A 288,358-nucleotide genomic window follows, 5' to 3' on the forward strand; every position below is an offset into this window, starting at 1 on the left:
TGAGCACATACCAAGATGTACACTGTTCTATATCCAGAATGTCATCACAAACCTCAGCTTAAGCCTCTTTTGTATGTTTAGTAACTTGCCCAAGTAGAGCCATTAAGTGATAGATCCCAGGTGAACTCAAGCCCACATCCCGAACCAGTCATATTACACTACTGAGAAATTATTTCCACATACAGGACCAGAGACTGATGCCCTGGTCAAATAGTTCCACTTGAAGAGATTAGTCCTGACTCCAGACTCTAGCACTTCCACCTCCAATCTGAAAGTAATTGCTCCTTTAGCACTTGAAGCAGCTTTCAGAGGGGATACTTTAGGAGTTTTAAGTTCTCGTACTTTGGCCCAGAACTAGCTCATGGCTGGGCAGACGCCACACTGACTCCCCTCACTCAGTTTTCAAGGCAGGCCAACATATCCCACACAGCTTCCTGGTTCAGCAGGCTCAGCCACCCTCCAGGCCTCTGGTTTTCCCGCTTCCCAGGCCAGCCGCATCAAGTGGCCAGGTGCACATCAACTTCCTCAGATTACCATTGTGCACATTTAGGCTTTATTTGCTTCTCCAAAGCCTTCGGCCCATTTGAATATAATACTGGGTCCCTCTAGCTTAGCTTTACTGCATTAGGACTGCGCTCTAACACATTTCTGGGGGCTGTCAGGGAGAGTACTCATGTGTAGCTGTTGACTGGACAAACTCATTGAGGTAGATAACATGTCAGGCTATCACTTACAGCTGTGGTGTGGACACCAAGCTCCTCTCAGGTGAGGTCAATGAGTATGGCATCTCTGACCTAAGCCATCAGGAACTTTCTAGAATCTGTTTAGTTCCAATCTTATTAGAGAAATTCCTGTCCAGTTCCTAAAGATGATCTATATCCCAGGGTAGTGCCTAAGGACTTTGAGCTACACTCATTGGAGAAAACCCTGGTTTTCAAGGCTGATACCAGAACTACCATGTGGTGTTCCAATTCAACTCACACTGGCATTTATTCTTTTCAGCTGGAGGAGACATGCGAGTCTTCAGGTTTAAGAAATTTTGGCAAATTCAAAACCGTGTTTGTCTGGCTTTGGTAATACATCTGTTTCATCAGTGGCAGAAAAGAGGTTTTAGGACAAGATTTTTTTCAGAGCAACCCTGTAGCTGCTCGTTTCTAAAGGAGTGTATCAGAAAGCTTAAAGGATTGAAAATCAAGGGGCCAATATCCCCAAGACCTGGTCACAGAAGCCAGACTGTGGGTTTGCTCAAAGGTAGAAGGATGTTGGTTAGAGCAGGGAAGTTTGATTTGTCATCTAATAAGAGGGCAAGAAGTCACTACCTGCTGGAAGCTTGAGTTTTGGGCTTCCGAGTTGAGACAATAAGTCATCCCCTCAGGTTCTTATGTTGCAATTCAAACCTATCTATACAAACCCTATTGCCTAGGAAAGCTTACAGATGTAAGGACTTTAGTAGAGCTAGCCTCCCCACTCCAAGTACACAAAGGGGCACACTTAGCTCCTAAGCAACCCACTCCTAAATAAGGTTCACTCATGGGAGAAGGAACAGCTTTCCCAAACGCAGTCTTCGTTTTTAGCTACCGTGAAGAGTTTTAGGCGTTTTCCCCCATCATGCAATGCCTGTGAGGAGAGCTTCCCCCATAAGGGGACAAGCAGAAAAAGCAGGGAGGTCGGGAGCAGGATTCCAGTAGACCCCGATAAGGGCTCCTACCTTTACAGTAAGCCAGCTTGCACGGTAGGACGCTGCAAGTCACATGAAGGAGGCCAGCGAAGAGAGGCTGCTTCACACACTGTGGTTTACTACACAAGCAAGGAGAAAAAACACACCCAAGAAAATTCAAGGAGGTCGGCTTTCAGAGACCACCGTCCCACCCCGCCCCCCATCCCCTTTCCCACAACCCTGCCTCTGAAGTCTCTATGTGCCAACACGTCTCCGCTTTTCCCCACATTTTCCCACAGCCTTCCTCTTAAGATCAAGATGGAGGGGAGGCAGGGAGAGAGGAAGGACGGAAGAGGCTTTGTACCAACACTTCCCAGGTTTTTCTCGCTTTCTTCACTACAACCCAAACCCCCAACACGCACCACCAGCCCCTCCACTTACCCTAGACGCAGACCCGGCCAACTGCAGGCAGCCGGTGCGCCCCTTCGCCCTTTTTGTAAGTGGTGAAGACTAAGTTCCCGCCCCCCCCAGCCGCAAAGCACTCTGGGTGAGCAGCTACTCCCGCGGTTTCTCATTGGCTCTCTCACTATCAATCAACAGCTCGTTCCCAGCCCCTCCAGGCATTTCCTGGTCCACGTGACCAATAGCAGCGAGAAGAAGTGGAGCTTTGGTGTCAGGCTGTGCCCAGCGCGACCAAGACAGGTAGCTGCCCACCCCCGGGGGCTGCCGTGATTGGAAAATGAGCGTGAGCCTCTTCGCTGAAAGAAAGTATCATTATCCTTTGGGTTCACCTGCTTCCTTGTTGTTAGGAAGCACCTGAAGTGCCTAAAACTTGTCGAGTTCCAGGGCTCAACCCCGGAAATGGTGATTTAGAAGGCCTTCGGGGAGGGCCGAGAGTCTGTGGTTTTCATAAGCACCTCCAGGATTTGCGTCTTTGGGAAAGTTGGCATAATACTAAAGACTTGGTATTCAAACGTTTCTCTCCAAGAAATCGCTTCTGTTACATTTACCCTAATATTCTGTTAGTTGCTCCTTTAGATTTGAGCTTCTCCAGCAGCTCCCACAAATAAGCAGTTTTTCCTGGAAAGGGAAATACAAGAGTTTAAGAGGCAGCTGGCTAGTACTGATTTTCACAGTGCACCCTCACCCCCTGCCACCTCCTCAGCCAGTGAGCTGCAGGTGTGTGGGGTATCCTTTATCAGCCTGTTCAGCTGGATCGGTTTGTGACCCTACAGTGAACCTCCAGAAGAGTAGGGCGATAGCGTAGGCAGAAGCCTTTTAAAGGAGGGAACTGGGGTGTGGAATGAGAGAGTTTTAGGACCTCACTGGCAGGCCTGGGCAGCTGGAAAACTGTGGGAATACTTTTGGGAAGAAGGTGGCTGTTTGTGTATCATGGGCTGTGGCAAGAGAACTTGATTTACACCCACTCTAGTATCAGAAATGCTCCAAGAAAGAGCAAAGGTTAAATATCATAGGTTTTTGTTTGTTTGTTTGTTTGTTTGTTTTGGTAGTAATTTGCAAATTGGTTCCGTAAGCCTCATTAGTGTGCTAGTCAAAATAACAATAAATTCACTGTTTCTCTCAAAGTTTAGCTCATGTGTATTTTCTACAATTAAGAACAAATATCCTGATTCCCATTGGTACCAAACTTTGGATGTGCCTGATACCAAAATCTAAAACTTGTCTGTGATCCTGTGAGGTAAGTGGTGACTCCGCCCATCTATTTGCTAAATGGACACACTGCAGTGCTCTGTGGAAAGGAACTAGATCTCAGTAAAGATTTTCTGGCCAGGCGTGGAGACTCATGCCTGTAATCCCAGCACTTTGGGAGGCAGAGGTGGGTTTATTACTTGAGGTCAGGAGTTCAAAACCAGCCTGTCCAACATGGCGAAACCCCTTCTCTACTAAAAATACGAAGTTAACTGGACGTGGTGGTGCATGCTTTATGCTGTGTGGAGAACAGAATTGTGGGAGCCAAGAAGCAGCATAGACCATCACAAAACTGTGACCAAATGAAGGATGGAGGCAGTGCAGATAGAGGGAAGAAGACAGCGTAGAAATAGAGCTTGAAAGTCACACAATAAAGCAGGGACAAAGTAGTACCAATAAATGTTTTATGATCGGTTGAGTAAAGAAGGCATTTGATTAACTTGCAACATTTTAGGCAAACACACTTTGTCATTCCCTGACTGGCTCACAGAAAATGTCAGTTGAAATAGCTAACATTCATATCCATTTATTGTATTCAATATGCATCTTAAGTTACCATAGTTAACTTATTTCTGCATTGCTTTCTCTCTAGTTGCAGCATTTTTGAGGCAAACATGTTTCAAAGAAGGCCAGAAAAAGCCCAGCAAGGTTGAATCCTGGAGAAAATTTACTGCAAAGAAACAATGCACTTGAAAAAACTACACCTGCCGAAGTCCACTTGAAAAACCTGAATTTATTCTCTCTCTGTGCCTCCCATATTCTAGGAAATGTTTGCACATAAGATGTACAGAAAAATGTCTGTCTTTGCCCACAGTGGGAAAGGAAAGGCCATTCTGTCTTTTGTTAGCAGTTCAAGGTTGACTTTAGAGCTCATTAGGGCGAACCCAGTCTTGACTAGTATCCTTCATCACTGAGGACACTGGTGGCCCTATGTGTTGGTGAGGTGCCACCTTTTCACACTCAGTCTTTTTCTAATGCAGTCACTCCAGAGCCATTGCTTAGCCAATGATCTCTGTCCTCCTGTCTCACATAAAGTGAACAGCCCCATCTCTGCCACATTCAGGTACTTAACTATTTGTGTCCAAGTCTTTTGATGATAAGAATGGCCGTAGTTTTTAAAGGATCTGGGGTTTTCCACCCATGCTTTCCTGCATTTTTTCTCATTTTATATCACCATGACCTGCCACTACCCTTGTTCCTACCTGCCTAGGTCATGCCATGTTCCATGAGCATAGCGATGTGGATTGGTGGCACCTCATGATTTTATTGTTGACAATTCACATAGAAACAATTTGCCTTTATTCAGTAAATTAATACGGATTGAGCATAAGAGTAGAGAATTCAGTTTTCTAAGCCACAATTTCTGCTTTTAAGAAGAGTGAAGGCTACTTGAAGGAAGAGAACACCACAATAAAAAGAATTGTTCATGGTGCCACAGGGCAAGTACAAATACTCTAAAGCCCACAGGGAAGCGAAGTCTATGGGGGGATGGAACCTACTCACAAAGAAATTTGAGCAGGATCATGAAGACATAGAACATGCAGAGATGAGAGCCACAGAAAGGAAATGAATGCAAGATGTAATAGGCACAAAAGATTATGAACCAACCTCATGTAGTTTACTGGGCCTATTAAAAGGCATATTTCTTTCATTAGCTAGGCACTGCCCTGGCCCTATGAAAGGAACTTGAATATACAATGTTTCACAGGCAGGGTGGGCATTCTGATTAGAGCACTTGCGTCCTTACCAGCCCTGCTGCTTCCATAAACATTTTGTCAGGATTTTTCTTCAGTTCACACACTCTGTGAGGCTCCTTAGACATTCAAGCAATGCTGCCAAGGGGATGTTTGGGCTCTTAAACGGTGATGACAAAATACACTTTTATGAATCCTCTTGCTCAATAAACACAGCCTGGCATTTTAAAAGGCAGCATATCTCAATTTTGTGAGAGGATCTGCCTGAGAGGATTGACTCGAAGCTACACAGCAGAGAGGAGGTGTTAGTCCACATTTGTGTGTCCCATTTGCAAGAGCAAAACAGACCTGAAGATGGAATTGCAGAGAAACGGGAGGCACATGGCCAGTAGCAAGGTAGCCTTCAAGAATCCTTTATTCTTGAAGAAGTATGCAACAGACTGGGAAGAAACTCATTTTTCTTTACTTTAAAAACTTCAGTAAATTTGGGCCGGGTGCAGTGGCTCACACCTGTAATCCAAGCACTTTGAGGAGGCCAAGCTGGTGGATCACTTGAGGTCAGGAGTTGGAAACCAGCGTGGTCAACATGGTAAAACTCTGTATCTGGGGGGGAAAAAAAACAACTTTGGTAAATTTAATAGAATTCTACTTTTTGGGAAAGTTGCAGGGCTTTCATAATCATGTTTGTGTTGACCTACAACAGCAGAGATAAGCGGCTATTCAGCCTTTTGAATGCTGAAAAGAGACCTAGCACTCTTATACATTAAGTTGTTCATGCTGATTTGATTTCTATACCAATACCATGGTGACCATTTCTGATGAAATATTAGTAGGTAATCTCAAGATAGTTCTCAACCTCTTCTTTCACAAGCAGTGCAAAACAGCAATTGGATATCCATAGTCAATGCATTCCTTAATCTCACCTTGGTAACTGACTACCACTCCACCCCGCAAGTAGACCCCCTACTTGTTTTGCCTCTTATTCTCACAAAGACAACCCTACTCTCTGTTAAATGCAAAATTAACTTTCAGATAATTATCTGAAAGTTAATTTTGCATTTAACAGAGAGTAGGGTTGTCTTTTAAACAAAGAGTGAGAGCTGAACTGCACTTTTCTTTTATTAGTCCCTTCAACTTCTCAGCATCCTCCGTTTAGCCAATGTATGGCATGGCTCAGGTGTTCAGTAAAAATTTGTTAGATGAATATGTGAATCAATACTTAGAATAAGAAGCAGGCATGTTGCCACACCTTACCAGATATCTCTAGGGTCCTAAAGGAAGAGGATCAGCATTTAGTTTCATGACTTTTTTAAATGTTAATTTCTGTCTATGAATTGTCACAAAACTACACTTATAAATCACTCATATGGTCATGCATTCCCTTTATCAGGAACAGTGCCTGACATGCAAATTCTAAGAAACATTACTGAATGGATGAGTAGGTGGGATAGCTGGACTGTGCCTCATTCTATGTGATCTTTTCTAAGATTTGAATATTCTAGGACAAATCATTATTTCTTAGAGGATCATCTTTGGGGCCCTAAATGTTGTGGGGCAAGGTGAAGATTCGAATTTGAGACCACCTTACTCAAAAAAACCCAAACCAAACCAAACCAAAAAACACCAGGATGGGCACTCCTATTCCATAAAGGCAAGCTAGAGACCACTGGCCATTTATTGTGCTTATTTAAGTTTTAAGATTGATTTCTGTTTAAGTCAAAGGTGCTCTGGGTTGTCTGAGGATTGATTGTCTCTACTCTGTCACCCAGTTATTTTACTAAATTTTTGACCTTAGGTAAAGCCCTGAACACTTTGAGATCTTAGTTTTCTCTTCTATCAATGGACAAAGTTATCCTTCATAAAAGCAGGAACTTAGGACAGCTTCCGCTACTTCACATTTGAAGAGAAACAGTAGAAATAATTAAGATTTTTAGAAAAAAAATTCATTGTATCAGTCAAGCCTTAAATCCAACCAAGCAATATCATTCTTTTTCTTTCTGCCTTCAAATTATTTTTAAAATCAGCTGAAAAAATTCCTAATAATGCAACTTGTTTTCACAGCAGTTCAGTTGAGCAGAATAACGGACCCTAGGGAGGACTAATTCTTGGTCTTGCCTGGCTTCTCCATCTGTGAATGGTTATATACAGTGACTTTAATGGGTCATAAAAAGACCATAAATCTATTGCAGAAATGGCCACATCTGTGTTTTAGAAAAGCAGTGGTTTTTTTTTTTTTTTTTTTTTTTTTTAGTTATTTTAAAAGTTAGCCAGAAAGTATAGTCATTTTTCTGTATTTCTGTATTTTAAGTTCTCATTTGTAGCTATTAGGCTTAAAGGTATAATGTAGCAGTGCTTTCCATCCTTTGTCTATATAGTTCAACATATATGTGGGTTTTCTCCAATAGCTTTTTTTTTTTTTTTTAGTATGCTTGAATAATATTCAGCTCAAAGTCAAGTCACCTGTAACGTCATGATGCACACTTGTTGACATATCCATTGCCTCATTAGTCGGAGAACATCTCAGGAGCAAGGACACTGTGATATTTATTACTTTAACCTCCATGACTGTCAGAAAGAGCAGGTAACCAATAAATGCTTTTTTAATATAAAAACGGAACAGTCAGGCGCTACTAAAGATATTTCAGTCAACAATGGACTGCGTATACAACCATGGTCCCATAAAATTACAATAGAGCTGAAAAGTTTCTATTGCTTGGCAACCTTGTAGCCCTCATAATGCAGCAATGCAAAGCATTGCCTTTTCTATGTTTAGACACACAAATACTTACCATTGTGTTACAATTGCCTTCAGTATTCAGTACAGTAACATGCTGTACAAATTTGTAGTCCAGGAGCCACATAGGCTGGATGTGCAGTAGGTTATATAGGTTATGATCATCTAGGTGTCTGTAAGCATATGCTATAATGTTCACATAATAAGGAAATTACCTAATGACACATTTCTCAGAATATATCCTTGTCATTAAGCAACACATGGCTATAGTAACATTTGGCAGAAAAATAATGGTTCTGTGGAATTCTTCATAGTAATTTTTGAAGCAGAATAATTAAGAAAAAAAGATCAATTTACGTAAAGTTCAGGAAATCAATTTTTAAAGATCGGTTTTGTATTAAGCATTTAAGTCATCCACCTTAACTCGAGAACTTTGCAACCTTTTCTGACCCCAGCTTGTGGTGACCTTGCTCGCTCACCCGTGCAGTCCTGCTGTTCACAGTCTCAGCAACTGCCCAGCAGTCGACCAGTTATTCCCAAATCAGTTCCATTTATAGTCACTTTACTCATGTCAATAGAAACTAACCAATTAATACAGAAATGAGAAGGGTTAAAAGAAACACATTTCTACCTCCATCTTCACATGAGTTTCTCATTGGATTAACCTTCAAGTTTAAACAGGAAAAAAATAGCCTTATCTGGGCATCTGTGGAAGTGTTTTTAATGTCTTTGCAAGATCACTTGAAATTTTTATATCAGTGTTAAGTTAGCATGCCTTTACTGTGCATACTTTGGAGAACTTAGTAGATAATTGTGGTGAGTAACACAAGACCAACTCTACTTCAGTGAGAGCCTGAATCACGTCAGAGGGCTGTGAGGGAGTATGACCCCTTGGGTCCCATATGTGGTGTTTTTGCCCAGCTTCTGAGATGCCTGGAGCTGCAGCCTTGCACCTGGGCCAATTTCCATTGCAGCCAAGCTGGTAGACAGTAAAAACCTTGTGGCAGCACTGAGAATGTATGTAGCCCAGGATGAAAACTTTGTCACTATAACCAGGTGATAATTTCTACTTGAAGTGATGCAGTTTATACCTCTTTTCCTGGAGTAATTATTTGATAGCACCTTGTTTTTCACTTTCAAAAGTGTTCCGATCTGCCGAATAAATTAGACGGTCATTCAAACTGTAGGATTATGTTTTCTGTTAGCAGCATATTTTGGGCTATTTCTAGAAAATTCCAGAGGAAAGAGACTTACTACACCCCCCCCCCCCCCGCCCCCCAGGTATAATCCAAAAATGTATAATTCCTATCTCCTGTGTAGATGGCAAACTGGGGTTGGCCAATCACAGTTCTTTCCAGAGACTGTTGCTTTAAACTAAACAATGAGATGAAAGCAAGTACCTGAGGAATCTTTCTGCAGCCCTAGAACTGACTTTCCAAGGGTGCAAAGTGACATCATGGGATTGTGGCAGCTGCAGCAGGCAGTTTTCTCACAGGCCAATTCTGCATGGAGGGATTTAAACATATTCTTGCTAGCTTAGCCTCAAAGATGTTCTCCAGCCTTTCCAACCATTCTGTACACTATTTGATATCTTTTAATAAACTCCTGGGTATTTTTTTCTGCATAATTAGTCAGCCAATTTCCATTGCTTATAACTAAAGACCTTGACTAAGACATGGGTAAAATTTGAGTACATAGGATATTTCAACCAAATACTTTTAACCCCAGGATCCACATGGAAAAGAAACATTCTGCTGTTTTGAAAGTTCTGTTCAAGTCTTTTTCAAAGAACAATGTCTTATGTGAAAAAGGGCTGCTCATCTAGTCCCTGTGGTCCTGCAGATCCCACTGTTGCTTTATTAAAGCAGTCTGAAATTTTTCCAGCTAGCTGTATAGCTGTCAAACTTGCAAAATTTAATTTCCTTGAGCAGCACAGTCTCCCAGCACAGAGCCCAGAAACACAATAGGGGCTCAGGGTATTTTTAATCCTGCCTGTGGTTGAATTGGGGAGGAGCTTCAAAAATGTACACACGGCCCATCTAAACATTTAACATATCTGTGCCCTAAAGTCATTCTAAATATATACTTTCAGATGGTTAAAAGTTGTTTACTCTGGGAGTCAAGTTTCAGGTTTATAGGTGCAGCTCTGACCAAGATGCCCTTTAGGCCCCGTAGTTTCACTCTCTGATGTGTGACAGTTCCATGAATTCCAACAGGGCAGGGATCCCCCAGGCGGTGGAGGGCAGCAGAGACCTCAGATCTAGGAATGAATTCATTAAAAGCCCCTCACTTTCGTTGGAGGATGCAGACTTGGCTTGTTGAGTTAGCACAGGCTTTCATCCCCAAAATTGACTACATACCTGTATCTGGGAAGAAATCTACGTCAGCACTTGGAAATTTTAATCGGCACTGAATCTGATTAAATGAAAACAGGAAAATATGGTCATATGGACTCATAGTAGATTTGTTATAAAACAAGAAGCCCCTCAATAACTTTTCTTCAAATTAAAAGTTTAAACATAGGTAACATAATTGTAGATACTATATCTTTTAGACATCAAATGTTAACAATGATCAAGTTTTTTGGCATTTGTTAAAACATGCTATTTTACCATCTTAGAATTTTTTTTAAATAGACTTTTCTCCATGATGTTATTAAATTCATCAAAAGAGGCATAGCTATGTCTTAAAAAAAATCAGTCTAAGAATTCATTAGTTGTAAAAATACTTAGCTTGACAAGAAATGTTTTCAAAAGGCGAGCTTGTATTTAATTGAGAGGTTTGGTAAACACTTCCTGTATTTCCTTTCTAATTTGAAAGGACTTACATGCTTTAAACAGCAAAATAAGCATTTCAAAATAGATAAAATACATGAATTTTCAAAACCTATGCTGAGCTTATAAAGGATTTCACTTTGATAAGAGACATCAGAGGTAAGTTTTTTTCAAGTTGCCATCTCATAATGGAGCATTTCTAGACTTCTAAGCTATTTTGACTGAGGTATTGAATATTGATCATACCTTTTATGTTCTTCACAAATTCCAGAGAAAATCATAGAAGTTTCATAGTTTTTATTTCCATTTGATCAGATTGTAAAGGACATATTTATAACAATTCTTTGTAACATTATAAGCTCATATAAACAGTGAAAGAAGAGTGACCAGAAATAACTATTTAATTTTTTTTTTGAATCTATGGAAAATTTATTTAAAGAAGGTGCCTTTGAATATTGACAATCAAATTTTAGAAACTAATAATTATTTGTGCAGGGGTTCAGTTCAATGACCATATAGATTCATTTTTTGAAACAGTCTCTCTCTGAGGCTCAGGCTGGAGTTTAGTGGCATGATCTTGGCTCGCTGCTACTTCTGCCTCTTGGGTTCAAGCAATTCTTGTACCTTAGCCTCCCGAGTAGCTGGGATTATAGGCATGTGCCACCATGCCAGGCTAATTTTTGTATTTTTGGTAGAGACAGGGTCTCATCATTTTGGTCAGACTGTTCTCAAGCTCCTGACCTCTGATAATCTACCTGCCTCTGCCTCCAAAGTGCTGGGATTATAGGCGTGAACTACCGTGACAGGCCAAAATATTGAGTCTGAGCAAGATTATAGGTGGTGGAAAAAATATTTCCTATAACAAGGAAAAAGAATCATCAGGGTCCTATGATAATGTCTGAGTACACCACAGGTCCACCCCAGTTCTGGGGAGTCAGAATTCAGTCCAATTTTTACTGCTAGAAGAATGGATGTTTAGAGAGGTGAGGACTTTCCTTTCTCCTGATGTGTTGTACTATAACCAGAAAACAAAGGGTAGAGAACATGAAAGGAAGAAAGGGAGGGAAAACCAGGGAGGAAGGGAGGGTAGGTAGGAAGGAGGTGGTAGGCAGGCCAAGATTTCATCTACTCCCAAAGACAAATTTCTTTTTCACAGTATTTCTAAGATGTCAATTTAAAATACTGTTTTTAGATCATCTGCAAGTTAGAGGTGGCTGAGACTGTTAGATCTGTTTATGGCTCCAATGCAGAATGTCTTTTCCTGTTATTTTTGGACATTACCCTGGTAGGGGTAGCATTGAAAAGAATAGTCATTCCCTTTAAAAGATGTCAGGCATCCTCCCCCTCCTTTCTGCCCTGCCTCCTCCTCCTTCTCATCCTCTTTGTCTTTTCTCTTCCCTCTTTCTCCCAGTGAAGGCTACTGCAGTGGCATGTAAAAAATATTTCAGGCAAGTTTGAGAAATAAGAGCTGATTGGTGACAAAAAGGATATTAAAACTAGGAAAGAGTTAGAAAAATAGAATTGCTGATAAACTCCTCTAGCATCCTGCAACCTTGGAGAGCCTGTTTGATCTGACTTCATAAAGCAAATTGCTACATTTTGCTTTTCAAACTCATCCTACATCAGAAGGTAAAAAACAAGTCATACTTCAGATTGTTATCGTATGTCTTTTGGTTTAAGAAATTGAAAATAGTTTCACTAAATGAATGGCTTGCATAATGAAAAATGTTAATAATCCTACTGAGAACACTTTTGATCTGGAAATTCTTGCTCTTTTGTTTATCCAACAAGACAAAGACATACTGGATTAATGACTAGAATCTGAATAATTATTTACTGATCTTGCAAGTAGCGCCCCCCCACCACCTCCGCAACCGCCGTTCACCTTCACGCAGAATTCGAGGTGACCTCGTTTTGAAATGCAGGGATGAACTCTTTGATCATGCATCTCTCCTTCTGTGACTCATGCTCTCAATGCATTCATAAGATGATTTATAAGTGGGGAATGTATGTATGCAAGGGATTAAGCCCTTTGTATTTTGCATTTCTTTTGTCTTTGAAATAGTCTCTTTCAGAACTGTCAACGTAGAGCACACCTGTCTTCCAGGCAAACAGGTGAGGTCCAGATTGCCAGAATTGAGAACAGCTCTGCTCCTCCAAGATTTAAGAAGGTAGGAAGTGTCTGGGCACTGAGCAACGGCAGGACTTTCTCATTTCAGCCTGGCCCAGAGGCTGGGGATGGCAGGTTCTCATGATGTATTCTCCACTTTCAGATATGGAGTTGGGAGAATGGTCTGAGCTGAGTTTCTTCCTTCTGGGCTCGCTCTTTCTCGCCTCTTGTGTGGGCTGATAGGCCTGCAGAGTTTGTGCAAGAACCAGCAGGGAGACCTTTGGAGTGCGGCATTCTGGGATTAAGAAGCAGGAAGAAGCTCACCAAGGCAGGACGCCAGTCCTGGAGAATAGCGACTCCTGGCCACCTCACTCCCAGGATTCCTCAAAGACTTTGCAAACTGGGCACACTATTCCTGCTGTCCCATAGAGAATGACTAGCAATTTAAAGACCAGTCAGAGCCCAAGAATCCTTGGTCCTTGGCCTATTACTAGGACATAAAAGAAAATAGCAGTGATGAGATAGAAATGTCGGTGGCATTAGAAATGCCAGGGCATATGTGCTGAAGAAACTGCTTGAGGGTGGCTGAAATCCATGCCCTGCACCTACTGGTACCTCTCTGTGATTTAAACTGGAGGAAATTTGACACAAAAATCCCATTCACCTGATCTCCTTGATCTCCAAAAAATACAGTTCAGTTGATAGAAACATTAGATGTGCATATGTTTTTTTTTGTTTGTTTGTTTGTTTGTTTGTTTTCAGAAGAGTAATGTCTAAGTTAATATATTTTAGAAGTTAAGGGCTTGTAGATGGTATATCCCCACCAAAGAACGACAGGAGAACAAGGCAGAGGTAGATAAAAGTGTGCCCATGATGGCTTTCTGCTGGTGCAGGTGAGCCTCCCTCCTGAGCAAACATCCATGCTAGTTTCTATCTGGGAGAACATGACCCGGAAGGGGACATTTGGCCTTTCATATAAAAACCCTGTTCCAGAGACAACAGGAATGCAAGCTAGTCATTGATCCGTGAAACCCACCCATGCAAATTCTGAAGTCTGGGGAAGGCTTCGGAAAGAGGTGTCCAGGCCTGGGCATGGCAGTGCATTTGTCTGAGCTGGGTGTAACCAGGGGAGGGGGATTGCCCAGGCTGTTGCTTGCAGCAATTTGAGAGACGGAGCCACACAGCGTGCTCTGCACCAGAGCCTCTGACTGGAGAGATGACAGATGTCCTTGGGTGGACATTTCAACTTCCTGTGGTTCCTTGAGTTTTGTTTTGTTCGCTATCTCCAAAACTATCTAACTTTTTATGTATTGCTGAAATCAATTATCCAATCATTCATACATGGCTATCTTTCACATTTATGTTCAAGATAGGCTGGCATTTTTTAAGCTATTTTTGCTAAATTTTGAAATCATGATTTGGAAAGCTTTGTGAAATCACACAAAGGATGCTTTTCAACCAGTTCTAAAAATCGATAATCTATAAAATAGAATTGTACGATACAAGAATAAGCATTTTCCAGAGTTTGATAGTCCTTGAGTGAATTTATCAGGGTCCAAAAAAAGCAAAACACAGCAAACAAGGAAACTGACCACTGATCTTTCTTTTTGCCTATTTTGCATATCTGGATTTATTTATTTTGAAATATGATTCAAAGTACAGATAACTAAGACCAGATGGTTGCTATAATTCAAAGTAGGTAACATTAAAAATTCCAATCATCAAAATCTCTCAGCAAGTTTTGCCCCATAATAGGAAAAAGTAAAAAGATGTTAAATGTAACACAAAGATGCCCCAAAGAAATCAGAAAAATAAACATAGAAACTTCAGGACTCATTAAAATGCATGTTAAAATATTTTCTGATTATATAAGTAATATATATTCATCATTTAAAGATATAAAAACTATGCAGGAAAGTCAAAGACATGAAGACTAACCATAATTTCATTTCTCCAGTGAAAAGATTACTTACATTTTAAACTATGTCTGTCCTTTTTACAAACATACAATAAATTGCTAATGCTGATAGTGTAAAAAAAAAAAAAAAAAAAAAAAAAAAAAAAACAAACTTGGGCCGGGTGCGGTGGCTTCACGCCTGTAATCCTAGCACTTTGGGAGGCTGAGGTGGGTGGATCACCTGAGGTCAGGAGTTCAAGACCAGCCTGGCTATGATGGTGAAACCCCATCTTTAAAAAAAAAAAAAAAACAAAAAACAAACAAACAAACAAAAACTTGCGGTAATGTATGTTAGTTCAATTTGGCTATTCCACATGTTTACATATTTTTAACTATGTTGTACACAATAAACATACAGTTTTTATTTGGTAACCTACAAATTCATTAATTTGAAAATATTTCCTTGGAGAGTTTGAGAACTATAGCAAAGAAAAAAAATCACTTAAAATTTTCTGTACCAGAAATAATTCCTCTTATTTGTAGGCTTTCTGTATTTTTGCCTGCATAGGTCAGGGATTGACATACTTTTTTCTATAGAGGGCCAGATACTAAAATATTTCAGGCTTTCAGACATTTTGTGTCAACTGGAAAATCATGAGATCTATAACTTTAGAGAGGAGACTTCATTATAAAAGGTTACAGCCTGCAAGGTGACAATCCCAGAGGCTGAGAAGCACAACCGAAGGCAGAGCCTGAAAAACAGGTACATCTAGGAAGAGAAAGATGAGACGGATTTATGCTAAAGGGATTGGCCAAATGCACATATTTAACAGGTTATATTAGGAGCCATAAATATGCTTGGAGGAGATCTTGTCCCATGTTTACTTTGGGGTAGAGACTTCACATTTAAATGTATTACAACGAAGCCCTATATAGCTACAGGTGAAGCAGGGACATGAAGACATTCATGTAAATGTAAATGGACCAGAACCAGTTCATCTTTGGTGGGTGGTCGCTAATTAGAAGAATGTACTGAAATCTGGCTCCTGTCCAGTCAAAGCTGTAGTTACGTCTATGGAACAGGGGCTGGGAGATCAGCTCTAGTGGCAGGTGATGTGGCCCAGGCTGTGGCGCAATCTGGACTCACTGCAACTTCTGCTTCTCAGGTTCAAGTGATTCTGCTGGGACTATGAGCGTGGGCCACCACACCCGGATAACGTGTGTGTGTGTGTGTGTGTGTGTGTGTGTGTGTGTGTGTGTGATTCTTTTTTTTTCTTTTTTTCAGAGTCTTGTTCAGTCAGCAGGCTCCAGGCTGGAGTGCAGTGGTGCAATCTCAGCTCACTGCAACATCTGCCTCCCGGGTTCAAGCAATTCTCCTACCTCAGCCTCCCGAGGAGCTGGGACTACAGGCTCAGGCTACCACGCCCGGCTAATTTCTGTATTTTTAGTAGAGACGGTGTTTCACCATGTTGGCCAGGATGGTCTCGATCTCTTGACCTTGTGATCCGCCTGCCTCAGCCTCCCAAAGTGCTGGGATTACAGGGGTGAGCCACGGCGTCCAGCCAACTTTTGTGTCTTTAACAGAGATGGGGTTTCACCATGTTGGTCAGGCATGTCTTGAATTTCTGAGGTCAAGTGATCTGCCCGCCACGGCCTCCCAAAGTGCTGACATTACAGGTGTGGGCCACCACACCCTGCTACTTTAAGAGTGGTGGGGGAACCTGGCTTAACCCTGGCTTGGCATGGTCATAGGTGTTGTGTATAATTCGGTGTCCTTTTGCCACAAAGAGTTTGTACTGTCAGTCTTATGATCTTTATTTTAACATCAATACTAGTCAGTCAGTCGTATTTAAACCACAAAAAGGAAAAGTTATAAAGAGGCATGCTCTACCTCCGACCTTGTCACAATTAGGAACTCAGTTTTTAAGGTTTCTCTGGGGTCCTCTTGGCCAAGAAGGGCGTCCATCCAGTCAGTTGGGTGGCTTAGGATTTCATTTTTAGTTCTTAAGTGTCACAGTTAACCAACTCTGCCATTGTAGTTCGAAAGACAATCAGACAACACCCAGACAAATGGGTATGGCTGAGCTTCAATCAAATTGTATTTACAAAAATAAGAGTTGATTTTTGGCTTGTAGTTTGCAAGCCGCTGGTGGCATAAATACAGTACATTTGTGGATCATGTTGTATATGCTGTTTGTAAACAGCTTCCCCTACCCAAGCTTTTTTGTGACTATTTGAAGTCAAAGTGTAATTCTTAAATGTGCATTTGTGTGGCTTCAATGTATTTTTGTATCTGTGTACTGCGGTTTGTATCTTAAAATCCCATATTAGACTTTATGACTTAAAATTTTTAACATTGTAACTCTGAAAATGATTTATATATAATCCTGTGTGTGTGTTTCAGATTTTTTAACAGAAGTTTATGGAAGTCAAACTATTGGATCACATAGAATGATTTATTAGGTTTTAAAAACATATTGCTGAATTGTCCCATAGAAAGCTTACATCCTACCAAAGTCAGAGTAACTCCTTCCCCACGTGGTCACCACCTCCTGAATCCATTTAATTTTTTGATTTATGTTCTCTACCATTGATATTAATCTTCAGGCTTACAGGTTATTTAACTTCCTTTTTGGTGAATTTCCTTTTATAGTTGGTAGTGTTCTTTTTTTTTCTATTGATTGGTGGGAGATTTTATACATAGTAAGACTAAAATTTCCTTGACATAGGTGTTGTAAATGCCCCTTTTGTTTATTTTCTTTACATTTAATTGACAGGCTTTTAATTTTAAAAACTTTTTTTAAGGTAATTGAGTAAATTTACAACTTTGCATTTTTCCTTATTCATCAAAAGAACTTGAGTGTATCCTCAAGGCTATGTTGATTTCTCAAACCGTTTTACTGCTGAAATTTAAAATTAGGAACTATGTGCATTTAGTTTTCAAATAGCTATTTAAGAACTATTTTATGTGAAATACCATCTTAATTACACAGTTATTCTAAATGCTAGAGTATATATTGATATATTTTATCCTATTGCATTAATCTTGGTGCCATTTTACCAGCACGATGGAATTTCTATTAAAATGTTATGATGGCTTTTCATATATAGCAGTGTAAGTCTTTCGTAGTTTTTGACATTTTCTTAATTTATGTTACAAACTAAGTTTAGAATAGCTTTAAAATTGTGCAGCCATGTTTCTATTGGATCTGCAATAATCCTATGAGTTGATTTAGGGAGATTACTATCGTTATAATAATTTGTTTCCACTCAGCATCACGATCTGTATTTGTTCAAGCCTTCTTTGCCTCTTGTTTTCTTTGAGTTCTACATATTTATTTGTAAGTATGCTTTAATTCCTTGGGGCTACTATCAATCAGGCTTTTTTTGTTCATTATACATCTCTAATTTGAATTTCCACATACCTACTCACCTAGGCTTAGGGTCAAAGAGTAATTCTAAACTCTTATCTACCCAGTCCCCATGTTCTGCAGACTCTGCTGCCTTCTCTTCTCCACGCTGCTGCCACTGGCTTCATGCAAGCTCCGAACACCTGCCGACTGGACGATTCCACATTCTTTCACACCTGTCTCCCTACATCCAAAGTAATTTCACTGTACCTTCCACTTTATCAATGAGTGATTTTTCTAAAATTCAAATGTCATCATACGTCTCTTCAAACTCTTCACCATTTCGCCATTGACTGTTACCAGATTTTTAGGCATAGATGACCTTGATGTCAGGTCATTGTCTCCGTCATCTCCCACCCCAATCTCACTTATCACTAAACTCCAGTCTCTAGACTGCTCAGTTTCATTTACACACCAGCAATGAGGCCTCTAGTCTTAACATGCACCCTTTCCTCAGCCAGTATGTCATCCCCATTGCTGCTGTCCATCCGGAAAACACCCACTTTCTCATCTTTTAAGTCTCAAATCAAGAGTGCCTCCTCAAGAAAGATATTCCTATTTTTCTCTTCCTACTCCCAGAGTAAACCACACCTCCTACCTTTTGGCTCCCACATCCCTGTGCATATTTGTCACAGCACCCGCTACATGACAGTACGCTGTTCCCTGCATGTCTGCTTTTCCTTTCCAGACTGAACATCGTACTCGTCACATAACTGATGCTGACTGCAGCAGGTAATTTCCAAATTTTAATGGCTTAACACAGTGAAGGTCTGCGGCTCTCCATGACAGCTTGAGTCCAAGTGGTGATTGAAAAATCAGTTTCTGGCCAGGCACAGTGGCTCACACCTGTAATCCCAAAACTTTGGGAGGCCAAGGTGAGCAGATCACACGTTCAATAGATCGAGACCATCCTGGCCAAAAATGGTGAAACCCTCTCTCTACTAAAAATGCAAAATGCAAAATAAATAAATAAATAAATAAACTGGGTGTGGTGGAGGGTGCCTGTAGTCCCAGCTACTTGGGACGCTAAGGCAGGAGAATCACTGGAACCAGGGAGGCGGAGGTTGCAGTAAGCCGAGATTGCACCGCTGCCCTCCAGCCTGGGTGAAAGAGCAGAGGCTCCATCTCAAAAAAAAAGTCTCCCTCTGCTTCATGATGCTGCCATTTTAGATATATGGGCTAAATAATTTCCACAGAGAGGAAAGAGAGGCTATGAGGGCCTCACAGCTGGGCCTATGGCTAAGCCTTGACATCCTTCTGTCCAGATTTCATTGATCAAATCTCTTAACAGGTGGTAACCAGACATCATGAAAAGCTGGAAAGGGGTTCTTCCTTTCTGCCTAGGAAAAGGAAATGGACGTAGTAAGCAGTGCAAGCCAGTGTCGGCCACAACTATCCATGTGAAAAGAACTCTGTCCTATCTGATAGTTTTAGTATCCCAGCATCTGCTGTAGTACTTGGCACTCAGAGTGGGCTGCAGTTCTGTGGACAGAAAATGAAAACCCATAACCAAAATAGGGTACCCATTCCTGTCAAAAATGAATTGTCACTCATTCAAGAACGGATGTAGAGCTGGCTCTTTCACCACCATTTGTTGGAGTTTGGGTTTTCTGAATTGTTCTGGGATTTCGAGTTCTTTGCAGGCTAACCTGTTTCCATTTGAGAGTCCAGCAACACTTCCAGGACCCAAATATCCTGGAAGAACTTAGAACTTTGGCCAGATGGCCAGTGGAGCCATCATAAAAGCTTAACTTAACCTTGATCCCATAGGTTTTTCCGATGCCCATTGAAAATTCCCAGGAAATCCAGAGACCTCTCGTCTGCTCAGAAATGTTAAGAGCCTTAGTAAATTGATTCTCAACCCTAGTACCAAATTCTTTCCCCCATTACCAGAAGGTCTACCCCAACAACAGGACAGTAAGAGAAAAGATCTTCAGGAGATCAGAGATGGCTTGCCTTACAGGAAGGGAGGATTTAAGGATATTTTACTTGTGAGGAAAGAAAGGATGGTATCTTTTACTGAGATATCTTTTACTCAACAGATTTGCTGGGCTTGAAAGAGAGCTAAGAGACACTGGGCTCAATGGAGTTCAGAATGAATCAAGAAATGAACCATTCAAATGTGGCTGTAGTTACTGTGTTTATCAAAGACAAGATCCTTCTGGGAATGCTAGAATGGGGAATTATGACACAGCTGATTTAGCTGTAAACCTTACTCTTGTACTTTGTTACTGGTAATTTTATGCAGCAGGTTGAGAAAGCTACTCCATGCTAGAATAAACTACAACAATTTTGCTAATGGATGAGTTCTGCTTTCTTGTCTTCTTTCCTTCTTTATAAGTAAGGAAGCTTCTTACTTTGATACCAGTAACTTTTAAGAAATCTGTAGTTTGAATGTATTTGAATGACTCTAACATACTTTCGTTCTACTTTTATATTTGACCCAAAGAAACACCAATAGATCTTAAGTATTTCCATATGTTTTAGAAACTTGAAGTCAGTGAGATGAAATATAAAGAATATGGAGTATTGAGACAGTAGTAACTGTAGAGGACATGGCTGGTGGGGACACAAGATCGTGTAAGGAATGCTGAGCTCTTTATATCCAATATAAAGAATATCCTATATATCCAATATAAAGATTATCCTATATATCCAATATAAAGAACATAAGGTGGGGAAAGATTATAAAGGAACATTGGTTAGTTTGGCTAAAGCATAATTTGATGGTTAAATTTTGTAGTTTTCAAAAATTTTAACTGTAATACAAAATTTTGATGTACTGTTTCAATTTCCAGTAGCAGATAAATGCATGTATGGAGAAACTTACTAAAAATGACATATTTGAGCACCTTGAAGAAGAGTGAATGGGGTTCACTGTAGTCTATTTGCTACCAAATAGCTTTTTATCTCTTTGGGAGGGCACCACACTGGGGTCTTGTGCATTCTGTCCTTATGATGGATTTCAGGTGGCTCACCTGACTTTCTGACTAGTATCAGACCAAGCTCATGCTAGACATTCCTGGATGTATGGTCACTTGATAATCCATGATCAGAAGCTCTGTCTCTGCCAGAGCCCAGGGGCATGCCTGCAGTTGCGTTTTGAAAGGTGTTGAGTTGCAGATCCATATGGCATAGCCTCGTTACTGAGTCCAAGGAGGTCCATGTTGTGATGTTCCTTTTGGGGTCTGCCATAAACCTCACAAGTATGTTTTCTTATAATATATACCTCGAGCATTTCTGGTTTTCCAGGTCCTACAGCCCAAGTAGCAGGGCCTCTTGTGTAGCCTAGGTGTATTATAGAGAGCTCTCCTACAGTGGCTTCCACGTAAAGCTGGCAGCTTTGCCTAGCACTTGATGCATGGTCCAGAAAAATAGTCCTGGGTATGCCATGTATACCAATGGAGCCTACTAGGAGTTGTGTTCTCTTTGAAGCTCAAGGTGTGAAACATATTTCTTTTTACTCGAGAAGCGGGTGTTCTGGCAAACATGAACCAATCTCCAAAAGATTATAATGTAGCCAGCCCTAAGTCATTGGAGGCTTTATCTCTTACATGTATCTATGGCCTCCATAACCCTTGGGGCTTCCTACTGCCCTAGTCCAATAAGCATAAAGTCAAAGATATAATAGATAAGTATAATTATCTTTAGGGTGTCCAGATGGCTCAAAACTGACTTGGCCTATAGCACAGAGACCAAGAGTGAAATGGAACCCTAGGCCATGTATATGATCTTTTACTAAAGGCAAATTTTAAGCACAAAATTCAGGATGATGTTGATTCTCGGATGGGGAGAGAAAATATATGACTAGAAAACACACAGCTTCAGGTGCACTGTGTTATTCTGTTCCTCCAGGCTAGTTCTGACAATATGGCTGATTATTACATTATTCTTAAACCTTGCAGTATATATGAAAGATTTTATGAAAAATTTTTAAGTTATTAAAAATTTAATTTTAAAAAGGTGAGAGGTAAGAGGTAGCCAGAGAGATGTCCAAGTTGAGGGAAGGAACTCTCTTTATGATGAAAGAAAGAACCACAAAGGATACATGGAAAGGACGCAGAAAATAAAAGATGCTGGAAGGGACCTCATCAAGATGAGGAGCAGTAGATGGGTGACATCTGAATCAAGAAAAAGGACAGATGTGAATATAGCTGATTTTGTCCATGTGAAGAACAGGAGGTTGAGAAATGGGGGTTCATGCCTAATGGCTTCATGTTTCTGAGTGAGGACCAGGTCATCTCCTGGCAGTCAGACAGTAGCAGTTGGAGAGAGCATGGCTGGTTCAGGACACAGGGAAGTTCGTGCAAGGAATGCGGAACTCAGCCAGGAGCCCTGCTGAGTTCCTGAAATCATGGCCATGGTGAGCTCCTCCAGTGGCATTCAGAAGCCCACGGTGATCATGGTGGAGAAAATCAATGATTAGGTAAATCCAAGATTGGGGAGTTTCAGGGAAGATGTGGTAGACAGACCAGGAAGTAAGGATATTGACAATACAAGCAGCTTAGTGTTTGGGAGGAAGCTGGACAGGAGAGAAAAGGAAATCAGGAAGATACAATGTATTGAGGTGGTAAGAGAAGAAAAGCAGGTAAAAGATGGAAGGCGAAATTGAGCAGGGTGAGAAAGCACAAGGCCTGGCTCATGTTGGCCACGAGGTGGCACCATTAGCCCAGTGTGGCAGCAAACTGTTGCTGGCTGGCAGGCACAATGAGGGCAAAACCCTGCTGCCGTGTCCCCAAAGTCTAGCCTAGCGTCTCCTACCATGGACAAAGCCAGGGATCTAGAAGAGTCTAGATAATCCTATTCAGTGACTGGTGTATACAACATAAAATAAGAGATGGAGCAATCTGGTGAAAGAAGATTCAGGCAGTGACGATGACAAAGGACAAAGCAGAGTGCAGCATGAGAAAGCAACGTGCTTGAGCTGCAGATGTGAAGCGACTTTGGACAGCTCTTCCGGACATTGAACTGATTACCAGAAAAATGGTCACGCATCTCACCGCAAAGGCTACCACACAGAACGTACACAACTTTTCTAGGCTGCACTTGTGGGGTGCTCTTGCTAACCAGAATCAAGTTGCCTGAAGATTTTGTACAGACAACTGTATATTTTTATTTTGAGACAGTCTTTCTCTGTCACCAACTCTGATGTGCATTGGTGCAATTTCGGCTGCAACCTCCACCTCCCAGGTTTTAGCGATTCTTCTGCTTCAGCCTGCCAAGTAGCTGGGATTATAGGTGTGCACCACCATACCCGGCTACTTTTTGTATTTTCAGTAGAGATGGGGTTTCACCATGTTTGCCAGGCTGGTCTCGAACTCCAGACCTCAAGTGCTTCGTCCACCTCAGCCTCCCAAAGTGCTGGGATTACAGGCATGAGCCACCATGCCCAGCCTGCACAACTGTATTTTTAAATGTTCATTCCAGAGTTTTGTTAAGAGTACCTTTGTCAAGGTGACAGTGCATCTATAAAAATGTTCGAGTCATTGTGATAGGTACAGAATCCACTTGATACATCCAAATACACATGAATATATAGAATCCCAGACTTACTTGTGAAGTACATTGTTAATGTACCTATTTAGTCTTGTCATGCACACAAAGTAAGCCCGAAAAGTCAATAAGCCTTTCAATTCAGAAGAAATCAAAACCACAGGCAATATAATTTAGCTAACTATGCAACATAAGTCCCTTCCCTCTTGCTTTAATTCTTCTAAACATCTTGAAAGTAGTTGTTCCCTTGCTAATTTACTGATCTTCTCAAAGTTACATATACAGTTTACTTTGTTTCCAGCAAACATTTATGAAGCACCTTCTATGTGCAAAGCTCTGTGCTGGGGGCTGAGGAAGAAAATGATTATCAGCTAATGTGCTTCTGCCTCAAGGAGTGTAAGGGTCTTAAAAAATGAGATGTGCACAAAGAGCTGTAACAAGTCAGAGTTCAATAAGAGCTCTAAGAATCCTGTCAAACTCCTCCAAACTTCAAAAATAATGCTCAGTGGAATTAATGTAGCATTCATATGTTGGTGGTGGCATTACAAATGATGCATACTTTTTTGGAAGAACTAATTTGGCAACATGTATTAAAGGAAGTAGAAGTGTTTTATGTTCCAACAGTCTTCTCTCAGCTCAGCCTGAGGGGCCAAGTCCTGCTGGAATGGGTCCTGAAAGGATCCAGGCAGAAAACCAAATCAGAAGCCCTAGGAAAGTTACCTGCATGAGAAATACCATCACAGGGCTCAAAACCACAGAGAGGTATGATAAAGCCCGTGAAGTGAGATGTTAGTGGAGGAACTGGGTGATAGCACTCACTGCAAAATCTTTTGACATCGTTAAGTGTTGGTGAAAAGTTTCAGAGTGAGACGCAGGAGGAAAAAAATCATATCCCAATACAATCTTTGTAATGTTAGTATTAAAAAAGAAAATTTGAAAAGACTCCCTGGGAGTTGATTAGGAACCCAGAGAGCAGCAGTAGCCTTTTCAAAACCAGAAGTAGGGCAGCCAGGCAAGCATCGGCCAGCAGCTGACACCCTGCACCTGCTTCTCCTCAACTCTGCGATGGCCTGATGTGCCAGATTCATTTCCATGGGCTGAGATACAATAGGAGAGACATCCTATTGTTACACATCTCCACTCAACTTTAAGGAACTGGTAAAAATATATCATATGAAAAGTCTTATTTTAAAAATGTTACATTTCAAAAGTAACTACTGCACATTACACTGTTAAAAGAAATGCAGGAGCCAGCATGGTGTGTGCACTATGTACTTAACCATGCAAAAGAACATTTGGAGAATGATTGCAAAAGAAAAGACAGCAAAGACTGTTTGGGTGATGGCATTGTGGGTAATTTCTCTATACCTTATTTTCTAAGTTTTATGTCAATAACATTACAATGAATATCAAGAAATGGAAAAAAATTACTGCTTTCCCTGAAGATACAAACACGTTTGACTGGGCACAGAGAATTCATTATTTTCACTGAAGACAGGTAAGCGTGATGAGTAAGCACAAGCAAGTTGTGGGACTTTTCAAACAGCCTAAACCTGTGCAGAGATTGGACAAACCCACCTTGGGGTACACCTGCTCTCCCTCATGAGAACCCTGGCCTGGGAGCCAACACAGCCAATGGGAGCAACAGCCATTTGGCTGAAAATGGGTTCGATTTCCAGACTGGGGAGTGAGAAGACTCCATGAAAGGGCATTTGATCTGCACCGTGAAGGAAGAGCAGAATTTCAGGAGTCGTCAGAAATCTAAGATGGAAAGTGCAGTCTCTTTAACAGGCAAGCACTTTGACTAGTACAGAGGTAGAACGTATCCTTCCCATTCACATGGAGATCTGTAGTGAGATAGAGGCCAGTAAGACCGGAGGCAGGTGAAGCCACGTCAATTTCCTGTGGTAGGGGAAGGGACACCTGTGAGTGACATATGTCAAGGAGGTCCCATGTGATAATACTTGTCAAATTTTCTAGAAGTGCCACCCTACTCCCAAGACCTTGCAGTGGCTTCTCTTCTGGTGACTGGACCTCTAACTCTTGTTTCAGAGGGAAGGCAGCCTTTCTGGTAGCTCGCCTCCCTTGATATGACCTCCCATAGTTCTCATTTCCAAATAAATGTCAGACATTCCCTGAGTCAAGTACAGAAGCTTCAAAATATTTACCGCCAGTGGGTATTTATACTGAAGTATTTAAATCTCCTTAAATGAGCCTATCAAATTAAAAGCAAACCAGGATAGCCACACATTGAATGGGGGCAGGGGAGAACTAGAGATTCATTAAAGACAGACCTCTAAGTGTTAGCAATGAACAGATACAGCAACACATTTTTTAAAAGGTGAAATTACAGCTTTTAAATGCTTTCTCTGAAAAAAAGTTATCTTGATTTGGAAAAAAAAATTCTTGTTTTTATACTAGAGGAAAAGAAATTGTCTGATCAATTAGAGTGACCTGAAAGTGTGACACTTCTTTTTCCACATCTCTCTCTCTCTCACTTATACAGAAACCTTACATAATGGAAACCAGGATATTTGGCCTTTCATGGACATCAGTCATCACTTCCCTGAGGTCTCCCTTTTTCCTAATTTTCCTCCATTCCTTCCCTGCCTCCTGTCCTTTCCCCCAGCTTGCTCCCTTCCACCTTTGTTCGATGTAAAATATGTTGAGTATTTGTTCTTGATCTTCATTGCCTTGCAATCTGGGCAGAGAGGCCAACAGGTCAACATATTACTATAGTAAATGCAATTAACTGCAACAGTAATGGAGTGTTAATAACAAGTTATGAGAGCAACCAAACACAGCTGTGAGGAGTGGGGTGGGTATTCTGGAAAAGCCTCCAAGGGATGGTAGCTGACCTGAGAGAGGAAGGGTGAGTGGGAGTGGAGCAGGGCCAGCCGCTGGGACAGGCTTCCCAGAACCTCTCTGAGTTTGTTTACACATATTTTTAGCCCAGGCCACCCGCATGCCACCTATGGCCAAGGTTTTTGCTTTCTGAACCAAGTATCTTCCACCTTTCTTCAACATGCTCTTCCTGTACTTTCACAAATTCAAACCTAAGACTGACATTCCAGAATACCTCTGGCAATTAACCACGAACTTTGCCCTACCAATTTTCCCTTATTCATATTGACTGTGTCTACATTACACACAACAAGCCTGGAGAGCAATTACCCTTTACAATGGAAGCAATGCCGTTTTCATGTTTCCCTCCAACCAGGATCTCTAGAGAAAGTTCAGGTTTGCCAAGATGTCTGGAAAAGAACACCCAGTGTGAGCCAAATTTTGACTGTTTGCTTCAGAAAATTATGGACAACGTCTTCTGCTCAATGACCTAGCAAAAACCCCAAACATAGTGCCCATTTTGAAAGCATAAAATGTCCTGCGACACAAAAATGCTTGCTAACCCTGTTTTCAATAAAAGGGTAAAACTTAGCTATTTATCAAAGAAGTTCTTTGAAACTGCAAGAAAATTATGCTTATTTTACAAATTTCTATACTTGGTGATAATCTGACTTGTAAAGTCATTTATCAGTGTATTTCACCGAATAGAAACATAAATGCTTTGATGACTGAGTCCTTCGATTGTCCAAAGAGGAAAAAAGTAATTACAAACCCACCTGTTCTTTGACATTAGCTGTTATAACAAAAGAAGTCACTGCCTTAGAGTCTCAAAATATTACAATTTTACTGAGGGTTATTCCTTGCAAGTTCAAAGATAAGTTCTTTCCATATTTTACTTTACCCTAATAGCAATTTATAAGACGCATAATACTGTTTTATAGATTAGGAAAGTGAGATTTAGCTAAATTAAATAAGTTGCTCAGGGTGAAAACCAGGGCTTGATGAAACTGAGATTGAAACCCAGATGTGTCTGACTTCACAGCCTCCACTGCTGAGATATACTTTGTCTTCTCACTAGAAGCTGTAAGAGCAGCATCTGGTGATCTGTGAAAGAAATCATTAAAGGGTGAAGGCAAAATCAAAGGCTATAGAAAATCCAACACAGAGACACATAAAACCTAGTTCATCTGTATTTCTGGCATATACCCTACTTTTGAACAATCTGTCATTTGTTTGTTGCAATTAACTGAGTTGCAGCCTGCCATGCTATTCCCTAAAATAAACAGGTACAAGGTTGAGAATGTTTGCACTGGAATTACCTATTCACATCCTCAAACACAAGCTAGAAAATAAAACCACACTTTAGGACTCAAACTGTCATCGAGGAGCTCACATGTCAGGGACATGGTGGATGTCCAGCACACCAAATAAGCACTTGGTTACTTAGTAAGTCAGAATGATAATACCCATAACACTGCTGCAATTATACATTCTCACCACTATCACACTGTTTACTTTGTAAAATTTTGTTGCTTTCCTTTAAACACAGATCTTTGGACTATTACGTGTAAAATTATTTTAAGGTCAGGCTGAAGGGAGTGAGGGAATTAGAAGAAAGGGGTTGATAAAATTGTTTCTGTTTAATAAAGAGCTGTTACTCATGTGTTTAAAAAGGCAAACAGCATTCAGTAAGATTTTAACTGAAGATGAAATCCTATCTCTTTGGGTACACGTTCTGGACTTTTCTAATTAAATGAGTGGGAGAACACTTTTTTCAAAGGACTGAGTTTGAGATAGAGCCAAAGAAAACAATTTATACAGCACTGAAAAAAAAAAAAGTCTAGCAATATTAAGGTTTGAGAAACAAGAAGGCCCTGGGCTAAATTGAAATGCCAACTTGCCAGCCTAGCCTCAGCTAGACAAATTAAAATATGATGTTCCCTTTAAGCCCTGAAGCCTCAGCATCAGCATGTGGTGACTGCACCTGGCTTGGGTATTGAAGCAAGTGCTTCCCTCATTACAGACATGTGGCCAACTCTGTGCCATCTCTTTGGCAAATCACAACATAGTCTTTAGCATCAGTTCCTCATCTGTAAAATGAGAGAATTAGACTGACAAGAATTAGCCCTAAGGATTCATCTAAAGTTAATGGTTAATTCTTAATCCAATATTACTTCCCTTTGGGATCTAGAATGGTCTTCTGGAAACCTGTGGCATAATAATATTTAATCTTTGTCCCCATTTCCTGACAAAGAGACCCTGTCATTTCCTAAGCAGTGAGGGTGATGGGAATAGTACTCAGAGCTTCTAAATCCCTTGGAATTTCCTGGGTGATAGGAGCATCCTTTGTTCTAATGAGGTGACTCTTGGTGGGCTTCTGCATAGCTTTAGAATAAAATCTGTTTACTAGAAGGACCTAAATCTTGATTTGAAACCTAGAACTTCCAGCTCCACTCTCCCCAAACTCTGAGACTGAGTTAATAATAAACCATGCATATGTGATGAAATCTCCATCAAAACCCCTTAAATGATGAAGTCCAGAGAGTTTCTGGGCAGGTAATGCTGCCGCCATGCCAAGAGGGTAGTGCATCCTAACCACAGGATTGACACTCCAGAGCTCACTGTATGAACTTCATCCAGCTGTTGATCAGTATCCTTCATAACATCCTTTCCAATAAGCCAATATATGTAAGTATTTCCCTGAGTTTTGTGAGCTGTCATAACTGATGATTAAAACCGAGGAGGGAATTGTGGGAACCAACTTAATTTATACCTGGTCAATCAGAAGTCCCAGTGGGGTCTGGGACTTGGAACTGGCATCTGAAGTGGGGTAGCCTTGTGGGACTCGGCTCTCACTTTGTCAGTTCTCACAGTAACTCCAGGGGGTGTGAGAATTGAATTAAATTGCAGAATGCCAGTTGTTGTCCAGAAAGAGAATTGGTTGTTGGTTTGATGGGGGACGGGTGGTGGGGGGAGAAAAATTCACTGTGCCAGGCATGGTGGCTCACACCAGTAATTCCAACACTTTGGGAGGCCAAAACAGGTGGATTACTTGAGGCCAAAAGTTCTAGACTAGCCTGGCTAACATGTGAAACCCTGCCTCTACAAAAAACACAAAAATTAGCTGGGCATTAAGGTGGGCGCCTGTAATCCCAGCTACTCAGGAGACTGAGACACAAGAATCACTTGAATTCGGGAGGTGGAGATTGCAGTGAGGCAAGATTGCACCAGCGCACTCCAAACCCCCAAATCCCCACACATTTGGTATCAACAGTGTTGTGGGGGTAGAAACAGATTTTAGTACAACTCGACATACACCTATTAGGTATCATGTATGTTTAAAATACATATTTTATCATGCATCATTACGTTAAACTCATCTGCATACAAAATCAAGTAATTGTATTCAGAATGCAAATATTAAAACCTTTAATTTTAGTGCGTGTGAACAGTTTTTGGAGAAGGAGGATCATGACTTCCTTTTGACTGTGGATAATAAGATAACTTAGCTCTTACAGAATACAACCAACTATACTTACATAACACTAGTTCTTACAGGAATGAGTTTTTCTCTTTACATCAGTAGTATTTTTGAATTGAAAGGCATATAAAGATTTCAACTCTTCACTGAGGACTTGGAGTGAGTTGGGTAATCATGGGCAAGGTAGATAACATGAAAGCACTCCTTATAACATGAAAGCATGCTCTTTGTCTAGATCATTCCATTTTCTATATGCAGGGAAAAAAGTACTTGGTAGGCACAGTTAGATCCCAATATGTCCAAAGTGCTGACTTCCAGAAATGGTGCTAGCAACTGATCACTTACCAAATTATTTTTCAAAATTCCATAGTAGAATTTATAAGAAGTTATAGTCAAACTGCCTGCACGTAAGATGTACTTGGGAAGCTTGTTAAAAATTCAGGCTCAAGAATCCCTCCTTAAGCCTGCTATCTGAAAATTCCAAGGAATCTGCATTTTCCAGGACAACCTATGTGAGCTTTATAAAACCATTTGAATGAAAACTAGCATTTGGAGATATCTGGGAAAACAACATACATATACCAAGTGTTTTAAAGTAGCTGCACAACTCATATCCAAAAGTTAATGACTACTGCACCTTACTTCAACAAATACTCCATGTCCTATTACGTGCCAAACATTCTTCTAAAGGTAGGGATTACTGTAATAAACAAAACAAATATAAGATTTGCCTTTTCACAGGGAAAACCTACAAAAATGAAGAGATAATTAAAATAGATGCAAGTTATCACAAAGGATGTATTATGAAGGTAGCAAAAGGCACAGAGAAGAGCTTTGGGTGAGATGATGAGGAAAAGCCTCTCCTAGGAATTAATATTTAAGTAAATGACATGAAGTCAAGCACATCATTGTTCAGACAGTGCAAACAGCATGTATAAAGTCCTGTGGCTGGATTAAGATTTGAGTGTTTGTTGAAAGCAAGGCGGGAGAGTGAGATGGAGTGTAGTGAGCAAGGGACTGGTACCCAGGCAGTGCTGCAGAGAACATGGTCTGATCTCAGAGGACCTATGGATATGATAAGGGATTTGGATTTTATTGTAATTGCTATGAGAGGATGCTGATGAGCATCTTAAGCTGAAAATGATACAATACAATCCACTTTTTTTTTTTTTTTTTAGATGGTGTATCGCTCTTGTTGCCCAGGCTGGAGTGTAATGGTGCGATCTTGGCTCAATGCAACCTCTGCCTACCAAGTTCAAGAGATTCTCCTGCCTAAGCCTCCTGAGTAGCTGGGATTACAGGCATGTACCACCATGCCCAGCTAATATTTGTATTTTTATTAGAGATGGGATTTCACCATGTTGGCCACACTGGTCTCAAACTCCTGACCTCAGATGATCCGCCCGCCTCTGCGTTCCAAAGTGCTGGGATTACAGGCCTGAGCCACCGGGTGCAGCAATACAATCCACTTTTTTTTTTTTTTTTTTTTTTTTGAGACGGAGTTTTCGCTCTTGTTACCCAGGCTGGAGTGCAATGGCACGATCTCAGCTCACCGCAACTTCCGCCTCCTGGGTTCAGACAATTCTCCTGCCTCAGCCTCCTGAGTAGCTGGGATTACAGGCACGCACCACCATGCCCAGCTAATTTTTTGTATTTTTAATAGAGACGGGGTTTCACCATGTTGACCAGGATGGTCTCGATCTCTTGACCTCGTGATCCACCCGCCTCGGCCTCCCAAAGTGCTGGTATTACAGGCTTGAGCCACCGCGCCCAGCCACAATCCACTTTTAAGAAGAATGCTAGAGAATAAATATCCAGAGATGAACACTGATAATACAAACATATAAGTTACATTTTTTAAAGAGAAGCAGGAGTCCATTAGCCTGAGACTATCTTCATACTTTGAGTTCCTACTTACAATCTACAACCTAACTTCGGACATAAGCTAATAGCAACCTAATTTAGTGGTATATTTTTTGTAACAAACAGCCAGATTTCAGCCAGTCACAGGCAGCAAATTCATCCCACCATGCACAAGTAAGGCAAATATCTAGCTATAGCCAAGCTGGTGATTTCTCTACTTTGTTTTTGTGTGCAGCCTGTAAAAGGCCGATGCTCATGCTGCTGGGTAGACCACTCTGAACCTCTCCCAGTTCTGAGTGCTGTCTGATTTGTAAATTGTTCCTTGCTGAATGAAATCCATTAAATTTTACTTGACTAAGGTTTCTTAAACATATTCAAAGCTTTTTTTCTCTCCATAGCATGTACGTTTATATTTATGTTCAATCTTACAGGCAAGTTTCTGCCTGAGACTACCACGTAGGAGAAAAGCACATGGAGATACCCTGAAGCACCCAGCAGCATGCTCATATGGGAGCCAGGATGAGCTTAGCTTGGAAAAGCAGCACCAGGGAAATGGGGCCTTAAAGGCAGGGTGGAAGGGGAAGAAGAAAGAGAATGTGAAGAGAGGAAGGAGTATGAGGAGAAAATGGGATAGAAGAGGTTAGCTAGGACAACAGAAAGGGCGGCACACTGAACTAGAGACCCAGAGAGCAAAGACAGGCCTCCCTGTGCATGGCCACCCAGCAGTGGCCTGATGTCTGGCTCCCCACCTTGGTCTGTGACTCCCCAAAGCAGCATGTTGCTCCCCACACCAGCTCAAAATGGGGCCTGTGCACTGGCACTGTCTGGCCAAAGTGTGAATGCCAATAGATTCCATGGCCTCCTTCTACAGACTTGCAGCCTCCTGCAGTGGGAGGCACTAATTATTGGCAAAGGGACTGCAGGGCAAGTGTGGATGCCCCATGCGTTATTCTCCAGAGATAGAATATTTGAGATAGCACTCAAATTGCTCCTGAGTGTAAGCAGGGTCGCTGAAGGTCTTGTTTCTAAACACAGAGGATCTGAAGGAAGGCAACTGAAAGTAGTTGAACTAAGAACTTCCTGAGTCAGTAAGAAACAGTTGACAGGCACCGTTTGCATGTTTACTCTTTTTCTGCATCAGCAACAGTGAAAAGCTAAGCTCAGCATCCTCTACTGAGAATACCACTATTGAGCCTGGAATTAACTTCAAATTCTCTTCATTGCCTTGCAGGACACTGTTCCTGAAGCTCCCCAATGTTTCCGTATCGCAAGAATGGTTTGGTTTTTGTACGAATTTCCCCTAAATTAGGAAGTCAAGCTGTAAATCATGGTTCAGGCACTGACCACCTCTGGGACCTCAGGAAAAGCATTAACCTGCCTGATTTCCCTACTCCTCCAGAAAATGGAAGGCACAATTCAGTTCCACCATGCTAGGAGAGATCTTTCACGACATCTGCAAAGCTAGCTAAAGTCATGGGTGATTCAGAAATTCAACACCTTGTTATCTTTATGGATTGAAATGGATTTTTTAACACTGCTCTTGCAAGATGATCTTTCTTCAAATACATTAGCTACATTTCTCGTATTGAGAACCAAGAATAACAACTTGTTTAGGAGTTACCCATGTTCTAATACAGTTACGGCAGTCACCACAGCTTGCAATAAATCACTCTCTGCTCAGTCTCCTGACAGCTTTGTAAATTGGGCACAAGAGAAGAGCATACCATTCATATTCTGTGAATGTCTCTCAATATTACTTTCTCCAGGGCCAAAGTGTTGGACAGGTATCTGGTTTCACATTAGCCTGAACCTATTGGTTTATTTGCCATGTCATCACACCTGAGAGGGTTGGCTTCTAAATGAAAACAAACAAACAAACAAACAAAAGCCAGAAAAAGGGATTGCGTACCAGCATCATCTCTAAGGCCACGTTCTCAAATAGGAAATACAAACTTGCTTTCCCTTTTGGTGGAATTGACTTGTATGCTATCCAGAGTCCACCTGCTGTGGCTCAAGCATGGGTGTGCTTTGAAAAGGCAAAGTTGAAAGATCCTGCTTTGGGTTGTGTAAACACCATCACCACATTAGGATAAATGTTTACAAAAATGGAGTTTCCACCATTTGAGCTAGTTTAGTGGAGGATATTAAGATTGAGTGTTGCTTGTAACTGCCAAGAGAATCACAAGTTGCTCTCCTTTCAATTGTGTCCTTCCGTGCAGGTAACATATGACATGAGCGATGACATAGGTTATAAATATGGAAGAACTTAAAATGAATTGTTGGTAATTGTGTACGTGGACACGTATATAATTTGACATATGCTAGCTATTTAGAGTGGGTGTTTGTAAACTAAAAATGGGAAATATTTCATTGCCTGTTAAGAGCTCCACTGTATTTTAATCTTTCTGCTCTGTCTGCTTCTGACGTATTTGTGGATTTTATGGAAGATGATTTTTATAAATAGGCTATTTGCTTACATGTATTGCTAGTAGGTATGGGAAGCCTTAGAAAGACACTCACACTCTAATGTCACATTTCAACTCACAACAGTCCTATCTGATCATTCTTTAAGGCATGTGACATGTAGTTCTGACTGGCATTGTTTCACTCTTTGTGATGAAGAACATATCAGAACATGGTGGAACCACTTCTAAGCTCCTAAGACATACACCAACAACAGAGGTCCCCAAATGAATAACTGTTAAAGTTTCTTGGCTGGAGTAATATCACTCTATCTAAATAAGCCAAATCGAATTCGATGCAACCAGCAACTACTGAGTGTCAACTGCAAGCTCCCGTAGCTTTGGGAGCTGAGATCATTTCTAAAGCATCACTTTCATTTAATGAGCCTGTTTAAAAGTGTCCTCACACAATGTTATCTACATTCTAAATGAGAGGCTTAGGATTGGGAACATCAAGACATGGACTCAATTTCACACAACTCGTAGCTACTAAAACTAGAACCAGATTTGTTTCTCTCCTTCAACTCATTGATTAATTTTCTGAGTACCTCCTAAGTGCCAGTTACTGTGCTACGCGCTGGGACATGATTCTGTTGAGAGAAGAACAGGAAAGATGAGAGACTCATGGGCCGTGGGGTTTGAGGAGAAAGACTTACTTTTAACTGATCAACTTGAGTGAATGCTCGCTTATACATTATTAAAGGCCATTCTGAGGAAGGGACATTTGAAACTTGACACTTGAAGGAGTAAATTAGAAAAAGAAGAGGGGATGTTGCAGTTAGGGAGACAGGTGGATACAGAAGGTTGATTCACATTTCTTGAAATCCTCTCATGTAACAGGTGCTCAGGCTGTGGAAGAGAGACCATGGTAAGTCTGGGGCTCTGGAACAAGCCTGGGCTCAGACTCACCCAGATGCAGGACAGAGGATCATGTCTGCCCCTAATCATCTAAGCCAGGGGTTCTCAAACTGTGATCCTGGACCCAGATCAGCCTTAAAGGGGAACTTGTTAAAAATGCAAATTCTCTGGCCCCAGCCCAGATGTATGAATTGAAAATCTGGAGGTGTGGGGCCCAGCAATCAGAATTTTCATAAGCCCTTCCGGGGTCTCTGATGCATGCTAAAGTTTAATAACCGGATCCATGTAATCTTGAGCAAGTCACATAACCTCTTTAAGTCTCCATTGCTTCAGCTGCAAAATAGGGTAACACATTGAGGGTCACATGACAGACATTTGTTAAATGTACTCAATAAATATAACAGATACTATGTCAGTAACACGTTTTGAGGTACTCAAAGTGTTACAGAACTGAGGGACAGAAAACAATCACACTACTCTAAGCCATACTACAGATCACATGGTATAAGCTTGCAGTGCTCAAGTTAAGGGGGGTGTTCTTTCTGCCATGATACAGTGTCCACTTCTCCCCATCTCCACCAGGTAAAGCAAGATTGCCACTGGTTTTGCAGGCTGGGAAACATCAGTATATCCAATTAATCAAGAGCAGCTTTGATCAAGACCAATATACATATATTAGTGCATTTACACTGCAGTCTAGCAATTGCTGCTTTATATAGCGTGTGTCTCATCTATAACTATAAATGCAGCACATCATGGCTTGTTTCGAGTGTTATGAACGGCTATTGCCCATTGGCCCTGTTGGAACCTGAACTGTAAATGTCGTAAGTTTTGCGACACCAAAGGTGACTCCATCCTGAGAGCTTTGGGCATTCTCTAATTAGAAGGGAACTTTGAAATTGCATCTCCAGCTGCTACAAAATTAGAATTCTGCTATTTTGAGCTGACAGATAGCCACAGTCGACTGCTGATTCAGACTGTGATTCATTAGAAATGCCAATTCTGTCTTCCTGAATTTGTGAGATGCCTCGTATATCTCTGCCAAGTTAATTTTCTTAATGTGAAAAAGGTGTGTGAGTTTCTGAACTCAGCTTGCCTTGATCTTGACAAAAGGTCACCACAAGTATATATTTGTTTTCGTCTGTATTGCCACCCCAAATCTGCCACAGCTCAAGTTGGAAGATTTAAAGGGGAGAGTCTGGCAAGTCATAGGAAAACCCCAGAGGAAAGTACCATTCAGAGCATGCTTTTTAGGAACCACGTGGGTAGGTTTTCTCCAGTTAGAGTGAGACGCTGCAGGTATCCAAGACAGAGCCCGGGAGGTCTCCACTTTCTAGCCACAAACCACACACTGATGGCACAAGCAGCTTTATTGCATGTTTCCATTAAAAATTGTGTGATTTACAAACACACACAAATAGGTCATTTCTGTTTCTATTTCTCCACTTCTCTGAGAAGTAATCACTAGAGTTGTGCCCACATTATTAAAAATGAATTTCTTAAATGAATATAATTATGTCTTTCTCATTTATTTCTGTGCCAGAGAAAGAAACTGAAGGAATTAAATCAGCTTGTCCAGCAGCAAGCTTCAGACCCAAATGTAAGCACACCTCGTAAATCAGACCTCGTGACGGGTCCTCAGAAGACACATCCAGCAGCTACCAAATGAACAGCAGGTGACAGGGAGGGACCCCTAGCCTGATGTCTCATGGGAGGTGGTAGCCTTTCCTGAGCTGAAGATAGTGAAATGCCAGAAGGAGCTGATGAGGCTGTCCCACACACTGACACTGCTATGATATCATGATTGAATTTCAGTTTTATCTCCCACCATAATTTCTGGGCAGTGATTGAGATGATGATTCATAAACACTCGTTACTGTTCTGCATTGGATTAATCGTGATGTACTGTCTTTTTCTCACTATTTACGAAGTATAACACCATGAGAATCCCTGAATCTTAAAGTTTCTCTCCACTGCAATATAACCATATTTTGGGTTATTTGCCTGGTCTGGTCACTTCTTTCTTTTACTAGTTGCCATGAAAGAATGACAGAAATAAAATATGGGTTTCAAGTGGATGCTGAATTTAACTCTCCTTTAAAGTTGGCCACACACACACATCCCTTAGAAGTGTTTATTCATTGATAGATACTTTGGTGACATTGAGTTAGACGAAATACTGGTTCCAGTTTGTAGCATTTTATGAATTTTCATGTAATCATTTAATTTAAGGATTCCGCACACATCTTACAAAGCATATGTTTATCAGAGCTCATTTACTTAAGAGGATTACAGTGAAATCTCTCCTCATGAGCCAAGGGTGAAATAGATAGTGTCAGCTCCTAAATACGTGAACTAATATGAGTTTTCATAGACAAGCAAGATGTTTTCTATTCTTCTTCCAAAGGAAATGATTAAAATATTAACACAAATAAGCAGACAAATATACATTCTAAAACTAAAATAGGGATTTTTGTTGGAGTAGAGTTTTTACTGGAGTAAATTCTGTAATATTAAAATAGCAATGGAATTTGAAAGCATGCCAGATTCAATGTTCCCTTTATTAATACATTAGCATACACAAAATCTGAATTAAAATTGATTTAAAAGTTCCTAAGTGTTATTCAACTTAGTTTCAAAATAGCTATTTTTAAAAATATTAAATCTATATACAAAATAGCTTTTTACAAAAAATATCTTAATAGAGTTTATATTTCAGAGAAGTTTGAGATTTCCAGAACAATTGTGCAGAAAGCATAGAGAATTCCTATATGCTCCCCCCTGCCCCCGTCACACACATAGTTTTCCTATTAACATCTTGCACTGGTGCAATAGATTTGTTGCAGTTGATGAACCAGCATCAACACATTATTAATGGAGTCCATGCCACAGTTTTACACTGTGGTTCACTCTGTGTTGCTCATTCTGTAGGTTTTGACAAATGTTGCAAGCCATGTATCCGCCATGACAGTTTCATACAAAACAGTTTCACTGCCCTAAAAATACCCTAGGCTCCACATATCCATCCCTCCCGAGTCCACCAGTGCCACTGAACCCCTGGCAACACTGACCTTTTTACTGTTGCTATAGCTACATTTTAAAGAATATCTTAGAGTTGGAGTGACACAGCATGTTGCTTTTTCAGATGCTTTTTTAACTTAGCAGAATGCACTTGTTTCCTATATGTATTTTTTTGTGGCTTGATAGCACATTTTCTTTTGTAGCTAAATAATATTCCATTGTCTGAGTGTATCGATTTGTATAAAACATTGTCATTGTGAAATAGTCATATAATAATAGCACTTAAGTATATTCTATGTAGATCAGTATTACTCTATTTTTCTGATGTGACACATTGTGTGCTTTTTTTAAAAAATTTACTTTATTTTATTGCGTTTTAGGTTTTGGGGTACATGTGAGGAACATGCAAGATTGTTGCATAGGTACATACATGGCAGTGCGATTTGCTGCCTTCCTCCCCCTCACCTATATCTGTCATTTCTCCCCATGCTATCTCTCCCCAACTCCCCAGCGGGGAGTTATTTCCCCACAACAGACCCCAGTGTGTAGTGCTCCCCTCCCTGTGTCCATGTGTTCTCATTGTTCAACATCCGCCTATGAGTGAGAACATGCGGTGTTTGATTTTCTGCTCTTGTGTCAGTTTGCTGAGAATGATGGTTTCCAGGTTCATCCATGTCCCTACAAAGGACACAAACTCATCGTTTTTGATGGCTGCATAATATTCCATGGTGTATATGTGCCACATTTTCCCTGTCCAGTCTATCATTGATGGGCATTTGGGTTGTTTCCAGGTCTTTGCTATTGTAAACAGTGCTGCAATGAACATTCGTGTGCATGTGTCCTTATAATAAAAAGATTTATAATCTTTTGGACATATACCCAATAATGGGATTGCTGGGTCAAATGGAATTTCTATTTCTAGACCCTTGAGGAATCGCCACACTGTCTTCCACAATGGTTGAACTAATTTACACTCCCACCAACAGTGTAAAAGTGTTCCTATTTCTCCACATCCTCTCCAGCATCTGTTGTCTCCATATTTTTTAATGATCGCCATTAAAACTGGAGTGAGACGGTATTTCAATGTAGTTTTGATTTGCATTTCTCTGATGACCGTGATGATGCACCTTTTTTCATATGTTTGTTGGCCTCATGTATGTCTTCTTTTGTAAAGTATCTGTTCATATCCTTCGCCCACTTTTGAATGGGCTTGTTTTTTTCTTGTAAATCTGTTTTAGTTCTTTGTAAATTTTGGATATTAGCCCTTTGTCAGATGGGTAAACTGCAAAATTTTTTTCCCATTGTGTTGGTTGCCGATTCACTCTACTGACTGTTTCTTTTGCTGTAAAGAAGCTGTGGAGTTTGATTAGGTCCCATTTGTCTATTTTGGCTTTTGTTGCCGATGCTTTTGGTGTTTTAGTCATGAAGTCCTTGCCTATGCCTACGTCCTGAATGGTTTTGCCTAGGTTTTCTTCTAGGGTTTTTATGGTATTAGGTCTTATGTTTAAGTCTCTAATCCATCTGACATGATTGTTTATCTAGAAGACTCCATAATCTCAGCCCAAAATCTCCTGAAACTGATAAGCAACTTCAGCAAAGTCTCAGGATACAAAATCGATGTGCAAAAATCACAAGCATTCCTATACACCAATAACAGACTTAAAGAGAGCCAAATCAAGAACAAACTGCCATTCACGATTGCTACAAAGAGAATAAAATACCTAGGAATACAACTAACAAGGAACATAAAGGACCTCTTCAAGGAGAACCACAAGCCACTGCTCAACGAAATAAGAGAGGATACAAACAGATGGAGAAACATTCCATGTTCATGATTAGGAAGAATCAATATCATGAAAATGGCCATACTGCCCAAAGTAATTTACAGATTGAACGCTATCCCCGTCAAGCTACCAATGACCTTCTTCAAAGAACTGGAAAAAAAATATTGTGTTCTTAATTCGTAACCACTATGAACAAAAATAAGCTCCTCTGTGAGCAGAGGCCTTTCCCAGGAGCTGACTACAGCTACCATACCTGGAGATGGCAAGTCTCTCTCTTCCCTCCTTTGACTTTTTCAGCAGAGTTTACTGATGTGGCCAAGTTCTCCCAGACAAGTCCCTGCAACTCGGCCTTCCCATTGGCTTTGCACCAGGGTTTTCTCCTCCATTCCAATGTCAATCTCGGGATGATTCCACATCCTACCTGTATTGCTCTCACTAGGGAGGGTCCTGATACCGAAACTCATCGTTGCTTTACAACTAGCATCTTTTCCCATCCTCTCAGCATGTGCTCCTGGGAGCCTCTTTTCCTTCCAGGTGCCCCCTGTTCTACTTTTGTTCCTATCCTACCACCAATCCACAGCCTGTGAGCTCCCTTTGCAGCCCCTGTCTGCCTTTCCCAGTGATAGTTTCTGGGAACCCACAGCCAGCTTGCCTCTCATTCTCTCAGCCTACACATGTGCTGAAGACTGACTCTGCCAGGCCACTGGACAAGATAGCGGTCATAAAGAGGAATGTAATACCGGGAGTCATCTCTAGCAGTTTTCAGACAACTGATAGAAAAGAGAGCTAGCCTCTGCATTTTCATGCAATCCATGGTCTTCAACTGTCACACTGAGGGTTTATCATTTTTCCAAATTCTCACATTATCTTGACTGGATAGCACGCAACACAATACCTTCTGTTTAGGGTCTTCTGAAGCTTTAAAGTCTTCATCTTCTTTCCATTTGCCCCGGATATCTGCCTCTTTGGTTGGCTGCATTAAATTATCAAATAGAGATTTGGTAACATCCTTACCTGTAGATGATCTCCCAGCAAAGCTTCTTACCTGTCTCTCCGCTGCTCTATTTCAGATCTCATAACGTCATGGCATGGCACCATCCTGCCAATAGTCTCTCCAAAACAGTTTCCAAATTGTCACCAAGGGAATCTTCATGAGTACCTAATTTTCCATCCCATAGCAATCCATGAGCACAGGACAGGGCAGTGAATGTAGAAGTCAGAATCGGTGTGGCTTCACTAAGCAGGCTGTCGCCCTTTTCCTTACCACTTCACTGTGCCAGCCCCTGAACCACTGCCCCAGTATGAACACGTTCATACTCCCATGTCAAGCACCAAGGGTCACAGCCCGAACAGGTACCTGGCTGACCCCTCGTGGCCTGCTTCACAAACATCATTCAGCCTTTTCCAAAGCCTTTTCCTTTTCCAGAAAGTCGAGTCTAAAATCAACCCAGCAAACATCCCTAGGCATCTCACTGGCCACTAAACCATTGTCTTTGCGGTTTAGTCTGTTTCCTTACTCTATTCAATACACTTCCCTTAATCCTTCCATCTCACACACACAATCTGTCTAGCAAAGATAAACCAGGGGTTCGGAGAGGCTGCATAACAGTACATTAATTTTTTATGCAAAATAACTAAACCCTGGTGAGGGGCTTTTTCCTTCCTGGCACAGTACTTTCTATATTAGAGTCACATATCTGCAGAAGTCTGCTCCAAAGTCTCCCAAGACTGCCTGCTTTGCAACCCTTTAGGCTCAAATCATTCTGCCCCATTGCTACACTGATGTTCTAACAATTCCTTATAACCATTTCCAAGTTAGCTGTAAAATCAAGTATAAAAGATACTAATTTCTTACAGGGTTTGCTTGTGAAACAGGATTTCTTTTTTTTTTTTTTTTTTTTTTGTCATTGCTTGGCAATTGTTTTACGTGAAGACATTTCATTTTTTGTCTCTCCCTGCCTGTTCTGAGTTGAAGTCTTTAAAATTATACTGAAAGTTTCCCATCTTGAGAGATACAGGCTTCCAAAAAATAACAGCACACCTACAGAATTTTACCTGCTAAAACATCAATCCTAAGGGAATTTGGCAATTGTCGACTTGCTGGGCAATCCTCATTTTAATCCTGTGGTAGGCGGGGAGGCAGTGCAAGAGCCACTTATGGAAAAGCAGACATGAGGGTACCTTCCAGTAACATAGGGAAAAGGTTACTATGCTTTTCCATGTGAGATATCTGTCACCCTATTACATTAAAAAAACAATTAGGACGAAAAGGCAGTTAGTACTGAGCTGCCTACATTGAGAGTTATCATGAGCAGACAAATTTATTGCCTCTGAAAACACTGATTGTCAAGAAACATCGTCTTACCAAATATGTATGTGCATATGGGAGCATTACTGTATCAGCCTTCATTTAATTGAAAGCAATCTCATCATTATTCATTGATACATCCTCCTAAATAAGAGTAATTACTTTCTCAGCAAGAGATCATTATGGGGTATATACAAATTATCATGCCTTCAAATATAGGAGGACACGTAGGATCTAAAACTAAGGTGAAGCTGCTTCTTAGTGCATTCTCTATGGAAGATACAGCTTTAGAGGGCTTTATCGGGAATTTTAAAAGTGAACTTTTCTACAGCTGCAAAGGCATGAATGTGTCATACCTTTGCAGCTGTAGAATTACTAAACACTTGCTCCAGTTGGAATTGCTGTTGTTTGCCATTATCTGGTTAGTTTAAGCATTTTAGTATAACATTAGGGCTTTGGTAGTTTTTCTGTCTAGATATTAGAATACCCTGGTTATGAGTTTGGCCTCCTTAGAGTTGTTTCTTGAAAAGGAACAAAGACAATTTTCGTCAAGCACTTTGAAGCTTCAGTGCAACCTTATGTAGTCCTTACTGGCTTGGTAAACAGCCCTGAAAGAAGCTGTTTAAAGTTGTGAAAACATTTCAGAACCAAAACATCCTTTTTTCTTAAGAGAAAATTAGGAATGTCTGGAAATGAGATTTGCCAGAGGAGATAACTTACGAACCCTGACTTTACATCCCACTGAAAAACTATGATAGAGCTTAAAAAACCAAACCTATTAGTTACCATCTGCACACAACAAGAGAGAATTTCTACTATCTGTAATAAAAAACTAATTTATTTAGATTTCCTATTGTGTTCTGAGATTGCTTTCCATCGCTTTTGGAGAGTGTCAGAGTCTGCTAAAAGAATATAAATTCCTCCTTAGGAATTCAGTGTAGCAATATCTAGAGGAATGCTCCAGTGTTTCTTCCTATTTTTTCTTAAAACATACTCTTAATATATTGCATAAGTAATGACCTTGGAAAATCTTTTTATTTCTATGAAAAGAGGATATATAAGCATCTCCGGACTGTCACGAAACAAGAATCTTATTTTTTTCCAGAGTATACCTCAGTAATTGAAAATAAACATCACTAGACACATTTCCCTTGTTTCCTTAAATATACAGCCCCTAACCTCCAGTAGCTTGGAATTGGAAATAATGAGATTAGAGAATTTTTTTCAAAAAAATATATCGGAGGTGACTATATCACACTTTCAGAAGAAGCGCTAGAATCTTATTGTGATATCTTCACAACTTTGCTTTCCCTGTGGTATGCTCTGTTGACAATTTGCTTTATACCTATTATTGAGCTCCATCTTAACTACAAAACACATTGATAGGAGAGACATGTTTAAGTGTAAAACAGGCCTTTTGAATAAAATAGCTAGTTTTTTTTTTTTAACACAGTGGATGTTCTAATCATTCTTTCTGCTAACTGAAACCAGATTAGTTAGTTACTTTTGAAAAACTCTGGAGGAAGGTAGCTCACAGGCCAATCCTTTAACATACTTTAAAGAAAACATCCTCTGGTATTTTCCATTGTAAGAATGAGAATCTGCTAGGAGGGGGACACAATATTATTACAATTTTAAAGTGAGGGAAAAAAAATCCCACAAATATCCAGTACTATATTAACAGCAGGTAGGTAAAAATAGATCAAACAAAATAGGCTGGAATTTTGTTTGGGGAATGACTAAGTTTCATTCAAAGCCTCGATACTAAACTCCTCAAAACATGCAAAGTGGAAGTTTTCTTAGGTGTCCACCAGGAGGCTGTGACTGGGAACAGCTTTTCTGGGACTCACACGACCACCTTGCCTCTCACCACACCTTGGCTCTCTGTCCCCTCCAGTCCTGCAGAGAGCTGATCCTGTCCCACAGGAAATGGCCAAGGACCGGTGATAAAAGTGAGAGAGACTAAACTCAGGAGGAAAAGTCATGATCCAGGACAAAACCTGCATTTTGTAATTAAACTAGCCAGAACTTAGAAGAAATGATTTATCCAAGACTGTACAACCAGTTTTTTTTTGATGTTTAGTAAGATAATTTTTGACAAGTATTACTGAGGGTAGCTATTTTAATTTCTTTGTGGAATCTAAAGCAGGAGTTTAATCCCTCTACTTGGTCTATAAAGCGCAGGCCATTGTATTCAGTATGAGTGAATGATAATCTCTAAAACTTAACCTTCCGCTCATGTAGTCCTTACTTAGTCTCTTGGGCAAGAATACAAAGATGAGAAATGCTTAAAAGTTGTGGAAAAATAGATTACAAAACTTTTCCATTTAACTACATTTATGGAACATGTATGCACCAGGCTTTGACGTAGGCCCTGAAATGAAGCCTTGGACAAGACAATAAAGACCTCTAATTATTTTGATGTTATGTTCTTTTGGAGAGAAATACAAATGAGCCAATAAACCCTCTAACATGAAAGTACCAGCATGGCGATTTAACACTAAGGTAAAACCACATGGGTGTGAATTGGAGGGAGGTGGAATTCCCTGGTTCTTTGATGAGGGGGTGCATTTCTATGGGGAGGTGACCTTTGAGCTGAGGAGGCCGGGAGGCTGGGCTTTCCTGGGGCAGCACTGGCCCAGATGGAGTCTCCAGCTCCTTGCACCATCTATACGGCTACACTTACTTTTCCACAGACAAATTAATGACCTGAACTTTGCAGTAAGAGACTAGAATATATCTATTAGTGGTAAACCCTTGTTTGCCCTCCCCATAATCATGACCCTAGACAATGGTCTTTAAACTAACACACCAGCTCCAGGCTTATCACAATAGTCCCCTACATAAGGGTTCTCTCTTCAATACAATCATTCTAGGGTGACAGATGAAATTCTCTAAGCCTCTTACTGCTCTAAAACACAATACTTTACAGTAGCCTAACACCAACTCCTAAGTCTCTCATTCAGGCAGATTTCCAACATCAAACTTATTTTTTGACCTGGAGACCTTCCTATCTAGCAGGCAGTGATATTGCTGTCTCCCCGTGATCCACATTTATTTGTCTCTGTGGTTTGGGTCTTGTCATCCTTTCTACCCATAAAGTTTGTCTCTCATTTCCATATTAAAAACCTTCCCATCATTTAAAATTGAGTTCAAATTCCACCACCTTCATAGACTATTTCCCAGTCACTCCATTGGCTTGGAAATATGGTTATGCCACTGAGAAATTTTTATTTTAGAAATTCTGCTAGGACTTTTCACAAATGCCTAAGATACAGAGTCAGCATAAATGTCCATCAACAGACTAATGGATAAAGAAAATGTATACACACACACACACACACCCCCCAGAAAATATGACTTAGCTATGTAAAAAAAAAAAAAATTCTGTCATCTATGGCCACATGAATAAGTAAAATACATCAGGTACAAAAAGACTAATATTGCATGTTCTCATTCATATGTGGGAGCTAAAAAAATTGGAGCTTATGGAAGTAGAGGGTAGAGTTGTAGTTACTAGAGCCTGGAAGCAGGAGAAGAATGGAGAGGGGTTGGTTAATGGACACAGAATTTCAGTTATCATTAGGAAGAATGAGTCCTGGTTTTCTGCAGCCTGCAGCAACGTAGAGTGAATATGGTTGACTATAATTTATTGTATATTCTCAAAAAGCTACAAGGAAGATTTTGAATGTTTACAACATAAAGAAATGACAAATGTTTAAGGTGATGGATATGCTAATTACCCTAACTTGATCATTACACATTATATACACATATCAAAACATCACTGTGTCCCAGAAGTATATATAATCATTACATGTCAACTAAAAAGAAAAATAATAAAATTCTCCTAGGATAGAACCCTGGAATGTATTTAAAAAATCTTCCCAGGTGAATCTGAGGGTGCTCAAAATGCTAGAATGCCTGTGGATATAATGTGAATAGGCTTTTTGACAGTTTATTATGAGCCTGCAGCCCTGGAATAAATGTCTTTCTGGGACTGCCATGGTGCCCTTCTGCCATAGATTTTTATATTCGACAGTACATTGGATGAGACAGGCTTATGTTGCTGATTTAAACCTACCATATCCCCTGGTGATGGAGGCCATTCAAGAGCTCCTAGCTGCTGAAAGAATAGATTATCAACATTTCCTTTCAGAGCTAAATGTTTTCTAGAAATAATTGAAGGTATTTTCCTGAAGTCAGTTGTGAGGATGGAAACTGATGTGAATTATATTGTGCTCAAATTATAATAGGTTATATTTCCTGAACGAAGATGGGAAAAAGAAAGCATTACTGCATGTGGAGAAAACAACCATCTTTTGACACTTAATTTCTTTCTTCCTGAAAAATGGTAACTCCTTCTGTTTCTAAATTACAGTATACAAAATGATAAGCAACTGCCTGAAACAAATACATTCTGAATTTCCCATGACTGCAGTTCTACAAAAATCTAATAAAAATAAAGAGCACAGAAGCAAACCATCAAGAGTCCATCAAGAGTTATATGTGAGCCAACATCCTGGTTTTTTGTTCAGCTCATCTTGTGTGCTTTTTGGCTTTGTATCAGCCATATAAGGGCTCTGATGTGGTCAGTTGGATGAGCAGCTACTTGATTACAAGGCTTAAGAATGGATTCTGAGGCTACAAAAGTTAATTGGAGTTGGCCTGTTCTACAGTAGCCAGAGTCATAAGCCAGGCTATTCACTAGCCTTGTTCTTGAAAGGATGTAGATGGTGTGGAGATGTCAATTGCAAAACCACCTTCAATAGGGTAAGATCATGAGAGCCAAGAGGGCTCAAACCATAATGGAAGGCCATCTCCTTATGTACTTATAAGGTCAGTGACCTACAATTCCCAGGACCCTCTCTACCACAGCAGCCCTCCCTTGGTCCTCCATTCTTCTTGACAAAATGCTCTTTCATCTCCTGACTCTTAATGCATTATGTCTAGTAGTCTACGTTGGCTTCAGTATCATTTTAAGTCCCAGGTCTTTTCAAATGTCCTCAGCTCTAATCAAAATATGCCTGTCTATTCACTTACGTGGAAAAAAAGATTCACGTGTTGAACTGTGACCACTAATCCAAGGAATCAACTAGAGGTGAGATGGAAAGCTTTGTGCATAACTTTTCAGGCAACTTGAACTATTAACAGAGAAAGTTCAGATCCAAAAAGCAGAATGGGAATTTCAGGGGCAGGGTCTCTAAAGGAGTTTCACTTTATGAGGATTTCAGGACTATCTTTAGATTGGACCTCTCTGAAGTTACACCATGTAGGCAGACCTACATTTGTTCCACTTATACATAAGGTCAGTCCCGGACAGCACTTTCTATCACTACAGGCAAAAATGTACTTAGGAGTGAAACTGCTGTGTCGTATGGTAACTCAATGTTTAAACTTCTGAAAAATTGCTAAACTGTTTCCAAAGTGACTGAACCATTTTACATTCCCACCAACAATAAATGAGGATTCCATTCTCCCAACATTAAATGTCTGTTTAATTTATTCACATTCCCACCAACAATAAATTTCTCCACATCCTCGGAAATCCTTGTTAGTGCATCCTAGTGGGGACTAGGGAGTGGTACTGTATTGTAGTTTTGATTTGGATTTCCCTGATAACTAATGAGGTGAACATCTTTTCATGTGTTTATTAACAATTTGTATACCATTTTTGGAGAAATGTCTATTCAGATTGCTACCCATTTTTAAATTGGGTTATTTATCATCTTTTGATAGTTATAGACTTAAATTTTTTTAAAAGCTCTGGCCCTTATTTGTTTAGTGGTGATAAGTTATTGGATTAAAATAGGTAGCGCATGGACTATTATGATAAAGTTGAAATTTAAGGAAAGTTACCTGTACAGAGTTGTCATAAATATGACTACAAATGTGTAGTAGTCAGGAAATTGCTGTTGGCTTTACAATTTCAGGCAAGTTGTAGGAACAAAACATAAATTACGTATGTTGGGAAAGAAATAGGAGATACAGAGAGAAAACATCATTTAAAAATTTTTCATGTACTAATTACCTTGCCATATTTTTTGCCAGTGGGATAACATGTAGAAGAAAGCATCACTTCTAAACACATTGTTATGGGGGAAATCATAGATAACAAATCATTCAGAAAATGCTACAGCTGAGCAGACTGCCTTGCGAGGCCAAGCAGGCTCCACATCCACAGCATGAAGACTGTGTATTTGTCTCTTCGGTATATTAGGAGGAATCTTGTCTTTGGCAGAAGATTGTCTCAAAAGCCCTTCTGAATTCGAACACATGTGGCATGTACAAAAGTGTCTTAGAATAAGTGCACAATAAATAACGGCTAAATAAATTGAGCCGTCAAAGTCTGTATCCTTGAAATAGGATAGCATGTTCCACATTCTACTTGAAGTGTTTGTGCATAATTTTAATGCAATTTCACTGCAAGGAGCAGAATTATTTTTTGGTGTGTAACTCTTTCCCCAAGCATGTTTAATGTTAATTCAGTAAAGAAAGCACTTTGGCACCTATTGGCATGAATATGTCGATTGGGAAGAAATGAATTTTTAAAGCATTCCTTATCATATGGAGAGACAGAAGAGGCCAGTAATACTATGCAAATGTGACTTCATTTGTATAAATCACCACAAAGCATATTTTTAAATCCATCCTCATAGATTAGACAAGAGATGTTAGGGAATTGAGAACAGTTTAATAACTCAACTTTTTTTCCCCATTACTTTATGCTGATGAGGATCTCCAGGAGACTTCAAGCTATATTTACCAGAGAGGAATTTGATAAATTTGCACAAAGGGACAGAGATAGGTTAAATTACTTACAGATCACTAACAATTTGCTCCTTACTGCAGTATCCTCAAAAAGAAAGCTTCAGTTATGTGATTGATTTTAACAAATTTGTTATTTGTTTCCATGATATTTAAATGAATTTAAAACAAGTGTAAAAAAGGGTTTATCTTAGTTTGTGATGTCTACATCTTAATTTCTAGTAAGCACAGGTACTGATATATATAGGCCTGTTGTGGGAAATCTTTCACAGTCTAATATAAGCCATTCCAGGATGTCATGAAATTGCAAGGCCTTTTGTCAATTTCAAACGTTCTAAAATTCATCTCAATATTCTACAAATGTTCGCTTCTGATAAATCGCACGAATTTTTTTTTTCTTGCCTTGTACTATAGGATAATTATCAACTGGTTTACATTTGCTCTTGGAGGGACACATATATTTTTTACATATTTTGTGGGCAAAGAACCAATTTTCGTTATCTTCAACTTCTACAGATATTTCTTTCTAAATTGTATCTGCCTACGGTCAAGGTAAAAGGCTACTCACCTTTTTCACCTTCTCTTGCACAGTTCCCCCTTGCTCACTTACAAAAGAAAGTCACACTTGTCACCCTGGACTTAACATGGTACACTGTCCCTGAGGCATAAAATCCTCTGGGTATAAGGGAACAGCCCAGAACATTAGTTCCACAGAGACTTCAATTAAATAACTCTAATGATAACTTTTTCTAAAATACATATTTCTGAAGAAAGGAAAGCGTAACTTTTAAAATGTGTCATTTTAACTCTTTTTGGAATGTTCTAATTTCAGATAAGTATATAAAAGAATAATGAGAGTGATGAGAGTCTTATTTAATAACATCACGTCTTTGATAGAGACCACATGGTTATAAAGGAGAGGCTGTGAGGAGAAGCAAAGAGATGCGTGTGGGCAGCACGAAGGTCCCACTAGCTCTCAGGTCTAGGAGGCAAACTCCTTGCAAAGCTCTGGGATCCAGTTTTCTTTATATCCATTGATCATCTGTTTATCTTGGAATTCAAATTTTGAAGTGATTTACTTGTCTCAAGAATACATATCACCATATTAAAAATGAGTTAGGGTTTTTGAGAGAAAGTAAGCAGGATTCATCTGATTTGTTTGACAAATCAGATTTTCTAGATAGGTGGACCTTTTTTAACTGAATAAACGGGAGCAACGATGTTTCTGTATCTCTAAATAAAAATATTTTATATATTGGGGTTGTTATGCACTGAAGGTTTGTGGCATTCCTCAAATTAGTATGTTGAAGCCCTGCCCACCAATGTGATGGTGTTTGGAGACAGATGAGGCCTAGGGAGGCAATAAGGGTCAGATGAGATCTGAGATAAGTGGCTTAAAAGAAGGGGAAGAGAGAGGTTTCTTTCTCTTTCCACCATATAAGGACACATTTAAAAAGTTGGACTTTTACACTGTTGATGGGAGTGTAAATTAGTTCAACCACTGTGGAAGACAGTGTGGCAATTCCTCAAGGACCTAGAAATAGAAATTCCATTTGACCCAGCAATCCCATTACTGGGTATATATCCAAAGGATTATAAATCATTCTATTATAAGGACACATGCACACAAATGTTCATTGCGGCACTGTTTACAATAGCAAAGACTTGGAACCAACCCAAATGCCCATCGATGATAGATTGGACAGGGAAAATGTGGCACATATACACCACGGAATACTATGCAGCCATAAAAAATGATGAGTTTGTGTCCTTTGTAGGAACATGGATGAACCTGGAAACCATCATTCTCAGCAAACTGACACAAAAACAGAAAATCAAACACCCCATGTTCTCACTCATAGGTGGGTGTTGAACAATGAGAACACATGGACACAGGGAGGGGAGCATCACACAGTGGGGTCTTTGTGGGGAAATAAGGGAGGGAGAGTGTGGGGGGTGGGGAGTTGGGGAGGGATAACATGGGGAGAAATGCCAGATATAGGTTATGGGGAGGAAGACAGCAAACCACACTGCCATGTGTGTACCTGTGCAACAATCTTACATGTTCTTCACATGTACCCCCAAACCTAAAATGCAATAAAAAATAAAAAATAAATAAATAAAAAGTTGGCTGTCTGCAAGCAAGGAAAAGAGACATTTCCAGGAACCAAGCCTTTGGCCCCTCGATCTTGGGCTTCCAGCCTCTAGTACAGTGAAAAATAAATGTCCGTTGGTTAAGCCACACAGTCTGATAATTCTTGACAGCTTGAGCGACTAAGACAGGGGTTAATATTTTTTATTTTCCAACTATTTTTGGAAAAAAGTCAGTTTAAACAGGTGCCTCTAAGTCAAAAAGAGGCATAATTAGCCATTATTTGATAGGAGTTAGTATAACCCTTTTGGTATAGAGGCAAGGCTCAGGAAATGAAATACTAATGACTAGTAACAAATCCTTTTAGTGTGACATGGATTCCATTTCTTTCCCTTCAGTAAATGAAAGGAAAAACTAATCGAGTCATCAAATGATACAACCATTAAAATAATTGGTGATTATCATAGGATTTATTTGGCATATAACCCAGGAGTTCATAAAGTGACACTGTAATAACATTCCATGCATTTCTCCACATACGTATTTAAGCAAAACAGCTTGGGACCAACGTGTAAGATTTTTTTCAAAAACATTTTAGAATTGATTCTGAAGCATGTCTTGGTATACCAATAAATAATTTTTATCCAGATATATAAACTAGTTTTAAAAAGCACGAATTGCTACTATTATATACTAAAATCACTCTATTATCACTAATAAAATAATGGCAATGTTAACATGGAATAAATTTAATTTTTCATTATGTATGGTCACAGGAAAAAATTGTGTGTGTGTGTGTGTGTGTGTGTGTGTGTGTGTGTGTATTTTAACAGGTAAGAATGACATGGTAACCAAAAACTGCAAAGGAGGCAGAGCAAAATGTCCAAATAGAACCCTCCAGCAATTGTTTTCCCGTAAGTAACACCAAATAGAACAATTATCCATGCAAGAAAGCAGCTTATTGAGGACCAAAAATTAGGTGAATAATCGGAACACCTGGTTTTAACTTCATATCAGTGAAATAAACACTGAAAAGGGTAGAAAAGATAGTCTTGCATTGCCAGCGATACCTCTCTCCTATCAACTGGCAGTGGCCCCATGGCACAGAGAGATGATCTGTGTGCTTGGAGGAGACAGTGGAGTGATTGCAGGACTCTTCACTGGAACTCAGTGCTTCCCTGTGCTGGGACAGAATTCAGCCAGCACCCATGGAGGGAGCATTTAGACCATCTCTAGCTAGACGGGAATTGTCTATCCCAGTGGTCATAACCTAAATTCCAACAAGACCTACCACTATGGGTTACAGTGCACTGGGGTTCTAAATAGACTTGAAAGGCAGTCTAGGAACCAGAAACTACAATTCCTGGAAAAGTCCTGGTACTATGGTAGGGCGGAACCAGTAGACATGGGGGACACACAGTCTAGGGAGACACAGGCTGGGGCAGTCAAGGGAACGCTTACATCACCCTGCTCCTAACTTCAGCCAGCACAGCACATAGCTTCCTTCTGTTCTGGGGAGAGGAGAGGGGAGAGCAAAGAGGACTCTGTTTTGAAAATTGGAATCCAGCTCAGCCACAGTAGGATAGGGCACCAGGCAGAGTCCTGAGGCCCTCATTCCAGGTCCTACCTCCTGGCCTACACTTCTAGACACACCCTGGGACAGAAGGGAACTCACTACTTTGTAGGGAAGGACCCAGTCCTGGTGAGATTCATCACCTGCTGACTAAAGGGCCTTGGGCCTTGAATAAATATCATCAGTACCCAGGCAGTACTCGCTATGGGCATTGAGTAAGACCCACGGCCATGCTGGCTTCAGGTGTGACCCAACACAGTCCTAGCTGCAGTAGCCATGAGAGAGATTCCTTATGCTTGAGGAAAAGACAGGGAAGAGCAAAGGGGATTTTGTCTTGCAGCTTGGGTGCTAGCTCAGCCACAATAGAATAGAGCAGCAAGCAGGCTCCTGGGGTCCCCGATTCCAGGCCTTGGTTCTTGGATAACATATTGAACCTGCCCTGGGCCATAGGAGAGCCTACTGCCCTGAAAGGAGAGCCCCAGGCCTGATAGCATTCACTACAAGCGGACTGAAGAGCCCATAGGCCTTGCATGAACATTGGTGGTGTCCAGGCAGTACTCATGGCAGGTCTGGGAAAGAAGAGGGAAGCATGGAAAAGACTTTGCCTTGTGTCTTGGGTGTCAGCTCAGCCACAGTAGAATAGAGCACTAAGTAGCTACCTAAGTTCCCTGTCTCCATGCTGTGGCTACAGAGATAGCATCTCTGGACCCACCCTGGGCCATGTAGGGAGGTTGCTACTCTGAAGGAAAGAACGCAACCCTGGCTGGATTAACCACATGCTGAGCCCTTGAACGTTGAGTGAACATTGTTGGTAGCCAGGCAGTAGTCACCACAGGCCTTGGGCAAGTCCCGGTACCGTGCTGGCTTTGAGTCTGGCCCAGGATAGTCCCAGTGGTGGAGACCACAGGGGTGCTTGTGTCATCCATCCCTCTGCTCCAGGTAGCTCCATATGGAGAAATGGACTTTGTTAATTTTTATTTTATTTAATATTTTTGGTGGAGTTGGGGAGAAGTAATAGAAGAAAACAAGAGTCTCTGCCTGGATAATCCAGAGAATTCTTCCAGATCTTATCCAAGCCCCCCAAGCTGGTACCTCTGAGTCGGTAAGAGCCACAGAGTTACTGGACTTGAGGTGCCCTCTAATGCAGATACAGCTGCAATGACCAAAACTTCAGATCACAGCGCTTACTTTTCTTCAAATACTTGGAAATAGTTGAAATACTTCAAATACTTTTGGAAAGCCTTCTCATACAGGGCAGTTACAAAGAAGCCCTGACTGCAAAGACTATAATAAATACCTAATCAATGCACAGACATTGACTTACATCCATAGGCATCAAGACTATCCAGAAAAACATGATCTCACCAAACAAATAAAGCAGCAGTGACCAATCTCAGAGTGACAGATATATGTGACCTTTAAGAAAGAGAATTCAAAACAGCTGTTTTGAGGAAGTTAAACAAAATACAAGATAATACAGAGAAGTAACTCAGAATTCTATCAGATACATTTAAGAAAGTTATTAATTTTTGAAATTTCATCAGAAATTCTGGAACTGAAAAATTCAGCAGACATACTGAAGAATGCATCAGAGTCTCTTAACAGCCAAATCAAGCAGAAGAATAAATTGTGAGCTTGAAGGAAGGCTATTTGAAAACACACAGCCAGAGAAGACAAAATAAGAAAGAATAAAACAATTGAAACACAGGTACAAAATCTTGAAAATAGCTTCGAAAAACGAATCTAAGAGTTAACTGCCTTAAAGCGGAGGTTGAGACAGAAATCAGGGTAGAAAGGTTATTCAAAGGGATATAACAGAGAACTTCCCAAACTTACAGAAAGATGCCAATATTCAAGAACAAGAAGGTTATAGAGCACCAAGCAGATTGAACCCAAATTAAATTTCATCAAGGCATTTAATAAACTCCCAAAGGTCAGGATAAAGAATTGATCCTAAAAGCAAGAGACAAGAAACAAGTAACACACAAAGGAACTCCAATACATTTGACAGCAAACTTTTCAGTGGAAATCTTACAGGCCAGGAAAGAGTAGCATGACATATTCAAAGAGCTGAGGGAAAACAAAACAAAAATCCACTTTTACCCTAGAAGAGCATGTTCAGTAAAAATATCCTTAAAACATGATGGAGAAATAGACTTTCTCAGATAAACAAAAGCTGAGGGATCTCCTCAGTAACAAAACTGTCCTACAAGAAGAAATGCTAAAGGAAGTTCTTCATTTTGAAACAAAAGGACTTAACAAGCAATAAGAAATCATCTGAAGGTATAATACTCACTTGTAACAGTAAATACAAACACACTAAAGTCACAGAATATTATAATACTGTATTAATGATGTGTAAACTACTCATATCTTGAGTAGAAAAAGTGAAGAACCAATCAAATTATAGTTACAATAACTTTTTGAGACATAGTATCATCAGACACAAATAGAAACAAAAGTTTAGGGGTAAAGTTAAAGTTTTAATTTTCTCTTAGCTTGTTTTTGTAAGTAGTATTGTCATAAGTTGAAAATAAGTATAAGATGTTATTTGCAAGCCTCATGGTAACTTCAAATCAAAACACCTGTAGCAGATACACAAAATATAAAAAAGAAATTAAAACGTATCCAGAGGAAATTACCTTCGCAAACTGTAACACCAGGAAAGAAGGAAGGAAAAGAATATTGCAAAACAAACAGAAAAAAATCACAAATGGTAGGAGTAACTCCTTACTTTTCAATGATAACATTGACTGTAAATGGACTAAGCTGTCCAATCAAATGATAGCATGGCTCAATGGAAAACAAAAAACAAGGCCTAATGTTCTGTTCCCTACAAGAAACGCATTTGGTTTATAAAGACACACACAGACTGAAAATAAAGGGATGAAAACATATTCAATGCAAATGTAAAGCAAAAAAAGAGCAGGAATAGCTATACATATATCAGACAAAATAGATTTCAAGTCAAAAACTAAAAAAAGAGACAAAGAAGGTCGCTGTATAATGATGGAGCCAATTTAGCAGGAGGATGTAAGAATTTTAAATATATATGTACCTGACATTGCAGCACTAAGATATATAAAGCAAATATTATTAAAGCTCAAGAGAAAGATAGAACCTAAAATGACAAAAGCTAGAGACTTCAACATCCCACTTTCAGCATTGGACAAACCATCAAGACAGAAAATCAAAGAAACATCAGATTTAATCTGCGCTATAGAACAAATGGACCTAATAAATATTTCTGGAACATTTTATCTGATGGCTACAGAATATACATTCCTGTGACCAGTTCAGGGATTATTCTTAAGGATAGACTATATGTTTGGCCACAAAACTCAAAAAATTCAAGAAAATGAAATCATATTAATAACCTAATGATGCATCTTAAAGAACCAGAAAAGCAAGAGCAAACCAAATCCAAAATTAGAAGAAGCAATAATAAAGATCAGAGTAAAAACAAATGAAATTGAAATGAAGAATTTGATACTAAATGTCAATGAAACAAAAGTTGGTTTGTAGAAAAGATAAATAATATCAACAAACTTTATGTCTTACTAAGAAAAAAAGAAGACCCCAGTCAAAAAAATCAATGGGGCATTACAAGTGATACCTCAGAAACTCAGAGGATTATTAGTGGCTACTATGAGCATGTGTATGTCAATAAATTGGAAAATCTAAAATAGATACATTTTTAGACACATAACAACCTACCAAGATTGAACCATGAAGAAATCAAACCTGAACAGGCCAATATAGAGTATGACATCAAAACCGTAACAAAAATATCCCAGCCAAGAAAAGCCCATTACCTGAAGGCTTCCTTGCTGAATTTGACCAAACATCTAAAGAAGAACTAATATTTGTCCTACTCAAACTATTCCAATAAATGGAGGATGAGCAAATACTTCTAAACTCATTTTATGAGACCAGTATTACCCTCATACCAAAACCAGACAAAGACTCAGGAAAAGATACATAAAAAAACAAAAAAAACAAAAAAACAAAAAACAAAAACAAAAACAAAAAAACCCAACAGGGCAATATTCCTGATGAACATTGATGCAAAAATCCTCAGCAAAATACTAGCAAACTGAATTCAGAAAGACATTAAAAAGATAATTCATTATGACCAAGTGAGAGTTATCCCAGGGATGCAACATTGACTCAACATATGCAAATCAATCAATGTGATATATCAACAAAATGAAAGACAAAAACTAATCTTTTCAATTGATGTTTAAAATGCATTTGATGAAACTCAACATCCCTTTATGATAGAAATCCTCAAACTGGGCATAGGAGAAACATATCTCAATTTGGGTATAGGAGAGACATATTTTAACACAGTAAAAGTCATATACAATAGACACATTGCTAGTATACTAAATGGGGAAAAATTGAAAGCCTTTCTTCCAACATCTGAAACAAGACAAAGATGTACACTTTAATCACTGTTACTCAATATAGTACTAGAAGTTCTAGCTAGAGCAGACATAAGAAAAAGAAATTAAGTGCATCCAAATTGGAAAGAAAGAAGTAAAATTAACCTTATTTGCAGATGATATGATCTTACAACTGGAAAAATCTAAAGACTTCATCAAGAAAATATTAGAACTGATAAATTCAGTAAAGATTCAGGATACAGAATCAATATACAAAAATCAGTAGCATTTCTATATGCCAACAATAATCTGAAAAAGAAGTCAAAGTAACACATTTACAATAGCTATAAGTAAAATAATACACCTAGGAATAAGATTAACCAAAGAAGTGGAAGACCTTTACAATGGAAAGTATAAAACATTGATGCAAGAAATGGAAGAGGACACAAAAATGGAAAGGTATTTCATGTTTATGAATTGGAAGAATCAATATTGTTAAAATGTCCATACTATCCAGTGCATTCTACAGATTCAGTGAAATTCCTATCAAAATACCAATGATATTATTCAGAAATAAAAACAATTATCCTAAAATTTATATGCAATCACAAAAGACCCAGAATAACTAAAGCTATCCTGAACAAAAAGAAAAATACTGTAGGTATCACATTATCTGACTTCAAATTATGCTACAGAGCTATAGTTAGCAAAACAGCATGGTACTGGAATAAAATCAGACACATAGACCAATGGAACAGAATAGAGAACTCAAATGAAATCATTTATCTATGATAAACTCATTTCTGACAAAGGTGAGCATAACGTACATTGAGGGAAGGACAGTCTCTTCAATAAATGGTGTGAGGCAAACTGGATATCCTTAGGCAGAAGAATTAAACTAGACCCCTATCTCTCACCATATAAAAAAATCAAATAAAAATGGTTTAAAGACTGAAATCCATGTTTTCAAACTATGAAACTACTATTAAATAAAACATTGGGAAAACTCTCCAAGTCATTGGTTTGGGCAAAGATTTCTTGAGTAATAACCCTACAGACACAGGCAACCAAAGCAAAAATCAACAAATGGGATCACATCAAGTTAAAAAGCTTCTGCACAGTAAAGGAAGCAATCAACAAAGTGAAGAGACACCCACAGAATGAATTTTTTTTTCAAGCTATTCATATGAGAAGGATTAATAACCAGAATATATAAGGAGCTCAATTAACTCAATAAGAATATGTAATAATCTGTTTAGAAACTAGGCAAAAGATCTGAATAGATACTTCTCAAAAGAAATAAAAATGGCAAACAGGCATATGTTTGGTGCTCAACATGATTGATTATTAGAGAAATGCAAATTGAAACTACCATGAGCTATTACTCCAGTTAAAATGGTTTTTATTCAGAAAACAGGCAGTAATAAACTCTGGTGAGGATGTGGAAGGAAGAGGAATCCTCATACACTGTAGGCAGCAATGTAAATTAGTACAGTGGCTATCAAGAGTTTGGAGGTTTCTAAAAAATACTAAAAGTAGAACTACTATATGATCCAGCAATCTTCTGATTAGGTATATACCCGAAAGAAAGGAAATCAGCATACTGAAGAGATTTCTTCACTCCCATGTTAATTGCAGCACTATTCACAATAGCCAAGATTTAGAAGCAACTTCAGTGTCCAAAAAATGAACAGATAAAGAAAATTTGGTACTGATGCACCATGGAGTGCTATTTAGTCATAAAAAAGAATAAGATTCTGTTATTTGCAAGAACATGAATGGAATTGGTCATTATGTTAAGTTAAATAAGCCAGGCACAAAAAGACAAACATCATATGTTCTCATTCATTTGTACTTGAGAACACAATGGGATGATGACAGTCAACAAAAAATTTATTGTACATTTAAAAATAAAAGTAACTGGAATACTTAAAACACAAAGAAGTTGATGGGTGCCCTATTTACCCTGATGTGATTATTACACTATGCCTGTATCAAAATGCCTCATATGCCCCATAAATATATATGCTTATTATGTTTCCATAAGAATTAAAAACAAAAAAAAGACCTTCAATATATCTTATGAAGGTAGAATTCTGTGGGATACATAGAATGGTAATAAAAGGTCAAAGAGAAAAAGTTACAATGGAAAACTTTCAACCACTAAAGAACTTAGTCATGTATATTTTAAATGGATGATGGGTATCAAATTATCATGGTAATTAAATCAAGTGCATGCATTTAAGTGGCAATCTGAAAATTTCATTTAAAATCATCAATATTTATAATACTCAAGAAATTGTACCATCATAGATATTTAAATTTTTGATGAAGAATTTTAGATGCCAACCTAAAAATATGCAATAAGGTATAATTTTTCAAACTTATTTTAGGGAGTATAGAATATATAATTTTGAAGACTAGTGACTTAGAATACAGGCATGTGATCCTTTTCTTTGGGTTTCAGTTGCTTCATAGAGTATTTGGACAGAAGTTAGAATTACTCGTATTGGAATACTGTGAATAATTGGAATTATTTGTATTGGAAGAGTGGATGTATCACAGTGTTACAAGGGGGACACCTTGATGTCAGAGCCCTGGGTTCACATTCCAGCTCTGTCACCTACAAAGCTGCGTGACAGTGGGCATGTCAGCTAACCTCTTATCCTTCCCCTCATTGAAGCAATGATGAGGGGAATATGACCCTAGATGATGTATAGCCGTTGTTCAGGACCCACATGTCATCCATTTAGGGTAGGTATTCAAAAGAATGGAGCTGCTCAGTTTCCTATCAGAGTCAGTAAATTCGAGTTTCTACAGTGTCAACTCATTTTCGGTTTTAATTTTCATGTTTCTTAAGAAATAAGATAAAGTTCCTCATTATGATTCCATTCTTTGTAAACAGTAATTCCCAAAACAAGAATAATAAAAACAATGTATGGAAGTTATGGTCTTTTTTTATTTTTTGAGCATAGAGAACACCACCATAAATGAAGAAAACCTTGGAAAGGTGCTATAAGAGTGCTTATATGCTTCCTTACAGCATGAAATAGGGATATTTTTAAAAAATTAACCTCACATTGGCACTGCCAGTAATAAGTATGCAGTTTATAAAAATGCATAAGCAACAAATTAAAAATCTAGATGTAGTAGAAACTAAAGTAACTTAGACAATGGGAGACATTCAAGGACAAGGAGCAAGCCCTCTGCTTCTGGCAGCAAAGGGCAGCCCTGATTCCCCTGATCAACACAGCAATCATGGAAAAGATTTGCACAGTGTGAGAAGTATTTACCCTATGGCCGCCTCACCTAGGGACTGTGGACCAGACCAGCAGTCCATTCTTGATGGGTGAGGCCTGAAACATGCAACCTACAATTCTCAAATTCCAGTAGAAGTGTATGTGGGTAATGTGTTTCCCAACTTTGGTTGGAGCAGGAAAGACAATAAAAGTAGAATAGATTAAACTGGACATTCCTCAGGGTCAGAGAATCAGCCTTATTGTTTTTGTTTCCAGACTTAACATTAGTGCAGGGTACTTGAAGTTCCTATTTACTCAATGTTTGTTGAGCTAAACCGACTCTCTACTGGGGAGAGAGGGAGCTAGGATAAGCCAAATCCACACTACTGTGAGAAATGAGAGGTTCCCTGAGCATGAAGCCAAGGAATTCCTGCTTCTTCCAGGGCTCCTTCCTCAGGATCTTCACTAGAGAAAATTAGATTTTAATTAGGCAATTAGGATCACACTAGTTTTGATGCATTCTTAGGGAAACAACTTAAATTTCTGATCTATAAACCAAGCATGAGTATCATTCAGTTATTGCCTTGGTTCAGCCCAGGGCCATGTGCAAGCAGGATAACAGAGTGGAAAAAATTCTTGGACTAAGACGACCCAGGAGAAAATCACGGCTCTGAAAATCACTCTACTGTATTAGGTGAATTACTCGAACTTTCTGACCTCCATCTTCTCATCTGTAAATTGTGGGTAATAATAAGAATCTTGAAGGATTTTTATAAGGCGTTTAGGTAAAGCTTAATCCGTAGCAGACACTTAATGGTAGCTTAGTGTTAAATGCTTTGTTGATGCCATGCTAAAATGTGCAGGCTGCCTGTGGAAAAAGTTATTGACTCTAGTCGTGAATGTTCCGGGAAAATACTAATTATATTGATTTCCACATATTGAATGGGTCTGTGAGGTCATCAAAGTTTAAGCTATGTGTTCACACCTTTAAAAATAGTTCAGAAGATAGCTCATTCAAGTACGACCAGGCAAAACTTGCTGACAAAACATCAATATGCTATATTTTAATGATATCATTTTATGTTCTATGACCCAGTCTTCATCACAATAGCCCATTTATGCAAGAATATTACTCCATTGGGATGCATACATCAGTGTAACAAATTTAAATAGCCTCTAATAAGAGAATAATGATTGAAAGTTGGAGAAAGAATATACTTTCTGATTTAAAAATAGAAAATCAAGACAACTGTTGAAGGATTTCATAAGCCTGGATCTCATTGGACCTCTCTCTGAGTCAGTGTGAGACTGTTGAGAGGATGTACCTATCATTTCCTCAGCCAAGATATGAGCAGACAACTTTTCTAACCATCTGGAAATTCAGTCTTTACAGCGGTTTAAACTGCTCCTCATGGCATTTTATTCTACGTGCTAAGATTCAAATATTTAAATTTTTAAGTGAAAAGAGATGGTTTTTCATTAGGTTTAGTTGGCTTTCACTTTTGATCAAACTAAAGTAAGCAAAAAAGTCTAGTGCAAATTCAAAGAAATACAACTTTTATTTGTGTAATTAAAAAAATATTGATTTCCTTTCTAAATCAATGGTTTCTAAAGCTGTTGACTTGGTCTTTTATTTCAGGAGGCTCTGATTAGCTTTTCCATCAACACTCAGATATTTAGAATTCTCCAGACATTTCGGTCTCATTCTACCTGTCATTGAATATAGGCAATTTTATCTCATATTTCATCACACAATCTCCATATTTTTAGCATTATACATTTTCTTATAATTAAATTTAGCTAAGAAATGGGTGATTAAAAAGCAAATATTTTAATTTGTAATACATTTGTATAATGCAAAAGATAGAGTCAGTCTAATTTATAGTGGCTTGGTAAGATCATCACTGATGCTTACATCATGGCATTTTCTAGAAGTATTAAAGAGAAGCCAACACATCTTTCTTTAATACCACAAGGTCAATGTATAGACACAGTCATTAGGAGAAAAGACAGTTACAATCCCTGGAATGCCTCATTTCTGATCAAGAAGCAAAAGCTCCTCCAAGATTCTCTGTGCATAGAGGCAGTCCCAGCTCTACAGTCATATTTTGCTGACCCACTGACACAGAAAGAAATAATTTAACAGTGTCACTGGAAGATTTCCAGACATACAATGTTTTTAATTATTTAAAAATCCCACTCCTTCGGCACTTAGAAATCCTGCTGGATGAAAGAGATTTTAAAATCCTAAGTCATCATTAAGAAAAGTAAAAGTAAAAGGAATTCTCATAGGCCAAATGGAAAAGGAAAGTGAAAATCGGGGGAGTGATGGGAGCTGACTCTTGGCAGTGCTACAGCCCTGGGAACCAAAGCGGTTTAGTTCTAATGGCACCAAGGGGAGGTACAGCAGGGCCTCAGCCTGAAAGAGATGGGAATTAGAACTGATCCCGTCTTTAACCCTGCAAAGGCCTATATGCTTTGGGAACAAATAGTATAGTGAAAAAAAAAAAGTCTATAGGCACAGGGAGAAGAAAGGGATTATTTATAGTTTTGCCTAGGATTAAGATGAGAACAGAGAAAATCCTGGCAATGATTTATACTTATGGGCTTATCTTTATTTTGACTGGAGTTTTACTTTATGGCCCAAGAATCCCATAACTGAGAACACAAATTCTCACAGGCTGGTAAGATTTCAGGGATTTCCTTAGAAGTTTTGCATTTGCTTCTGACAGGCATTCCTGAAATCAAGTGAAGCAACAATTGCAACCCAAACCATATAGGATTTTCACACATAAAAAATATCATTTATTCTATATTATTACTGAGTGATTTGACTTCATGGGCACCGAGGGTGCTCAACTTCTATTAAGTCTCAATACTCCTGTGGGAAGCAGGATGCCTTCAGCAAATTCTGCTAAGATGATAAATCTTAGTATCAGTAAAGTCACTACACATTATTGAATGGATGGTGTAATGAAGAATTTGAAACACACACACACACACACACACACACACACACACACACACATCCTCACAACTGTAATCCTAGCACTTTGGGAGGCTGAGGTGGGTGGATCACCGGAGGTCAGGGGTTTGAGACCAGCCTGGCCTACATGGTAAAATCTCATCTCTACTAAAAATACAAAAAAAAAACATAGCTGGGCACGATGGTGGGCACCTGTAATCCCAGCTACTCAGGAGGCTGGGGCAGGAGAATAGCTTGAACCTGGGAGGCACAGGTTGCAGTCTGGTTGCACCACTGCACTTTAGACTGGGTGACAGAGTGAGACTCTGTCTCAACAAAACAAAACAAAACAAAACAAAACAAAACAAAACAAAACCTCTGAATGTGAAGTATTTTTAGTAACACCTTAGTCAATTTGTTTTACTTACATATATATTTTTACATACGTAAAAGATGATGTGATAAAAACTTCAAGTCTAAAAGAATTCTATTAAAAGTAAAAAGTTATAATGCTGGGTATGGTGGCTCACACCTGTAATCCTAACACTTTGGGAGGCCGAGGCAGGCAGATCACTTGCAGTCAGTTCGAGACCAGCCTGGCCAACATGGTGAAACCCCTGTCTCTACCAAAAATACAGAAATTAGCTGGGCATGGTGGCGGGAGCCTGTATAATCTCAGCTACTTGAGAGGCTAAAGCAGGAGAATTGCCTGAACCTGGGGGCCGGAAGTGGGCTGAGTTCACACCACTGTACTCTAGTCTGGGCGGCAGAGTGAGACTCCATCTAAAAAAAAAAGTAGATGGGAAATTCATGGTTAAATGGGTTTCTTTGCTACACATGTCTGAGCTTTGAATATACTTATGTTCACTGTGATAGTTAATAAATGTCAAAGAGAGGATGTTAGTGTGTCCTGTTTCCTGAATTTATTTCATTAATAAACCTTTTATTTTCCAGAGTAAGTAACAGTTTGCACAGGACACAATTTGACAAATGTTACACAGTTTTGTGTTTGTTTCTACTTTGCGGATGTTTACACAGAGCCTATTCAGTGAATGTAGTCACCTTAGAAGCTTTCTCACAGAGGCTCCAGCCAAAGCATTCTGGCAGTGGGCTTATCTGACATCAGTGTTGCCCACATACTACCCGCCGCAGGGAAGCATAGCTTTCTGAAGCTGGCAATCACTCAGAAGCAAAGTGACAGTTTCCTAATTAATGCTCCTTTCTAACAACTATTTACTATCCCAGTCAAGACACAGTGCAGACACCTGTTTTACTTTGTTCTACTTCACAGTCAATATATGACCTAAGAATCCGAAAGCACTCGGCTATACTGTGCCTCACGCACAGCTAGGATGAGTCCACGGAATGACTTAAGTGAGTCCAAGTCTGGTTTCCTAAATCCAGCTTGGGCTAGAACACTCTGGAGAAGGATGGAGGCCTCATCCTTATGCAGCCTCCTCTTTCACTCTTAGGCGTTTTAGCAGTGAAACCTTTCCTCCTGATATGCAGATTTCTTTATACTCTGATGACTGGCAAATACTGTGTCTCATGAAACTGACTCATGTCTCAAACACTGAGTACCTCCTACTCTCATAGGAATGATTCCATCCAGCCTCCTCAGTACGGGCCTTATTTATACATGCTCTGACAATATTGCTGATTTCTTTTTTTAATGAGTTTAAATAGATATCTCCAGATGAAGCACTTGCCTTAGCAATACATATGCCAACAAGCCTCCTACAAACCTTATATTTCGTGCAGTTTTCTGTGTGTGGGCATCTGAAATTAAAGCATTCTGCCTGTTCTTTTCTTGAAAACATCTTCATTAGCTTAAAATCTCTATGGCCTCTTAACTCAACAGCTATCAAAATGCTATGATTATAGAATTTAATTCAATTGGCACATTTGCCTGTCGAGATGTTTCTATGGCTACTCTCAACTGCTTTCTCTTCCTCCAGTTGCACACCTACTATGCCTCCCTCCACCTTGCTGCCTGCCCTATGTGTCTGATCACCTGCAAAGCCCCTTGCTTTTCACCTCCATAATGTCTTCCTAGAATGATCCCCCTGTGAACAATTGTTCAACTAAGTTCATCTACCACAGTCATTTTTGTGATCTTATATTACTTGGAAAATAAATGTGCCTTCTAGACACTGTGCCTGTGAAATCCAGTCTGGTGGATCTGTACCTACTTTAGATACCTCTTGTAGGAGACAGAGATAGCTTGGAGTTAGAGAAGGATGCGGTGGCTGAGAAGCCATCTTTAGAATAAATACATCTCATTAACAAGTTTTATTAGTGATTTGATTGTAATGAAATAAACACAAGCTTGAAGTGAAGAAACTCCATGTAAACTCTGGCCAAATTAAAGTCACTGGATAATGAAAACTTTTAAAATTTAGAAATAAACTTTATTCTTTATTAATTTGGTTTTTCAGAATTCAAGCAATTCTAGACAAAGCACTTCTCAGACTTAGAGTCAAAGAGGTAGTGGTTACTGTACTTTTTTGAACGGTTCATTGGACCATGAGACTGAACACATAAAATAACTGGCCCAAAATGATCCAATCCATAACTTGAATAAAATTGTTGTTCTTATATTTTTTATGTCCTTGAGTAATTAATAGGTATATACTTGACACAAAAAAACCATGGTGATGCATTCTTCAAATATGGATAGCTCCCTTGTTATTACAATACCCAATCATATGTTGTTAAGTAACCAAATTCTCTAATACTTGGTAGTAGAGGGTATCTTTGAAGGAAGCAGAGCATTTCACAGATTCTTAGACTGCTTCTCAGTCTGGAGAGAACAGGTATAGGAAAGTAAGCAGGAGCCAAATCAATAAAGAGGATTAGACCTTGACTGAACAAAAATGTCTGCTCTCCACTCAAGAGTTTCCATTTCAGACAAATGGGAGCCTGATATCAATTCAAGCAAAAGTGAGATTGAAAAGGAAGTCAGTGGCTGGAAAGGTGGGGGAATATGGGAGGGATTTGAGAGAAGGAATGTATGAATAGATCAATGGCTACTACATATTGGGTGAAATAACATGAATCCAGAAGCAGGTATAAGGAGCTTCTTGACAGGGTACCTCAGGCAAGAACATCCCTCCTGGCATGGCTGTTTTGGTGTTACCCTCAGAGGCCAGTCTCTGGTGGACAATTTCTGTTTCATTAAAGAGCCATTCTCTCCAGAACTCAGTTGCTTCAAATTCTAACTGGGAAACCATTTGGACCATTGAGAGTACTGTTATTTTGATTAAATATGGAAAAATAATCATCTCTGCCCTTAGTAATATCATATCCAAGATTTGAGTTTCTCCCCTTTTAAATAAGTTCATTCAACATTGGCAACCAAAATGTCATAACTTTACTCCTGGGGAAGGCAAACATCACTATTCCTAATTTAAATTGGTGAGATTTTACACATTTGTAATTCTTATTCCACTAATCTCCACAGAAATTGGAAGGAAATTCCACTGTAGCATCCAAGAAATCTGAATGCATATAAATTCCACTGAATTTCTGGATTAAAAAAAGCGTGGTAAGCTTGATGACACAAGCAATGAGATACATACGTAGGTCACTTCAGCCAAAAACAAGGAGGGAATTAAATTGAAGCTGTACTTGATTCTCATTTTTGTCTGACCTTGGAACTATAAATATCTGATTAACAACTTTCCAGTAATCAGGTTCATTGAAACTGATTCAGGTTGGTGTTTCAAAATCTTTGCTTTACGAAAATAGAATGAAAGAAAGAAAAGTTTTCCTAAAATAATATCATAATTGGATGACAATTATTGGCATTTGAGATTGCTAAGTAAATTTAGATATAAAAGAAAAAAAAATAGGACTCATAAGATGCAGTTACAGTAAGGGCTATGACGTCTCATTTAGGAGGAGCATGAGGCTCCCTGGTCAGGTTAGGAAGAGCATCTGATAGAAACTGAATCAGGTTCTCTCCCTCCCCATTCAAAGCACCCTCCCCTGTCATGCTGTTGACTATTGCAAGCAGGAAAATCTCTCTTAATAAAGCCATCAGAAAAAAAAAAGTCACTTGAAGCTTACTTAATACTGTGTTCAAATGCTTCTCCCTCAAAGAAAATGATTCCCTTTGAGTCAAAGAGGAAGATATTCCAATTTCACTGTTGGGTAGCTTGTTGATTTACTTAAAAAATGTTATTCCTAACTTCCTCAAAGGGAAAAGAAATATCTTCCTTACAGAGTTTCGTGAGGACTCAGTCGGATGTTTATGAACCATATACCACACTGCTTGGCTCATGGTGTACCCTCAGTGCACACGTGTCCTCCCCAAAGTAATACGGTTAAAGGGCAAAGGCTTCCTGTCAGTTATAGCATTTTTTCAGAGAGAGAAAATATCCCAATTAATAGGCTATTGATAAATGTATAAACCCAGGCCTTGAACTACTGGAATGAGAAAAAAACAATTCATTTGGATAAAAATATTAGGTCATCCTAGAAGACTGGCCTTAATTTTGCTATAATTTCTTCTTGATTAAGATTTCATTGTTGAATTTTAAGCTTGCTTGACTTCCAGGAATAAGACAGCTTGGCATAAACATTGTTTTTATAATGTGAGAGATCCTGCCTGGCACATAGATATGAGCTCTGAATTTTAAAAAGCCATTCCAGCAAATGTATCATCTGCCAAAGCAAACCTGAAATTCTCCAGCCTAATATCTTAACTCTGGAACACATGAATTAACAGATTCAGGTTGGATCCAAATTATTGTACTGCTTTACATGCATCCAATCATCATTTTTCCTATTTATTAGTGGAAACACTATTGTTACCAATGCTATTGGTGCCTTTAATACACATTCCAGGAGATTATATTACACAGAGAAGCAAATGAATTTCAAACATTTTGAAAAACACAGAGTTTATGACTGTAGATTGTACTTTGATATTTTTAGCATGTACCAATGGTTGTTGCTTTCTAAGTGAACAACCAACACTTAACTGTTGGACATATCTAAGGCTATGATTCTGTGTCAAAATAGGATTACTGGATTAACCCCAGAGACAAAAAGATTTTACATGAGTGCCTGGGGTTCATGATGCCTACTATCCATGCTCCAGTACTTCCGTAATGTATTGCCCAATCAATAATCTTGCCTCGGATTACCCACAACTAATGAGAAAATAAAATTAGAGATTTAAAGTTGGGTGGAATCAATGTTCTCAGGGATTCATTCATCACTGGAAACTTAGGGAAACTGAGGCAAAGAAGAAGCAAATGTTTTGCCTGAGGTCACACAGTTCGTAAAGACAGGCTGGATTGCTCTCCAGTACTCATTCTCTCAGGGCTACGTGCACATGAGTAACTAACCTGCTTCAGCATTTAGGTCTTCCCTGTCCATTGCGTGGGTTCTTCTTTCTTGGGCATTATTCAGAGTTAAACCATGAGCTCGTTTATTACTCTACTCGCTTCCTTGATTATCAGTTCTACTCCCTTAGCTTCAAATATTTTCTCAATGCAAACATTCTCCCAAATACTCTTGTTTCTAGCCTGAGCTCTACTAAACATCTTTCAGCCATAAATATCACTAGAGCCTTGCGCACTCTGGCTGTTACACATTTATCATCATTTCCTTGATAACTGGTACAATTATAACCTCTACAGCTTTGCTCTGTGCCTTTAACTCAGGTAGACTTCCCTCCACAACAAACTTGTTGAAGCTTTACCTAGACCTGTCCAGGTAAAGTCTTACTTTTTCCAGAAAGACTTCTCAGGTGTTCTTGCTTCTTGCATCCCTTCCTGTACCCCATGCTTGAGTAGCCTATATTGCTGTTATCACAGCTTCCTTCTGTATTAAATCTGTGGTCTGGAGCCTTTGAATGGAAAATTATTAAGCTTCTGTGCTGGCTTGGCGTCAGGTACAAACACAAGCAACTAGTTGAATGAGGTATTTACACTACATTATATATAATCATAGGAAAAATGATTTCTCAATGTTATCTAAAACTTAGGAAGAAAATGAGATTATTAACCAAAAGTCCATTCATGTTTAAAATAGTCTTTGGAAAATACCTTCTGACAATTTATTATTTGCTTAAAAACAAATTAATATAATTGCATTGCTTATAAAATGAAATCTTACTTGACTGCTGATATTGACCTAGTTCTCTTTTCTGTTTACATTGTTTTGAATTACTAGTAATATAAAACTTGGAAAATCCATTAATACAAAGAGTTTGTGTTCCCGCTGATTTGTTAGAGAAGTGTTCTGGTAAATTCTCATTGTAATCAAAATAACTTTTAAAGGACAATAGTTTCTTGATGCGTTTTGAAAGTTATGCTATGATAAGTGTCTTAAATCAATTTGTGAACAATTTAATCAAAATTGCTTCTTTTAAGAAATGTCAGAAATTGGCAAATCTCAGGATTATTGGAGTTTAACATTAAATAAAGCTGCCTTCTTTCTGCAAAGATATGTTGGGTCCTAATGAAGTTACTTGTAATTTAGATAAATTTAAGACATGAGAGGGTCCAGTCAATAACTCTAAACGATTTGAATTTTTACCCAATTTGCAAGCTAGCAAGTCAGTCTACCAATTTTATAAATGCTGGAAAATGACACAAGACTCCTGTATCAGAGACAAAACAAATATTACAGTAAAAGAAGTAGATAAGGTGTCAATATTTTTACTCATTTCTTAGTTGTGAAAATGACCAATTGATATTCTCATGCAGCAGGATGTGTTATAGGAGAAGAACTCCAAGTTCAGGAAACCCAAACTTTTTATAATTGGGAATAAGCCTACTTGAACTAAATAGTAAATAAACATGTCCTTTGACTGCAGGGAGGCACAATCTCCATATTCCAAGACTGTTTACTATATAAATAAAATTTAAAAGATAATCTAGAACAAATGCAGTCAGTGTCTCTGCTTGGAAGACATGCAGAAACACACACCACACACACACACACACACACACACACACACACACGAACACACACGAACACACACACACAAATCCATGGAGAGTTATCTCCCAACGGATACATATGAAGATATCTAATAACTGAAAGTAACTTTCTTAATTAGAGTCACTCACTTTGAGTTAGGATATACAATTGCATTGTATGAAAAAATATTTCACTGAAGAGAAATTTTATATTTTGAGAAAAATGCTTCTCATGAAGACAGACTTGCCATTTTTATCATTTAGCTGACAAAGAGGAATGCGCAACATGTTCTATTTTATGACACAGCTCAAATGGAAACTACCCACATCTTTAAATTCTAGAGCCAAGGGAACAAAATGAGTTGGAACAAACCTTACTGTTCTGCATCCTAGAGTACTCCTGCCCTGGGACATGCAGTGGTTTTGAAGTATTCTGGAATAGACAATTTCACCTCCCCACCTACATTTCCATTCTACTTACTCTGCCTCCTCACCCACACTTCTCCATCCTCTACTCACTAGGCCCATCTTCTCTACAAATACATGCTACCAAAAATGTGACTGTTTTATCTTAGATTTTACATTTTTTTGATGATATATCCAGATATATCCACTCAACAATATACATAGATAATTTGTCAATAAATATTGATTTACCAGATACCTCTTTATAACTACATGGCATTTTGTCATATAGATGCATTTAATATTTAATCAATCTCCTGTTGATTGAAGTTGAGTATGTTTCTACTCTTGTTATTATAACGAGGCTGCAATGAATATCCTTGAATATTTTTTGCAGTTTTCTACAATTTCTTTACAACTTAACCATGACATTTAAATCAACCATAAACATAAATTCTTGTGGGTAGCAATACTTACATAAACACATTAAATGAGTTACAGCAGGCCAGGCATAGTGGCTCACTCTTGAAATCCTAGCACTTTGGGGGTGCTGAGGCTTGAGCTCAGGTGTTTGAGACCAGCCTGGAGCTTGAGACCAGGAGTTTGAGACCCTGTCTCCAACAACAACAATTATTTTTTCTTTATTAGCTAGACATGGTGGTGTGTGCCTGTACTCCCAGCTACTTGCAGGGCTGGGGAGTGGTGGGAAGAAGTTAGATGGAGGGTCCCTTAAGGCCAGGAGGTCAAGGCTATAGTGAGCCATGAAGATGCCAGTACACTCACTCACAGATTGAGATCCTGTCTCAAAATATAAAATAAAAGAAAATAAAATCAAACAATAAATGAATCAAAGCAATTTTTAAAATAGTTTCATATTTTCTCGTGACAACTATGTAATGCTTTGTTTTGCGTATGTAGAGTTTTGATTAACTTTATCCTGATATGATTTCTTTCAAATAGATTTGTTTTTCCTCAAGATAGAATGTAATTGAAAAAGTTGAGCCACATTTATCTAATCTTTCATTTGGAACTTTAAAAGTCAGTTTGGAACTACTTAAATCACTTTTTTTTGCACTGGATTAAAAATAAAAATGAATTAAGGATCAATGCAGATACATATGTGATAAAATTTTTTCTTTATAAAATCTTTAGCCTAGAGCTTTCCTTGCTTATACTTGTTAAACTGATCATTCTTATAAACCACAGAAACTTGATTCAAAGTGATATTTCATTAACAAACAAAACTTTGCAGAAAAAGGACTATTGATCAATATTATTTGGTGCCAGTAATTTAGGAAATAGAAAAATAATACCTATGAAGAATCCTGCGTCTTTTGTACCTATATTAAACAACAGCAACAAAAAGACTTTGATAATTGGTTCACTGAAAAGTCAGGTGCTCAAGTTACCTATTATAGTTGCTAAGAAGGTACAGAATTTGATTCTTACCTATACTTACTCTGAGAAAGAACACTCTCACATTACTACTCATTAAAAATATAAATAATGTATTGCTTTACAAACTTGAAGCATGACCCCAATAGAATTGTCCCGGATATATAATAGTATCTGGAAAAGTCACTAAGAGAACATTAGTTTTTTAGGGATATAAGCAGGTGACAGATACCCTGAGGAGCCACGTTCCATAAAGACTTCTTATCCTGACCATGAAAATTGTGAGGCAGCTTTTCTTACCCTCCACGAGAACCTTAGGCACTGAGTCAGCTTCCACAACTGCAGCTTGGTTAGTGGAGAAATGACCAGAGCTGCTGCTGATACACTGGCTTCTGAGGACAGCTCGCTCAGTGAAGCAATCCAGAAGGATGTTCTGCAGAACTTTACAAAGCTGTTTTGCAAATTAAAAATTATTTTCATATGTTGAACTATATTCTCTGATGTGGTTGGGGGTTTTTGCTCTTGTTAAATCGTATCTATTTGAGTATGATTGTGAGTTGTTAAATCTTGTTGGCAGGTGAACTAAGAGGCTCATGAGAAGGGAGTCCCTGACAAAAATATGAAATGTCTAGACAAAAGGCAGAAAAATTGTTTTTTTAAAAAAAACATTCCAGTCTCTTCACTATGCCAATGAGTCAGCTGTCCCTGTTTTGTGTTAACCCATTCACATGCCCTGCAGGTGGCAGTGGATGGCCAGCCTTGCTGCCAGGCTTCCTTGAGTGCTGTTTTCCTCAGTTTCCCCTGTTATGTGCTGGAAGCCTCATCTCTTTGAATGAATAAAATGCCTGTAAGAATGTATGCATCATTACCAGTGCCCCCTAAGTGATACAATCACTCTAAAATCAGATATTACATTTTTATTACATATGACTCAGTTTAATAAATAATTTAAGTAAATACTGTATACAAGTGAATGCCTAAAAAAGAAAGGATTTTTAAAAATAAACTGAGCCTGGCTTATCCTTCCCACCTACAAGAGTTATCTCGGATTTCTCCTATGACTGACGTGCATTCTCTTACCCGTTACTTACCTTTCACACTCTCTTCTCTGTTTCTAACCCTAAATCAGCCTCTAGAAAGTCTGTTTCCACCAAAAATCTCTTCCAGACTTTCTCCTTCCTCATTCTTTAATGGGCTGTTTCCCAAATACTCATCACTTTCATTACACAAACACATTTGCTTCACTATTAGTTCATATGGAAAAGGCACACCTTAAGTCTATTCCAGAGCCTAACCCACTTTCCCCTTATTGCCTGGTCAGAACACCATTGAGATAGTGCTAAATCCACTTGTTATTTTGTCAGGGGACTTAAACAGGTAAGCCACCTGTGCAACACTTTCTCCACAATTAAATTCATTGTCTTTATTCTGCATGAAATATTTCCATTATACCCAACCAAGACACCCAAGAGGCTTTTAAAGTTTTTCTTAAAAAGTCTACTTTGGAAAACATTGGTCTGGGCAGCTTTATGGTCCTTTTACACTTTACCAGTCAGAAATTTTGGCAGATTTCCCATTAACTTATGGAGCCCAAGGCAAGTAAACTATTGGTGTTGCCTTGATCTAATTACTGCAGGATTTCAATTTGTGCCCAATTAAACTGAACAGTATTAAAGCCTGGGTTTCAGCTGCACTAGAGCTGCAGTAAAATGGCATTTACCAGCAGTCTGCCAACCCTTCCCAGAGGGGAGCATGAGAAATCACATGTGAATGAAATTCTGTTTCTAGGCGGGATTATACATAGTACTGGTGTTTTCATTGTGAGAATGGAATTGGATAATGGCAACAGTCCTTGAAGAAAGTGTAGACCATAAAATTGAACTTTAATTTCAATTTTCAGGTAACTCAGGCAAAAGTAGATCCAATTTATCTAGCTAAACTTGAGTAAATTGAGTTAAATTATTCCAATGAAACAAATTTAGATCCTGTTTTAAAAAGATTTCCAGGGAACAAAATTCAACCATCTTCCTCCAAATGTGTTTAACAATCAACCCAACTTCTGCTCATTCATTAAATTTCAAGTAACACATGCAAGGTTTGGTGGCACATGTATGACATCAAAATATGTTCACCAAAGTATGGTCCAGCAGCACATTATAAGTGCTCAATAAATGTTTCCAAAATAAATAAAATCTCAGATGCATTACTAGTGGATAGAATTAGTCTTTGCTCAGAGATAGATTGTAGCCCAGTCTTTGTCACACGTAACTCCTTCAGCTAACCCTCCTTTATATAATCTTGTATAAGACTTCTGTGTTAAAAGATTTTTATTTTCTTGTGTGGCTCTGATGAAGAGTTATTCTTCCTTCTTTTCTCAAATCTCCTGCAGGTCTGCAACATTAATTATTAAACAATAAATGTTTACCATATGCATATGATGTACTGGATTATGGATATAAATAATGAACAATATTGAAATGATTTCTGCACTCAAGCAGCATATAGATCATACAATAACAATTGCAAAGGACTGAGCCCCTGTTAGGCATGACATTGAGTGCCATGTTTGCACATGTTATTTCAGGCACTTACGAAAGCTATGGGTCATCATCCCCATTTTATAGATAGAAAAACTGAGCTTAAATCACCTTCTTGAGATTTTGTAGCAATTAAATGTCAAAGCCTCATTTTGAGTCCTCTTCTGTCTGTCTCAATACCTGCTCTTCAATACTGTGATCCAGATGAAGCAGCATAACCACTCCATAGTAGCCACATTACCTCCAGATTTAAGTAGGTCATTTACATCTCTGGAATTCTATGTCTGTGCTCTATTTTACAAAGTAAAAGTCACTGTGCTTTTACAAAGTAGGCTTTAGTTCTTCACAGTTCCTTTCTTATATTAGTGTTTCCCCTCTACCATTGGACCCAAAGAAAAAGGGAAGAGAAAAAAAAAAAACTGCCATTAGGAGAAAACATTTCATGGTTGAACATCTTATTTTTGCATTAAATCAAAATGTGATCTCATGATACAGCTCTAACTAAAATACTGTTATTTTAATATTGTTATATTTTTGCCACTGGAATTTGCAGGAAGTTTGATATCTCATACTTATAGACAAAGAAATAGAAATAATTAATACAGAGTAAGAATTTTCTAAAGTAAATATTTTGAAAGCAAATAATATTCCAGAGTTCAGATTTAATTTTGAATATATCTTCCCATTATCAAACACCACTTTCTCCAATATTTAGCAAGTTTTTTCTCATTTAGTTCAGGAATATATTCTCCCACTTGTCACAAGAATATATATTTTTCTCCAAACTTGTTTTTCCCAAAATGATAACATTATTTTGTTGATGAGTTATTTTTTGAAAAGATGAAAAAGTTCGAGAAAAATTTCACCATACTAAGAAAAAAGAAGAGAAGCATGAAATACAGTCAGAGGTGAAAAAGGAGACACTACAACTCAGAAATACAGAAGGTCATAAGTGACTATTAGGAACAATTATACAACAACAAACTGGATAACCTAAAAGAAAGAAATACATTCCTGAACACATGCAACCTACCAACATGGAATCATGAAGAAACACGAAGTCCAAACAGACTAATAACAAGTAATGCTATTGAATCAATAATAAAAAGCCTCTCATCAAAGAAAAGCCCAGGACCAGATAGAATTACTGGTGAATTCTCCCAAATATTTAAAGAACTAATACAAATTTAATTCAAAGTATTTCAGAAATTTGAAAAAGAGAGAATACATACTTCCAAACTTATTCTATAAAGCCGGCATTACCTTGTTACCCAAACCAGACAAGAACAAAACACGAAAATGAAATAGAGGCATATATCTCTGACGAATCTAGATGTAAAAATTCTCAGCAAAATTCTAGCATATCAAATTCAGCAACACATTAAGCAGATATTTACCATGCTCAAGTGGGACTCATCCCGGGAATGCAAAGATGGTTCAACATATAAAAATCTAGAAACACAATATGTCACATTAACAGAGTGATGTTATTTTACATTATGATATCCTGGATAGTCTATGGTTTCCTTGGTAGTGACAATGTATTTTATGTAATTAATAAATGTTATGCTCTACTAAGTAATGATTATGATGATTAATTGTATGTATCAATTTGATTGGGCCATTGAGTGTCCAGATACTTGGTTTGGCATTATTCTGGGTATTTCTGTGAGGTTGCTTTTTGGGTGATATCAGCATTTAAATCAATAGACTGAGAAAAGCAGATTGCCCTCCCTAATGTGGGTGGGCCTCATCAAATCAGTTAAAAGCCTGAATCAAACAAAAAGGCCCCTCTCCTGAGTAAGAGGTAATTCTTCTGTCTTATTGTTTTCAAACTGGGACCTCTTTTTATCTTGCGTTCACATTCAAACTGAAATACAGGCTCTTTCTTTGTCTTGAGCCTACTGGTCCTCTAATGGGAACTATAATCTGAGCTCTCCTGCTGTTCAGTTGGCAACTCACCCTGCAGATCTTGGGCTGGTCAGCCTCCATAATCACATAAGCCAATTTCTTATAATAAACTTCTTCATATATTTATGAATATGAATATATAATATATAATATAATCATATTAAAATAATTGTAATACATAATAGCTACAAATGATATACATATTATATATGATATGATTATCTATAAGAAGACAAAATACAATAAGCAGCAGCTGAATAAAAGATGAGAACAGTTAAAAATGAAGTGATTCTACATGAATAACCAGGAGTTTTAATACTATGGACATTGTTTGAGCACTGATATGGGGAGAGAATACTGAGTGGATATCAAGCCAATACCTAGCCAATATCAAGCCAGTATCAGCATATACTGAGCAAAATGAAGAGATAAAAACATACCTAGAGAGTAGACTGGTGTATGTAGATTAGATAGATTTCTCTACAACCTTAGCTTTTAAAAGATGAGACTATACAACTTTAAGTCTTCACAAGTGCATGTTTCTGAAATTGTGAGTGCTATAAATTAAAAGGCAAAGGTAGTTTGTTTTTACCCTAGAATATAAGGAGATGGTTGACCTAATTGTAATATATTTCATGCTTACAGAAGGTATGCTCTTTGTAAACTGTGCAAAAATGTTATTTATATCAAAAAAATCAATGAGATTCGTTAGCCTTCATTTCAAGCTTGAATAACCATTTTGCTGGTTAATATAACTAAAATGCACAATATTTTGTTTAATAAACTTATCTCTTGCCAGAACATCCAGGAACTCTCCCAGTGACTGTATTAGTCTGTTTTTGCACTGCTGTAAAGATACTACCTGAGACTGGGTAATTTATTTAAAAAAATGGAGGTTTAATTGACTCAATGGCTGAAGAGGCCTGAGGAAACTTAAAATTATGGCAGAAGAAGAAGGGGAAGCAAGGCACATCTTACATTGTGGCAGGAAAGAGAGAGGGAGAGCAGAAGAAACTGTTACTTCTAAAATCATCCGATCTCATGAGAACTTTCTCACTATCACAAGAACGGTATGAGGGAAACTGCCACCATGATCCAATCACCTCCCATCAGGTCCCTCCCTCGACATAGGGGATTATAATTCAAGATGAGATTTCAGTGGGGACACAGCCAAACTATATCAGGCACAAAGTAAATTTTTCACTTGTTGCCTTTTGGTATTGTTCTATGACAATAGAACAAGTTAATTGTGTGCTAACAGACAATTTGTGTAGAACATCAGAATTATCCAAAATTTCTACAGGTTTACTTTCTTTTGAATTTCTTTAGTTTTCAAACACCTCACAAGCAAATGTATTTTGAAGAACTTCTCTATTCTGTGACAATTATCTGCAGTTTCTAGAATTCATTGTAACCTTTGTAATGTAAGCTGATTATCAAAACAGTTGATTATGTCAACCTCATGTAGAATGTTCCCTAATGACAATTCTCAAAGTCTTCTTTTCCTAATTCAATCCTAGCATTTATTTAATAAAGACATCGTAAACCACTACATTCCAAAGACTTTTTACAAAATTATGAATGTACAGCAAGAATGAAATAGCAGAGGTAAATAAGAAAATATTTAATAGGATGCAATGTTATAGATACTAAAATAAAGATATGCACAGGGGGCTCTGGGAGCTCAAACAAGGAGCAGAGAACACCAAACTTAATAGTCTGGTGCAGTCAGAAGACTTTTATAAAGACTTAAGAAAAGATACAGAAGATGATTTTTTAAATTACGAATGCTTCTATCAATATTTATTTTAATAACTGTTATTATAGTCCATTATGTACATATATTATACTTAAATCTAATGTTTGGTATTTTTTTCTAGTGGATTTTTTTTGAATACTTTAAGTTCTGGGGTACATGTGCAGAACGTGCAGGTTTGTTACATAGGTGTATACATATGCCATGGTGCTTTGCTGTATCCATCACCTTGTCATCTACATCAGGGATTTCTGAAAATGGTATCCCTCTCCTATCCCCCAGCTATCCCTTCCCTAGACCCCCCCCCCCCACAACGACAGGCCCTGGTGTGTGATATTCTCCTCCATGTGTCCATGTGTTCTCATTGTTTAACTCCCACTCATGAGAACATACGGTATTTGGTTTTCTGTTCTTGTGTTAGTTTGCTGAGAATGATGGTTTCCAGCTTTGTCCATGTCCCTGCAAAGGACATGAACTCATCCTTTTTTATGACTGCATAGTATTCCATGGCATATATGTGCCACATTTTCTTTAACCAGCCTGTCATTGATGGGCATTTGGGTTGGTTCCAAGTCTTTGCTATTGTGAACACTATTGTGAATACACACAATAAATATATGTGTACATGTGTGTTTAGAACATAATGAGTTATACTCCTTTGAGTATATACCCAGTAATGAGATTACTGGGTCAAATGGTATTTCTAGTTCTAGATACTCGAGGAATCACCATGCTATCTTCCACAATGGTTGAGCTAATTTACACTCACACTAACAGTGTAAAAGCGTTCCTATTTCTCCACAGCCTCACTAGCATGCTGTCTCCTGATTCTTTAATTATCACCATTCTAACTGGAGTGAAATGGTATCTCATTGTGGTTTTGATTTGCATTTCTCTAATGACCAGTGATGATGAGCTTCTTTTCTCCTTTTGAGAAGTATCCTTTTGTTCATATCCTATGTCTACTTTTTGGTGGGATTTTTTTTTTCTTGTACATTTGTTTAAGTTCTTTGTAGATTCTGGATATTAGCCCTTTGTCAGAGGGAGAGATTGCAAAATTTTTCTCCCATTCTGTAGGTTACCTGCTCACTCTGATGATAATTTCTTTTGCTGTGCAGATGCTCTTTAGTTTAATTAGATCTCATTTGCCTATTTTGCCTTTTGTTGCCATTGCTTTTGGTGTTTTAGTCATGAAGGCCTTGCCTAAGCCTATGTCCTGAATGGTATTGCCTAGGTTTTCTTCTAGGGTTTTTATGGTGTTAGGTCTTATGCTTAAGGTTTTAATCCATCTTGAGTTAATTTTTATATAAGGTATAAAGAATGGATCCAGTTTCAGTTTTCTGCAGATGGCTAACCAGTTTTCCCAACACCATTTATTAAATAGGAAATCCTTTCCTCATTGCTTGTTTTTGTCAGGTTTGTCATAGATCAGATGGTTGTAGATGTGTGGCGTTATTTCTGAAGCCTCTGTTCTGTTCCATTGGTCTATATCTCTGTTTCGGCAGTACTATGTTGTTACTGTAGACTTGTAACATAGTTTGAAGTCAGTTAGCATTGATGCCTCCAGCTTTCTTCTTTTTGCTTAGAATTGTCTTGGTGATGTTGGCTCATTTTGGTTCCATATAAAATTTAAAGTAGTTTTTTCCAATTCTTTGAAGTAAGTCAGTGGTAGCTTGATGGGGATGGCACTGAGTCTACAAATTACTTTGGGGAGTATGACCATTTTCACAATAATGATTCTTCCTACCATGAGCATGGAATGTTTTTCCATTTGTTGGTATCCTCTTATTTTCTTGAACAGTTTGTAGTTCTCCTTGAACAGGTCCTTCACATACCTTGTAAGTTGTATTCCTGGGTACTTTATTCTTTTTTTAACAATCGTGAATGGGAGTTCACTCATGATTTGGCTCTCTGTCTGTTATTGGTGTGTAGGAATGCTGGTGATTTTTGCACATTGATTTTGTATCCTGAGACTTTGCTGAAGTTGCTTATCAGCTTAAGGAGTTTTGGGGCTGAGATGATGGGGTTTTCTTCATAGACGATCATGTCATCTGCAAATAAAGACAATTTGACTTCCTCTTTTCCTAATTGAATATCCTTTATTTTTTTCTCTTGCCTGATTTTCCTGGCCAGAACTTTCAATACTATGTTGAATAGGAGAGGGGAGAGAGTGTATCTTTGTCTTGTGTTGGTTTTCAAAGGGAATGCATTCAGCTTTTGCCCATTCAGTATGATATTGGCTGTGGGTTTGTCATAAACAGCTCTTATTATTTTGAGATATGTTCCTTCAATACCTAGTTTATTTAGAGTATTTAGCATGAAGGGCTCTTGAATTTTGTCAAAGACCTTCTGTAGATCTATTGAGATAATCATGTGGTTTTTGCCTTCGGTTCTGTTTATGTGATGGATTACGTTTATTGACTTGCATATGTTGAACCAGCCTTGCATCCCAGGAATGAAACTGGCTTGCTCATAGTGGATAAGCTTTTCGATGTACTGCTGGATTTGCTTTGACAGTATTTTATTGAGGATTTTCGCATCGATGCTCATCAAGGATATTGGCCTGAAATATATTCTTTTTTTCTTGTGTCTCTTCCAGGTTCTGGTATCAGGATGAAGTTGGCCTTATAAAATAAATTAGGGAGGATTCCCTCTTTTTCTATTGTTTGGAATAGTTTCAGAATAAATGGTACCATCTCCTCTTTGTACCTCTGGTAAAATTAGGCTGTAAAACCATCTGGGCCTGGACTTTTTTTCATTGGTAGGCTATTAATTGTTGCCTCAATTTCAGAACTTATTGGTCTACTCAGGAATTTGACATCTTCCTGGTTTAGTCTTAGGAGGGTGTAAGTGTCCAAGAATTTATCCATTTCTTCCAGATTTTATGGTTTATTTGTGTAGGGGTGTTTATAATATTCTTTGATGGTGGTTTGTATTTCTGCAGGATCAGTAGTGATATCCCCTTTATCATTTTTTATTGCATCTATTTGATTCTTCTTTTTTCTTCTCTATTAGTCTTGATGGTGGTCTATTTTGTTAATCTTTTCAAAAAACCAGCTTCTGGATTTATTGATTTCTTGAACGGTTTTTTGTGTCTCTATCTCCTTCAGTTCTGCTCTGATCTTAGTTATTTCTTGTATTCTGCTAGCTTCAATTTGTTTACTCTTGCTTCTTCAGTTTTTTAAATTTTGATGTTAGGGTGTTGATTTAGATCTTTCATGCCTTCTCTTGTGGTCATTTAATGCTATAAATTTCCCTCTACACAATCTTTTAAGTGTGTCCCAGAAATTCTGGTACATTGTGTCTTTGGTATCATTTGTTTCAAATAACATCTTTATTTCTGCCTTCATTTTGTTATTTATTCAGTAGTCATTCGGAAGCAGGTTGTTTAGTTTCCATGTAGCTGTGAGGTTTTGAGTGAGTTTCTTAATTCTGAGTTCTAATTTGATTGCACTGTGGTCTGAGAGACTGTTATTATTTCCATTCTTTTTCATTTGTTGAGGAGTGTTTTATTTCTGATTACATGTTCAATTTTGGAATAGGTGCAATGGACTGAGAAGAATGTATATTTCGTTGATTTGGGGTGGAGAGTTCTGTAGATGTCTATTAGGTCCACTTGGTCCCGAGCTGAGTTCAAGTTCTGGATATCCTTGTTATTTTCTGTCTGATTGATCTAATATTGACAGTAGGGTGTTAAAATCTACCCCTATTAGTGGGAGTCTTAAGTCTCTTTGTAGACCTCTAAGAACCTGCTTTATGAATCTGGGTACTCTTGTATTGGGTGCATATATATTTAGAATAGTTACCTCTTCTTGTTGCATTGATCCCTTTACCATTATGTAATGCCCTCCTTTGTCTCTTTTGATCTTTGTTCGTTTAAAGTCTCTTTTATCAGAGACTAGAATTGCAACCCTTGTTTGTTGTTGTTATTGTTTGTTTGCTTTGCTTTTCATTTGCTTGGTAAGTCTTCATCCCTTTATTTTGAGCCTCTGTGTGTCTTAGCACTTGAGATATGTCTCCTGAATATAGTACACTGATGGGTCTTGACTCTGTATCCAATTTGCCACTCTGTGTCTTTTAATTGGGCATTTAGCCCATTACATTTAAGGTTAATATTGCTTTGGTGAGAATTTGATCCTGTTATTGTGATGCTAGCTGATTATTTTGCCTGTTAGTTGATGCAGTTTCTTCATAGCATCAATAGTCTTTACAATTTGGTATGTTTTTGCAGCGGCTGCTACTGGTTGTTCTTTTCCATATTTAGTGCTTCCTTCAGGAACTCCTGTAAGGCAGGCCTGCTGGTGACAAAAATCTCTCAGCATTTGCTTGTCCATATATATTTTATTTCTCCTTCACTTATGAAGCCTAATTTGGTTGTATATGAAATTCTGTGTTGAAAATTCTTTTCTTTAAGAATGTTCAATATTGGCTCCCACTTTTTTCTGGCTTGTAGGGTTTCTACCAAGAGATCCTTTTGTAGTAGCCCGACCTTTCTCTCTGGCTGCCCTTAGCATTTTTTCCTTCATTTCAATCCTGGTGAATCTGATGATTATATGTCATGGGGTTGCTCTTCTTGAGGAGTACCTTTGTGGTGTTCTCTGTATTTCCTGAATTTGAATGTTGGCCTACCTTTCTAGGTCGGGGACATTCTCCTGAATAATATCCTCAAGACTGCCTTCTAACTGGATTTGATTCTTTGTCGCTTTCAGCTACACCCATCAAACGTAGTTTTGGGTTTCTCACGTAATTCCATATTTCTTGGAGGTTTTATTCATTTCTTTTCACTCTTTTTTCTCTAATCTTCTCACTTTATTTCACTGAGTTGATCTTCAATCTCTAATATCCTTTCTTCTGCTTGATTGATTCAACTATTGAAACTTGTGTATGCTTCACAAAGTTCTTGTGCTGTGTTTTACAGCTCCATTAGGTTGTTTACATTTTTCTTTAAACTGATTATTCTAGTTAACCATTTGTCTAACCTGTTTTCAAGGTTCTGAGCTTCCTTACATTGAGTTAGAACATGCTCCTTTAGCTCAGAGAAGTTTGTTACTACCCACCTTCTGAACCCTGCTTCTGTCAGTTTATCAAACTCATTCTCCATCCAGTTTTGTTCCCTTGCTGGTGAGGAGTTTTGATCCCTTGGAGGAGAAGAGGCATTCTGGTTTCTGGAATTTTCAGGCTTTTTGTGCTGGTTTCTCCCCATATTTGCAGATTTATCTATCTTTGGTCTCTGAAGTCAGTGACCTTTGGTTGGGGTCTCTGACTAGATATCCTTTTTGTTCATGTTGAAACTATTTCTTTCTGTTTGTTAGTTTTCCTTCCAACATTCAGGCTCCTCTGTTGCAGCTCTTCTGGAGTTTGCTGGAGGTCCACTCCAGACCCTGCTTGCCTGGATGTCACTGGAGGAGGCTTCAGAAGAGCAAATATTGCTGCCTGTTCTTTCCTTTGGTCGCTTTGTCCCACTAGATGCCAGCCAGAGCTCTCCTATATAATGAGGTGTCTGTTGGCCCCTTCTGGGAGGTGTCTCCCAGTCAGGATACATGGGGGTCTGGGATCCTCTTGAGGGGCCTATCTGTCCCTTATTAGAGTTTAAACGCTGTGCTGGTATATCTGCTGCTCTCCTCAGTACTGCCAGGCAGGGACGTTTAATTCTGCTGAAGCTGTACCCACAACCATCCCTTTTCCCAGGTGCTCTGTCCCAGAAAGGTGGAGGCTTTATTTATAGGTCCCTGACAGACTGCTGCCTTTTTTCAGAGATGTCCTGCCCAGCACGGAGGGAATCTAGTGAGTCAGTCTGCCTGCAGGGGCCTTACTGAGTTGTGGTAGGCTCTACTCAGTTTTAACTTCCTGGTAGTTTTGTTTACAGGGTGAGGTTAAAACCACTTACATGAGCCTCAGCAATGGCAGATGGCCCTTCCCCAACCAAGCTGACATGTCCCAGGTTAAACTCAGACTGCTGTGCTGGCTGCGAGGATTTTAAGCCAGTGGATCTTAGCTTGCTGGCCCCTGCGGTGGTGGAACCCACCAAGCCAGAGCACTTGGCTCCCTGGCTTCACCTCCTTTCCAGGGGAGTGAACATTTATGTCTCTCTGGTGTTCCAGGTGCCACTGGGGTATGGCAAAAAACACAAAAACTGCTGCAGCTAGCTCAGTGTCTGCCCAAACAGCCACCCAATTTTGTTATGGAAACCCAGGGCCCTGATGGTTGTGTAGGTACCAGAGAGAGTCTCCTGGTCTGTGGGTTGAGAAGACCACAGGAAAAGCACATTATCTGGGCTGGGGTGGAGGGTGCAGACCCTAATGGCTTCCCTTGTCTAGGAGAGGGAGTTCTTTGACTCCTTGTACTTGCAGGGTGAGACGATGCCCCACTGTGCTTCAGCTTGTCCTCCTTGGGCTGCATCTACTGTCCAAGCAGTCCCAGTGAGATGAACCAGGTACCTCAGTTGGAAATGCAGAAATCACCCACCTTCTGCATTGATCTCACTGGGAGCTGCACACCGGAGCTGTTTCTATTCAGCCATTTTGCCAGCAATCCTAATCAGGAGATGATTTTTTAAAATGCAAATGACATTTCAGGCAGGGGAATTAAAAAGATGAGCAAAGTTGGGCTTTCTTCATAACACTCTGGTGTTACTGATCTTTTTCTCTTATCATCTCTTCACAGGTTCTCATTTGTCTATCATTTACATACACACATGCAGGAAGCATGCAGTAGAGGTCACCCAATGATGTCAGAACAATTTGAGCAGGTTGTACACATCAAGTAAATCCAATTTGCACATTGGAAGTTATCCACTGAGGATTCAAGACAACTGGAAAGAACTGATGATATCCACATTTCAAGGATGTCACTTCAAGGGTGTTAAGATGATTTGCCCTCCTCCTTCTCAGAAAGCCTTCTCTATCTGATAATGTCTGAAATAATATTGTCTTGGCTTTGTCACTTTTGCTTATGGCTTTTATCCATTTTGAAATTAAAATACATGTGAGCTGGATTATAAATTCAAGTTGTTATCACTCACTGACATCTTAGAAGAAGCTATTTTTAGATTTGTAGCAGCTTTTCATAGGGAGAAGGGTAGAAAATATGAGAAAGTGGATTACTTGAAGGATTTCATAAAGCCATGGGAGACCAACAGAACTCTGAAAAGCAGGGCTGTGAATACTTCATTCTTGCACAGAGAAGGCACCAAATAATACTTGTCCAGTTAATGAAAAAAATGAAAAAATAAAACTTCAGAGATGTATGATTTTTCTGTAACTCTTCTAGTGACTAGAAATTATTCATTTTACTCTTTTGTCAAAGGCCAATCCTCAATAAGAAAGCAATAGTACAATATTTTTGTGCAAAAAAGTTTCATATTTCACCTTAATTTGTTTCTTATAATGTGACAATGTTTTTAAAAAGCCAAAGAGAAAAGGTATTCAAAAATAAAGTAGGGTTTAGCATGAAAAACTTAGCAGGAACAAATAACATTGTAGCCAAAGATCTTTCAAGGAAGGAATTTACTCATGAGGAAGACATATATACATAAGGCAACGGTAATGTTAACTAATTTAAAAGGCTCAATTGAAGTGACAAAAGGTAGGACAATGTAGAGAAGCTATAAGAAATCTCATGCAAAATTCATCTCCTCAGGACAAGGCTGTGCAAAGCATGCCCAGCAACATCATGGCTTTGAATTCACTGCATACAGAGGCTTGCAGCCATGTGGACAAGATTATAAGACGTTAAAGTTTGGATAGCAGATAGTATTAATATCACCTTATATATGGAAAACGAGAGATTATTTTTAGCATAAAATCTCCAACAGAAGAAATGATAAATCGTAACACAGTGTAAAAGAGAATTCCTAACTCTTCTCCTTCTGAAGCCAAAAATCAATTAACCTGGTCTGTGTTCTCAGTTACCCACTGCATTTCAGTAAACTGTTTGTTTTCAACATGCCATGCTGAATTGATATGAAGAATATTTGCACAGAGGGGGCAATGTGATAGCCCCTTTTTGCTTCTAGTCCCAAGAACAATGCTTGGTCCATAGCAGAAACTCAGTGTTGAACTGAATGAAAGAGTGAAAGAAACAGAAATGGAAGTTGTGGGGAAGAGAAAGAAACTACTCCTGTCCTGTACTTAGATTTGGTCCTTTATTATTTCCTCTCTACACCTGAAACTGGTGATTGAGTTGGGAATATTGGATGTATTTAGTTTTGGGTAGGAGATATAAAGCCCTGCAGAGCTCTTTAATCTGGATGTCATGAGGGAATCTTGCTTTAGAGGTTATTAGTGAAATGATTTAAATTAAATTAAGGAAAAATAGATGAGGTTATGCAACCTGGGTACCACTCTGAATTCTAGTGAAGTTTCTGCTGCAGTTCATGGCGTTTTCTTAGACATGACACTCACTTAACAAAATGTCTTACCTGTAGACTCGAGCCTATATCAGGCTGATTTATGTTTCCTCTAATGTCTGAAATAATGAATTATTTATTGAGAGCCTGTCTTAGTCAGTTTAGGCTGCTATAACAAAATACCTTAGACAGAATAATTCTAAGCAACAGAAATGTATTGCTCAGAGTTCTGGAGGTTGGAAAGTCCAAGATCAAGGTACCAGCAAATTCTGTGTCTGGCGAGGGCTTGCCACCTGTTTCCTTGATGGTGCCTTGCTGCATCCTCACACAGCAGAAGGAATAAGGGATTTCCCTGAAGCCTCTGTTATAAGAGCAAGAATCCCATTCATGAGGGAGGAGCTTCATTACATGATGACATAATCACTTCCCAAAGGCCCCATGTCTTAACCCTATCACATGGAGTACTACATTGTAACATGAATTTTGAAGGACAGCAATGTTCAGGCCATAGCAGAGGCCATAATATGCCAAGCTCTATGATGAACACTAAGGAAACTACTGTCTGAATTGTTAATTAAATACAACAATCCAATCGCCTTTGGAAAGAACAGTTCTGTGATGGTGTCAAGCATTAATAAATCATAACAAAAAATTATAAATTCAGTAATACTTTTTAATATATACCTTTCTTTGCTATTTTATGTATATACTATATTTTCACAAGTAATAGATGCAGCTTTGAAGCAGGCATTTGCAAATTATCAAAGAAGCTTAAGTTATTCCCCATTTCCTCCTTAGTTCAGATATAAGAAAGAGAGATTAAAAAGTGGATTTAGCTATTAAATTAAGTTCCGTAGACTTTAAAATGTGTATTATAAACTCTGTATTTTCAGTGGTTAATGCATTAATAAGGCCCAACAACATTTCTTGGAAGAGAAATTTTAGGAAACTTATTTATGTATTAATACCCTTTGTGTCATTGGTGTGAGGCATTGCAGACATGGCCCTAGCTTTGCTCCTGGCACCTGATGCCTTTCCCACATGAAATGTAACTATTCAGTCAGCCTTGTTACTATGATGATAGTCAATTTTTCTTTTAAAACCAATCTTCAGTGTCACCATTCTACCACTCTTCTTGTCCAATTTAGCAAATGTACAAAAATGGGTTATAAATTTTCTCCAGGCTTACAATTTAAGATTGTGAGTTGTTTTGCTTTTTTCTATAATCTAGGAATTTGAGGGAAATATCTGCTGTTTTCTCTTAGAATCCAAGGGAGCTTTTTTCTTCTCATTTTTCTTAAGTTCCAAAATACTAGAAAATTTTTTAAGCATTTCTATTTTTAGCTTCTTTGCAGCTAGATTTTGATTGGTTATAAATTTGGTGTACAAAATATCTTATTGAAATACTGCTAATTAAATAAAGGTTTTTATACTTAAACTTTACAAAAGGAAAAAAGCCACCAACAAACATGTAAGATAATTATAACGGCAACAAGCTAAAATTTTCCAGGGCTTTTTGATACCCTTGGATATATTTCCCAGTGTCTCCTCCCAGAACTCTCCTGCTATATTGAAGAATTCCACAGTTATCCAGATATAGCCCAGCATGGCTGTACATTATTTTGAATTTGATAAGCCATGAACATATGTATTTGTTTCCTAGTAGTTCAATTAGCTGGTAAAAAAAAAATACTGTTCAGTTGACAGACATATACATGGTTTGCTTAATCTTCATGCATACAAAATAGATTTAACAGGAAGTCTGTATTTAGTATGCTGTGATGTCAGAAGAAATGTAACCCTGATAAATGTAGAACACCCAAATAACATAGTCTTTACAGAGAGCTGCATTTAAAAATATAGTGTTTACTAGCCATAATGATTTTTAAATAATACTATTTTGGCTTTTTTTTTTCTTACAAATAATGTTAAAGTGGATCTAATTCATAACTCTGAATAATGCCTATCAAAAGTTCTTAGGTTTCAGTGCTGTTGTTACGCCTTTCTGCTGATCTACACTCCTTTGGATGCCAAAATTCTCCTGGCACAGTCCTTTATCTTTCTCTATCTTGCAACGTTTAGGGTATGGATAGTCCTAATCTCTTTTCCAATTAGAAAAAATACACTTCCACTGTAACAATAAAGAGAAGGGAAATAAATGGACAATGGAAAATCCTCTTTTGTGCGAACGATGACTGCAGGAAGGCAGTAATGCTTACCCAGAGTATTCCTCAAGAGCCATTCCTGGGCCAGGCATCCTGTTTTGCCACTCAACAAATGGCTGTAAAGCACTCACCACGTTTCTGAGACTCCTATCGAACGTATGCTATAGCTATGACCAAGTGAGACAACTTTTCTATGTAGCATTTGTTTTCTATTGCTGCTGTAACAACAATTACCACAGACTCAGTGGTTGAAAATAACATAAATTTATGATCTGACAGTTCTGGAGGTTAGAAGTCTGCCATATGCATTGCTGGCCTAATATCTGGTGCTGGCAGAGCCTTAATGTTTTCTAGAGAGTAGGGGAGACAGTAAAGGAGAATCCACTTCTTCGCCTTTTCTGTCTTCTGTAGGCTGTCCACATGTTCTAACTTGTGGCCCTTTCCTCCATCTTCAAATCTAGCAACATTGCCCCTCTTGGCCGTTATTCCATAGTCACTCTTTCTCTGAGTCTCTTCTTCTGTTCCTCTCTTCTTACATTGGGACCATCTGGACAATGTAGACTATTTCCCCTCTCTTAAAATCAACTCATTAGCAGCCTTGATTCTATATGCACACTTACTTTCCCTTTGTCATGTAACATAACATACTCCCAGTTTCTAGGATTAGAAAATGGGCATCCTAGACAGGGGCAGGGGTGGTAGTCATGATGCCCACTGTGTATTCTTGTAGATCTCACAGTTTAGTGGAAAATCTATAAACAGGTAAGAGGGCAATCTCCATACAGTGTACTAAGTGCAGATGGGGGAAGGCTAGAAGTGCCTACAGGGTCACCTGATAGCAATTCTAGGTTAGGGAACGCTTTCCAGAGAAAGCGACACTAAGGCCGAGATCCAGAGGTTAAGAAGGCATAGTCAGTGGAAGCAGTGGTTGTGGGGTGGTGGGATAAGAGGCGGAGAATGGTATTTCATACAGAAATAATATGAAGTGCAGGGTCCCAGAGGTCATAGAGGGGAGAGGAAGCATCACTCAAGTTAGGGACTAAAAAAGTTTCCTACAGCTGGCACAAGGGTCAGGTATGGGGCTGGAGGCATGGAGGCTGGACTAATAGAAAGGGCCATATCAGGAAGAGATTTGCCAGCCTTGACAAGTGGGAATTGGGGTTTCAGGCCCTGCCTTACCAGCCATGAAGAGACTGAAGGATTCTAGCCATGGGCAGATTTGATTTGGCTGGTCTTTGAGAAAAATCATTCTGGCTGTTCTGTGGAGAGTCAATTATAAGAAGATATGATGGAACATCTTATTAGTGACCTAAATGGGTCAAAGTAAAAGATGATCCATTAGCATAGCATTGTAGCAGCCGCAAGAGAAATGCAAGGGTAAGTAAAGTTGGGGAAGGGGCAAGCATTTCTAAGATGTATTCAGATCTGAGAGACGTTGATTATTGAGAGAAGCAATAACAAACAAACACTCAGAATTAAGTACAGAGGATAAATATTCAGAAAATAAAACTTCAGAGGAAAACATGTTTGAAAAATATCTGTTGGTCATACTAGAAGCTTAACTAAAATTTAACCAAAATATTGTAAATACATAAAGCAAGTTGTCTATAAGTCAGCAATTAGTTTTAATGAATCAGGTCATAATGGGATCATTCTGTAGGCCAGCTGTCCTGTGGAAGGAGGTGGAGCATAAGGGAACCATTTGTAATATGACACTGTGCCAGAGCACATAGATAAAATTTATAATGCAATTAATTCTACAAATTGGTCCCTTAAGTTTTAAATGCTTTTAATAGCATACTTCTAGCTTTCCTGAAATTTCATTTCTCCCAAAAGCCTTACTGTGATATTTGGTGCTCCTTTTTTTTAAATCATATATGGTCCTGTGCAATAAATCTTTTCCTATTTGACAGGCAACAGTGTTACATTTTCCTCTAGGATTCTGGTCTGAATTTCTCTGACAATTTAGTCTGTATTTACCATACGATGAAAGGGACAGTTACAATTTAAGCCATTAAAGATTTATAAAAAGCCTACTATTGCTGGAAAAAGGTGAAACCCTAAAAGTTGGGTTTTAAGTTGAGAGAATCAGATAAATGGAAGAAAGTGTTTTTATACCTCTTATACTTTCCAAACCACCTGGGGCTGGCAGCTTGGGGAGCATATCCATAACAGGCTTTCTGGTGAGAGCTTTGACACTTCCACTTCTGGTCCCTATTGGAAACATCACAAAACAAGCCTTCTGTGCAGCATTTGGTATTACCATGCCAATTTATGAATTACAAAAAACGGAGAATGAGAGAAAACTTACCAAAATTTTCAGAACGTTAAAAGGCTTTCGATTGAAAGTAATGGTCAAGCTCTAACCCTACTCCAAAATGACTAAGTTGAAGGGATAAGGATATTTATTGAGAAAATATTTTAGATGAAAGTACCAAAAACTGGGCTAACATGAGCATAAACATAATGTATTTGTTGTTACTTAAAATAGAAACTGGGAGACTGGCCTCCAGGCCTGGGTCAGTCACTCTACAGGTTGATGCCATCACCCTTCCTTGTCCATCAGCTTCAATAACTGAAGCTTTTTCCTAGATTGAACATACAGTTCATTGTCTAATCCAGGATACTTTTGAGTTTAGAGAGGGACCATTGTTAATAATTATACTGGGGCAGCAGGGGTCACTGGGACTGTGCTGGACAAACCAGTAAACGTGTTATTTAATTTTTTTCTCGTGCTGTTGCCCTGTAATCTCAAAATGGCTGCCATGGTTCCAACTGTTGATCCTCACACCATATTCAAATGCAAGAAAGAAGGGAAGGGGACACACCAGCAAGCTTGCTTCCCAGGCCTGCCCCTTTATTAGAAAGAAATTCTTTTCTCAGGCAACCTCACTAGATAGCTACTTACATCTCATTGCCGCAGCTGCAGGAAAAGCTGAGGGTTAGAGTGTGCCCGCTAGATGCAGAATTGTCATGATCAGCTTAGTTATTGAATAATAACCACAAAATATATAATAGTCTGCCATCACCACATCAGCTATGGTTATCAGGTCCATAACTCACTGTGTTGGTCAGTCAATGTAAATGTTCATCCGTTTAAAACGGGAATTGTTAAGACTTCTGTCTTTGAACATAAATCTATGTCTGTCTCTCTAGTGGACACCAATATCCAAGTTCTTCTGGGTATACATCCCATTTATATTTTCTCCTCCTGGCATTTTGGTGTGGCCACATAACTGAAATCTGGCTAAAGGAAAGAGAGAAGATGTCATCTGCGCCATTTCTAGGAAAGGCCCTTAAAGATCTCCTAAAAGCAATTCTCTCGCTCTCTCTGCCCATCCACTAACAGGAATGAGAGGGTTCTGAGGACACAGAGGAAGGCGAAACCTTGAGGTATAAAGAGCTTGGGCCCAAAATGATATTGCCCTGCAGGGCCCTAGACCCTGCTACTACCTACATCAGGTTGAGAGGCCAAGGACATAACAAGGCATTGAAATTCCGAGGTCGTTCACACCACTTAGGCTGTTCCAAAGACTACACTCCATTGTAGCAATGGTCTTCTACACGGTATTCAATTACTTGCCCCCAGCAATGGTAGGAAGAACCATTCCATTCTTACATTCCTAGCACATAGCCTAGAGCTTGGTACAGAATAGATTTTCAATACATGTTCATAAACGAATGAGTGAGTGAACATGGACAGAGAAAAGGAAAGCTTCCAAAGATGATGAAATATGCTTTTTATCTGGTATCTTTAAAATACAAATCTTTATTGCACATTTTGTGTAATAATAACACTATCCAGTGATAACACTGAATCATTTTTAGCTTTTTAAAAATTCATAAAAATTGCATATTTATGGTATGCAACATAATGCTTTGAAATAAGTAAAAATTTTAACTTTTGTTTTCCCAAATCACCTTGTTCCTCTTGAACTGTAACAATGAGGGAAGGGAACGTTTGTCTTCTGTGTACAGGTTCTTTTCCTGTACACAGATAAACACTGTTGTTCTTCACCTGCCATCAGGGATCATGTCAAGGGACTGCTCTCATCACCCCTGCCTCGCTGTCAATGTGAAACACGTGTGAGGCTGGAAGCTGCCAAACTTGAGGGAGCCTGCATTTCTGTGCCCCATCAGTGGGTCTTCACTGTGACCTCTCAAGCAAAGCACTGGGGGCCTCTCCAGTTTCACTTCCTGTGTGCTTGTTCTCGAAGGACAGAAGAAAGCCAAGGACTGCCTGGCAGGGATTGCGAGGCCAAGAGGTGCAGCTGGGACATCCTCCCTGTCCCTGGGGGAGGAACCAGTTGCCAGGTCACAGAGGAACGCCCACTGTTTTTCATGGTAGGGATTTCTCTGGACCCTTTCCTCAGATCTTTTGTTAAGCGAGCTATTAAATAACATCAGCAAGAATAAATCAATGAAAAAAATCAAATTGACTTTGGAAAGCATTATCTACCATGAACTACCTTTGAGTTAGCCTCATTCGGCTCCTTTTACTGTCCTCAGTCTGGGAAGATGTGAGGAGTGCGTAGAGGCTCCCAGAGCTGCCATCAGAACCTCAGCTTTCCCCTTCCACTAGCTGCATGGCTGGGACCCACAGCTTACCCTTTCCAAGTTTCATTTGTCATATATATATGTACAGATGAGAACAGTAAACAAAGCATTAGGATTGTGTTGGAAGAAGAATATGAGGAAAAGCTTGGCAGATAGACAATACCTGTTATCACACTGAGAGTCATGTGCATTGGTGAGACACAAGGGAGCACAGGCAGTTGGATCTCATTTCCTGCCAGAAGGAAAGGAGCCAAGACAGCTCCTCGCCTAGGGTCACTCAGGGACTGAGTCTGTTACCCACTGGAGCCAGAGCTAGAGTGATTCCTGCCTCCTAGTGCAGTGTCATTTCTATGCTGTCTTAGCAAAAGGATTCCCACTGCCCAAACCAGCTGTATGTTCATTCCTTTGGGTGACACGTTCCTTTCCCAGCCCTGGGTGAGTGGCACCCATAAAAGTGTTACTCCACTGTCCTCAGACGGCCTGTGTCTAGCCTGTCTCTGTCATAGCCCCGCTGTGCAAAATCCTTGGCAAAGGGCGCAGAGGCAGCAAGGGACCGTAGTGCTTCCTCCTCTTCTTAAAAGAACTTAGAAAGAATGGAAAATCCTAAGGAGGGGTCCGAAACACCTCACGAGAGTTCACGTTGCTCCCTGTGCACTGGTCTTTCCAGTGCTGCAAAATCTGAAGGCTCAATTAAGTGCTTAGTTGCCTCAAAGCTGGGCATGGGCATCTCAGCCCTGCTGTGCTCCTAGTGCAAGGGGCCCCATTTTTGGTGCTCCCTAGATGACACAGACCTTCCCTTAATGAAGTCTCTCATCCCTAAACTCCTGCAAATTTGTGATTCCCTCAATTCTGGAGTTGAATCTATCACATAGTGTTGCTGACCACAGCAGAGCAGCTGCTTGTACATTATCCAAACTCAAGTGACAAGGGTCTTTTGAAATGTATGCACCAGTACCCTGGTGGGCAGCCCTCCAAAGCCAACCAGAAAACAAGAGCACAGCAAGGCCCATCCCTCCCGGTGGCTCCAGCAAAATGGGTGTCCCAAAGATGCCATGTGCTCCATCCACGATCTACAAAACCACGCAGACTAAACCTCAGAAGCGCAGGGATTGACCTTTATGTTCTGCAAATCACTGCACTATCTCCCAAGCAATTTAGTAGTCAACTAGTTAGTTTTGTAAATCTGCAGCAGAGAGACATGGGTTGTCCTATTGCAAAATGAATCGTGTTGCAAAGTCTAGGAAGGGTATACTAGAAACTGAAGTTGACAAAATTCAGTCATTTCATTCCATGTTAAAAATATCAAATACAAAGTGAGATAATGTTATTAATTTTCACATGTGATACTTAGCTTATCTCCTCATTAAAGACATACATCTCAATTATAAGCTATTTAAGATGATATACTGTGTTATTTATTCCACCAAAACAAATATTTACTAAACATTTGTTTAATGTGTCAGGAGCCTCATTCTGTACTTTACATATTATTTTATCATCACAAATAAATTATGATATCACAAATACTGTTCTTTAGAGTTTACTATGTGCCAGGCCCTGTACTAACATTTCTATGTGTATTATTAGTTCATTTTATTGGCATAACCCAGTAAAACTGTTACTACAGAATGAGAATCCCTAATCTCAAAATCCACAATTTGAAACTTTCCAAGCACTGTCATAACATGCATAAAATTCCACACCTAATCTCATGTGCTGGGTCAACATACACAAACTTTGTTTCATACAGAAAATTATTTAAAATTTTATGTCAAGTTACATTCAGGCTATGTGTATAGGGTGTATATAAAAGAGAAGTCAATTTTGTGTTTAAACTTAGGTCCCTTCCCCAAGATATCTTATTATGTAATATTCAAATATTCCAAAATTAAAAAAAATTCTGAAACCTGATACACTGATGGTCCCAAGCATTTTGGATAAGGAATATTCAACCTGTATTATTGTCTCCTTTTGTCAAATGAGGAACTTTAGGCACAGAGAAGTTAAATAACTTGCCCAAGGTCACATAGTGGACTCAGCTGAGATTTTCACACAGGAGCCTGGCTCCCTGTGTATAAGCTCCAACTGCAGCTGCCTTCCATAAGAACTTCTCAGCACTGTCTCTGGCAAAGGCAGTGACATTCAGGACTTCCCACTGAGGAATGTACTCCTTCCTTTGCCATCATTCTGTGCCATGTGCCTGAAAACCAGAGACTGCATTTCATAAAAGTTGCCTGAGTCAATAGAGGTGTGGGTAGGTATAATTCTAATTTTGCAAGAAAAATTAGCTCCGAAAAGGTAAGTCAGTCGGGGCAGAACCACTCAAGATTCAATCTCGGGCCACTATGCTTCTAATACCTGTGATGTTTATCCTGTCTCACACCACATACTCCTGTCTGTGCTCATACCTTTGCTATAGAATTTTCCTAGCATACATTATTATTTAGGTGTTTACAGGGCATTCGTTTCAATTCATCTGTGAGCATTCTTCAGGATAGGATCAAGGGTGGGAGGTGAGGGTCATTTTGTCTTTCTGGGCAACCCAGAATCCCACTGTTTCTGACAAATACCAGGCACCCAGCAATGGTTTGTTGAATGTATGATAAATAAGAAAATAAAGGATAACTTAATAATAATGCCTTTATTTGCTTCTTTAAAACAACCTTTCCTTGTTTTTTACAGAAGGCTACAGTCAGCGATGAGATCATTTTTATTCATCACTATAGCTTTTGCTTGAGAAAAACATTAACAAGTGTCTCCTTCCAGAAATCTTGCAGATCGATTTGTTTAGTCATGAGGGCCCAGCAGCCATCTGTTACTCAGCTGCAGGAGTTGTTTATTCATACTTTTGTCCATTCATCTGTTTTGTTTCCTTTTGTCCATATCTCACTTAAGATAAACAAAAATCTGTCAGTGTGTGAAGAAAGCCAAGCCTCCTATTCTGTCTGTGCTGAGAACAAGGGTATTATTTGTCAGAAGGACCAAAGAGCCAGGGGTGGAGGGAAGAATACATACTTCTTATGATTAAAAAGCAGAAGGTCATTGTGCCTTACTAATTATGGAGTCCTCCTAATCATGTCTGAATTTAAAGTGCCCGTTGGGTTATTTAGGAGTATAAGATTTAGCCATTCCAGTCCTGCAAACATTTCCACACTATTAGTACATTTCAAGTTATTTGTAGAACTTCTTTTGCCTAGGCAAAAGGGTTTGCTTCTCTAATTCAGAGAACAAGTTCATAGACATAAACAGGTTTCCTAATGAAAGAGATAAGATTCGCCTATCAACTCAGAAACAGTGGGGAAGACATTAGTCATTCTTCACCATCTTCTTCTAATGAGAATTTCAAATCAGTTCCCTGCCACTAAATTTCATAAGTGACAAAATTTTCCATCCAAATTGGCTTAATCATAATGAAATTCCATCTACCTGAAAAGTCCAGAGTTAGGACTGAATCCAGGAAAGCCTTGATCAGAATTTACATTGTTTCTTCTGACTTTCATTCCTGCTGGCCTCTGTATGAGATTTCATTCGCATGGGTCTCACACTATGGTGAGATGGAGGTGGGAGTGAAGGACTGTGTTAAAGAAAAACTTCTCTTCCTGGGTCCGCAAGGGGTGTGGTTTCAAAGGCAGGAGTTTTCCAGCTCCACAACTCCATCTGGGAACCAGAGAGGTTTCAAATGTAAAGTTCTTTTGTCTAGGTTTCCCGCTAGGCTAGGTGGGGAAAGTCAGATGGGCTCTATCGTCCAGAAAGCCCTCTGAAAGCTCTGGGAGGTGGGGGCTCTGTTGCGGACCAAGTAGTCAATCTGGTATCAGAGTCAAAGATCAATCACTCCAGAGGAAGTTTAGAAGAACTCCTCTGATTGGATGATTGGATGAGAACATGAATGGGGAGGGAATAACTCAAGGGTTAAAAATCAGCTGCTCCTTATCTGAACGGATTCCTTCTCTGGGTCCCCTCTTATGGCAGCATGGGAGCTGTCTCTCTCTCTCTCTCTCTCTCTCTCTCTCTCTCTCTCTCTCTCTGCCTGATAAATTGCTTTTCAACAGAACTCTTTGGGTCATGATATTTATTCAAATGGCAAACTCACTGTGCCTCCGGGGCCCCTTTCCCCATTCTTTGGGGTTAATGAAGCTAAGAACCTCTTGTGGATCCGGGAACTGGGAGCGTCTCTGGGACGCCCCAGCCCCATTACAGGAGCTTCAGAGATGTGTATCCAGCTACACTGCAAAGAGAAAGGATTACACCTTTCAGTTCCAGAAGCTGCAGCAAATATCTCTCTGTCATTGATTTTGATGGTGGCACAGGCCCATTCTTCAACCCTCCATTTAGGCCAAAAGAAACCAATAATCTAATTGATCAAGACCTTACAACTTTTGGACCTCTTAGACCTGTGGTTTGCAGCTGGAGAGGTGAATCCACTCTACTGTAACCACAAATGGATCCTCAGAAGAAAATTTGAAGCATTAACTCAAGAAGGGCAGATAGTGAGCAGACAGTTAAGTGAGTTAAGGTACCTGCATCCTATGGAAAAGTAATTCGCCATTGATTAATAGCTGAATTCTACCAGAGGTACAAAGAGGAGCTGGTACCATTCCTTCTGAACTTCTGAAAATATTCCAAACAATAGAAAAAGGATCCCTCTCTAACTCATTTTATGAGGCCAGCATCCTTCTGATACCAAAACCCGGCAGAGACAAAACAAAAATAGAAAATTTCAGGCCAATATCCCTGATGAACATTGATGTGAAAATCCTCAATAAAATACTGAAAAACAGAATCCAGCAGCACATCAAAAAGCTTATCCACCATGATCAAGTTGGCTTCATCCCTGGGATGCAAGGCTGGTTCAACATATGTAAATCAATAAATACAGTCCGTTGCATAAACAGAATCAATTACAACCACATGATTTTCTCAACAGATGCAGAAAGGCATTTGATAAAATTCAACCCTTCATGCTAAAAGCTCTAAATAAACTAGGTATAGATGGAACGTATCTCAAAATAATAAGGGTTATTTCTGACAAACCCATAGTCAGTATCATGCTGAATGGGCAAAAGCTGGAAGCATTCCCTTTGCAAATCCGCACAAGACAAGGATGCCCTCTCTCATCACTCCTATTCAACATAGTATTGGAAGATCTGGCCAGGGCAATCAGATAAGAGAAAGAAATCAAGGGTATTCAAACAGGAAAAGAGAAAGTCAAATTGTCTGTTTGCAGACCACATGATGTATATTTAGAAAACCCCATTGTCTCAGCCCTAAAACTCCTTAATCTGATAAGCAACTTCAGCAAAGTTTCGCGATGCAAAATCAATGTGCAAAAATTGCAACCATTCCTATACATCAACAACAGGCATGCAGAGAGCCAAATCATGAGTGAACTCCTATTCACAATTGCTATAAAGAGAATAAAACACCCGGGAATATAACTACAAGTGACATGAAGGACCTCTTCAAGGAGAACTACAAACCACTACCCAAGGAAATAAGAGAGAACACAAACAAATGGAAAAACATTCCATGATCATAGATAGGAAGAATCAATATCATGAAAATGATCATACTGCCCCAAGTAATTTATAGATTCAATGCTATTCCCATCAAGCTACCAGGGACTTTCTTCATAGAATTAGAAAAAAAAAACTACTTTAAATTTCATATAGAACCAAAAAAGAGCCCATATAGCCAAGACAATCCTAAGCAAAAAGAACAAAGCTGGAGATATCACACTACCTTACTTCAAAGTCTACTACAAGGCTATAGTAACAAAAACAGCATGGTGCTGGTACCAAAACAGATACATAGACCAATGGAACAGCACGGAGACCTCTGAAATAACACCACACATTTAAAACCGACTGATCTTTGACAAACCTGACAACAGCAAGCAATGGGGAAAGGATTGTCTGTTTAATAAATGATGCTGAGAAAACTGGCTTAGCCATATCTAGAAAACAGAAACTGGACTCCTTCCTTATACTTTATGCAAAAATTAACTCACTTCCATGTAAAACCCAAAACCATAAAAATCCTAGAAGAAAACCTAGGCAATATCATTCAGGACACAGTCATAGGCAAAGACTTTAAAACACCAAAAACAATGGCAACAAAAGCCAAAATTGACAAATGGTATCTAATCAAACTAAAGAGCTTCTGCACAGCAAAAGAAATTATCATCAGAGTGAACAGGGACCATACAGAATAGGAAAAAATTTTTGCAAGCTTCCCAGCTGATGAAGATCTAATATCCAGAATTTACAAGGAACTTAAACAAATATACAAGAAAAAAAAAACCCATCCCAAAGTGGGTGAAGGATATGAACAGACACTTCTCAAAGGAAGACATTTATGAGGCTAAATATGAAAAAAAGCTCATCATCACTGGTCATTAGAGAAATGTAAATCAAAACCACAATGAGATACCATCTCATGCCAGTTAGAATGGCAATCATTAGCAAGTCAAACAACAGATGCTGGTGAGGCTTTGGAGTAACAGGAACACTTTTACACTGTTAGTGGGAGTGTAAACATTGTGGAAGACAGTGTGGCAATTCCTCAAGGATCTGGAACTAGAAATATTTGACACAGCAATCCCATTACTGGGTATATACCCAAAGGATTATAAATCATTCTACTATAAAGACACACGCACACATGTTTTTTTGCAGCAGTATTTACAATAGCAAAGACTTAAAACCAACCCAAATGCCCATCAGTTATAGACTAGATAAAGAAAATCTGGCATATATACACCATGGAATACTATGCCATAAAAAAGAATGAATTCATGTCCTTTGTTGTAGGGACATGGATGAAACAGGAAGCCATCATTCTCAGTAAACTAACACAGGAACAGAAAACCAAATACTGCATGTTCTCACTTATAAGTGGGAGTTGAACAATGAGAACACATGGATACAGGGAGGGGCTATCACACAAAGGGGCTTGTCGGGAGGTAGGGAATATGGGGAGGGAGAGCATTAGAACAAATACCTAATGCACACAGGACTTAAAACCTAGATTACGGGTTGATAGGTGCAGCAAACCACCATGGAACATGTATACCTATGTAACAAACCTGCAAGTTCTGCACACGAATCCCAGGACTTACAGTAAAGTTTTTTTTAAAAAAAAAGAAATTTAAAAAAAAAAAAAAGAAAGTACACACACACACAAACACACACACACACACAATTCTGAGTTATAACACTATAATCACAATAATATGTATGACCCAATTTTATTAAACATCTGACATTAAATTATGTCTGTTAATATAAAATAATTACGGGAAGCTAACAGAGGGCCACACTGCAGCATCCATTCACTTCTTTGCTCTCCTTCTTCAGAAAACAAATAGAAAACTGAAACAAGCAGAAAAAAGGGCCATATTTGTTTTCAAAGCACATTGCTATAAGTGCTAAATGCACATTCTTTGTCTCCCTCTTTGACATGTACAGCCACTTGTCCAAGTTCTGGCTAATGCTGTGAGTAGCAGCATGATGAAGTGTTAAGAGGTCTTTCTAAAACAGAAGTGGTGAACTCTTCCTCTTCCTTCTTCTCATTCTATTGGATGGAATGAATAGGATAGGGCTAGACTAAAGGTGCCATGGATAAACATGTCCTGAGTCCCTAAAAATTGTGGCATTATTTTCAGCCCTCTATGATCACCTCCAGATTCCTTTTATGTGAAAGTGAAATATATTTCTATCTCACTTAAGCCATGGTAATTTTGGAAGTTGTATAGATGCTACCATTGTTTAGGAGAGTATTATGCAACGTGATACATACCACATACTAAATTTTTACAGTAGTTTCCCTAAGGAGCAATGATGGAAGAACAGATTGGGAGTAAAAATTAGTATTGTAAGTAAAAACAAAATTGTTTCATCTATTCCCGCCTTGTAGATTTATATATTTATATTTATATGTATATATTAATATAAAATTTATAATGTAATGTAGATTTATAAATAATGAACAAATTGGACTTTGTTTTAAAATAAGTTCAGAGAACTGTATTTTGGTATGAAAGTTTGATTAAGGTTATTGCATCTTGTGACCAGGGAATAATTTGAGTCTTAGTCATTAAACAAGATTCCCCGTATATACTATCTGGACACAGGCATGAAGGGCAAGGTCCCTGCCCACAAGAATTGCAAGTATCAGATGAAGATAGATAGGCAAGCAAGCACTTGATAAATAGTGTGAAATATGCTACTTTAGAAGCAGGTCCAGATTTCCATGACTGTACTGCCTCTAGTCTTGGTTAGTTAAGAGGATTCCTGAGGATATAATGTTTCTCAGGGGATTGAGGGAAGAACAGGAGGGCTGAGAGAGGAAAAGTAAAAGCGAGCAAAGAAAAGCAAGCCCAGAAATTGTCCCTTTAGAATACTGTGTGCACATCTTTAATGGATTACCAATGCAAAGTCGAAAAATTTGATTTCCCCTAAATTGTCCATATCCTCAAGCCTCCTCTAGATGATAGACCTGTTTTGGCCCCAGAATAGAAAATTTCTATTTCAGAAGGGGCAGTAAAACTGTGAAACTATTATAGAAATATTGTTTCCCAAAATAAGTTCCTAAATTTGGATTTCTTTCCAGAGTGGGAAATCAATAGTGGTATAAAATATAATTTTGGCAGTCACGCATAAAAGAATCACATTTTCTTGCTCTGTACTGACACTTCAGCTCTCTCTCTGATTTCAGGCGCTGTTTTATACCTCAGGGATTCATGCAGCCTCAAAATGAACAGCGTTGTGACTTTTGCTAGGACAGTCTCTTTGGAACACAGACCTAAGGAGGTCCTATGGTTGAGAAAGGTTGTGAATCCCCCTAAAGTGAAGAAAGAGAAATCTGTTATTAAGAAACTCACTCTCTAATAAAAAGTTGGTACTGTAACATACACAACCTTACTACAGATAAGCTTCTAGAGCAAAGAGTCACATATAGAAAGTAGAACAATGCCATATGGTTTATAACCGCTTTCTTCCTGAATTCCAAGTGTTGCAGGGTACGGAAAACTCAGAAGCCTATAGGGGTGAACAGGTAGTGCACATGACTGATGGGTGGGAATGAGAGAAACATCAGCCACCCCTGTGACCATCTGTTCAGCTAAAGGAGAAGCCACTTACTCAGCTTCAAGAGATATGACCACATAGCAATGCAGCCCAGTTTCCAGAGCTAGTCTTCAAAGACAGGCTAAATGAGATTTTAACGTGGATTCTCCTTTTTATACTAAAACCTATAGGCTCAATTGGGCCATATGCTGCTACTTGCAATCTCTGCAAGGAACGGTGGCAACATCAACTTATCCAGGTCAAAGTTCCCTCATTTGAAATGCTTGAGACCAGAGGTGTTTTGGATTTTGGACTTCTTAAGATTATTGAATATTTGCATAAATATAATGAGATATCTTGGGGATGAAAGCCAAGCCAAAACACAAAATGTATTTGTTTAATATAGACCTTGTATTCACACCCTAATTTTGTACAAGATTTTCAATAATTCTGTGACTGAAACAATGTGCATGTGCATTGAACCATCAGAAAGGAAAGGTATCATTATCTTGGTCACCAACGTGGACAATCTGTGGTTGTTTGGCATCACCATTATTCCTGGCTGAATTTAAATGCTGCCAATAAGCAATTATGTTCTCACACTTATTCACACGTAAGTACATAATAGTAAAAAATATATGCCTTTCATACAGTGAAAAGATAACATGTAGAGGATCGCCAAGCAGCACAGTAGCGTCACTAGAATAGTGTCAGCTGTTCCGCAACGGAAACAGCAGACACTGCCAGGCTTCCTGTCTTTCTTTACCCACAATCCCATAATACCATGTTTTCATTAAAAAGTTACTGTAGGCTATATTTTTTTTTAGGTGAGAAAAAACATCGCAAGCAGTTGAGGAATTAGAAAGTGGGTCCTTGAGGGATGAGGAGGCTTTTTTTTTTCTTTTTCTTTTTTTTTTTTTTTTTTTGGTCTGAGGAGGCATTCTTCTGAGTGACTTTTTAAAATGTTTCCTCCAGAGTTATCTGCCTTATTAGCAACATGTATTTTTCTTGAGGTCTCTCAGATTTTATAAACAAGCACGATTTCTTGCTTTGCTATGAATGCCCATTGCTCTAGTTCTTCAATAAGCCCATCACTCTTTTTCCCCATGTTATATATGGCCACTTTTTCTGCAGTATTAACAACAGCATCTTCATTGTCTACTTGTGGCCTCAAGGTGAAGCTCAAAAAGTTTCAAATCTGGGGTTAAGAATTTTTGGATTAGGGATGTTCGATCAGTAGTTCCTCTGCACTATAAGAGAAACTGGCTAAATAATGTAAAAGAACAAGAGGTTTCTATTGCTGTGCGGAAGCTCTTAAGTTTAATTAGATTGGCTTTTGGTGCCATCGCTTTTGGTATTTTCATTATAAAGTCCTTGCCCATGCCTATGTCCTGAATGGTATTGCCTAAATTTTCTTCTAGGGTTTACATGTTACGTCTTATGTTTAAATCTTTAATCCATCTGGAGTTAATTTTTTTATAAGGTGTAAGGAAGGGATCCAGTTTCAGCTTTCTGCATATTGAACTGGCAACCAACAGAATGCAGAATGGGAAAAATTTTTTGCAACATGCCCATCTGACAAAGGGCTAATAACCAAAATCTACAAAGAACTTAAAGAAATTTACAAGAAAAAGACAACCTCATCAAAAAGTGGATGAAGGATATAAACAGACACTTCTCAAAAGAAGACATTTATGCAGCCAACATGCATATGAAAAAAAAGCTCATCATCACTGGTCACTAGAGAAATGCAAATCAAAACCACATTGGAATACCATCTCACACCAGTTAGAATGGTGATAATTAAAAAATCAGGAGACAGCAGATGCTGGAGAGGATGTGGAGAAATACGAATGCTTTTACACTGTTGGTGGGAGTGTAAATTAGTTCAACCATTGTGGAAGACAGTGTGGCGATTCCTCAAGGATTTAGAAATAGAAATTCCATTTGACCCAGCAATCCCATTGCTGGGTATATACCCAAAGGATTATAAAACATTCAATTATAAAGACACATGCACACATATGTTTATCGCGGCACTGTTTACAACAGCAAAGACTTGGAACCAATCCAAATGCCCATTAATGATAGACTGAATAAAGAAAATGTGGTACATACACACCATGTAATACTATGCAGCCATAAAAGAGAATGAGTTCGTGTCCTTTTCAGGGACATGGATGAAGCAGGAAACCATCATTCTCAGCAAACTAACACAAGAACAGAAAACTAAACACCACATGTTCTCACTCATAAGTGGGAGTTGAACAATGAGAACACATGGACACAGGGAGGGGAACATCACACACCAAGGCTTGTCGAATGTGGGGGACTAGGGGAGAGACAGCAGGGCATTGGGGAATTGGGGAGAGCTAACATTGGGAGAAATACCAAATGTAGGTGATGGGGTCGGGGGGCGGCGGTGGATGCAGTAAACCAAAATGGCATGTTATACCTACGTAACCTGCACGTTCTGCACATGTACCCCAGAACTTAAAGTATAATAATAATAATAATAATAAAAACTTAAAAGAACAAGAGGCTTCTCACAATATCTACTTTTAAATAAGAGATTCAATTTCACTTGAAACGATCAATAGAGACCTATTCTACATGAAATACAAATTAAAAAATAATAGAGAACCTTCATGACAAACCCATCCCCTCTCCACCCACACCCAGAATATAGAACCAGACCATTCCAGTTTCCAGTAAGTTCCCTTCTATTTTGCAAATCCAACAGAGTGCTAGATAGAGTTCCTATTTTAATATTTGCCTGAGAAACGTAGATGGGTGAGAGATGAATAAAGAACAGCATTCTTCAGATTTTGAGACCTAGGAAAGCCCCACCTGCTTTTGTTCTCATGGAGTTAACTTGTTAAGATATTATCTTCAAGTCATTATTTTTATTAAACCCTACTATCTTTAGATATTCTAGAATACTTACAATTTTATCTAAAAATAGACATATGGAGATTCATCTTTCACAACGGCTTCATGTCAATCTTTTTGTGGACAGCAGAGGGAATGGTGAATGAAATCAAGAGGATAATCAATTTGTACACTATTGTGATGATTTTCCAATATCTTCAGAAAGATCATAATTAGGCGTATTGATTTCTTGAGAGGGATAGGAGAGAAAATCATCAAACTGTAGCCTTCCCGGCTGAATTTCCAGGATCTATGTTAACTCACTACTTCGAATATTTTGGAGGATAGAAATTCCCATATTTTCTAGAATTCCAGATTTAAAAAGAGAAAAAACTTGGGATTCCAGCAAGGCGGGAAGTCACCTGTCTTTTTTGGTGAGTGTATCAAGCGCCCTGCCTCAGTCTTAAGTAAACTACTTGATCCAATTGTTTAAAATCGTAAAGAAATTATTTACATAATAAAATTTCATAGATTCTCTGAAGCATCACATCTAGACCGAAATGTCGTACACTTTAGGGGCTAATGCATTTAGCTGGGGCCCTGGAGCAGCTTCTGCATCTGAAGCTATGTCTCTCACACCCCAGATGGCAAGGTTTGCGGGGGACAGAGATTGGTTTTTGTTGTGTGCCGGGAATAGTTCCAGATCCTCAGGCCACAAGTCAGCATGGTCCCTGCCCCCAAGAAGTCTAGAGCATGGTGGCACCTTAATACCACTCAGGCTGAAAGACAAGGGCAGAAAGGTCCTTAGACACCCATTTCCTAGTAGACTTCCTGCTATTTTGTGAATTCCAAAAGAGTGCTGGATAGAGTTCGCATTTTCATATTTACGTGAGAGGATAGATGGGTGAGATATGGATTTAAAAAAATTGTGTTTTTTAGAACTTGACACCTAGGAAAACTCTACTGCTTTGTTATCAGTGAGCTAACTTATGGAGTAAACAAACTCAGGTATCTTAGACTTTGGTTAGCAAAAGGTATGTGACCAAAAATATTTTTGTTTATTTAGTCATTTATTCACTGGTGGCTTATCCAACAAATATCTGTGGAATAGCCATGTGTTCCTCTGGAAACCCCTCCACTGGTTTAAATAATATCCTCTTGTTCTTCCCTTACCTCTTTCTGTCCCGTCCTCTGATGGCCTTTTTTGGTGCATCCCTTAAATGCAGATACTCCCAACTGACCAGTCCTGCACTCACATGCCTCTCTTGACAGTCTCCACTGGCAATCTCATTTAAACTAAAGATTCTACTGATCAATAAATGACTCCCACAATCATACATTTAAGCCTGGCTCTTCTCCAACATTCAAGCCTCTCATTTCCAGTTCTCAGCAGACACTTCTATCTGGAGATATTGGTAATTCAATCTCGATGTGTTGAAAGTAATCACTTTTTAAAAAATCTTTCAAATGGTTCTTCCTGCTATGCTCCTGCTTCTGTTGAAGACATTTATCTGAGTTGAGAATCAACTCCTGCCTCTTCCTTGTTCCCCACATTCAACCCACTGTAGAGCCCCAACTATTCTTGCTTGGAAATATCTTTCCTCTACTCTTTTTGTCATCACTGGCATGATTCTGATTCATATCTCTTTATTTCTCCCCAAGGTTGGAGCAGTGACCTTCCAGCTGGCCTCTCTTCTTCTCTCCTGCCCATCCATGCTATCCATGGCCCCTAGATGAATCTTTCTGAAGTACATCCCTTGATAAGGGTTTCCCTGTGAAAGTTCCTATATTTTCTTTCCTGAAGGACTGAAGTGAATCTCCCCAAAATTAATGTGTTGAAGTCCTAATCCCCAGTGTCTCTAAATGTGACTGTTTTGGAGACAGGGCCCTTGTAAAGATAACTCAGGTTAAATGAAGTAATTGGGGTGGGTCCTAATCCAACATGACTGGCGTCCTTATAAGGAGGAGATTAGGACAGACAAGTGCAGAAGAAAGCCCCTGTGAAGCACAAAAAGAAAACTGTCGTTTGCAAGCCAAAGAGAGAGACCTTGGGAGAAACCAAACCTGCCGACATCCTGATCTTGAACTTGAACTGGAGTAATCACTCAAATCAGTCTCTCCAAAGTCTCCAAAGTTAGGGTTTTTTATAGGCAGTTTGGTGGGCAGGAAGCTAGGGATTTAGTACTGCTGATTGGTTGAGAATGAAATCATAATGTTGTGGAAAACAGTCCTGGTGCACTGAGTTTGCCTCTGGGTGGGGCCACAGGACCAGTTGAGTCAAGAGTCACAAGCCCAGGTGGAGTCAGTCAAAGAAATGTCTCAAAAAAAAAAAAAAATCAGATTCTGCAATAGTGATGTTACTTATAGAAGTAATCTGTAAGGCCAAAAGTTTATAACCTCTGGCCCCATGACTCTTGAGCAGTAAGGGACTATAGAAACTACACCTACATCTTAGCAGAGTTCAAACCCCTCTCATAATCCTAACCTTGTGTCCTTTTATTCATTTTACAAAGGTGGTTTAGTTTGGGGAAGGGATATTATCATCCTTACTTTAAAGTAAATTGTAAATTAAATTTCTCCCAAAGTTAGTTTGGCCTATGCCCAGGAATGACCAAGAACACCTTAGTAGTTATAAGCAAGATGAAGTCAACAATGTTAGAAGTCTCTGTCACAATTTTACAAAGGTGGTTTCATCTTAACCTCTTTGACATTAAGGCCCATCTCACATGCTGCTTCCTCCATGGGGCCCTCCCAGTCAGGGGTAATCCAGCTTTTCCTAATGTAATGACTGTATCACTACCATTTTTATGAGATTTTTTTCACTTCTACTTTATTTTATGTCATGAGATAAAAATATGACATATGTCATATTTATGTACATGTCTCATTTCTTATATTATAATAAATGTTTTTGACATCAGTGTATTTCAGCATCATTCTTAAATTTCCAAAGCCTGTGGCACAGAGCTTGTCAAATGTGAGAGAGAATGACATCTAAAACTAAGCTGCTCTGTTTTAGCATAAAAGTAGTCACCTTTAATCCTTTCTTCTACCACCATCATTAATTTACATGTATTGAGGAAAGAAAGTCTCAGTTATATCATAAGAGATAGCTAGAGTTGGATTATATTTATACATACATTAGAATTATAGTTAGATTGCTATAACCAAGTAGCCCAAATAAAATTTAAAAATGCCAAGCCACTCAGATGAAAATAATGATAATGGTGATACAAGGGTGACTGGTAGTATCCAATATCATCATTTAGGAAGTGTTCAACTACTTGCTAAATAATAAACTGTCCTACATGCAATATTTAATTTGATCTTCATAACAACCTTGCATCAAAGGTACTACTTTTAAAAACAATAAATTTGAGAAGTAACCAGAGCAATGGCCACAAAACTAATGAATGCATCCAACCCTGTCCAAGTGGAAAATCCCTGCTCTTGACATTTACCCTTGTGGTAGAACCACCCCATCAGTGCTAAATTAGTCTGAGTACGCATTTCCACTGAACACGTATGCTAGGGTACACTCCTGGTTTTGTCAGTAGCTTCTGCCTGCACATCTCTCTGGGCCAGTGTTGTCTTGCAGTAGCCTTTCCTGCCTTCCGTCACCACCTACATGTCACCTGTAGCTCCAGTACCAGATAAGAGCTGGGGTTTGGTCCTGACTCCAGCTGGAAGCTCCTCTACCTTCATAATTTGACATTTGATATCAAACCATACTGTCTTTTAGGTTTCAGTTGGGATATCATGTTTTTGCCTTCACATGACACCTAGTTTATACCAGGTGCCCCTTCATTCAATAAGAAATTACTTACTGAGTATTTGAATCCCTAAAATAGGCTGAGTAATATTCCTGGAATTGGGTGTAGAATGGTGAATGAAACAAACACTTGCCTCTGCTCATTACTTCCACCCCAACACCAAGACCACTGCCTAGATAATAGTAGCTACAATAAATACTTGTTTAGTGAAGAATGAATGTGTGAGCCACATTTGACTTAGCATCTTTTGTCTTTTCTTTTCTTTCTGTTTTTTTGTTTGTTTGTTTGTTTTATTTGTTTGTTTTTGTTTTTTTGTTTTTTTTTTTTTTTTTTTGGAGACAGAATCTTGCTCTGTCACCCAGGCTGGAATGCAACTGTGTAATCTTGGCTCACTGTGACCTCCGCCTCCTGGGCTCAAGCAATTCTCCTGCCTCAGCCTCCTGAGCAGTGGGGATTACAGGCACCTGCCATCACACCAGGCTAATTTTTGTATTTTTAGTAGAGAGAGGGTTTCATCATGTTGGCCAGGCTGGTCTCGAACTCCTGACGTCATACTCCACCCACCTTAGCCTCCCAAAGTGCTGGGACTACAGGCGTGAGCCACCAAGCCTGGCCAGCTTCTTCCTTTTCTTACCCAACTCACTTTTCCCTTCAGGCCTCAAATTTTGATAAAAGTTTTTTCTCTGGGCCAGCATTCCTGCAGCCCTCCTTACCTCTACCGTTGTATCTGACCAGCTCAACAGTTGGGCTAATTTCGACTTTCAAGTTTCTACCAGAGGGTGCTATCCAGTTATAAGTGATTGTACCAGAAAGTTTAGGTCAAGTTGCACTCTGGGAACTATTGATCCCACTCTTAGTGGCTCAAAATGGCCTAGGTCAAGTTTATTTTTCATTTGCATGACTGTCAACAGATGTACCTCTACTCCAAGAGCAGAATATCTGAGAATATCTAGCTAATACCAGCTAGAAGATAAGATGCTAGAGCCACATGATGGAGTTTCTACTTGAAAGGAGCATCTATTGCTGCCATTTATATTTCACTGGCCAAAGCAAGTCATGCGACCAAACCTCAATTCAAGCGTACCACAAGTCATCTGGCCACACCCATTGCCAAGGAGATAGGACACATAACCCTTCCACAGGGAAAATTTGTGAACCAAGCCACATCAAGCTGGCCTTTAGAAAGCTGGTAACGTAGATGGATATTCTGCCTCCAAAATCAATCCTGATTCAGTTAGAAACTGAAGAGGCCTTAAAATAAAGAAAGGATATCATCGTCTGATGCCACCCAGAGACTGTAATCATCTTACAGTGATACTAAAAAGCATTATCTCATCATCTTAAGCTTGAACTGTGACATCCAAACTTCTTTTTCATCTCCACATTCAACGTAAAAGAAAAAAGTGCTGAAAGTGTTTTTGTGGAACACTCGGCAGTAGAAACCATTTTGGCTTTGTGGCTACCATTTTAAAATCTCTTAAAGCATGAATATGAAATCTGGAGGAAAGGATCAATTGAGAATTTTCAAGATTACCCTGAAACTAGAAGAAGTAAAGTTCAACAGAGGAGTATCCACTTGATACAGTATGTTACTGACCTCACATTGGAAATCTTCCTGGCAATGGCTACTCTTTGGGACTACGTGCACTTTTGATAGCCAAGCAGCATGAAAAACCAGCAGCCTCTACCCCCTTTTGCACTAATTAAGACTGTCCTCAGATTTGCTGCTGGTAGAAAATCTTGTATCTTTCAAGGCTTTTCCTCCCTCTCTTCAGCTTCAGCTCATTGCTACTCAAGAGTAGTTATTCATTCCTTTCAAAATCTGAAAGGTGCCTTTAACATGAAGTTTTGGTGTCTTTTGTTTCTCTGGTGTGAAAAATTAGAATTCAGACCATTCTCAACCAAAAGATAGGAGTTATTAATATAAAGACAAACCAAGGTGGATAGAAAGATTCACAGTGACAGCCAAAAACTGAGATAAATTAAATGAAGACAACTACTGTGTTTGTCTAGGCATCATTTTTATTAATAATTCTAAAAACATCTAGCTGTTATCAAAATAAGTACCCAAATCCACTTCTTGTTTTTCTACCAGCTGCATGGGTCACCAATGGCCAAGTTTGGTGTCCTCATACAAAAACACACCATAGAGAGAGCTTGTGGGCATGGCCTGGCAGGGCAAGATTCCATGTGTATGCCAACCCATGGAGCTGGGGAGAGTTTGACCTTGGTCAGAGCTTATCATGCTGTGACTGAACCAGTTTGAGCTCAGTGTGACAGACAACGAGACCACCACCAACTATGTGTAAAATGTGAACCGATTACTCCTTAGGTCAATCTTTTATCACAGTTCAATCAGAAGAAACCAAGAATGTGGTATTTTATTGAACTGGACCATACAGTGACAGAAACAGGCATGTCTATTAACGGGATGGTTTTTGGAAGATCCCCTCAGACCATATTCTATTTGACTACAAATCAAATCCCTGCTTTAGGTCTGCTTGTTTCCAAATTTTCAAGAAAACATTCAAATATCAGGGTTACATCATGTGCAAGACATTATTTTAAAATTAAAGCTATATTTAACATAGAAAAGCAAACCTCAGTGAGTTTCATCTCTTTTAAAGAAGCTACTATCACTATGCTTAGTTCAAATGCTGCCCTTCCAAGGATAACACTAGAAGAAAAAAAAATTCTTACTAGGTCACAAGCAGCTAATGGGAATAAATTAAAAACTCTTCAAGCCTTATATAGATAACAAGGTAAAGTAGGTCTCTCTATTTTTTTCATCAACCATTTTCCCATTTTAATGCATTGAAATCTCCCTCAAGGAGTGATCTCTGGCCCAGCAGAAACTATATACTGAGCCACAGAGGGAGACTGAGTCAAGGTAGACTTCAGACAAGGGGCCAGAGGTTTTGTAGCTAATCAAACTATGGTGGTGAACCTTCATTTTATCCCTTGCCAACTGTCTGGATCTTTAAGAGGAAAACTTTCAGGTTATCTTTTCTACCAACTTTTCCCAATGATGATGTCTTTATGAAAGGAAGTAAGTGGCTCTTTCTTACATTAAGAAAAAAATTGGGAAGTTTATAGTCACAATTTAGTTTCACCTCAAGCCTTTTTACCTAGCTGAAATATTTCACTCATTCAATCAATCACATATTCATTCAGTAAAAATTTATTGAGCCTATCTGTTATGCCAGGAAGTATGCTGTGAATGAAAATGCACAATTAATGTAAGGTTCTTTGTTTACATAACTTATACCCTAGGAGAAAACAAACAAGGGAATTGATTGCAAAACAGTCTGGGGCATGGGGAGATTGAAGTCTTGGCCTCGAATGTTAGGTGTTTCTTAAAAATCAAATCCACCCTCTAAAGCTTAAAGCCTCCTTACCAATGAGCCTGTATAAAGAGATTATTGAAAGTGCATCCTCTTTTAGCCTCCTCATTTCATAAATTGGTCCTCATATCTCTTTTCTCTACTTTACTGTATGTTTTCACTTCTTGTGTTGCTGTAAAGAATAATCTGAGGCTGGGCAACTTATGAAGAAAATAAATCTATTTTGGCTCATGGTTCCACAGGTTGTACAGGAAGCATTGGTTCCAGCATCTGCTGCTGGTGAGGCCTCAGGAAGCTTCCAATCACATCAGAACGTGAAGGGGAGCAGCGTATCACATGGCAGGAGCAAGAGATGGAGAAGAAGTGCCACACTTCTAACAAGCAGATCTTGCGTGAACTGACTCATGACCAAGGGAATGGCGCTAAGCCATTCACGAGGGATCTACCCCCATGATCCAATTACCTCTCACCAGGCTCCAGCTCCAATGCTGGAGGTCACATTTCAATATGAGATTTGGAGGGGACAAACATCCAAACTCCATCAGTATCCTTAAATATTTTCACTTGTTCCCATTTTCACTTGTTGCCACTACTTTAGTTCATGCTAACACCTTTTCTTGCATAAAATTCTACTACTGCCTTCTAGGCTCTTTCCTCCTTCCAACCCCTCCTCCCTATCATTCATTTTCTGTATCTGGGGCATTTTGTTGAAGTCCTCATGATGTATTTCCCTGCTAAAATTCCTCCACTGACTCTCACCGTCTTCCAGGCCTTATCTAAACATCTACACATGACTTAGGACTATCTTCACGAGTGGGCATCTGTTTATCTCTCTAACTTAGTTTTCCAAAGCCTAGTCTGGGCAACACCAGTTCGTTGGAAGTTAATAAGGAATCTTCAAGAAGAAAAAGTTTTATGGTGAAATAAATTTTGAGAACTGTGGGAAAAAGCAATTACACAGGTTTTCTCATTGCAGTCTTCAACGTGTAAATGAGTTTTCTCTCTCTCCAAGAAAGGAATACATTATTCCGTTTCACTAATTTGTTTAAAGAATCTCGATGCATACATATGAATAGGCACATACACACACACAGATCTGCACACTCCTTGAGAGTGTCTCTCAGAACTAATGTTCTACACTATGGCAGGCAGAATTATGGCACCCAAAGATACTCAACTCCTAATCCCCATGGCAAAAGAGGCTTTGCAAACATGATTAAGGTTAAGGACCTTGAGATGGAAAGATTATCCTGGCTTATATAGATGGACCTAATTTAATCACATGAACACTTGAAGCAGGAAACTGAGTTGGGCTAGAAGGAGAAGAGATGAGACAGGAGGAAAAGTCACAGAAATTTCAAGTACAATAAAGATTCCGTGCTCTATTGCTGAGATGTATGGGGTCTCATGGAGGGACGGGAAAGAGCTGTTAGCTAAAGGTAGCCCCTGGTTGACATCCAGCAAGGAAACAGCCACATGAGTCCTACACACATGGAGTAGATTCTGCTAACCACCTAAATATGCTTGGAAGCAGATTCTTCCCCAAAGCACTCAGAAAGGAATTCAGTCCTGCCAACCCCTTAATATCTGCCTTATGAGACTGTAAGCATCGGACACAGCTGAGCCAGGTAGTGCCAGATTCTGAACCAAGAAACTTGCATTGTTTGAAAACTCTCGGTTTGTGGTAATTTGTTATGGCAACAACAACAACAAAAACCTAATGCACAGGTACAATATTTGCCTTCATATCTCATCTTTGCCTACCTGTATTGGGCGCACTCTATATTGCCCAGCTGGGATGCCCTAGAAACAGGCGTTCTCCCAAATATCTCAAGTTTGATCATGATGCCTGGAATGTTCTTTCCTTTATTTCTCTTTTTTCCAAGACACAGGCTCCAATACTCTCACCTCTTACTCCCAGCCTTCTGACCAGGCCTGACTGCTCACTCCAATGAATCCGTCAAGACTTGGTTTACACATCATGCACTCTAACATTCTCTAGCCTTCCCATATGATCCTGTGGTGCCCTGTTCACTTGCTTATCTTCCTCCAAAGGCCTTCAGGACAAGGACAATATTTTGCTCATCTTTTCCTCTCCAGTATCAACCGGGCACAGAAAAGATGATCAGCAAATGTGCGAAACCAATGAATTCAGCTAAAGATAACTAAAAAAAAAAATAGGTGAGAACTGGCAACAGAGATAAAGGGATAAAGGATGATTCAGTATATGGATGTCCTTTGAAGTGCATGGGTAGCACAGTTCCCCTAAGCACAGAGACTGAGGATAAAGTCTTAAAAAAATTACAAAATAGTTTCCAAAGTATTTTTCAGTCCCTGTAAATTCTATTGCCCTGAATCTCTCATTTCATTAATTAAAAATCATTCCTTTCTTTGGGGAGGGACAATACAACCTAGAGAAAAGTGTCCTTATTGGCTCTGAGTTTCTTATTAGACTTTTTGATCCATAGTAAGGCAATAAACATGAACCCCAGCTCTGCAGAGAGAAGCAAGGATTTTCTAAGTTTCAAAAGCTTTTCATATAAAGAACTGTGCTTGAAGGTTGAGCATATCATTTTAACACAAACCACAATGTGGAAGGTATTCATACATTTTAGTAGATTGTCCAATGTTACACATCTAGTGACTTTAAAGAAAGTAGTTCAACCCAGGTGTGGGTGACTCCCAAACCCATACTTTCTCTCACTGTGGCATGTTGTCTCAAAAGACTACTTCTCCTGGAAACGGTGCATTCCCTGTCATTGCCATATACCAGCTGAGGCTTAAGGACCTTATACCTTTAATGACGTAGGGAAGATTTACATACAAACAGATTTCTCTTTAGGTAACCTTTCAAGTCAGGTCCTTAGACTCTAGAATGTTATGAAAATGTTGTTTTTCTTATTTAAACATTAGTTTCAAATTTCACATTTGCCTCATATTTAAATTAAACTCTCTTAGCCACTTTAGATTATTCAATCAGCCATTCAACTTACAGGGAAAAGATATTAGGCACATAAATTGTTTTATTGAAATGAGCAGCAATTTGGATTAAAGTGGCAAATGGTTTATGATATCACTCCTTTCCACTACAGAAAATGAATTTTGGGCATGGAAATACCATATGCACTGGAATCTCATGTAGTTATTTAAAGAATAAATCTAGTGTATACATGGTGAAATATTCATAATTAACTTGAAAAAATCAAGTTGAATAGTAGTATGTGTGGTATAATTCTGTTTTTATTTAAAGTTATCTCTCATTATGTAAAATATCAATAGAAAAGCCTGCAAGTGTATACATATATGCCTGCCTTCATTGCACTTAGCTAAACTGTGGTTATTTCAGGAAAGTGGGACTAGAGCAGGAAATGGAAGAATCATTTATACACACATTTGGTTATTTATATAAGTGTGTGTATGTATATATACACACACATTTGGTTATTTATATATACATATATATAAAATACATATCTCTCTGTGTATATATATTTTATATATACATATATATCAAATACATATCTGTGTGTATATATATATTTTTATATACACATATATATAAAATACATATCTGTGTGTATATATATATATCTTGTCTAAAACTTGAAAAGTTTGGTTTATATATATACATATATATGTATATAAATAAACCATGTATATATATAAACCATATATATATGTATATATATGTGTATATGTGTGTGTATATATACACACACACAAGAGCTGTTGATGTTCTAATTCTTTAAATAAAAATGCTTGTTCTCAGCTTACAGGGCTAACTGGCTTTCAGGAGAAGTGAAAGTACTGGCAAATGTCTCCAGTGCTCTGGAGCTGCAGGCCCTGTTCTGAATACTCTGTGATCCCTCCTCTGCTTGCATTTAGAGGCCCGGCAAATCTCCAGTCCCTCTTTCAAAGCCCCTCCAAATTCCACTCAAACCGTGAATCATGGTTTGAGGCTCCAATCGTTTGGTCTCAGTTCCGCAGGGCCCTCCTGACACCAGAAGCTCAGCAAGCACAGAACAGGCAATCTCCACAAAAATGAAAACTCAAAGGTTGCAGGAGGTCCCCAGTGATCACAGGGTAGTGCACCACAGGGCAGCCAGGAGAACGCAGGTGCATGCATGAGCATTTGCTTCTGTTCCACCGTGAATGCACTTGTGGCCCTGGGTAGGAGAGTTTATCTGAACAAAAATGGATGGAAGCTGAAGGCAGAGTGCTCCGAGTAAAGCAGAGAAATAAAACAGGGTGCTGGTGGAGGGTGTAATGTGGTGCAGCCAGTGTTATTTTTTTCCCTTTCACACTAGAAAGTGAAGGATGTTCAGACCCAGTAAGGAGCCACCGCGAGGAGAGCAAACAGAAAACTAGAATCAGCAGAAGAAAGAGACAGCAGGAAGTGAGAGAGTCTTGGAAGAACAGTGACTATGTATAGGAAGTTACACTCCTGATTCATGAGAGAAGCAGGATGCCAGAGTGAATTCAGGTAAAAAGAGATGTCAGGAGAAAAAGATCTTCAATGACATGAACAGAGTGTGTGACAACTAGAGACATCATTATCATGATTAAAATGGAAAGCTATTTTAAATGATCTCCAGGAAGTCAGAAGTAAAATTATCAAGGGAAATCAAACATATAACCGTAAGACTCATTGCACCCATTATGTCCTGAAACATGTTGGTGCATTCTCATAATGAGTATTATTCTTATGTTCTATATTTTCCATTCCAGAAAATAAAAAAATAACTTGTCAGTAAAGGCAAGGGAAAAACCCCAAATACTTCTTTCTTTTATACTGACAGAAATTGCTTTCAACCTGCTTTTTCTGTTCTCTGATTTATCTCAGAGATAATGGGGGCTGTTTCACCATGACAGTAGAAAGGATTCACTGTGTTATCTATTTGAGATCACCCGACAGCAGACAGAGCATGATGAAATATGGTTTACAGAGCACCTGAGCTGCCATCAGGGCCCCTCACCACAGACAGCAGGCGGGCCATGTGGTTATTAAGTAGTTGTCCTGAGAACTCTGAAGAGGAGGTAAAGTTGTGAATCAGTTTCTAAGGCTAGGAATGAAGCCACCAGTGTATTCCATGACTTTCAGAAAAGAGCTGCCTTGCTTCTTTAACTAAACCATCCTCTTTTCATCTCTTTTAAGGTTTCAAAGCACGTGGACATTTTAAAAGTACAAAACTTTCTTTAAATGTGTGTGAGTCTTGTTTTGAAACTTGGATTCACTTTTTAAATGGAGAAAAATAGTTATAGGGCTCATTTTGGCTCCCTGAGAATATCAACATTGTATTAACCCCGTGTTTCTGAAACAGGGCATACTCAAAAAGTTGTTGTGGGAAGGAATTCCGGATCAGGGAGGAAATAGAGAGCCTGGGAGAGAATGGCAAGCAGGAAGGTAAAGAGGGGAAGGTGCTTTGTGCACTTGAATGCATGCAGGTCTAGTAATATTCCAAAACCTAAAAGAGCAATCCTTCCCTTCGGCATCCTTCCAGCTCCTTTCTGCGTGTCTCCTCTCCTGCTTCCTGGCACCTGCCTCTCAAAGCTTCAGTCCCCACAGTACTAGGTTGGTGAGCCTCAAACTAGACGTGTTTGCCTCTGGCATAAAAGGGCAGCACATTTACCCCTGTAGGGACTTTATTTCCACAGGTGTAGCCTTGGTGAAATCTGACCTTCAAAAAACACTCTTGAGTTCACATGAGCTCTCCTTTGTAATTCCACTTTCACAGTCACCATGCTCCTACTTCATAAAAACAAACCTCTGCACGCTCATCCACGCTGTAAATTGCATGACAGAGCCTAGTCCATCCTAAGGTCCTAAGGTTGGAACTTGTGATGAAAAGGTAAATGCCCTTTTTCAAGTCAGCTGATCCCCAAATCTTTACTGTAAATAAAATGGAGTGAGAACCTGGCACAGTGGCTCATGCCTGTAGTCCCAGCTACTCACGTGGCTGAGGTGAGATCACTTGATCTTAGGAGTTTAAGTCTACCTTGGGCAACATAGCAAGGACCCTGACTCAAAAAAAAAATGAGGCTTAATTGGTTCCACTCATAAATTATTTCATTTTTGATAGAATGCAGTAAGTTTTGGCATATAATAAAAGATAATTGTGGCACTACTATAAAAATTACTTTTTATAACCTTTTATGTATTCATTTGAACAAAGTAGCTCAGCACTTATATGTCCAAAAATTTTAAAAATAGGAATAGAAATGACACTGAACTATAAATCATCCTAGCAATCAGCAGTAATCAGGGATGGATAAAATGGAAAGCACATTTCATTCCTATAACTAAAATGTATTCCCAACAGCATTACATTTTTATGTTAAATACTTGTTTATTGAAACATGCTATATTTTTGAGCAACTATGTTTTGAAAAGGAAATAATGACTAATCAATTTGGAAGATTTTTTTTTAACATTTAGATGTTTTGGGGCCAAATTTTATTCATTTGCTTATTCAACAAAGATTCTCTAAACATGTGTAAAGGCTGATCTAAAGGATGATAATACATCTTAAATAAGGCAAACTACATCTCTGACCAACTCAGGGAAAGCAATAAAAAAAATAGGCAAGAAAGTATCTATAATAACCACTATGCAGAAAATTTAAACGTAGTAAGATGATAGACACAAAAGCGTGTCTCCCTTAGACAAGTCACTGTAGGTCTCCCCAAGGAAGCCAACGCTAAGATGCAATCAGAAACACAGGAAGGAGGCGGCTGTGTGAAAATGAGAGGAAGGACTGTTCCAGGCCAAGAGAACAGCTGATGCAGCCTGAGCAAATAGCAAGGTAGGTGGGACCAAGGGAGCAGAAAAGAAGGCCAAGGTAGGAAGAGTAGTTGGAAAAAAGGCTATAAAGTGGGCACAAGCAGTTAATGGTTAACATCAAGAGCACACATGAGGATGCTGGACACTTTAGTGGGATGACGGCCTCAAAGCAATTTTAGCGTGTAAGGGCATTTTATGTAGATCATATGATTATAAAATAATATACAGCAATGGATTATTATCCATTTCCCTACTGATGGGACATTTTGGTTGTATCCTATTCTTCACTGCTATGAACAGTGCTTCTGTGAATGTTCATTTTCCTATTTCGTGTGCACCTATCTGAAGCGTCATACACATGGGATAGAACTGAGTAAGGACATGCTTTTTTAGTTGGATGAGACAGTGCCAAATTGCTCCACTAGTGTTTGTACCGATTCACACTCTCACCAACCAGCATCATATGGGAATTCTATTTCCAGACAACTTCCCGATCATGGAATATTGTCATCTTTTTAATTTTTGCTAATCTAATGCATGTGAAATATCTTGTTATTTTAAAATTGCATTCCCTGAAATAATAAGGCACTCTTCCCTGTTGTTTAACCTTAAAAAATACATTTATTTCTTCTAAAAAATGTCTTCCTCTATCGTGGCTCCATGCTCACCTTGATTCCCACAGTAATTCACAGGCGTATTCATTATAGCACTTACAATTTTGTGCTACGTTACCTATTGATTCATTTGACTTCCTACAACTCGTGAAAACCTCTAGGATAACAACTGAATGATATTCGTTTGCCCTAGATTGTGATTGAAGTTCAGAAAATGTTTATTGAATTTAAGTGTATACTTAATATTTTTCTTTGCTTTTAAACTTTTCTGTCGTTTTGATTTTTTTGTTACTTATTTACAACTTTCACTTATTGCTTTGCCATTTTTTTTCTGTTTTTTAAAATTATAACTTTAACACTTCTTATATGATCTCAAATTTTTTATATCTGCTTATTGGAATAAACTTTTGAAGGAAAATAGTCAAATTATATTTAGTTGCAAAAGGACTTAATTACCGGGAGCATTTAATATAATGAAAGTAATGATCCTGAGAAGTTATTATTTAACGGGAGATCAATAAAATGTAAGGCATACTACTGATAAAAACAAAGTTCAATTCTTTGAAATTGTAACACTGCATCTTCAGCAATGTATTTTCACAATGTAAATTACTTTAAGATTAAATCATGAGCAATGACATCTTCAAAATGTGTTTGGTGATAAAAGCTAATGCTTACGTGAGCATATTAACTGTGACAGACCTGTTGGTGTTTGGCACGCATTCATTTCACTCTTGTAATACCCTTGGGTATTAGTGCTATTGTCAGCACCATCCCAGTTTTATAGATCAGGAAATCAGGCACAGAGTTGTAAAGTACGTTGACCAAGCTCAGTGAGCTGAGATTTCTACCCAATGCTTCCCCTCCAGAGCTCTGGTCCTGCCCACAGTGCCTCAGGCCACTATGGGGATGGGGTGTCCAGCCATCGAGCTCTGCATTGCTCTAACTTACCACAGTCATCTTTGTCTTTTGCTTGGTTTTAATTAGGATGGATTAGACATATTGATTCTATATCTACAGAGTAAAAAGTAGGTAGAGTCTTAAATAGTGTACTTAAGAAATATTCACAGATTCAGGGGGTTGGAAAAATACTGAGACATTTTAACAAAATCTTCCAGTGGCTTCTTCTGAATTGCATCCTTAAAACAGTGTATATCTTTAGGGAATACATTTCAAGCCCAAAATCTACTTCAAAGCGAGAGTCGATCCCTGCTTAATATTCTTTAAATGAACTTTTCTGAAGGGAACACTGTTCCAGGAATACATAAAGGACTGCACCTTTAGTGAGACAGCTATGAGAAGTAATCTCCTGTGAACAGTGAGTAACTATGTGAATCAGTGGAGGAGGTGTCCACAGACAGGAAACAGTTGCTGGGCCACAAGCCCAGGACATCGATACCTGGATGCCTGTGAAACTGGAGAAGTGTTTATTTCGGGAAATATAAAAGCTAATTTTTCTTATAAAAGCTAATTTTTCTTATAAATAAAGTTTTAGAATAAAATATTCAAAGAATGATTCATCTGGCAGCTACTGGTTTCCTTTAAGGAGGGCTCAAGTGTGCTGAATTGAAATTAGCCCAATAAAAAATCTTAACAGTTGCCTTCAAAATAATTAACCCTATGATTATAGGTGTAGGTGTTTGCTCATGAATAATATACACACTCACACACACCCACATATATACACATTCACACATAACCCAGTTTTACAAAAGTATAGTCTTTCAGTGCATGAGGCAATCTAATATGCCCTCCTCCGTCACCAAATTCCAAGAGTTTTCTTTGACGTACAAAGTGATATTTGAGGGTTCCTGGACGTAGACTAGGCAGAGAAAATCAGCATTAATTGAGCCCTGGCAAGTAATACGCAAGATTCTTTATAGATTCCATTTGTTTACATCATCTAAGAAAACAGGTGGGAAGATCTTATTATCCCAATTTTACTAGTTAAAAAAATTACAACTCAGAAATATTTGCAAAATATATAACAATTTTATAAAAAATTTCTTCTAAACTTAGATTATTTTACAAGTGACATACATATACATTCACACTGAGCAATGGGGATGTGTTTTCAGTGTTGTGTCACTAGTCTATTTCATCACTGTGCAAACTATCATAGAGTGTACTTCCACAAACCTAGATGGCATAGCCTATTACACACCTCAACTGTACGGTCTGACTTATTGCTCCTACTCTACAAACCTGAACAGCATGTCACTGTACTGAATACAGTAGACCATAAATATTTGCATATAGAAACATATCCAAATCTAGAAAAGGCACAGGAAAAATGTGGCATAAGAGATCAAAAATGGTACACCTTTACAAGGCACTAACCATGACTGGAGCTTGCATGATTAAAAGTTGTTCTTGTAGTAGACAAGGACACGTGCACACGAATGTTCATTGCAGCACTGTTTACAATAGCAAAGACCTGGAACCAACCCAAATGCCCAACGATGATAGACTGGATAGGGAAAATGTGGTACATATACACCATGGAATATTATGCAGCCATCAAAAACGATGAGTCCACGTCCTTTGTAGGGACATGGATGAACCTGGAAACCATCATTCTCAGCAAACTGACACAAGAGCAGAAAATCAAACACCATATATTCTCACTCATAGGCGGGTGTTGAACAATGAGAACACATGGACACAGGGAGGGGAGCACTACACACTGGGGTCTGTTGGGGGGAAATGGGGGAGGGGCGGGGGGGCGGGGAGGTGGGAAGAGATAGCATGGGGAGAAATGACAGATACAGGTGAGGGGACAGAAGGCAGCAAACCACACTGCCATGTGTGTACCTATGCAACAATCTTGCATGTTCATCACATGTACCCCAAAACCTAAAATGCAATTAAAAAAAAAAAAGAAAAGAAAAAAAAAGTTGTTCTTGGTGAGTTAGTGAGTAGTGAGTGAATATGAAGGCTTAGGACATTACTATACATTACGGTAGACTTCATAAACTCTGTACACTTAGGCTATACTCAAACTATAAGTATTTTCCTTCAATAAAAATTAATCTTACCTTTCTGTAAGCTTTTACATTATAAGCTTTTAAATTTAACTGTTTTGACTCTGTTATAGCACTTGAAACACACATTGTACAAAAATACTTTATATCCTTATGCTATAAGCTTTTTTATATTTAAAAAATTATCTTCTTTTCACATTTTAAACTTTTTTTTTGTTGTTAAGTTTAGGACACAAACATATGTTAGCCTAGTCCTACGCAGGGTTAGGGTCATGAATATCACTGTCTTTCCCTCTACATCTCCTCCCTGTAAGGTCTTTAGGGGCAATAGCAGGCATGCGACTGTCATCTCATCTGATAACAAGGCCACCTTTTGGGTACTTCCTGAAGGACCTGCGTGAGGCAGTTTTATGGTTTTTTTTTTTTTTTTTTAAGTACATGCAGTATACTTCAAAAGAATGATAAAAGTATAGTAAATAGATAAATCAGTAACATAGTTGTTTATTTTCATGATCAAGTATTATGTACTGTACATAGCTGTACGTGTTATACTTTTATACAACAGGTCGTGCAGTAGGTTTTGTTTACACCAGCATCAGCACAAACACATGAGCAATGGGTTGTGCTATGACATTAGGATGGCCATGACATCACCAGGCAATGTGGATTTTTCAGCTCTATTATAATCTTATGGGAACACCATCATATTTGTGGTTTGTCCTTGACCAAGACATCATCCTGCTCTACATGACTGTAAATAAGTTCTGTTCTATACCTCAAGCCTGCAGTTCTTACCTATTCATAAGAAAGATCTGCCCCTTCTCTCTAGCTATGTTTAATGTTTTTTCTTTCAACCTTTGAGAATCTGATAACTATGTGTCTTGGGGGTGGTAATCTTATATAGTATCTCACAGTGGTTCTCTGCACTTCCTGAACTTAAATGTCAATCCCTACAGCAAAATTTCGGAAAATTTAGTGGTCAATATCCTCAAATATGTTTTCCAAGTTGCTTGCCCTCTCTCCCTCTCTTTCAGGAATGCCAGTCAGTTGTAGTTTTGGTCTCTTTCATAATCCTTTATTTCTCAGAGCGTTTCATTTTTTTTACTCCTTTTTTCCTTATCTTTGTCTGACTGAGTTAATTCAGAGAACCAGTCTTCTAGCTCTGAGATTCTTTCCTCAGCTTGGTCTATCTGCTGTTAATACTTGAGATTGTATTATAAAATTTAGTAGTAAGTTTTTCAGCTCTATCAGATCAGCTTTTTTTCTTAAAATGACAATTTTATCTTTTAGCTCTTGAATCGTTTTACTGGGTTCCTTAGAGTGCTTTTAGTTTTGACTTTCTCCTGAATCTCAATGACTTTCATTCGTATCCAGCTTCTATGTCTGTAATTTCAGCCACTTTAGCCTGGTTAAGAAGAACCATTGCTGGAAAGCTAATAAGTCATTTGTAAGTAAAAACAAACTTTGGATTTTGAGTTGCCGGAATTTTTGCACTGGTTCTCTTTCATCTGTGCTGGCTGATGTTCCTTTAATCTTTGGAGTTGCTGTATTTTGAATGGGGTTTTGGCTCTTATATTCTTTGATGACTTTGAGAGTTTGACTGTGGTATAAATTGAGTTAGTTGGCTGGCTTCATTTCTGGGACATTTTAGGGGGCCAAGGCTCAACTGAGCCCTCCTGGCCGACAGCTCTAATCCTGGAGGACTGGAACTAGGTCCACAACTTTGACCTCTTGAGGCTAAGCACTGGTGGAACAGATGTATTCCTGGTCCACTTTTGTTTGGGGGATGTTGGCCAAAGTACTTTATCAGGGCAGTGGCAGTAGGGTCTATGCTTACCTATGTGTGCCAGCAGTGACAGTGGAACAGTGGGGCAAATGCATTGATGGGGGTGGGTGATGGCAGGGTGTACACACAACCATGCTGCCAGGAGCAGGGCTGCAGTGGCAAAGTCTGTGAATATGCACACCAGTGGCAACAGGGAACTAGGTTCTGCACATATTTATGCACCAGGAACGTGGTGGATGGGGTGCTGCAGGCGAGTGATCACCAGCAAACTGGTGGAAGGAGGGTGTGTGTGTGTGTGTGTGTGCGTGTGCGCACACTGGTGGAGGCCCATCTACTGAAGCTCTCCCATGGTTAGGTAGGGTCTGCCAGTGAAGGAACTATAGCAGTGGCCACCAGGAAGCACCCTGTTTGGGCATCCAAGGTTATGCTGTAAGCTGGCGCAGCCAGGCAGGGCTCCAGGAGAGGCCAGCAGACAGTGGGCTGCTGAGACCAGACTGGCTTCATCCCATGAGAAAGACAACCCTGTTCTTTTTAGGTCCAACAGTCAATGAAGACCAAAGACACCTAGAGAAACATGACAAGACTTGGGGTTGGGTGTGCCTGGTCTTGCACCACTGTAGCCATTCTCATGCCAAACCCTCTGGCCTCCACACAGGCTGAAGTCTTGTCTCTGTCACCTCTCCAATCAACTCTCTCTGTCAGCTTAAATGTCTACGGGAGTTATGGGGTCTCCTGCAGCTAGGATTGTGAAGGTCTATTGTGAGAGTGACCCACACCTTGAGTATGTAACCCACCCCTTCCCCTGAAGTTGTTGGGGGCCATGAGCAAATCCTGGTGTTTGGCAAACCCATGCAGAGTTCCCAGATTCCTCCCTCTTCAGTAAAGACGCTGCATACGCTCTTCATCCCAATTCCTCTGTCCAAAGATCTGCTCAGAGTGTGCTAGTCTTCTTGATGGTCTGTTTTTTCAGCAGGAGATGCTTTTTCTGGCTATATCTCATTGGCTATCTTGGCTCCCAGCAATGAAATTTTTATTTCCATTTATTTTTAAATTAGGCATTTGAATCAAGTCATATAAATTTCACAAATTACTTCATAATAAATTCATTTGTTTTTATATATATTTTCCTTCAAAGAGCCAAAAAGCAAACTTCCTCATGCTCTTGACACCTGCTGAGCTGTGCCATGCCTCCCTGCTCTGGCCACTCTGCCGTCTCTCACATCCTCTTAAGCTTGTGTTTTCTCCCATGGAGAAGTAGCAGATCTTCCAGTGCAGGAAGAAGAGTTTATCAAGAATTAAAAAAAATTGTTATGGTAATGTAGAATGCTAACCTGAAAATTACCTCACCCCACTCAGTGTTTTCTAGATTCACATTATCATAAAAATATGATTCGTTTATAGCTCTATAAAAATAATTCGTTATACTTACCAAGTTTTGAGAATTTTAGGAGTCTACTCTCAAGTTAGAGATTCATCTACTTAACTTGATCACCTAGAGATAATTATTGGTTAAAAGTTTAGCAAAGCAGAATAAAACCCAGTTTCAAAACATAAAAGCAGAAATAGATGAACTTCCCTAAAGCATTATTAAATATTGTTGGGGATAGATGGGAAGTGTAAAGCAATTTGAAAACTTTTAATAATTAGACAAGATTATGGGGTCATTTTTAACCAATCAGAGGTTTTAAAAAGCCTAAAATTTGTTTATATAAAATGTATGCAATGTTTTGTTCAAATGAATCTACATGTTGATTCATCACTATAGTCATGTGTGTGTGTGTGTGTGTGTGCGTGTGTGTGTGTGTAAAACCTCTTCCTTTGAGAAAGAAGCACATGAATCATAAATACAAACTTGTGAAATATTAAGAAAACTCTAGCTGCTGAGATATTATTTGCTATGATGACAATGAGAAACAAGTTATTTCTGAGGTAAAAATCTATGAAACATATGAAATTGAATTGATTCCTTTCATGATATACTGTATTTTGAATCAGAATGCTGATCGATGTATATGACAGACCGTTTTACGTGAAATACAGTAGAGGTAGGCAACATAATGAGAATGGTGTTAATAGAATGAAGGAGAATACAGGAAAGGTAAAGTGTGAGCTCTCAGGTAGGACAGAGCTTCTCAAACTTTGGCATGAAGTGAAATCAACAAATGGCTTATTATAACCCACATTGCCAGGCCCCACTCCAAAAGAAATTACTTCAGTGGGTTTACTGATGCCCCTCAACAGTTCAAACTTTTAACAGGTTCCCAGGTGCTGATGCTGTTGGTTTAGGATCCACACTTTGAGAAACATTGATGTAGGAGAGTTTGAAATATTTCAGCAAAGTTGATACCAGGCTCTCATAAAGCTTGGTGAAACAGATTTCTCTGCTTCTGTGACTATAAACTGCTCGTTTAGGTTTTTCTAAATGAAAATATGTAAATCCCAATAAACTAGAACTACCTCACATTGTTTCTTTTTCAAAAATAATCTGATTCACATTGCTGTTTGCTATGTATTTTTACTTAAATAAGCCTTCCTATAGAACTCTGTCACTGCAAATAGTCTCAATTCACCATTAACTACTTTATATTCCATCTGAGATAAATCAGAGCTAGAAGCATATTATTTCATAATAAATGTCTTTGGGTCCAATTTTTATGTAGTTTTATACACTTGCATACTAAATCCCCTCCTCATGTGTCAATGGTCTGAGTGGATCACATGTCCAATTCAGAACTAATCCCAATTCTGGATTATTCTAGGGTAGCTCTATGCATTAATTGGTATGAACCTCCATTCTGAGCTAATCACTGTGTAGGAAGAATGGAATTACTGCTCTCTCTGAACCACATTACTGCTATGCAATAACATAGGCTTTGAAAGAATGTTGGTGTACCATCTCAGGCCAGGTTTCTCAGATGCTTGCCCAAGACAAAGACTTGTATGCACATGGTTTATTAATTACCTCAACAAGACAGGAAAGAGAAAGAAGCTAGCCTTGTATAACTGCAGGCAACAATCCCAGGATTGCAGTGTCAGTATGAACCACAGGGGAACTCTGGAAGGAAAATGAGCTCTCAGGGTAATCCAGACATGAGATAAGACAGCTGGGCTTTCCTGCTGCTCTGTCATCCTTCAGCCTGAGGCTCAAGCTCCTTCCAAAGTATGGAGGCTGAGCTCAGTCCCACAGAAACAGTAAGATGTGAGGAGATGTGTGTAGGACAGCAGCAGTATTCCCTACAGGGTGACAACCAGACTCTGCCACACCAAGATTAAGAGATTTTTATCTAATATGTCAGCTCATCTAGCCAAACATGTGCAAAAAGGAAAAAATGGGAGAGACTGGATAGTTCCAGAATTTGAAAAACGCTGGACTAAATAAAGTTAAATAGAAGATATTCTGCAGATCTTTTATGAGCCTTTACTATATTAATGGGTGTTGTGAGTCAAACCACAAAATCCTTTTTATGAGATGGTCTTTTGGGAATATCTTCTGTGAGACAAACTTTGGAGAAGGCTGCTGTGAGCAAGGGGCTGTCAAAGGCTTGGAGAGCAGTGTAATCAGATCAGGATTTATGGCATGAAGTAAAAAGGGATGGAGGAAAGGAGCACTAAGAGAAATCAAGATCACTTTGCCTTCTGCAAAGATCCAAATGAAATATAATTAAATCATGAAATAAGCAAGTGGTATAGAAAACAAAGGAGGAAATGAATTAGACTATCTGGTAGTTAGAATTGTCATAACTATGAAGTCTGTGGGGCACTAAAGAAGTGGGAGATCCCAAGGTCAGTGGCTCAAGTGACTCCACAGCTAGTGAGGCCCTTAATGATGATGGAGAATTAATGAGGAGGACAATTTGGAGAGGCAAGATTAAAGTTTGAAAACTACATGGAGAGGTGTGGTAGACAGCTAAAGCTGGAGGTGTGGATTTGGGATTTACCAGCTTTGGGCTGTGACTTAGTCTGCTTGGGCTGCCATAACCAAATACCACAGATTAAGTGACTTAAACAACATACATTTATTTTCTTAAGTTTCTGGAGGTTGGAAGTCCAAGATCAAGGTGTCGGCATCATCAGTTCCTGGTGAGGCCAGCCTCCTTGGCTTGCAAACAATCACCTGCTCACTTGTCTTCACAAATGTCCTTTTTTGTGTGCAAAGAGATAAACTTTTCCTCTTCTTGTAAGAACATTAGTCCTATCATGTTAGGACCACATCAATCATTTTTAACTTGACTGATTACTCTCTTATTACCTCTTTTAACCTGAATTGCTTCATATCTCCAAATACAGTCACTTTGAGAGATTGACTTCAAAATATGTTTAGGGGGTAGGAGAAACAATTTATTTTATATACACCATGGAATATTACGCAGCCATAAAAAATGATGAGTTCGTGTCCTTTGTAGGGACATGGATGAACCTGGAAACCATCATTCTCAGCAAACTGACACAGGAGCAGAAAATCAAACACCACATGTTCTCACTCATAGGTGGGTGTCGAACAATGAGAACGCATGGACACAGGGAGGGGAGCACTACACACTGGGGTCTGTTGGGGGGAAATAGGGGAGGGACAGCAGGGGGTGGGTAGTTGTGGGGGAATGTCATGGGGAGAAATGTCAGATATAGGTGAAGGGGAGGAAGGCAGCAAATCGCACTGCCACATGTATACCTATGCAACAATCTTGCATGTTCTTCACATGTACCCCAAAACCTAAAATGCAATAAAAAATAAAAATAAATAAAATAAAAAGAAGCTAATGATTGTTTTTGTTTATGGAGCTTTTATGAAAATAATGTATGAATTAAGGTCCAGTCAGGAGACAGTACATATATAATGTTTACAATCACTAAGTGTAATATAAGGTTTTTTAACAGAAGATTGACTTATGGGGAGTTGCCTGTTGGCAGTTACAGAGCATACTAAGGAACCCAGGAGCCGCAGATGGAAGGAGCAAGCATGATTCCCATGGCTGACATGGGAAGATCTCGTGGCCATCCTAGCTAAGCTCCAGATGGTGGAGAATGCATAGCGGTGACTCCCTGATGGCTCAGAAGTCACTCAGGTGTCTTACAGTTGGGACTTGCTGGAACTCTCTCCTCTGGAGTGCTGGAAAGACTTTCCACAGAGGGATGCACTTGCCTGAGAACCTGCTAGGTACTGGGGGAAGCTGTTGGCCATTGGGCATTGCTCTTTCAGGCTGGCACAGATCTCTGCATAGTTTGGTTAAGGATGGCTCTGAGCTAGCTGTTTGGAACAAAGGTTGGGGTTGGCATACAATGAGTACTCAGTAAATGTCAGCTCTTTGTTCTTTCTTTGATTACTACTGGTACTTCTGCTGCTGTTGCAGAGTGGTTAAGAACTAGACCTTTACAGACTTGCAAACCTGGGCTCATATCCCTTTTATGCCATTTATCAGCTGTGGGACAGTGAGTAAGTGACTTAATCACCTTAAGACTCAGTTTCATCTGTGAAATGTCATTAATTTATTCATCTCCTGGGTTTGCTGAGAGCAGTAAATAGGAATATAAAGGTGAACTGCCAGTTTCGTGTAGAACTGAAATTACCAAATCATGCAGAATAAACTAATAGGCATCTTCTGTATAAGTCAGTTAAGAACTTAAATGAAAACATAATATCTTCTTTCTAGTCTCAGTTATTACATTTTCAATTACCACATATTTTCAGGCGCATGACGGAATTTAGCGATTGATAGATTTGGTAAATTCTTCCTGGCTGCTGTGACTGGGAATGAAATTCAATTCCAGTTTACATAATTGTATTTGTTGTTGTTGATCCATTATGGATATCTGCTATAATCGATAAACTCTCTAATCTCCGCACTACTTGGCACAATGTGGACAAGTCCAAAAAAGAGATTTGTTATTGTCCAAAACAACGAGTTTAAGTGAAACCCGTGACTAGTCACAAAGACCACATCCTTTGAGAGAATAGTCAGAGACTTTCAACAGCAATGTTAAATCAGTCTAGCTCAATTACCAGTCTCTAGCTTAGTGACAGAAATAATATATTTCAGAATCTCAATGTATTACCACTCCAGGACAGCAGTTCCTTAAATTCCTTATTCACTGTGTTTTGATTTCATTCTGTGTAGTTAGCACTTCTAAATAAGTGATTTCAATACGTGAGATTTCATCTGATCTACCCAAATATCTGTGAAAAAAATTTAAAAAGAAGTCCCTAAGATTCTGTTAGCTTCATAATTGCTACAGTCTCCTCTTTCATATTTCAAGCAGGTTATTTGCAAACCAAATAGAAATCTCCAGTTTGCTAAATAGTCATCCAAACAAGGTTTAAAGTCATTGGCAGGAACTTTACTGCAAAACAATTTCTAAAAAAAAAAAAGCCCAAATAGATTAAGAAATTTTTATCATTGTATATTGGTAGCATTAAGAAACATGGCAGAAAAACAATTTTTTAAAATTTTCTTGTAAGAACAATGTTAATATTTTGTATTAGATGTTGTGTTGTTCACTAAGAATCTAATATAAAATAAACCATATACGATCAATTATAGATGTTTAGGTTATAAATGCACATGCACATATATTTATCATTCATAATTGATTCATTTATTACTATAATATTCCAGCATCTGGTAAATTTAGGTAACTATTGTTCCACTTCCTTTTTTTTAACAGTTTTACAAATAACATTTATTTTTCCTATGTGCAATGTATATATCTATTTTCTTTAAAAAAAAAATGTCCATAGGTTTTTGGAGAAGTAGTGGTATTTACTGAAGAGAACACATAGGAAAAGAAAGTGCAGAAAATTAAAACCAATATTTTAACTGGTTCTGTTCATTTTATCATGGAACAGAAACAGGAGATCCCAGTGCTTCATTATTAGTTACAGTATTTGTATTAATATTTGCAATAATCAATTGAAATGTCAAAAGTAATCTTTATCCAGGATTCTTAAATCAGAAAAATCCAGATTAAATATTAGGAATACTATTTTCTGGCTAGAAATACTAAGTAAATAATGCAGCTTCTATGAATCCATTTTCTTATTCATACGATAGAGATGACAATATATAATTATCTATTGAATTATTGTGAGGATTAGATGAGCTAATACATGTAAAGCACTTATGTCAGGGCCTGGCATGGAGTAAACGCTCCGAAAGTGAGAGATTTAATAATAATACATAGGGTAATTATATATGAAAGATTAAAATAGAGTTCCCCTGTCTCAAAAAAATCACACACTTGGTTATGGCATAATTATTGTAACCCTAGCTGTGGAAATGTTATAAAATTGGCTACTTCTTACCTATCGCTTGATTACACAGGTGGAGCATCCTGCATGATTCTATAGGGCTCAACAGGTGTCTGCCAAGCGGACAGACTTCAGACCCCTCGGGCCGCAGGATGCTGAGCCTCCCTTTGGACACATGAAGGTTAAGTTAGTGAAGCATGGAGGTTCCTCCCCCTCTCTCACAAACCCCAGATGTTTGGCATCTCCCCAATATCCTAAGACCTCCTGGACTGGGAACAAAATGAGCATAGTAAAAGAGGAAGCAGCTTTAGTGAAAGCACCACAGGGAACAAACCAATAAAAAAGCAGGAAACTCAGTAGAAGCCTGATTTATGTCACTGCATTTCCCTACTCTCAGCCCCGTTGCTCCAAACTCCCAGCAAGCACACACAGGCACATGAGCACACACACAGGCACACACAACACACATACACATGCCTTCTGCCAGCGGCTCTGTTTTTCACGCTCACTTTTCTTTTCAAATGCTGGCATTTGAAAAAAAATCCCCTATTTTTGTTTCACCCTCCTTTTCTGCCTCCCTGAAGAGCTTCCAAAGAGGAGTTTTGATGCCGCATCTGAGTGCTCATAGATCCTGGAGTGCGAAGCTGTTGCCTGAATCTCTTTCAGTGATGGTTCCTTTCTTTTTAATAGTTAAGAAATAACCGATCTAGCCTCTGTTTTAGTCTGTTTCTAAACAGAAAAAAAGAGAGAGAGAAAGAAAGAGAGGAAGCGAGGGAGGGATGGAGGGAGGACAGACAACGTAAAAACAAAAACATTTTTATCATGATCCGTTTTCAAACAGCTGGGGGCAATCCTATGTCTTCAATTGTGTTCGTTCTATGTCTACCAGGAGGAAAAGGCTTGTAGAAGCAATGATTTGGTTGCCTTGGTGGGAACACAGAGGAAGCTAGTTGAAAACAATGGCTGTGGGGTCTTGAATGGACAGGCAAGTCTGGTAGTCAGAAGCAGATTTTGATTAGAAACAGGAATTTCTTCCAGAAATATACAGTGTATCTTCATGGCAAACCAAAAACAAATCAAATATTCTGAAAACTGCCCTTTAAAAAGAAATAACAGATTTCTCAATTCAAACACTTTCCTGAAGCACATTGTTGTAGGCTGCACGGCTGCCCTCAGTATCAGCCACCCCTCTGTCCTCCCCAGGACTGGTATGAGGGACGCATGAGAGACACATGCATGCGGAGGACTCCACCGTGATGCCTGCTTCCCACTGCACGGCCCCAGAGTGTCATGGTGGCAGCTGGGGTTAGTGCTATCTGTGCTGAAAGGGCATGCCACTCAGTTGGCAGAGAACACTCACACACATGAGGAAGCTGGGCCATCAGTGCAAGAGTTAATTCCTGTTTGCAATACTAAGGATGTTGCATCCACGGATACTCAATGAGCACTAAAAGAATCATGGGAATACACTCTCACAGGAGGAACATAGCCACCGTAGATAAAGGAGGATGTTCTGGAAGAGGGGACCTTTTTTTAAGCCGAGGGGGAAAAGCACCGAAAAGCAAATCTTCGCATGCAGCTGTGCAGCTCTGCAGTTCTAAAGTCTGTGCTTTTTAAAGGATGCTCTGTGGCATAGAAGTCCAAACCAGAAGATCATAGTTTAAAAGTTTTGTATGGTGCTTGGGTTGCCCCTTAAGATAGGGTTGCCCCTTAAGATATTAGTTATATCATCATAAAAGAATAAAAGTCAACTGTAATTTACTATTTCTGGAGTATTTATTTTCTTGTTAGGCATTTGAGGAATGAGATGCACGTGCCCAAGAGTATGTCACAGCAGCAGTTTCCACTTTATGCAGCATTAATACTCCATTACTTATCTGCTTACCTGAGCCGTGAATGAGTAATAGGTTCCTAATAAAGGGTTTTTGAGCGAATGGATAGACTGGATGTGTTTATGTTATAGCAGCCACAACAGCAAAAGAAAATCACTTACAAAACAGGAATCGAATTTTAACTAGAGAAGACACCACAGTATCATCCAGTGGAGGAAGAACTCAGATGCTCCACACCAAGCTCCTGTCATGCCAATTGTATGTGTTTGTGGGTACGTAGGGTAGCTAGAGCTGGATGTGCAATCATCCCTAAAATTCATTTGGTGAAGAAAAATAGATTTTATTTGAAAACATTCATTTTTTATTCCTGTCAATAGTTTGTATAACATGGAAGTCTGCTCAAGAGTGTAAATAAATAATAATGGCCACAAGTCTAAATAAATTGTCTTTGTTCAATAATGAAAAAATAATTTTTTCCTCTTGAGATTCATTTTTTCTTTGTGAAATTTGTATCAATTTAAGATTTAGGCCAATAATATATTGACAGCAACTTTTCATATTCCTATAAATTGTGATATTCAGCTTCATAATATATTGTAAATAACCAGGCATCACTCAGTAGATAGGGGAAATGGATTTTACCATAACCACAGAAGACATATTATGTCTCTCTGAATCCACAGAAACTTTGTAGCTGCTGAAAGCTGTTGGCATTATGCAATGCACCTTAGCAATGGAAGCATCCCTTCTGCACCCTCCTGCTGAGACCCAGCAAAGGCCATCTGCTTGTCCTTGAGGCTCTCCCTGTGACCTGCAAAGAAGGTTCTCCATCCACATATCAAGCTCTCTCTAACCCTCATTTTCTGATTTCTCTGGTACAGCCAGAGTTGTCCCAGGTGAGCTCTGACATACTGCATATTTGATGCTTAAAAAAGACCTCCTCGTCACATGGCTTCAATAAGGGTGGCGTAAAGGAAGCCCAGACACCCTGTCCAATGCTCAGGTGAGTTCAAGAATGTTCCTAGGAAAATACTCCACATGCTGTGTAAACCTGGGAAGCTCTGAGCATATGCCTCAGAACAGCTCTAGATATTCTGAGAAAGGCTGAGAAGACACAAGCCAAAACAAGCACGAAGTCATCTTCAAATTTTTTACTTCTAAAAGAGAAAGTATTATCTTTTCCTTTCTTTAAACATGCTATTACGGTGCTGTACTATTTGTTTTTTTACCACACATACACAAAAATATTTCACTTATCTAAATATACATCTTGCCCAAACACACAAGAAATGGAACTAAAGTTTCTTTTTAGCAAATTACAGGCTCTAGCTATCTATGACTAAGTCCAGGGAGATCAGGATGCTGCATCACAAGGCAGCTTTTTGCCCTTTGCATGCCAGTGTGCTGGGTGGTATGTGCTATGCGTACAGAAGGAGACTCTGATGCTATGAGCACTGGTCTCTGTGCTTTGGCATCAGTGTCTCTCTCGTGGCCTGGGGAGAACTCCATGCCATATGGTGTGATGCTCCCCTGGGCTCTGAGCATAGGGCTGTGGTTATGACAAGGGAAAATGTTGTTAACAAGCATTGCAAGGTGATGACAAGGTTATAGAAGGCTCAGGGTTTTGAATGTGGTGGTGACAGATGGTTGTCTAAAGACCCCTGAAGGAATCAGCCATAGACCCTTAGCTCCCTAAAGTCTTCCCCTGAGGGTCTTTGTGGAGACCTGTTTTTCTCACTCCTTCATTACCCACTTTTAATTTGACATAATTTCTGCCAATTTCCTTTCCTAGCACTGCATCGTGCAATACAGTAGCCATTAACCACATGTGGCTATTTCTATTTCAATTGAAATCAATCAATTAAAAACAAATAAAATTTAACTTCAGCTCAACCACACTAACCATATTTCAAGAGTTTAATAGCTAATGCTGCTACTAACGACAGTATGGACAACCGAGATTAACACTATTCTAGAATAAGCTCCTCATTTCCACAGCTTTGGTCATGATCCATACTGGAATCACTGGGGAATCACGTCTTCTGGCATTCTTCACCTTCCATCTGTAGCCTTTATCTTTCTTCATTTTCACCGTTACCCTTCTCCTCACCCTGTGTTAGCTAGTCTAATCCATACACATTTTTCTCAAGTTTTGTATTGTTCCTATTGAAAACATTTTCTTTTCAAAACACTGCAGTGCTAATCCAAGACCAAGTTCCTGAACAGTGATTTGCAAACTTTAGCTTTTGCTTCAAAGACCACGATATTGATTACTCAAGAATCCAAGAGATGCTCTTAAGACAAAAGAGTGATCATAATTCTTCAATATTTAATAATGGTCCAGCTAGATTTAGATTCTGCAACATTAAATTACCTAAGGTTAATGTCCCTTTAATTTCCTTTGAGAAGTGATTAAAGCTGCTAGAATGCTGCCGTTCCAGGAAGGAGAAAATATGTTCACTAATAATAGCTAATGTTTATTGAATGCAGAATCGATGTCAGGCATTGAGTAACCACTGAGTGCTCTGCCAGATTGCCTCTTTCCAATCCACTGCAATCTTTTGATATAAATATTTCCATTTTATGACTCACTAAACTAATGCTCAGAAAAATTATATAACATTCTTGACATAACAGAGCAAAGTGGCAGAAACAAGATTTGAACCCGTATCTCTCACTCCAGAGCCCAAGTCCTTAAACCTGAGGCCGTTTTCCCTCTTCAGTATGGTATAATTTGGTCTTCCTAGCTTTTTTACTTATCTCTTTTGCTTCTCCAAGAAGTTTTATGATGTAATCCTGGCCTCATATTAGTGCCTGGTACACAGTGTCTGATGAATAAAAAAGTGTCCATTTTATTTTCCCAAGTTGCAAATGAGCAAACTGAAACTTAGAGAAGTTAAAGGTACAAGAACACAGAGACAATAAGATGTAGTACTGAAAATGGCACCTGAATCTCCTCATCTCACTAGTGTAATGTCCACCTTTCATTACTCTCAAACATAAATAAATAATAGATCCTATCTCAGGAATTTTCTCCTACTGTCAATAAGGGTTTCTAGTTCCAGAAAAGATGGTCAGCTTGCTCATGCTACTGGCTTCTTCCTTTGAACCCACCCTGGAAAAGGTACAGAAGTGAGGAGGTTGAGTATTCTGAAAATCATGGAACATTCATAAGAAACACTTGAGGGGGCAATGGACCTGGTCCCAGACAAAGCTACAAAAGCAAGAGAGGCCTGAGGTCTTGTCACCTCTACTCTCTCCATCTCTCCATATACACATTGTGGATTAAAAGAGTTTCGGTGAATGGCATCATGGGGAAGAGGGGCACATGGGAGAGCTACTGAGGTTTGTCTGGAGCAGAGCCATCCCAGAGGGGGAGGGAAGAAAATGAGTATTTGTGGGGCTCTGATTGCACGACCAGAGGCTCCACTGTCCTGAGGCACCAAAGCTAAACCTCCTATGGAAGGGAACCAGCTGGGACTTTAGAATCTGATATTTTGAGCCAGGAGATACAAATAATTTCAAGAGGAATAAAACTCAAAAGGAAAAAATAACATTTGAGAAGCACCAGCACTGTAAAGGGCAAGAAACTAGACAACCTAACAGGAGTTACAGAATTAAATAAATGTCTTCAGGGATGTAAGAAAGGATACTAGAAATGAGGCAATGCACAAAGTAACAGATTGTTCACCTGGGGATACTAAGTGTGAAAACGTAACTGTTGAAGTAAATAATGCACATGATGCATTGAACAGCAGAATGCACAGAAAAAATAATTTATTACCACCCTGGAAGGTACAGTTGAGGAACTCTCTGTATGAAGAAAGACAAAGGCTACAGATGGAAGATGAAGAATGCCAGAGGACATGATCCCCCCGTGATTCCAGCAAGGATTAAGTGACTTAAAACATAAAGGAAACATCAGAAGACATGAGAGGAGTAAACACATTGATAGGTATCTAATGGGAACTCCAGAAGAAAAGCATTAACAAGTAGGGTTCAGATATATAAGAAATGTATACTTAAAATGTCCCAGGCTCAAACAGGATTGATGAGAAACATCAGCTACTAGACACACTAGAGTAATATTTAGAAAATCAGTGACATAGATAATTCTAAAAGTTTCTGGGGTGATAAGAGGTCACTTCAAAGGAACACCAGATTTCACAACTGGAACACTAGCTGGAGCTGGAAGAAAATGAGGATGTAACAGTTTCAAAGGATTCAAGGCAATGAACTAAGCTATTATCTAAATGTGAGGATAAAATGAAGATATTATCACGCATACTTAGTCTCACATAGTTAATCATGCGAAGATTCCCTGAGAGCACTCTAGGCAAAGTTTTTCAGAAAGAAGAAGAAGCAATGTGCAACAAAATATAAGATGACTAGAAATTTAATACTTTTATTATTGTTCAAATAGGCAATGTTCAAAACATGTGTATATAAAATGCCAAAAATACTTTAACATGAGTTCAGAAGAGACTAGGAGAAAGATACTAATCAAGAATTTGTTTTAGTTGAGAGGAAGACATAATTATTGAAGCGTTTGAACATTTCAAGAAAAATAAGCAACAATTTGGCAGTGAGGTAACTGCCATAATCATAAAATGGTGAAAAAAAAAAACCAGAATAAAACTTTACATATTCAATTGAAGGTTAAAAACTAGAAGAAAAAATGAGAAGCTGTGTTTTAAACAAAATTGTAGAAATTGTTTTTAAATGACAGCTATTACCAAAAAAAAAAAAACCTTAAATTCACAAACACAGAGATTTAGATTGAATAAAAGTTACAAAATATCAATATATTATTTAATAGAAACATATTTTTTAAAAAGCCAGAAGCAGCTTAAAAATAACAGGGGAGAAAAACATATACCAATGAAATATGAACCCAAAAATATCAGTGAAAGAAATTTAACGTAAGATTTAAAGCTTAAAAAAAATCCATAAAAAGAAGATTGTTAAATGTTAGTAAAAGGACAGTATGACAGTCCATGAGAGTTTATGACCATGAGACTACAGGTACTTACTGAAATATAGTTTCAACAATTGATAGAGTTACAGGGGAAAAATTAATGTATTTAAAAATGATGAGATTTTTAACAAATTTTTCTTGAAAACTAATTGGCCAATAGTCAAAATAATTTTCAAAGACACAGAAGGGAATGATGTACTTGAACAAATAAAAAGAATATTTTACATCCTGTAAACACAGACTATATATTCTTTTCAGACACAAAGAAAACAATCACAAAAACTGTGTATAGAATAACCAACAAAGAAGACTCAGTAAATTAAAAATAATTAATAGCAAATAACCATATCTTCTGATAATCCAGAAATAATAGAAATCATTAAAAATGATAAGCTAAAGAACTTGCTATGTGCCTGAAATGTAAAAACACATAAAAATTATATAAGTACAAACTAGAATAAACACAGAATTAATGAAACATTATTATGAAAATTTAAAAAATATTTACCTCTGAATGATACAATCACTGTTTGTCTATATATGAAGAAATAGAGAACTACTTAAATGGAAATTTATAGCTTAACTTGGAAAACAAGAAAGAATGGTGGGAACAAAACTAGCCAGACAAGGAGCAACTAAATAAAGCAAAACAATAAAGAGAAAAAAAATATAAGGTCAAAAATTGAAACAGAGAACAAAATTCAACAGTGGATATAATTAACATAACACAAATGGGATTCTTTAAAAAGACTAATAATTTAGATACACTTCTGTCTTTTCTCAAAAAAAAGAATAAATAAGATATATAAAAAAAATAAAATCATGAAAGGGGGTATTTAGAAATGTTATAGGCATCTTAAAATTTTAAGGATATAAATGAACCAATAACCACTAAAGATTTTTAAATGCTGTTCAGAAAGCTATCACCATATTCCTACTACCTCTCCCATTCTCAGACTAACTGCTAAAACTAGATGGCTTTTTTCATCTAAGTTAGATCAGACTTTCCAGCAACAGCTCATCGTTGCCTTGTAATCATTCCATAAAATGGAAAAAGGCAAAGCTGCCAAACTCATTTTATGAATAACCTTGATGCCCAAACTGTATAAGAATAGTACAAGAAAAAAAATTGTAAGACTATTGCACATAAATGCAAACATTTAAATAATAGACTACACAAACTAATCATTTATGAAAAAAATACCTCATGCTAACTTATATCTTATCCAAGGAGTTCAAGAATGGTTTAATAACAACAAAAAGGCTTTTAAAGGAGAAAAATCACCTGGTAATCCTAAAAGATGTATTAAAAAGCACTCCAAATCCAAACCTGTTTAGGGCAAAATCTCTTAAACTAAGAATCTAAGAACTAAAAACCACACCAAATCTTCATTTTTAGTGAGGAAACCATAGAAGCATTTTTAAGAAGTTTCAGTATAACTGGTGGCCAAAGATAAAAGATATATAAAAATATAGGCAGAATAAAGATCAGGAAATAATAATAGAATAAAGATCATCATGGGTACTGTATGCAGGATCAATAGTATTTCTCTACAACCAGTAATAGTCACCTGGATTTTTATTGAGAAAAGCTTTCAAACTCTATTGAAGACAACAACAGAAAATCTAAACAAATGGAGTATATATGTGTTTCATGGATATATGTGTTTCATGGACTTGAAAGTCTAAAGTTGTCAATTTCCCATAAATTATTTAATTGGATTAAATAAATTAGAATAAATATCACAGTGGATCTCTGGAGGGAACTTTTCTATTAATTCTAAAAAATACTTGAAATAAATTTTCACAAATAATTAGGATACTTTTTCAGAAATAAGAGTAACAAGGTTAGTTCTAGCACAGGAACACACAGAAAAATGGAAAAAGAGAGTGATCCCAAAAACAGACTCCATATCTGGTATTCAGTAGGTGTATCATCATGAATCTATCTGGAAACTATGGATTATAAAAAACACAGTGTTGGCAACACTGGCTGATATCTAGTATCGAAGTTGATTCCTACCTCAGAAATCATCCCAAAAGAAACTTCAAATTCGTAAAACACCTGAATATGAAAGGTAAAAACATCTAAACACAATTAAACAATAAGAGGACAGGAAAATATTTAAATCATTTAAAAATATCTGAAATACTTAACTTCTAATTTGAGAAATATTTTTTTTTTTTTTCTGTCTAAACTGCTACTCACTAAGTAATGTGTAAATATGAAGTTGGAAGAAAGTTGAGAAGGAAGAAAGAGAGAAGAGTCTTAATAGCCTTTGTTTGACACTGGTTATGGAAGGCATTGCTGCTGGCAAATTGGGTAGTGACAGAGAAATTTTAGGCAAGCCATCAGTTTCAGAGTAATTAATTGTGATTTTCCTTCACTTTGGTTCTGTTGAAGATACACAAAGAAATGGTTTGTAGAATGTTTCTAGCAGACTAGTCAAGGCTTTAACATCAAACATTTGCAAAATGGAGCTTTGTCTACATTCCTAAGGTTCATGCTGGTATATATATATATATATATATATATATATATATATATATATACACACACACACATATATATATAAACATGACATATATATCAACATGATATATATATATAAATATGATATATATATATCAACATTATATACATAGTATATATTGGATACACTACTTATTTTTTTTTTTTCTTTTTTTTTTTTATTGCATTTTAGGTTTTGGGGTACATGTGATGAACATGCAAGATTGTTGCATAGGTACACACATGGCAGTGTGCTTTGCTGCCTTCCGTCCCCTCACCTGTATCTGTCATTTCTCCCCATGCTATCTCTTCCCACCTCCCCACCCCCGCCCCTCCCCCATTTCCCCCCAACAGACCCCAGTGTGTAGTGCTCCCCTCCCTGTGTCCATGTGTTCTCATTGTTCAACACCCGCCTATGAGCGAGAATATACGGTGTTTGATTTTCTGCTCTTGTGTCAGTTTGCTGAGAATGATGGTTTCCAGGTTCATCCATGTCCCTATAAAGGACGTGAACTCATCGTTTTTGATGGCTGCATAATATTCCATGGTGTATATGTACCACATTTTCCCTATCCAGTCTATCATCGTTGGGCATTTGGGTTGGTTCCAGGTCTTTGCTATTGTAAACAGTGCTGCAATGAACATTCGTGTGCACGTGTCCTTGTAGTAGAATGATTTATAATCCTTTGGATATATACCCAGTAATGGGATTGCTGGGTCAAATGGGATTTCTATTTTTAGGTCCTTGAGGAATCGCCACACTGTCTTCCACAATGGTTGAACTAATTTACATTCCCACCAACAGTGTAAAAGTGTTCCTATTTCTCCACATCCTCTCCAGCATCTGTTGTTTCCCGATTTTTTAATGATCGCCATTCTAACTGGTGTGAGATGGTATCTCAATGTGGTTTTGATTTGCATTTCTCTGATGACCAGTGATGATGAGCATTTTTTCATATGTTTGTTGGCCTCCCGTATGTCTTCTTTGGTAAAGTATCTGTTCATATCCTTTGCCCATTTTTGAATGGGCTTGTTTGTTTTTTTCTTGTAGATCTGCTTTAGTTCTTTGTAAATTCTGGATATCAGCCCCTTGTCAGATGGGTAGGCTGCAAAAATTTTTTCCCATTCTGTTGGTTGCCGATTCACTCTACTGACTGTTTCTTTTGCCGTGCAGAAGCTGTGGAGTTTGATTAGGTCCCATTTGTCTATTTTGGCTTTTGTTGCCATTGCTTTTGGCGTTTTGGTCATGAAGTCCTTGCCTACACCTATGTCCTGAATGGTTTTGCCTAGATTTTCTTCTAAGGTTTTTATGGTATTAGGTCTGATGTTTAAGTCTTTAATCCATCTGGAGTTAATTTTGGTGTAAGGTGTCAGGAAGGGGTCCTGTTTCTGCTTTCTGCACATGGCTAGCCAGTTTTCCCAACACCATTTATTAAACAGGGAGTCCTTTCCCCATTGCTTGTTTTTGTCAGGTTCGTCGAAGATCAGATGGTTGTGGGTATGTTGTATTTCCTGTGAGGCCTCTGTTCTGTTCCATTGGTCTATATCTCTGTTTTGGTACCAGTACCATGCTGTTTTGATTACTGTAGCCTTGTAGTATAGTTTGAAGTCCGGTAGTGTGATGCCTCCCGCTTTGTTCTTTTTGCTTAGAATTGACTTGGCTATGCGGGCTCTCTTTTGGTTCCATATGAAGTTTAAGGTGTTTTTTTCCATTTCTGTGAAGAAGGTCATTGGTAGCTTGATGGGAATAGCGTTGAATCTGTAAATTACTTTGGGCAGTATGGCCATTTTCACGATGTTGATTCTTCCTAACCATGAACATGGAATGTTTCTCCATCTGTTTGTATCCTCTCTTATTTCGTTGAGCAATGGCTTGTAGTTCTCCTTGAAGAGGTCCTTTATGTTCCTTGTTAGTTGTATTCCTAGGTACTTTATTCTCTTTGTAGCAATTGTGAATGGCAGTTCGTTCTTGATTTGGCTCTCTTTAAGTCTGTTACTGGTGTATAGGAATGCTTGTGATTTTTGCACATTGATTTTGTATCCTGAGACTTTGCTGAAGTTGTTTATCAGTTTCAGGAGATTTTGGGCTGAGATGATGGGGTCTTCCAGATATACAATCATGTCATCTGCAAATAGAGACAATTTGATTTCCTCCTTTCCAATTTGGATACCCTTTATTTCTTTTTCTTGCCTGATTGCTCTGGCTAGAACTTCCAGTACTATATTGAATAGGAGTGGTGAGAGAGGGCATCCTTGTCTAGTGCCAGATTTCAAAGGGAATGCTTCCAGTTTTTGCCCATTCAGTATGATATTGGCTGTTGGTTTGTCGTAAATAGCTTTTATTGTTTTGAGATACGTTCCGTCAATACCTAGTTTATTGAGGGTTTTTAGCATAAAGGGTTGTTGAATTTTGTCAAAAGCCTTCTCTGCATCAATCGAGATAATCATGTGGTTTTTGTCTTTGGTTCTGTTTATGTGGTGAATTACGTTTATGGACTTGCGTATGTTGAACCAGCCTTGCATCCCCGGGATGAATCCTACTTGATCATGGTGGATGAGCTTTTTGATATGCTGTTGCAATCGGCTTGCCAGTATTTTATTGAAGATTTTTGCATCTATGTTCATCATGGATATTGGCCTGAAATTTTCTTTTCTTGTTGAGTCTCTGCCGGGTTTTGGTATCAGGATGATGTTTGTCTCATAAAATGATTTGGGAAGGATTCCCTCTTTTTGGATTGTCTGGAATAGTTTCAGAAGGAATGGTATCGGCTCCTCCTTGTATGTCTGGTAGAATTCAGCTGTGAACCCATCTGGACCTGGGCTTTTTTTGGGTGGTAGGCTCTTTATTGCTGCCTCGACTTCAGACCATGTTATTGGTCTATTCAGGGTTTCAGCTTCTTCCAGGTTTAGGCTTGGGAGGTTGCAGGTGTCCAGGAATTTATCCATTTCTTCCAGGTTTACTAGTTTATGTGCATAGAGTTGTTTGTAATAATCTCTGATGATGGTTTGGATTTCTGTGGAATCTGTGGTGATATCCCCTTTATCGTTTTTTATTGCATCAATTTGGTTATTCTCTCTTTTCTTTTTTATTAATCTGGCTAGTGGTCTGTCTATTTTGTTGATCTTTTCAAAGAACCAGCTCCTGGATTTATTGATTTTTTGAAGAGTTTTTTGTGTCTCTATTTCCTTCAGTTCTGCTCTGATCTTAGTTATTTCCTGTCTTCTGCTAGGTTTTGAGTTTTTTTGATCTTGCTCCTCTAGCTCTTTCAATTTTGATGATAGGGTGTCAATTTTAGATCTCTCCTTTCTTCTCATGTGGGCACTCATTGCTATATATTTTCCTCTAGAGACTGCTTTAAATGTGTCCCAGAGATTCTGGTATGTTGTGTCTTCGTTCTCATTGGTTTCGAAGAACATCTTTATTTCTGCCTTCATTTCATTGTTTATCCAGTCAACATTCAAGAGCAAGTTGTTCAGTTTCCATGAAGCTGTGCGGTTCTGAGTTAGTTTCTGCATTCTGAGTTCTAACTCGATTGCACTGTGGTCTGAGAGACTGTTTGTTATGATTTCTGTTCTTTTGCATTTGCTGAGGAGTGATTTATTGCCAATTATGTGGTCAATTTTAGAGTAGGTGTGATGTGGTGCTGAGAAGAATGTATATTCTGTGGATTTGGGGTGGAGAGTTCTGTAAATGTCTATTAGGTTTGCTCGTTCCAGGTCTGTGTTCAGGTCCTGGATATCCTTGTTGATTTTCTGTCTGGTTGATCTGTCTAATATTGACAATGGGGTGTTAAAGTCTCCCACTATTATTGTGTGGGAGTCTAAGTGTCTTTGTAAGTCATTAAGAACTTGCCTTATGTATCTGGGTGCTCCTGTATTGGGTGCGTATATATTTAGGATCGTTAGCTCTTCTTGTTGCAGTGATCCTTTTACCATTATGTAATGTCCTTCTTTGTCTCTTTTGATCTTTGTTGCTTTAAAGTCTATTTTATCAGAGATGAGAATTGCAACTCCTGCTTTTTTTTGCTCTCCATTTGCTTGGTAGATCTTCCTCCATCCCTTTATTTTGAGCCTTTGTGTATCCTTGCATGTAAGATGGGTTTCCTGGATACAGCACACTGATGGGTTTTGGCTTTTTATCCAATTTGCCAGTCTGTGTCTTTTGATTGGGGCATTTAGTCCATTGACATTTAGGGATAGTATTGTTATGTGTGAATTTGATGCTGTCATTTTGATGCTACCTGGCTGTTTTGTTGGTTAGTTGATGCAGATTCTTGATTGTGTTGCTGCTTTTTTACCATTTGGTGTGTTTTTGGAGTGGCTGGTACTGGTTGTTCTTTTATATGTGTAGAGCCTCTTTCAGGAGTTCTTGTAGAGCAGGTTTGGTGGTGATGAAATCTCTGAGTGCTTGCTTGTTCACAAAGGATTTTATTTTTCCTTCACTTATGAAGCTGAGTTTGGCTGGATAGGAGATTCTGGGTTGAAAGTTCTTTTCTTTAAGGATGTTGAATATTGGCCCCAGTCTCTTCTGGCTTGTAGGGTTTCTGCTGAGAGATCTGCTGTGAGTCTAATGGGCTTCCCTTTGTGGGTAACCCGACCTTTCTCTCTGGCTGCCCTTAGCATTTTCTCTTTCATTTCAACCCTGGTGAATCTGACGATTATGTGCCTTGGGGTTGCTCTTCTTGAGGAATATCTCTGTGGTGTTCTCTGTATTTCCTGGATTTGAATATTGGTCTGCCTTGCTAGGTTGGGGAAGTTTTCCTGGATAATATCCTGAAGAGTATTTTCCAGCTTGGATTCATTCTCTTCATCACATTCAGGTACACCTATCAGACGTAGATTAGGTCTTTTCACATAGTCCCACATTTCTTGAAGATTTTGTTCATTCCTTTTTGCGCTTTTTTCTCTGTTCTTGCCTTCTCTTTTTATTTCATTGAGTTGGTCTTCGACCTCTGATATCCTTTCTTCTGCTTGGTCAATTCGGCTGTTGAAGCTTGTGCATGCTTCACGAAGTTCTCGTGTTGCGTTTTTCAGCTCCATCAATTCACTTATTCTCCTCTCTATGCTGTCCATTCTCGTCAGCAGTTCGTCCAATCTTTTTTCAAGGTTCCTATTTTCTTTGCGATGGGTTAGAACATGTTCTTTTAGCTCATTGTAGTTTCTTACTACCCATCTTCTGAAGTCTGATTCTGTCATTTCATCACCCTCCTTCTCCATCCGGTCTGGTTCCCTTGCTGGTGAGGAGTTGTGATCACTTTTAGGAGGAGAGGTGTTCTGGTTTCGGGAGTTTTCATCCTTTTTACGCTGGTTTCTACCCATTTTTGTGGGTTTATCCACCTGTTGTCTGTCTCTGTCCCAGGGAGTTGGAACTTTATGAGTTTCCGTTGCACTACTGCCTTTTTTGATTTTTTTTTTTTTTCAGGTCGGACCCGCCCAGCTAGCAGCACGCCTAGCCTCTGCCTGCCCGCAGGGGCTTTGCTGAGCTGCTGTGGGCTCCGCCCAGCTGCCCTGAGCTCTTCCCTGTAGTCCTTTTTATATGGGGGTAGTTAGAACTGTCTGGGCAACGGTGGCCCCGCCTCTGTTGAGAAATATTTCAAATTGAGTTTTAAAAAATTTATTTATGAATCTGTTCAAGGCTACAACATTTTCTTAGTTTAAGACTTTTGAAAAATACATTGTGTTTCATTCCTCAGAGCATCTACCACATTACAGGCTCCATCATGACTGCTTTATGCTGGGTCCTCAGAGACTCAAGGGTGCAGGGAGGTGAGAAGAGCTCTCCACCCTCTGCCCAGCCCTCATGCAGTTGAAGTGCTACCCACAGCCACCTTAGCAGCATTTCTTTTGGGAAAATAATGGTAGGAATGTGTGAAGTGAGAGTTTGTATCTGATTCTTAGTGAGTTTAGCATCTTATTATAAATTTATTAGCTTTTGTAGCCATCATATTGGCAAAATTTAGAGATTCAAATAATAGCAAACGCTGAGTAAGATGTGTGGAAAGAAAATAGGATTTGAAGGTGTAAGTATAAATGGGTATGGCTCAGCAAAAGAGAAATCTAAAAATACTTAGAGAAATTAAGTATGAATATAATCTAACAATTTCATCCCTAGGTATAGTCTAGAGAAATTCTAGTTCAAATCTACCATAGATCAAACATATAGACTAATCTGTAGCATTGATAATGGTAAAAAGGAGTTGGAAGCAACATAGGTATTCATCAGTGGAGAAAAAGATAATTAGTGTAATTTATACTGTCAATAGCATATTCTGCAACGTCAGAAATAATGAGCTTATTTTACTTAAAGCAACATGGCTAGATCAGAAGGATTTGAAACAGAAAAGAAAGAGGGGGTTGGAAAGCAGGAATAGATGACAATTTATGTAATTTAAACACACACACATACACACACACACACAAGTATGCTGACTGTTTTTAAGAATATACCTAAACGAATCTACATAAATATAGAGAAGATGGATTAGAAAGAGGTATCTTAAATATATAAGGGTGGAGAAAACCAAAATATAATCAAACAAAAGAAGTGCTTACAGAAACATAAGACAAAGATCTTTCATATGGTTAACTCAATTCCATGCCCCCCAAGTTAAAAAATAAACTCAGAGGACAGGAATACTAAATGTTGAAAAGCTTCCATCTTCAATATGGAACCAAAGCAGTATAGACTAGCATGTAAGAGAAGGAAATCTGGCTCCAGACTTTCTAGTGTCGAAGTCCAGCTTTGCAAGGGAGACTGGTGGCTTCATGCCTTGGTTCATCTAGGAAAAGACAAATGATAACAGCACCTATGACACAAGACTATTGTGAGGATCAAAGAAGTCCATATTTGCAAGACAGTAGTATCTGGCACAAAGTGTTTGATTTTAAAATGCTTAATACATTTTATTACCTTTCTTAATTGAACCTGATAATAGTTCATGGTGTTTTAAAGCAGACGCACAAATATTTTCTAGAAATGGACATTTCAGAGCAACAAGAAGTACACATGTTGAAAGAATGATTAACATAATGGCCTGGTGAACGTATAGGATAATGGGAACTCCAAATTTGAGAAAGGGGTAGACAATATGTTTCACTGAATTATCATACTACATCCTTTTGCCTTTTGTCTTTTTGACAGTTTCTAAGGGAAAATATGTTCAAAATATCACCTAAAAGACTCACAAACTGGGTTGCTTATAACTTCTTATACCTATTTCTAACAGAACAAGTCTAGTCTAAAAACCTATTATTCAGTTCTATATTTATCAATAATGGCCCTTGGCCAATAATTTTTAGTTTTTTAGTGATTTTTAAAATAGCACTTGTCCCTCCACCTTGTACCATTACTTCCCCCAGCATTAATGTATGCATGACAATGGTGGCCTCGCTCCCTGTCCCATGCCACCACCACCATGGGCACAAATGTGTGCATGTAGGCTGCACCCACTAGCACCTCACCACTATGCCAACACCACTACCAGTGCAAATGCTCACACACAGCCCAGTGGTCATGCCCCCTGTACCACAAGACCACCACCACTTGTGTAAATGTGCCACAGAAGCTGGCAGTCACATGCCTACTGGTGTCCCACCATAGCCAAGAAGCATGCACCCCACCATGCTGCCACTGTTGCTATCATACACAAATTACTAGAGATCCCACTGCCACCAATCCAATAAGGTATGTTAGTAGGCACCAACCATTGGAGTGTGGTGGCCAGTCATCAAAGAACACCTTGCACCTCCAGGGCAGCATGCTTCTGGCCTTGAGAGGCCAGAAAACAAAGCTGAGGGCCCAGTACTAGCCCCCCAGAGTTACAACATGCAGCCCAAGAGTACTAAACTAAGCCTTGCCCCCTGAAATCTTTCAGAAGCCACACAAGTCAACTAAACCCACCTTACTTTACTACAATCAAAACCCAAGGGCTTCAAAGAAAATAAAAGCAAAAAAAAAACAAACAAAAAAACAAAAAACAAAAAACAAAAAAAACAAAAACAAAAAAAAAATCCTTCCAAAGGACAGCAGCTACAAAGATTGAAGGAACATCAGCCAACAAAGATGAGAAAGAACCAGCACAAGAACTCTCTAAACTCAAAAATCTAGACTGTCTTCTTTCCTCCAAACAACTGTACTGGTGCCTCAGCAAGGGTTCTTAACTGAGCTGAGAGGGCTGAAATGACAGAATTCACAACATGAATAGGAACAAAGATCGTAAAGATTTAAAGAAAGTTGAAACCCAAACAAGAGTTTTAAGGAATAAAATAAAATGCTACAGGAGATAAAAGACAAAAGGGCCATTTTAAGAAAGAACCAAACTGATCTGACACAACTAAAAAACTCACTTCAATAATTTCACAATACAATCAGAAGTATTAACAGCAGAATTAACCAAGCTGAGGAAAAGTCTCAGAACTCAAAACCAGCTCTCCAAAATAACTAAGTCAGACAAAAATAAAGAAAAAACAATGAAGAATGAACAAAACACCAAGATATCTAGAATTAGGTGAAGAGACCAAATCTGTGACTCACTGGCATTGCTAAAAGAGAGGGGCAGAGAGAAGGCAACATGGAAAACATATTTTGGGATATTGTCCATTAAAATTATTACAATGTAGCTAGGGAGGCCAACATTCAAATTTAGGAAACACAGAGAACATATGTAAAATTTGCAACACAAAAACACCATCCCTAAGACACATTATCATCAGATTCCCCAAGGCAAATGTGGAAGAAAAAATATTAAAGGCAACAAGAGAGAAAGGGAAGATCACCTATAAAGGAAATCACATAGGACTAAAAGTGGACCTTTCAGCAGAAACCCTATAAGCCAGAACAGATTGGGTGCCTCTATTCAGAATTCTTAAAGAAATTTCAACCAAGAATTGTACATTCCACCAAACTAAGCTTGTAAGAAGGAATAATAAGATTCTTTTGAGACAAGCAAATGTTAAGAGAATTCATTACCACCAAACTCAACTTTCAAGAGGTCCTGAAGGGACTGCTAAGTATGAAAATGAAAGACCCTTACTGGCCACTACAAAAACCTACTTAAGTATATAGACCATTATCGCTATAAAGAAACCACACAAACAAGTTTCCCTAATTATCAGCTAACAGAACAATGACAGGATCAAATCCACACATATCAACATTAACCTTGAATGTAAATTGGCTAAATGCCATAATTAAAAGACATGCAATGGCAAGTCAGATAAAGAAGCAAGACTCAACTGTATACTATCTTCAAAAGACCCATCTCACATGCTATAATAACCATATGCTCAAAGTAAAAGGATGGAGAAAAATCTAATGGAAAACAAAAATAGCAGGGATTGCTATTCTAATTTCAGACAAAACAGATTTTCAATTATGAATAGTCAAAGAAAAAAGACAAAGAAAGGCACTACATAGTGATAATGAGTTTACTTCAACAAGAAGACCTAATTATTCTAAATATATATACACTCAACACAGGAGCACTCAGATTCATAAGGCAAATTCTTAGAGACATATGAAGAGACTTAGATAACCATACAATAATAGTGGGAGACTTAAATCTCCCACTGACTGTATTAGGGAGATCACTGAGGCAGATAACTAACAAAGCTATTCAGGACTTGAACTCAACACTTGACTCAATAGACCTAACAAACATCTACAGAACTCTCTACCCCTAACAACAGAATACACATTCTCCAAATCTGCACATGACACATACTCTAAATCAGCCAGACAATTGGTCATAAAGTAATTCTCAAAATATATATAAAAGAAAGCCCCACAAAATTACACCAACCACACCCTTAGACAACAGCACAATGAAAACAAAAATCAGTACTAAGAAACTTGCTCAAAACAAAACAATTACATGGAAATTAAACAATTTTCTTCTGAATGTCTTTTGGGTAAACAATGAAATTAAAGCAGAAGTCAAGAAATTTTTTGAAACTAATAAGAACAAAGGTACAACATACCAGAATCTCTGGGGCACAGCTAAAGCAGTGTTATGAGGGAAGTTTATAGCCATAAAGTCCCACATCACAAAAATCTTCAATTAACAACCTAATATCACACCTACAGAAATGAGAGAAACAAGAGCAAACAAACCCCAAAGCTGACAAAAGACAAAAAACAACCAAAAATAGAGTTGAACTGAAGGAATTGAGATATTACAAAAATCATACAAAAAAATAAACAAAACCAAAAGTTGTTTCTTTGAAAGAATAAGATAAACAGATGACTAAAATAGACTAATAAAAAAAGATAGAAGATTAAAAAAACCAACAATCAGAAATGATAGAGATGTTACCACTGACCCTACAGAAATACAAAACAAAACAAAACAAAAAAAACTCACAGACTACTATGAACACCTCTATGCAAACAAGATAGAAAACATAGAAGAAATGGATAAATTATGAGAAACACACAATCTCACAAAATTGAACAGGAAGAAATTGAATCCCTGAGCAGACCAATAATGAGATCCAAAACTGAATTTGTAATAAAAAGTCTACCAATGAGAAAAGCCCAGGACCAGATGGATTCACAGTCAAATTCTATCAGATGTTTGAAGAAGAGCTGGTACCATTTCTACCGAAACTATTCCCCCCAAAAAAAATGCTGAGAAAAGACTCCTCTCTAGCTCATACTGTGAGGCCAGCATCATCATGATACCAAAACCTGACAGAGGGACAACAAAAAAAGTAAACTTCAGGGCAATATCATTGATGAACATAGATGCAAAAATCCCCAACAAAGTACTAGCAAACCAAATCCAGCTACACATCAAAAACTCATCCAACACAATCAGGAAGACTTTATCCCTAGGATGCAAGGTTTGTTGAACATGGGTAAATCAATACATGTGATTTGATGCATAAACGAAACTAAAACCAAAGCCTACATTGTCATATTAATAGATGCTGAGAAACTTTTAATAAAATTAAATATCCCTTTATTTTAAAAACCCCCAAAACACTAGGCATAAAGGGAACATAGCTGAAAATAATAAGAGCCATCTGTGCCAGATCTACAGCCAAATTTATACTGAATGGGCAAAAGCTAGAAACATTCCCTTTAAAAAGTGAAACAAATAAACTATGCCTTTTCTTACCACACCTATTCAATGAAGTACTGGAAGTCCTAGCCAAAGAAGTCAGGCAAGAGAAAAAAAAAATGGGGGTGGGAGCATCCAAATACAAAGAGAGAAAGTCAAACTATCTGTTTGCAGATGATACAATTCAATATCTAGAAAACCACACAGTCTCTGCCCAGAAGCTCCTTGAGCTGATAAACAACTTCAGCAAAGTTTCAGGATACAAAATTTATGCGCAAAAATTAGTAGCATTCCTATACATCAACAATATTAAAGCTGAGAGTCAAATCAAGAATACAGTCCTGTTCATAACAGCCACAGAATAAAATAAAATAAAATAAAATAAAATAAAATAAAATACTTAGGAATAAGCTAACCAGGGAGGTAAAAGGTCACTACAAAGAGAATTATAAAACATTGCTCAAAGAAATCAGAGATTAAAAAACAAATGGGAAATCGTTCCACATTCATGATAGGAAGAATAAATATTGTTAAGGTGGCTATACTCCCCAAAGCAATTTACAGATTCAATACTATTCCAATCAATCTACCAATGACATTCTTCACTGAATTAGAGAAAACTATTTTTAAATTTCCATGCAGCCAAAAAGGACCCCAAATAGCCAAGAAAACACTTAGCAAAATGAACAAACTGGAGATATCACAATACATGATTTCAAAATATACTACAAGGCTTTAGTAACCTGAAGCATGTTACCGATATGAAAACAGACACATTGACAAATGGAACACATTAGAGAACCCAGAAGTAAATCCACACACCTACAACCATCAGATCTTCAACAAAGTGAACAAAAACAAGCAATGGAAAAGGACTCCCTATTCAATAAAAGGTATTGAGATAACTGGCCTAGCCATACGCAGAAGATTGAAACTGGACCCCTACCTTATACCATATATAAAAATCAACTCAAGATGAATTAAAAATTCAAATGTAAAACCTAAAACTCTGAAAAATCTGGAAGATAACTTGAGAAATGCCATTCTGAACATTGAACCTGGTGGAGTTTTCATGATGAAGATACCAAAGACAATTGCAACAAAAACAAAAATTGATAAATGGGACCTAATTAAGGTAAAGAGTTTCTGAAAAGTAAAAGAAACTTACCATTTTCAAAAGAAGATGTACATGTAGCCAACAAGCATAGGAAAAAATGTTCAACATCACTAATCATTAGAAAATGCAAATCAAAACCACAATGAGGAACTGCTCATGCCAGTCAGAATGGCTATTATTGAAAAGTCATAAAATAACAGATGCTGGTGAGTTTGAGGAGAGAAGAAGGCACTTAGACATTGCTAGTAGAAATGTAAATTAGTTCAGCATTGTAGAAAGCAGTTTAGAGATTTTTCAAAGAACTTAAACCAGAATTACCATTCAACTCAGCAATCCCCATTACTGGGTATATCCTCAAAGGAATGTAAATCATTCTACTATAAAGTCACATGCATATATATGTCCATTGCAGCACTATTCACAATAGCAAATACCTGACATCAACCTAAATGCCCAGCAGTAGTGGCCTGGGTTTTCTTAAATGTGACACACACAACATGGAATCCTACACAGCCATAAAAAAGAACGAGATTATGTTCTTTGCAGCCACATAGATGGAGCTGCAGGCCATTATCCTAAGTGAACTAACACAGGAACAGAAAACCAAATACCATATATTCTCACTTATATGTAAAAGCTAAACCTTGAGTTCATATGAACATAAGGAAGAGAACAGCAGACACCAGGGTCTGCACTGAGGATGGAGTTGGGAGGAGGGTGATAATAAAAATAACTACCTATAAGGCACTATGTTTATTACCTGAATAACAAAATAATTTGTACACCAGGCCCTGTGACATGCAATTTACCTATGTAGCAAACCTACACATGTGCCTCTCAACATAAAATAAAAGTTAAAAAAAAGATACATTTAAATCTTTTACATTAGAATAATTATTTTAAATTTTGGGATACTTAACTCCACTATCTAATAGTACTGAATAAAAACATATGGTGGTAATTGAATTTTGAAATGTGGGCAACAATATTTTTTAAAAAGCACTCACTTTAGGTCTTTCTTTAGAAGCTTGCCTAGATGTTATCCATTTATTTTTCACTGGACAGTTGGCTGTCTTCTAACATTTCTAATAAATCTAAAGTATTGGTACTGCATTGTCTTCATCTGCTTGCTGCACAGTTGATAGAAGGAACTCACAAGGGATTCTAATATTTCCTTCCGAAATGACAACTGGGGTAAAACTATTTCCAAGTATATAAAAGTATTTGGCATGGACACAGGGAGGGGAGCACTACACACTGGGGTCCGTTGGGGAGAAATGGGGGAGGGACAGGGGGGTGGGGAGGTGGGAAGAGGTAGCATGGGGAGAAATGACAGATACAGGTGAGGGGAAGGAAGGCAGCAAACCACACTGCCATGTGTGTACCTATGCAACAATCTTGCATGTTCTTCACATGTACCCCAAAACTTAAAATGCAATAAAAAATAAATTAAAAAAAGTATTTGGCAGATTTAGAATGGCTGAGTTTATTTTACAAGACAGCACTAACTCAATGTCCATGGCATTATAAACTTGTGTTTTGGTTTGATAGACTCAGAAAGCCATTCTGGACTACAAAACCATGTGTCTTTATCTTGCTTTCAATATTACTTGCACCAAGTAGAAAATGGATTTCAGACACCACGGATCTTGTCTTCTTATGCTATAATCCAGAACCAAGTAACATTTGACACAAACAATAATCATTTAATAACTATTCATTGTTATCTAAGGGCCAGGCACAGAGGAAAAGGTTTTATGTCATTAATGTTGATTTTTGTAACAATAATGCAAGAGAGGTACTAGTATCATCCTACCTGGAGATGAAGAAACTGAATGTTAGTATGTTCAGTCACTTATCCGAGGCCACATGGCAGGACTCTGTCACTCAAAATTCACAGATCACCTCTTTTCCTTTTGTATGGTGGGTAGAACCATGAGAGAATATGAAGCCCCAATTAACTTAAAGAGTGAACATCACCTTCTGAACTTGGGTTTCTGCGGATACATCTGTGGATTCTTAGAGCAGTAGACTGCAGGATTCTACTCCACCATAACAGTTCCTCATTTTCTCTCACCAGGTGGCCTGCCTATTCTAGACCTCAGGTCAGTATGCTCACCCTCTGTGTATTGTATCCCTTTTGGCCAGTTTGAGTCCTGATGTTACAGTTACAATCTCACCTGAGGAAGATTTCTAAATGCCAAGATAGAGTCCGTCAACTCTTGCGTGCTTATCTGGTGAGGACTTCTCAAGAAAAGTTTAACTCCCATGCAGCTTACCTCTCGCCTCTACCATCGTCCTTCTAATTTGGACTTCCTTACACTGATGCCAGGCTTTGTTCTGGTCTTTTCATGTATCACGTTGACCTGGCTTTAAGCATGGCTTCACTTGCTGTACTACATGGTTCCTATGCTGTCCTCATTCTGGGCCCAGCTAGTCCTCCTAGTGCTCATTATCTGGGTGTCATACAAAAGCTTCCTCAATGGAACTGTGACATGTGACATTACACTCTCTGCCTTTTGCTTGTTTTATTTTGTTGCTTGTAGAAGATCTGTTGATAAGACAACCATAGAGGTGAATGCGTTCTATCTTTCATAAAATTATAGTTCAAAATCGTTTCTACCTCTTCTAATCAATAACTCTTACCCCACACATTCCCGCATACGATGCAGTAGATGCTCTGAGGGACAAAACTCAATTGACTTTCTCAACATTTAAACTAAGAAACTGTTGTATCATTGTACCAATTTGTAACACAATTTTTAAAACCTCAATTCAAAATATCTCTCAAATTACGAAGTATCTCAGATCCCCAAACTGTATGTCCTTGCTACTGCAGTGTGGACTCGACCCTGTAGCATAACTACCCTAGGGAGACTGTTGGAAAGGCAGAATGTTGGTCCCATATCTGCTCTACTGAATCCAAATCTGTATTTTTTTTTTTCAGCAGGATCCCCAGGTGATTCATATGTGTATTACAGTTTGAGAAATACTGCTTTTTTAAAAACTTTATTTCTTATTAGGAAGCATCAAATTTAAACATTAACTTAAAATGTAGGAATCTAGAATGTTTACACACTAAAGAGAAGGGATTTCATATTCACAAACGTTCCTGTGCTGCAGGCAAAATGTATTTGCGCGTGAGTGTTCTCTGCTTCATCCTTCCCACTAACATTTTCACTGAAAATATTTTATCCGCACCCTTAACTTCTCTGCACCCTTTGCTTTCTAAGGAGACTTCTATCTTTTCTGCTCTTTTTCCTAAGAAATGTAGAAGTGGAAGGACAGGACTTGGACAATAGGCATAAAGAGCAAGAAAAAAAAAAAAAGAAAAGAGAACAACAATAAAGCAGAATAGCCTCATAGGTTAGGAATCGGGAAGAACTGAAGGTAGAGAGAAGATGAAGGAAGATCACACATGATGAGCACATTCCGACTGCAGCCACACCTGGACCAGACAAGAAGCAACAGAGATCAACTGCCATGGAGCAAAGGTGGCAGATCCTCCAACCAAAGGTGCCAGAAAGGGGAATGACAGCTGTGTGTCTGGACCCAGAGGGGTAGGTTCTGGGCATTGGCAGAGAGAAAGGCAGGCCTTTGGAACAGAGCATGGTTTGAGGACTGCATTGCAGACATGCACGAGCAGCCTCTGAGCATTATAATTACCTCTATAAGAAGGAGGATTCTGAGAGGGGTGAGAGTATGCACCAAGATAATAACATAGACTGCAAGACAGATCTTACATAGAATGAACTTTGAGGCTGCAAACCATTTCTGTGGGTCAGAACACAGTCAAAGAAATTATACTTTGATGATGCAATTTTAATGCTGCCCTTACCCCAAGCTAGGGATAATTCAGTTACAATTGCAAAGCAATGATGCTTAAAATAATTTGGTACCAGTCAGAAACTGACCAAAATCTAGTAAGTCTTATAATATCTATAAACATATGTGTGTATTGATACATATGTATGTGCATACATATGAACTATATACAATACCTATATGTGAATTATAATTACCCATATATAATATGGGCATATATATATGGTATATATGTGTATGTGTGTACATATACAGTCAGCCCTCTGTATTTATGAGTTCTGTATCCAACCAACTGTGGCTCTAAAATAATTGGAAAAAAATATTCCACAAAGTTCCAAAAAGCAAAATTTGTATTTGCCACACACAGAATACTATGTTGAATCCAGGCAACTGAAGTGATATGAGGGCATTGTGTTAGTTATCATAAGGAGTCCAGAGACAATTTAAAGCGTACAGGAGTATGTGCTTACGTTTTACACAAATATGACATCATTTCACATGCAGAACTTGAGCATCCATGGATTTTGGTATTTAAGGAAGAAGCTGTCTCAGAACCAATCCCCTGTGGATACCGCCAGATGAAAATATGAGTGTGATAGGTGTATATCAATATACTCACACGTTACAATACACGTACCTTCTATTTGTACCACTTTTTCTTCAAGAGTTCACAGAATTTACAAAATTTCAAACCACTGTCCTAGCCTATTCATCCTATAAATAGCCTAATTATTGATGTAAACCCTTTTAGGCTCTGGAGTGAGTACTCTAAATATATTAGAAAAAAACAAAAACTTTTTAAAAATAAATGATACTAATTATTACCCTCCAGTTAAAGATAAACAAAAGCTCTAAGGTAGTAAGTCATAATGTAACTAGGAGGTCATGTATAGAATGACCTCTGAGAAACTAACATTTCACTGATCTGTCCTGTGTGCCTGTGTGTGTGTGTGTGTGTGTGTGTGTGTGTGTGTGTTTGAGATGGAGTCTCACCCTGTCACCCAGGCTAGAGTGCAATGGCACAATCTCAGCTCACTGCAACCTCTGTCTCCCAGGTTCAAGCAATTCTCCTGCCTCAGCCTCCCAAGTAGCTGGGATTACAGGAGCGCACCACCATGACTGGCTAATTTTTTGTATCTTTAGTAGAGGCAGGATTCAACATGTTGGCCACGCTGGTGTGATTTGTTTTAAATTGGTGATCTCAGGTTAAAATCCAAATAAATTTTCTAGATTCTTAAATTATGTATATACTAAACTTGAATGGAGGAGTTATTTTGATCATGTACATCACTCTGCTTAGTGATCAATTTCAATTTCAGTTTAACTTCTAAGTCAGTCACTCTTCATTATTTGAGGAATCACAGTGTCCTCATGGTGGTCTTCACACTAGAACTGCATATTCATAGGTATTCAAACAGACATGTGGTTGCCAGGGGTGACTGAAGGCATTTCATTCCTTAATGACATATGGGCTTTAATTTTTTACATTTTTATTTTAAATGTTTACACAATTGTCTTACATTGCAATTTGTTAGCCTGATCCTTCCTTCTGCAACAGAGAAATGTCATTTTAAGATATTTAAGAATGCCTCCACCATGTCTCTGCCTTCTGTTCCAAACCTCATCTAGATTAATTTCCAGGTTATAAGGAAATTGATCCATCAACTCTAAAAGTTATACGTCCCACATTCTCACAAGATCTGGCACTAAACACATATGAACACATACATATTTATCATTTTGTTATTACTTTGTGAAAACATATCATTAGACTTCCACATTAGGTTTGTTATATGACTTTCATGAACTACACAATGTACTCAAAGCTATTATTGCAAAATGGACAGTGTGTCTTTTCATTACCACCTGTGATTCTGATGTGAGGGTTCAGAATAGACAAATAATCCTCCCTTGGTTTTCTGTGAAACGTCTACAAAAAGGATCTTTATTCTTGCAGCTGAGTTCTTACATTTTAACATTCAATTTTTTTTTTAGGTAAGTAGGTTCACAGCATTTTTCCCTAGTAACATTCCTATGAATATCCAAAATGTCAAAAACTATAATTACAATTTAAATAAATACTTGAATGGATCCAAGATGGCCAAATAGGAACAGCTCTGGAGTGCAGTTCCCAGAGAGAACGCAGAGGGTGAATGATCACCGCCCTTCCAAACAAGTTTTTACTGCCCACAGACCAGGAGATTACTAGGTAGAAAAGTGCCACAAATCTCCAGCACAGCTGTTTCAGCTGGTGCAGCAGTTCTCCACACAAAAACTCATACAAATATGGGTGGCCCTTTCAACTGGTGCCTGGAACACCTGGGAGACAGAATCGCCCATTCAACTGAAAAAAAGGGGCTGAAACAGGGAGCCAGGCGATCTTGCTCGTTGGGTCCCAACCCCACAAAGTCCAGCAATCTGAAACGCTCTGGATTGAGAGTTTCACAGCAAGCACAGCTGGACCCAGGATGGTCCAGCTCTGTGGGTGGAAGGGCATTCACCATTACCGAGGCAGTCCGCCATTACTGAGGCAGTCCACCATCACCAAGACAATCCACCATTACTGAGGCAGTCTGCCATTACTGAGGCAGACCACCATTACCAAGGCAGTACTAACTAAACCTCTATAAACAAAACTGCAAGAAAGTTCACACAGCAGCTGGGCAGAGACCACGGCAGCTCAGCAATGCCTCTGCTGGCAGACTGTGACTAGGCTACCTCCTCACTGGGCAGGGCATCTCTGAAAAAAGGCAGCAGCATGTGAGAAATTTATAAATAAAGCCCTACCTTCCCAGGACAGAGCACCAGGGAAAAAGGTGGTTATGAGTTCCACTGCAGCAGACTTAAACATACCTGTCCAGCAGCTCTGAATGGAACAACAGAGCTCATAGCTCAGCACTTGAGCTCCTATAAGGGACAGACTGTCTCCTCAAGCAGCTTTCCAATCCCCATATATCCAAAGAGACACCTCATAAAGGAGAGGTCAAGCTGACATCTGGTGGGTATCCTTCTGGGACAAATTTAACAGAAAAATAAACTGGCAGCAACCCTTACTCTTCTGCAGCCAACACAAGTGATCTCTAGGCAAGCAGGGTCTGAAGTGGACCTCCAGCAGTCCTACACCAGAGGGGCCTGTTAGAAGGAAAACTAAAGAACAGAAAGAAATAACTTCATCATCAACAATAAGGATGTCCACTCAGAGACCCATCTGAAAGTCACCAACTACAAAGACCACAGGTAGATAACTCCACAAAGATGGGAAGAAACCAGCACAAAAAGGAAGAAAACACCCAAAACCAGAATACCTCTCCTCCTCCAAGGGATCACAACTCCTCACCAGTGAGAAAACAAGGCTGGATGGAGAATGAGTCTGATGAATTGACTGAAACACATTTCAGAAGGCGGGTAATAACAAAATTCTCTGAGCTAAAAGAACATGTTCTAACCCAATGCAAAGAAACTAAGAACCTAGAAAAAAGGTTTGATGAAATGCTAATGCTAATGAGAATAAACAGCTTAGAGAATAATCTAAATGAATTGATGGAGCTGAAAAACACAATATGAGTACTTCGGGAAGCATACACAAGTATTGATAGCTGAACTGATAAAGCAGAAGAAAGGATATAGAAGATCAACTCAATGAAGTAAAATGAGAAGGCAAGATTAGAGAAAAAAGAGTAAAAAGAAATGAACAAAGCCTCCAAGAAATGTGGGATTATGTGAAAAGACCTTATCTCTCCATTACATTCAGGTGATGGAGAGAATGAATCTAAGCTGGAAAACACTCTTCAGGATATCATCCAGGAGAGCCCACCATTCTTTGAGAATACCACAAAGATATTCCTCAAGAAGAGCAACCCCAAGGCACATAATCATCAAATTTACCAGGGTTGAAATAAAGGAGAAAATGCTAAGGGCATCCAGAGAGAAAGGTGGGGTTACCCTCAAAGGGAAGCCCGTCAGACTCTGTGGATATCTCAGCTGAAACCCTACAAGCCAGAAGAGAGTGGGGGCCAATATTCAACATCCCTAAAGAACTTTCAACCTAGGATTTCATATCCAGTCAAACTAAGCTTCATAAGTGAAGGAGAAATAAAATCCTTTACGAACAAGCAATTGCTGAGAGATTTCATCACCACAAAGCCTACCTTATAAGAGCTCCTGAAAGAAGCACTAAACACAGAAAGGAACAACCAGTATCAGCCACTCCAAAAATGTATCAAACGGTAAAGAGCATGGATACAATGAAGAAACTGCATCAACTAATAGACAAAACAAACAGCTAGCATTAAAATGGCAGGATCAAATTCACACATAACAATATTAACCTTAAATGTAAATGGGCTAAATGCCCCAATCAAATGACACAGACTGGCAAATTGGATAAAAAGTCAAAATTCATCAGTATGCTCTAAGCAGGAAACCCATCTCACATGCAAGGATACACATAGGCTCAAAATAAAGGGATGGAGGAAGATTTACCAAGCAAATGGAGAGAGAGAGAAAAAAAAAAGCAGGAATTGCAATCCTAGTATCTAATAAAATAGACTTTAAACAAAGGTCAAAAGAGACAAAGAAGGGCATTATATAATGGTAAAAGGATCAATGCAACAAGAAGAGGTAAAGATCCTAAATATATATGCATGCAATACAGGAGCACCCAGATACATAAAGCAAGTTCTTAACCACCTACAAAGAGACTTAGGCTCCCACAAAATAATAGTGGGAGACTTGAACACTCCACCGTCAATACCAGACAGAACAATGAGACGGAAAATTAACAAGGATATCCAGGAATTGAACTCAGATCTGGACCAAGCAAACCTAATAGATGTTTAAAGAACTCTCCACCCCAAATCCACAGAATATACATTCTCCACAGCACCACATCACACCTACTCTAGAACTGACCATATAATTGGAAGTAAATCACTCCTCAGCAAATGTAAAAGAATGGAAATCATAACAAAACAGTCTTTCAGACCACAGCGCAACCAAATTAGAACTCAGGATTGAGAAATTCACTCAGAACTACACAACTTCATGGAAACTGAACAACTGGCTCTTGAAAGTTGACTGGATAAACAATGAAATGAAGGTAGAAATAAAGATTCAAAGCCAACGAGAATGAAGACACAACATATCAGAATCTCTGGGACATATTTAAAACTATCTAGAGGGAAATTCATAGCAATGAATGCCCACATGAGAAGCATGGAAAGATCTAAAATGGATACCCTATCATCAAAATAGGAAGAGCTGGAGGCGTAAGATTAAAAAAAAAAAAACTCAAAACTTAGCAGAAGACAAGAAATAACTAAGATTAGGGCAGAACCAAAGGAGATGGAGACACACACAAAAAAAACCCTTCAAAAAATCAATAAATTCAGGAGCTGGTGTTTGAAAATATCAACAAAATAGACAGACCACTGGCCAGATTAATAAAAAAGAAAAGAGAGAAGAATCAAATACATGCAATAAAAAAATGATAAAGGGGATATCACTACAGATTCCAGAGAAATACAAACTACCATCAGATATTACTACAAACAATTCTATGCACATAAACCAGTAAACCTGGAAGAAATTGATAAATTCATGGACACTTGCACCCTACCAAGCCTAAACCAGGAAGAAGTCAAAACCCTGAATAGACCAATAACCAGGACTAAAATTGAGGCAGCAATTAATAGCCTACCAACAAAAAAAAACCCAGGTCCAGATAGGTTCACAGACAATTTCTACCAGACATACAAAGAGGAGTTGGTACCATTCCTTCTGAAACTATTCCAAACAATCCAAAAAGAGGGAATCCTTTCCAAATCATTTTATGAGACCAACATCATCCTGATACCAATTCTGGCAGAGACTCAACAAGAAAAGAAAACTTCAGGCCAATATCCATAATGAACATAGATGCAAAAATCTTCAATAAAATACTGGCAAACCAATTGTAACAGCGCATCAAAAAGCTTATCCATCATGATCAAGTAGGCTTCATTTCGGGGATGCAAGGCTGGTTCAACATATGCAAGTCTATAAACATAATCCACCACATAAACAGAATCAAAGACAAAAACCACATGATTATCTCAATAGATGCAGAGAAGGCCTTTGACAAAATTCAACAGACTTTTATGCTAAAAACTCTCAATGAACTAGGTATTGATGGAATGTATTTCAAAATAGTAAAAGCTATTTATGACAAACCCACAGCCAATATGAGACTGAATAGGCAAAAACTGGAAGCATTCCCTTTGAAATATGACACTAGAGAAGGATGCCCTCTCCCACCACTCTTATTCGATATAGTATTGGAAGTTCTAGCCAGAGAAATCAGCAAGAAAAAGAAATAAAGGGTATTCAGTTAGGAAAGGAGGAAGTCAAATTGTCTCTATTTGCAGATGACATGATTGTATATTTAGAAGACCCCATTTTCTCAGCCCAAAATCTCCTGAAACTGATAAGCAACTTCAACAAAGTCTCGGGATATAAGATCATGTGCAGAAATCACAAGCATTCCTATACACCAATAACAGACTTAAAGAGAGCCAAATCAAAAACAAACTGCCATTCACAGTTGCTACAAAGAGAATAAAATACCTACAAATACAACTAACAAAGGATGTAAAGAACCTCTTAAAGAAGAACTACAGAACACTGCTCAAGGAAATAAGTGAGGATACAAACAGATGGAGAAATACTCCATGCTCATGGTTAGGAAGAATCAGTATTGTGAAAATGGCCATACTGCCCAAAGTAATTTATAGATTCAATGCTATCCCCATCAAGCTACCTATGATCCTCTTGACAGAACTGGAAAAAACCACCTCAAACTTCATATGGAAGCAAAGATAGCTTTCATAGCCAAGTCAATTCTAAGCAAAAAGAACAACGCTGGAGGCATCATGCTACCTGACTTCAAAGTATACTACAAGGCTACAGTAATCAAAACATAATGGTACTGGTACCAAAACAGAGATACAGACCACTGGAACAGAACAGAGTCCTCAGAGGCAATGCCACACATCCACAACCATCTGATCTTTGACAAACCTGACAAAAACAAGCAATGGGGAAAGGATTCCCTATTTAATAAATGATGTTGGGATAACTGGCTAGCCATGTGAAGAAAGCAGAAACTGGACCCCTTCCTGACACTTTACACTAAAAGTAACTCCAGATGGATTAATTAAACATAAGATCTAACACTGTAAAAACCCTAGAAGAAAACCTAGGCAAAACCATTCAGGACATAGGCATAGGCGAGGACTTCATGACTAAAACACCAAAAGCATTGGCAACAAAAGCCAAAATAGACAAATGGGATCTAATTAAACTCTAGAGCTTCTGCACAGAAAAACAAACAATCATTAGAGTGAACAAGCAACCAACAGAATGGGAAAAATTTTTTGCAATCTACACATTGGACAAATCACTAATATCCAGAATCAACAAAGAACTAAAACAGATTTACAAGAAAAAAACAAACCCATTCAAAAGTGGGTGAAGGATATGAACAGACACTCTTCAAAAGAAGACATTTATGAGGCCAAAAAACATATTAAAGAATGCTCATCATCGCTGGTCATTAGAGAAATGCAAATGAAAACCACATTGAGATACCATCTCTTGCCAGTTAGAATGGCGATCATTAAAAAATCTGGAGACAACAGATGCTGGAGAGGATGTGGAGAAATAGGAACACTTTTACACTGTTGGTGGGAGTGTAAATAAGTTCAACCATTGTAGAATACAGTGTGGCGATTCCTCAAGGACCTAGAAATAGAAATTCCATTTGATCCAGCAATCCCATGACTGGGTATATAACCAAAGGATTATAAATCATTCTATTATAAAGATACATGCACACGTATGTTCATTGAGGCACTTTACCAACCCAAATGCCATTAATGATAGATTGGACAAGAAAAATGTGGCACATATGCACCATGGAATACTGTGCAGCCACAAAAAAGAATGAGTTACTGTCCTTTATAGGGGCATGGATGAATCTGGAAACCATCTTTGTCAGCAAACTGGCACAAGAACAGAAAATCAAACACTGCATGTTCTCACTCATAGGCGGGTGTTGAACAATGAGGACACATGGACACAAGGAGGGGAGCATCAGAGATTGGGGTCTATTTGGGGGGATTAGAGAAGTGATAGTTGTCGGTAGGGAGTTGGGGAGGGATAACATGGGGAGAAATGCCAGATATAGGTGATGGGGTGGAGGCAGCAAACCACATTGCCATGTATGTACCTGTGCACAAACCCTGCATGTTCTGCACATGTACCCCAGAACCTAAAGTGTAATAAAATATATTTTTAAAATAAAATAAAAAATACCTAATAACAAAAATATTAAGTCAATTATACTTAAGAATCAATGTTATTCCTTGTTTGAGTTGGCATGTGTGTTTCTGAGACGGTTTTCAGTGTTTCCACTTTCCCTGGGATGTCGTTCATGCTCTCATCCACCATGCACCCCAGACCTATGAAGGCACATCTTCCCTGGCAGGGTGATCCCAGGGATCTCCTGCATGAAGTGCCTATAGATTTTGGAATTAAGCATGAAATCCTCTCTGACCCATCCTAGCAGAAGTAATTTCTCTCTCTCTCTCTCTCTCTCTCTCTCTCTCTCTCTCTCTCTCTCTCTCTCCTCTCCCCTTCTTTCATTCTCTTTCATTCTCTCTGTCTCATTCTCTCTCTCTTCCTTTCTCTTTCTCTCTTCTGGCCAATCCCAAGTATTTATAACCCATGTGTGTGTCACCAGCTGTCCACTCTGGCTTCATATTTTTGTGCCCATGCCAGGGAAAAGGGAGATTTGAAAAATATTTCTAATGATTAACATCTATTCTTTTCCATCTCTTCCTAGATATCTATAACTTTCCTCTTTCATATATATCTCCAGCAATTTACTTCTAATCTTCAACAGACCAAAGTTTCTGATCATCAGCTAAAATTCCTGAATAATATTATAAACCAGATATTATTGGGTACCATAGAATTCTGTATCATCACTGGATAACAACTTTGGAGCAGGATTTATTTTTCATTCTCCAAAATAAAATTAATTCCACTTAGAACAAAAGAGAATGAATATTGCACTGATGACTTCATAGGAAAAGAAATGAGTACTGTATATGGGGTACAGCACTTCATAACCCCAACAGATACATACATCCATGCATTCATAGGCATTTTCACCTCAGTCTTCCTTCTTGGCTCTCAGCAGTTATATTCTACCCATTCCTTTCTCATTACTTCCTGACTTTTCCTTCTTTGAGTCTCCAGTGTTCTCTCTCTATTGCATGGACACTTGCCCTGCACCTTTGGCAGCTGTGGGTGCAGCTTCAACAGACTTAAACATTCCTGCCTGCTGACTCTGAAGAGAGCAGCAAATCTCCCAGCACAGCGCTTAAGTTCTGCTAAGGGACAGACTGCCTCCTCAAGTGGGTCCCTGACCCCAGTGCCTCCTGACTGGGAGACAACTCCCAGCAGGGGTCAACAGACACCTCATACAAGAGAGGTCCGGCTGGCATCTGGTGGGTGCATCTGGGACAAAGTTTCCAGAGGAAGGAAAAGGCAGAAATTATTGATGTTTTGTGACCTCCACTGGTAATACAAGCAAACAGGGTCTGAAGTAGAACTCCAGCAAATGCCAGAAGACCTGTAGCAGAGGGGCCTGACTGCTAGAAGGAAAACTAACAAACAGAAAGGAATAGCATCAACATCAATGAAAAGAACATGTACACAGAAACTCCATCTGAAGCTCACCAACATCAAAGACCAAAGATAAATAAATCCAAGAAGATGAAGAAAAACCAGTGCAAAATAAAGCTGAAAATTCCAAAAACCAGAATGCCTCCTCTCCTCCAAAGGAACACAACTCCTGGACAGCAAGGGAACAAAACTGGATGGAGAATAAGTTTCATGAATTGATAGAAGAAGGTTTCAGAAGGTGGGTAATAAGAAACTCATTCAAGCTAAAGAAGCATGTTCTAACCCAGTGCAAGGAAGCTAAGAATCTTGAAAAAGGTTAGAGTAATTGCTAACTAGAATAACAAGTTTAGAGAAAAACATAAATAACAGGATAGCGCTGAAAAACACAGCACGAGAACTTCGTGAAGCATATCAAAGTTTCAATAGCCAAATCAATCAAGAGGAAAAAAGGATATCAGTGACTGAAGATCAACTCAATAAAATAAAGTATGAACACAGGATTAGAGAAAAGAAATGAACAAAGCCTCCAATTAAAATAGGACTATGTGAAAAGACAAAGCCTATGGTTGATTGGTGCACCTGAAAGTAATGGGGAGAATGGATTCACCAAAGATGAAATTAAGGAAAAAATGTTAAGGGCAGCCAGGGAGAAAGGTCGAGTTACCCACAAAGGGAAGCCCATCAGACTAACAGTAGACCTCTTGGCAGAAACCCTCCAAGCCAGAAGAGAGTGGGGGTCAATATTCAGCATTCTTATAGAAAAGAATTTTCAACCCAGAATTTCATATCCAGGCAAACAAAGCTTCATAAGCAAAGAAGAAATAAAATCCTTTATAGACAAGCAAATGCTGGGACATTTTTTTACCCTGAGACCAGCCTTACAAGAGCTCCTGAAGAATGCATTAAACATGGAACAGAAAAACTGGCACCAACCACTGCAAAAATACACCAAATTGTAAAGACCATCAACGCTATGAAAAATCTTCATCAACTAAAGGGCAAATTAACCAGCTAGCATCATGATGACAGCATCAAATTTACACATAACAATATTAACTTTAATTGTAAACAAGCTAAATGCCCCAGTTAAAAGACACATGTTGGCAAATTGGTTAAAGAGTCAAGACACATTGGTATTCTGTACTCAGGAGACCCAGGTCACGTGCAAAGACACATATAGGCTCAAAATAAATGGATGAAGGAAGATTTACCAAGCAAACAGAAAGAAAAAAAAAAAGAGGGGGATTGCAATCTTAGATTCTGATAAAAACAGACTTTAACCAACAAATATCAAAAAAGACAAAGAAGGCCAAATGGTAAAGGGATCAATGCAACAAGAATAGCTAATTATCCTAAATATATATTTACCCAATATAAATCTGGAGCATCCAGATTTATAAAGCAAGTTCTCAGAGACCTACAGAGAGACTTAGACTCCCAAACAATAATAGTAGGAGACTTTAACACCGTATTGTCAATATTAGACAGATCAATGAGATAGAAAATTAACAAGTATATTCAGGACTTGAACTCAGCTCTGGACCAAGTGGATCTAATAGATATCTACAGAACTCTTCACACCAAATTAAGAGAATATACATTCTTTCCAGCACCACATCACACTTATTCTAAAATTGACCACATAATTAAGAGTAAAACACTCCTCTGCAAATGCAAAAGAATAGAAATCATAACAAAGTCTCTCAGATCACAGTGCAATCAAATTATAACTCAGGATTAAGAAACTCTGTAAAAACTGCACAACTACATGGAAACTGAACAACCTTCTCCTGAAAAACTACTGGGAAAATAACAAAATTAAGGCAGCAATAAGTTCTTCAAAACCAATGACAACAAAGACACAGCATATCAGAATCCCTGAGACACAGCCAAAGCAGTGTATAGACAGAAATTTTTAGCACTAAATGCCTACAAGAGAAAGCAGTAAAGAGCTAAAATCAACACCGTAACATCACAATCAAAAGAACTAGGGAAGCAAGAGAAAAGAAATTCAAAAGCTAACAGAAGACAAGAAATAACTAAGATCAGAGCAGAAATGAAGGAGATAGAGACACAAAAATCAATGAATCCAGGAGCTGGTTTTTTGAAAAGCTCAACAAAATAGATAGACTGCTAGCCACACTAATAAAAAAGAAAAGAGAGAAGAATCAAATAGACCCAATAAAAATGGATAAAGGGGATATCACCTCTGATCCCACAAAAATATAAACTACGATCAGATAAAACTATATACACCTCTACTCAAATAAGCTAGAAAATCAAGAAATACAAAGGAGATATTACTGGACACATACACCCTCCCAAAACTAAACCAGGAAGAAGTTGAATCCCTGAATAGACCATAACAGGTTCTGAAATTGACACCGTAATTAATGGCCTACAAATAAATTTTTAAAAAGCCCAGGACCAGACAGATTCAAAGCTGAATTCTACCAGAGGTACAAAGAGGAGCTGGTATCATTCCTTCTGTAACTATTCCAAACAATAGAAAAAGAGAGACTCCTCCCTAACTCATTTTATGAGGCCAGCATCATCCTGATGCTGAAACCTGGCAGAGACACAACAAGTAAAAAAAAAAATTTCAGGCCAATATCCCTGATGAACATCAATGCAAAAATTCTCAATAAAATACTGGCAAACAGAATCCAGTAGCACATCAGAAAGCTTATGATCATGTCAGCTTCATCCCTGGGATGCAAGATCATTCAACATATGCAAATCAGTAAACATAATCCATCCCATAAACAGAACTAATGATAAAAACCACATGATTATCTCAATACATGCGAAAAAAAAAGGCAATAAAATTCAACACCTGTTATGCCAAAAAACACTCAATAAATTAGGAATTGATAGAACATATCTCAAAATAATAAGTGCTATTTTTGACAAACCCATACCAACTGTCATATTGAATGGACAAAAGCTGGAAGCATGCCCCTTGAAAAATGGCACAAGACAAGATGCCCTCTCAACACTCCTATTCAACATAGTATTGGAAGTTCTCACCAAAGCAATCAGGCAAGAAAAAGAAATAAAGGTTATTCAGTTAGGAAAGGAGGAAGTCAAATTGTCTCTATTTGCAGATGACATGATTGTATATTTAGAAGACCTCATTGTCTCAGCCCAAAATCTCCTGAAACTGATAAGCAACTTCAGCAAAGTCTCAGGATACAAAATCAATGTGCAGAAATCACAAGCATTCCTATACACCAATAACAGACTTAAAGAGAGCCAAATCAAAAACGAACTGCCATTCACAGTTGCTACAAAGAGAATAAAATACCTACAAATACAACTAACAAAGGATGTAAAGGACCTCTTCAAGGAGAACTACAGACCACTTCTCAAGGAAATAAGAGAGATCACAGATGGAGAAGCATTCCATGCTCATGGTTAGGAGGAATCAGTATTGTGAAAATGGCCATACTGCCCAAAGTAATTTATAGATTCAATGCTATCCCCATCAAGCTACCTATGACCCTCTTGACAGAACTGGAAAAAAACACCTTAAACTTCATATGGAACCAGAAGAAAGCCTGCATACCCAAGTCAATTCTAAGCAAAAAGAACAACGCTGGAGGTATTACGCTACCTGACTTCAAAGTATGCTACAAGGGTATAGTAATCAAAACAGCATGATACTGGAACCAAAACAGAGATAGAGACCAATGGAACAGAACAGAGGCCTTGGAGGCAATGCCACACATGTACAACCATCTGATCTTTGACAAACCTGACAAAAACAAGCAATGGGGAAAGGATTCCCTATTTAATAAATGATGTTGGGATAACTGGCTAGCCATGTGTAGAAAGCAGAAACTGGACCCCTTCCTGACACCTTACACTAAAATTAACTCCAGGTGCATTAAAGACTTAAACATAAGTCCTAACACCATAAAAATCCTAGCAGAAAACCAAAGCAAAACCATTCAGGGCATAGGTATAGGCAAGGACTTCATGAGTAAAACACCAAAAGCGTTGGCAACAAAAGCCAAAATAGACAAATGGGATCTAATTCAACTTCAGAGCTTCTATACAGTGAAAGAAACCATCATTAGAGTGAACTGGCAATCAACAGAATGGGAAAAATTTTTTCAATCTACCCATCTGAAAAAGGGCTAATATTAAGAATCTATAAAGAACTAAAACAGATTTACGAGAAAAAAAATCAAACAAACCCATTCAAAAGTGGGTGAAGGATATGAACAGACACTTTTCAAAAGAAGACATATATGAGGCCAACAAACATACCAAAAAATGTTCATCATCACTGGTCATTAGAGAAATGCAAATCAAAACCACATTGAGATACCATCTCACACTAGTTAGAATAGCGATCATTAAAAAATCTGGAGACAACAGATGCTGGAGAGGATGTGGAGAAACAGGAATAGTTTTACACTGTTGGTGGGAGTGTAAATTAATTCAATCATTGTTGAAGAAAGTGTGGCAATTCCTCAAGGATCTAGAAATAGAAATTCCATTTGACTCAGCAATCCCATGACTGGGTATATATCCAAAGAATTATAAATCATTCTATTATATAAAAGATACATGCACACGTATGTTCATTGTGGCACTGTTTATAATAGCAAAGACCTGGAACCAATCCAAATGCACATCAATGATACACTGTACAAGGAAAATGTGGCACATATACACCATGAAATACTATGCAGCCATAATAAACAATGAGTTATATTCCTTTATAGGGACACAGATGAATATGGAAACCATCATTCTCAGCAAACTGACACAAGAACAGAAAATCAAACACCTCATGTTATCGCTCATAGGTGGGTGTTGAACAATGAGAACACATGGCCACAGGGAGGGGAGCATCACAGACTGGGGTCTGTTGTGGGGGAACAGGGGAGGGACAGCGGGGGTTAGGGAGGTTGGGGAGGGATAACATGGGGAGAAATACCAGATATAGCTGACAGGGGGATGGAGGCAGCAAACCACATTGCCATGTGTGTACCTGTGCAACAAGCCTTCATTTTCTGCACATGTACCCCAGAACCTAAACTGCAATATAATATATATATATACATTTATATATATATGACATATATAAGTACAGCATATATGCTACACATATAAATAGCTATATATAAAATAGCTATTAAATATATGATATATGGTAAATATGATATATAAATATATGATATATATAAATATAGCATATATAAATAATATGATATATACAAATATATATATCAAATATATATGATATATTTATATATGCTATATATAAATATATCTATGATACATATAAATATATCTATATATAAATAAAGTGACCACAAATTATAAAGAGAAGGGTCAGATCCCCTCTGCAGAACATGCTATGGGTGACCATCCCCCAACATACACAATGATCTGGGACGCTTAGCTGTCATTCATCTTAGGTATAGAAAAGGAGTCAAGGAGAAGGTGAAGGAGAGACAAGATTTCCTTGGAAAGAGTTGTTGGATGGCTCTTTGTCCTGTGCTCCAGCAATTTGGACCTCTGTCTGGACCTCTGTCTCCAAAGAAGGTGTCATCAGTTGCTGTCAAGGACCAGGAAGAGAGGTGTGAGAATACCCATGAGTCATTGGAGATTGAGAGACACAGGGAGTGGAGAATCCCTTTTGCCTTAAGAATTTTCTAGGTGAGCAGCTCCTGGAGTCATCCTGCTTGCATGACAGTTGGAGAGGACCATGGGAGGACAAGGGTGCCTGAGTGCAGAAGGAAGAAGGGATGGTTAAAGCGACAAAGAGTGAAGATATTGACAGACCTTCCCTTCCCTACTCCAGGCCTTTGAGGGATGCCTGAGCTAGGGGAAGGGAGAAATCTGAAGTTGAAAGACATTAAAGTTGTGATTTTTTTTTTTTAAGATAGAACAGAACTGCTTAATACTGTTAATATCTGAAAGTGATGGGAAAGGTTATAGACCCTACATGAGATACAGCCAAGGACAAGAATGGCAGGCACAGCACAGCACAGCACAACTGACAAACAGCAACAGGAAGAAAGACTTTTGCCTGCTGCTTGTAAAACTGTGTTGAAACTACCTAATGATTGGTGATTATTAAGTATTTAGGAAAAGTGATAATGCAGTGCAAACACAGAAATAATTTGAGGGAGGTAGTTTCTAATCACTAGCTAGCCAACCTTAGGGATTTAAGACCACCTAAATTCTTAGATAATGAATAGAATTGGGTATTTTCTCATTAATTTTGCTCCCAGTTGGAACTTGTGCTATTACTGTTAAACACAGCATTAATTAGAATAGCATCTATGTTCCCCAATTGTCATTATTTCTTAAACTTGACTGATGTTGTTACTGCAATATAACTTGAATTTTATAAAAAGTTCAGTGCCTCTTGTTTCTTTGGTCTTGATATAAGTAAACATTTGAAATTTATTTAGCACTTGGGAAAAATCATATCTTGAAACAGATCTACTGTTGAAGAAGGAAGAATTGATAGGAGTCCATAAGCCCCTCTGCTATGGACTATGATCACCTCTGCTGCCCCAAAGTCTCATGCTTATATATAACTCTTATGCCTTTAGATGACTTAGTCCTGGATAAGTACAACATGACAGTTGGTTAATGGGTATCTTTATTAAAGTGCAATAAGATGGTTAATTTTACCATGGAGAAAATGTTCATTATTTACATCAGGTCCAGGGAAGGTCAAGAGTCCATTAAGGAAGATAACAGCTTATCCTGAAAGACCCACTGGTGATAGATAGAAAGGTTCTTGATATGTTTCTAAATTTTGTGAAGCCTTATACCTTACCATTGCCAGGGAAAGACTTTGAAATTTTTATTTATTTATTTATTTAGTTAGTTAGTTAGTTTTTCTTAAATAGAGACAGGGTCTCACTATATTGCTCAGGCTGGTCTCAAACTTCTGACCTCAAGTAATTCTCCCACCAAGGCCTTTCAAAGTGTTTGGGATTATAGATGTAAACCACTAATCTCAGCCAATTGAGAAAGAGATTTTATCTGAAAAATGCAAATACTAGACTCTTCTGCTTTGAATTTATTCTTGTTAGAACTTACAATATTAAGTTGATTTCCCAAGTGCAATCAAATATTTATTGTGACACTTATTTTGACCTTTGCTTATGTTTGTGAATAGTTGGATAATTTATCCACAGTCTTGAGAAATCACCCATGTTCCAAGATCTGCAGTCAATCCTGTGCTTTTTCATTGTGCATGTGGGTGAACAGTGCTTCCACGTCCTCATTGGCCCTTGTCCTGACCTGCTGTGCCCACTCACACTTCCAGGAAATGGAAGCACTTTTCTCAAGGCTGTTGGCTTTTTTTTTTTTTTTTTTTTTTTTTTTTTTTTTTTTTTTTTGGTGGAGAGAAAGAAAATGCAGGGGAGAGAAGCTAAGAAGCAATAAGTCTATAATTCAAAGGATTTAGATAAGTAAAATAAATACTTTTTTAGATAATTGCTGAATATATTGCTGATGAGATTCTTGGGCCTCTATTGGTAGAGCCCTTTCACGTTAGGAGCTGCTGAAATAAGGTTCTGCCAGGGGAGCCACAGTGTGGCCCCTGGCCTTTGCTGGTGACATGGCAAGCACAGCTTTATGGCCATCTCTGGTTAGTTAATTTGGGGCCTCACAAGCTCCCCTGACTAACTGTATTGTCCCCTCATTTGTTTTCACCATCAAGTGTTTGAGATGAGAAGTGAAGATCAGGAAGAGCAGCCTATCTGAAGGCCAGGGAAATATTTCATTCATTGTGAAGAATAAACCCATATGAAAAGTTTTCTTCAAACACATCCTTGGGCCAGGGTACTCATTAACAAAGAAGCCTGTGTGACCGAAATTATGCATCTGGTTCTCCAAAGAGCATCAGCTTTGCCTAGTTGAGTTACTGTGGTGTTAATCCCAGATAAGGAGAAAAGATGCTGACCTATTTTTGCCAGGATTAATTCCTCAAACAACTATCATAGGTGAACAAATGCATGAACCATTTCCATGCATGAATGCCCACCTGGGCACTGATGAGGCCAGAAGACCTCCACTGAGTTGTAGTTGGGGAGCAGCGAGGGTCATGTCATTCAGAGGCCAATGGCACCACTACAAAGACCCATTCACCAGGACAGGAATCCCATGAGTTCATTTCAGATGGCTGTCAGGAATCTGTTCAAAGGTTAGCTCCACTTTCAGAGCGTAACAGCGCCTACAAAGCAGCCAAAGTCTTTGGTTCATATCTTGAAGCAAGCGTTCTGGCCCTAAGCCTTTTCTCCTAAGCACTTTTGTCAACACTTTCTAAACCAACTTGCATTTCATTTCATCCTTTCCCTTCTTGGGTGAACTCAGTGGTTGGTAGTATCCTGAAACCCTACATGTTGTATTATCATTACTCCTCACAATAATAGCTGCTGAAAGTACTCTGTTCAAGGATGATTCATTATGACAAAATCTCCAGCAATTAGCACAGAACCCAAAACAAACAGGAATTCAGTTATTTTTTTTGTTCAAGATAAGAATAATATGATGATCGGTATTGATAATGAAACCCCACTGTGTCCAGGCATCTTGCAACTTGAGTGAAACCAATTTTATGAGCTTGTTTTCTCAAATATTCTCTCAAAGCTGTGCTTCAAACATAGACTATATATTATACCCTTCTATTCATAACCTCTGTCCTTCACCCTTTGACCTCTCCTTTCAAGGCAGTTCTAAGAGTTAGTGGTAGCCTACACATTTAGTTCTTTTGCCTTCTCTTGCCAAATGTTTGTACCGAATAGACAATAATACATGAGAAAAGAATACATTAGCTCCAAAAGTAGGAATGAGTACTATCTACATGCCACAGACTTCAAGAATTTTAGATAAAAATAATGCTGAAGAGACCAGACTGATAAAGCAATAGAAGAATGACATACAAAAATAATTGTTGGGAGTATAATCCAACTCAGAAGTTGATGGGAGACCTTGTTCCATGCCCAACATGATCCACAAGCACTAAGGGTGACATTTGCCCAAGAGCCCATCAGAAGGACACAATTCAAACTCTGTCTTGTCCCAAGAACCAATAACAAAACAGTCCTAACAGTGTATTTCCTAATAATGTGGTTACAGTAATTGAGGAGCACCAGGGTGTATATGAGCAGAGCCCACAACAAATAGAAAAATAATTTTTGGAGGTGCAGAAACAGAGGCTTCTCTAACCTCATTCCCAAATCATATCCACTTGTAACTCCAGCTTTTTCAAATTTCTGCTAGGAACTGTAAATAGAACACCCAACTTATAACAGAAACCAGCTCAGAAACTAGGCTGAATACTAATATTGAACCTTATAAAATTTTCTTTGTAATTATTAATTAGAAAATTATATATCCCATGCAAAACTCCTAAGTTTAAAGGGAGGCATTGGCTTTGTACATTCAGATTAGCTAGCTCCTTCTGAAATATCAATTTGTATTCTCAAGAAAATTTAAAGGAACATTCCACTTATGACATTAGAAATAAGCAGCAGTGAAGCAGAGAAAATATGACTCATTTTCTGTGACATAAATTTCCAGCAATTAGCAGAGAACACAAAACTAACAGAAATCCAGTTATTATTTTTGAATGAATGGGTCAGGATGATGTATATATTCATACAGATACACACACACGTGCATGCTGCTTATTTTGCACCGAAATCTTAATGGTGATTTTTTTTTTTTTATTAATCAGGGACTGTACTGCATCTGCAGTGGCATCGTAAGTTGCCATGCCCACTTCCTCCTTTTTCTTTTTCTTTTTTTTTTCACTAATACTTAATTTAATCCTATGTAACAATTTTTAATTAGTAAAATATTTTATCATTTTACATTTAGCCCGTTTTTCAAAATTGCATGAATTTTCACATCTTTGTAATGCTGTTAACTCTTTGAAAATATTTTTAGTGTCATTATGAAAATGTCACAAAGTGAAAATTGTTATTGCCTCCCACACCTATAATTTCTAAACTTGGTTAAAATTACAATAACAGGATTTTCACTGAGTGTGGATTATAGTCTGCAACAGTTAAAACATCATTTTTATCATAACCCCCATCCAACACATCGAATCAGCATGGTGTCCTTAATGGAAAGAACGAGGGGGTAGAAGGTAGGGAAGGGCATGGATCGCTTCTGCACACAAACACATACAGATACACATGCACACACATGTGCATATACTCTTATTTTGCACCAAAATCTTAATGGTGATTTTTTTTTCTTCAACTTTGATTTTAAGTGCCTGGGTACATGCGCAGGATGTGCAGATTTGTTACACAGATAAATGTGTGTCATGGTGGTTTGCTGCACAGATCGACCCATCACGTAGGCATTAAGCCCAGCATCCATTAGTTGTTCTTCCTGATGTTCTCCCTTCCGCCATCTCCCCACAGGCCCCGGTGTGTGTTGTTCCCCCAATGTATCCATGTATTCTCATTTTTCAGCTCCCACTTATAATAGAGAACCGGCAGTGTTTAATTTTCTGTTTCTGAGCTAGTATGCTGAGGATAATGGCTTCCCGCTCCATCCATGTCCCTTCAAAGTGTGTGATATTGTTCATTTTTATAGCTGCAGGTATTCCATGGTGCATATCTAATGATGATTATTTAAATTAGAGATAATTTTTAAAATTGTTTCTGCTTCTATATTTTATATTTTTTTCTAAACGAGTTTCCTAGATGAAGATATCCATCATCCTGACCCATTCAGTCTGAAACAACAAAACAAGTTGTCAGATGGAATGGGTCAGGATGGTGTATATATTCTTGTTTTGAGTCAGAAACATTGAGAAACTTCTGGGTGACAAGAAAGCAGACTGATTTGAATGGCCTGGGTTCTAGAACTGGACATATTAGTGTTCAGCTGAAAGCAAGTCTGGTGGAAATAGACCCATCCAATAGTAGGAAAAGGTATGATGTGCACTAATAATAAGAACCTGGAAAATCTATTTTGATTTTATTTTTTAAAGCATATTCAATTTTGTTTTTCAACGAACTTCCTGGAAAGTAACCTAGAAAATTATATCAATCATTAACATTAAAAAGCAACAAGTATACATGCATGCACATGTGGGGACACACACACACACACACACACACACACACACACACACACGCATGCATGCACACACAGAGTTATCTTTTGCAAAGGAGACAGAAACCTTAGCATTCTAGCAGAATCTTGTATGCCCAGGGCTGAGTAACCCCAGTGAGCATCTAACTGAAGACTTCCCATCCAGAAGGCACCCCTGCAACCCCTTCAGATTTATGTATCTTGTAATAAAGCTGCCAGTGCTTCTGCATATGTCACAAAAAAGTAAATAACATTTCCATTGCCTGTATTGAACCATTCTTACCCCATATGTTCCCTGATACCATAAACTTCTCAAAAGTATGATAATACATTCAACTTTTTTAGTCTTCAAAACTCTTAGAACATTTTTCTTCTTTTTTCCTATTTCTTTACTTCTTTCTTTCATTTTCAGCACTCATTTAAGCCATGTACATATACGATCTGCATCATCTCAATATAAATGAATTCTCTTATTTTAAGATCGTTAAAATATAGAATACATCATCTGAGGACGTAGTTCTAGACCAGCTTAAACATCATACTGGTTAGGTCAAAAGTTCATGCTTTTATACATCTCATTTTTTATACATCTCATTTTATTCATCTCATTCACTTTCTGGTTTTTCTGTGACTCACTTCTTGTCTCTACATTTGGTGACTGTCTCTTAAAACCAGGAAAAGAATCTGTGGCCATTTTCAAATATGATGAATGTTCATGGCTCAAAAATGGACAAGTATCATATATTTCTACAGTCTAATGTTACTTTTCTATGCTTCCTAAATATCAGTGAGAAGGGAAGATATGTAGTGCAACCTGTGGACCAAGGTTACTTTCTTGCTGTTACATATGTTTTATATTGTCTTTGTTACACTGAGGGAAGCAGGAAACTTAGGAAATCAGATTAGCACCTAATCGATCCAAAGCAAAGCAATCTACATACACATCAGTGTGATTTTTGTGAAATTTCCAGGTATGGTTAATTTCATATCTACTTCTATCAAATTTCAAGATAGTATTGCAGAAAGATTTCTGTAAGTTCCATTTTCCAGCTCCTGGACAACTATGAGATTTGCAATGCCCGATATAAATAATTTACCACTTTACTACTCACCACTGTAAATTTTATTTTCAATAATTTTTCCAAATATTTTGGTTATAATCAAGTACCTAGCTTCCTAAGTCTTTAGGTTTAAGTCATAGAAATATTTCAATCAATGAAATAAGCAATTTCTTAAACATGAGAAATACTTCAAGATTTCGGTTTGGGCAAATAACTTATGACTAAGACTTTAAAAGCACAAGCAACAAAAACAAACAGATGAAACTTAATTCAACTAAAAAGCTTTCCACAGCAAAATTAGCATCAGAGTGACAGTCTGTTGAATGTTTTTTTTTTTTTTTGTAAACTATTCATCCAACAATTCATATTCAGAATATTCAAGAAATCGAAAGAACTCCATAGTAAAATTGAAAATAATTCCATTAAAAAGCTGACAAAGCACATGAGCAGACATTTCTGAAAAGAAGACATACAAAGAGCCAACAGATTTATGAATAAATGCTCAATATCACTAACCATCAAGAAGTACAAATCAAAGCCACAATGAAATATCATCTTACTCCAGTCAGAATGACTGCTATTAAAAAGACAAAAGATAAAAACAGCATGTGTTGGCAAAAATGCAGAGAAAAGGGAACTCTTATGCACTATTGGTAGAAATGTAAATTAGTACAGTCCCTATGAAAAACAGTCTGGAGATTCATAAAATACTAAATATAGAATTACCATTCAATTCAGCAATCCCTCTGCAGGGATACCTGCACTCACAAGTTTATCTCAACATGATTCACAATAGCAATTGTATGAAATCAATCCTAGTGTCCATTGATGGAAAAATGGATAAAGAAAATGAGGTACACGTATATACAATGGAGGACTGTTTGGCCATTAAAAAGAATGAAATCTTCTCATTTGCAGAAACACGGATGGAACTGGAGGTGATTATGTTAAGTGAAAATAAGGCAGCCACAAAAAAGACAAATATCACATGTTCTCCCTTAGATGTGGGACCTAAAAAATTTGATTACATGGAGGTAGACAGTGGAAATATAGATAAAAGAGACTTTGAAGGGTGCGTGGTGGGAAGGGGGAAAGATGAAGAGAAGTGGGTTAAAAGGTACAAACATACAGCAAGATAGAAGGAATACAATGTTTGATAGTAGAGCAGGGTGACTTCCCTTAACAAAAATGCGTTGTGCTGGACCATAGTTGATAGACACCCTAAATATTCTTACTTGATCACTTGGCACCATAAACATTTAACAAAATTTCACAAATATCTCATAAATGTTTACATTTATAAAATAAATGACAATTAATAATGGTTTGAATAAATTTAAAATATTAAATGTATTTTTAAAGTATGGATTTTTAATGATGGGGGAAATTTGTTGGTTAGCTTTGGAGGCTGCTAGGTGAAGTCTTTTTTCTAAAAGTGGTAAATAAAGGAAAACAATAATACATCTTTCCTTTCTTATGCAAACTATATTTCAGGATAATCAAACAGATGATGAGAAAAAAATAATAGAAAAATTACAGCTAATAAAAGCAGTAAGGGTAATCTAATTAGAATGCTATGATGTTAGCAAAATAATAAAACAATGGGCCTAGATAATAATAATCAATGACTGCCAACACCAATGGTTGAAAAAGATAAGGAGAAACTTCATAGATGGATGGTTAAGCCAACAATATCTAAACTTAGTAATAAATCTTCTCATGACAAAAAGAGAAATAACCCAACTTTATGTTCCTCCTGATGTATTGCATTTAAGTACACAGCATCACCTAAAAAGTATTCTTGCCAAAAAATTAAGCCTGATTTAGCCTCTGAATCCAACAATGCAATATGCAAAGCACAAAGTAATATGTTAAAGACATTGGGAGGATGCAATGAACCAAAGACAAATAGTGGGCAATTTCACATGTCAAAATACCTTTGTTCTTCATCAGGAATAGCAGTGGAGAACGAGAGGAAGGGACTGGTACAGACCTAAAAATCTGGTTAACCAAATGCATTCTTGCATAGATATGCAGAATTTGACTTGAACAAAATAACTATAAAAAGACTTTTTATGAGATAATTGAGTAAATTTGAACACTGACCTTATAACATCTAAAAATGACTGTCATTTTTAGGTATGATAATAGTATTGCTATGGTTTAAAAATTCTTAACTCTTAGTAATATATATATGTATGTGTGTGTGTGTGTGTGTGTGTGTATGTGTGTGTGTGTGTGTGTGTGTGTGTGTGTGTGTGTTTCCTATGGATCATAGGAAATATTTATATAGTGTATATACATGTATACATACACACACACACACATATGCATAATATTTGTGGATGAAATGATGTAATTTCTGTAAACTGCCTTAAATTATTAAATATTTTTTAAGAATGATAGTGGTATTCTGGTAATGTAAAAAAAAAATCTCTTTCTCTTACAGATACATGCTTAAATACTTACTAAGCAAACTATATGATAATAGAATTTGATTTAACTTAATGTTTTGAGGATGTGGGGGAAAGTGTTGGTAGGGGAGAGCATAGAGGAAAGAATAGTTACATGTTGACTATTGTTGAAGCTGAATGTTGGATTGATTATACTATTAACTCTACTTATGCATATGTTTAAATTCTTTTAACAAAAATAATACAAAATATTAAATGGTGTAAAGTGGAATGGAGACAAAATTCTCCAAGACATATTTTTTAAGAACACAAATTAATTAAAATTCTTCTTTAAATGAAAACTCACGCCTGTAATCCCAGCATTTTGGGAGGCCGAGGCGGGTGGATCACGAGATCAAGAGATCAAGACCATCCTGGTCAACATGGTGAAACCCCATCTCTACTAAAAATACAAAACATTAGCTGGGCATGGTGGTGTGTGCCTGTAATCCGAGCTACTCAGGAGGCTGAGGCAGGAGAATTGCCTGAACCCAGGAGGCAGAAGTTGCGGTGAGCTGAGATTGCACCATTGCACTCCAGCCTGGGTAACAAGAGAGAAACTCCATCTCAAAAAAAAAAAAAGAAAACATGATTTGAAGTCTAGAGCCTATTCTAAATTTATATTCTCTTTTTAGACAGCTAAAGATATTTTTATTCTTTGGATTCAGTACCTTTTGCTGTATTTATAAGATTTCAAATTTTCCTGTGCCTGGCTCATCACTGATTTTTCTTTCTCCAAATAGACACTCATATTTTGACCTAGAAACATAAATTATTCTTGGATATCTATCTCCTAGCATAGTTTTTGACATATTTTAGGTAATAAAAATATCTGAGGAATGGATGAGAAATTTAAAAAACTAACAAATGCTTGTATCTATTTCAAGAGAAAGAAAAGAAAACATTTAAAGGAGGAAAAATCAAATTCAGCCTCTATTTTAAAAAATGGGCGGGGCACAGTGGTTCATGCCTATAATCCCAGCACCTTGGGAGGCCAACGTGGGCAGATCACCAGAGGTCAGGAGTTCAAGACCAGCCTGGTCAACATGGTGAAATCCCTTCTCTACTAAAATACAAATTAGCTGGGCGTGGTTGCTCATGCCTCTAATCCCAGCTACTCTGGAGGCCGAGGCAGGAGAATTGCTTGAACCGAGGAGGTAGATGTTGCAATGAGCCAAGATCGCGGCATTGCACTCCAGTCTGGGCAACACAGTGAGATTCCTTCTCAAAAAAAAATAAATAAATAAAAATAAAAACAGAGTGTGTAATATATACAGATCATAGAAAACTATAACAAATTTTAAATTTTTTTCAGGTTCTTTTCATATATAATGACAAAAAACACTGAGTGTTAGGAATAAGATCAGATGAGATATTAACGAAAGCTGTTTATTTTACCATTTTGCATAGTGATAAATGAAAATGCCTTCATGTCTAAATCATAACACACAGAGAGAAAATAAGGCAATATTCAGGGTCTCTTTAAAGATAAAACCCTTTTGAAATTCCAATTGCATAGAACCAGTGCATTCCCAAGTCAAAGTAAAATTGCTCTTTAGCTGAAGCACGGATTAAAGCTGAACCTCTGTTGGGCTGGTTTAGTTCTGCCCAGTGAATGGGATGTACTGTCCCTGAGGCAATATAATTCAGTCTGTTCTCTCTTCAATGTGAATGCTAGCTAGCCAGGAGCTTATTCCCTGAAGCACGTTTGAGAACACTGTGCTGTACAACTTAATATAAAAAGGTACTTGTCAGGCATTTCCAAAACTCAGAGTTGCCTGGAAAGGAGTCTCAGAGCCAGAACAGCCTTGGGAAAGGGTCACGTCTGCCTTTAGCTCTCCCATTTTCACTCTTATAAGTATCCCATGGTCGTCCTACCCAGCCTTGCTTTGTCCTTCCCAGGCCCCAACCTCTCAGATTATAGATGGTCCATCTCCATCCTCATCAAAAATAAACTTGCTTAAATCCCTAGGGCTTTACTCTCCACTTGGGTGGCTATATGTGTTTGTATATGTGTGTGTGTGTGTGTGTGTGTGTGTGTGTGTGTGTGCGTGTGTGTGTGTGTGTACAGATATGAGCATGTACACATACACACAAGGAACATATACACATGTTCCTCTTATATAGAGACAGGTTTGCATTTTACCAAAATCTCTCTATAAATAGTGCATTAAACTAATTAAACTATTGGCATTCTAATTTTTTTTCTTTAATCAGTAGAACATTTTTCTAGATAGAGTACCCTCAATATATAAAACAACGAGAACAGAATTTCTATGGTTAAAGTAAGATGCGGTGTTTGGAACCTACAACGTGAACTTCTCACCTCCCCCAGGCAGCCCCTGAGAGACTGGCACAGTACCATGAAGCTTCAGGTCATGCAATTTGAATGCATTCCCTTAATTTAACAAGCAACACTGACAAGCCAAACCAACAAGAGCAGTGTTTCATAGCAGAAAATCTTTGTGTCCTTCCAACTAGATCCCATGGTTATCTGCCTGTTTGTTTGTTTTTTTTTTCTAGAAGAGCTGGCCATGAATCAAAGATCACTTTTTGTTGTAGCTCATTTACTACTAAAAAAGATTCCTTCAAATGCATCATTCCTCACTTGCTGAATTTTACACGTGACATGCTGTCTGCAAGAAAACAGTTCCTTTCTCTTAACAACGGCAGATCTGTTTTGTTTGATTCTCCCTTAAAATTGATTCACCTTTTCATTTTCTTATTTCTTCATTTCCTTATTTACAATTACTATGCAAGAAATAAATGAAAATATTGAACAACTGAAAAGAAATAGGGGAGGTATAGGCAGAAGTAAACAGGTCCTTGGATGCTGTAATAGAGAAATAGGACAATCTGGAGGGGGTAAATGTTATGACCAAAGATTCAAATTTGAAGGACCAAATGCCAAAGAAACAGAGAAAGAGAAAAGAGGCCTGTTTCCAAGAAAATAAAGGGTGATGGAATGAAGTACAGGCAGATCTCATCTTAATGATGTGCTTCAGTTTATTGCGCTTTGCAAATGTTGCAGTTTTTTATGTTGGTTTTTTTGTTTTATTGTTTGTTTGTTTGGTTTTATGAATTGGAGGTTTGTGGCAACCCTGTATTGAGCAAGTCCATCAGAGCCATTTTTCCAACAGCACATGTTGATTTTGTGTCTCTGTGTTGTGCTTTGATATGATGAACTTAATAAATGTTATGTGTATTTTGACTACTCCATAAACTGGTCATTTATCCATCTCCCTCCCTCTTCTAAGGCCTCCCTATTCCTTGAGACACAACAATATTGGCATTAGGCTAATTAGTAACTCTACAACGGTCTCTAAGCGTTCAAATGAAAGGAAGAGTTACATATCTCTCACTTTAAATCAAAAGCTGAAAATAATTTTGCTTAGTAAGAGAGGCATGCCAAAAGCAAGGATTGACCAAAAGCTAGGCCTTTTGGCTAAACAGTTAACCAAGTTGTGAATGTGACAGAAAAGTTCTTGAGGGACGCTAAAACTGCTACTTCAGTGAACACACAAAGGATAAGAAAGCAAAACAGCCTTGTTGCTGATATGAAGGAGATGTAATTGGTCTGGATAGCAGATTAAACCAGCCACAACATTCTCTTCAGTCAAAGCCTGACCTAGAACAAAGCCTTAACGCTCTTCAAATCTATGATGGCTGAAAGAGATGAGGAAGGTGTGAAAGAAAAATTAAAATCTAGCAGAAATTTGTTCATGAGTTTTAAGGAAAGAAGCCCTCTCTATAACATAGACGTGGAAGGTGAAGCAGCAAGGGCTGAGGGAGAAGCTGCATCAAGTTATCCAGAAGATGCAGCTAAGATCACTGATCAAGGTGGCTACACTAAACAACAGATTTTCAATGTAGAAGAAACAGCCATATATTGAAAGAAGACACTTTCATAGCTAGAGAAAAGAAGTCAAAGCATGGTTTCAAAGCTTCAAAGAGTAGGCTGACTCTCACAGTAGGGGCTAACGTAGCTGGTGTCTTTAGGTTGAAGCCAGTGATTATTTACCATTTCAAATCCAGAGCCCTTAAGAATTAAATTAAATCTATTTTGCATGTGCTCTAGAAATAAAACCACAAAGCCTGCATGACAATACATCTGTTTACAGCAAAGTTTACTGAATATGGTAAGCCCACTGTTGAGATGTACTGCTAAGAAAGCAAAAAAGATTCAAAACATTACCATTCATTGACTGCATACCTAGTCACCCTGAAGCTCTAAGGAAGATGTAGAAAGAGGTAAATGTTGTTTTCATGCCTGCTAACACAACATTCATTCTGCAGCTCATTGATTGAGGAGTAAGTTTGACTTTCGAGACCATCCTGGTCAATATGGTGAAACCCCGTCTCTGCTAAAAATACACAAATTAGCTGGGCGTGGTGGTGCCTGCCTGTAATCCCAGCTTGGGAGGCTGAGGCAGGAGAATTGCTTGAACCCAGGAGGCAGAGGTTGAGGTGAGCTGAGATTGCACCACTGCACTCCAGCCTGGGTAACAAGAGCGAAACTTGGTCTCAAAAAAAAAAAAAAAAAAAGAAAGAAATACATTTTGCACAGCTCTAGCTGCCATAGATAGTGATTCTTCCAATGGATTTGGGAAAAGTAAATTGGAAACCTTCTTGAAAGGATTTGTCATTTTAGTTGCCTTTAAGAACATCTGTGATTCATGGAAGGAGGTCAAAATATCATTAACAGGAGTCTGGAAGAAGTAGATTACAAACATCCTCATGGAGGACTTCGAGGGGTTCAAGACCTCAGTGGAGAAGTCACTGCAGATCTGGTGTAAACAGCCAGAGAACTAGAATTAGAAGATTATAAGTGGAGCTGAAGTTGTGGCTGAATTCCTACAATCTCACTATAAAACAAATGAATGAGGACTTGCTTCTTATGGATGAACAAAGAATGGTTTCCTGAGATGGAATCTACTCCTGGTGAAGATGCTGTAAACATTATTGAAATGACAAAGGATTTGTCAAAAGAAAGTATTTACAATATTCTATGAACTTAATTGATAAAGCAAGGACAGGGTTTGAGCAGATTTACTTCCATTTTGAAACAAGTCTATGACAAGTAAAATGCTATCAACGAGCATTACATGCTACAGAGAAATCTTTTGTGAAAGGAAAAGTCAATGGACGAGACAAAGTGTATTGTCTTATTTTAAGAAATTGCCACAGCCACTCCAGTCTTCAGCAATGTCAAGGCTCCATATGCAAGCCTGGATCCTAAAAGTCTGAAGTCCTGCTTGCCTCAGCTAATCATCTCCCACCCCGCTATCCCCCTCACCCCGCCTGCATTTGCCATTGTCCCTAATTGCCCAGCAGAACTTCCCCAGACAAGCCCCTCACCCCACCCTGCCATATCAACTGTTATTATAATGATACTCTTGTCCTACCCACCATTGTAACTGAACTTACGGTAATATATACTCCTTGCCCCTAACCCACCACTGTAACTGATCTTACTCTGTAACTTTCCACTGCCCACCCCAAACCTCTAAAACCAACTCCTATCCCACTGCCCTTTGCTAATGCCCTTTTCGGCCTTAGCCCACCTGCACCCAGGTGAATAAACAGCCATGTTGCTCACACAAAGCCTGTTTGGGGGGTGGGGGGTCTCTTCATTCAAAGTGCATGTTTTCAACAAGCAACCAACACCCTGATCAGTCAGCAGCCATCAATATCAAGACAAGAACTTCCAGAAGCAAAACGATTACCATTTGCTGAAGGCTTAGATGATCATTAGCATTTTTAGTAACACATAATTTTTCTAAAAGGCATGCACATTGTTTTTTTAGACATAATGCTACTACAAAGTTAACAGACTATAGTATAGTGTAAACATAAATTTATAGGTGCTGGGAAACAAAAATTTTGTGACTTGTTTTATTGCAATATTCACTTTGTTGTAGGGATCTGGAACCTGAAATGTAAAGAAGATTAAACCAGCCACAACACTCGCTTCAATCAAAGCCTAACCTAGAACAAGGCCTTAATTCTCTTCAATTCTACCTACAATGTCTCCAAGGTATGTCTATATGAGGAACTCATGTGGATAGGTAAATGTGTGATTACCTGTATCAGGTACAGAGGACGGATAAGCATCCTTCAGAGTTCCTGGTACTTGCAAGTTGTTGGTTACACTTGAGGGTTGAACAGGGTTGGACAGCAGGCAGGCACTAGGAATGGAAGCAGCTACCTCCAATATGTTCTTCTGAAGTATGACAAGGGTCTTTTCTACAACCTATGCTATGTCCCCAGAGCATAGCAAGCTGCCAAAATAGCCCAATCTTAAGAAGGAATATGGCAGTCACCAATAGGACCTGCCTGTCTTCATCATAACATTTGCCCAGATATGTTAAGTAGATAATTTGTTTTCATGTAACAATTTGAGGCTAGTGACCATAACTAGCTTGTGTGCATTGAACTGAAGAAGCCTATTTCAATGATGTACTTGGGAAATACAGTGAGCAAGGAGCACAAAACATTCACAAGAAGATAGCATAAGAATAGCCGGTCTTTCCATCTCTAGCGTGTCTATTCCTCCGCTCATTACTCTTCAGGAATATATATATCCTCCAAGGAACAGCTCTAGCTGTTCCTTCCTGGCTTTAAGAGCTAAGGATCTATGGTATTTCATGCATCTTGTTGAAAAGTGAATTTACAATCGGATGGAAAATATATTTCATCTTATGTGCCATCCTTGTTACCTGCCTGGAACACTACTGAGAAGGGGTCTGAGGCTGGTTCCAGGCTCAGCTCAAAAGGTGCCTCATCAGTGGATTAACCACTCCTACCCCAAGTCCAGGGCATCCAGGCCTGTTTGCCTGTTCACGGGGCGCAAGGGAAGATGCTTGAGGTCACTATTACTATACACATTTGGCCTTTACAATGAAGAGAATTCAACCAAGATGTTTCATAAAGAAAGTGAGTGTTTGTCACATGTACGATTAGTCAATGAATTATTATTTGCAGTGAGTTATATCTAAATTTAGTTCCTTCACATCATTAGGAAATTCTTTATTTTCTCTGTAAATAGCCAAATCCTGGGAAACAAAAGAAGCTAAACTGACACAATCTAAGACAAAATAAATATCAGTGATTTCCAAAGGAATATTCTTTGACATACTTCCTGGACTGGTTCTCATGAACGATAACAGAAGTTTCATGATTGAAAAATTTCTTTGAAACTCAGTTGCCCCCATTTCAAGTGTTTCCTTTATTAATTTATATTGGAAATCACAGTACCTAGTACATGTCTTTTATAATGATCTTTGAAATGCATTATTTGGTTGTATGGCTGATTTCTAGATGAATATATTTTCCTTTTTTCTTCTCTTGCTCCTTGATACTTGAGCCTGGATGTCTAACTCACACTAATGTGAATGTAATCCTAAACTGAACACATTCAGTGTTAAAATGATACCGACAGATTTTCCACAAGGCGTCAGATCTTTGATTGTCACTGTAAAGTCCCTAAAGGAAACTTCCTTAATCACACCAGCCCATTATCTTTATTAAAAATCTCAGGGCACCATTACCTTTAAACAAGCTCTGAGAAATAGGCTCTGACTTCTGGGCATCAGTAATGTCAGTAAATGTCAAACTGTTCCCTTTCTCCTATTCTTACCTACTTGATGATGATTTAATTATGAAACACAACTTGGGCTTTTCAGTCTAGGTTTTTATATATTTATTTTCCATGGAGAGGAGAGAGTAGTGTTTCCTTGTGATACCAAAAAATTATGAAAATAGAAGGACATAAAATATACATGAGAAGTAAAACCATTAAAAATCTCTGTTATCCAATAAACTAATTAAAAAATGATCTCAATACAACTTCTGTTTTGGTCTTCTGATGTGTTGAGAGAAGAAAGGAAGAAAAGAAAGAGCAAAGGAAGTCAGGAAGGCAGGTAGGGAAAGAGCAAAGGAGGGCGGGAACAAACAGGAAGGAACAAATGACAAAGGAAAATAGGTCAAACGTGAACTATTTATTGACTTATTTATTTAACAGACTCATAGAAACTTACTCTGTGCAGCTTAAAAAAATTAACTCATTGAATTCTCTTAAGAAATGTAACAGGTAGGGCTGATTATCATCCCTGTGTCACAGACAAATAAACTGAGGCACACAGAGAACAAGAGTTTGAGTGTTTTGCCTAAGGTCATATTGCTAGTAAATGGTAGAACTTGAGTTTGAACACAGGTAGTTCATTAAAAATAAATAACTTCTTTATAAACAAAAAGTATTAAATCAACATGTTTTTGAAGCTTATAACTAGAGCAAAACTATCATCAACAAGATAATAATCTTCTAGTAAAACAAATTTTGTAAATGTAAGCATTTTTTTTATGATCTGGCATTAGAAAAATCATTGTAAGTTTTACAGATACCACTTTTTCAGCTACTTTAGTTCCTAATCAGCATGATGCTTGTATTATCAATAGTGATCTTTAAATGCTACAAATTTCATTTTAACTTAGAAGAATAACACTCTGTTATAGAAAAAAAGATGGGAATTGTCAGAAAAAAATGCACAAATCACTTTCAGAAAATCTTGGCTTTAAACTTTGGCTTTTAAAAACCACTTTTAAAAGATTTTGTTTTTTAACTTTTACTTTTCGATTTTTTTTTCTTTTTTTTTAGAAAGTGATTTATTTAAACAGAGAGAGGAAACAGGAGAAGAAGAGAGGAAGAAACAGCTGACTCTCACACTGAGTGAGAGAATCCAGAAATATGGAATGCAGGAGAGGAAAGCAGCTTCCACACTCAGTGGAAGGGAATAGAGAGAGATAGAGTTTAGCAGGGGAAGACAGGCTTCCACAAGAGTGTGTGGAAGAGGTCTCCAGAGGGAAAACCCAGGATACAGAAAAACATCTTCCAGGAGAGTGTTCGTGGAAGGGGATCCAAACATGGAGTCCCTACTTTTTGATAATCTTAAGTAAAACAGTAAGTTCATTGCCTTTCTGTTTTGTAGTTCCTATGCATTTGTTCTAATGTTATTTTCATCTGTTGGAATTAGTCAGATTGGATTACAAAAGGCCAGCACTTTACCAACTGTGTTTAGCCCTTTAAATCTTGAATCTTTCTGGCTAGTCTGTCAAATTACGTGATTAAACCTGATAAACCACATGCAATTCCACTTAAAACTGAAGATCAGTGAACTCTCCAATTAGCTCTAAATATATTGGCAAAGTGAAGCAAATAAAAAAAAAATTTAATTTTGTCTGATCAAATCAAAAATATTGATCAAGATAGTTCCTTGATGTAAGAAACACAATTTGAAAATCAATTTTGGTGGACTATAAATTAAGAAGTGATTCTAACAAAGATTTTCTCAGGCATTCTCCTAAGAAAGCAGACTAAAATCAAAGATCTATGAAGCTCCTGTTAGAGTTGACAGGAGCTTCGGAATGAATTCTTTGGCTAAAAGGCTGGCCAAGATCACAGGAAGTGCCAACAAAGTAGCAAATTAATCACAGAATCCTTTGTACACTATAACAATCCACGTGTTCTCTAGTCTACTTCAATAGAGCAATTGGCCACAAATGTATGAAAAATGTGATTTAATTACATGAAAATGTCTAATTTGCACAGAGAAGATTTGACAAGAGCAATGATCCACCATACTTTGCCTGAGCTTTGGTTATTATCTACCTTGATCTTGGAGTTACCCACTAAACCAAGGATTAGGTAGGGAGGGCATCTATTTACTTAGGACAAAATAATTTTCTCTATATAAATATGTTAGAATATTTAAGAAATTTCACATCATTGTCCTCAAAGTTCAGTGTCCTTTTAAAATATGTGTACCGGCCTCATATTCTTAAGAAAATAGAGACTAAATTAAATAACGCAATTTTGAGTTAAAATAAAAACTGAATTTTTAAATTTTAACAAGTAAGCATGTCCATTTATTAATGATGCCAGCTGGTCTTTAAATGCATCTATTAGCCTATTCATTAGTCATTCTACCCACATGCAATCTTACCCATTTACTAATGATTTCAGCAGGTCTTTAAATGTGTCTGCCTATTCAATCGCTATGAACAATACCTTTGATCACTTAATTCACATAGGTCTTTGGAGAGAACAGCCCTGCTACTGACAGTGCTTCTGCCTAAACCACCCCAAATCTTCTTAAAGTTGACTCTTTTATGTTTAAAGTTGAATCCCTATACCCAAACTGTGAGACATAATTTGCTATTCCCTGATGCTTTGCACTTCGAAATCTACAGTTGTAGTAATATCTCAGAGACAGCCTGGCATTCTGCAGCTTCCTCACAATAATGAAAGCAAAACTCAGACTGCACACCCCAAACTCCGTAGCATCATTATCAACAAACCTTGCTAGGACTGTGCCTTCTAGAAGGTGAGGGGAGGCAGGAGACAAACCACAGTCACACAAGATGGACAAGAATCTTCCTCACAAGGCTGCATTACAAGAAGAAAACTTCCCATTAAGTGTATGATATAAGCAAGTTTGGAGACGCAATGAAAGGTATACACTATTGATCTATTTCCTACATGCTTAACACTTGTTGGATCAAATAGAAAGATTAACTGTTAAGTTATTCACTGTTTTTCACGTGGCTATGACATATTCTTAAATGTTGATGTAGCAGCAATAAAATCACTTGTTGAGGAAGACAAACATTCATTGTTTTTCACGCCAGGAATTACTTCTACCAAAAGTTGCCTTGGAAGCATGTTTGTCATTAAATTGGCACATTCCTAAAGCACAGCCTTCTCATTACCAAGATACTGTTCCTCTTGTTTAAAGTGCTGATCTCAAAACTTCTCAGTAATACCATTTAAATCACTATCACTAATCAAAGTCCAGCCACAAATGTGAAGCATTTACACTGGCTGAGAAAATACATTTTGTGGAATTTTGTGACAAAGCACTGAGATTAAATAAACATGACATATTTTCAAGCAAGCATGCCTTTTTATTTATAATTTTTCATATTTTTAATGTGTTCTGGAGTTAACTGTAAAAATCTGCTAGAGTTCATGAATACTGAAGACTGGAGCTACATAAGAGATTCATTTTCTTATAATTTTTATCCTTTAAAAAAACCAGAATAAATCATTTATTTGCAATCAGTGCTAAATATTCAATATAGCTCTTTCATTTTCAATAAATCCCTTGCCAAAATACAAAATCCCATATACTATTAAATAACTGAATAAACAAAAGCCAAGAGCATGCTGTAATTTTTACTGCTACTATAATCAATACAAAGGAAACAAGAAATTATTCTATACTATCACTCTAGCCAAAATATTTAAGAATCATGTGACATGTCTTGGGATGACCTGATGCTAGGAAATCGCCTTTTGCATCTGCCTTCCTGTCTATCTATCAGCACGGGGAAATTGACAGTGTTTCTCATTACCTTTCCAGATGTTTTTCTCCCCATAACAAAGATTAAAAGTCCTAGTATAGATCAATGATAAGTATCATAGAAATAAACAGAACACTTAGAAATTGCTTTTCAGGTTAACATCAATCACGTTGCTTTGTTTTGTTTTTGTTTCATCATCATTCACATATTCTCAGCACAACTTGCCCTGAGCATGAAATTCTTTTAGAAAAAAGCCCTGGGGTAGGCGTTGACCCACTGACATTAATGAGAGCTCTGATTCTGAGAAAATGTACTGCAGAGGGAAAGGGGATGAGAACTTGGCCATAGATCACATCAAAAGAGTTTAGCCAAAGATTTATGCAAAGAAATTTTATCTAGGGTTGGCCATGCTATATGGAGAAAGCCAAGCTTTTAAAGTGTTCTGTATTGGGAGTCTGGCTTGTTTCAAACTACAAAATGAGCAAAATTAACTTTCTTTACATTTTGAAAGGAAATAGCACTCACACTGACAACATAGGCATTATTTGAGTCCAAAGTTCATTTTAAATAAATATATATGGTTAAACAAAATAATCTGATTTAAGTCAACAGAACTATGACTTGCACCAGGAGAAAGTAAAATAAAACAGCTGAGGCTGAAAAGCCCAGGCTAGCATTTGGGTGGGAGGTATGCCTGTGAATGCTGAGCCCTGACAGTTCACTCCGATCAGTTATATAATCCAGAATACAGCCTGCATGAAAGAAAAAAAAAAGAGGGAGACAGACTGGTAATAAATAATGGCTTAGCAGGTCTGCAGTTAACAGAAGGGAGCATTTAATTAAATAGTAAATACTTGGGAATACGGATTTGGCTTAGCATTAAACACAGATCAGGTAGCAAATAATTGGGAAAAAAATGTGTGGGATTTTGCATATTTGGTATTCTAAAGCTTATTCTTACCCTATAAATATTTTTCTCACTTGATGTAAAATATATTAAATAAATCTAGTAATTGGAAAGATCCTATTTTGCTGTTCAACTGTGAACTCAGTAGTCTGAAATAGAATTTTCCTCCAAAAAAAAAAAAAAAAATCCAAGTGGCCAACATATTCCACAGATGTCCCTCCATTCCCAAGCTACCAAGCCCTAAAATGTCAACATTTCATAATGAAAAGTAAATAGTTCCTCTGCATCCTCATTAACTATAGCCACTTTTGAAAAATGACATTTTCTACGAAATCAGCTCTAATTTATTTTTTGTCTTTTGTGGGATATTGCAAACTCATTTAGTAAATCAGTTTTGTTACTATAGTGACAGGCTCAACCTCTTTAAATTCATATGGAGGTTTTCCCATGGTTTGCTGTATTTGGGAGGTGCATCAGTGTTTGCATGAGGCAAAACCTTCCTTAGAAACTGAATCTGTACAGCTAGGCCTGGGGGCTCACGCCTGTAATCTCAGCACTTTGGGAGGCCGAGGCAGGTGAATCACTTGAGGTCAGGAGTTCAAGACCAGCCTGGCCAACATGGCAAAAACCTCATCTGTACTAAAATACAAAAATTAGCTGGGCATGGTAATGTGTGCCTGTAATCCTAGATACTTGGGAGGCTGAGTCAGGAGACTTGCACAACCCAGGAGGCAGTGGTTGCAGTCAGCAGAGATTGTGCCATTGCACTCCAGCCTGGGCAACAGGGAGAGGCTCCATCCCACCCCCCCAACCCCACCCCAAAAAAGAAAAAAAGAAAATGAATCTGTACATAGGGCACACTCTAGAAAACATCTGTGAAAGAGATTACACATTTAAAAAGAGGTTTCAGATTCACTCTTCCTACTAGATACTTCATGTTGTTTTTAAATTCAGCCTGATTCTCACCACTGACACTTGCCCAGGCCAGTGGTTCTCAGGAGGAATATGGGGGACATTGGTTTCATATCAAAAAAAAAAAAAAAAAAAAAAAAAAACTAGCTGAGGCTGAGGGTAGGAGATGAGGACACATGTTCAAACAACTTTGCTTTCCAGAAATCCTATTTTGCATGGTCACTCACCCCTATTGCTTTTGGAGCAACTTTTCCTGATGGAAATGTGTCAGATCTCAGGTGTCTGTGTGTGAGCCAAAAAGGCGGGAGCAGAATTCAATTCCAGGGATGGACAGAGAGCTACACTTGCAAGAAGCCAAGAACTCAGCGTTTTAGGTGTAAAAGAGTGGATCAAGTGCTATCTTGGCTGTGTAACTGGAAAAATGGCTTGGAGATGGTGGGCTGGGAACTGATTTAAGAAAGTGAAAACCTAGTCCGTAGTGGACAATGAAGCTATAAATTGTGGGGATAAGACTTTAAGTCACTGGCTTTCATTTTCCATGCTCCTCTGCTTTCTGTAAATGCTTAGCATGAATAACATAAACTGTCCATTTATTTTGAATGTTATTTCTAAATGAAAGATAATGTGGGAAACTTGGAGACATGAAGAAAAAAGGGGAACAGAAGAGAGTGGAAGGAAAAATGAGTTTCCATGGTTTTTACTCTGCCTTATTATCACATGTCCAGGTCTGGAGTGTAGATACTTTTTCTTATTTTCTTTCTGGAAAGGACAGTTAGTTTCTGACACAGTTAGTGCCTTCTCATATTCCATATCCCTCTGAAACTCTTCTTTTGTCATAAAACTTTTTATACCTGGGCTCCTTTAATGGTTTTTGTAATAAAAGGATAGTTGTTTCTGAGAGCCACACCAAGCATCCCATGTTTTCATCTACAGGATTTGGGATTATGACAGTCCATGGGAACTGTCTTAATTATCTGTTAAGACCTTGAGGCAAGAACATGTCATGCACAGCTATGTTCTTGATCTTATCTAAAATAAAAACTACAGTATCTATACATGTTAATGATTCTGCTTTTAATTTCTTACGTTACAGAATTCTGGATCTGAAATTGGCTCTCATACCTTGAGGTTCCGTTTCCAAAAAACATTCATCATATTTTTTTGAGATTCTCATTTGTTAAAAAATTATTTAAAGGCGAATGCTTCACTAGCAACACATTGAGAAATGAAGAACAAACTCAGGGAATCTTTAGATACCATCTGAAATCTGGGATTTGAAAGAGTCCCTTCAAGTCAGATTATCTTGAAAATCACTGTACCAACCTTTAAAAAAGGGGAGCGCCAGTACTTTAAGAAACTTCTAGAGAAAGGGAATATGAATTACAAAAACCCTCAGATAACACAATGATTTATAAGCTGTATGAGGAGAGGGGGCAAAATGACAGCTATTCAATGTCAAAACAAATATTTTATTAAAAGAAAAACAGAGAGAAGAGAAAGAGAATATGAAAAAGAGTCTGGATTGTTGAAAAGAGAGGGACAAAGAGAAAATGTTGACACAAACAGGATTAATCCAAACAATGAGGCTTGAGACAGAGGCTGGACATTGATATTACTTGGTGTTTTGTAGTGCTATATCACAATGGCATCATACAAGGGAGTATGTGTGACTCGTGAACATATTTCTCATTTTTTTTTTTTTAGATGGAGTTTTGCTCTTGTTACCCAGGCTGGAGTGCAATAGCACGATCTCGGCTCACTGCAACCTCCACCTCCTGGGTTCAGGCAATTTTCCTGCCTCAGCCTCCTGAGTAGCTGGGATTACAGGCACGCGCCACCATGCCCAGCTAATTTTTTGTATTTTTAGTAAAGATGGGGTTTCACCATGTTGACCAGGATGGTCTCAATCTCTTGACCTCGTGATCCACCTGCCTCGGCCTCCCAAAGTGCTGGGACATATTTCTCATTTTACAAGTGACAATCTTGTATTGGTCTATCATTCAGAGGTCATGGATTTTTTCATCCAATAAAATCTCTTTTTGATGAGTTTGCAAAACAACAACAACAACAAAAATAAGATTTCATTGAATAAATCCTTGAATTCTACTTTTTTGTTTAGAATCACAATTTGATCTTTTCATGCTTTCTATTATATGTGGCAGAGGAATAAATTATGTAATCCCAAAGGAGTAAAGATTGCTAATTTTGTTGCAAAAAAATCTAAGCTCAGTGCCTTAGTTTGGGCTCCCCACAAACAGAGAAAAGTGCTTGGAGGCAGGTAGTTTAGAAGAAAGGCATGGAAACAACCTACGTGTCCGCCAATAGATGAATGGATAAAGAAAATGTGGAATTGGAATTTTACAATGGCATTTTCAATGGAAAATTATTCAACTTTAAAAAGGAAGGAAATCTTGCCATTTGTGACAACATGGATGAACCTGGAGGTCAGAATGCCAAGTAAAACAAGATAGACACACAAAGACAAATAATGCATGATCTCACTTACATGCGAAATCTAAAATAGTTGACTACAGAATAGAGTATTGGTTACTAGAGCTTGGGTGTGGGGAAAATGAAGAGATATTGGTCAAAGGGTACAAACTTGCCATTATAAGATGAATAATAAGTTGTGGAGATCTAATACAAAATTTGGTAACTGTATTTAAATAATAAAAATGTATTATATATCTGAAATTTGCCAAAATTATTCTTACAGGCACACACACACATACACACACACACACACACCACGGTGAGGAAATGGATGTGTTAATTAGCTTGATTGTGGTAATTTCATATGTACACATACATCAAAACATCACAGTATACACCTTGAATGTATATAATTTTTGTTCACTATATCTCAATAAATTTGGAAAAAAAGAAAGAGAAGTGAAAGCGCAGGAGGATCAAGATGGAGAGGGAGGAAAACCAATAAAGAGTCCACAATGCAGGTGCAGCTGTGAGGATGCCTCTCCAAGCTAAAGGGGAAAAAAAGCACACACACCAGCTGCTATCTGCCACTGCCTGAGAGCTGTCCCTAGGAGTGTTAACTACCCTGTGTTTCTCAGCTGTGTCTGCCTGTATCTGGTGCTGAAAAGGGCTTCTGTTTCTTACAAAAAGAAGAAAGAAAGAAAAAAAGAAAGATAGAAAGAAAGAAAGAAAGAAAGAAAGAAAGAAAGAGGGAAAGAAAGAAGTCTTAAGGCAAAAAAGCAGAGAGATGAACAGAGGGTAATTGAGGTGGCATGCAGGCGGCATGCACACAGATTCTTTACCACAGCCATAAAGTCAGAAGTGGGTCCAGGAGAAGCATGGAGGACACAGAAAGCATTTGTATTAGTTCACGTTCACATGGTGTGGATCTGCACTGGCTACCTCATGAACTTTGTCACCTCTTCAAGGAGGTGGCCAGCATAATCCCTAACAAACACACAGTAAGAAGTGGGACAAGCAAACATCCACTGTACAGCTAGTACCAAGGCCAACATTAGACTTTGTCTTCTCCCTCTTCATTCCCCGCTTTCTTCCCTCAGTCAGTCCTTCAGCTGCACTAGGAGCTTGCCAGATTAGATGACCCTGCCTTTCACCTCTCAGGGTCTGAGTACCCTTGGTGGCTCTGGTTGGTTGCTGCAGTTGCCTGTTGACTATTGTCACTGATGATGGGAGCACTGAGAGGTGATCCCAGTGAACCTGTGTTCTAGATTATGCCTCCCTGTCCCTGCTCCCTGTAACAGCATTGCTAGCTACTCGTGATGATTGTGGCCATTTCTTCCAGCTGCTGACTGCTTTCCTTGAGGGTTGCTCTACCAGCATGAGGATCCCAAAGTGACCAACGTTATAACTGTAGCTTCAAGTTGGTTGATTGCTTACTCTGTCCTTGGCATCTGAGACCTCTGATCCAGCAAAACCTAAAATTGTAGAGCTGGGACTTGTAAATTTTGCAAGTGAGCTACTAAGTTTTAATGAAGGACAGCAATTTTATTTCCACTCTTTGTTCCCAGACCCATGTTGTTGCCTATGAGAGACCAGCTATAGAAGACCACATAATGTTATTGAATATTTACTGTATGTAGGCTATTTTGGAGAATAGGGCTACCAATGTAAGTGTATCATCCTGAATTGGCTTTTTAGCTGAGCCTTTATAAGTCACTTAATATGGATTATGGGGAGGAAAAAAAAGAATCCCATGGTCATGTGCCCTCTGTCACACTTCTACTGCTAAATAAAGTGAGTCCTTCAGTCCAAGATGATGTTATTCAGGATCCCATGTCAGTAAATCAGAGGCATTCTCAGTGCATCTGATAATGGTACTATTCAGTGGAGCATCCAGAGTTGGTTCCTGCAATCAGTACAGAAAGCAAGAGAACTAACATAGCTCTGGAGTAAGAGTGAGGGTGTACTGCTGTATTCCCTATCAAAGGCTGCCTTTGGTAACTTCTATTTTTATATATTTAACAGAATATAATGATCAGATCTGTGGCCTCATACCAGGTACTAGAGGTCATCTTTATTTCAGTAAGGAAGCCATTTGCATAACAAATCTTTGGTTAAGTTTTTGTAGTCCACCATTATCCACCAAAATTCAAATGGTTTTCACAGAGAAGTGAATTGAATGAGAATAGGATGAGGATTACTGCCTCTGCAACCTTTAGTTCTCTGAGGGAGGTCTAATTTCTGTTATTAAACACAGGATGTAGTATTGCACCTGATTTATTATACTGGGTGGCAGAGACAGGTTCAGAAATCTCCACGGGCTTTTTCTACCGTAATCTTTTATTCCACAGGATATGGGACAAACCTGAGGGCTCTGCTAGTCGTGAAGCGTATTTATCTCAACTATACACAGAGGGAAGTAACTGAGAAAATGACCACAGAGTGGATCAATCAATATACCAACTGAGCCCTCTGTGAAACGGATTTAGACCAGCAGTCCATTTATCACATGGTCTTCACAAGCCTCACCCTAACTTTGAGCCACATTGGTATTTCATGTCCCCTAGTATTAGTGTCAGCTCAAGACCTGTGTTCAACAGCTCTCAAATGTCTGGGTGACTTCCTACTCTAGTAAATGACTAGAGGTCTCTTTGGTGGGACATAGATATGTTTAATGTTGATGGTGGCATTGCAGGTTTTTCCTCAAAGGCAGTCAGTCTTCCCTTTCTCTATGGGAACCTGTACCTGAGAACAGCTAAGATCTAGAAATTGAATAAGAGCTGGCTATTTTCTGATGTAATCTCTAGATGCAGTGTACACATACCCTTCTCTTCTGTAGTAATGTCCTTTTGTGGTTATTTGTCAAGAAGTACCCTAGTTGGCTGTCTATCTTGCCCTAGGAATATGGAATCTCTTAGCTGTCACCTCAGATTCCTACAGGGCAAGGCATTCTGGTTGGCCCTTTGGTCTTGCTGCCCATTATAAGATAAACAACTTCAACACACTGATAAATTATTGTAGTTAAATTTATTATTTTATATATTTATATAAAATATATATAAAAATATATATTATATATAAAAATATATAAATATATTTGAAATTAAGACTAGTATATTAACTTGGGTTAAGGATTTCCAAAAGAAAGCCTAAACTGAAACTCGGGTGAACGATTTATTTGCAACACAATCCCAGAAATCATGAGTGAGAGAACAGAGAGAACATGAATGACCTGGTAGCTACATGTAGCTATGGATTATTGTAGAAACAGGAAGTAGAAAGACTAACAGAAAGTATCCTACTAAAGTCATTGCTGTGAGCAACAGAGCCTCAACTCTGCTGGTTCTTCTAAGAGGCATACAGAATGCAGCCCAGAATTATTCATCATGCCTTATACCCAATTGGTTGAAGGTTACCATCAGAGATATTAATGCCCTGTATTTCTAAGCTTCTCTGTCTCTCTCTCTCTCTCTCTCTCCATATATATGTATATAGTATATAGTATAGAGAAAATATAGTATAGACACTATACTATATATACAGGTATACACACATGCATTATGTATATATGCATATGTATGTATGCACATATGCATATATACTATAGTATATTTTGTATTATAAATATATTTATATAGTACAAATATATTTAAAATATATTTGATAATATATACTATATAAAATTATACAACATATTTAATATAATAGTATATATACAATAATTTGTAATGAAATTATAAGATATATTGTATATCACTATCTATTAAAATATGTATCAGATATGGAAAACTATTACACCTGGAGTAGGGAAAAGAGGTAGAAAACACTTCAAATTCAGCATTACAATCCATCATTCATAGTCTCTTTTTTTCCTCTCTTTGTGTGTGTGTGTGCATATGTGTATATAATATGAATAAGAAATATTCTATTCGTGCGCTTATTTTGTTGAAATAAGGAAGTTCATTGGTATAACAGAATTTCAACATTGGGGAGTAAATAATATAAGATACTAGTTAGCAGTGAGCATAATAAACAGATGATAATATCATAAGCTGGTATGTGAATATTACAAAAAAAATCTTAATTTGACCATTTTTCTTGTTTGGGGAAGAAGAGGGAGAAAAAACATTGTTCGCTGTGTTCTATTAATAATAAACAAAAGTTTAAATATGAATTAATATAAGGACAAGCATTGGCAAAAACACATGCATACAAGAGAATTCCAAATTATCAGAGTGGAAAAAATATAAAAAACATTTTATCAATCCAACAAATGTATAAAAAAGGGAAAATAAAAAAATACACTAATAAATATAAATTAAGATAGAAAAAATAAGACTAAACATAACCTTAATTAAAATTGATGAGAACAAATGGAGTTATTTTTAAAGATAACTGCACTCAGATTTGGTTAAAAACAAAATCTAATTAGAGTGTTATTTATAATAAGCATGTCTTAAAGAAAATGCAAGAGCAAAAATATATATCTGACAATTACCTTTCACAAAAAGCAGAAACACAAATGTTACTGAGACAAAGATGGATATTTTTAATGAGAAAAAATTCAAAGTACTAAGGAATTAAATTTATAAGCCTTTATACACTGAATGATGTTACTAAAATATTTGAGAGAACAGAAATGTCAGGAGAATGTGGTAAAGTCATTCAGAATCTCATCTCAGAAATGAAAAAAAACCTGTAATAAAAGTAGATAAGAATACAGATGATTCAAATAGCCCTATCAAATAATTCCTAAAGGACTTACATACTTTCATTCAATAATTCTATCTTCAGAGCTTTTATTTAAGGAAAAAAAATCATACACACACACACACACACACACACACACACACACACACACACAGAGAGAGAGAGAGAGAGAGAGAGAGAGAGAGAGAGAGAGATGTATACATATATATGTTTACGTACAATAAGAGATAGTTCTATTACTGCATTTTTCCTAATTTCAAAAGTAGTACATTCCCAGTGCATGAATTTTGGTAAACAGAAAATGACAGTAAAAACTGAAACTAAAAATCAGTGAAACTGAGCAAGTTTCTTTTCTGTGTATGTGTGTCTGTGTGTGTGTGTGTGCATGTGTGTGTGTAATTTTTTCTCACCTACATTCCTAGATGAAGCATCTCTTCTGGGATCTCTCTGAAAGATTAGAGAATGGGAGTGTTCTGTTTATGTTAGCTGAGAACTCAGATTATTAAGTCTAGACTTGTTTTAATTTGGTTTGATTCTAAGGGGTGAGTTGCTAACCTTTGGAAAAGGCATTTTGCTAATTGCAACATGGTCCCAACTGGTTGAATGATATAGAGTCATGGTTTTCTGGAAAATTCCCTTTTATGTTAGTCATATTTCTCAAGGAACATGTAAATTCTGATATAAGGAGAAAAATCTTCAAAAATTTTTTATTCTTTTGTGCAGTATATAGATAATCCAATTTGAAGATATAGAGGTACATGTCAATTATATCACAATAGTATTTAGATAACTTATTTTAATTTCTAGTTTCTTCACAAATAGGTATAATGGCACTCTAGGATCTGAACAGCAAAAGACCATATCTCTAAAACATAAAATAAGGTGAAGTTTGACACTTAATGAAAATAGAAAATATAAAAGCTGCAGAGATCATTTAGCTTTATAATTTACAAATTGTTTCCTGAGTAAATGGAAAACTTCATTTTAGCTTTGGTTGTTGTTGTTTGAGCCCTTCCTTGGGCATCAATTATATTGTATAAGTATTTGAAAAAATGAGAGAATAGAAGAGAATTTTTAGAACTCAAGCAGTCAAAACTATTTCTGGGCTTCATGTCTAGTTTCATTTTTAAGTGTTTTTCATTATTCTATATTTCATTATTTAAAAATCCAGCAGCAATCTACAGCTGACTAATGTCACCACTGTCTTTTAAATTATGGCACTGTTTTAGAGGAAATTCCTGTAGGAATGTTAATTCCAATTCTCAGATGTGGACTGTGAATACAGCTTTTCAGTTCAAAATATACTCTACCACTTTCTCTTTTAAGAATAAATATTCGGGAAGATGGCCAAACGGAAGCTTCTCCGGAGCGCAGCTACCACCAAGTGAGAAAGAACAAGAGTGATATCCATGTCACTGAGTGAGGTACTAGTTTTGTTTTAAAGGTACTGGTTGAACAGAGGGATTAACCCCATAAAAAGGCAGCAAAAGCAGTCCAAAGGTGTCCAGCCAAGGCAAGGCGGGGCACTGCCCCACCTGGAAAGTATATCAGGCACAGCAGATCAGGGGGACATCACTTCGGTTCTCTGAATCAGATACAGCAACTCCAAGACTTCGGCAGCACACAGACCAGGGAAACTCTGCCTTGCCGAGAACCACCCAGAGTCACAGACCCGGGTGACAGCCCAGGCCAGCAGCCCTGGCCAGATCAGTGCCTTGTTAGCACAGACCAGGGTGGAGATTTGGACTAATACTGAGAAAGCTTGCAAAAAGGACCTGCCCGTCCCACAGAAGGGAGAGTTGAAAGCTGGGAGGGGGATATGACAGACAGGCCCCTCCCCCACAAGATCTAGTAACCAGGAGTTCCTCTCTGGGAGAGTTTCACAGTTAACACATTCTCCATCCAGGAACAGTGGGCTGGGCAGAGTGAAAGAGCCTGTCATTGGGAAGGCAGGGCTAACCCCAGCAGTATGGCAGCCTGGACTGAGACCAAAGCAACCTAGCAATGCCTCCACAGGCAGATAATGGACAGACTGTCTCAAGTGGCACACTGACATCTGTGTTTTAAAAAAAAAAAAAAAAAAAGCCCTCATACAGGAGAAATAACCCCAACATTAACAGAAATGACATCTACTCAGAGAAGATGGGAAGAAACCAGCACAAAAAGGATGAAAACATCAAAGTCCAGAATGCCTCTCCTCACCAGATAGATCACAACGACTCACCAGCATGGTAACAAAGCAAGTCAGAAAATGATTTTGATGAGCTGACAGAAGCAAGCTTCAGAAGATGGGTAATAACAAACTTCTCTGAGCTAAAATAACCTGTTTTAACCCAATGCAAAGAAACTAAGAACGCTGAAAAAAGATTAGATGAAATGCTAACTAGAATAACCAGCCTAGAGAAGAACATAAATGACTTGATGGAACCAAAAAACACAGTACGAGAACTTTGTGAAGCATACACAAGTTTCAATAGCCGAATAGATCAAGCAGAAGAAAGGATATCAGAGACCGAAGATCAACTCAATGAAATAAAAAGAGAAGGCAAGATAAGAGAAAAAAGAGTGAAAAGAAATGAACAAAGCCTCCAAGAAATATGGGATTATGTGAAAAGAACTAATCTATGCTTGATTGGTATACCTGAAGAGGATGGGGAAAATGAATCCAAGCTGGAAAACACTCTTCAAAATATTATCCAGGAGAACTTCTCCAACCTAGCAAAGCAGGCCAACATTCAAATATAGGAAATACAAAGAACACCACAGAGATACTCCTCAAGAAGAGCAACCCCAAGGCACATAATCGTCAGATTCACCAGGGTTGAAATAAAGGAAAGAATACTAAGGGCAGCCAGAGAGAAAGTTTGGGTCACCCACAAAGGAAAGCCCATCAGACTCACAGTGGATCTCTTGGCAGAAACACTACAAGCCAGAAGAGAGTGGGGACCAATATTAAACATCCTTAAAGAAAAGAACTTTCAACCCAGAATCTCATATTCAGCCAAACTAAGCTTCATAAGTGAAGGAGAAATAAAATCCTTTACAGACAAGCAATTACTGAGAGATTTCATTGCTGCCAGACCTGCCCTACAAGAGCTCCTGAAGGTAGCATTAAACACAGGAAAAAACATCCAGTACCAGCCACTGCAAAAACAAACCAAATGGTAAAGACCAACGACACAACAAGGAAACTGTGTCAACCAATGGGCAAAACAAACAACCAATAACAAAATGGTAGGATCAAATTCACACATAACAATATTAAAGTTAAATGTAAATGGCCTAAATGCCACAATCAAAAGACACAGACTGGCAAACTGGGTAAAAAGTCAAAATCCATCAGCGTGCTGCTTTCAGGAGACCCATCTCACATGCAAAGACACATGGAGTCTCAAAAAAAGAAAAAAAAAAGGATAGAAGAGACAAAGAAGGACGCTACATAATAGTGAAAGGATCAATACAACAAGAAGAGCTAACTATCCTATATATACACCCAATACAGGAGCACCCAGATACATAAAGCAAGTTCTAAATGACCTATAAAGAGACTTAGACTCCTGCACAATAATAGTGGGAGTCTTTAACACTCCACTGTCAACATTAGACAGATAAACGAAACAGAAAATCAACAAGGATATACAGGACTTGAATGTAGAACTGGAACAAGCGGACCTAATAGACATCTACAGAACTCTCCACCCCACAGCCACAGAATATACATTCTTCTCAGCACCACATTGCATTTACCCTAAAGTTGACCACATAATTGGAAGTAAATCACTCTTCGGCAAATGCAAAAAAAAAAAAAAATCATAACAAACAGTCTCTCAGACCACAGTGCAATCAAATTAGATCTCAGGATTAAAACACTAACTCAAAACCATACAACTTCATGGAAACTGAACAACGGGCTCCCGAATGCTGATTGGATAAACAATGAAATGAAGGCAGAAATAAAGATGTTCTTCGAAACCAATGAGAATGAGGACACAATGTACCAGAATCTCTGGGACACATTTAAAACAGTGTCTACAGGAAAATTTTTAGCAGCAATCAATTCCCACATGAGAAACACGGAAAGATCTAAAATTGACACCCTATTGTCAAAATTGAAAGAGCTATAAGAGGAAGATCAAAACAACTCAAAAGCTAGCAGAAGACAAGAAGTAACTAAGATCAGAGTAGAACTGAAGGACATAGAGACACAAAAAACCCTTCAAAAAATCAATAAATCCAGGAGCTGGTTTTTCAAAAATATCAACAAAATAGACAGACCGTTAGCCAGATTAATAAAAAAGAAAAGAGAGCAATCAAATAGATGCAATAAAAAATGATAAAGGGGATATCACCACAGATTCCACAGAAATACAAACTACCATCAGAGATTACTACAAACAACTCTATGCACATAAACCAGTAAACCTGGAAGAAATTGATAAATTCATGGACACTTGCACCCTCCCAAAACCAAACCAGAAAGAAGTTGAAACCCTGAATAGACCAATAACAAGGGCTGAAGTTGAGGCAGCAATTAATAGCCTACCAACCAAAAAACATCCATGTCCAGACAGGTTCACAGCCAAATTCTACCAGACATACAAAGAGGGGCTTGTACCAATCATTCTGAAACTATTCCAAACAACACAAAAAGAGGGAATCCTCCTCAACTAATTTTATGAGACCAACATCATCCTGATACCAAAACCCAGCAGAGACTAAAGAAAAAAAGAAAATTTCAGGCCAATCTCCATGATGAACATAGAAGTAAAACTCTTCAATAAAATACTGGCAAACTGATTGCAACAGCACATCAACAAGTTTATCCATCATGATCAAGTAGGCTTCATCCCAGGGATGCAAGGCTGGTTCAACATACGCAAGTCCATAAACATAATCCACCACATAAATAGAACCAAAGACAAATCACATGATTATCTCCATAGATGCAGAGAAGCCTTCAACAAAATTCAACGGCCCTTTATGCTAAAAACTTTCAATAACTAGATATTGATGGAACCTATCACAAAATAATACAAGCTATTTATGACAAATTCACAGCCAATATCATATGGAATGAGCAAAAATGGTAAGCTTTCTCTTTGAAATCTGGCATTTGACAAGGATGCCCTCTCTCACCACTCTTATTCAATACAGTATTGGAAGTTCTAACCAGAGCAATCAGGCAAGAAAAAGAAATATAGGGTATTCAATTAAGAAAGGAGGAAGTCAAATTGTCTCTATTTGCAGATGACGTGATTGTATATTTAGAAGACCCCATTGTCTCAGCCCTAAATCTCCTTAAGCTGATAAGCAACTTTAGCAAAGTCTCAGATACAAAATCAAAGTGCAGAAATCACAAGCATTCCTATACACCAACAACAGAGAGCCAAATCAAGAGCAAACTCCCATTCACAATTGCTACAAGAAGAATAAAATACCTAGGAATACAACTAACAAAGGATGTAAAGGACCTCTTCAAGGAGAACTACGAACCACTGCTCAAGGAAATAAGAGAAGACACAAACAGATGGAAAAACATTCCATGCTCATGGTTAGGAAGAATCACTATTGTGGAAATGGCCATACTGCCCGAAGTAATTTATAGATTTAATGCTATCCCCATCAAACTACCAATGACCTTCTTCAAATAACTGGAAAAAAAAACACTTTAAACTTAATATGGAACCAAACAAGAGCCTGCATAGCTAAGACAATCCTAAGAAAAAGAACAAAGCTGGCAGCATCATGCTGCTGGACTTCAAGCTATACTACAAGGCAACAGTAATCAAAACAGCATGGTACTGGTAGCAAAACAGAGACATAGACCAATGGAACAGAACAGAGGCCTCTGGAGCAACACTACACATCTACAACCATCTGATCTTTGACAAACCTGACAAAAACAAGCAATAGGGAAAGAATCCCCTGTTTAATAAATGATTTTGGGATAGCTGACTAGCCATGTGTAGAAAGCAGAAACTGGACTCCTTCCTGACACCTTACACTATAATTAACTCCAGATGGATTAAGGACTTAAAAATAAGACCTAACACTATAAAAACCCTAGAAGAAAACCTAGGCAAAACCATTCAGGACATAGGCATAGGCAAGGACCTCATGACTAAAACACCAAAAGCAATGGCAACAAAAGCCAAAATAGACAAATGGGATCTAACTAAACTTCAGAGATTCTGTACAGCAAAAGAAACAATCATTAGAGAGAACCAGCAACCAACTGAATGGGAAAAATTTTTGCAATCTACCCAACTGACAAAGGGCTAATATCCAGAATCTACAAAGAACTTAAACAGATTTACAAGAAAAAAACAAACAAACCCATCCAAAAGTGTGTGAAGGATATGAACAGACACTTATCAAAAGAAGACATATATGAAGCCAATATACATACGAAAAAATGCTCATCATCACTGGTCATTAGAGAAATGCAAATCAAAACCACATTGGGATACCATCTCATGCCAGTTAGAACGGTGATCATTAAAAAATCTGGAGACAACAGATACTGGAGAGGATTTGGAGTAGTGGGATCACTTTTACACTGTTGGTGGGAGTGTAAATTAGTTCAACCATGTGGAAGACGGTGTGGCAATATCTCTAGGATCTAGAAATAGAAATTCCATTTGACCTAGCAATCCCATTACTGGGTATATACCCAAAGGACTATCAATCATTCTATTATAAAGACAGATACACACACAAGTTCATCACTACACTGTTTACAATAGCAAAGACCTGGAACCAACCCAAATGTCCAGCAATGATAGACTGGACAAAGAGAATGTGGCACATATACACCATGGAATACTATGCAGTCACAAAAAAATGAGTTTGTGTCCTTTGTAGGGACATGAATGAACCTAGAAACCATCATTCTCAGCAAACTGATATAAAAACAGAAAATCAAACACCACATGTTCTCACTCATAGGCGGGTGTTGAACAGTGAGAACATTTGGACACAAAGAGGGGAGCATCACACACTGGGGTCCACTGTGGGGGGCTACAGGGGGGATTGAGGGAGGGAGGTTGGGGGAGGGGTATTGTGGGGAAAAATGTCAGGTACAGGAAATGGGGGGATGGTGGTAGCAAACCACCTTGCCATGAATGTACCTATGCAACAATCTTGCATGATCTGTACATGTACCCCAGAATCTAAAGTACAAGAAAAAAAAATTTTTAATAAATACATATTCAGCAAATTGGATTGGAAGTGGTTGTGAGGATAATTAAAAGAAATAATAAGGCAAGTTTAGCTGAATGTATGGAAATCATAAAACAATTTAATCAGTAATAGACAGTTCCATAAGCCAGTGGGTCAGAGGAGATAAATAACAACTTGCTAGAGAAACCATAATGAACTGACAGGAAAAGATCTAGAGGTCACAAGTGACTGCAAGCTTCCATGCACCGAGAGTTACATGCTTTATTAAAATATGATATGAAAAGGAATTTTAACAAAACTGAAACCTAAAATAGTCTTCATATCCAGATGGTAAGTTCCATCAAACCTCTAGAAACAGATAATTCTGATATTAATATTTTCAAAAATAATATACTAGTAAGATAAGATATAAACATTTAGACTGATTAAAGGTAGAAACATACCCTTTCTTTGCCCTTTTATTATGACGGAATATTAACATGTTTCATCGCCAATTCAAAGAAACTGAAGCAAAGCTCTTGCTGCTTTTCCTGAAAAAGGAAGTCATCTTCAGGTTGCTGGAAACTCAGGCAGTAGGAATAAAAATGCCTGCCACCTGGCAATGCCACAGAGACAAATATATTCAAGGTTTATCTACAGAGACACAACCACTGACATAGTATTTTCAGCTTGCAAGTGTTCTTAAGTCACCAGAGTAGCATGGAAGCAGAAGAGTGCCACTGAATCAGAAAGGATAGTGGCTAATGTCTTCGCTAAAAACTGTGTAGACAATCTGTGAATGTAGCACTTTCTTAGACTATGGACCTTCTACACCTGTAGAAGTGATAATCACAAGCCTGCAGGATGAAGGCTCAGAGACAGAATCAAAACTGATGTATAGAAAACAAATAAAATTAGATGTAAATATATGGACTCAGATTATTCCTACTGCCTTAATAATACAAGTCTAGCTTTTATTAAAATATAATATCCCACACTGGTCTAATTTTAACTATAGGACCAGGTATAAGTTAATTAATATAACTTTTTGTATTTTATTTTAACATATTTTATTATATTTTAAGAAATATAATACTATGATTTTCCAAGAATTTTCCAAAAAAAAAAAAAACAGTTGCTAAGTTACCTTTCATTTATGGTCAAAAATAAAATTGCTTATTATTTTTAGTAATGGCAGGCTATTCTCCTATCATAATAAAAAACCATTAGCTACAACCATATTTAATAGTGAAACATTAGAGCCAAGTAAGACATCTGCTATCATTATATTTTTCTACAAATTTTAGCCAATGAAGAGCAACGAAAGAATAAATGAACAGCATAAATATTGAAAAGGGAGAGTCAAGATTATTATTATTTGTAAGTGATATATACTACTTTAAAAATTTGAGAGATAAAACTTGAAAATTAAGAAAGGTAAGTGGTCAAATATAATTAATTTGAAAAATATTATATTTTCAATAATAGAAATGAACACATAGCAATTAGCTAACTGGAAAAAAATCTATTTTTAATAATGATAATTCATATTTCACATAAGCATTTGAAAGACTGTTCTAAGTTAGGTTATCTTGAATATCACCACGTTAAAGATGAGGAAATGGAGGTACAGAGGTACAATGAGGTTAAATGATTTTTCCACACAGCTAGCGAGTGGAGAAGTCACAGGTAGCAAATAATGAAATGTAGAATAATGAAATACAGAATAACCCAAAGAGCCGCAGGGTCATAATGCCAGCTGGATTCAGCTGTGTGACCAGGTCCCCAGCGGACTAGCCCACACAATGTCCTACCCCTTGAGGAACAGCCAGTGCAGCACAGTAAAGAAGCTGCCCCTGGGACAAAGGGTGCCAAAGCCCATGCTCCCAAGGGCCCAAGAACCCAGTTAGACTGCCTGCAAGAGGCCAGGCATGTACCATGTCGTGATGACATGTTTAAAAACAATAATTTTTTTTTTTTTTTTTTTTTTTTTTTTTCTTTGACATGGAGTTTCGCTCTTATTACCCAGGCTGGAGTGCAATGGCGCGATCTCGGCTCACCGCAACCTCCGCCTCCTGGGTTCAGGCAATTCTCCTGCCTCAGCCTCCTGAGTAGATTACAGGCACGTGCCACCATGCCCAGCTAATGTTTTGTATTTTTTAGGAGAGACGGGGTTTCACCATGTTGACCAGGATGGTCTCGATCTCTTGACCTCGTGATCCACCCGCCTCGGCCTCCCAAAGTGCTGGGATTACAGGCTTGAGCCACCACGCCCGGCTAAAAACAATAATTTATTATCTAAATGCTTTTTAGAAAGTTAATATAAAATAGAAAAACAAGAAAAAAAATCTTAGAAAACTACAAAACTTGAATGTAGAAGACAGTTTTTAAACTGTAGTCCATTAATGGACTTATGACAATTTGTTATTTTCTAGAAATTTGCAAAACACTGTGAGTTTGTGCACTTTTTTTTTTCTGAGAACTGAAGGTTTTATGCTTTCAAAAACATTGAAAGTCTTGTAACTTCCAAAGTGTAATTTTGGTTAGAAAAATAAAAAGATTTGAGTAACTCGAGAAATTTACATCTTTCCAGATGGGGAGACAATATGGTAAAGATAGTAGTTCCTGCCTCCACAAAGGAACGTTAATTTAATGCATTTACAATCAAAATGCAGGCCACATTTTTCAAAAAATAGTTTCCAAAAGTTTTAAATTTTTATGTGGAGAAATAAATGTTCAGTAGTAAGCTAGCTATTGTTGAAAACAAATGGAGGTTGCCCTTTTTAGTGATTCAAAAATATTACAACACTATAATAACTGAAAAATTGATACTTTTATAGAAAGTCAAGATTCTAAAAATGAAATACATACTTGTGTCCTCCAAATAAATAAAGCAATTATAAGTTATCCAGTGAATGTGAGTTGGAAAATAGGCAACCCAGTTTGAAATAAGAAATTAAACAACTACTTAACACCTATACCCAAATTTAATTCCAGATGGATTATGATTACAGTATTTAAATAGTTTAATGATCTAAATTTTAAAACTGTGAAACAGACTTAGGTTTAAGAAGGCTGACCAGAGGCACATGGAACTCACCATCTCCATAAAGAAAGATGAAAACAGTGAGTAGATAATTTTATGTCAAATAGAGCATCTAAGAGAGAACTCTGGATTTCAGTAGGGAAGTGACAGGCAACCTCTGAAACCTGAAAAGAGAGTGAAGCAAAATGGCCAGCTTGGGCAGGATTGGCTTGAAGCCAGGAGAAACTCCCCAGGGTAGGAAACAGGTGAGAGATTCCCAGTGGTCCCCTATTCCCACCACAAATTCTTGGGCACATTACCTCAGACTAGCATAGGAGCTACCTGGGGTCCACATGATGGCACTGTTCCAGAGAGAAAGTTCACACTTGGTCACACGCACGCCTTCTCAAGGCCCAAGTAACCACCTCGTGGTATTATTTTGAGAACCCATTTCCCACCAGACAACATCCTGCCCTGAGGCTCAAAATTCTTTGTACCTCCACATTCTTGGAGCCCTGTTAACATCCCATCACATTCACCCAGAGGTCTGCCAGCTGGACCCAACCATGTGATGAGGTCCCCAGCACTCTAGCCCACAAAATGTTCTTTATCCTGAGGAACAGGTAGTGCAGCACAGTCAGGAGGCTGCCCTTGGGACAAAGGCTACCAAAGCCCATGTTCCAAAGATCCTAAGAGCAGCATGCCTGGGGCTGCTGCCACTGATGGCAGCCCCATCCTACCCCCAAGCAGCAGAGCCACTGCACACTGGCAGGTGCTTTTATGAAGTCTGGGGACTGGCCCACTGGGTAGCCATCCAGGGGCCTGAAGATAGATCCACTCTGCCCACTGCCCCTGCTGTCACTCCCCACATGCATTGTCCTGATGCCTGAGAATTGATCTTCCCTGCCCACAGCACATGGTGTACTAGAGCACCATTAGCAGACCTGAGGACAGGCCCGCCTGCCTGCCATAGCTAGAGCTCATGAGCACAATCAGGGGGCCTGGCAACAGGTCTAGCCCATCCATTGCCAGGGTATGCATGTGCAATCTGGGCACATGAAGACAAGTCCACTCTGCCTGCAGCCTCTACTGGCAGTACTTTCATGCATCCTCTGGGGGCTTGGGAATTGATTCACACTGCCTGTCAATGCTGGCACCCATGCACACCACCCAGGGTATTGAAGATAAGCTCACCTAATATGCCACCACCACTGCCAGTGCCCCAGCATCCCATCTGGGGGCCTGGGAATCAAACAACCTGCCCACCACAGCCTGTAACTGTGTACACCATGGAGGGGTCTGAGGACAGAGATGCCCAAGGGTTAGCTCACTGTTATTACTGTCATTACTAATGCCACTCATGCCACCCAGAGGCCTGAGGATCCACCTACCTACTTGGCCCACCACTGCCACTACCAGCACTTGAACAATCCAACTGGAGGCCCCAAAATTGGCACATCCAGCTTACAGCTGGCACCACTGGTGCCCAAGGATCAGCTTACCTGACATTCCTGTCCTCAGCAAACCCTCACCACACACTCCACTAACAGTAGCCTAGGCCACTGAGGAACTCAAGTACCACTGATATGGATTACAGAAGAAATTATACAGAGACTATTGCACCCACCCAGAATTAAAGCCAAAGTGCCCTACCCAAACAACAATAGATACATCAATAGGAAATAATCATTCTGCACAAAAACCAATCTGTGATATAAGAAGCAGTACAGTTACAGTAGATGAACAGAAATCAATGTTAGAACACCAGAAACATGGAAAAGCAAGGAAAAATAACATCTGCAATGGAAAACAACAATTCTCCAGCAATACCTTCTAACAAAAAATAAATCTATGCAATACATGAAAAAGAATTCAAAATAATGTTATTAAAGAAGCTAAGACACAAGAGAACACAGATAAATAATACAAAAAAGCAGAAAAATATGATCTGAGAAATTCAAAAACAAACAGATATTATTTTAAAATAAAAAAATCCTGAAACTCAGTCATTCAGTAAATAAAATAAAAATGCAAGTAAGAGCTTAAACAATAGACTAAATCAAGCAGAAGAAAGAATTTCTGAATTTGAAAACAATGTTTTTAAATAACCCAATGAGACAAAAAATATAATAACAAGGAGTAAAAGAAAATTTTAAGCCTATGTAACATATGGAACATCATAAAGCAAACAAATATTTAAATTTTGAAAGTTTCAGAAGGAGAAGGAATGAGCAAAGTATAGAAAATCTTTCAGAAAGAAAAAAGAAATAAAGTATTTTCCAAACAAGCAAAAGCTGAAGGAGTTTATCACCACTAGACCTGCCCTAGAAGAAATGTTATGGGAGTTCTACACAAAAAGACTTTACCAAAATACTCTTGGAACCGATAAACGAATTTACTAAAGTTTCAGAATAAAAATTAGTATACAAACTCAGTGACATTTCTATACATGAATGATTAGCTAAAAAAGAAATCAAGAAAGCAATTTTATTTGCAATAGCAACCAAAAATAAAATATCTTGAAATAAGTTTAACCAAGGAGGTAAAAGATGTCTACCATAAAAACTATAAAACACAAATAAAAGAAACTGAAGTTGACACCTACAAATGAAAAGATATCCAAAAGTCGTAGACTGGAAGAATTAATATTGTTAAAATAACTATTCTACCCAAAGTAATCTACAAATTCAGTGCATTTCTATCAAAATACCAAAGATATTCTTTTACTCCTGTGCACCTGCAGGCCCAATACCATGTTTAAACTACCAGGGTTTGAAGTTTGCATCTTCTGAAGCAATGGCCTGAGCTGTACATTGGCCCCTTTTAGCCACAGCTAAGATGCAGGGCACCAAGTCTGGAGACTGCACAAAGCAGCACGGCCCTGGACCCAGCCCAAGAAACCATTTTTCCTTCCATGGCCTCTCTTGGCTTGTGATGGGAAGGGCTACCATGAAGGTCTCTGACATGCCCTGGAGACATTTTTCTCATTTTCCTGGGGATGAACGACAAAGAGACATTTCCCCGTTGTCCCCATTGGCTCCTTGTTATTTATGTAAATTTCTGCAGCCAGCTTGAATGTCTCCCAAGAAAATGGGGTTTTCTTTTCTATTGCATTGTCAGACTGCAAATTTTCTGAACTTTTATGTTTTGCTTTCTTTTTAAACGTAAGTTCCAATTCCAACTCATATCTTTGTGGATACATAAAACTGAATGCTTTTAACAGTATCCAAGTAACCTCTTGAATGCTTTGCTACTTAAAAACTTCTTCCACAAGATGATCTAAATCAAATCATCTCTCTCAAGTTCAAAGCTTCACAAACCTCTGGACAGGGGCAAAATGCTGCTAGTCTCTTTGCTAAAACATAGCATGAGTCACCTTTGCTCCAGTTCCCAACAAGGTCCTCATCTCCATCTGAGACGAGGAGCATTTGGTCAAAGCCACTCAACGAGTCTCTAGGAAGTTCCAAACTTTCCCAAATCTTTCTGTTTTCTGAGCCCTTCAAGTCTCTAGAAAGTTCCAAACTTTTTCATGTTTTCCTATCTTCTTCTGAGGCCTCCAAACTGTTCAAACATCTGCTTGTTACCCAGTTCCAAAATAACTTCCACATTTCCGGGTATCTTTACAGCAGTGCCCCACTACCCAGTACCAATTTCTTGTATTAGTCTGTTCTCACGATAATAAAGACATACCCAAGACTTGGTAATTTATAAAGGAAAGAAGTTTAATTGACTCACAGTTTCATTGTGAGGAGGCCTCACAATTACAACTGAAAGTGAATGAGGAAGTCATGATGTTTAAATGACATCACGGTTCCACTGTGAGGAGACCTCACTTTTTATACCTGAAGGTAAATGAGGAGCAAAGTCACATCTTACATGGCAACAGGCAAGAGAGCTTGTGTAGTGGAGCTCTCCTTTATAAAACCATCAGATCTTGTGAGACTCATTCACTATCACAAAAACAGAACAGGAAAAATCCAATCCCATGATTCAATTACCTCTCACTGGGCCCCTCCCACAACATATGGGAATTATGAGATCTGCAATTCAAGATGACATTTGGGTGGGGATGCAGCCAAACCTTATCAATATCCTCTGCTCATGGATGCGTAGGACCAATACTATGAAAATGACCATATTGTCAAGAGAAACCTACAAATTCAATGCAATCCCCATCAAAATACCACCATCTTTCTTTACAAACCTAGAAAAAACAATCCTAAAATTCATATAAAACCAAAAAGAGCTCACATAGTGTGAAAGCAAGACTAAGCAAAAAGAATGAATCTGGAGGCATCACATTACCTGACTTCAAATTATACTATAAGGCTATAGTCACCAAAACAGCATGGTACTGGTGTAGAAATAGGCCCACGGACCAAGAGAACAGAATAAAAACCCAGAAATAAAGCCTAATACTCACAGCCAACTGATCTTTGACAAAGCAAACAAAAACATAAAGTAGGGAAAGGACACCCTATTCAATAAATGGTGCTGGAATAATTGGCAAGCCACATGTAGAAGAATGAAACTGTTCGGCACATATATCTCAGAACTTAAAGTTTAATTTTAAAAAAAGTTTGTCATCACAATAAAATATGAAATTAAAAAGACATAATACCAAATATATATTTCCAGTTGACAAAATATTTTAGGGAAAAAAAAAGAATGAAACTGGATCCTCATTACTCACCTTATACAAAAATCAACTCAAGATGGATCAAAGACTTAAATCTAAGACCTGAAACCATAAAAATCCTAGAAGATAAAATTTGAAAAATCCCTTCTAGACATTGGCTTAGGCAAAGACTTCATGACCAGGAACCCAAAGGCAAATGCAACAAAAACAAAGATAAATAGATGGGACTTAATTAAACTAAAAAGCTTCTGCACTACGAAAGAAATAATCAGCAGAGAAAACAGACAACTCACAGCGTGGGAGAAAATCTTCACAATCTATACGTCTAACAAAGAACTAATATCCAGAATTTACAGGAAACTCAAATAAATCAGCAAGAAAAAAACAATTCCATCAAAAGTGGGCTAAGGACATGAATAGACAATTCTCAAAAGAAGATATACAAACATCCCACAAATATGTAAAAAAAATTCAACATCTCAAATAATCGGAGAAATGCAAATCAACACTAGGATACCATCTTACTTCTGAGAAAATGGTCATAATCAATGATGTCATGAAAAGGGAACACCGTGGAAATGTAAACTAGTACAACCACTATGAAAAACAGTGTGAAGATTCCTTAAATATCTAAATCTATCATTTGATCCAGCAATCCCACTACTATCTACCCAGGGGAAAAGAAGTCATTACATAAAAATGATATTTTACACAAATGTTTATAGCAGCACAAAGTTGCAATTGCAAAAATATGAAACCAGCCCAAATGCCCATCAATCAATGAGCAAATAAAGAAAATGTGGTATATACCATGAAATACTACTCAGCCATAAAAAAATATATGAAATAATGGCATTTGCAGCAACCTGGATGGAATTTGGAGATCATTATTTTAAGTGAAGTAACTCAAGAATGGAAAACCAAACATATGTTCTTACTTTTAAGTGGGAGCTGAACTATGAGGATGAAAAGGCATAAGAATGATACAATGGACTCTGGGGACTCAGGGGAAAGGGTGGCTGAAGGATAAAAGACTACACATTGGGTAAGTGTGTATGCTTGGATGATGGGTGCACCAAAATATCAGAATTCACTAATAAAGAACTTAACAGGTAACCAAACACCACCTGTTCCCTAAAATCTATTGGAATAAAATTTCTTTTAAAAAGTTCTAGCATTTAATAGCACAGTAGAGTGACTATAGTTAATAACAATGTATTGTATATTTCAAAATAACTAGAAGAAAAGATTTGAAATGTTGCCAAAACAAAGAAATGATACATGTTCAAGGTGATGGATATCCTAAATATCCTAACTTGATCATTACATGTTATATGCATGTATCAGAATATCACATGTACCCACAAATATGTACAATTATTATGCATCAATTAAAAAAACACTGAATGTTTCAGAAAAAAACTGATTTTTTATAACCATGGAGGTGGAAGACATTCATCAAAAACATGACAGCAAATGCAACAATTAAAAAGTAAAACAGTAGTAAATGTGTTTATATAAACTTCAAACTTTCTTATGACAAATATCTGATTTTCTTCCAGCAATGTTAGCAAGTCAATAGAAGAATCAATGTTGTATGTCTATCTGTTCCACCCATCAAACACAGGTTACCTCAGTAAATAGGCTTTTGCAAACCAACCCTTCTGAGACCCAGAATTTCTGACTCAGCCCATCAGGGATTAACTTTCCAGTAAATGCACTTCTGAATATAAACCAATCAACACAGTCTCATACAAGCAACTGAGCTTCTGCTAAAGGGATTTCAACCTACTTCTTCCTCTGGAAGTTTCTTAATCCTTGGCCACCTTCCAAAAACCCTATACAAAATCATCACTCAGTGACTGACCAGCATCCTTTAATATAATAACCAGTAACTTCAGCTTTTTAATTCAGATATTGAATGATGCCTCATTGTGTTATGTATATATGCTAATATACATGGTATTAATTTCTATTATAGGCAGAAAGTCTTATGAATAGGAAAACATACAAAGGATATGAAGATTTATTTCACAAAAGAAGAAAATAAAATGCCAGGAAACTATGTAAGAGCATGGCCATTCTTACTGGTAATTTTTAAAAAAATTGTTAAATAAAAGGACAGGCATTCATTTATTTTCTTTTTGGAAGGCAAGGGCAGCAGAAATTGATAACAGCTAATTTAATAATAGCATGAGAAAAATGGGCATTATTACACATTGCTGCTGTGAATAAATAAGGTTGGTTAAAATTCCTTATTTAAAAGGCCTTCTATTTAATTTTTTTGCAATTATATTTTTAATCTTTGAAAGAACTTTCAAATTTTTTGAGTATTCTCTTAAACCTGTTCTTATTTTATTTAAAAAATGGTTTTCTGGATATTCTAATTACAGGTTTTTCAAATTTCTATTTATCAGAACAAGTTTCCTCCGTTAGCTTTTTTGTTTCATTAAGTTTTTTATAATACTCATTCCTGATTTTCAATTTCTTCATGATATGGTGATCTTTGGGTTATGTTCATATTTAAGAATTAAAAAATGATGAGGCTGGGCACGGTGGCTCATGCCTGTAATCCCAGCACTTTGGGAGGCCGAGTTGGGTAGATCACGAGGTCAGGAGTTTGAGACCAGCCTGGTCAATATGGTGAAACACCATCTCTACTAAAAATACAAAAAATTAGCCAGGCACTGTGGTACATGCCTGTAATCCTAGCTACTCAGGAGGCTGAGGCAGAAGAATCGCTTGAACCCAGGAGGCAGAGGTTGCAGTGAGCCAAGACTGCGCCACTGCACTTCAGCCTGGGTGATAGGGTGAGACTCCATCTCAAAAAACAAACAATAACAACAACAACAACAACAACAAAACCTGAAAAAACAAAAAAACAAATGACTAGCTTGTAGGCTTTCCTTGCTATGTTCTAGGAAGGTCTAACTCCTCACTAGGTCTGTCTTTTTGATGTGAAGTGTTTCTAGGATTATTATTACTTGGCGTTTTCTGGAGTTTATTGTAAAGCATATGTATTGGAGTAGAAGTGACCTACGTTTAGGCCTGAAGTCCCACAAATAGCACAACAAAAAGGTTTTACTCTGGAAAAAAATTAGCTTATACATTTATTTCCTGATTTATCACTTTAGGCAAGAATTCCTCACCTTTTCAGAAAGAGTGGTAAGGATTTGTTCCTTTCACTCTTCATCTTTCTTTGTACAACTACTAGAAAACTCAATTCTCTGTCTATTCCTGGTTTCCAAACCCACCCTCCCATATCCCATTAGCCTTCAGGCTGTTCTTTTTCTTTTTCTTTTTTTTTTTTTTTTTTTTTTTTTTTGAGACGGAGTTTCGCTCTTGTTACCCAGGCTGGAGTGCAATGGCGCGATCTCGGCTCACCGCAACCTCCGCCTCCTGGGTTCAGGCAATTCTCCTGCCTCAGCCTCCTGAGTAGCTGGGATTACAGGCACGCGCCACCATGCCCAGCTAATTTTTTGTATTTTTAGTAGAGACGGGGTTTCACCATGTTGACCGGGATGGTCTCGATCTCTTGACCTCGTGATCCACCCGCCTCGGCCTCCCAAAGTGCTGGGATTACAGGCGTGAGCCACCGCGCCCAGCCCAGGCTGTTCTTTTTCTAAGAGGCCCTAATGGAGTTCACTTTTCCTCACTGTTCCCTGTCCATTCCTTTATATGGAATCTTCCCTCTTCTGGATAAAACTGTTTTAAGGAACTAGTTGAATTTGAGCCAATATGACAAACCATTTCATGCTAAAGGATGCTTTTGAGTCAGCCTCCCTAGAAAACACTGGAATTTTAACTAACTTTCTGAATCAATAGCTTAATCTAAGGTGCCCCCTATATGTGTGAGAATGGATTGGATGATTTTAAAATCTGAGCAAGGTTTCTAAAAGAAGTACTTTGAGTAATTGGGAACTGAAAATGAGAAGGATAAAGAATTTTGAGTGTATCTGGAATGCTGAAAGTAAAATAAATACATACATAATTTAAGTGCCATAACCAACAAGGAAATTCTATTGTCTTACTTTAAAAAGAAGTCCTGGCCGGGCGCAGTGGCTCACGCTTGTAATCCCAGCACTTTGGAAGGCCGAGGCGGGTGGATCATGAGGTGAAGAGATCGAGACCATCCTGGTCAACATGGTGAGACCCTGTCTGTACTAAAAATACAAAACATTAGCTGGGCATGGTGGCACGTGCCTGTAATCCCAGCTACTCAGGAGGCTGAGGCAGGAGAATTGCCTGAACCCAGGAGGCGGAGGTTGCGGTGAGCCGAGATCGCGCCATTGCACTCCAGCCTGGGTAACAAGAGTGAAACTCCATCTCAAAAAATAAATAAATAAATAAATAAGTCCCAATGCGGGCTACTTCAATTTTAGGAGATTCAAGCTCAATGATGTATGTCATGAAGGTCCAGAATCTTTATGTCTTTCATCTCTGCCAACCTCAGGTCAGCAACCCCTCATGACTACACAATGGTTACCCCTGTTCTAGTAATGGAAGCATCATGGTGGTTTAAGAAGGGATTTAAATTTTCAGCAAAGTTGGAACTCTGCAGCCGTAAAGAGTGAAGAAATTATTTAGAGACAGCAGGCATCCAACGATGCCTTGTTTAGTCTTAACTACTGAACCATCAGAGAAGCTAAGACAGGTGGCTTCTCATTTTCTTTCAGTGATTCAACATGTGCCATGTAAGCTTAGATGTGGATATAGAGAAGACAATGAGAATATTAGCACCATATAATTGATCAGAGCTAGAGACAGACATTCTTCATAAAAATATTCATCAATCTGAAAAGGGGATAAAAGAGAATTTTTTTCTGCAGCTATGAAATGACTCTTCTCTCTTCATCCCACTATTTTTGTTTTACTGTTGGTGAATTCCAATGCTTCTTCTTAGACTATAATGACTGTAGGCAGACTAAGATATAGTTCTCCTCCTGACATTTTATTCATGTTTAGTACAGTAGATGGCAAAAATTTGAAGTGCCTTACTCAATGCAGGTTTGACAGTACTCACTAGCAGCCCAAGCCTGGTACAGCTTGATAGGGGTTGCCAAGGAGACAGACAGCTGGTTTAATGATAGCTGATAACAGTCCTTTCAAAGCCTTCACACAGTCCAGGAGGGGAGGGAAAGTGAGAGAGAAATAAAAGAAGGCTGAGATGAGCAGGTGCACTGAGGTTTCTCTTCAGCATTTCCTCCTCCTAACCCAGGACTTAATGGTATGATGGCAATATAACTTGATACAACTAAAGAGTTTACTGACAGGCACATAATGCTCTCTCACTAAGCTAATTTATGTTCTGCCTATGTTGACCAGTACACAATGCAATGAAAATTATATGAGTTATGAAAAAGTAAAATGAACTCTGTAGGGTCTCATTCAGTTATTTTCTCTACAGAACACAGTTCTGTGTAACCTGTCAGAACCACTGAAATGCATCCCTTCCCCCACCCCACCCGAAGCACAGCCTACTGTGAGCGGGAGGCTCACTTGCTCTCTGAATTTGTTATTTGTGATGTGAAAATTTTCACTTTTATATTCTCATTTCTTTCCATGTAGTAGTTTCTAAATACATTCAAAGCGATTTAATTACATAATTTAAAATGTAGACTAAGAAAAAAGACCCTGCAGGCTAGATAATCTGTCTATTAATACTGAAGTCAAACAAATAAGACAAAATTTTAAATCTTTGCAAATCATTTGGGAATTTTTCAAACCAAATACTGAACTATTTATACAATAAAGCTTAACATTTAATAGCATTTTATAATTGATTTTTATTGCTATTTGAGTTTGAAGTGATGGAAAGGGCAGACCTGATGGTCTTTTCAATTTCTTTAATGGATAACACATTTCACATTTAACTTCTGGGAGTCTCAGGTCAGGGACCATGAACGTTTGGTCTCTTCATGAGCTGCCCAGTAATTTAGCTCCCCAGGTAACCTGGAATTCCAGCTATATTCCTGGATGAAATGCATCTCCTAAGCAATCTTGGAAGGTCTGAACTAATTTCTCCAGAATAAGTTTGTTGATACACACAGTTTGCCAGGAGCATCTTTCTGCTAGGTAACCACAGTTTAAAATAGGAATTCGTAATCTTCAAATTGGAAGGGTTTTAATTCATATAATTTTGGAAAAGCAGAATAAATAATATAATTTTTTAAATAACTTGCCCCTGGTAATTAAGTTTCTGAAGGACAAAATCAAGCTGCTTAAAAAGAGACCATTTATATGCTAATAGGTATGAAAGTTTAAAAGAAGAAAATATGTATGATTTTTATAATAGTATCATGAAACCATAGTGTAGGAAAATATCTGGGGCAAAGGACGTACAGAAATGTGTCTCTTAATGTCGGGAATATGTTTTGAGAAATGATTTGTTAGGCGATTTTGTCATTATGTGAGCATCATAGAGTGTATTTACACAAACCTAGATGGTATATAGCCCACCATGAACCTGTACAACACGTAATGTACTGAATCTTGTAGGCCATTGTAACACCATGGTGAGTATTTATTTGTGTATTTAAACATACCTAAACATGGAAAAGGTGCAGTAAAAGTACAGCATTTTACTCTTCTGGGACAAACTATACAGTCTGTCATTGACTGAAATATCCTTATGCAGAACTTGACTGTAATGCCTTGTCCCCCTCTCTATTTCCAGAAAGATAGTCTTTTTTACCCCCACAATTATTTTTTATTCTTTAAAATCAGAAGAAAAAAAATACATCACCTCAAAACAAATTACATCACAACTAATTTTAGCTGGGTGTGGTGGCTCATGCCTATAATCCCAGCACTTTGGGAGGCCAAGACAGGTGGATCACTTGAGGTCAGAAATGTGAGACCAGACTGACCAACATGGCAAAACTCTGTCTTTATTAAAAATACAAAAATAGCCGGGTGTGGTGGTGGGTGCCTGTAATCCCAGCTACTCAGGATGCTGAGGCAGAAGAATCACTTTAACCCAGGAGGCGGTGGTTGCAGTGAGCAAAGATCGTGCCACTGTACTCCAGCTTGGGTGACAGAGCAAGACTCTGTCTCAAAAACAAAACAAAACAAAACAAAAAACAAATTATCTTACAACTCATTTTGAATCTCAACTATTTAGATATTTTTATTTTGTTAACTGTATTCCAATCTATTAATTTTTAGTCTGCTTATATGTGTATCTTTTATTTTCCTTTGACTGAAACTGTCATGATGCTTATATTTACTTGCTTATTACATGTCTCACCAAATAAAATGTTAAGTTTCATCAAGAGAGGCATTTCATTTTGTTGACTACCTTATCCTAGAAGCCTATAACATTGCCTGGGACTCAAAATCTTTTTGAATTAATTTAATAAACAATGGAACTATTTTTCTATCCAGAGTATCTCAATCTTACATTAGGGAAATAAAATTACTATTTTGCTGGCCTGGTGTGGTGGCTCATGTCTGTAATTCCCAGCACTTTGGGAGGCCAAGGTGTGAGGATCACAAGGTCAAGAGATCGAGACTACCCTGGCCAACATGGTGAAACCTCATCTCTACCAAAAGCATAAAAATTAGCTGGGCATAATGGCACGCACCTGTAGTCCCAGCTACTCAGGAAGCTAAGGCAGGAGAATCACTTGAACCCAGGAAGAAGGGGTTGCAGTAAGCCAAGATTGCACCACTGCACTCCAGTCTGGTGACAGAGCAAGACTTCATCACGCGCACACACACACACACACACACACACACACACACACACACACACACACAAAATTACTGTTTTGCCAAAACATCTTTGAGATTGCCTAAATTCAGTGTTCTCGTAGGGGCTGTCATATTCTGCCAAACACAATGAATAGATATGAAGAAATTATAATTTTATTGAAAGACGGTACTTTAAAGAATTAGAAAATAACAAAATATGGCATCTAATTAATTGTGTCATAAATGATAGATTACAGAATAGTTTTGAAAAGGTAAAGATCAATATGTAGTGGACTCAGAAAGTTCAGCAGACCCTTGACATGGGTTAGAGCTGAATTGTATTCCCCTCTAAAACTCATATATTGAACTCCTAGCTTCCAGCATCTCAAAATGAGACTGCATTTGGAGATAGGCCCTTTAAAAAAAAGTAATTAAGGTAAAATGTGTTCATATGCTTGGGCCTTAATCCAATTACTGATGTTATTCTAAAGCAAAGATAAGGAGATGGCCAGTGCACAGAGAGGTGACAAAGCACAAGGAAATGATGGAGGCACAGCCTAATTTCTCCTTGCTGCTTATAGCAAAATGTGAAAGGAGAGAGAAATTGAAAGCATTGTTAAGCAAATAGAAGCTGGAATCCGAAGATTTGAAAAATTCTCAGGCTATCCACATTGCAACAGATGAAAAATTATATTCTGGGGAGAAAAATCAAGTGTGTTGCCGTTTGATAGATTACAGGTATGTGACTTCTGGATCCAATCAGCCATATCAGCAGAGGCCAGGAATAGAGATGGGAGTTGTACCAGCAAAACTGCCAACTTGGATTGAAGGTAAAGAGGATGAGACAGAGTTAAAGAAGACTGTTTGACTTCTGGGATTCTACAGACTGATCCAATAGAGCTCTTTGGCTGTGAACACGTGTAATCCTTCCAGAAAAAGCAAGAATGACCCAGAAGGCAGTCCAGACATCCATAAAACTGCTACTGCCCCCACCACAGGCTCAGAGGGCACTGGCTTGGGGTAGAGTGCTGTCTCCTCCTAAATTCCAGAAGTATCAGGGCCACTGCCCAGAACTGGTGGGGGGTGAGCAGGATCTTTGCCCTGATCATCTCAGAAGACAGAGCCACCCCAGTGAGCCTGGAGCCACAGAATTATTCCTGAGCCTTTAAATGTAATGAAATTTGACTTGCTAGGTTTGTGACTTGCTTGGGACCCATCACTTATTTCTTATTTCTGATTTTCCCCTTTTGGTATGGAAATGCCTCTCTTTTGGTATTTTAAAAACACTATGTCTCATTTTGTAGATTCACAGTTGAGGAATTTTGCCTCGAAATAAATCATACCTTAAGAGACGTTAATTTTCTCATAGTTCTGCAGGGCTTTATACCATCACCGCTCTGCGCCCTGGCCATCTCCTAATCTTTGCTTCTTAGAATAACATCTGTCATTGGATTAAGGCCCAAACATGGGAACACATTTTTCCTTAGTTACTTTTTTAAAGGTCCTATCTCCAAATACAGTCATATTTTTAGTTGCTTGGGGCTAGGAACTTAACATACGAATTTTTGTTACATTGATTTGTATATGAGTTGAGGTTGAGTTCAAGGTTTATTTTTTACTGTGTAGATGTTCAGTTTTTCTGCCTTCACTTATGGAACAGATTGGTTTTCCATGGAATTACTTTAACATCTTTGTTGAAATTAGTTTATTGTATAAAGAAAAATATTTCTGAACTTGATTCTGTCCTAGGAATATATTTTAATATTCCTATGCCAATATGATGGTCTTGGTTATTGGTCTTCAAGTCAGAGAGTATAAACTCAGAATTTTTGACTATTCTAGATTCTTTATAATGTGTTTGTTAATTCTTGATATTAGGGTTATTCTGCCCACATAAAGCTAGATGGGAGGAAATTCACCTTTCATTATTTTCTAAAGAGTATACATTAGACTGTTTTTATCCCTTTCAAGTGTTTGACAATCAAACACTTCAGGTTTGAAGAGGTCAGTGAGGAAAGAGTTTCACAATAAATCTGATTCCTTTAATATGTATAGGTTTGCTTAGATTTTTATTTCATCTGTATATGTTTTGACAGTTGTGATTTTCAAGAATTTCTATTTTTACGCTGTTACCGAATGGCATAAAGTTGCTCAAAATACTCCTTTATGTTACAAAATCTACTTTCTTATTTATTATAAATAATTTGTGGTTTTTAAAATAATAACTTTTTTTTTTTTAGTTTTTCTTCTTGATCTTGCTGGCATTCATTAATCTTTTTCAAAACTGACTTCTGGCTTTGTCAATTTCCGCTACAGTTTAACCATTTCCTATTTATTTGATTTATTCTCTATCTTTATTTTTTCATGCCATTGATTTTGGGGTAATTTTAATATTTTTTTCTGCATTCTAAAAGTAGAAAATTAGATCAATTTTAATTTTTCTGAATTTCAAAATTATAAATGTCTAAGCATTTTTAACTGCTGCTCACAAATTTTGATATATTAGTATTTTTCATTTTCATTATAATTTAATGCAAAATAATTTCTAATTCTTTCTGTGATTTATTTGGCTCATGGTTTATTTATAGTCTGTTTTTAAATATCAAAATAATAGGTTATTAAAATTTTATTGCTATGGATTTATAAAATAATCCTACTGATGTTAAAAAGCATACATTGTGAAATTTTATGCTATACCTTGCTTAACTTTCCATGTGCATGTGAAAGAGTATGAATTTTGTAGTATTACATATGGGTCAGGGTGGATTCTAGTGTTACTAAAATCTTTTTTTTTTTTCCAGTGGAAAATAACTTTTATTGAGACCCCACCAACTGCAAAATCTGTTCCTGGCATTAAGCTCCTTCTCCCTTTGCAATTCAGTCTTTCTTGCTTGGTCCCATGAATGCTTTCTTACCCTCCGTGGTCTGGAAGTGGCCATGGTCAAACTTGGAGGTGGTGTCAATGAACTTAAAGTCAATCTTCTCCAGAGCCCGCCGCTTAGTCTGCATCAGCAAGGACTTGCAGAGGTTGAGCCGTCGTTTCTTGGTTCCCGCCATACAGCCTTTTAGCATGACAAAGTCATTGGTCACTTCACCATAGTAGACAAAGCCACCCAGAGGGTTGATGCTCTTGTCAGACAGGTCATAGTCAGTGGAGGCATTGTTCTTGATTAGCTTGCCATCCTTGATAAGGTACCCCTGGCCAATCTTATAGATCTTCTTGTTGATCTCAGTGTGGTGATGGTAGCCTTTTTGCTCAGCATGTGCCACAGAGAAGGCCACACAGGCAGGATGCTATGCCCTAATACAAGCCACCTTGTGCAGGCCTCAGTGGGTCTTGTGGGGCAGCTTCTTGGTGTGCCAACGACTGGTGACCCCTTTGTAGCCTTTGCCCTTAGTCACCCCAATGACGTTGATCATCTCATCCTGCCCAAACATTTGGTTCACTGTTACCTGCTGCTCCAGCCTCTCACAGGCCCAGTCCAGCTCCTTGGCCACAGTGCCTCCGTTCACCTGAATCTCCATCAGGTGAGCCTTCTTCTGGTGCAGAGGAAGCAGACGCATCTGCGTGTGGGCAATGACGCGGATGACTTGGCAGTACTTCTTCATGCTGCTGACGTCCTTCTCCAGTTCTTACCATCCTCATCCTGCCATTTCTTGCAGTACTTGGTGAAATTCTTCTTCTTAGATTCATGCCAGTTCTTACAGAAACGACTCTTGCACTCACTGCTGATATGCTCAGCGAAGATGGTCTTGAAGGTCTGGAGGCCTTGAGGAGTTTCCATGTAGTCCGCAATGCCCACAACCACCATAGATGGTGTCACCACAGTGGTCACAGTGGCTACACCTCCTTTTGTTCACCTTGGATCCTGGCCTGTCAATGTCCTACATGATGTGGGTCATGCCAGCCTTGTATTCCAGGAAGGCTGTGAGGTGGACCAGCTTGAAAGGGTCATCCTGGGGAAGTCTTCACCTTCCCACAATGCTTGCTGCTGCGCTTCAGAGGCAGGAAGCCCAGGGACCCACGTCTGGGAGCAGAGAACTTTCTGTGAGACATCAGGCTGGCATATTCCACCAGTAGAGCTAAAATCTTTTGTATTATTCTAACTTTTATCTCATTACTCTATCAATTACTAAGGCTCATATCTTGCTTTAGCTATGTTACTTCATATATTTTTAAGCTATTAAATACTTATACATTTGTAATTGTTTTAGCTTCATGATTAACTGAATCTTTATCATTATAAAGTGGCCAAACAACTCTTTTTCTGAAACCCATATTTTCTGTCACTAATATAGCCACCCAACTTTTTCATGATTAGTGTTTTCTAGATGTATTTTTCTTTTTACTTTTAATTTATCTCTGTCATTGTATTTAGATTGTGTCTGTTGGAGACAACATACAAATAGGCCTTGCTTTAATATAGTCTGATAATTTTACTTTGTAATTTGATTTTTAATCCATTTACATTCAGTGTAAATACTAATATGATATTATCAGCTTGCCATTTTAATTCCTATATTGGCATTTAGGTAAATAATATAGCAGTATCTTTAAGTGACAATTCTTTGGAATACAATATACTTTCTTAACTTACCACTCCTTTAGATTTAATATTTTACCACCTCCAAAAAGCTGTCACAAAAAACCACATATTATATAATTCCATTCATAGGAAGATCCAGAATAGAAAAATCTACAAAGGCAATGAGTAAATTAGTAGTCACTTAAGCCTTTTGCATTTGTACAAAGGAAAAAGCTTTTGGAATTTTTATGCAGATTATATTTAATCTGTATGTCACTTAGATCTTTACTAGTCTTGACATTCTAACAATATTAAGTCTTTTTTTTTTTTTTGAGATGGAGTCTCAGTCCGTTGCCCAGGGTGCAATGCAGTGGCACTATCTTGGCCAGGCTGGTCTCAAACTCCTGATTTCAAGTCATTCACCTGCCTTGACCTTCCAAGGTGCTGGGATTACAGGCATGAATCACCATGCTTGGCCTATCACATATTTTTAAGTTTTTAAGTTTTTCTTCTGTTATTGATTTCTGGCTTCATCCCATTGTGATCATAAAAAAATATTTTGTATGATTTTGATCTTTTAAAGTTTATTTTGGTACTTTTCTTGTGGCCTAACATATAGATTATCCTGGTGAATGTTCTTTTGATTTGTTTGTGTTTGCTTGTTTGAGATGTAGTCTTGCTCTGTCACCCAGGCTAGAGTGCAGTGGTGTGATCTCAGCTCACTGCAATCTCTGCCTACTGGGTTCAAGCAATTCTCCTGCCTCAGCCTCCCGAGTAGCTGGGACTACAGGCGCATGCCTCCATGCCTGGCTAATTTTTGTATTTTTAGTAGAGACGGAGTTTCACCATGTTAGCCGTGATGATCTTGACCTCCTGACCTAGTAATTTGCCCACCTCAGCCTCCCAAAGTTCTGGGATTACAGGCATGAGCCACTGCACCAGGCCTATCCTGGAGAATGTTTTATGTGCATTTGAGAAGAATGTGTATTCTGCCATTATTGGGAAAGGTATGCTGTACATGTCTGTTAGTCCAGCTGATTTATAGCATTATTTACATCTTTTATTTCTTTATTGATCCCAAGATGTTCCATCTATTAATGAACATGATGCATTAAATCTTCTATTACTGTAGAACTATTTCTCCCTCCAATTCTGGCGATATTTATTTCATATGTTTTGAGACTCTGTAGTCTGGTGAATACTGGTTTAATTCTTATTTGTTTTCCAAGAATGGACTCTTTTGGCAACAGTGAATGTTTGCCTTTGTTTCTTATAACAGTTTTTAAATAAAAGTTTTTGGCTGGATTAATATATTCATATCAGCTCTTTTATGCTCACTATTTGCTTTGAACATCTTTTTTATCCCTTCACTTTCAATCAATTTATCTTTAGGTTCTAAAGTGAATCTCTTGGAGACTGCATATAGTGGGATGATGTTTTATTGTTGTTTGTTTCTTCCTTCTACTAGTATTGCTGTTTGATTAGAAAGTTTAATTAATTTACATTTAAAGTAATTATTGATAAGGACTTACTTCTGCCATTTTGCTATTTGTTTTCTATGTCCTATAAATATTTTATTCCTATTTCCTCCATTAATACCTTTTGTTATTTGATTTTTTTGGTAGTGAACCATTTTTATTACATTATCACTAACTTCTACACACAGTTTTTTAGATATTTTATCTGTGGTTACAATGGGAATTACATTTAACATTCTAAATTTATAACACCTATTTGAATACCAGCTTAATAGCAATAGTTTACACACACTGTGTGTATTATGTTGCTGTTGTTAGGTGTATCTTTATAGATTGTTTACTCCATAACCAATTTATAGTTATTTTATGTTTTTGTCTTTTAAATTCTTGAGGAAATAAAAAGTGAAGTTACAAATCAAAATTATACCAATACTAACTTTTTGATTTGCTCATGTATTCTTCACTGAAGATCTTTATCTCTTCAGTATGGCTATGAGTTAAACTATTGTAGTGTCCTTTCATTTCAACTTAAAGAAAATTCTTTAGCATTTCTTCTTAAGACAGGTGTTTTAAAATGCAGATTTATAGGTTTTGGTATTCAGGTATGACAAGGCCAAAAGATCAGGACATGATTGTTATTAAAAATGTAGTTTGTTACTCATAGTCCCCAAGGGGAAGGAGCACACCTCATCATAGAGGGATGTACAAGGAAGCATCAGGATGTGTCAGGAAGTAAGAAGGAACAGAGGAAAACATGAGCAAGAACCTTTACTGAGGTTTCTGTGTGAAGGAGCAGTTGAAATAGAGTAAGGAGACTTAGAACTGACTAGTTTGAATGATTTCAGTGGGTCCTATAGCGTACAGGCTGTCTTGCATTGTTTGATACTTGACCCTGGGATGATTAGTGTAGGGGACTATTGGCCCAGAGTGTTAAGAGCCTGATAGAGGAACTGGGAAAGGAAGGCTCTCTATTGGTTAGTTTATATAAAACCCATGCTCACAAGTAAATCGTTTTCTATTTCTAGGAATTGGCAAGCTGAGGGAGGGGCAGTCTCTCCAGGGTCAATAAGATGTCAGATGTCAAAACATCAAAATTAAAAGATATGGTTAATACAGCAGGTCTACGTTTTGTATATCTGGAAATGTCTTAATTTGTCCCTCATTTTTGAAGAACAGTTTTTCCAGATATGAAAATATCAGTTGAAAGTTTATTTTCTTTCTCCACTTTAAATGTTATCCCAATGTCTTCTGTCCTCTTTGATTTCTCATGAGAAATCAGTTATCTTACAGAAAATACCTTGTATGTGACAAGTTGCTCTTTTCTTTCTGTGTTTACGATTCTTTTCTTGTCTTTGACTTTTGACAGTTTGATTTTAATGTGTGTTAGTGTGACTCTCATTGAGGTTATCCTGCTTGGAGTTTACTGAGCTCTTAGATTTGCAGACTCATATCTTACATCAAATTTGAGGAGTTTTCTGCCACTGTTGTTAAAATACGCTTTCTGCCTCTTTCTTTCTCTTTTCTTCTGTGACCCCCATAATGCATATGTTGGTTACCTGAGGGTATACCACAGGTATTTTACTCTCTATTTAGTTTTCTTCATGCTTTTTCTTTTTGCTCCTCATATTTGATAACTTTAATTATTTTATCTTGAAGCTTGCTGAATTTTTCTTTTGTCCACTCAACTTTGCTACTGAACACTTTTAGTGAATTTTTTATTTCAGTTATTGCACTTTTCAGCTCCAGAACTTCTGTTTCCTTCCTTTTTATAATTTCACTTTATTGATATGTTCAGTTTCTTTATACATTGCTTTCCTAATTTCCATTTGTCCATGTTTTAAATTAGATTTTTGATCATATTTAATACAGTTGTTGTAAAGTCTTTTTCTAGTAAGTCTGAAGTTGGAATTCCTTAGGGATGGTTTCCATCAATTTATGTTGTTTCCTTAGATGACTCATTCTTTTCTGATCCTTTGTATGCCTTGTGATGTTTTTTGTTGAAAATCAGACATTTGAATATTATAATGTGGTAACTCTGTAAATCAGATTAAGAGCCTTCCCCAAAGTTTGCTGTGTTTTTTGATTGTTAAAGGCTGTAATTGTCCATTTATTTAATGACTATCTCAAATAATTCTTCCAAAGACTATTTCTTGTGGTCCGTAGTTATTGGTTCTTTACCTAGTGTTTTGAGAGAGATTCCCTTGAATTTTAGGAGATAAATATAAAATAAAAAACAAAAGACATTTTCCTTGTCTTTACAGATTGGTTCTGAGCCACAGTGCTCCTTCAAAACATAACCAGGCTTGCACTGAGCCTGTGATGAAAGTTGCAAATCTTCTTAGGTATTATCTAAGCATGTGTCTACCCTGGACATGCATATAACCTTCTATATTTCACAATATACTTTTGTAGTTCTCTTGAAGCGGTTCTTCACATCCCTTTAAAGTTGTATTCCTAGGTTGCTTTTTCTCTTTGTAGCAATTGTGAATGAGATTTTATTTATGATCTGGCTTTCTGTTTGTCTATTATTGGTGTATAGGAATGCTTGTGATTTTTGCACATTGATTTTGTATCCTGAGACTTTGCTCAAGTTGCTTATCAACTTAAGATTTGGGGCTGAGAATATGGGGTTTTCTAAATACACAATCATGTCATCTGCAAACAGAGACAATTTGACTTCCTCTTTTTCTATTTGAATACCGTTTATTTCTTTATCTTGCCTGATTGCCTTGGCCAGAACTTCCACTATTATGTTGAATAGGAGTGGTGAGAGAGAACATCCTTGTCATGTGCTGGTTTTCAAGGGGAATGCTTCCAGTTTTTTCCCATTCTTAGAACCATAATTACAACTTTTTAGATGACTCTGGACTGCAGTTACCAGTTCCCACCATCAATCTTTACAGACTGCCTTAGTCAGTTTGGGCTTCTGTAACAGGATACCACAGCATAGGTGGCTCAAACAGCAAACATTTATTTCTTACAGTCCTGGGGCCTAGAAGCCCAAGATCAGGATGTGAGTAGGGTCAGGTGTTTGATGAGGCCCTTCCTCCTGGTTTAGACTGTCATCTTCTTGCTGTATCTCATATGAGATAGAGAGAGAAAGCTGTAGTCTCTTCATCCCCTTATAAACTGTAACCCCAGGACCTCATTCAAACATAATTACCTTTCAAGAGTCTCACCTTCAACTATCATCACAATGGGAATTAGGAATTCAATATATGGAGTTGGGGGAGAAATATTTCATCTACAGTATATGTCATACATTTCCACTTTATGATTTGTATTTTGATACAATTCTCAGTTAGCTGAAGTGTGTCTACAAGTAATTTTGTTTTAACATATGCAGTTAAATATCATATCTTTTGATTAAAGTCATGTTTATGTTTTACATACTTAAATAACAATTTAGCTGACTATAAAATTTCTGGGTCACAACATTACTCTCTCAAAATTCTGGATATAATACAAACTCCATTATTTTCTAGAAGTTGGTAATCAGGCCAGAATTCCTTTTATTTCTCTGTGGATAGCCTATTTTTTCTGTCTAAATAATTTTAATTCTTCTTTATGCTGGTAATTGAAAACTTTAACTGGACTATATCTAGGTGGGAGTCTTTTTTCATTAGCATTTTCTGGACTATAATAAGCACTCTGACCTAGATACACATTTTTTCATAGTGTCTGGGAGGTCTTTTTCAATTATGCAAAAGTACATCTGTGTTCATTGTTCTGAATTCTTCCTCAAGAACATCTATAATTTCTAAGTTGAATTTCTCTTCTCTGCCTTTTATATCATATCTTCTTTTCCTTTTTGTCTGCTTTCTTAATTTTTTTCATAACACTACTTAATTTTCATCTCCCTTCACTTCTCTTTACTAGATTCAATACAAATTTTGATTCTGACATTCTTTATTACTATTTTACAGTCCTTGTATATTATACTTTATTCTGTTTTAATTTTATTTTTTCCTGAATCTGATTGTTCTCTGTTTCATTTTAATCTCACTGTAAGTAGTGGATCTTTGCTGTTTGACTACTTGGTTTTCATTTCTACCTTTTTAAACAAAGGCTCCTGATTTATCTTGGGTATTTACTCTAGTCTTTGTGACCTGGCAAGTCTCCGGGAAGGACAGGAGTCAGGCTAAAGCCAATCAGCTGGACAATCTCCAGTCCCAGTGACTGTTTCCAGGATGAGCACATGACCCAGGCAGCCAGTGAGACCACAAGGAAATGTGCTGGGTGAGGGGCGGCTGCTCTGTTTCCAGAGAGGCAGAATCTAAAAGTGTGGCTGGCCTTTTTGTGCCATCCTTGTACTCTAAAGGAGAAGGTTCTCTGAGGATAGAACACAGAGAGAGGAAGATGGCTCTCCTCCTCAAGATATAGACAGTGAGAAATCAATTTATGAGAACCCTACTTGGGCCCCTCCAGACTATAAAGCCAGTATACCCCTGAATGTTTTGTTTAGGGGAGTTATTTAATTCCCTTTTTGCTCTAACCATTTTCTAATTAGACTTTCTATCAATGTCAAAAGAAATAATTCTAATCTGTACAACACATTCTCGTCTCATTGCTTTCTGGACTTGTTTCCTAGAGGGTTTTTTTTTTTTTTCCTTTTTCCTCCTATTGATGGATATTCCTCTAGAAGACATCCCAAATAGTCTTATACTTCTCATGATAAAACATTTTAGGAGGTTTACTGTTCCAATGAGTCTTCAGGATAATGTTCCCATTTGTACATACCCAAAAAACTAAAGGAATTTTTTTCAATATATTTCTGGAGAGATTTGGTCAATGTATAAATTTCCCTTGGTTCCACCTCAAAGGTTAATTAGTGCGATTTGCAGGTGAATTTCCAGTGCACAGCAGCATTCATACAGGGCTATACCAAAAGAAGACCTCCACTCTCTACCTATTTGGAACATTTGTTTTGCACAGTCGGAGTAGCACTGCTTTCCAGTTAGAACTTTATTAACCTACATGCCCTCTGAGCAGAATAGTGTGGCTAGAGCAGAGGGGTCAAGAATGACCCTCACATCCAATAATCCAGGGATGTAACCTGGTAGGACAAGAGGAGTGGATACCCCCTTGTAATTTAACTGTTGTACCACAGGTACCAAGTACATATGAGGCTTTCAAAAGTTTTATGTTGTGGTTTTTTTAAAGCAAATAAATAAACAAATAAATAAGCCCTTGAGGATACTCTTTGAGATACTTAGGCCCCAGTGTTGTTGAGAAATCTGAGACGCTCTCAGTACATCTCATCATCTTTGGGAAAACCTTGTGCTTTCAAAGCTCCTTATGTTGTTCCCTTCCTTCCTTCCCTACTCATTATGCATTCCATATATGGAGGCTGTAGTATGAATAAAGACCAAGATAATTCTAATTGTCTCCAAACTCTCAATACAATTACCTAATCCCCTTTTTTTCCATTGAGTTTTATAAAAGTCTGCTTTGACATTCATGCATCTAGGTTTCTCAAGCCTTTTTAAAAGAATATATTTTTTTTTACATAGACTAGCCTCTACTCTGATGAAATATATGAAAAAAATATTTGTATACATAAACTCATTTTAGAGCCAAGGGTTTTTTTTGTGTTTTTTTTTTTTTTGTTTTTTTGTTTTTTTGTTTTAAATCAGTATTCTCTATAACTCTTGGCATATAGGAACCCTAGTCCTCAAGTGAGGGGACATCTACCAGGCCTTCCTCACGAACTATTCCACAGTGCTGGACTGAGGCTAATTCACAAAGCACCTGCCCGTTGGGGAGGAGGAGGACAGTATTCTGCCTTCACTCAATAGCTGATGTATTTCTTGTTTGTTTTGTTTTTGTCTGTGGATGTTGTTGATGTTCTTGTTGCTACTTTAGATATACCAGGCCCCGTCAGGGTCCCTGATACAGATGCAGTCATAAAGTGGTGGGGAGAGAGAAATTATGTTTCTAGCCATTTCAAGGAAAGTGACGCTCCTTTGTTTTATGAGGCTAAGAATATATCATGGCCTACTTTAATATTTTAGTTATACAGCTTTAGTTATACATCTGCTTTGTTGTTGAAAATTCTACCCAAATTCTGGTCATATTTCCCTGCCTGCTTTAATTTTCCATGGAATTCTGAGTTTTCCCATTTTGCATTGTTTCCTAAGTATTGTATTGAGAGCTTACAAGGCTGCAAGTCAGAAGTCATTTTAAAACATTAGTCTGATTTATACCTTAAATATCAAGGATAACACTGAAAATTTGCCATGAAACAGAGAGAGGGAAGTATCGGGAAATTTTGTTTGCAGCAACTATACAATGATACAATAAAGGACATCCAAGAATAGAATGTCTACTCCATAACCTCACAGGCATCTCACCTCTGGAATAAAGTCTTGGCATAGGTCAGAAGACAATAGTTTTAACATCTCCTTTTACCCTCTGAGGGTTGGATTATTCACTTCATGAATGCTTCACCCAGCTCACCTCCACTTACAGCTAGTCTGAAGAAAAATCTGCAGCGTTCTTTCATTCCAGTCAGTCTGAAGCACATTAGAGAAAAGTTCCACTGCTTGCCCTATATGACTTGCATCTTTACATTTCCCAACTTCCAAGCTCCACAGCCACTTATATTGAGAGGTTTGAAAGATTTGTTGAGGGAAATGGAGGTCAGAAGTCTTAGGAACATAATAGCAGGTTTAAAACCATTTGCAGGACTATTTAGTATCACAGAAATGCTCCCACATTAGAAGGCATCGTAATAAATGAAACTATTCACAGAAATGCCCCAGATTATAAGATTATACTAACAAATGAAGCTAATAAATAAACGAATACATAGAATAGGCTACCAATAGCTCCTGAGAGCTGCAAGCCTACAAGAAATGAATGTTTCTATGGCCTCATATTTCTACCTGACATCGTATTACATTTAGAATCTTTGACTGCTCTTGCTTTAGCTTTTGGCATCTGCAAGAAAGTCTACTTTTATGGATAATGCTCAAGTGTTCACGGTGATTATGACTAATGAAAAGCATAAATGTTTAAACATTTAGAAGTTATGCCAGGATCAACATTAGGGTTTTCTATTAGCACGATTGAGGTAGATTTTATGCTCATAATTTAATTGAAAACTATTGCTCTTGCTATCTTTATTATAAAGCCCATTGAAAATTTGATGCTGTGTGACATAATAAACCACTTCACATTACAGTGTCTTTCTATTCAGTAACTTATGTGCTATTTTGGTGTTTACCATGGTTACATAAGGCTTTTCTGCCTTGGGACTATTTTTCTGTTGCTCATAAAGTTACCCTCTATAAATCTCCAAGGCTAAAGAAATAACTTCTATAAGTGACTTAGCAAAATGAGGTAAATGTGGAACATGGCTGTTGCCTTTTTCACAGACCTAAAGTTGAAAGTATTGCTCTTAAGACAGTTATTGAAAATGTTTCATTCTATTGAAGATAATGTCTACATGCAATGCTGTAATACAACTGGCAGGAGAATTTTATGAAAATAAAAATTAATATAAGATATAAATGTTGGTGGAGAAAAATAAAGAGGAACTGAAACAAGGCCCTAGCAGCACCTGATTTTGTCTCATTACCTTTTGCCAACAGCCCAGAAGCTGAGGTAGGAGAGGTAGATAAAAGAAACATGTTAAACTAAATTAAAGGCTAAGGGTTAAAATGCAAAAGCCCCTGGAATTTTGAATGTTTTAAGAGGCCATGAGGTGAGCCTGTAGCTCCAGATCTGCATACAGCCCAGCCCAATGGCTGCCAGAACACTCTATTGGCATGTGACTACCCTGAAGGACCTGAAATGAATGACGGTCTCCTAGTCATCAGACAACACCTGGAAATACAATGCTGGGCTCTACTAAGTAATAATAGGGTGCTGTAACATCAGGCACTCACTATGAGGCCAGTTACCGTGCTTCTTAGTCTAAACCCATTATTTCATTGAGTAGGCATGATTTACTGAGGTAAGTATTATTATATGATTCTTGTTTTACAGAGAACACATCAGGGTTTGGCAGAATTAATTACTTTCCCCAAATCACACAGCTCATAAGCATGAGAGTTGGGAACTGGAGGTCAAGGCTTTGTCTTAACCAGCTAGGCTGCACCAGAATCAGTGAATTAGACCTTTGATGATTCTCCATGGCCACCATGCAATAAATACTAACCCAAATCCCCACGTACAGTGACACATTTTAGGGGACAAAATGAAGATTTGGAAAGATACCAGCTTAAGCAAGAAACTCAGCCCCATTCTGTCTGAAACAAATAGGATCACAGAAACCATAGACTGTTTATTGTCAAATATATATTAAACTAGTATTGTGTGCTCATTTCCATGCTAAACCTTAGCAGATTATAGGAGAGAATCTGGTTACTACTATCAAGGAATAAACTGTTTCTGCATAAAGAAAGTGATGTCTTTGCTTAACTGCAGGGCTCTATATACAATGAGTAGACATATTTCTCCTGTCAAATAAAAGGTAATAAAGGGGATAATAAAGTAAAGACTTGTTTATTGTGGGTGGAAGTATACTGAACTGATCAACTTGAGTTGGGTCAAACATCACTGAGTTAAGATGGGGTAAACAGGCAGAACCACCAGGCAATAAAGGATCATGTATCATCAAATAACATGTACAATGGCCAGGCAGTGGGAGAAAGAGGGCTGACATAGGTATAGCTTCCTTGTAAAAATATTTTGTTTGGCCACTAAGTTATAGGCAAAGAGGAAAAAAAAATCCCTGAAATTTAGTACTATGACTGAGCCAAATAGTCAAATGGTGTTTATGGCACTGGTTCCTTAGAAATTAAGATATGAGGAAGCCAGCTGATACTAAATAAGTGTTTATCACTTGAAGAAATAAATGGATGGATGGATGGATACACCATATATCAGCAGCTACTCTGTTAGAAGTACCACAGTCTAAAACTCCCTGGTCAAGTACTGGTGGTGTCACTAGTCATAGCACAGAAGTAGTGTATTAGTTGTCTAGAGTTGCCACAACCAAGTATCAAGAACTAAGTCACTAAGAAAAAAAGAAATGTATTTACTCACAGTTCTGGATGCTGAAAGTCTAAAATCAAAGTATCATCAGGCTCTGCACCCTCTGAAGTCTGTAGAGGAGAGATTCTTCCTTGTTTTTTCCAGCTTTTAGTAGCCCCAGACATTTCTTGGCTTGTGGCAGCATCACTTCAGTCTTCACATAGCTGTCATCTCCCTATGTCTCTTCACACAGCCCTCTCTTTGGGAAGACAGACAATAAAATGGAATATCTTTCCCAAGACCAAATTTCTCCTTTTTATAAGGACACCAGTTATATGTATTTAAATCTGCCCTAATGTCCTCATTTTAATATGATTACCTCTGTAAAGACCCTTTCTCCATGTAAAGCCACATTTTGAGTTACTGTAGGTTAGGACATAAATGGATCTTTTGGGGAGGAAGGCACAATTTAACCCATAAAAAGCACCCACCCACTCTACTGAGTTTCTAGCAGGATTCAGTGAAGACATTACAGTTAAGTTCTTTTAGACTCTCAATCTTGAAGACTGGGAATAAAGATAGCACTAGTTCTTGGGAGACAGCACAGGATACACCAATCACGCACTGGGACCACAATGTCCCCTCAGACTTTCCCAACTACATGCTTTTTAATGACCCCACTCCCTCTCTGAGCCAGTCCCTGAAGGGACATTTTTATATGTGTGAGACAGCTTGGTGAGTATCAATTAGCAAGAAAGGATAATGCACACACTTGGTTGTTCTTGAATGATTTACTCCATTAACGCTGATAAAGAAATAGAAATCTAAACCCAGTCAAATGTCAATGTGAAATTAATTTGCACCAGGCAGTGAAGAAAACCTCTGACTAGAGGACCAAAGAGAGCCTCACTGTTTCCAAAGGCTGAGTATTCATAATAATCCCATGATGAAAATGTCAAAAATGCAATCAAAGGTTCACAAAGCCCTAGCATCATTTATAATAACAAAAACTTAAAACTCAGATGGCCAACAATTAGGAATGGGCTAAATAAATTGTGGTATATTCTTCACATGATAGGGTTTTATACACCCATATTAAAAGTGCATTGTCAACAAATATTTAATGGCAAAAGAAATCTTAAGCCAATGTTAATTAAAAGTTCAAAAATGGCATATTTAATGTGACCTTAGTTTTGCAAACACTTAATACATTTTCATATTATTTACATCCTCACTAAAGAAACTAGAAGAAAACATATATATCATACATCAAAATATATGTTTTTATAATATATTTTATATGTAAATCTATATAGATAAATGTGTGTATTTCTTCATAGCGCTGTTTTCTGGTTAACACAAAGGCACCTCTGTGCCTGCAGTGACCCAGGCACCAAAGAAACAAACCTGTCCATGAGTATCAGGGCCCTGCACCCCAGGCTAGAAATGGGACAGGACCCAAGGCTCCCAAGACTAGACTTGCATGACTCTGCTTGCAGAAACTGGATTCAGGATAGAGCTGTAATCCCAGAAAATACACCACTATACTAGCTAAGTAATTAACAGACTTAGGGAAAATGCTGCCTACTTTATGCTTAAAGTCAGCTCGTGGAGAACAGAGTGGGATGGCAGGAACCAGCTGCCCATCCAACATTCCTGGAGGCAGGGGCTCACAGTGTAAGCAGACAAACTCAGGTGGCAAATTTAGGAGCCCAGTGACCAGTCCTAGGCCAACCCATTCAGTTCTGTTTAAAGGACAGCTTTTGAATGGACAAGCACTGAAGTGGAAGAGAAGATGGAGGTCGCCAATCCCTAATTCTCATAAGCCAACCGAGCTCAGGGATAGGTAAAGGTACCCTGGAAACCACAGGTGAGGCCACCAGGGGTCCAGCTGTGAATTGTTGTGCCAGGTAGTCTGAAAAATCAGGCAGGGGCCAGTCCTCATAGAAAGCCACATTTCCCGTAACAATTCCAACTTTGCAAAATAACAAAGTTGGAAGGAGAAGTCATGACGAATAGTCCAGGTTTAGGCATAAAGCTGAACCTGAAGGCAATCCTGAAAGGATTGGCCACTGGCTCTCAGTCTCCTCTGTGGTGCCTTTGAAACCCTGTGAATGCATTTTAGCATACGCCAGGCAGCCTTTGCCAAGACACTTAATGGAATGTCACAGCAGGATGTTTTACTGCCACCTGCCAAAAGATTTCTATAGCACACATGCACACTGACTTTGTGGTATTTTCCTAGAGTTTTTCAGTGCACAACCTACACGGCCTTATGAGGCAACCCTCACTAAAGATACTGATATCCAGCTACATCCCCTACACCCTGCTGCCTACCTGATGAATGCTCAGTGCTGATGGCTTCCAGAACTGAGTCCCAGGCTGACCTGGAGCTCTGACCTCACTCCTAGACCCTGTGTGTCTCCAACTGTCAAGATCCTTACTCTCCAGCCCACCCCATTGCCACTACCCATGTCTAAGTTATGACAGTGAGTTTTTTCATTCTGAAACCCATTTACCCAACACATAGTTAGTGAGCAATTTCTTTGTGTCAAACCCTGCTGAATCTCAGGGATGCAGAGACAAGTAGGACTCGCTCCATTCCACTAAGTACCTGGCAGGTTTTGGAGCCCAGACTTATAGGCTGCGAGTTCTCTATATGAACGTTAGGTTACTCAGAAGAACTTTCCCAACAACCTCTCTGAAGCGTCTAAAACTCTAACCCTCCTATCATTCTTAATCATCTTGATTTCTTTTATTGCATTTATCACTATCCAATATGCTATCAATGTATTATCAGCCTCCTATGAGAATCTAACTCCACCATGATGGGATACATGTTTCCTTCATTGCTGTATCCTTTGCACATAAATAGAGTTGGACAACTAGGAGGCATTCAAGGAATATGTGTTGAGTGACTGAGTGGATTTAATTAGAAATAGGATAGATAATGGCATTTTCTAGGCACATGCAGTAGGGGACTTAGGACAGAAAAGAAACAAGGCAGGCGAAGGGAGACTTTCCGAAGTCATCACACCACGCCGAGTATCGCATCTTCTGGCGTATTTGTCTATCCCCTATACTGCCTTGAGGACACAGAACATGTCTAACTCATCTTTGTAACCCCAGCATCTAGCCCAGTGTTTATTCTTTACTCAGATTCTAATGAATATTAGTTGCCTATTTGGCCTTATTCTAGTTGGGTATAAACTTGAAAAATGAATTTATTTTATGAAGCCAATAATTTTGTTTTATAATTTCTTCCCTATCTCATTGAAGCACTTTCTAAATAGGAAGTTTCTTTCCACTGAAAGCTTAGAATGTAAAGAACATCCAAATACTTGTGTTGAGCATCTCGAATACAAACATATGAATTCAAAATATCCCAATGAGCATTTCCTTCATGTCAGCAATCAAAAGCTTTGGATTTTGAAGCACTTTGAATTTCAGATTCCAGGTTTTCAGGTTGAAATGCTCAACCTGTATATGGCATCATGGTTCCAAATAAAAATAAGCACCAGTAAATTCTAAGGAATACAGAGTTTCCTGAAAACTTTGATTTAGACAGATTTTATCCTATCACATCATTTTCTGTTCTTGTCTCTTTCTTGTGTAAGAATTCTCTTAGTCTGTTTAAGCTGTTATAACAAAGTACTATAGACTGGGTGGCTTATTACAAAAATATATTTCTCACAGTCCTGGAGGCTAGAAGTCTGAGATCAGGATGCCAGCATGGTCAGGTTCTGGTGAGACCCCTTCCCTGAGGTGAAGATTGCTGGCTTCTCACTTTGTGTTCACATGGTGCAAAGAGGACAAGAGAGTGTTACGGGGTCCCTTTCATAAGGGCATTGATCCCATTCCTAAGAGCTCTACTTTCATGACCTAATCATCTCCTAAAGGCCCTACCTCCTCATGCCATCACATTGGATATTAAGATTTCTACATGTAAATTTGGGAGGCCCACAAGCATTTAGTCCATCACAAGAACAACAGTGCTCTTTTAAAAGACTACAGCAGACCCAAATTATGGTCGTGTAATCAGTCAACATATTTAAAGTGAAATCAGATGTCTGTCTCCACTAGGAATCTGATGATCCTCTAATTATCCCCTAGTGCAGATGTTGGCAAGCTATTAATAAAAAGTGTTATTAGGAATAGTGGCAGCAGTTAGTAAATGCTGATATAAGCAAGTTCAAAGCTGCTCTCTCCAAATATGTCTTTCCAAAGGCAAATGTAAGTCAAGCTAATCTAACAGCTTTCTATCACAGCCAAATCTGAGTGGCTCTGAATAGTTCTTGACGGTCATCCATATGATGACTTCCCTATGTCTGGATCATTTTTAAAACTATTCCTTTTTATGTAAGTCTCATTCCTGAAAGAATATATAAAATTATTCCAGATGGCTTTGAATAGGTATTGTTTCTAATTTATCTTCCTTTGAACCTTAGTGAACAATCCAAGTGATAATCATGCTGTTTTATATTTGTCAGTTTTTATAGTCCTAAGCTTCAATAATGATGAGCAAGGTTGGAAGCAGAAGATGTGTTTTCAGCATGACAATAAATTATACATGCTAAATGGTTTTCATTTTATTAAATGAAAATTAAGTCCTATGTTCATGTAATCTAAACTATTAAATTAATGCAATATTTGGATATTTTACCTGTACATCAGTGACCATCATAAAACCAGGACATGGAAATAAATGAATTGCAGTCCTTCTTCAAATTTAGAAGAACTTATAGTTTCTGTTTCTTTAGATTCTTTACTGCTTCTTATAAGCGATATCAGGGAAAAATATAACAAATATGCAATCACATACAAAATGAATCATACGAATTTGAAGATATAATTGGAGTCTAACCTTGACAACTACCTTTTTATTCAGCAGGTGGTAGTTCCAGGAGCTACTCCTAGCATGGATAAAATGGACCAAGTTAATGTTCTCACGAAGTTTGATCCTAGTGGTTAAATGCTGTATTTTATAGCAGTTATTTGTTCTCAATAACATATTTTTTAAAATATTGTCATTTTATTAACACATTTAGCAAGGAAAATTCAATCATATATCAGTAATTTTGAAAATAGGATATTTCAAGGCAATTTTTTTTGCACATTTAATATCATATTCCTTTTTTTCATTATCTTTATCCTGGATTAAGAAAACTTAGTAATTTGTAAATATCATGTATAACCTAAGGATGATTTTTTTTTTGAGACAATCTTTCTCTGTTACCTAGGTTAGAATGCAGTAGCATGATCTCAGCTCACTGCAACCTCCGACTCCCAGGTTCAAGCAATTCTCCTGCCTCAGCCTCCCAAGAAGCTAGGATTACAGGTGTGCCCCACCACACCCAACTTATTTTTGTATTTTTAGTAGAGACAGGGTTTTGCCATGTTGGTCAGACTGGTCTCAAATGCCTGACCTCAGGTGATCCACCTGCCTTTGCCTCCCAAAGTGCTGGGATTACAGGTGTTAGCCACTGTGCCCGCCAGGGATAATTATTTTTACTGTGTCTATAGTTTTAAAAAATATCTTCATTTTTAACTCAGCACAATCCAGACAGTCTTGGCAAATATCAGATACTTTAAGCTCTATGCAAAAAGACCATGTTTCCAGACTGCCAAGTCTCCCATTTCCATTAATCCATGTACACATAATCTGGGCGTGCTTATGAAGCAGAGAGCTCCAGGAAATGGCCTTGTTTCCAAATTACACTCCCTTAATTCTAATGTGATCCAAGCAAACCTCTCCCCAAGGTGTGAGAGCTTAAAAAGTGAAATCAGCTGTCATGATCTGAAGGCTTACATTGCAAAACTCTCAGTGTCTTACCGCATCACTTGCTTGCTTTTCAGGTGTTGTAAATGAAGGTGAGGGACTCATTGGGTTTCTCACTGAGGAGACTGTTTTGCTGACCACAAAACAAGGCAGGAAGCTAGGCAGAGTTGCAGCTTGAGAGGCTAACCAAAGTGATTCAGTCTGGACATACAAACTTGCATGTCTGGGGAGCATCCTGCTGGAAGTATCTGCTAAGCAGATGGATACGCCTTGCTAGAGCTAAGGAGGTTATAAAGTCATCATTATAAAGACCACAGCAAAATCCACCAAGGAGATATTGCAGGTGAGAAGTCAGCAGGGCCAGAGAGAGAACCACAGGGAGTGCAGATTATTCTTTAAAGGAAAGCAGCCATTAGAGAAGGCAGAGAAAGAGCAATCAGGAAAGAAAAAGGGGGTGGGAATAATGGTTTCTTAGAAACTAAGAGTGAAAAGAGTTTTTAAAAAATTATCTACAAAATGCTCCCAAGAGATTGGATAAAATGATAGTTTAAAAAAGCAGTGCTTGGGCTTGGATGTTAGGAAGTCAGTTCCTGGCAATGTTTTCCAGAATCGATTCAAGGAAGAAGGGAGGGGAAAGCCTGGCCACAGAGTCGTATGGCAGGTGTGAGGTGGGAAAGGAAAGGCTGATCAGATCCTGCTTTTCTGCAGCCTAGCTATGAAAGGAGGGAGAGACATGAGCAGTCACAGAATTAAGGAAGAGATTTCTTTGTGGTACAAGAAATCTCTTATGTCTCTAGACTATGAAGAGCCAGAAGAGAAAAGGCATTGCAAATAAAGAGTGTAACTGATACAAGAACTCATAGCAAGTGGAAGGGTTGGGATTTAAAGCAAAAGAGAAGAAATCAGCCTTGAAGATGAGGGAAGGGGAAGGAAACCTGCAGACACCAGGCACAAGGCTCAGGGTGTTTCCAATTTATTTATTCTCTGATGACATCATAGTTCCATTTAAGTGACCACCGCAAATTGACTGTGTTTTCAGGACTTCAGCCACCCTTCTTTAAGGAAGTCAGCTGTCCAATTTGAGTGAGTTATACAAACTCAGCTTTAAACAATCTGTAAGCTTAAAAAGTAAGCTTTTAGGGTAAAAAATAAAAAGGTATAATGACTAAAATAATTGAATTAATATTCCCTTGTTTTGGCAAGTAAGTATATTGTTAGTTGCCTTGTAGTGATAATTTTTGTTACTCTGGTCGTCGTAGTTAGAAGTAGTTAAATTTTTTGGAAAGCTCTTTTCCAAAGAAGTAGATTAGCACCAATTATGCTGAAACTAAAACTCTTTTATTTGGCAGGTCTTTACAAATATTTAGTTGGTATACTTTTGGTTTCTAGAGGTATAATTGGCAGCTAGCTAATCGTGGGAGGCCATTTTTGAAACCTAGAATACCAAAGTTTTATTGATATATTTTTAAGGAAAGAATATAAATCTATGTAGCTTACTTTTGAAATGTTATACTCTCTTGTATGACTAATGTCATACTTTCTTGTAGTAAGATACAGACTACACTTTGGTAGGTAAACCAATCAGTAGAATGACAGCTTGACATTATTAAACTCTTCTCGAAAGAACCATCAGTTTGCTCACTCTACAGTGCCCCTGCTATGCCTGTCATGCTGCTGTCTGGGCAAGGACAAGCTCACCCTACCAATGTCCATATCCAAATGCCAACTCGTCTTTCCTCATGACTAGTATCAAAACTGTTCACTGCAATCATAGGCTATGAAATTTTTTCACTGTTACCATTAGAAGACGATGGTGAAATGATTAAAACTCAGAATCCATTCAAAGATTCAGAAGTCGTGTTATTATTAGAATTTTTAAGTTCTTGCCCTGCATTAAAATAAACATAAAAACAAAACCAAAATATTTGTTCTATGCTAACACAGCTCTCCCAGGTTCCCTTTATTATGGCTTAATTCAATACTGTGTTCTCTTCCTATATAGAGAGTAGGGAAAATGTTCAGCCAAACATTTTTGTTTTTATTTGTTTTTTGTAAAATTAGGGTTGAGAATATTTTTTCCATATGTTGATCCTTTTTACAATAAACCTGTTTTAATTTTCTGAAATCTGTACTTCCAGGAGAAAAATCAACAGATGAATTTGTGTGTTTCCTATATATCCAAAGGATTATAAATCATTCTACTACAAGGACACGTGCACACGAATGTTCATTGCAGCACTGTTTACAATAGCAAAGACCTGGAACCAACCCAAATGCCCAACGATGATACACTGGATAGGGAAAATGTGGTACATATACACCATGGAATATTATGCAGCCATCAAAAACGATGAGTTCACGTCCTTTGTAGGGACATGGATGAACCTGGAAACCATTATTCTCAGCAAACTGACACAAGAGCAGAAAATCAAACACCGTATATTCTCGCTCATAGGCGGGTGTTGAACAATGAGAACACATGGACACAGGGAGGGGAGCACTACACACTGGGATCTGTTGGGGGGAAATGGGGGAGGGGCAGGGGGGTGGGGAGGTGGGAAAAGATAGCATGGGGAGAAATGACAGATACAGGTGAGGGGACGGAAGGAAGCAAAGCACACTGCCATGTGTGTACCTATGCAACAATCTTGCATGTTCATCACATGTACCCCAAAACCTAAAATGTAATAAAAAAAAAATCAAAGCCACTTTACCTAATGATTTTGAGTTTTTTGCTTTGTCATAGAACTAATTTTAATGTCCAAGTATAAACCTGTGTTTTATTACATAAACCCTTTCCTTAGAAATTTGTGGGTTTCAATACTTAAAATCCTCAAACTTTACTATGTTTCTGTTGTTGTTGTTGTTGTTAATAGGTGACCAGCTCCCTCAGGGAAGGGTATTCTTGCCCATCTACTTGCAGGTCAATTTATGACCCCACTCCCTTTGACCCATAATAAGTTATCCAGCTAGACAGTGGGCAAACCTCCACACAATCTACTCTAGCTCTTCTCTCCCCAGCCTGGGAACCCATTCCTTTAAATAACACTCTAAACATCTTAAGCCTGGCCACGAAATTATGGCCAACTTTTGCCTGTCTCTCAAAACACTGGCAGGACAACAGAAACTGATAAAATAAAGGGCTGTCTCTGGTACTTTTGCTTCTGTGGTTAGTAAGACCTTCGGGTCATTACAGCTCTTCACAGCTTGATGTGCCTGCACTTCTGAGCCCTGTATATTTGACTGTAAAAGTAGTATTTCAAGTTCACATAAATCTATCAACTGTTTCCAGGCACTGGACAAGCTCACATTTAATGTAACAACCTATTTGGGTTACAGCAGCAGTGATGATCATAGCAGACAAATAAAAGACCAGTTGAAGAACAAGCCAAAACATGTCTTTGTTCACGTTGCTTTCAAAGATGCCATGTCCACCTGACATACATCTGCATGCCGCTGCCCCAAGATCCTGCTGGGTGATGAGCAACCAGGCTCAAGAGCTACAGTGCCTGCTGGTGCAGTGTAAAAAAAACAGTTTAGAATGCCAGTCTGGCATCAGAATTAGGCAGCAGTTGGATTTTTCTGATGCAAAGGGGTTTTTTGCTTCTGCATGAGAACAGCCGGAGATTCTCACAGCTCTCTGGGTGATCCCACTCCTCAGGGGGCGACAACAGTTATGTCAGCAGAGTGAAACAGGCTGCTGTCCTTAAGATTTGTGATTGCTACCTTCTAGACTCTTCCATCTTCCTATGTAAATAAACCAAGCCTGGAGACTCTCAGGGGCACCTCTGTCAAACAAAACAGAATTTGAACTTCCTCTGCTGGAGAGCTTTCTGGGAACATAATTTTTGCTTCAGTAAAGGTACACAAACCAATGTGATGGTGGCGAAGCACAGAAAAGACTGTCATGAACTGTGGGTCAATATTTGTCCAGTGGCTACTTCAAGCATTTGGATTTGCTATTCCTTAGAGAAGTAGATACAGATTTTTGTTATATTTAAAAATCACAAAGTTCTGTGCACTTGGTTTCATGCTAGCCTTTTAGTAGGAATTTTCTATCCAAGTTCAAAAAATGTTGACACTAAGAAAATTAGACATGGTTTGCTTACTTTTGAGTATGCAATCATAAAAATAAATAAATACATACATCAACAAAATCCGAAATGGCAAATTTAATTGTGAAACTGTATGACTCTTCTTCCCTTCATTTAAATAACTGGCATCAGCCAGAGTGAATAATTAGAACTCACCCATTAAATCCAGCTAATAGGAGGCTTATAGGAGGTACTCCTGGCCTTGGGTACCTGATGCCAACAGTCAGAATAGAGATGTACAAGTCAGCAAATGCAGAGTGTGTGTGTGTGTGTGTGTGTGTGTGTGTGTGTGTCTGTGTCTGTGTCTGTGAATGCATGCCAGTGAGAGAGAGAGAGAGAGAGAGAGAGAGAGATTTGGGGTTAACAGTCACCACTACCACTATCTGTGATACATGTTTGTCAGCAAAGGTGAAGTAGGAACAGATCCAAAAGCAAGAGCAGAAAAAGGAAAGGAAACTGGGCAATAGTGACACAGAAGTAAGTAACATTTTGGATATAGGATATCAGTGATTGGAGAAATAAACACCTCCTAATATGTACTGATGTATACCTCTCTGCTACAGACTAAATCGTGTCCCTTCAAAAAGGAAATGTTTAAGCTCTAACCCCAGTACCTCAGAGTATGGCTGTATTTGGAGACAGTGCCTTTAAAGAGTTCATTAGGTAAAATGATGTTTTGAGGCCCTAATCCAATGTGACTAGTGTCCTTATAAGAAGAGGAGATTGGAACACAGACAGGCATGCAGAGAAGGAAGACCATGTGAAGACAGAGGGAGAAGACAGACATCTACAAGCCAAGGAGAGAGGCCACAGGAGAAACCCCACTGATCCTTGAACTTCCAGCCTCTGGAGCTGTGAGGAGCTGTAGTCTCTTGTCATAGCAGCCCTAGGAAACCAGTACACCCCCCTTGACTGACCTCCTCCCAGACGTTCAGTAGCTCCTCCTCTAAATACATTCAAGGCCCTTCCAGTCTTAATGACCAATCATAGACAGTGGCTTGTGTGATTTCAAGAACAGGGAGATGGCACCAGGACAAGGTAGACAACATGTCCCTATCTTCTATGCCTTCCAAAATTCGTAGTTATCTCCTTTCTGGATTCATAGAGAATCAAGACCAAGTTGTTGTAAAAGAAACATTTTCTTCATTAGACTTTTCTAAAATATTCTACTATCACAAATCAGTCAGACTCCTGTTAGCAGTTCACAGTTTTAACAGGGGAGAGACATTTATCGCACATCCCTCTCAAGAAACAAGAATGTGTTTCTGCCATTGGAAATGAGTCCTGACATCTATATAACACCTCGGGCAACACAATTATTTCTGTTTTAGTTACACAAAAGACTCCTTTTGAAAGAATTACAAAGCATTTATAAATATAAGCAAGTCACATGATAGAACAGTTTCCTTTCACTCCTAAAGTCTATCAAGCAATGGAATTTCATAACTGGATATCATTTTTCTCTTAGGGGAGATGTAAATTACATATGTAGCAATAACAATCTTAATAGCAAAATATGCCTACATAAATTCTATGGAACTATATTGTTTGAGGGATTTAATATTAATAGCATTACTAAAGAAATTATGTGCATAACAAATGAAAAGCTCATCAACTGAACCAACAGAGGATGTAAATTTGCCTTTTGTTCCTAGTTGTGAACAATGAAAAAGGAAGCTCAAATTCAAACAGCTACTCCTTTTAATAATTTTCTGTGAAAGGCAATATTGGTGGGTAACCCAGCTGACATTTAGGTTCCATTCTGCTTTTCCTGTCTTCACTAGAATCTTTCTTATCCTCCTCTCTAACCTCTCTTGCTATGCAGGAGAACCATGTGCCACACAATGAGATGAAAGTAAACATCTTCTATATGGCGCATGGGAAGGCTTGTAGGAAGGTGTTTGAATTTTTGATACAATAAATTAATGAAATGGTACTATCCCTTTTCTTTATTCTTCTCTTCAATATGCATGTGGTTCTTAGAGCTGTGTAGTCTTCTTTTGATACAGAGGCAATGTACATAGATATTAATGACTAACACACTGAGGAGCGTGTAATCAAAAGACTGGGTTCAGGGGAGGGAGACAGGTGCAGTGGCTCAACCTGTAATCCCAGCACTTTGGGAGGCTGAGGCAGGCAGATCACTTGAGTCCAAGAGTTTGAGACCAGACTGGACGACATGGCAAAACCCCATCTTTACAAAAAATACAAAATTACCCAGGCATGGTGATGTCTGCCTGTAGTCCCAGCTACTCCCGAGGTTGAGGTGGGAGGATCACCTGATCCTGGAGGTTGAGGATGCAGTGAGCTATGATTGTTCCACTGAACTCCAGTCTGGGTGACAGAGTGAGACACTGTCTTAGAACAAAAACAAACAAACAAACAAAAAGCAAAAAGAAATAGAGTGGGAATTTAAAAAAAATGAGTCTTGATGACATCTTCGAGAAACTACAATTAATAAACTAATGCTAGTGACCATTTGCCTCCAGGCTTTCTTTTATACTTTATGAGAAAAATAAACCCCTACCAGTTTAAGGCATCGTTAGTTTGATATTCTGCTACTTTTAAGCGAAATTACCACCAACTAATTACTGTCTCCCTCTGTCTTGTAAGAGGATTGTGTATCTCCACCTATTGTCATATAATTGGCAGGGCCCCCTCACTGTGGAAGCATAACATCCCTTCCCTACTGTTGCTAGGCTTGGCCAACTCAGGTACTTTGGCCAAGAGACACTAAGAGTTTCTCTCAACCATCTTGTTCTTTTCCTACTTCCATGAGAATGGTATGCCTGTCTGCCATGTGAAGGCCATGGGAATGGCTGCTCCTTCAGCATGTAGCACAGCAATAAGATGAGGTATGGAAAAGGTACACAGCATCTAGCTCATGGTAACCACAGTGGAGCATGAGTGAGATTTGGAAGGTTGCTTGTTACCACAGCTTGTTGCAAAGCAGACAAATAACAAAATCAATACCAGAAATGAGTGTGCTCATGTGATATGCTTTGACCAATGAAATGTGACCTGAAGTGATGTGTGTTGTGAACAGGCAAATCATTCAGAGAATCTCCAGCAACCTTTTGCTATTTGCCCTTTGTGATGAGAATGACTTGTCTGGATCCCAGAGAAGAAATCAGAACAAAGTCATAAGACCTGACCTGCATCAGCTGGCAGGCAAAGTGAATGAGAAATAAAATGTTTCATTCACTTCAACATTCATACGATATCATAAACAATGTGGTGGTTTTTATCTGAATTACTATTTCTCCTTTTCATTAGCCATTCTTAAAGCCCAAGCCTTATGTCTTAGTCCCAGGGGAGTGAGAAGAGGGCCACAGAATTCTGACCTGACCTCTGCTGTGCCACTTGGCAGAGACCTATTGATTTGTCTGTAAAATGAATGTAATAATAAGGTAACACAGTGTTTCTCAAAGAATGTTCTGAATAGTGTAACTTCTGCAGGAAGTTAATAGGGGTTACATGGGAAAAAAAGAAAACCTATGATCAACTAAGTCTGCGAGATAGTAGGCTAAACCAATTCAAGCAGATTTATTACCTTAAGTTTCCTCAGAGCTTTTAATGCATTAATATATATTAGAAATCTTGATGGAAATTTGGTTTTCAGATCTTCTAAACTTTATTTTGTCTTGGGACCATTTTTATTTTCATAGCATCTCTTAGGACCAGGATTTCACATATAATAATTTAGAATACAAGTGTTCTACAAGTGGAAGTACACATTGGCCTAGAAGTGACCATACAGCAATGCTTGTGAGCTGCTACTATTGGGAAGAGACCCACATCTGGACTCGGGCAGTCATGGGCCTGCCCAAAAGGGCAGTGGTTTCCAAGTAGCAGGTGACTCTTCCCACCAAAGTGACTTTGCAAGGTCCCTACAACAGCTCACAGAGGAAGATGATCACCCAGAAATCATTCAGTATGCCAAACACCAGGGAATTCAGATTGCAGCTGGAGATGGTAGAACAGCCAGCATTCTGCAGAGCCTTACATGGAAATTTATTATAAAAACCTCATACTTAAAACTATAGTTCAAGTAAGTATATAATTAAAGATCAAGAATTATCTGCAATGAATAGGGTCTTGAGGAAAAATGGCAATCCCACCAGAGAAACCCTGCAAAAAGAAATAAGGGACATAAAGGGGAGTGTAGAAACTGGAAGAAGGGGCCAAACATGGTGGTTCATGCTTGTCATCACAGCACTTTGGGAGGCCACAGTGGAATGATCACTTGAGCCCAGGAGTTTGAGACCAGCCTGGGCAACATAGTGGGACCCCATCTCTACTCAAAGAAAAAATTTTTAACCAGCTGGGCATGGTGGTGCAGACCAGTTGTACCAGCTACTGGGGAGGCTGAGGTGGGAGGCTCACTTGAACCTAGGAGTTAGAGCTTGCAGTGAGCTATGATCATGTCACTGGAATTCAGCCTGGGTGACTGAGTGAGACCTTTTCTGAACAAGAAAAGAGCTCAAGGAAGAAAAAGGAAGGGTGTAGAAAGTGCAAGAAACAAGGAGACGGAGAAAGAGGAGACCCAAGGCAAATCCTGAGACCAGCTCAGCACGTCTAAAGAGCTGTTAGAAAGAAGGACTGGGAATCAGTATAAGGTCACATTCAATACCCTTTGTAGTGAATGAACGTGTAGACCTTTCCAATAATGTAGATTTAATTCTGGGCAGAGAAGAAAAGTAAGGTGTCCAGTTTTAACTCTTGCATCTCTGGAGACTGAATGTGAGTTGAGACATCCCAGCCTGGGCCAAAGTGCATGGAGTGTTTACCTGGAAAGGCCCGTGGCAAGATAAGGTGACAAATCAATATGATTATCATGGTGGATGCCGAGGTCCAAACACCAAGGCAAGGATGGACATGAGAGATAATACAGTCAGGTCACTAGCAAAAAAAGGATGGAATCAAGACAAAATCAGAAATGCAGAGAAGCTCAAGGGGATGGTTCAGTACAAAGACTGTCAGGGCAGTCTTGTCGGAACTTCAGTTTCATGCAGGCAGGCAGGTTATAGAGGTACCATGATTGCACAACTGTCCTGGGGGAATAGTCTCCTCTACTTAGAGTTTCACTACAAAGCCCAGATAAAATGCACTTGTTGGCTGTACTCCTTTTTGGTCCTGTCCAAAGAGGATGCAAAAATCTGGCAGAACACTCAGCCCCCTGCTGCGTATGGGAGGCTGAACAGCTCCTTCTGGCTCCTGCAGGTCCCTGTAAGCCTGGCCCTGCCAGGACTTTCATGCTGACCTACTTTTTAATAGTGCAAGGACTTGGATGTCTTCCCACCTGTCCTAACCATGGATGAAAGCCTAAACCCGTTATGCCACAACTTTCCTTTCCTCCTAGTTCCCTAATTTTTGCTCCTTCTCCATGCCGCCCCCTACTTCTCTGTGTAGGTGGATGTCTTTTTAAGCCTGAGTGAAGAGTCACAGTCCTTGTTAGCACAAACATACAAACAATGTGAAAAATAAACAGTACTTCCTTCTACTCTTTTACGTCCTCTGGCTCATCTTAAAATTAAATCGACATAGATGGATTAACTAGGGAAAATGTTAATGGCATACACACAGGCAGGAGTCCAACAAAAATATGAGACTCCAGGAAGGAGCCAGATGATTGAGACTTTCATATTATCCCGAGCTCAGAGAGGAATAAGGGCTTGGGGTTTATTTGTGGGGGTGGTTGTGGAGACAGAGTATGGTAAGGAGAGGGAGGGAGCCTTGTCCTTTTATGAACAGGAGTCTCTCAGGTAATGAAACTTGTCTTGGAATACCTCTCTTTCTGGTACAATATCTTTACTCTGAAATTTTCTTTATAAATGTAAGCCTCCTTTAAAAAGGGAAAATTTGTATTAAATACTTTAGGCAGTTGACAGGAGGTGATATGGTTTGGCTGTGTCCCCATCCAAATCTCATCTTGAACTGTAGTTCCCATAATCCCCATGTGTCATGGGAGGGACGTGGTGGGAGGGTAAATGGATCATATGAGCAGTTACCCCCATGCTGTTCTCATGATAATGAGTTTTCATAAGATCTGATGTTTTGTAAAGGGGCTTTTCCCCCTTTGCTTGGCACTTCTCCTTCCTGCCATCATGTGAAAAAGGTCATGTTTACTTCCCCTTCTGGCATGATTGTAAGTTTTCTGAGGCCTCCTCAGACATGCAGAGCTATGAGTCAATTAAACCTCTTTCCTTTACAAGTTACCCAGTCTCAGGTAGTTTCTTATAGCAGTGTGAGAATGGACTAGTACGGTAAATTGGTACCAAGTAGGGTGCTGCTATAAAAATACCTGAAAATGTGGAAGCCACTTTGGAACTGTGTAACAGGCAGAGGTTGGAACAGTTGGAAGGCCTCAGAAGAAGACAGGAAAATGTAGGAAAGTTTCAAACCTCCTAGAGACTTGGAGGGTTCAGAAGACAGAAAGATGCAAGAAAATTGGAAACTTTCTAGAGACTTCTTGAATAGTTTTGACCAAAATGTTGATAGTGATATGGACAATGAACTCCAGGCTGAGGTGGTCTCAGATGGAGATGAGAAACATGCTGCAAACTGGAGCATACGTGAATCTTGTTATACTTTAGCAAAGAGAATGGTGGCATTTTGACCCTTCCCTAGAGATCTGTGGAACTTTGAACTTGAGAGAGATCATTTATGGGATCTGGTGGAAGATATTTCTGAACAGCAAAGTCTTCAAGAGAAAGCTAAACTCTTCAAGAGAAAGTTTGGAAAACTTGCAGCCTGTGAGGTAGAAAAGAAAAACCCATTTTCTGGGCAGAAATTCAAGCCAGCTGCAGAAATTTGCATAAGTAACAAAGAGACAAATGTTAATCACCAAGACAACAGGGAAAATGTCTCCACCCAGGAGAAAAAAGTGGGCTGAGCCCAGGGCCCCCTGCTGTGTGCAGCCTAGGCACGTGGTGCCTGCCCTGCATCTCAGCTGCCGTAGCTATGGCTGAAAGGGGCCAAGGTACAGCTCAGACTGCACCTTCAGAGGGTGCAAGCCTCAAGCCCTCGCCAGTTCCACATGGTGTTGGGCAAGTGAGTGCAGAGAAGAAAAGAATTGAGTTTTGGGAACCTCTGCCTAGATTTCAGAGGATGTGTAGATACACCTGGATGTCCAGGTAGAAGCCTACTGCAGGGGCAGAGCAGTCATGGAGAACTTCTTCTAGGTCAGTGTGATAGGAAAATGTGGGGTCAGAGCCCCCACACAGAGTCACTGGGGAACTGCCTAGGGGAGCTGTGAGAAGAGGGCCCCATCCTTCAGACCCCCAGAATGGTAGATCCACCAAGAGCTTGCACTATGCAAAAGCCACAGATTCTCAATGCCAACCATGAAAGCAGTCTGGTTGGGGAGGGGAGGGTCTATACCCTGAAAAGCCATGAGGAGGAGCAGCCCAAGGTTGTAGGAGCCTATCTCTTGCATCAGTGTGACCTGGATGTGAGACATGGAGTCAAAATAGATCATTTTGGAACTTTAAAGTTTAATGACTGCCCTACTGGATTTAGGATGTGCATGGGGCCAGTAGCCACTTTGTTTAGGCCAATTTCTCCCATTCGGAATGGGTATATTTACCCAATGCCTGTAATGAAAGTACACCCATTGTATTTAGGAAGTAATTAAGTTGCTTTTGATTTTACAGGCTCATAGGTGGAAGGGGTCATTTTCTCAAATGACACTTTGGACTTGAACTTTTGGGCTAATGTTGGAATGACTTAAGACTTGGGGGACTGCTGGGAAGGCATGATTGTGTTTTGAAATGTGAGAACATGAGTTTTGAGAGGGGCAAGGGGCAGAATGATATAGTTTGGCTCTGTGTCCCCATCCAAATCGCATCTTGAATTATAGTTCCCATAATCCCCATGTGCTGCGGGAGAGGCTCAGTGGGAGGTAAAATTGAATCATGGGGGCAGTTACTCCCATGCTGCTGATTTCACGATAGTAAGTGAGTTCTCACAAGAGCTCATGGTTTTATAAGGAGCTTTTTTCCCTTTGCTCAGTGCTTTTCTTCCTGCCATCACTTGAAGAAGGACCTGTTTGCTTCCTTCTGGTATGATTTGTAAGTTTCCTGAGGCCTCCCTAGCCATGAAGAACTGTGAATCAATTAAAACCCTTTCCTTTATAAATTACCCAGTCTTCTGCAGTTCTTTATAGTGGCATGAGAATAGACTAATACAGGAGGTAACAACCTTTTCCTGCATTGCCTGGTTTTTAATTTCAGTCCATTCAAAATAATCAATATACCAAAGTGGCACACTTTGGAGTGACATGTTCTGAACTCCCACAGAGATTATGTCATAAGAAAGGGGCAGAAGAAGCATCACCAACTCTAAGAGACCAAAGTCTCTCCAACCACCAAAATGAATGCAGCTGATACTTAGGGGAAGTAGACAAGGACAGAACCACCTAGAGATTATAGTAAGAAAAGGGCAGAAGTCCTGGGAGCTGGCACTTCAGGACATCCACATAAAATGACTCCATGGAGTAAAAGATCACAGCATCCTTTGGGATATAGCCAATGTTCATGACAAGGTAATAGTAAATTATTTTCTTTCTGATGAGGCTCTGTTCTTATACTCTCTCCCAGAGGCTACAGGCATGATGGTTGTAAGCCTTACTGGACAGAGAGACAACCAGCCCTGACTAGTGGTGGCACTAAAGCAAGGGTTGGAGCTTTAGGGAATTTTAAAACAATTTTAAAAACCGACTGAGAGCCAGTTTGCTCTTTATTATCACCAAGCCCCAACAGTTCTAAACAACGTCAGTTACAAAATAGTCTTCTACATAACATCGTTTTAGATCTATATTCTAGATCATTGCTATGCTTTCTGTTGAGTTTTTTTAATGTATTAAATACACATAACATAAAATTTACCATCTTAACCATTTTTAAGTATATATTTCAGTGCCATGAAGTGCATCCACATTTTTCTGCAACCATGGCCATCATACCTCTCCAGAACTTTTTCATTCATTTTACAAAACTGAAACTCTGTATCCATGAAGTAACAACTCCTCATTCTTCCCTCTCTCAGGCCCTGACCACCATTATTCTACTTTCTGTCTCTTTGAATCTGACTGCTGTGGGCAACTCGTAAGTGCAAATATACAATATTTATCTTTTTGTTACCGGACTATTTCACTAGTCACAGCATCCTCAACGTTCACCCATGGTACAGCATGTGTTCAAATTTCCTTCCTTTTGAAGCCTGAATAATATTTCATGTATCTGTATACTACATTCTGTTTATTCATTCATCTGTGGATGAACACTTGGGCTACTTCTTCCTTTAAGCTATTGTGAATATGCTGTTATGAACATACGTATGAAATTCTCTCTCCAAGATATGTCTTTCCATTTGTTTTGGTATATACCCAAAAGTAGAATTGCTGGACATATGATAATTCTATTTGTTATAATTTGAGGAACCATCATGCTGGGGTTTTTCATAGTGTCTGCACAATTTTAGATTCCCTCCAATGGTACACAAGGGTTCCAATTTTTCCACATCCTGGTGACATTTGCTATTTTCTGATGTTGATGGTAGCCATTCTAATGGATGTGACATGGTATCTCATTGTGATTTTCTTTGCATTTCCCTAATGATTACTGATGTTGGGCATCTTTTCATGTGCTTATTAGCCATTCATACATCTTCTTTGCAGAAATATCTATGCAAGTATTTTACCCATTTTTAAATCAAGTTGTTTTGGGTTTTTTTTTTGTTGTTGATTTCTTGTGTTTTAATACTATCTATGTATGTTTCAAGTTAGAATGTTTCTATTACTTTTCTTTTAATAAGCATTATATTCAACAAGGAAGTTAATTTAGAGAATTCTCATTGTATAGTCATTCCCCAGGACAGACAGACTCAACTACACAAGTTCTTTTGGAGAATATGTTTACAAAAGGAAGGTTTCATATAACTTCAGGCGCAGTTTATTTCTCTAACCCTTAGAGAACCACATCTTCCTGCATTAAAATATATTCTAAGTGAAAAATGATAGAACAGTAATTATGCCAACAAAAAGAATTTGAGCTATTTCAATTCTGCCATTCTATATGACCACTTAGAGTTTTATGTACATCTAAAATTTAAAACAGTGAGACAGTGTGCTAGATGCTACCTTGTTTTACAAAACTTATAAATTTTATAAATTTTAGTTTACACATTAAACATTTTACTGAATTTAAATAATATCTTTAAATTTGAAATCTGTTTTTCATTATTAGTCATCCAAGAAAATAAAATGTAATATTTTTAATGGTGGCCTAAATTGGATTGTTTGCAATGTATTGGTGTTATTATTTTTTTCTAAATAGAACTGTTTTTCCTGGTATTATTAGAAGCTTCACTAAAATAAAATGTTTATTGTCTGTATTTCTTTTCTGGCCCCTATTATTATTCTTCATGCCATTTTAAGATGACTACTAAATATAATTTTATTTTATAGGGAAGAGAGCTGCTGTCAGTGGTCCACACTGGGGTCACACACAGTGAGTGAGCCACCATCTCTCACTTCCCTCCCACATCCTCACAAGGTTTCTTTTCTCACATCAGGGGTGGCAGTGGGGGACTGTATGTAGTTCGGGCAGAGCTGTCTTTGTCACAGGAAAGAAGAGTACAGTATTGTCCCAAATGCTCAAACAGTCCCCTCTATATGACTATGACATAATTAAAATCATCACTTTAGCAGAATGATTTTTTAAATAGGTTAACTATAACAAGGGGATGAAGCAGAAGACAAAGAAGCAGGAAGCAGCTGAACACAGAAATGCCCTCTGTGTCACGACAGTGACTGCCCTAAATGGCTCCCACTGCACTTCCCTCACGAGTGACGGTTTCTCATTTGAACGGTGGGTAACGCTGTACAACATGTGTTCAACTCAGAGCTACCAGTCTGGAAAGATCAGCAGAAACGCACTTGAACAGCGTCTCTCAGGCCATCCAGACATGAAGAGGGGTATGCCAGGACAGCTGCCCCACTGTTTGGAAAATGGCACAAATCTGGCCAGAACCTTCCTGGTGGAAGCCGAGTGGCAGCTGCTGAATGTTGAGCTGAGAAATGGCTAAGGCTGCCAGAGTCAACATTTCTGAGCCTTTCGGTTGGCTTCGAGTAGTAAAAAAATCTGTGTGTTTCCATACATCTAGAGCTGCCTTGGGCCCATGTCCAAACTGGCCACTGTCCTTCTGTTCCACAGAAACTCTTACTGCCAAGGGTCTAGATCTCCTTTGCCTTTCTAAATAAAATGTGCTTTCTGCATTTAGCTTCTTTCAGAACTCTTCTAAAGTGAAGCAGATGAAATCTGTTGTTATTTAGGGTGAAAAGAAAAGATATTATTTGACATATAAGAGTCACTGCAACCAATCCATTTTTGAATTCTATAGCGAAGTACAACATACAAGAGAAATGTGAACAACTTCTAAGTGAACAGCCTGATAACTTTTCACTAAGTGAATTTCCCATTGTATTTAACACCAGGTCAGGAGAGACGAATACCAGCATCCTGATAGACCTTGAGTCTCCTTCTAGTCCTTCGTGTCCAGCAAAGTTAACCATTGTCCTCAATTCTATCCTCACAGGTTAATTTTGCCTGCATTGATCTCTATGGAATTTTGCCATGTGTGCTCTTATATGTCTGTCTCTTTAAGCACAACATTCTGTTCATTAGAATCATTCTGTTGTGTGTGTTCGTTTATTCTCTTTTCTATTTAATCTTCCACTGTAAGAGTATAACACAATTCATTTATCTAATCTAGTATTCATGGGCATTCGAGATGTTTTCAGTCTGAGGTTATTATAAATAGTGCTGCTGGGGATATTCACATACATATTTTCAGTGTCATGAATATACATATTTATCTGAAGAGCAGGGTCTCTTCTCAGAGAGGAATTGCTAGATCGTAAGATATGACAAATTCATACATACTACCAAAGAATTTTTCAACATATTTGTACAAATCTATGCTCTCATCAGCAGTGCAGCCGTGTGGTCAGTGCCTAGCAGTATCACATTACAGTTTGCATTTCCTGATAACTAATACAGTTTAGTGCTTTCCTTATGCTTCTAGAATTTCAGAAGTCCTCTTTTATTAAATACCTGTTTATGTCTTTTGCCTACTTTCCAGCTGGGTTCTCTGCCTTTTTCTTACTGATCTTTATAGTAACGAAGAACTTAAATGAATATCTTGTTGGCAAATTCTGACAAATATCTTCTCACACTCCATTGACTTGTCTTTTTACACTCTTAGCAATGTGTTTTAATAAACGCAAGTTCGTAATTTCAATGAAGACCAACTTGGCATCTATGGTTATCTCCTTTTCTGTCTGGTTTAAATCTTTGCCTTATCCAAGAATCCAACCTACTTTTGATGCCCTATTTAAAATCAGTCAGTCAAAGTATCCATCTTATCTGCTGCTCCCTATGGCAACTGCTCTGAACTCTATTTTTCCTCTCTTCTTCTTCACCACAGTTATTTAAATATCATGAACAACGTTTAATTCCATGAGTTTGATTAACTTGCTCTGCTAAAATACGTGAAAATCTCCTAGCACCATCTGAAACTTGTCTCTTGAGCCTTTTACATATCTGATATCTCAAACGAGTCTTTTCACTGCCACGAGACAAAGAAAGAAGTGTCACTCTGGACCTGACGCTCTGGTGAGGCTACCTACGGCTGCCTTTCTTCTAGGGAAGAAGAATTGTTCCTACACTGACAGAAACTGCCAACAGGAAAATCCTTCATCTAGCTTTTTAAAACATTCTTAGTAATGAGTTTTAAGATTTTCATAACACAATCTGCTATACCAAAAGCCAATCAAAATTTTGGTTGCATTTGTGACACCAAGAAGAGTATGTGGGATTTGAAATCAGAAAAATTTGAAACAACTGGCAGCTCCATCATTTGCTTTTTATTGGCCATTGGGGGACGTAAAGTACTGAAACTTTCTGAACTTCAATTTCCATATCTGTAAAAGGGGAATGGTAATGACTATTTCACAGAGTCTGGAGGAGCCTTAGATGATATAAATTATCTGAAAATATTTGCACACTCTAAAACACACATACATTAAAAGTAACCCATATTATTACTGCAATAATTAGGAATTTTAAACACAAATTTGTTAGATAGATAATAGCAACTAACATTTATTGAACTTACTGTGTGTGCTCTGAAGCACTGTTATAAGCATTTTACATGTCTTAACTCATTTAATCTTTTCAACAACCTGTAGGTAGGTTTTATCAAAATACTCATTTCCAGATGTAGAAATAGAGGCACAGAAAGATTGCATGGACCATTGAAGGTCACATAGCTACTGGGGTCAGCAGAATGTCAGTCCAGGGAGATGGCTACAGAGTTTACCTGCCTAAGAAAATGACACAGTCCCCATGTTCTTGGGCTTGATTTATGGAGAATTCCCAATGCCATATGGTGAGAACAGTAGGAGGGATTTGGAGCTTCTGCCAAACATCGTTAGACTCCTTCAATCAAGGATGGGTTTCTATCACAACTTCACAGAGCCTTTGTTTTAGAAGAAGGAAGGGAATTAACATATGTTGAAAGGCTACATAAATCTGTTGTCAGGTACTTTACAACCTCATGACACAGATACTATTATTCCTATTTTATGAATAAGAAATGAAGATTTATAAAGGTTAAACGACTGACTTAGATTCATAGAGTTAGGAATAGCATCAAAACACAACCTCAGATATAAGCAGCTCTTTTTCTTAGTGGTCCAGTGTGGACCACTGTTATCATGTTATCACCTCTCTTCCCTATACAATAAAATCATTTTCAGTAATAATCTTAAAATGGCATAAAGAATAATAATAGTGGCCAGAAAAGAAATAGAGATTATAAACATTTTTTTTGAAGCTTCTAATAATGCCAGGGAAAACAGTTATATTTAGAAAAATGTAACACCACCAAGCTTTTCACAATTCATAATAATTTCTCATTATCCTTTCTACAAAGTCACTTGGTTTAGGTTCCAATCACACCTAACTCTGTAGGACAACCTCACTCTGCAATCTCTTATCTGTGTATGCAAGTTTGAAAGCTCTCTAATAGTAGAAAGCTGATTGGCTATTTTTAAAGTTATTGTGGTCTGCATGAGATTAACTGGAAAGATAAGAAGCTGAAAAATGATGAAGCCATTTTGGGGAATAGTGAGTCCGTTAGGAAAAATTCTGTCACTTCTGGTAGCAGAACTATTTTGTCATACTTCTTGAACAAGAAAATAAATGATTCTTTTTGAGTTATGGGGTAATAGCCTTGTGCAATAATTTATGAAGCTTATGTTGTAGGTGTTTACTATAAAATATTCAATTTCTACATGTAAATTAAGGAAGGCCACAGTAACAGTTTACATAAAAGGGAAATACAGCCTTCTTGCTGCCTGTTTTTCTCACTGAAGAAAAGATGTAACCTCTGTGAGTACCCACAGTAGTGAGAGAATGTGCCAAGAACACACATCAATCTGAACGAATATTTTACCCCCATGCTGTGCAATGCTGTGCTGTGCAGTGCCATGGCCACATTTAATGCACCAGGCAAAGAACAAAGGAAACCTATCATCTTTAATTATTAAGCACTGAAGAATAAAGCCAGATGAGGACGTGTGAAATGTTCCCTTAATACCCTTCCGGGTTCCCAAAACAAGCTGGAGTTGATTCTCATGAACCTCACTCTCTTACAAACACCACCTTTGACAGAAGCATTTCAGAAATCGCTCTGAAATTGTTTCCTACATTTTTTTGAGAGAAGCATTGTCTAAAACGATCTCAAGCATTTTATTCTATTGTACAGGAACTATTTTTATCATAAAGAGAACAATCCCTTTCTTAGAAGGGTACTGATTTAAGGATTCACAGAGGTTTGATTTGGCTGTTTTTAGTTTTGTTTCCCAGAGGAGTGTACATGCCATTAAGAGTATGTAATCCTAATGTCTGCTGGCTCTGTAACTCCAACGTACTCAGTAACAAGACCTCATAACCACCTTCCCTGCCACTGAAAACAGTCCCCATTTATTTCTTTAAACAGGTTCCACAAATGGGATCCATGGGCCCACAAGCAAGCCAGACAATGGCATGTTCTGGCTGTGTCTCCATCTTCTCACCTTAACTCCCCATCTCTGATGTGTAAAACCACTTGGAAAAATGTTTCCAACACTGCACATCATAAAAATGCCACTGCCCATCCCAAAAGGGCAGTTGCTCAATGTTCCTAAACCATCCAGTCCTTAATCCATGAGAGTCCACAGGGTCCTGTGCAAATCTGGCAAACGTCATGTTTTCCTAATCCTGACACTGTAATTGAGTTTCACCAAGTCTCTCCCGAGCAGTTTTGTTAACTTCTATCCCATATACCTTGCCCAGAATAAAAATACCATGTTTCTTATGAAAATCAGTTTCAGATGCCTGTAATCATGCTATCTCAAATTCAGTCTGAAATTTGAAGGGAAACAGTTGCCATAATATCTCCTCCATATTCTACCACTCTCAACTAAAACTCTTCCCACCTTCACCAATTACAAAAATTCTCCTGTGTGTCCAGATTCATATAGATACTGGGTTGGGAGAAGAGAAGGTGAAGTATGGGAGGAGATTGATGCTGATATTTATATGGATAGGAACTTATCTTCAGCTCAGACAAACTAAAAGTCTCAGATGTAAGATTGAGGAATGCTGGTCTTTATCTACACTCGGAGATAAAAGATTCCATTGTTAGGGTTATACATCACACACACGGCACTCGCCCTGTGGCTGAAACAATATATTAGTTTCAGCTACAGGACAAAACTGAGAGCTACTGACCAGAAAGTAGGAAACTTGGATTTTAGTGCTTGTTCTGCCCTTCCAGCCTGTGTCCACAGTCACACATGAGGGCAGGCACTCTTGTCCTGTCCACGGCGCCATCCTCACAACCTGACAACTGTTCATTGTGTATTCTGAGCTCAGCTTTCCCCACCACCCATAAAGTTGAAATGATATCAGCTATCTTATCTGCCTAACGAGGCTGTAAAATTAAAACGTTATGTGTGAACACATCTACTGAATGTTCCCTTTCTCCTTGTGAGTGAAAACACACCTAGTGAAGTCTGATAAGCAAAGCATTCCACTGCTGTGACTCCTCATCTAGGAAAAGAACCAGGCCCAGCTTGCCAAACCTTTGGCAGCACTCAGACATCTCCCTCAGAGCTTCTTCACTGTCTACATATATAAGTACCTCCTCCTCAAGATAATCGGCTTTATTCAAGCACTAGTTTTCAAGAAACTTTTTTTTTTTTCTTGAGACAGTCTCACTTTGTCGCCAGGTGCCAGCCTGGAGTGCAGTGGTGCAATGGCGGCTCACTGCAACCTCTGCCTCCTGGGTTCAAGCAATGCTCCTGCCTCAGCCTCCTGAGTAGCTGAGACTACAGGTGCACGCCACCACGCCCAGCTAATTTTTATATTTTTTAGTAGAGATGGGGTTTCACCATGTTGGCCAGGATGGTTTCGATCTCTTAACCTCTTGATCCGCCCACCTTGGCCTCCCAAAGTGCTGGGATGACAGGCATGAGCCACTGCGCCCGGCCAAGAAGTGTTTTTAAAATGTGTTTATTGTTCTTTTTATCTCACATATCGTCTACCGTGCTTCACTGTAAAATGGCTAGTGCTGCAGCAGCCAAAAGCCAGCAAGTTCTTGATATTACAACTACCCGGTGCTGGACTCTCCTTGTGCCTGGGTTTCCAAATGACCACGGAGAGCAGGACCCCTATTGACCCTCACAGGACATGTGGCAAGAAGAAGAAACATGCTTTCGTTGTGATAAGGCACTGGAATTTCCAGGGTTAATCTGTGACCTCTGTGTAGCCTCATCTATCCTGAGAAAGTCAGGCTCATTATAAAAACTCACGTTAGTTGGGCTTTTTAATGTTTTTTAACAGTTGCATGAGCTACAAACATGCTGAGAGACAGCCGCCACAGTAAAAGGCCCTGTATGACAGGGTCAGGACCCTGACCCCAGCCCCAGCTGAACCTACTACTTGCTGTGTGATCTCGGTCACCCATTATGTTTTAATGTAACGTAGACTTGCTCATTGTTTTCCTCTAACAAGTGAGAAGAGAAGACTAAATTAGCTTTAAAGAGCTTTCAGGTCTAACGTTCTATAAATGAACTTCTGGCTTTCTGTCTAGGAAGGTACTCAGTGTCTATAAATTTCTTTCTGTAGCAGTATGCTTTTTTTTTTTTTTAATTAAAAAAAAAAAAACACTACTGACCGATAGTTGTTTGGAACCCAACCTATTTATAAGCTTAGGGTTACGCTAAGGTTAAAATCTCATTTAATGTCGGGTTACTTATAAATCTTGTATTTATATAGAAGTTATTCTACCTTAAGAAGCAAATTTTGTTTGTGTGTGTGCTTGGTTTTTAACTGTGCAGTGAACACTCCTGTCATTTAAGCAAATTAAGCACACAAAAAATTTAATTCAATAGAATCTTAAAATTAAGGAGCGTCGTTAATGGGTAGAGTAATAAAGTGCTCATGATCGATTCAGAGCACTAAGAAGATGCTCTAGAAAGAAACATAAATGAAATATAATGAAACTAAGCTGTGATCAAAGCAATTGAATAGAGACTGTTGGAGAATGTCCCATGTGATAGGGAAGTAATTCTTTTCAGTCCAGAGGGCCAAGTTTTAGCTCGATTCTCATGCCATGGAGCTTACAGCAGACTTGAGGAAAATTGTATTACAAGAGACCATACGTGAATGTTTCTGAAAGGGCTATGGGAGAGCCAAGACTCCTTGTTTTAATATGAATTAGGTTTTCATCTCTGGTTTTGGAGTTGCACGCCTGGCTCTTGCTCAGGTTTCCCTCTAACATTTGCCTTGGCTATAGTGCTGAGCTTCAACTGCATCAATTAATGTCTCATGCTTTGTCCAATTCATTTCCTGCTTGTCGCCTAACATGTTACTTGAATCATTTTCAAATTCTCTCTTTTTAACAAACCTATACTTATCCCATGATTGGACACCGATATAATCAAGCCATGTTTGTTCATTCTCACTGCTTAGACCTGTGTTTGGGAAAATGAATACCTTTTAGTTTTGAACAGCAGATAAAAATGCAAATTTGTGCAGGCTGATTTTGTCATAAATACTGATTACCATTCCTTGGTTGAGTTACCTGAGCCATATATTAAATACACACACACACACACACACACACACACACACACACAAATAGGTCAGTTTAGAATTAAAATGAATAATTAAAATATCACCTTCTTAGAGTTTATACTGTGTATAAAATATACTTTCTAAAACTTATCTATATTTTATAAAAGTGTGTGTAAAACAAGAAAATTAAATCTAATTAGAATGACATTTTGCAAATCATTGACAAATTTTCTTTTTCGCCTTTCTCTCTTCACGCCCTTTAACATTGGTCAGCCCAAAGCCTCCATGTGTCTAGGAGGTTAGTATTTATTGCAGAAAGCATTAATGAGAAAGAATGAGGCAATATTCAGCATCTGACATTCACGGGATTTTACAGAACAAGAGGCTTGGGCGCCAGGCACTGCTGAGAGGGAAAGGGTTTCCTAACCCCTTTCTCTCCTTCTTTGCCGTATTTACCACAGAGCTGGAAGAACCATGCTCTTTCTGTTCCGTAGTTCAGGGAAGATCCTCTTTCCACCTGAGAGGTAGAAGCCCTAAACTTGCTGCTCTAATGTATAAGGAAGATATGATTTAGGGGAAATAAAAGAAAAGCCTGCTCCTTTCTGGTCCCAAGAAATGGATGGAAGAAGAAACAGAAACAAGGAGAGGCATGAGACCCTCAAATGCATCTGCCCAACGTCCCCCAGGCCCAGAGATGAGCTAAGGTGAGAAGTGAAGGAGAGTAAGGCCAGAGACACAGGATTCCTCCCACCAGCTTCCATCACACTTGGGTTTCGGAGAGGATTCCTCCTTGAGGGCAGCCTTCAGTGGGTGTATGCAGCTTCATCTGGCAGAGGGAGGACTTGAGATTTTACCCTCCCAAATTGTCATTGATTTTATTAGGAGATAGAAAATTATGGCAATAGATTTGACTGACTGTGGAACTTGGGGGGTTGGGTGCAGTAGGGGTGTAGGAAGCTAATGTGACTCAGTAGCAAGGACAACAGGAGCGCTGCCTGGTTTGTGGCCAAATGTAAATCACACCTGACTCAGTTCCTGTCCTAGGCCTGGACCCCGCCATTCTCCAAGACACCTTACTTCCTTCAGCACAAATGTCTATCCTAGGGGTACTTATTGTGGCTTAGTTGGTCACATTTTCTTTTTAATTTCTTTTAATGGAAAAAACTGGAAAATGTATATTTTAAGATGAAATAGATCTTAACTTATACTAAAAATGTACATTCAAAACTAACTCTATGTTTATTTAATCTCATCCACTTTATATCTTCTTACGCTCTGAAAATCTCATCTCTTAATGTCAGAAAAGCGAATTAATTCCTTTGCTCCATCTACACTATAAAGACACAGTCTCAGAATAATAAACCAGCACTATCATCAAACATTTATGATTTTTTGAGGCAAGCAATTCTTTTCGTCCTTAGGGTTTATTCCCATGGAGATGGACAGTAGAATTACAGGGTTGTTAAAGTTACTTTGAGTAGTTACTCACTGTGTGGTTACTGTTAGCTGGATACAGAGTTAAGTTCATCTGTTTCACTTTACTTCTGGTTTTAAGGGTGACATTTTAAAATTTGATTCTTTTTGCATTATGCAAAAGGTTTACATTGTTGTAGAATCAGATGTACAAAATAGAGCATTTGCAGAGAATTCTTGATTCCACGACCTTCTTTCTTCCACTTTGGGTAATCTTTTATTTTTCATTTATGACTTACTCCTGCACTTTCAATATAAGAATATATGTGTCTATATTTATTTCCTTCTTTATATAAACTTTAATCTTTTGTATACAAATTTCCCCATTTTTCTTTTTTACATAAAAAGTATGTTTTAGAGATTGAGCCAAAAATAGTATACAGACATATTCCTCATTCTATTAATATATGCGTAACTAAACTAATTTGCCTTATTCAATTAGACCCCTATTATGGCAAAAGGTAAATGCTTTTATAATTAACAAATTATTGCTAAGATATTGCAAGGGATTGCCACATTCTCCTTCTTGAGTATTGTATAATTTGGCAATCTACCAGAAAAGAATGAGGTTCCCTCTTTCTAGACAATCTACCAATACATTATTTTAATCTTCTGGAGTTGTGCAATATAATAAGTGAGAAAATATGTCCCCCAGCAGTTTTAATTTGCATTTTCCCTGTTACAAGCGATGCTTTTCGTGTGGCTGAGAGCCATTTATAACTTGTTTTCCCTCAATTGCATGTTGGTACCTTTAGCCTGTTTTGTTCCATCATGATTGTTGGCCTTTTTCCCTCTATTTCTAGAAGCTGTTACATTTTAGAGGGATTCATGTTATGTGAATATGCTGCAAATATTTTTCAAGTGTGTTATTTTTCTTTTTATTTTGCTTACGTTTCTATTGTTGTTTTGTTTTAACTAAGAGGTAATTGCCACACAATAGTGATTGTTTAATGTAATCAAATTTATCAATCTTTTATTTTACTACTTCTGAATTTTGCAATTTATCAAAAGTTCAGTATGAGGAATAGATTTGTTTTTTTAATAGCAAAGTGTTTCAGCAATCCCAATGCCACATTGTAAAATTCCATCTATTACCTACTTGTTCGAGATGCTGCCTTTGCTGTGCTGCTAAATGTCATTATGCACTTAAATCTGTGACAAGGTTTTCCATTGCTCAGTCTGTATGAACCAGTATCAAACTTTAATAACAGAGGCATCATACTATCTTTCAATATTTAGTAGGGAAAAGCCTAACTCTTTGCTTTCCTACAAGGTTTTCCAGCCATTCATGCTGATTTCTTTACAGGTTAAAGCCACCAAAAAGCCTGAATGCATTTTATACAATTTACATTAGATATATAAATCATTTTAGGAATAACTGATATATTCATAATGTTGAAACTTTCTATTCATAAACATCCTCTTTCCATTTATTTTAATTTCTAATTTTGTATCTTTCAGATGTGTTTTTTAATTTTCCAGATAGAGAATATTGAAATTACTCATTAAGTTAATGCCACGGTACATTTTCTGTTTGGCTGTCTTAAACAAAGTCTTCCATTCCATTATATTTTCTAGCTGATTTGTGTCTGACTATATGAGCATATGAGGCTTTTTGTATCCTACTACTTTACAAAATTTTCTTACTAAATTACCTTATGATTTAAAGTCACTATTTATTTTATTCTTAGAGATTTTCCCAATATATAACCACATCATCTGCAAGTAGAGACATTCTACCTTTTCCTTTCCAATTATTATGCTGCTACTTGCTCTATTTTTATCTAATTGCACTAATTCCTCTAAGAAAGCCTCCAGCATTTCTCGATTAAGTAGGATGAAGACTTTGAGGTTGAAATACACACATATCCCACACCCACACACATCATGTATATTATAAGTTAAGGAAGTACTCATTAATTTCTACTTCATTTAGTCTTTTTCACATGAATGGATGTTGAGTTCTGCCAAATGCATTTTCTGTATCTATGATGAAATCCATATTATTTATCTCCCAAACTCTAATAATATAATGAGTCACACAATTAATTGTCCATTATTGATCCACCCATGCATTTCTGGAATAAACCTTTCTTGGTCATAGTTTCTTAATTTTTACAGACTGCTGGATCACATTTACTGATGTCTTATTCAGGATTTTATGTCAATACTAATAAGTGAAGTTAGTCTGTGTTTTCTTTTATGTTGAGATCTTTTTCAAGCTAGGAAACACAATTATACTCACTTTACAGAAAGAATTTAGAAATTTCCCATCTTTCTTCATACTCCAGTTTGAATAGAATTGAGCTTATCTTCTTTTAACAGTTTGGCACATAGACTGCAAATTCATAATGATGAATCTAGAGGCAAGGGGCTCTTTAAGTAATTTCTTTGTTTGTTCTAGTGTAATTACAGTTAACTCTGGAACAATGGGTTTGAATCTCACTGGTCTACTGATATGCAGATTTTCTTCCACCTCTGCCATGCCTGAGACAGTAAGACCAACCCCTCCTCTTTTTCTTCTTCCTCAGCCTGCTCAACATGAAGATCATGAGGAAGAAGGTCTTTATGATAATTCACTTTCACTTAATGAATAGCACATATACAGTATTTTCTCTTCCTTGTAATTGTCTTAACAACATTTTATTTTCTCTAGCTTACTTGATTGCAAGAATGAGAAATATTACACGTACAACATGCAATGTATGGGTACATTGATTGTTCATGTTACCAGTAAGACTTCCAGTGAATAGTAGTTAAGTTTTGGGGGAGTCAAAAGTTATACACAAATTTTAGACTGCACAGAAAGGTTGGCGCCCCTAACCTTTGTGTTGTTCAAGGTTCAATATAGTTTGTTTACACCAGGGGTCCCCAACCCCCAGGTCTTGAAGGGTACTGTTTGTGGCGTGTTAGGAACCAGGCCACACAGCAGGAGGTTAGCAGTAAGCGAGCATTACCACCTGAGCTCCACACCCTGTCAGATCAGCTGCAGCATTAGATTCTTACAAGAGCACACAGATCCAACTGTGAACTGCGCATGTGAGGGATCTAGGTTGTGCACTCCTTATGAGAATCTAATGCCTGATGATCTGAGTTGTAACAGTTTCATCCCCAAATCATCCCCACCCACTTTCTCCCAATCTGTGGAAAGATTGTCTTCCATGGAATTGGTCCCTGGTGCCAAAAAAGGGTAGAGACTGCTGATTTAGACTATCTGGCTCTACCAGATCAATTTTGGTAAGTTATACACATCTGCAACCATCTGATCATTGACAAACCTGACAAAAACAAGCAATGGGAAAAGGATTCCCTTTTTAATAAATGATGTTGGGAAAATTGGCTAGCCATGTGCAGAAAGCAGAAACTGGACCCCTTCCTGACATCTTACACTAAAATTAACTCCAAATGGATTAAAGACTTAAACATAAGACCTAACACCATAAAAACCCTAGAAGAAAATCTAGGCAAAACCATTCAAGACATAGGCATAGGCAAGGACTTTATGACTAAAACACCAAAAGCATTGGCAACAAAAGCCAAAATAGACAAATGGGACCTAATCAAACTCCACAGCTTCTGCACGGCAAAAGAAACAGTCATTAGAGTGAACTGGCAACCAGCAGAATGAAAAAAATTTTTGCCATCTACCCATCTGACAAAGGGCTAATATCCAGAATCTACAAAGAACTAAAACAGATTTACAAGGAAAAAAAAAAACCATTCAAAAGTGGCAAAGGATATGAACAGACACTTTACAAAAGAAGACATATATGAGGCCAACAAACATATGAACAAATACTCATAATCACTGGTCATTAGAGAAATTCAAATCAAAACTACATTGAGATATCATCTCACGTCAGTTAGAATGGTGATCATTGAAAAATCTGGAGACAACAGATGCTGGAGAGGATGTGGAGAAATAGGAACACTTTTACACTGTTGCTGGGAGTGTAAATTAGTTCAACCATTGTGGAAGACAGTGTGGCGATTCCTCAAGGACCTAGACGTAGAAATCCCATTTGACCCAGCAATTCCATTACTGGTTATATATCCAAAGGATTATAAATCATTCTATTATAAGGACACATGCACACGAATGTGTTCACTGCAGCACTGTTTACAATAGCAAGGACTTGGAACCAACCCAAATGCCCATCAATGATAGACTGGACAGGGAAAATGTGGTACATATACACCATGGAATACTATGCAGCTATAAAAAATGATGAGTTCATGTCCTTTGTAGGGACATGGATGAATCCAGAAACCACCATTCTCAGCAAACTGACACAAGGACAGAAAATCACACTACATGTTCTCACTCATAGGCGGGTGTTGAGCAATGAGAACACATGGACACAGGCAGGGGAGTATCACACACTGGGGTCTGTTGGAGGGGGGGAAATGGTGAGGGACCATAGGGGGCAGGGAGTTGGGATGGGATAACTTGAGGAGAAATGCCAGATATAGGTGATGGGGAGGAAGACAGCAAACCACACTGCCATGTATGTACCTATACAATCTTACACGTTCTTCACATGTACCCCAAAACCTAAAATGCAATTAAAAAATTTTTTTAATTAAAAAAATAATAATTATTATCAATTTTATTTATGTTGTCATGAAATTTGTTTTGGGCAATGAAGCTTTGTAATATGACACCAGCTGAGGCTTGAAAAGCACCTTTGGACTCAGGCTTGCTCTCTTGCTGCCACTGAAATATTGTAACTACCACACAAGTGAGCCTGAGCTCCCTGCTGGATGATGAAAGATCACATGGGAAAAAAGCAAGATACTCAACCCACAAGGCCTCCCAGCCATCAGCCAAGAGAGTGAAGCCACCTTAGATCATCCAGACTCTAGCTGACCACAGAGTCCAGCAAAGATCAGCTAAGTCAGCACAAACCAGAAAGAACACAAAGTTAAATCATAGGAAAAAACGTTATTACTTGAAGCTGCTAATTTTAGTCTGGCTTGTTACACAGTATCAGCTAAATGATACAGAATTCAACATCAAACCAAATTACAAAATTCTACTCCACTATTTAAATAAACAAGTCACTTGAACAAGACAGCCCCATGCAATACAGAAAACCCTTTTTGATTAGCTTCTGCAGCCAAACTCAGTGTGGCAAACCCTTCTTTCCACCTTTCAAACCACCCTCTATCCCCCACCCTCACCAGTAAACCAAACCTCCATTTTTCTTTTTTCTTTTTTTTTTTTTTTTTTTTTGCACAATCTCAGCTCACTGCAATCTCCACCTCCCTTGTTCAAGCGATTCTCCTGCCTCAGCCTCCCAAGTAGCTGGGATTACAGGCATGCACCACTACACTCAGCTAAGTTTTTGTGTTTTTAGTAGAGAAGGGGTTTCACCATGTTGGCCAGGATAGTCTTGATCTCCTGACCTCGTGAAGTGCTGGGGTTACAGGCGTGAGCCACCTCGCCCAGCTCAAACCTCTGTTCTTAATGGCCCTTTTGAGCCACTATCATGAGTTTTCCTTATATTCATACACACTCAGTTCTTGGAAATCATTATGGGCTAAACTGGGTCCTTCCAAAATTCATATGTTGAAGTCTTATACCTCAGTAGCTCAGAATGTGACTATATTTTGAAATTTGACCTTTAAAGAGATAATTAAGGTAAAATGAGATCATTAGAGTGGGCCCTAATCCAATATGATTTCTAACAAGAGGAGATTAGGACACAGATATACACACAAAAGGAAGACCACCTGAAGACACAGGAAGAAGATGGCCATCTACACATGAAAAACAGAGACCTCAGAAGGAGCTAACCCTGCTGATGTCTTGATTTCTGACTTCCAGCCTCGAAATTATAAGAAACAAATTTCTGTTATTTAAGCCACCCATCCTGCAGTACTTTGTTATGACAGCCTCAGCTAACTAATATAAAAGTACAGGACAAAAAATTATACATGTGTTGAAGTTCGGGCAACCTAGAGTTGGGTTTCACTCCCACAGGGATATTTATACATGTATTTTCTTTGTCTACGCATGTAAATAAAAGGCATTTCTTCAGGAAAAGACAATCTACCTAAAAATCATTTTAAATATATAAATAATCACTAGCATATGCTTTTTTTGGAAACTGATATCAAAGAAATACCAGTAGTAATAAGAAATAGCAATAACCATTGTAAAACTATTTTAAAATATTAATACAAATTAATAAATGGTAAAATAATAATAAAGGTGGTTACCAAGCACTTTCTATTTGTCAAAAATTGCACTGTTAATCTTGCAAACATTGTTTTATTTGTAATCATCAGCATCCAAAGACATGATTCTAATTAGCCCTGTTTTGCAGTTGGGAAAAATTGATGCTCACAGAATGAGTCACTTATCTGGGGGATCCCAGCAAGCAGCACAAGAAGATTTTAACTGAGGGCCTAACTTCAATGTGCATTCTCTTTCCATTGCAGCATTTTAAAAAATTATTCTTCATCAGTCAATTTTTATGAAGAAGAAGAAATGCAAATATGATTTCATTTAACATACTAATAACATTTTAAAGCTCGCACTGAGAGGAAGGTAAACCTATAATCAGCATAGGATAATCATCTTCATCTTTCACAGAAATAGCCATAATCAAAGCTGCTCTCAAACCTCATGGATGTTGACCTGCTTTTTAATGGCTTGTATTTCAAACTTGAATTCAGGCACCCATAGAAGAGGAAATGGAAAATGAATACATCTGCATTAGCCACAATTCTCAGATTACCTGGTATTGACTTTTTTTTTTTTTTTTTGAGACAGGGTCTCACTCTGTCCCCCAGGTGCGAGTGCAATAGCACAATCACATTTTACTGGAGTCACCACCTCCTGGTCCCAAGTGATCCTCCCACCTCAGCCTCCCTAGTAGCTGAGACCACAGATGCATGTCACCACACCTAGCTTTTTTTTTTTTTAATTTTTGTTTATTTTTTTTTTTTTTTGGTACAGACAGGGTCTTCCTAAGTTGCCCAGGCTGGTCTTGAACTCCTGGCCTTAACCGATCCTATCACCTCAGCTCTCAAGGTGCTAGAATTACAGCTGTGAGCCACCGTGCCTGACCAACAACTTTATACTCCAAGAATATAATCTGCTTTTACTTTTAAAAGTAGATGAAAAAAGATTTAACTTAAAAATATTATCTAGCTTTCAATGGATGTAAGAACTTCAAATCTCTATAGAACTTAGTGAAAAAATGTTAATAAATATATTCTAGCTGTAAGAACATTGAAACATAATTTAAACACACTATATTGTCATGTTTTGAGGAGATTGTGTTTTCTTCTTTTGAACTATTTCCATGTTTTCTTTATTTAATGTAAGAGGAATGTATTCATTTTAATAGGCTAAATCATCTGATATTAATTTTATCAAGCCGTATCTTGCCTTTTCCTTTTATATTTTATCCAAGTTCTTCTATATAGGAGACTTATGTCTCATTTTGCTGTTGTCAGAAATTAAGACTGAAATTCTTGAAAGAAATCTTTATTAATGTAGCTCTCCACTTACTTTTAGCCCTGTATAGTAAAGCATTCATCTCTAGAGAAAGTAGCATAAGGCAAGGCCACCATAACTTAGCAGATGTGCTTCAGAAGACCAACAGAGTTAAACGTTTCAGGAAACAATGCTGATACATTTTAACGCTATTCATAAAGATTTTATCTTTAAACAAGGATGAGTTAATATTTCATAAATGACTTCTGGTCTGAACAAAATCCTCCCCTTCTCCCACTTGAAGGTTACTATTGCCTGAGATTTTAACAATATATTTTGGTTTATTTGGTTTCCAGACAAATTAGAATCTGAATGGTTAGAATCTGAAATCAAGAGATGATTAAATCATAGTCGTATTTAACAAAGTATGGAGACAGATATAAAACTGAGCAAACAATTATGTTTTCTTCCAAAGGACACTTAGTATTAAGGAATTCCTGGTGAATGGAATAATGCTGTCAGTAGTTTTCCAGTAGGGTCATATTTACATGCTGTACTTCTGGGAAGTTCTATTCCCCATGGTACAGAGGAGGAAACTAAAGCAGTTTCCTGTACAAATCTTCTGATTCATAAGTGGAGAAATGCCATAGTTATCTACCGTGTCATAACAAATTACCCTAAAGTGTAGTTTAATACGACAAAATTGTATTATTTCACAATTTCTAAGAGCTAGAAATTTCTGAGGGTTGTAGCTGAGTGGACCTGGCTGGGAGTCTCTCATGAGGTTGCAGTCAGGATGTCAGGCAGGGTACAGCTGTGCAAGGTTTGACTGGTGCGGGAAGACCCACTTCCAAGATGGTACAGTCACAGGTTATTGGCAAGGAGCCTCAGTTGATGTCTGAAGCTGTTGGCAGAAGACCCAAACCATGGCCACAGGGTCTCTCCAAAACACGGACTGTGGCCTCACAAGGTGGCAGCTAGATCACTAGCTACCCTGGAGGATCACTCTCCCAAAATAAGTGATCCAAGAGAGTGAGCAAATAAAAAGCTCCAGCATGTACCCTTCTGACCTAGTCTCAGAAGGGACACAAGTTCATTTCTGCCATATTCTATTCATTAGAAGCCAGTCTCCAAGCACAGTTTGCACTCAGGTGAAGAGATTTGGGATATACTCTTTAAAGGGAAGGGTAGTAAAGAATTTATGGACATCTTTAAAACTACTTCCCAAAAGTTCTGTCTTAAGAACCGACAGTTGCTTTTTGAGTGGCATATATCGTTGCAGTAAAGTGCACAAATCTTAAGTAACCAGCTCAAAGAACACATGCATGTATCTGTAAGCATGCACATGTCTGTATACTTATGTGTGCATGTATATATAAGTACATATGTGTTTCATCTATACATATATGTGTGCATATGCTTGTGTGTATACATGGATAGCACATACATATTACACACACACACACATGTGCCACACAAATCAAAATGTAATACAGTCCTTGCACCAAGAAACTATTTTTAACTATTATTTTACTGTTTAATAACTACCATTTTTAGCCACTACTGTCTGACTTCTATCTTCATAAGCCAGTTTTGTCTAACCTTAACATTTACGTAATTAAAATGACACAGAATGTACTTTTTTGTGTCTAGCTTCTTTCACCTACCATTGTCTATGAAATTCTTTCATGTTATTTCTGTAGTTACAACTCATATCTTTGCATTGTTGCATAACGTCCCATTTAAAGAATAAACCACAATTTGATTTCTCCTTTCTACTTGTGATGGACATGTGGATCATTTCCATTTGGGTCTGTCAAAAATAATATACGGATACTCTTTTTGGTGTTCTTTTGTGGACAAATGTACTCGTTTCTATTTTACATTTAACTCAGATTAGAATTGCTGGGTCATAGGATAGGTTTATTTTCACTTTAATAGAAAAGGAGCTTTTCCAGCATCGTTGAGCCACTTTACACTCCCACTAGCAATGAATGGAAATTCCAGTAGTTCACCGTCTTGTTAATGCTCTAAGATTCTTGTTTTTTGGTGGGTGAACATGTTTTTAATTTGCATTTCTCTGATTACAACTGATATTGAGCACCTACCTTTTCATATGCACAAAGGTCATCAGGATATGTTCTCTTATAAAGTCTCTATTCATGTCATTTGGCCACTTTTTCATTGGAATACCTGCCTTATCCTAACTTATAAGCATTCTTTCTGTATGTGAAATGTGAATATGAAGTACAGGTATTGCAAATATTTTACTCAATTTTCTTACCCATTTACTCTCTTCCTTCAGTGTCTTTTGATGAACATAAATTCTTCACTTTAATAAGTCCTATTTTTCAGTTTTTAGTCCATATTATTAGACTTGTATGATTGGGCAGATTAAAAAATTAACGTTTAGGACAAAGAGAAGGGCGATGCTCTTTGCCTTCGAGATAAGTCATCCAAAACATAAATTCATACTCAGTTCTTTAAAGGTAGGAGTTTAAGGAAGAGAGGGCCAATTCTTTTTCAGTTCAAACATAAATGTCCCAGGAAAGATGACGTGAACACCGGGATAAATCCACATATAGCTGGGGAAAACCAGGTAGATAGGGTTTTAGGGATGTTGGCTGGCTTCTGTCAAAGATGGGGTGGTGGATGCTATGGGCAGTGCCTGGCTGGCAGCTTCACTACATTGAGACCTAGAAAAATAAGGACTGAAGCCCTAGCAATGTCTGGTAAAGAAAAAAAAATAGTTCAAAATATTTGTTTAATAGAAAAATAAAAATAAGCCCCAACTCAAAATAATGTGCCCTTCCAGCCAAAAATATATCTTTTGGCAGAGAAAATGTGTTTTGCTGAGTAAGGTGGAAATTTAAAGGGACAGGTACTGGGAAGACATTTCACAGAATGTATATTAAAACCCCTACAGTTGACAGAGTAGTGGCCTTCCCTGGAAGTCTGTGTTCTAACCCCAAGAACCTTGAATACATCCCTTTACAGGACAAAAGCGACTTTACTAATGTGATTAAGTTAGGATCTTGATATAGGAAGATGACTTTGGATTATCCACTGAGCCCAGTGTAATCACGAGAGTTCTTCCAAGAGGTAGGCAAGGAAGTCAGAGGTAGAAATGGGAAATTTGACTATGGAAACAGGCTCTATTGACACAAGGAAAGATCATAAGCCAAGGGATCTAGGTGGCATCTAGAAGCCAAAAAAGGCAAGACAGATTCTCTCCTCAGCCTCCAGAAGGACCAGTGCTGCCAAGGCCTGACATTAACCCTAGGAGACTGATTTTGGACTTCTCCAAAAACTACAAGATTATACATCTGTGCTGCTTAATACCACTAAACCTGTGGTAATTTGTTACAATGGCAATCAGAAATATTGTAACTACAGCCACCATGGGATATTATCACACACCAACCAGGGATATTATCATACACCAACCCGACTGGCAAAAAGGTCAATAGTCTAACAGTGTTTATACTTTCAAGGGTACATAGGAATTCTAATATACCAGTAATAGAGGCACAAAAGGGTAAAACTTTGAAAACATTAGCTAGTAAACTGAGATTGTTTATGTACCCTTCAACGCAACAATTCCTCTTTCTAGGTATGCATTCTAGAGAAAATCTTACACAGGTTCTCCAGGAATCTATACAGAATGACCTTTATGGCAGAACTGTTTCTAATGGCAAAAGAACACTGAAAACACCCCAAATATCGACTCAGAGCTGACCGAGCAGAAATAAGATTACAGGTTCATAGAGTAAGGATACCCTCTACTAGAGAAAGTGAATGTTCTAGAGCAATGCGATCATTCTGGATGTGTTTCCAAAATAGCTGGACATGGAAGGCCACTGATGATAAGATTCCACTTAAACAAATTCAGAACAGACAAAACCAAATAAACAGTGAGAGATACATGCAACATATTGAAGAATAAAGGAAAGCAAGGGAATGAGTAACACAAACCTTTGGACAGTGAATCTGGAGCAGGCAGGTCAAGGAAAGACTTCACAGAGACTGCTCATGTTCTCACACTGGTGGCTGGTATACCATTTTATTCTTTATATTGACATTTATGCTAAATATACTCTTGTTTGTCTGACACATCTCAAAATAAAAAATAGCTCTTTAATATCTTTTGATACATTATGTAATATTCAAAACTAATTTCTTGCATACCTTTTGTTAGATGTGTTCCTATGTATTCTATTTTTGGCTGCTATTTTAAATGTTAGCTTTTAAAAGTTGTGTTTATTGCTAGAAAATTAAAATGCAAGTGACTTGTATATTCTTTCACCTGAAAACATTGTTAAACACTCTTATACTAATTATTCATAGATTTGGGGTTTTCTATGTAGATAATCATGTCATCTGCAAGTAAAGACAATGTGTTTCTTTTCTTCTCATCTTCATGGCTTTATTTCTTCCTTCTTGTCTTATGACAATAAATAGAAGTTTCAGAATAATGTCTAATAAAAATAGTGATGTGGCTATCCTTAGCATGTTCATTTTAAAATCTTATCACTGAGTATGATATTGTTGTAGGTTTCTGTAGATGTCCCTCATCAGGTTTTGAAAGTTTTTTTCCATTTCTAATTTGTTTTAAGTTTGTATACTGAATGATTGTTGAATGTGGCCAGTGATTTTTCCAAAGCTGATAAGATGATCTTAACTTTGCTTTATTTCTTAATGTGATAAATGACATTCATATATTAGTCAAATTCGGTAATATATTTATGTAGGAATTTGTATATTATACCTGTTTTTATATTTAATGGTATAAAAAGTAGGTCATGACATTCTTTTCTCTCTAATCTCCACAGCATCTGTAATAATATACAGTATCAGATATATTGTTATCTATGGCATCTAAATTTGTGACATTTTTATTCCTAATAAGTGAGATATATACATGTATACATACACACACACACACAGAGTCATGCCTCACTCAATGGTGGGGATACAGTCTCAGAAACGCATCATTAAGTGATTTTGTGGTTGTGCAAACAACATAGAATGCACTTGCATAAACATAAATGGCAAGTCATACTACACACCAGGCCTATATCCTACAGGTATGGTATAATCTATTGCTCCTGTGCCTACAACCTGCCCAGCATGTTACTGTACTGAATACAGTTAGCCATTGTAACACAGGGGTATTTTTTGTGTCCAAACATATCTAAATATAGAAAAGGTAAAGGCAAGGCATGGTGTCCCATGCCTGTAATCCATGCTTTGGGAGGCCGAGGCAAGAGGATTGCCTGAGGCTAAGATTTTGAGATCAGCCTGGCCAACATATCAAGACCCTGTTTGCTAAATAAATCAATAAGAATGGGGGGAAAAGAGAGAAGGTACAGTAAAAATCCAATATACAAGATAAAAATGGCACACCTGTATAGGGCACTTATCATGAATTGAGCTTCCAGGACTGAACGCTGCTCTGGGTGAGTCAGTGGGTAAAGGGTGAGTGAATGTGAGGGTCTAGGACGGTATTGTACACTATCATAGACTATAAACACCGTACATTTGGGCTACACTGAATTTATGAAAACAATTTTATTTCTTCAGTAATAAATTAACCTTAGCTAACTACAACTTTTTTGTATTATAAGCCTATTGATTTTCTTTAACTTTTTGACTCTTGTAATAACACTTAGCTTAAAGCACAAACACACTGTGCAGTTGTACAAAAATATTTTCTTTTTTAATATCCTTACTCTGTAAGATTTTTGTTTAGAAAACTAAGTCACAAACACATACATTATCCTAGGCCAATACAGGGTCGGGATCATCAATATCACTATGTTCCACCCCCACATCCTGTGCCACTGGAAGGTCTTCGGGGGCAGTAACATGCATGGAACTGTCACCTCAGTGATAGCAATGCCTTCCTCTGGATACCTCTTGGAGGACCTGCCTGAGGCTGTTTCGCAGCTTTTTTCATACAAGTGCAAGGATCACCCTCTGAAATAATGATAAAGTACAGTACAGTAAATATATAAACCAGTAATAATGGTTTGTAAAACTGTAGACAAAAATGGTCTTTCTGAAATTAATTCCAAAAAAATTATCATCAAGTATTATGTACTGTCCATGACAGTGCACTGTACTTTCATATAGGTAGGTTTGTTTATACCAGCATCACCACGAACACATGAGTAGTGTGTAGCACAAGATGTTCCATGGCCACGGCCTCATTCGTGTTAGAAAATTTTCACCTCTATTATAATCTGATGGGACTGCCTCTATATATGTGTTCCATCATCGACCAAACCATCATTATGCTGGGCATCACTGTGGATATATATAACATAGCTAACATTAGTCTCTAAGAGAACAATTTAAGTTAATAGATGCAGCTTTCAGATCTATCTTGTGTTCCTCACTACGATACAGAATCTAAGATTCTGTAAAATCATCGTCAACTTGATTGCCTAGGAAATTGTGGCTATGGATATAGCACCAGGTAACATTTGAAACATATCTGGGAGTATCATTAGAAATCATCAGTAATAAGTGTTCAATCTTCATCCTTCACTTACAAGCAATGTCTTTTCAAGACTGCATTAAGTACCTCTCAAGGTTTAAGGTTAATATTTTTGTATTCTATTTTTTTTTTTTTTGCAAGCCAGGAAAAACAAATGTCACTTTTTATCATGATTTTACCTAACCATTTAACACTACTGAGATTCGCACTTGCCTGTCGGTTGCACACATGGCTGCACTCCCATCAGCTGTATTCACAATTCCTTCCCAAAGGCATCACAAGGAAGAATTTACAGCTTACGATTCACGATTCCTAAACCTAGATTTGTACCATGAGACCACTAGAATCTGAGAAAGAAGAAAACTAATTTTCTTGGGAGGTGAGGGGTTGCTCTTTTTTTACGTGAGAAAATTAGTTCCAGAGCAGTAGAGGATTTATGCAAATGACGCAGTGAGTGAGCGCGGCTACAGAGTCACGTTGTAGCCGGGACTCCTGTCCCTGGTCCTTTCAAGCCGCAGAGGTGATGGCGGAGGTAGCTGAGCCCTGATGGGAAGGCCACGGATAGACTGATGTTTGAGCATAACCTTTATTCCTCCTGGCCCTGCAGATGTCAGACATCATTATCCATTCGCTAGAAATCAAAATGGAGTGTCCTGAAAGGGACCATTATTCACTGAGCTTTGCCCTAGCTAAGTGCCACCAACCTTAGATTGACTAGAAGGCTTTTATTAAAGCATAAATAAAAAGTAGACAGATGGCACTGAAGTTTCCCTGAGAGGCTAAAAAAGACCATATTCTTTAGAAGAACTAGGACTTCCCTTGGAGCAAAGCAATAGGTTACTAGGCTCTAGAGAGAATAAATAAAATGGTCTGATGTTCATTTTTCATTCTCAGTAAAATATTGATGGAGTACCATTGTCAAAATCTATTTGTCAAACTGCATGGAGTGCCTTAAATTACAACCCTTTATGTTTCTGGACACAAAGAACATTCACCTTTCAAAATGTTCCAAAATAATAGGCATTGGGAAAAAAGAATATCAAATTCTGGTTTACATGTTTCATAATAAAACCAACTCTACATTTATAAAAATTTTGTGTCATACTATCTGGCAAAAGCCAGTGAAAGTTCTGACTATATTTATATATATGTTGAATATTTCTGTTCTTTTTATAATTAATTTCAGAAAGACCATTTTGTCTACAGTTTTACACACTATTACTAAGTATTTTGAACATTTTATTTCTAGCATTCATAAGCATCCAATTTGCGCATTTAAATCCCACAGCTATAGGAGGACAATCCAAACATAGCCCGAATTGATTTACCAAATACTTAAAGAATATTCATTTGGTATTATAGTAGATAAAAATATTTTTACTAGGTGACTATATTGTTTTATAGCAGGAGTGCAGAAACACAGGAGAAAACATTTTGTCCCTATTTTCATGTACAGTGTTCCTTTTGGAGTTAACCTTGAGTTAAAAATGTTCTTATTGCTTTACAGAGGACATAGAAAAGGCAGCCAGACATAGCTTTCAGTAAGTAATTAAGGGTTCTGTTCTCTTTCAATTTCTTGTACTTTAGCAATTACATTAGAACAAAGCACATGATAACAGTTAGAAGAATATCCATTCACATTTAATAAAGCATTTGAATTAGATTTGAAAGTTTTAATTATATTTTTTTTTATTTTAGTACAGTTTTAAATTGACAGAAAAATTGCAGAGACATCACCCATATACCCTACCCAGTTTTCTCTATTATTAACACAATAGTATGTTATTGTGTACATCTTTGATACACTGCTGTTAACTAAAATTCAGACTGTACGCAGACTTCCTTAGCTTTTGCCTAATGTCCCTCTTTCACTTTCAGGATTCCCTACAGGACACCAAATTGCATTTAGTTGTCATGTCTTCTTAGGCTCCTCTTGGCTGTGACAGTTTCTTAGACTTGTCTTGGTTTTGATGACCTTGAAGTTTTAAGGAGTAACAGTCAGGCATTTTGTAGACTCTTCCTCAGTTGGTATTCATCTGATGTTTGTTTGTTGGTTTGCTGTTGTTGTTTTTTTTTATTATTATTAGACTGGGATTATGTACTTTGGGGATGAAGATAGCAGAGATTAAAGTGCCATTTTTATAATCCTATCCCCTGGGTACATACCTATCAACATGACTCATCATAGTGTTGTTAATTGAACATATGAGTAAGATAAGTTTGTTAGGTTTCTCATTATAAAGTTACCCTAGCTTTGTCCCTTTTCCATATTGTACACTTTAGAAAGAAGTCACTATTGTGCAGCCCACATTTTAAGAATAGGGAGTCATGCTGTACCTTCTTGAGTGCAAAGTAACTACAGTAATTCTTCTGAATTCTTCTGTACAGGAGATTATTCTCCTCATGCATTTGTTTTATTTATAGCAATATGGACTCGTAGACACTCATTTTATACTTTGGGTTATAATCCAGTATTACTTTAATTATTTTTTGATTTAAAGTCTTCCAGCTTTGACTAATGGAAGCTCTTCCAATTGCTTTATATCATTTTGACGTATTCCATATTCCCATCATTGTGTATGTGAAGGGTGGTTTTTCCTTTTATTTTATTTTAGGAATTTCTTGCTTTATGGCACCACAAGATGCTGCAGAATCATCTTGCTTATTTCCTGCCCCAATCTTTGAGTCTGCCATTTCTCCAGAGTCTTTTTACTTGTGAATGGTATTAGAAACAAAGATCTGAGCTGTAGGTGTGCTTCTCGTTTCTGGGGTATCAGTGTTTCTCAGCTGACAGGGCAAGGAAATATATTTGTGCATAGTAATCTGTGCATATATACATATCTGTAGGTATTTCTGTATGAAACCATCTAGGTCTGTATTGAGCTAAATATAAGTTCATACTGATGACCCCAACTCTTAACACAGATAAGAGTTGCAGCCTTCTCTACCTATACATAGTAACCTTCCACTCCAACAGTGAAAAGGAAATTGGCTCCCGCTATCTGTCACCTGTTTATTTAACTAACCAATTCCAGTAAATATGTGTATCAGAATTGTTAGTCTATTACTTAATGGGAAGCATCTTTATCAACTAGATTACAAGGCTTACATATGGTTTCTTCTGCCTTGAGTCTTACAGACTCCACTTATTTCTAAAGCTACTTAGGTTAGTATCCTATCTCTCTCTCTCTCTCTCTCTCTCTCTCTCTCTCACACACACACACACACACACACACACACACACACACCCCGTTGGCTTTATCTTCAAAAGAGAAAGGAAGCAGGAAATATTCAGCTGACAGACTTTGCCACTTTGGTGTTCTACTTACAAATTAGAAAATGAAACGGGAATCAAGAACTCATCACGCAAATTACAATTCTAAAATTTTATGCGAAAAAATCCTTTTTAGAACAATAGTTAGACACGGTAGACTTTGGAAGGGAGCAATTTTCTTATACTTCCAAGAGAAATTTATAACACAACAGTTCAGGACATTGATTTTATTTAACTGCCCACCTGTCACTGCATCCAATTGATCAGCTACACAAACAAAACCAGGGCATAAGACATGAGATAGGTTCCTTTATGGTGGAAATGCTCCGTAAGACTCTTATGGACTCTCCAGGATACAGAGAACGTCTGTGTAGTTTATCATTTGCATTAAATATAGTATCATATTCAACTAGATACCTTCAACCACAAGCTTTTGATTGATAGTAATAGATGATAAAATAATAGCTTAATATTCCTTTAAGCAATAGATTGTTAAATAATTGCTTAAGCTACCAAACTTTAAGGAAATATTTTCTTTATAAATTCAACTCTGAAACTAATCTAAAAATTTGAGCACTACTATTGACTGAAAAATGAAGGCTCTTGTTACTGAAAAATAAATACAGATAATGATGGGTTAATCCTTACCATCTCTCCAATTACTGAGCACCTGCCTGAGGCTCTGCAGGATTACCTTTAAATAGTGCTTTCTCCAATTAATTTCCCTTGCTTCTTAGCTGTATGACATCTAATGACCTGAAAGTCTATTTTGAGCAAAGATGAATAAATTAGTCATTTATGTAGCTGAATATATTTATACTGATTATGAGGGAGTGAATATATTAAATGTATTAATTTATGTAATGTATATATTGTCCCAGCTCAAGATAGAACACTGAACAATAAAAACAACAACAAATCTAATTTCTAGAAGAGACCATGCTTTCCTTACTGAAGGTTATATAAGCAATATACAATTTTGTATTCATCTTGGAATATTCCAATTGGAATATTAGTGAGCTTTTAGAGCTGATTTTTGGAAATGCTAGAATTGACTCTCAAAAAAATTTCTCCTACCTTTTTACTTTTCTTCAAATTCCATCTACTTCTCTTTTTATGTACAAAGGGGCGAAAGAAAATGAACTACTTTTCTGCATCCAACACCAAACAGCTGGCTGCACATTTTCACTGAACTGATTGATTTCTGTTGAAATAACAGATTCATAGATGTAGTGGCATAACCACCACTGGAAAGTGGTCAATTTAGTCCCTGTCTCCAGTTACTCCAGCAGATAGTAGATACGTTTAGAAATGTGCCCATGCGATGAACTCTAGCTGATGGCTAGATGCTGCTTAGATTCCTGGGCTGAAGGGGACTCTGAAAATCCCCTAAGAGGAGAAGGGTGATGTAATTGAGCAGCAATGCCTGTCACCTGAGAGAAAATGAGGAAAAGTGGCAAAAGCACTCTGTGTTTACCCTTACCAGTTTATAATACTCACTGTTTTAATGGAATTGGCCCATGTTTTAGAATCCAAATTAATAAAATTAAGTACTACTTTATCTGACAATTATAATTTTTTGTTTTACACAAAACTGGTTCCATTTTTGTCCTCTGGCCATATCAATTTTTCTTACTCTTGATAACCCAGGACCATGAAATACATCACTCAAAGTGACAAAGTATAATCGGTTTAATTTTTCCTGAAATCTACATTGCTGGATTATACACTACACAGGGATTATACACACCACGGGGGAAGGAATAATGCCCTGTTCATTTCTTAAGTTTCTGTAACACTGTAACTCAGAATTTAAAATGATGACATGATTGCATGATACACAATCTGTTCCACTTATGTGGATACACGGCATCCCATCCCACTTTCAAGGAAATCCTTACTATGACCTCCCAGTCCCTACACAACCTAGCTCCTGGCTACTTATCTTGCCCTTTCCCCACTTTCCCTTTCCCTCTCCCTCTCTTCCACCCAGCCACCCTGACCTCCACGCGGGGCATTTTAGAGCTAAGCCCCATCCTGCCCAAGGGTCTGTGAATTCACTGATTCTTCTGACTGCAACTCCCTGACCCTAGGAATTTGCAGGGCCCAGTTTCTCACTCACTACATCCAGGTCTCTGTTCAGATGTCATCTCCTCAAGGAGGAATATCCTGAACCAGTGACCCATCCTCCTCCTTCTGCTTTATTTTCCTCTAGCACTTACCACTACTTGATATATTATTACATTCTCATGTATGTTTTATCTCTCTACCACTAGAAGATGGATGAAAGTGTATCTTTTCTTGTTCACTGCTAGAGTCCTACCACCTAGAACACTAGTGACATATGGTAGTAGTTCAATAAATAGATTAATTGATTCATAAATCACCATTAGAAATAGCTTCTCCTAAAGCCCAAACCCCAAATCAGAATTGCTGCCTAGATGCCAAAAGCCTTAGTATTTGGGAAAGAGCTAAAGTAACTATTAGAAATCAGAGGTATCT

The 288,358-nt window shown here is 38.2% G+C and overlaps 1 long non-coding RNA gene and 1 pseudogene across 1 annotated transcript; both read right to left on the minus strand.

Annotated features, from left to right (window-relative positions):
* Positions 1 to 5,570: 5,570 nt before the first annotated feature.
* Positions 5,571 to 240,276, minus strand: LOC141581425 (uncharacterized). Its single transcript, XR_012514013.1, has 3 exons — positions 239,169 to 240,276; positions 10,156 to 10,210; positions 5,571 to 5,664 (listed from the first exon to the last, which is right to left on the minus strand). It is a non-coding gene; the product is annotated as an uncharacterized LOC141581425 (long non-coding RNA).
* LOC141581424 (large ribosomal subunit protein uL3-like) lies at positions 226,896 to 239,175 on the minus strand (annotated as a pseudogene).
* Positions 240,277 to 288,358: the final 48,082 nt, after the last annotated feature.

The sequence above is a fragment of the Saimiri boliviensis genome, chromosome 15 (genome assembly GCF_048565385.1).
Source record: "Saimiri boliviensis isolate mSaiBol1 chromosome 15, mSaiBol1.pri, whole genome shotgun sequence".
NCBI classification, from domain to species: Eukaryota; Metazoa; Chordata; class Mammalia; order Primates; family Cebidae; genus Saimiri; species Saimiri boliviensis.